This window comes from Arvicola amphibius, chromosome 4, assembly GCF_903992535.2.
Source record: "Arvicola amphibius chromosome 4, mArvAmp1.2, whole genome shotgun sequence".
Classification (NCBI taxonomy): Eukaryota; Metazoa; Chordata; class Mammalia; order Rodentia; family Cricetidae; genus Arvicola; species Arvicola amphibius.
In genome coordinates this window covers 17042296-17328884 of record NC_052050.1, presented here as the reverse complement: position 1 = coordinate 17328884, position 286589 = coordinate 17042296, and the positions used below count along the sequence as shown (strand labels likewise).

The 286589-nt window shown below is 45.0% G+C and overlaps 3 protein-coding genes across 16 annotated transcripts; 2 read left to right on the top strand and 1 right to left on the bottom strand.

Annotated features, from left to right (window-relative positions):
- The first annotated feature begins 10050 nt into the window (after positions 1-10050).
- Sppl2c (signal peptide peptidase like 2C) lies at positions 10051-12111 on the top strand. The gene has a single exon (XM_038329097.1). The coding sequence runs from the start codon at positions 10051-10053 to the stop codon at positions 12109-12111; it is 2061 nt and encodes a 686-aa protein (XP_038185025.1).
- A 43750-nt stretch (positions 12112-55861) lies between these two features.
- Mapt (microtubule associated protein tau) lies at positions 55862-151474 on the top strand. 8 transcript variants are annotated; one of them, XM_038326540.1, is made up of 15 exons: positions 55862-55993; positions 102793-102905; positions 105971-106057; positions 108822-108908; positions 112977-113042; positions 116279-117019; positions 120164-120219; positions 122735-122932; positions 124387-124519; positions 125606-125659; positions 127786-128051; positions 139274-139366; positions 142603-142684; positions 143680-143792; positions 147681-151474. In XM_038326540.1, the coding sequence occupies exons 2-15, from the start codon at positions 102806-102808 to the stop codon at positions 147894-147896; spliced, it is 2292 nt and encodes a 763-aa protein (XP_038182468.1). In that variant the 5' UTR covers positions 55862-55993; positions 102793-102805; the 3' UTR covers positions 147897-151474. The 8 variants fall into 8 exon arrangements, with proteins under 8 accessions (XP_038182468.1, XP_038182470.1, XP_038182469.1 ...); XM_038326542.1 differs by lacking the exon at positions 122735-122932 and having other exon boundaries at positions 147681-151473; XM_038326541.1 differs by lacking the exon at positions 125606-125659 and having other exon boundaries at positions 147681-151473.
- Positions 151475-152679: 1205 nt separating this feature from the next.
- Kansl1 (KAT8 regulatory NSL complex subunit 1) lies at positions 152680-272686 on the bottom strand. Of its 7 annotated transcripts, XM_038326255.1 has the most exons (16): positions 272671-272686; positions 270861-270973; positions 224462-225833; positions 188520-188661; positions 181120-181218; positions 172607-172722; positions 170524-170719; positions 168797-168968; positions 162416-162598; positions 161747-161935; positions 161250-161398; positions 157007-157128; positions 156097-156154; positions 155566-155678; positions 154646-154898; positions 152680-154393 (listed from the first exon to the last, which is right to left on the bottom strand). In XM_038326255.1, the coding sequence occupies exons 3-16, from the start codon at positions 225748-225750 to the stop codon at positions 154166-154168; spliced, it is 3309 nt and encodes a 1102-aa protein (XP_038182183.1). In that variant the 5' UTR covers positions 225751-225833; positions 270861-270973; positions 272671-272686; the 3' UTR covers positions 152680-154165. The 7 variants fall into 7 exon arrangements, with proteins under 7 accessions (XP_038182183.1, XP_038182185.1, XP_038182182.1 ...); XM_038326257.1 differs by lacking the exons at positions 270861-270973; positions 272671-272686 and adding an exon at positions 246122-246247; XM_038326254.2 differs by lacking the exons at positions 270861-270973; positions 272671-272686 and adding an exon at positions 245224-245804.
- Positions 272687-286589: the final 13903 nt, after the last annotated feature.

The following is a 286589-nucleotide window of genomic DNA, read 5'->3' as shown; positions in this document are numbered from 1 at the left end:
CCACTCCTGAGCCGCCAGAATGCCATCAGCACGGTGGCACTGCCACGGGAAAGCCCTGCCTTGCTGCTTTGCACCCTTGGACATTTACTGTCCTGCAAGCCAATCCAGCTTTCTGTCACTTACCCTCCGCATCAACGGTCCCCTCGCCCCGAACTCACACCTCCTGCCTCCGGATGGCTTCTGATTTGTGAGAAGATGGCAGTTGGGAAGGGGACTGAGTTGTCCATGACGGGGAATCAGAGTGGCCCAGCCTCTGAGGAAGTAGTGGCCCCTGGGTGCCCAGGCCACTGGCTTCATTGGCTGGCCTCTGCAATGTACTCACGGGTTGAGTGACACAAGAAGGGCCCTCTGCTCAAGTTCCCTGAACTGGGACAGGTAGCTCCTGGGACAGCTAGCTGACAGACCCCTTACTCCCGGGTATGGAATGGCCCCGCCCTCTCTGTGTCAGAGGGCTGAGGAGATATAGCAGGACCGAGGTGAAGGGGGGGGGGGGGGGGTATAAATAATATTTATCTTTTCAACACCCTTTGTGAAGGCTTGCACTCTGCTGGGGCTGGGAGTAAGCCGGGGGTGGGGAGCTCTGAGAAGCAGATGTCAGGGACTACTGCATGACCAGAAGCCTGGTCACACTCATGCCGTCCAGGATGAGCCCTGGGGGCTGGTGGCAGGGTGTGAACTCCAGACAGGAAGATACAGGTGTGATCAAGGATGCTTAGTAAGAAACAGCTCCTGGTAAGGAGGTGGTACCTGGAGAGAAGGGCCGTGGACAGTTACCATGGCCGGGACAGACAACTGTAGCAATGAACGGCAGAAGTGGGCCTCGGTTCGATGGAAGAGAATCAGGTAGCAGCTAGGGAGCTGAGCAGCCTAACGGGGCTGGAGACTCCCCAGAAGCAGACATGGGGATGTGGTTGCCAGGGCAATCTCAAGTCAGGACCAGAAGTGGGCAAGGCCAGGCAGGGAGAGAAAGGGAAAGGTCAGACAGCATACACGCGCCATGGCAAGCAGCTGGAACTTTGGCTTGCTGGGGAGCCTGGAGCCTGGAGCACGAGGCACGGAAACTGAGTTGGGAAAGTTATCCACCTACTTTTGATACCCATCGTTCATTGATTTGAGCTGCTCCCAAGGGACATCAGTTGCCCTGCAGTGGCCACATCTGTGTGGCCACAGAGTTGTCCGGTGCAGCACACTGCGGGCCTCTGGAAGCCAGTAGGTGCCTTGTAGACACAGAGGAGACTGGTAGAATTTTCATGAGGGTCTCGGTGCCCCTAGGACATACCTCTGAGTCTCTGGCCAGGGAGAAAGGTCACCTGTGCATGCACACACATACATGCACACAATTACATACATGGGTATGTAGCATGAGATGCCAGGGGCAGACTGAGGTGGCTGTCACTGGAGGGCGCCATCGCTCCTGCTGAGCAGAAGGGGCTGATGGAGGAGGAAGAGGTGGATTCTTGAAGGGCACATGGGGTGTCCTTCCCTGCCTATTACCCAAGCAGAAGTGTGCCCTTAAGTAGGGGTGGGCATGGGTGGCATAGAGAACACCCGGACAGCAATAAGCTGTTGGCTTCTACATCAACTTAGTATTTTGGGGTGGCCTAGGGAGAGCAAGGGACAGCCCTCTCAGATGGCTGCAGGGACCTAAAATGGCTAAGTGTCAAACAGTCACACTGAGATGTTTCTCCACTCTTTTGTCTTTCAACCCGAGCAGAAGAGAGAACAAGGTGTCACACAGTGTGGCATCATGGGGTGTGTCCTAAGGAAACCGGGGTGTCACACAGTTTGGCAGCATGGGGTGTGTCCTGAGGAAACCGAAGGCTGAGGTGTCAGAGAAACAGGGTGTGCCTGAGTGGAGGATAGGTTGAGATGAAGGGTGGGGCCTCCCGTCCAGAGGCCGCTTGAGGTGAGTAGGAACACGAAGCAGGGAGTAGCTGCAGGAGAGTGTGTGGTCCTAGCTTCAGGCAGTGTCTGGGCAGGCACCTCACTGGACATCGGGATGCCGTTCTTCTGCAAGGTTTGGGTGGGGAAAGCGTCCTCTGGCTGTGAGTTGACGCACATCACTACGTGGAAGGACCTGACAGTTGCCATCTGGAGTCACAGGCCCTCTTCAGCCCCAGGGCGGGCCTGTCCCTCATGTTCAAAAGAATGCTGTTCCATGTCACACCTAGGGAATGTGTCTCCTGAGAGCTACCTCCTTGTACAAGATCTCACTTTTCCTGAGGCTATCTTGGTGAACACAGAACAGCAGTGGGAGGAGCCCCCCCCTTCCTGAGGGCAATACAGCCCCCACCCTGGGATTCTGGTTCCCCACCAAGCCTCTGTGCTGATGAGACATTTGCCTTAGGGCTGAGGTAGGATCAGCCAGATCAGGGTAAACCACCTCCTAAGGAGGGAGGGACAGGGGTCTAGAATCCAGATAGTCATACACACCTTAACTGGGGCCACTGTAGGTTGCTTTATAACCTACAGCTATTCTAACATGCTGTCTAATGCTTAACTCAATGGGGAATCAGCCCGTTTTGCAACAGAGGAGCCAAGGCTGAGGATGGAAGACCTGGCTGCATATCTGGGGGTCTTCCCTTCCCAAAGTCCTCCACCCTTGGTTGGGAAGGCCACGACCCACAGAATAGCCCTGGAGCAAATGGGCAGCGGGACCGGCTTAGGGTCTCAGACTGATCACAACTGTGTTGTAAGATTGGCGTCTTCAGTGGCTCACCCAATGTCCAACTGCCAGGCCAGCTGGGGAGGAGAAATTGAGGCTGTGTGCTCAGGGTCTCTTCCCTTCTCTATTCCACTCACCCCCCTCCTTCAGATGATGCTTCATTTCAGACTGTACAGTCCAGGTCACCAGAAGCTACTGTCAGCCTAGTGTTTCCCATCTGGGATCCACGCAGCCCCTGCAGAGGACTCCACTGTCCTCATCTCCTCCAGGTCCACCCATGATTTCAAACTCACCTGTTCGACATCACCAGGCCCAACAGGGGGAGGGAGCCTCTGCAGCAACCGTGCTCCCAGTCCTTGCTGTCAGTGGACACCAGGCCGCAATCAGGGGTCATGCTGCTCTTCAGTCAACCCTGAGAAGCAGGTGCTGTTCTCCCATTTAACAGATGAGAGAATGGAGCCCAGAGAAGATAAGAGGCCTTCCTGAGAGTGGTCAGCAGTGGCATGGCCAGATGAGAACCCAGGCAGCCCCAGATGTTCCTTCCAGTGTGCCACTGTGCACCCCCAAGAGCCCATTGCTCCCTTATCTCCTCCCTTTGGGGACATTCTTCAGCCTCCCAGCCTGCTGACAAGTCGTACTCAGAGATGAACTAGCTGAAAAAGCCCATAACCTCCCAGTGTCCCGGCCTGCCCTGCCTCCACATTCAAGCATGGCTTCCCAGTCCGCTGCTGACACACCAACCCTGCAGATTCTGTAGCTCAGGGTGAAGAAAGCCCTGGACCAGGTGAATTTTACAAAGCTCTCCATGTTCAGGAAACAGTCATGAGATGAGTTCCAGACCTCGAGCCGTCCTCCTGTCCCTCTGTGGGTCCTAGACAGACCCCTATGCCCAGCCTCATTACCCCCTGGACAAGGGCACAGGGCAGGGGCAGGGAAGCTGAGGAATATCCCAAATGCCAAGCTAGGATGGACAACAAGGGGATGTCCCTTCCTCGGCCTTCATTTCTAGGGTGATTGGGAGAAAACGAATACAGGTCCAGATCTGCTCCAGCTGGAAAAGTGTGGGCCCTGAGCCAGCACAAGAGAGAGTCTAGAGCACCCACCCAGTCCCTTCCCCACCTTCTAGAGTCCCTGCCCTAGGCGAAGACCCACTGCCCCAATCTGCAGTCCTCACTACCTTGATTTGGATGAAGATAAATATCCCAGCTGCCACCTAGTACCTAGGTCCCAATGGAAGGCAGACACTTTGTCTCAAACTGCCTGGGGAGCCCCTGAGATCCCAGATCCTAGCAGAGGGTCACAATGGGGTCAGGCAACGCTGACGACCTAAGAGCACACCAGAAGGGTGTAACTGGAGATCACAGAGAGGTCTCTGCAGAAATTCAGCCTGGAGAGTAGTAGCAGAAGGCCGAAGAGTCCCAGGTGATCCAGCCACATACTCAAGAGGACAGTTCCAGGACTCGTGGTCTGGGGGTCCTGGGTCATCGAGAAATAAAGAGGTCTCCACAAACCCCCAGTGAACCAGGTAAACACACATGTAGTGAATGGTTCAGAGAATTCTGGGAACCCAGGGCACCCCTCGCCTGAGGATCAGGCATGGAGGATGGTGGAATTAGCAATATGGTGTTTTCTCATATTCTCAGGCTCACTGGGGCACCCACTGATGACAAGAATTAAGCCCACTCTGAGGCCAGGGCTACTGCAGCGAACTCAAGTCCTGGCTTCTTGGTTTTTCTTTTTATTATGGTAAAATACACATGCACATGAAAACTCACATCCCAACGTGAAAGTATATAATTCTGAGGTGTTGATATCATCTTAGACTACAAGTATGTTTAATTATTGTATGTAAATAAAAACACACCCACGACACTATTTCCAGAAGGTTTCATCATCCTGAGTGGAAACCCCATCCCTCCTCCTCCAGCCCTGGCCACAGTGAGTCTGATCTCAGTCCTTGTGGGTGGATCTCCAGAAGGATGCCAACTCCCACGAGTCTCGCTATAACTGAAGAGGAATCTGCCAGCCTGCTTCCCATGTGGCCGTACCACTTCCGCATCCTCAGCAGCTGTGCAGAAGGCTCTAGCTTGTCAATGTCACCTGTGGCCAAGCTGGTTGGTTGGTCTACTGGTTTTGAGACAAGATCTCACGTAGCCCAGCCGCCCTCGAGCATGGTATGAAGTCAAGGATAACTTTAAGCTTCTGATCTTCATGCCCCTGCCTCCTGAGTGCTGGGATTACAGGCGTGCAGCACCACATTTGGGTACTTGCAGTGCTGGGGTTTGAACCCAGAGCTTCATGCATGCTAGGAAGGCACTCTATCAACTGAGAATGCATTGGTCTTGGTTTCTAAGACTCCCAATGGGGAGCAGGACCTTAGTAAGGACCATAACCTTTGGTGAAGGCTTCCTGTCTGTCTGGTCAGGATCTGAGTGCTTGGATCAAGAGCAGTGGTTCTCAACCTGTGGGTTGTGACCCTTTGGAGGTCAAATAACCCTTTCACAGGGGTTTCCTAAAATGATCAGAAAACACAGATATTTCCATTACAATTTGTAACAATAGCAAAATTACAGTTGTGAAGTAGCATGAAAGTAAGTTTACAGTTGGGGGTCACCACAACATGAGGAACTGTATTAAAGGGTTGCAGCATTAGGAAGGTTAAGAACCACTGATGTAGAGGTATGTACTCAGAAGTGACGTTGCCCCTAGGTGGTGGCGGTGCATGCTTTTAATCCCAGGACTCAGGAGGCAGAAGCAGGTGGATATTTGTGAGTTTGAGGCCAGCCTGGTCTACAGAGCAAGTTCCAGGAAAACCAAGGCTATACAACAAAATTCTGTCTTGAAAAACCAAAAAAACAAACAAAAAGGAAGTGACATCATTACATGCTCTGACAACAGTTGTACTTGCTGAGCCTCCCGCCTAGGCCCTGTTCCCCTCAGCAATGCATTTGCAGCTCTCTGAAATAAAGATCCCTCAGAAGGGACCAGACCTCTCTGGGCTCTGCACCCTTCCCCAGCTGGTGGCAAGTCGCCAGTCAGTTGTGCTGGCTCCCAAATGTGTTTCTGACAGCTCATTTGTCATTGTAATTACTGTTTGTAATGTAATTAAATGTTATGTTAATGGACAAATCAGAAGTGCACAAACACAGGGAAACGGTTTTGATGATAATTCAGTTGGATGCTTTGAAAGGCAGTTATTATTAATGAGTCACCGAAAACTAAGCTGTCAAATTTGGTGTCGGCAAGACAAATGTAAATAATTCGGGACAAGAAGAAGTCAGAATCTAAATGTGACCTGCTGGCCACTTAACAGTGCTCTTTAAAAATGGCCTCCACTTCAGAGGATCCAAGCTGGGTTCTGGAAAACACCTTTCATTCCCTCCCACTGGTGTGGAGCAAACTAGGCCTTCGCAGTATAATCAAATTAAGAAAGAGTGGGCTATAAGTTGTGGCGGCACAGACACAGACAGGGAGAGGGCCACGTGACAATAGCTGCAGCAGAGTGGAGTGGTTCACTCTAAGCCAGTGTGGCCCCAAGGCTGACTGGCCACCACCTAGGAAGAGGTAAGCAAAAATGCTACCCAGGCAGGCGGATCTCTGTGAGTTCGAGACCAGCCTGGTCTACAAGAGCTAGTTCCAGGACAGGCTCTAAAGCTGCAGAGAAACCCTGTCTCGAAAAAAAAAAAAATGCTACCCAGACTCTCTACTGCTCTGGCTGCACAGTAAGTACAACAGGCGAGATGCTAACGCAACGGGCATTGATGTCTCATGGTTCTACAGCATCCAAGACCCACTGATTTAGGTCCTGGAGATGGAAAGGGCCTCTCTCTCGTGTCTTTGCACGGCCAACAGAGATTATCTCTCCTGAGTCTCTTTAATAGAGTCTTAGAATCCAATGAGAAGGCTCCTATCCTCTGGTCCATTGTGGGCTGGGCTTCAGTGCACAGATTAAGTGAGGGACCTAAGGCTTCAGTCTATAGCCTACTTACACCTTCCAGAATTAGGAGGGAATGTTTTTCTGGCTGTGGTGGTGGTGGTAGCACGCATGTGCACACACATGTCGGGGGGAGGGCAGGGAGAAAGATATGGGGAGATGGGTGAGGTTATTATTGAGGTGAGGTCTGGCTTTGTAGCCCAAACTGGCCTCAAACTCACCATCTTCCTGCTGCCGCCTCCCCAGTACCACAACTAGGTGTGCACCACCACACCTGGCTCCATTTCCAGTGGGTTTTTTTTTTTAAGATTACACTTAATTTAGTTACTAAGCAGGTGGGTGTCCATGTGCCAAGGTCAGAGGACAGCTTTCAAGCGCTGGTTCTTTTCCTTCCGCTATGTGGATCCTGGATTGAATTCAGGCAGTCAGGCCTGGCAGCAAGCTCTCTCACCTGCTGAGCCAACTCGCTGGCCCCATTTCTGCTGTTTTAAGCCATGTGGTTCATATCATTATTTAGGGAAGTCCAAGCAATTAATGCAATGAATAAAATAGGTCAGATACATTTCCCCTCCCGTGTGTGTGTGTGTGTTGGTGTGTGTGTGTTGGTGTGTGTGTGTGTGTGTTGGTGTGTGTGTTGGTGTGTGTGTTGGTGTGTGTGTGTTGGTGTGTGTGTTGGTGTGTGTGTGTTGGTGTGTGTGGTGTTGGTGTGTGTTGGTGTGTGTGTGTGTTGGTGTGTGTGTTGGTGTGTGTGTGTTGGTGTGTGTGTGGTGTTGGTGTGTGTGTTGGTGTGTGTGTGTGTTGCTGTGTGTGTTGGTGTGTGTGTGTTGGTGTGTGTGTGTTGGTGTGTGTGTGGTGTTGGTGTGTGTGTTGGTGTGTGTGTGTTGGTGTGTGTGGTGTTGGTGTGTGTTGGTGTGTGTGTGTGTTGGTGTGTGTGTTGGTGTGTGTGTTGGTGTGTGTGTGGTGTTGGTGTGTGTGTTGGTGTGTGGTGTGTTGATGTGTGTGTTGGTGTGTGTGTGTTGGTGTGTGTGTTGGTGTGTGTGTGGTGTGGTGTGTGTGTGGTGTGTGTGTGTGTGGTGTGTGGAGGTGTTGGTGTGTGTGTGTTGGTGTGTGTGTTGGTGTGTGTGTTGGTGTGTGGTGTTGGTGTGTGGTGGTGTTGGTGTGTGTGTTGGTGTGTGTATTGGTGTGTGTGTTGGTGTGTGTGTGTGTTGGTGTGTGTGTTGGTGTGTGTGTTGGTGGTGTGGTGGTTGGTGTGTGTGTGTGTGGTGTGTGTGTTGGTGTGTGTATTGGTGTGTGTGTTGGTGTGTGTGTGTGTTGGTGTGTGTTGTTGGTGTGTGTGTGTTGGTGTGTGTGTGTTGGTGTGTGTGTGTGTGTTGGTGTGTGTGTTGGTGTGTTGTGTATGTTGGTGTGTGTGTGTTGGTGTGTGTGTGGTGTGTGTGTGTTGGTGTGTGTTGGTGTGTGTGTGTGTTGGTGTGTATGTGTGTTGCATGTATGTAGCTGTCTTACTTTCCTATCACTATGATCAAGCACCATGACCGAAGGTATGTGTAAAAGGAAGGATTTAATTTGGTCTGTGATTTCAGAGAGAGTCCCTGATGGCAGAGAGAAGGAACAGCTGAGAGCTCTCATCCTGGCCCATTCCACTGGGCAGTGGCACTAGTCTTTTGAAATCTCAAAGCCTGCCCCCGGGAACACACCTCTTCCAACAAGTTCATACCTCCCAATCCTTCCCAAACAGTTCCACCAACTGGGGACCAAATATTCAAATATATGAGCCCAAGAAGGGCCATTCTCATCCAAACCACCACCACAGTGATGGTGGAGATGTGTGGCCATGGGGACACACGTGGAGATCAGAGCGGGACAAATCAGGTACCGCCCTCTATCATACCCTAGCCGGTTCTCTTCAGAAAGACTCTGTCCCTGGACCTGAATCTGCCTAGGGAGTCCTAGCTTGCCCCTTAACTCTAATGCTGCAGTTACAGGCTCATTCAGCCATGCCTGGCTCTGTATGTGGGTGCTAGGATCCAAACTCAGACCCTCAGACTTACAGAGCAAGCAATCTTATTCACTCAGCCATCTCCCCAGTTCTAAGGCACAGATTTTTTTTTTAAAGGATTTCCCATTTCAATTGACTTTGTCAATGACTCCACCTCCCACCCAGTCCCCAGCATCACCACCTCCACAGTCCCTGAGTGAATGCTATACTCAGTGGTGACAGATGCTACGTGCAGTGATAACGGGTGCTACGTGCAGTGACAATGGGTCAACCAGAGGCTCTGTCACTTAGCAACCTGACTGTGAGTCTGGTTTCTAAACTCAAACAGGACTTTAGAAAAGTTCCCTAATTGCCCTGAACATCAATCCTGTGACTGAATCCAGTCACTCACTTGCCCATCCCATACACATTTCCGGAGCATTGCTTTTTATTCCAGAATCTTAGACCACTAAGCAGAGCAGATGGGCCCTGCCTTCACACACAGGGACACATATAATATGCACACCGTTCTGGTTTACTTTCTATTGCTGTGATAAAACACCGTGACTGAGAACAACTTAGAGGAGAAAGGGTTTATTTGGCTTACAGGTCCACTGTCCATCACCAAGGCAGGAACTCAAAGACAGAAGCTGAAGCAGAGGCAATGGAGGGGTGCTGCTTGCTGGCTTGTTCCCCACAGTGTGCTCAGCCTGCTTTCTTATACCACTCAGAACCACCACTCTAAGGGTAACGTCACCCACAGTGGTCTGGGCCCTCCTGCATTAGTCATTAATCAAAAAAAAAAAAAATCCAGCAATGGCAGGCAGATCTCTGTGAGTTTGAGGTCAGCCTGGCCTGCATAGTGAGTTCCAGGACAGCCAGAGCTACATAGTGAGACCCTGTCTCAAAACAAAATAAGAAGAAAATGAACGAAAATGCCCCCCTCACACTTACCTACAGGACAACCTGTTGGAGGTCTTTTCTCAATGTAGGTTCCTTTTCCCAGATAACTCTAGCTTGTGTCAAGCTGACAAAAATAACTAACCAACAACACATGCACACACGTGTAAACACACACACACAGAAACCAGGCCAAAGAAGAGAGGTGACCTGGACTGCCTAGGCTATGCAGGAGGAAAGTTGAAACACTGTTTCTAGAATCTTGCCTGGGATCTCTGCTCCCCCAACCCCACACTTACCACCTTGCCTGGTTTAGCCCTGCTGGGGCCTGGGCAAAGATAAGGTCTCAGATGAATGACCTCCCTACTGGCTCCAGGCTTGGGAGCATGATCCTAACAGGGGCTTGTGTCCTATAGCAGTGCCCCTTGTCACTTTATGACAAGTTAGGTGTGGCTCTGGTTTCCAAGACAAGTGGCCAAGCTACTCTGTGACAAAGAGCCACACCCTCCCCCCTGGGAGGGGAATAGAGCTGTGGCAGCTGTTCCCTGGGGAGGACACAGTAGATGGCTGAGGAGGATGGCGTGCCTGGGTACCCTCCTCCCCATGGGCTCGCTCCTCCTCCTCCTCCTCAGCCCTGAGGCCCGGGGAGAATACGGTGTGGTCCGCGTTGTGTCAAAGAACTGGAGCAAAGACTACTGTGTCCTGTACAGCTCCGACTACGTCACCCTGCCCCGGGACCTGCACCACGCCCCATTCCTGCCTCTGTACGACGACACCAAGACACCATGGTGTCCAGATGAGGACTCCTTCCACCAGGCCCAGGACACCTCCCCCGGGCAGCGACCCCTCCACCAGACTGCTACTATGGTAATGCGTGGTAACTGCAGCTTCTATGCCAAGGGCTGGCTGGCTCAGAACCAAGGTGTCCACGGGCTGCTCATTGTGAGTCGGGCCGGCGATCAACAGTGTTCAGACCCCATCTCAAAGCCCCAGGACCCCAGCAAACCCCGGCCTGCTCTCACCACCCCAGTAGCTGTGCTCCGCTACACCGACATGCTGGACATCCTCAGTCACACTTACGGTGACACCAACGTCCGTGTGGCCATGTATGCTCCCCTAGAGCCCATCATTGACTATAACATGGCAGTTATTTTCATACTGGCTGTGGGCACGGTTGCTGCAGGTGGCTACTGGGCCGGCCTGATGGAGGCAGACCGGCTGCAGAGGCGCCGGGCCCGAGGAGGAGGGGGCCTTGGTGGTCGCAATCAGCCACGAGTAGTGAGAGCCGAGAGGATCCAGAGGACCTGGGAAGAGGAAGACGACGAAGATGTGCCTGTGGATTTCACACCAGCCATGACAGGCGCTGTGCTCACCATGTCCTGTTCCGTCATGATTCTGCTCTACTTCTTCTACGACTGCTTTGTCTACGTCATGATTGGAATCTTTGGTCTGGGTGCCAGTACTGGCCTCTACAGCTGCCTGGCACCCATAGTCCACCACCTGCCCCTATGGCAAAACCAGCGGGCACTGCCTGGCCACCGGACTTATCAGAAGTTGCCATTACTACTGCTGGCAGGCCTGTGTGCCATGGTGACTCTTCTCTGGGTCGTCTACCGCAATGAGGACAGTTGGGCATGGCTCCTGCAAGACACCTTGGGTGTTGCCTACTGCCTTTTTGTCCTGAGGCGCGTGCGGCTGCCCACGCTCAAGAACTGCACCTCATTCCTGCTGGCCCTGCTGGCCTTCGACGTCTTCTTCGTCTTTGTCACGCCCCTCTTCACCAAGACCGGGGAGAGCATCATGGTGGAAGTGGCGTCAGGCCCGGCAGATTCTTCAAGCCATGAGAGGCTCCCCATGGTGCTCAAAGTGCCCCGATTGAGATTCTCAGCCTTGACGTTGTGTGACCAGCCATTCTCCATCCTTGGTTTTGGTGACATTGTTGTCCCTGGCTTCCTGGTGGCCTACTGTCATCGCTTTGATATGCAAGTCCACTCTCGCCAGGTCTACTATGTGGCCTGTACGGTGGCCTATGCCGTAGGCCTGCTGGTTACCTTCGTCGCCATGGTCCTCATGGAGATGGGCCAGCCTGCGCTGCTGTACTTAGTGTCCAGCACCCTGCTCACCAGCCTTGCTGTGGCTGCCTGCCGCCAAGAGCTTACCCTTTTCTGGACTGGCCAGGGCAGAGCCAAGATACCTGCTGGGCCTGTGGCAGAGTCCTGCATTGCTTCTACGGTAGGCTCCAAGCTGAAGCTGGAGGGCGTGGCAGATTCCCACAGAGCCAATGGGTTCAAGGAGGCCACTGACCAAGACAGCAACCCTGAGGATGACATGTCAGAGATGGTCATCCTATCGGAGGACGAAGCCACAAGTCCAGAGGGCCACAGTGAGAGCTCCGAGGGCTGGAGCGACGCCAACCTGGATCCTGATGAACTACCCCCTGGCTCCCCCATGGCCCTGGAGGAGCTAATGCCTCTGGCCATGTTGATACCACTGATCCCACCAATGCCACCCCCCTCAGAGTTGGGTCCCATCCACACCCAGGCTCAGGTCCATGATGCCAGTCTGCCCTGGATGGGGCTGCACAAGAGAAAGGGCTTGAAGGTGAAGAAGAGCATGTCAACCCAAGCTCCCCTATGAACAGAGCTCCCTGGGACCTGGACCTCTCAAAGGGCTTCCGGAACACTGCACAGCAAAGCTAGACAGGATAAGAGATCGGGCATTAGAGAAACTCCTATCTTCCTCTGGGGTCTCTTTGCTTGTTAGGAATGTAAGACAACAGTGGCTCAGAATAGGTCTATGCAAAGCTGGGAAGGTCCCTGTGGGCTTGTGCCCACAATTTGTGCAAAGGGGAAACTGGGGCTCAGGAAAGTCATGTGACTCACAGGTCCACTCAAGATTTGTCCTTCTAGAGTTCCCTGGGTAGCAACTTGCCCTTTCCCTGCCTGTCCGGCTCCTCAAGCCAAAACCCCCGACTGCTTATTCTGGCACACAGCCACCCATCCACCTTCTTCCATCTCCGACATCAACACCCCATATGGCTTCTTGCTCCCTTCACATCCTCTACTTCCCTATTTGCACATGCTGTTCCCTCTACTGGATGCCTTTCCTGTCACAGAAACACCCCAACCCCAGGAAATCGTGAGGCTTCCTTCCAACCTTAGCTCACGTGGGTTTGCTGAACCCCTCAGTTCAAGGCCCAGACATGAGCACTCAGCCCCATCCCTGAGACATTGAACATGCCCCTGCCGCATGTCTCCTGAGGTAGCAGGCACAGGGGGAGTGCTCTGTCATCTGGAAGAAGAGCAAGAGTAGAGAATATAGGGCAGGCAACAACCTAAAGCCAGGAGCGCACATGGCCAGTTCCCACTGACTGCATGAGGAGAGGGTTCTGTGGGACTCTGAGATGCCATCTGCATATAATGTGGCTTGTAGTACTGTATCCTCTGAAGAAGGGGCATGGACAGGATGACCTCCTTAGGACTCCACTTGGTTTTAGACTATGTGGTATGTTTAAAAGCTGTTTGATCAGAAGCAACTAGGCCAAAGAGTGAGGAAAGGTCTTCTGAAAGAGGCCCTGTTGGGGGTGGGGATAGGTGGTAATGTCCCAAGAGGCAGTGCTGCAGAGCCGTTAGAGTCATAGAGCTGGAGACCTCAGCCCCACACTGACTTAGAGTCTGTCACTTAGTGGAGACTGACCTACTCCGTGCTCAACTTGCTTATTTATAGTACAGGATGAGCAGTACACTCTTTGAAGGTCTGAAAAGGTGTCTGTCTGGTGACCAGCACCCAGAGGGAGGACGAGCTACAGACTTACGTCCTTCCTTCATGAAGTGCTCAGGCCTTGTTCACATCAGTATACCCGTTACGCTTTGGTTTTCTTGTCCTTTGTAGTAGAGCCCAACTTTGTGCAGGCGAGGACTTTGTCCTCTTGTTCATAGGTATATTTCTGAGCCAAGTACAGAGCCTGGAGTGTCATAGGTATTTGGCTTCTGTTTGCTGGATGAAGGAAGGAAAGAAAAAAAGGGAGGAAGTTAGGAGGGAGGGAGGGAGGGAGGGAGGGAGGGAGGGAGGGAGGGAAGGAAGGAAGGAAGGAAGGAAGGAAGGAAGGAAGGAAGGAAGGAAGGAAGGAGTTAGACACCAGTCTCATTTGAACTGTGAAGGACAGCATGTCTCCATGAAGAAAGATCTCCATTCTAGGCCTTTTTCTTGGAGTTCGGTCAGAGCCCACAGGCATCTCAGAGCCCACCCCACTTTCAGGGAAGAAACATATCACAGCGAACAGTATCTCCAGACACAGTGGACAGGATAAGGTGAAACGCTTGAGCCATGACTCTGACCTGAGGTATTGGCAGACCCTCCCACTGCAGCCAGTGGCCATCTGGCCTGGACAGAGGGGCCGCCATAGGTCCTGGCTCATTCCCAGCCCAGGCAGCCTCCCCATGGCTGGCCTGCATCACTGGACCCACGGGGCAGGCTGTACCCCTGCCAGGCCTTGAAAGGAAGGGCTGGAAAGAGTCCAGGCCTCCACCCCCTCAACCCTGAGTGGGAGGCAGGCAGGAAGCTTCCTCTCCGGGGCAAGTGTGGCAGGAAACTCTGAAAAGGCCAGCCACCACAGGTGCAAGAGCCACGAGGCTGACACAGGCCTTCAAGGAGCAGAACCGTGAGGAGTGTCTGGTCAGGGCGACTAACCTTGCTTGTTTACCAGAGTCCGGGTGGGCAGAAGCCGTTCATAGATCTGCTTAGTGTGTGCTGTTGGAACAGAGACGTACCCACAGGGATTTGGAGAACAGGCCCACACTGGAGTTAACCTAGCATGCAGTGGTCACCAATGTCCCAGACACCCCAGTGCAGCCACCCCAGCTCCTCTCTATGAAAACCCAGCTCCCCTGGGTGCAGCCCTCTATCCCCTCTCTCCCCAGGATGCCTTGGGGACGTTTTTGTGTGAACAACCTGAGCTCCAGAACTCACTATGGACTGACTCTCCGCACTGTGCTCCATGCCCCCACCCGCAGGTGTCTCCCCAAACCCAGGCCTCTCTTCCTAGGACTCCTCTGAGCCCCATTTCTGGGATCTGGGATCCCAGGCTCAGGCAAAGGAACCACAGCCTGAGTGTGCGACTCATCTAGATTGCCTGCCTGCACGTGCCGAGCTGCTGTGCTTGGGTTGGGAAGGGGCAGGAGAGGCCCAGGGCCTGTTTTCTTTTCCTTTCTTTTCTATTTTTCCATCAAAGAACTACCACAGCAACTCTGCCTTCTGCAAGCGGGTCTAGGCGATGACTCCAAGTCGCGGTCGCAGCCTGGGATGTTTAAACACAGACACAGAAACTCGGCTGCCTATCAGGTACTCAGCCGGGGACACGCTTGAAAAGTAAGAGTTCCTGAGCCCCATGTTCTGATCTGTACTTCGGTGGGACCAGGTGTCTACGTGTTTGAAGTGTCCCACCTCCGCCTCAAGCTGAGTCTCTTGAAAATTGGGCCCTGGTCCCACTATGCAGGGTGAGAAGACATAGACAAAAGTTCAAGGTACAGAACCCAGGGCAGCCCCCAACCTGCTTTGGCATATATATCCAAACCATCTTCTCATAGATTTATGCCCCTGCCAGGGCCCTGGACCCACAAGTCCCTCCCCAGAGGTACAGGCGCCACTAGACTTTACTGGTCAATCCTTAGACAGGAGGAATTGAGTCAGCATCACCAATCCACCAGTAAGGTTTATCCACGCCCTATACACTTGACACCAAAGCAAAGACTAATTTTATCTGTTCATCATGTATTAGACTTGATACATCATAGGTGCTCAAGAAAGTAGTTGTCAAACCAATTGTGATGTAGATGAATGTTCCCCCTTGTTAGCTGGTACTATGGGGACATAAAATATTTTTACCCATTAAAAGGACAAAGTAGCATCAACTGGTTTGACATTTGTGTTCAGTGTTAGGCCATCTGGGAATGAACAGAACCCTGTGCTTGGCACAGTCAGAAATCTCAGTGCTGCAGTTGCCACTCTTTGGATGGCGCTGTTTTGACCCAGAGACCTCCTTCTATCTGCCTGCCCCCCATTACTTTGCCAGTCAACTTCAAAGGGATCAGCCTAAGTAGCTGGACCAAGCCATGTTCTTCCATAGCAGCCTAGAGCTGGCTGACTCCACTTGGGTGCTGGAAAGACAAAGACACAGGAAACTGCATCTGTGCGCACACACCCAAGCATACATGAGTGCTATACTATATTGCTTGAACAGACATGTGCACACGCACACGCACACACACACCTTAGTATATACCTTACCACACACACATACACACAGAGAGAGTCTAACCTGCTCCCCTCAGAGCCAGTCCTCCCCCACTGGGCTTTTCCTCGCTCATGCAGTTGGAGGCTCTGAGGATATCTGTCTGAGCAGGGAGGAGACACCAGTCCCTGGTACATGGAGAACAAGCTAATGACTAGCCAAGAGTGGCACTGGGGCTCAGCCCCTTGTACTTTGCATGGCCTGTAACAGTGGCCTTTACTCAGACTCTTGCTAGGCTTGGGGGCAGGCCTGGGTAATGACCCTAGCTGCGGTCTGCTCCCACTTCTTTGGATGTGGGTTTGCAGCCCCCCTAGTCCTCTGCTTCCTGTATCGTCCAGCCTGTGGGACTTGAGGAGGAGCCATGGCAAGAGCCTCAAGATATCAATCAAGGCTTCAGGTGGCCCACTTCCATGCCGAGGCTGCATCTGCTTCTCCCTGGGACCTCATTTAATCCCAATCAGCGCTCCATAGGCCTTCGACTTGATCCTTTTAAGGAGTTTGGTGATAGACTCCAGGGTTCCCAGCAGAGAGCCAGTGAGGACCTGGGGATGTAATGAAAACCCAGAAAAAGCCAGGGCCTGCTGTAGTCAACAGAAAAAGGACTGAACTCCAGGCTCCTGCCTCCCAGTCCAACACATGGAGTCAAATCCCTTCCTCCACCTCCTAGTTCTTTGGAAACATATGCCTCCCCCACGCCAGGAAAGATCTAGGCCCATTGCTCCCTTATCTCATTCCCCTCAAAAGATGTGGACACCACCAACTCTGCATTCCCAATGAGAAGTTTTTCACCTGATGAGATGTGGCGCCTCTCCAGCTAGGGAACAAGGGAGGACGCAGCTAAACCTGTCTCCCCGACCTGATCGTAAGTCCGGCATCACTTTTCTTTACCCTGAGACTTTGGACGAGTGAAGCCTTCCCGGTGAGCCTACTTTGCCCTCTGTAAAATGGACCGATAATACGTACCTGTGCTTTGCTTAAGTTAAAACATGCAGATACACAGCTGATACTTGCTACACGCTTAGAGCAGCTTAGTATGGCAGGTGGTGTGTTATACACCAGCCAAGTCAGCAGGTTTCCAAGATGGCACCCAGTTAGTTTACCCAGTATCCACTTCCCTGGAGGCAGTGTGTGGATGGTATGGGTGTTACTACTAGGAAGAGGCGTTGCTATGACTTACCAGAACAACCAGATCGTTGCTGCTGTTTTAGCCTTCAACCCTGTTTGTGTGCTCCTGTGCTGCCACCTGCTGGTCAATATATGTGTGTGCAAGTGCTGGAATAAAATAAAAAGTCACTCTACAGGGTTGTGGTGTCCCCAGTTGTCCAGGATTGACCCTTTAGGATCTTATTTGTGAGGGAGTGAAAGCAGCCTGGGGAAGGCATTGTGGTTCTGAGAGGAAGTAACTACAGCGAGTAAAGACAGGTGAAGACGGTTAAAGACAATCCTTACTCCACATGGGGCTTGCCTGCCCACAGACCACAGTGAGCCAGTGTTCTCAGGAGCGAAGGCTTCTCCACAAGGCCTGCCCTAGTGTGTGCACCTCCAAACTCACGAGAACTCATCAGCTGTGGTAGTTAATTCTGTTCCTAAACAAACTCCTCCCAATGTGGCTGTTGTTTGAGACAGGTTCTGGCCTTGAACTGATGATTCTCCTGCCTCTGGAGATGAGAGCCCCCATGCAGTATTTTCAAGTGCACGCTCTATCTTTGTGCCTTTGGTCTGAGAATGCTCATTTGGGTGCACTCTGATGTGAGAGTCTAGGAGAGCAAGCCCAAGCCTTACTCCCCGCCTCTCCTGGGATGACCCCCACCCACCAAATGGCTGGAGGGGGATTTCAAAATCATGGTGATCACAAAGGCCTTCCAGAACTTTTCAGAGAGAGAGAGAGAAAGAGAGAGAGAGAGAGAGAGAGAGAGAGAGAGAGAGAGAGAGAGAGAGAGAGAGAGAGAGAGAGAGAGCAGCTTGACCACGGACATCCAGCAAGCCATCCCCTGGTACAAAGTGCTGTCCATTGTGCTCTTGGCTTGCCTCTCTCTAGAACTGGTCCTCCATAGCCGCTTGCACACCGACCTTGGAGAAATGGTTGTTCAAATATTTTACCCATTTTGAATCAGGTTGCTGTAAACTACAGCATGAAGCAATTTTTGTAAGATGGATCTAGTGATTTTTTTTTTATTTCCAGAGAACCAGGATGTGAAAGTCTTTAAGCTCCCAATGCACTTTAGTAAACTGTTTCCCAAATCGCCCATGCCAGCTTCTCCTCTCGTGAGCTAGGGCATGGAGGAGACAGAAATCGTCCCCAGCAGCAGCTCCGCTAACTTGATATGACGGAAAGTTGTATCAGTCTCGGTTTGGACGTCTCGAACTTCCTGTGAGGCTGGATGTCTACTTCCATACTCTGGTCTGTTAAGGGAACATTCTTTTTTTTAGATTTATGTATGTATGTATGTATGTATGTATGTATACAACATTCTGCCTGCATATATGCCCGCATGCCAGAAGAGGGCGCCAGATCTCATTACAGATGGTTGGAGCCACCATATGGTTGCTGGGAATTGAACTCAGGACCTCCGGAAGAGCAGCCAGTGCTCTTAACCGCTGAGCCATCTCTCCAGCCCAAGGGAACATTCTTCATTCCAGAGCTTAGAGTATCTGGTCAGTAACTGTCTCCTGCAAGTCCTGCTCTGGAAAACTCTTTGGGATCTGTCACACCCTTTGCATTGCCAAAGCCATAGATGGAAGGGGGGATGAAGAGAAGTTGGACCACAGCTCCCAAGTTACAGATGGTATCCTTTGGCACTGAGGGTAACGACATTAATAATAGATTGCATATTTCCAAATAGCAAGAAGAATCTTCAAATGTTCTCTTCACAGTGAAATGATAACTGTTTGAGGTGATAAGTATTCTATTAATCACTCAACTCTGATCATTTATACATCATATGCACGTTTCCAGACACCAGACAGACCTCAAAGGCACATGCAATTATGTGTTCAATTCTGTAAAATATAAAGCCCAGACAAGTGTGCTGGTGCACACCTTTAAGCCCAGCACTTGGGAGACAGAGGCAAGCAGATCTCTGTGAGTTCAAGGCCAACCTGATCTATATAGCAAGCTCCAGGCCAGCCATGACTATGTAGTAATAACTTATCTCAAAACAAACTATGTAAAGCCTGTTTCTAGATGCTGTACCATTTCCTAGGCCATTAGGATCCTTGTTTTAAAAAATACAGCAAATGTCTATTATGTCCCTCCGGTGCCTGCCCAGCAAGTCAGTCCCCGCCCCTCAGCCTGGGGTTTAAAGCCATCCAGGTTCTGTCTCTTGCCCTGGCCAAACTTACCTCCCAGGAGCCGCTGAGGCCCTGAGTCATTCTTACGTGGGTCTTAGGCACTCACCCTCTCCATACCCATGCTCTGAGGTTCTGCTGGCCCAGAACTTTGTCCTGGATCCCACACTGAATCTTCGCTGAAGTGCCGCCAGTGGTTACCAGGCCAGCTATGTTGGGTACTGTCCAAGGTCCTGGAGAGAAACTTGGAACCTGGTCTACCACGGAGAGGGTCTCACCACAGTGGAGGGCACAGGTAGGTCTCCCTTCTCTGCTTATCTCTTCCTCTCTCAACCCCTCCTCTTCTCCTCCCACTCCTCTCTCTTTCTTCGCTCTCTCCTTTTTTCTCCAGGGTCTGGTAGCCCAGTCCACCCTCAAATTCTCTATGTAGCCAACTAAAGATGACCTTGACCTTTTATCTTCCTGCTTCTGCCTTTATTACCTTTATTCTGGGATTATAGGTGTGCCCCACCTCACTTGGCTGTGCTTGAACTCAGTGTTTTGTGCAGGCAAGAACTCTACCAACTGAATCACATCTCCAACCTTTTTATTTTTATTTTTTTTAAGGTGGGAGACTGTGCTGCCCAAGCTGGCCTCCAACACAGTCTCCCTCTCATTTTGCTTTTGGTCCATGGAGGTATTGTCCCTGACTCCACATCCCTGCATCTCTGTCTAGGGGTCATCACCAAGGGCAACAGAGTTTATGCAATCCAGCTCTCAGAATCTCAAGAGAGAGTGATTCTGCCTGGTTGTGGTTTACCATTTGGCCAGGCTTTTAATCTTGGCCGTGGATGAGCCTTTGGGCCCTTGACTCTTGGATCCGCCTGTGATTCAACCAGCCGAGGCTGAAGTGAGGCCAAGAAGAGCAGGGTCAGATGGTGTGACGGTGGTTCCTGCCCAGGGTGAGTGTGTGCATAGCAATTCTCCAGCTGTAGAGAGCAGTGGTTCTGGAAATATGGTCCTAGATCCAGCAGCCTCGGACCTGGATGAAATTTGCTTAAAATGCATATTCCTAGGCCAGGCCCAGCCCCACTAAGTCTAAAACTTGAACTAAGTTTCAGTCATTTGGATGATTACTTGTGAACCATTACTGGAAGCATCATTACTCTAGCGCAGAGGCCGCTTTTACAGAAAAGAGCCAGACAGTAAAGACCTCGGACTTTGCTTTCTCCATTAAGCCTCCAGTGTGTCTTAGAGTTTCTATTGCTGTGAAGAGACACCATTGTAGACAAAACTTTCTGATCCGCCTGGTCCTGCAGTTGTTCAGTCCCAAAGAAACACACAGAGGCTTTTATCAATTATAAACTGCTTGGACTCTTAGCTTAGGCTTATTATTAACTATCTCTTACAACATAAATTAACCCATAATTCTTATCTATGTTTAGCCATGTGGCTTGGTAACTTTTCTCAGTTAGGCATTCTCATCTTGTTTCCTCTGCATCTGACTCTCTGCCTTTCTTCTTCCCAGAATTCTCTTAGCCTGGTGGTCCCACCTCTACTTCCTGCCTGGCTGCTGGCCAATCAGCAATTTATTAAACCAGTACTAATGACAAATCTTTACAGTGTATGAGAGCATTATCCCACAGCACACCATGACCACACCAACTCTTATAAAGGGAGACATTTAACTGAGTGACTTACAGTTCATAGGTTCAGTCCATCTTCATCATGGTGGAATATGGCAGCGTGCAGACAGACATGGTGCTGGAGAAGGAGCCGAGAGTTTTACATCTTGATATGCAGGCAATGTGAAGTGAACTAACTCAGTGGGCGTGGCTTGAGCATATATGAGACCTCAAAGCCCACCTCCACAGTGACGCACTTCCTCCAACAAGACCACACCTCCTAGCGCCACTCCCATTGGGGGTCATTTTCTTTCAGACCACCTCATGGTGTAATGTCTAAGCAGCCGGACTCAACGGATAACAAAGATGGAGCAAACACAGCAGGCAGAATTCTCAAGTGACCCCACCCCACCCACCAGTGTCCTTGACCATGTAAGGCTCTCCCCTTGGGTGCAAGGCAGAATCTGTGGCTATGAAATGATGCCTCCATGGGGCAAAGTGAAGACATTTCACAGACACAAGGCGAGTTCTTAGCTGCCTCTGAGGGAAACAAAGGAGAGGCTGACCCAGTGTGCCTGGCTTAATCACGTGAGCTCTTTAAAGAGAGTTTCAAGGTGGAACTGAAGAGGTGACTCGGTGGTTAAGAGCACTGACTGTCAGGGGCCTGGGTTCTAGCTCCAGCACCCACATGGTGGCTCACAGCTTTCTGTGACTCCCATGCCAGGGGACCCAACATCTTCTAGCCTCTAGAGGAGACCAGGCATACAATGGTGCACAGATATACATGTGAGCAAAACAACCATGCACATCAAATAAAAGTTAAAAAAAAATTAAAGAAAGTTTAGAGGTAAGAGACAATAATCCTTCCTGGGCAATGATGGCACATACCTTTAATCCCAGCACTTGGGAGGCAGAGGCAGGACAATCTCTGTGAGTTCAAGGTCAGCCTGGTCTACGAGAGCTAGTTCCAGGAGAGGCTCCAAAGCTACAGAGAAACCGTGTCATGAAAAAAAAAACAGAGAGAGAGAGAGAGAGAGAGAGAGAGAGAGAGACCCTTAAAGTTGCCCACCTAGAAGGTGAACAAAGTGTCTCCTTGGGAAAGGGTCTGTGGACAGGATAGAGAGTGACTTCCAGGCAAGAGCAGGAAATGGGGCCCCTAGTCCTTTGACCACAGAAATCAAACTATCTAACCACCTGAGTGTTCTGGGAGAGACTGGACACCCTGGGATCATAGGCCAAGTGGAAACCTTGATTTCAGCCTGGTGAGATGCTGGGTAGTGGACCCATCTAATCTACAAGCCCGACTCCTGATTCACAGAAACCACAAGATGGTACAAGAGTTAGAATAACGTGCCCTGCAGCAACAGCAATGTAGCTCCCCATGGCCATGCTCCGAGAAGGTCTTACGAAAGCAGATGGGATGGATTGGCAGTGCATCGGGCCCTGTCCGGAGTGACGCTGTGAGAAGGGCTCTATCATGCGTGAGCAAACCATCCAAACCCAAGAGCTACACAGAGGCCTGAACTACACAGGAGAAAAGCGAAGGGACAGCCCGGCGCTGCTCAGTTCGGGCTCTCGGCCCCTGAGATGAGGACAGGAAGGGTGATTCTCTATTTCCTACCAGAACTCTGATAACGGGGATTCACAAGCCACGCAGGAATCATGGCATGTGGAAATACCACGCGGCCACCAGTCTAGAGGAAGGTCTGTGAGTTAGTCATGGGGAACAAAGTCTAGGGTCTATATAGTTAAGGTGGAAAAGGCAAGGCTGAAAACCAGGTACAAAAGATATTCTCACCTTTGTCCAAAACAGTGGACGGATACTTAGGACACTTTTGACAGTGGGTTGTCTCTGAGATTCGGGGCTCGGGGCTCTGAGGCAGTCAGTGGCTGGCTTTCCCAGTATATTCCCCGTCTTTGTTATGTACTGCTCCATAACAAACGAAATCCAAACACAGCATAATACGGTGCTAAACTTACGTCTTTAGACAGGGTCTCCCAACTGAGGCTTGTCTTGGAATTCACTGTACAGCCCAGACTGCCTCCCCCAACCCTAGGATAATGGGTATGAACCACCATGCTGGATAAAAAGGTCGGGGGCCGGGCTATAAAGATAAGTCAGTGTGTAGAGGTGCTTGTCGCTCTACAGCCCGTGTAAAGGTGGAAGGAGAGAACCAACTGCACAGCTGTCCACTGACTTCCACACGTGTGCTGCGTCATGCGTGTGTGCACACTCACACATCATGAGCACACACAACAATACATAAAGGGCCTTTTCTTTTCACGACTTTCCCTGTGGTACTGGGGATGACACCCAAGGCCTTGCACACACGAGGCAAATGTTCGACTCGTTAATGTCTTCTGGAATTTTGATTTCCATTTTTTGTTTGTCTGCTTTGGGTTTGTGGTTTTGTTTGTTTGAGGCATGGTATCAGACTGATCTCAAACTCACCACGTGGCTGAGGATGGTCTGCCTTCTGATCCTTCTGCCTCCTCCACAAACGCGAGGCTAGCAGGTGTGTACCAACTCGCCTGGTTTTGTGAGATGCCAGGGATCGAATCCAGGGCTTTGTGCACGTGAAACAAGCACTCTGACAACTGAGCTAGACCCCCCAAAGGTCACTTTGGTGCCTTTTTGATACAGTTCATTCCTCTTTCTGGATGCTTCCCTTCTGTCTGTGGCACTTTCCACAGGACTGGGTGGCTCAGATGTGTGAGGATGGCAGCCACATCTTCACTTGGCATTGACTGGAAAAGGAACCACATTTCCTGGGTTTGGTTGTTTGGTCAGGAGCCCACCTTGCTGGTCTGAGGTATGACTTCAGTGAGTTAGCCAGAGGTCACATGGGTGATGGGGGGGACAGGGGCTGACTGACGAAGTCCCATCAGCCTCCTCCCACGCCCACATGGCCAAGCAGTCACCTAGATGGAACCCCAGATGTTCCTTGTTTGTCTGTTTTCGTTGCTATGACAAAACCCTTAGGCTGGGAGGCTTAGAGGCAGCAGATATATATTTCTTACAGTCAGGGAACATGAGGAGTAGATGGAGTCCTAAGTGAGTGTGCATCTTTGACATGAGCACAGCCATGTCACAGATGCCAATGCCACGGTAATGGCGAAGCCTTCATCTGCTCTGAATTCAGATGTTGTCGGTGTACAAGCTATGCAGAAACATCTATGGCAACATCCTCATCCTGGATACCAGCAGCCTGAGACTGCTACCCTACAGAGACCACCTACTCCCCAAAGAGACCACCTACACCCTACAGAGACCACCTACTCCCCACAGAGACCACCTACACCCTACAGAGACCACCTACTCCCCACAGAAACCACCTACTCCGAACAGAGACCACCTACTCCCTACAGAGACCATCTACTCCGAACAGAGACCACCTACTGAGAGTAGCGAACCTTGCCTCCTGGCTCCTGCAGTGTATAAATACTCTTGGTTCCCAGGCTGCTGGCATTTCTCCATCATAGAGCATACAGTCCCCCAGATCTCTCTCTCTCTCTCTCTCTCTCTCTCTCTCTCTCTCTCTCTCTCTCTCTCTCTCTCTCTCTCTCTCCCTTTTTTGTTTGTTTTGTTTTTTAAGACAGGATCTCCCTCTGTAGCCTTGGCTGGTCATATAGATAAAGCTGGCCTCAACATCACAAAGAGATCCACCTGCCTCTGCCTCCTGAATGATGAGATTAAAGGTGTGCACCACACCCTGCTGGATGGCAAGGTTTAATGCCATCATTGGTTCCTACCAGTTTCTTATGGTTACTGTGACAGCTGGTGACTCCAGACATCAGAAATCTATTCTCTCAGTCTGGAGATCAAAAGTGTGAAGTGCAGGTTCCTGGAGGGCTGTGCGCCCTCTGAGCACTCTGGGGTAACTCAGGGTCTAGTGACCCCAGGATCTCTGCATAAACTCAAGTTCTTTTTTCTGTGGTCTGTGACCTCCTCCTGCCCCTTGGGAGTTTTTTAGTGTGGTGAGGATGGGCAGAAGGGTCTCACGTAGCCCAAGCTGGCACTGAACTTGCTGCATAGCTGAGAATGATCTTCCACTCTGCATACTCCTGCTTCTGCCTCCCAGTGCTGGGATTATAGGCATGCATCTTCACACCCAGTCTGTGCAGTGCTGGGGTCAAATGTGGGACTTGTGTGTGCTAAGTAGACAGGCTACCAACTGAGTTTCATTCCCAGTCCTGCTCTCCTGGGTCAGGAGGCTACCTCTGGCTGTCTCCTGTGTTTGGCTTTAGAGCCAAATGGGTGACCTAGGAAAAGCTCCTCCAGAGTTCTTAAGCTAAGTCTCTGAGACCCGTTAACCAGATAAGGTGCTCCATTCTCAGCATCTGAATGGACATCTATAGCAGAAAGTGGTCACACAACTGACTATACCATCCTCCTGATGAAAAGCAAAGGCTCCACGAGGTACCAATGATGTCCTGTCTCATCTTCAGATGAGCTACTGTGACAAGATGCCTAATTAACCCTTATCAACATCAGAGAGAACCTCAAAGAAACCAGGCTGTGTTCCTGGGATGCTTCTTCCTGCCCACAGCAGTGCCCATACCCACCACTTCCTGCCGGGTTCCAGGGCTGTGGCTAGGAGATGACATCATGCCCTCAAGGGGAGTCTTGAACGGCATTCTAGGAATTACAGGGCTGGTACTCTAAGATGCACAGCCCCCTTCTGCAGCTTCCGCTCTGCCGGCACAGGAGGTTTTACTAGTGCCAGGACTGCAATTAAGACAGAGACCATCCGCCAAATGGTGCATTCTGGGACCTTGGTAACAAGTTATCTATGCAGTTTATCTCTGCCAAGAAAGAGACTTCCCAGAAAGCTGGAAAGCAAAACGCATCCAGACAAGACTCCGATTGGATGCTCTCTGGGGTCATTAGGTCAACAATAGTGAATGACACATGGACCCAGCATTCCTGATCTGCAGTGCTTGAGGGACACTGGTACGAATGAAGTCTATGACAGCTGGGGACACTGCACAAGGCAAAGGAAAAGGGAAGACCAGAAAGCCAAGGAGAACCGGACAGGCACGGTGGCAGGAATGGGTTGGTAGGCTACCCTTGGGCTCTCTTCCTAGCCAGACTGCTGATTAGCTGTGTGAGCTAGGAGATTTTTACAGAACCCTTGGTGGAAAATGGGCAAAGAGTCTGAACAGGCATTTTGCAGAAGAAATACAGATGGTCCGAAAATACACAAAAAGATGGCCGATCAGTCTAGTAAAGAAGGAACAGATTTTGAACAAGCAGAACATAAGTGGGAAATCTGAGTCAAACTCCCGGTTACTAGCATTGTTAGCAGCATTCATTTCTTAGCTTTCTTTCTCCTTCCCATTCTTTATTTCTTTCTCTCTTTGTTGTTGTTGCCATTGTTGCTTTAAGATAGGGTCTAATTATAGAGCAAGGCCCACCTAGAACTCACTATGTGGTCAAGATTGCTCTCAAACTCAAAGCAATTCTCCCCTCAGCTTCCTGGGGGTAGGAATGCTAGGGGTTTGTTGTTGTTGTTGTTGTTGTTGTTGTTGTAAGGGTTTTTGTTGTGCTTGGTTGACTGATTGAGATTCTTATTTGGTTTTAGTTTTTCGTTTTTTATTTGTTGAGACAAGGTCTCACTATGAAGCCGTGGCTGGCCTGGAACTCTGTTGTATCAGTGGTCCTCAGCATTCCTCACGCTGTGACCCTTTTGGAGGTATCACAGTTAAGAAGGAAAGGGATCCTGGCAGTCGGGAGCCAGGGAACAGCACAGACCACAGTAAACATAGCAGCTTACAGCCCTGCCCTAAGGAAGGTTTCCCCAATGCAGAGCTGGCTTCCCCAGCGAAGTTGTTACAACTCAGCTCTGGCGCTCCAGAGTGTAGCAGTTCTGCTCTGCTAGGGGAAGCTTCCGGAGCGAAAGGGTCACAGTCCTACTCCTTTCTGCTCTGCTTCTGACTCCTCCAGCAAAGCTGTAACGTCTCAGTGCTGCTAAGGGAAGGCTTCCCCAGCAAAAGTGCTATAGCTCCACTCGGTCTCTGCTCCGATGAAAGAAGGTCTTCATCCAAACCTCGTTCATGGGATTTATAGGGAGGGAAGAATCCAGGAGAGTGGCTGCCTCTGCCTGGGTGGAAAAAGAGCAGCTGCAACCTGAACAGGCACAGGGCTTATATAGGGCTTCTTAGGGGCAGAACTTTTCCAGAAGAGAGTTTGGCTAGTTTTTCCCTGCTCGGGGATTGGTTAGTTTAGTTTGTCAGGGGCAGAGAGGGCTGATCTCAGAGCCAAACTGTGTGTCTTTCACTGGCCATTTTTGTTTTGTTTTGTTTGGGTTTTTTTTTTTTTTCGAGACAGGGTTTCTCTGTAGCTTTGGAGCCTGTCCTAGAACTAGCTCTTGTAGACCAGGCTGGCCTTGAACTCACAGAGATCCACCTGCCTCTGCCTCTGCCTCTGGAGTGATGCAATTAAAGGCGTGCGTGCGCCACCACTGCCTGGCTCACTGGCCTTTTTAAGCTTTTTGGCTCTAGTTTTGGGGCCAGGGCATATTTCTTTCAGTGACTGATTCTAGGGACAAAGTGTGGGGTTTTTTTGACACTGGTTTCAGAGTCAGAGTGCATTCTTTTTGGTTCTGGGTTTGGGGTTAAAGCATTTCTTCCACGGGCTCAGGTCTCAGAACCAGGGTGGGTTTCTCTGGCTGGCCCTTTTCCCTTAGCCCTTTAGTAAGTCAGTTCTTCACGTTGTGGTGACCCCCCCCCAACCATAAAATTATTTTCATTGCTACAGCATAACTGTCATTTTGCTACTGCTGAGTCATAATGTATATATCTATGTTTTCCAATGTGTTTTCTTAAGTGACCCCTGTGAAAGGGTGTCACAACCTACAGGTTGAGAACTGCTATTCTTTGTAGACCACACTGACTTCAAACTCACCAGAGCACATCCTGCTCTCTGCCTCCCAGATTCTGGGATTGCAGCCGTACACCAGTATACCCGGGTTGAATTTCTTTGGCTGCTCTTGGCTGCCATCTCCTTGCTCAGCCCTCAAAGGTCCAAACTCTCAAAGTCCAGCTCATTCTTTCCTAAGCCCTTTGCCCTGGTGTCCTGCGGGCAGACTTGGGGTTGTGTCCTCACCAGTGCTCAGGGTAGAGCCCAGACAGCCCAGCGTCACACAAGAGCTAGAGAGAACGGCAGGGTTCTCAAGACAGGACCTTAAGGACAGGAACATGGGTGGTTTTCAAGTGCAGCTCAGGGAGAATTAGATGTGGCTGGCCCAACTTCGCCCAACTTCACCCAAGCCCTATCAATCCATTCAATTCATGGTAGACCACAGGACCCAAGATGGACCAGAGTCCACACAGGTGGGATGCTTGGAGTACGTGGAGCTGAGAGGGGAGTTTTAGATGTGTGGCTGGATTTTCAGGGCAATGTTCCCTCCCTTAACTAGAGACCATCTTTCCTTCCTCAACTCACTCGAGACCATGGGTTCCTTCCTGCTCTTGCTTCTTCAGATCCTTGCCCCTGAAACCAAAATTATTCTAAAAGATTTCTATCAGCAGAGTTGAAGAGATGGCTCAGAACTTGAGAGCCTTGGCTGCTCTTCCAGAGGACCTGGGTTCTCTCCTATACATCATCCTTCCTTGTTCTCTGTTTGCCTTTCTTGCAACCAGCTTTCCCTCCCCACTGTCTTCTTTTTCTAATATTTGCCTATAGTCCTATCTAACTCTTCTTTACTTTTTACTCATGTGTGTGTGTGTGTGTGTGTGTGTGTGAGCTAAAGACCTCCATTGCCTGTCTTTCTTAGTCACTCTCCATCTTAATTTTTGTGACAGGTTCTCTCACTGAGCTTGGAGCTTTGGTCAGGCTGGCTGACTGGCAAGCCCTGGAAATGCTCCTGTCTCTACCTCCCCAGTGCTGGGATTGCAGGTACACCAAGCCTGGCTTTTCACATGGGTGCTGGAATCCGAGCTCAGGTCCCCCAGTTCGGGAAACACACGTTTTCCCATCTTCCCAGCCCCTTCTGACTTTGATTGATTGGTGAGATCAGCCATTCTTTAAAAACCCTGTTGACTGAGGTTTCTGTCCTCCCTGCTTCTGCAGCCGTTCAGTCCCAAAGAAACACACAGAGGTCTACAGTAACTATAAACTGATTGGCCTAATTGCTCAGGGTTTCTTATTAACTGATTCTTACATCTTAAATTAGCCCATAATTCTTGTCTATATTAGCCACGTGACTTGGTATCTTTTATCAGTCCTCATCTTGTTTCCTCTGTGTCTGGCTTCCTCTGTTTGACTGCAGACTCAGTCTTTCCTCTTCCCAGAATTCTCCTGTTCTCATTGTCCCACCTCTACTTCCTGCCTGGTCACCCTGCCTATACTTCCTGCTTAGCTACTGGCCAATCAGCATTTTATTAAAACAATACAATGTAAGTGACAGGATACAAGACCATTGTCCAACAACAGAACCCCTCTCTAGAAGGCTGTATTTCTGGTGCCCCTACACTAGAGGCCTTCCACTTGTCCACATCTCCTGTGGCTTGGGCTTGGTTCCTCATGCTGCAGACTTCCAGCACGTCCTGCCTGCTTGCCCACAGTTGAGCCCCACCCTGGGCAACTCTGCAGGGTAAAGGGGAAGGTGTTGGCTTGAGGCAGACTAGAGGGAAGGCAGAAAATCTCATTCTGTCAAGCACGGAATTGGATTTTCTGTGCCCACTGAGCCCTGGCTACCTCCAGTTAGGAGGGTGCAGTCAGCATATCACCACCAGAGGATAGAGTCCCTTTCATCTCCAACTAGGAAACCTGTTGACGTAGACTAGTTTGGATTATGAGCTCATTTGCATGGCCAGAGAAAGGACAGCCAGGCAGGAGGTCCTCCAGAACCACAAAATTCAAAACATCAAAACTGCCCTTGAGAAGGAGAAAGGATCCCAACAGTTCAGTCAATAGGTGTCTGTCTACATCACCCCACGTCGGGCTGATATCCTGGTCCTGTTGCACATAAAGATGGGCAGGCAGGACCTTCCATGACCTCCCCCTCCTCTAACACCCAGCTCTGTTCCCTCAACACCCCCCCACACACACAGTGCCCAGCCCTCACTGCTCACACCCTGCCTCCAGGACATCGGCTTCCGAGACGCTACTGCAATCTGAACTGAGTCTGACTCTTCAGTAACCAGCCCAGATAGAGAGCGTTACTCAGAGTTAGCACTTCAGTGTTGAGAGCTGATCTGCCCTGAAACGCAGCATTTGTGCGGGACAGAGGGCAGGTTCTCACTTTTCCCAGGGACACTGTTTTCCAAAAGACTACAGAGTTTTTAGAGTTAAGAAACTCTTAGAGGTCTTCTCCAACCCCCTTCTTTCTTCATGACACAGGAGGAGCAGGGCTGGAGAGATGACTCAGTAGATAAAGCGCTTGTCACACAAACATTAGGGACTTGAGTTTGAATCCCCGGAAGCCACATAATGCCCACTGGGGTAGCATACCCATAATTCCAGGGCTCCTGTAGGGAGATGGATGGTAGAGACAGGAGAATCCCAGGGAGTCTGCAGGTCAGCTGGGCAAATACAGCCAAGAACAAGAGACCCTGTGTCAGATGAGGTAGATAGTGAGAAAGGATACTGCAGGCTGTTCTCTGAACCCCACATTTGTGCTATGGCCTGAACATACACACACACACACACACACACACACACACACGCACAGTAATGATAATAGTAACATACCAGACTTTTTAAGGACTAAAGTCAAAGATATTTCTGTAACTACACGAATATAACTCTATTTTTTTTTCTTTTGTGCATTTGACTGCAAAATGCTTCACCTCTACACATGGGCACTCACTCATTGGTGGAAACGAAAAGGCAGGTTGGGGTCCTGTTGCCGAAACGAAACACTCCAGGGTACTGGAGAAATCAGAACTAAAGCAGTTCCTGCTGCACCCACTGTGCCGCTGCCCGGTTCATCTAGTGGACTCTGACCCTCGCTGTCCTCAAAAAGAACACCCCGGTGTCTAGAATCATCTAGTGTGATTTTCTTCTTCACTCTCTTCATAATTTAAATTCCACATCCCAGGAGAAAGACGTGATTGTGGATGAGTCAACAAAACACGCGAGCCCGAGATGCTGCTGTTAGACACAAGAGCCCCTCTGTGAATGGTGGAGCCAGTGCCCCACATGCTGTAGGAGAGAAAGAAGCGTACTCCCTGTGCCCATGCTCCGTGTGACCCTCTTGAATCTGTAAGCAACCAAAACACAACACACAAGTTATAGGTTTTCTTTGTTAGCATGCTGGCTCTTTTAACTCAACCTGTTTGTTAATGAGCTCTATGCCCTGTTTTGTTTTGTTTTTATAACCTTCTGCATTTGAGCTGGGCGGTGGTGATGCACACCTTTAATCCCAGCACTCAGGAGGCAGAGGCAGGTAGATCTCAGTAAGTTCGAGGCTAGCCTGGTCTACAGATCAAGTTCCAGGACAGCCGAGCTACACAGAAAAACCCTGTCTCAAAAAAAAATTTTTTTAGAAACAAAAAACAAACAAACTGATCTTCTGTTAGCAATCCCCAGCTTTGGCTACAAACATGGGGCAGATAGAAGTCTTCAGGCTTTAAAAATGACCGATCAGCTGTGAGTGTCATGAGCCTTTGAATACCATGACCATGGTTCTCAGATCCTTTTTCAGTTAACCGGAGTTTGGGTTTGAATAAATCGCCATGGGTTTGGGGGTACAGATGGGTGAAGCATCGGGGAGGAGTCTCAGTGAGGGCAGCTTTGATCTTTTCTTCTTCTTTCTTCTTTTCTTTTTCCGCTTTGGGAAGGAAACAATATTTTCAGTGCTTTAAAATGTACTTAAAGAAAGCGTGTAGGCAGCAGTGTACTTCTTTTAAAAAGCAAAACATGTTTTGAAAGTAAATGTCTTACGGTTTTTATTGTGATGAACACCATGACCGAAAGCAAGCTGGGGAGGAAGGGGTTTATTTCAGCTTACACTTCCATGCTCTGGTCCGTCACTGAAGGAAGTCAGGACAGGAACCTGGAGGCAGGAGCTGATGCAGAGGACATGGAGGGGTGCTGCTTCCCAGTTTGCTCCCCATGTCTTGCTCAACCTGCTGTTTTTTAGAACCCAGGACCACCAACTTAGGAATGGTATCACCCCCAGTGGACTGGGCCCTCCCTCATCAATCACTAATTAAGAAAATGCCTACAGCTGAACCTTATGGAGGCATTTTCTCAACTGATGTTCCCATTCCCTCCCTTTAGACAACCATAGCTTGTGCCAAGGTGACATCAGACTAGCCAGCACAGTAGACCGTTACAAACACGGACTCTTAAAACGAGAGCAGATGTTTTCCAAGGTCATTGTGATGAGCTAAACTCGGCCAACTGTATGCCAAGGGACAATGAGGAGAAGGCCTGCGTGACAACGCTCATGTCGGGCATACATAAGGAAGAATGGAAAGCTGGGCTCTGCTTCCTGTGCTACACAGACCTCCCTCACCTCTTGAGATTTCCATAGAGAGAAGGTACTAAGAAAGTCTGATGTCCAGGGTTTAGTTTTTGATGCCAGATGTGGAGTTCCTGGCTCTGTGCAATTTCTCTAGCAAAAACGAGTAGCTTTTATTCTAACGAAGTGAATCTTAGTAGCTCCTGGATGGGATCATCAGACTTGCCCGTCATGCCACCCTGCAAGAAGGAGGGAGGTACTGGTGACAGTGTGGGGAAGCCTCAGCAGATGCGTGAAAGCCATGGGGCTAAGCATTCTTTCTCTGTGTTGGGGAACACGTGGAAGATGGCATCCGAGGAGAGGAAGTGGAGACTCTTCTTCCTGCCCTACGGTCCTTGGTTTTTAATACAGCTCGGCACGTGGGCCCTCTGCAATACTATCTGTAGTAGGCCAGGCGATATAAACACATGTTTCCTGGCTTCTGTGAGCCATTCTGTAGACAGTTGAAACTGAAGAGAAGGGTTAAGGGGAACCCAAAGGCCCACTTCTTATGCGTGGCATCTGAAGAGAGAGGGGGAAACCTGTGGGACTGAGCTCCTTACTTGTGGGCATGGGCATTAATGCCAGGCGGTGTCAAGATTGAATTGAATTACGTAACTGAGTTTCAAAGCTGGTCAGCAGCAGGGAGACCTCCCCAGGTGGTAGAGATGGCACACAGGACATTTCTTCTACAGATGGTTTTTATCTTTTCTTATGGAAAGATGACCATGCCATGCTTCAGTTTCAGAGTGAGATAATGAGGATTCCTGTGAAGACAATTTCGTGAGGGTCCGCACGACATGGACAGAATATGCTGCTTCATTAGACTTGTCTTTCCAAGAACACAGCCAGCGCCACTTCTTCCCCGGGTTAAATCTTGTCCATGCTTTTACTTCTAGATCATTCTAAGTTGGGAAGCCTATTGAAAGTTATCTAGCTAGCATTTGCCAGACGCACAACAGTGCTGTGACATCTGTGAACTCACAGCTGTGTGTGTGCCCACACCTGCCAAGGTCAAGCAAGCCAGAATTCTAGCAGCGGTGGGGGAGGGACATATGAAGTCCCGTCCTAGCTGAGGAGCTGTTGGCCACTGATGGGCTCTGGGGAGGAAGAGTCAGTTCTCTTCTCAGATGTGGCTTCTGAGAGATTACCCGTACCCTGGTCCCCGTCTGTGCACATACAGATCTACGTGAGCACAGTGCGGGCTTTGGTTCTTTTAAAAGAAAACATGAAACAGGGAAGGAAAAATGGTGGTGGGAGGATGGGGAGTAAATTGGAGGGGAGGAAATGGGTGGTGGATTTGATCAGAACATATTATATACATGTATGAAATTCTCAAACAACGATAAAGAAACACGTAAACACTGTGCCTTAAAATGAAACTCAAAATGCTCAAATGTAAAACAAAATAGTTCCAATAAAACTTTATTAACAAAAACCCCTATCATTTAACGTTCCATAGAAAGCACATGGAATGGTAACAACCATTGTGACCTTGGCGTATTTCCTCCATTTCCCTTTCTGTTCCAAGTTCCCCATCACAGGCTGGAAAGGAATCTTTTCTTAGATGCTGGGTAATCTGAACACAGGAAGCCATACAAGCGGAAGAACTGTCAGACCCACCCAAAAGGTCCTGGACTTTGCACTTATTAATATAACCGGATGGCGGGGTTTCTATAGGGAGAAGTGCTTGTTAAGTCAAGGGTACTTGGCTATCTGGGTGGTTTGAGGGCGGTCTATGAAAGACACCATTAACTTTCTCCAATATCAGCTCTATTCTCAGAGGTATTAGACTTTTCACCAGATCTCCATGAAAGGAAGCATGCTGTGTACTTAGATGAGGTTGTGAGACTAAGTCCTGGCCCAGGGTGGCGTTGCTGTGCACAACTTTAGACTCATGTCACTTTTACTTCCTTTTCTCTTGTCCCTTAATTTTTCTATTTTTGAAATTAAAATATGATTACATCTTTCCCCTGCCTCTTTCACATGTATCCCCTGCTCTATCTCAAATGTATGTCCTTTACTTCTGTGTGTGTGTGTGTGTGTGTGTATAAATACAACCTGATCAGCTCTCATAATATTACCTGTATGCATATGATTTCAGGTCTGACCGTTGGTGTTGGATAACCAGCTGGAGGATGAGTTCCCAGGGAAGACCAGTTACCCTCCCTTCAGAATTCCTTGGTTGCCTGTAGTGGAGGCTCCATGAGACTCCTGCCCACTTTTAAAAAAATATTTATTTATTTATTTATTATGTATACAATATTCTGTCTGTGTGTATGTCTGCAGGCCAGAAGAGGGCACCAGACCCCATTACAGATGGTTGTGAGCCACCATGTGGTTGCTGGGAATTGAACTCAGGACCTTTGAAAGAGCAGGCAATGCTCTTAACTACTGAGCCATCTCTCCAGCCCTCCTGCCCACTTTTTAAACCCTTACATGTAGAAGTGTTTTGCCTTCATCTATGTTTATGTTCTGTGTGTACGTTTATGCCCTTGGAGGTTAAAAGAGGATATTGGATCCCCTGGAGCTGGAGTTACGCATGGTCGTGAACTTTCTGATGTGGGTACTAGGAGCTGAGCTCAGGTCCTCCAGAGAAGGAGCAAGTGTTCTTAGCCACTGAGCCATCTCCTCAGTCCCTGAATTTGTGTCTTTCAAGTGCAAGAAGTGTGCCTGACTCCACGTTTGTCCTACCTGGCTTCCACTGAGTGTGGGATGCTGGCTGGCTATGGACCGTGGATGACACAAGCCTTCTAGAGATGGTGTCAAAACGAGATTGGCACTTGAGCCCTTTCAACTTTACAAATCAAGTCTTCTACACCGTCATGCACCACTTATTCCAGACTGACATACAAGAGTAAATCATTTTCTCCCTCACTCATTTACAGCACTGTTATTATGGATACCTGAAAAGGAACTCTAATTTACACATGTAAGATTGTATCTTTATGTAGATTGGCATGCTGTGAGTCTATAAATGCATAGGAATTAAATTAATTTTCCTGTAAATTTATGGTGAGAAACAAATAATCAGTTTATTATTATGAATTTAATAAACTAGGAACTTATTCCCAAAGTGAGAAATGTAATATGTATTTATACAGGTTTTAAGAAACCCTTTATACATATTCTTTCAAATAGGCGTTTGAAAAAATAGTTTATTTCTACTTTTTTTTTTTAATAAATGCAAGGTTTGACTTCTCAAGCACTTTAACTGATGGCTTGGAAGATATCTTTTCCAATCAGAAACATTTATTTTTCAAAATTCAGAGACCTTCAAATGCCATTTAAAAGACCAAATGATTTATATTATATCTACACATTTGGAGTCCCAAGTTGAGAGTTCTTTTGGAACGCTCAAGAATGAATTTGAAAACAAAACAAGAATGAACAAATGTTAAATATAAATTCTTAGGAACAATAGCACATAAAAAAAGCATGAAGCTCTTCTTATTTAACTCCAAATTCAAAAATCAACCCTTTTCTGACTTGTTTTGCGCAAACAGACCGGGTGCCGAGTGCGCGCCTGAGGCAGCTGCTTGGCATTAGGCTGGGTCAGCTTCGCTTTTCTGCTGAAGAACTTTGGCTGATCCCCCAGGTTCCTCTGGAAGTCCCATCAGCTTCTCAGCTGAGATTTTTAAACCAAGGGCTTTGTGGCTTTTGTCACACGGTAAGAGTCAGAAACCCACTGAGTTCTGCTTCAACTGTTACCGCCAATCTCTAGTTTACCCATAAAAGCAAACAGCCAAAAGGACCTTTGTTTCGCCGATTTTTATTCTTGGGGAATCTATAACCTTTGGAGGCACAGCGTGTCCACTGGGGTATGGAAGGGTGTCTTCTAGAACCCTTTGTCTCCACATTCACAAAGGGGTGGGAAAATGGTTAAACAGTGATTCAGACTAGAGGCTGGCTTGCCTGGGTGTCTTGCAGCGAGGGCAAGGTCACCAGTCAGATGGGAAGAAAGTCTTCAAATTCAGGCTACGCAGTTAGGATCCTCTCTACAGAGATCAAGGTCTCACTTACGGCAGCATTTCTAGCCTCTGGAGCTGCTTGAGAAGCTGAGTCAGCAGTAACAGACAGGCAACCAGGTCAAAGGAACTCAGAAATTATGCATTATTTATTATATGGCCCTAATAGGAATTAGCCAGGGTCATAAACAGAAGTGTTTGTATTTCATTGTATGGTGAGATAGATTGAAATCTTTACATTTATATTTCTTTTCTTTTAAAGATCATAGGGTTTTTTAATTAATTTATTTATTATATATACACTTTCCAGAAGAGGGCACCAGATCTCACTTCAGATGGTTGTGAGCCATCACGTGGTTGCTGGGAATCGAACTCAGGACCTCTGGAAGAGCAGCCAGTGCTCTTAAACTCTGAGCCATCTCTCCAGCCCAACCAGTCCAGACTGGTCCAGACCAGTCTCAACCAGACCAGACCAGACCAGACTTTGCGGGCTGGGCCATTGTTATTCAAACCACAGCAGTTCCCAAATCACAACAAACAAAATGTCTGCTGTCAGGTATGTCCTACATACTGAATGAAACTCATTTTTAAAAAAAGCCACATAGGAATGACCATGAGACAGCAGGACTGTCCAAGGTGAATGAGGCCACACCTCTGATCCCTGGTTACCAGTGGCCTTTACACATCCTTTCCTGTCAGAACAGCCAAAACATCTGCAGGTATTGCCAGATGTTCTGGAGACAAGAACCTCTTGTCTCTCCCTGAGACCACACTTGGCTAGAACCTTGTCATTTACAGAGGCCAACCAAGTTCAGCTTGAGGTGGGAGGGGAGAGGAAGAGGCAACATATACAGAGAAAAAGACGATTTGTGTCTAAAAATGAGGAAGGTGTGTATGTTGATTTTGTTGTAATCAAAATTTGCCCCAAAGCCACCATCAGCAATATCACTAGTGCTCTGGCCTCTGTTTCAGCTGTCATTAGACAGGGCAGGAAAAGATAAGGAAGACAGATCCCCGCCCCCACACTGGCAGCTCCACCTGCTTCATTTCAATAAAGCTTGACAGTGGCCTTGGGAGGGAGGGAGGGAGCAGGAGTTTAATGAAAAGCTGCTCCATCTCAACAATGACGCAGGCCTTTTGGAGAACAGAGTGGCTCGCTTACCTCCTCCACACGTGTCCCTGAGCAAGGGTGACCGGCACCTTTCACTCACCTTCCATGTGGTGGTCTCTTTCCAGCTGCATTGCCATTCCTCTGGGGTCCCAGGCTGTGGTGGACCCCAGAGCCACACCTATTGCTCAGGAGAATCCTACTGGCTTGTTCATTTCCGAGTTCTCCCTGCGAGCATTGTTTGGAATGAGGATGTGAAGAAACACAGGAGAGACACGCAGTTGAGGGATTAGAATGCTTGCTTAGCCATGCATGAGGGCCTGGGTCCTACAGTCCACCACACACACACACACACACACACACACACACACACACACACTTGCATCCACACACGTACACATATCACATGTACATACACACATGTAGGAATAAAGCTCAGTCTGAGTGATGAGAGCGTCACAGCATCTCATTCATCTGAGCCACTTCTCAGTGGACACCTGCAGTGACATTTGACCCTGAAAGGTTACACTTGTAAACCCAAGAGGATCAAGAGTTCAAGATCACCCTTAGCTACATACTGAGAGCAAAGCCAACCTATTTGAAATACTATCATTAAATAAAACACAAAGAAACAAACCTACAAGACTAGAGAGATGATTTAGCAATTAAAACCACATACACTGCTTGTGGTGGGTTTAACGAAAATGGCCCCGAAAGGGAGTGGCACTATCAGAAGGTGTGGCTTTGCTGGAGTGGGTGTGGCCTTTTTGGAAGAAGCATGTCATGTAGAAACAGGCTTTGAGATCTCACATATGCTCAAGCCACACCCAGTATCTCCGTTTGCTTCCTATTGCCTGCAGGATCAAGATGACGGCCTGCATGCTGCCGTGGTCCATCATGATAATGGACTACGCCTCTAAAAAATGTAAGCCACCCCAATTAAATGTTTTTCCATTATAAGAGCTGCTGTGGTCATGGTGTCTCTTCATAGCAATAGAAACCCTAACTAAGTCACTGCTCTTGCAGAGGACCTGAGCTGAATTCCCAGCATGCATAACAGTGGGTTCACAACTGCCTATTACTCCAACTCCAAGAGATATATGATGTCCTCTTCTGGCCTCCAAGGGCAGCTGTACTCACACGTACACATACACATATATGCATAACTAAAAATAAAACAAACTTTTTTTTTAAAAAAAATTGTCTAAAGAAGAACCTATAGACTCCCAGGACTGTCTATGACCTCTAGCATAGCTTACTCCAGAAGTGTCTGACCTTGTGACATCCCAATGCATTGATCTCACCAATAGAGTTCAAAAAGATATGCTTAAAAAAATTCTTAACATTTTTGGTAAATTTATGAGTAGTGTGTTGCATTCATAGCTACTGTGGCGGGCATTCAATCCATAGGCTGCTTGTTGGCCATCCCTGGAGTTTCCAAGAAGATGGAAAGGAGGCAAAAGCGGATGTAGAGATGCCCATGAACAACAGGCTACAGCTGCAGGAAGCCACATCTAAAGCAGCATTCAGGAGCTGGCATCAGGACAAGGACGCCAATCAGGGTGAGTTACAGCTCATTCCCTATGCAAGGCAAGCCAGCCTGGGTGAATGGAATCAGAGCCCCCACCACCGTGCACCTTGAAGCCCAGGGGGTTCTCTCCACTGCCCCAGCTGTCAGCTGACTGCTCACATTCCCTCGTGGAAGGAACTGACATTAGCTGTCAGAACAACAACCTCGGCTACCTGCCCAGCCATGAGCTGTAAGAACCGTCTGGCAGGCTGACACTTTAGAAATTTCCATGCACAGTAAGACATAAACCATGGGGGCAGCTAACGCCCAGGGCTCTCCCAGGGCAATGACGGATGGAAATGCTGCCTGATGCGGCAATAAGTTTCATTTAATATTTTAGACCGCAGGTAGTTTCTTCCGCAGACATAGATGAAATAAAAGCCAGCCCCCTGGAGGAACAATCTCTCTCCTACCTGACACCTGAATACCCCAGGGACTTTTTGTCACATCAGACTACAAGGTGAGACTAGAAGTTGATTTTTTTCAAGGCGCACACGGTAATTTGAATTCAGCCATTTCAAACTGCCTGGTTGGTGTCGGTCGCATGAATTCTCATTGTTTTTAATAATAAAGACTTGGAGTCAGCTATCAGGGGGTGAAAGTTGAAGGATTAGAGAGGCAGAGCGACCAGCCACTAGAGTTCTTACCTCTGCCCATGTTCAGACCAAAGGGGTGATCCTGTCTCTATGAATCCTCAGACTGACTGCTGTCTCTACGAAATCTCGGACTGCATCTGAGCTCCTGTCTCCTCCCGCTTTCTATCCCTCTCTCCACCCAGCCATTTCATTCCTGTCTCCACCTCCCCCTAGTGTCCACCTCTGCCTGGCCTCTATGGCTAGCCAGTGGCTTAGCTCTGCACTTTGATCTTCAGGCAAGCTTTGTTTGTTAGATCATAAACAAAATATCACTACAGGTATCTGACCCCTAATTATCTTTTTGGGTTTTTTTTCATACAATCGTTTCAATTTAATTTAGGACAGGATCTCCCATAACCCAGGCCAACCTCAAACTTCCTATGTAGCCTAGAATGACTTTGAACTTCCAATCCTCCTGCCTCTGACTCCTGAGTGCTGGCCTTACACATCAACAATGCTGGGGCTTGAACTCAGGACTCTGTGAATGCTGGATGAACACTTAGAATTCCTAGCCTTTGCCTTTTAATGTTTAATTTTAAAATTAGACCTTACTGGGTTTTAGAGCAATTTTAAGTCTACAGCGAGTCGAGCAGCAAGTGCAGAGACCTCAGAGGCCCCCAACTGCACACAGCCACCCTCGCCCACTGCCCACAGCCTGAATATAGGGGGTACACTCATCACTCCTCATATGGCATGATTAGCCAAAGCCCACCGTCCATACTGGGGGTTACTCTGTAATGTTCACGATGGACTTGGACAAACGTGTGATGACGGGTACTAGTCTGGGTTTTCTTTCCCACTGCTGTAACAAAACACCTGCCCAAGAGATGTAAGGAAGAGTTTATTCTGACTCACAGTGTGGGGTATGGTCCATCTTGGTGGGAACATCATGGTAACAGATACAGGAGATCTGGTTACATTGTTTCTGTAGTCAAGATGCATGATGGCCAGCCAGCGTGGCTTAATCAACAAGCCCCAGGACATAAGAAGGGACTCTAATCTCAGGAATGATACCGATTTGGCCTCTGGCCTCCACACACACGTGCACACATTCACATGCACACACCGCACATATATGTGCACATACAAAATAAATAAACCCTGTGAAGTTAAGAGTGGATGTTAACCATCAGAACACGTACCCCCATCCTAGGACAGCATGGAACAGTTTCACAGCTTAAAGCCACCATGCTCATTATCCCCCCAGCCTTCATCCCTGGCGGATGATGACCTCTGGGTGGCATATTTTGAGACAGGGTCTTCCTATGTAGCCCAGGCTGGCCTTGAATTTTCCATCCTCCTACTTCTGCTTCCCAGTGTTTGAGGTTACAGGCATGTGCCATTGTGCCTGGCTTGAGGATTTTTTATGCTGTCAATGTCTAACCATGTATAGCTGAAACCCTCTCAAGTCAGCAAATTTTAGATTTTTAAGAAGAATAAAGGTTAATAAGTCGCCAACAAGTCATCGTGCTAAGCAGCCAGGAGGCTGTGTCACCATTGTGTTCCCTGGACTTTGGAGACAAGTTCATGTCTGTTGAAGGATAGCTAGATGAACATCATGCTTCTCTGAAACAAAAAAGAAAGAAAGAAAGAAAGAAAGAAAGAAAGAAAGAAAGAAAGAAAGAAAGAAAGAAAACACTATGTAATGAGAGTCAGCGGTTGTTCATGGGGATGGAGGTCTACCTAGAACAGAGGTGCAGGCCTGTGGTACCAGCACAGGCAAGGAGGAGGCAGTAAGGTCAGGAGTTCAAGGACATCCTTGGCTACATCCTAAGTACCAGGTCAGCCCAGGATACGTGAGACCCTGTTTTTAAAAGCAGAAAAGAAAAGCTTTTTCCCTGAACAGAGAACAGCTTGTAAAATAATGCAGCTGCATACAAAAGACAGCCTCCAGGCCATGAGACTGCATGCAGACTTGGAGGTGTTGATACACTTTAGAATTCTGGTGACTTCTTCCAAAGGGAGGGAGCTTTGCAAGCGACAGCACCTGCTAAAAGTGAGAAGATTTATGATCCTCTTTGGTAAGTTTTGAATTTGAGCACCTCTAAGCACCACCCAAATGAGTGGGCTGTCCTCCAGGCTGGGATATTCAATGTCAAGGTAAAGACAAATATGGGACAGTAGGGGGACTCATCTACCCAGGATCATTCTCTATCCTTTTTTTTTTTTTTTTTTTTTTTTTTTGAGACAGGGTTTCTCTGTAGCTTCGGAGCCTGTCCTGGAACTCGCTTGTAGACCAGGCTGGCCTCAAACTCACAGAGATCTACCTGCCTCTGCCTTCCAAGCCCTGGGATTAAAAGCCTGGACCATCACACCCTGACGAATAGATCACTTTTCGGCTGCATCAGAGAGAAGGGATTGCCGCAGAGAACCTGACTTTTGGCCCCTTGAGCCAGCGCTGTGTGTGTGCTGCTGAGGCAAGCATCCTCGCCCACCGGGATCTCTCCAGCTAGCTTTGACAGAGAACTGTCAGGCATCTCATCAGAACTCTGGCCAGCGATTAGGGAGATCAAAGGCACAGAATGCTTGCTAGACTATCTAAGCACATTCCCGAATGTGAGCCTCTGAACGCAAAAGAGAGGGGGGGAATAGGAATGCAGGTTTTAAAAGCTGGCACCTGTCTCAGAGAAGATATCTTCTGAGAAGTGCTTTCAGGAAATGTTCAAAGAGAGGAGAGAGAGAGACTGCTCATTCATGATTGGAATTAGCAAGTGAGACGGCTTCTTCGAAGCTTCTGGGCTCTTCTCTAGTGTTTCCTGATACTGAGATGATCACAAGGCCCTCTGTAATAAAGTAATATAATTGCCATTGTTTATTATTATAATGATAGTCACGTGTACTGCTAATGCTACATTCATTATTAAAGATTTAAATTTTAGCCAAGCTTGTCAAAATATGGCCACTCCCCAGGTTATATGTAAATCTGGTCAATAGCACGGTAGCAAGAATATCATGTGTGGCCAAGCGTGATGGTGCACACCTGAAATCCCAGCACTCAGGAGACTGGAGCAGGAGGATTGTGAGTTGGAGGCTGGCCTTGGCTATTGTGGGAGTCTAGCTGAGGAAAAGCAACAAAACAATAGTGAGCTAAAAGTGGGGGGTGGGATGTTTTCTGTGCTGTGTGCATGGCCTGATGCAGTCACAGGGTCTGGACAAGCAGAACAGGGGGACCTGAGCATCTGGAGAGGAATCATCATGACAGAAGCAGAGACTGGGCGGGTGCCATTCTGGCTAGAGGTCACATACCTTGAAGTCAGGCAGTCCCAAAGCTGGACAGACAAAGAAGCAGGGTGTCCTCTAGACCTGTTGGGAGGAGGTTCACGTGACTCATTGTAACCTTCAAGGGCTGTGCAATGAGACACCTTCTCTACGGTAAAACAGACACTTAGAGCAATTGTTAGAGTATCTTCCTTCTCAGGCTTGGATAATCCCCTGTCACTCAACAGTCCCAGCTGGGGAAAGGTGGGCCAAGAAGTGTCCAGGAGCTGGGCATGGTGGCATCTTCCTGCAACCACAACACTTGGGAGGCAGGAGCAGGAGAATGAAGAATTTGAGGTCAACCTGGGCTCTGTCAGCTTTTCTCAGAACCTTGAGGGCTAAGGTGCAGCGCAGGGTGCCCTCAGCTGGCTCCTGACACACACAGGACCCTGGGTTTCCTCCTTAGCACCACGCACAGAAATAAAGAGGAGTTGGCTGTATCATCTTGCCGTGTGACAACACACCTCACAAGAAGCAAGTGTGGGGGAAGACTGGGTTAGGACCGCTGGAGCGTTTACAGCCCGTCATGGATACAGATGGCACGGAGACAAATGCGTGAAGCGGCTCATCCCTCTCCGAGAGGGAGAGAGAGGAATGAATGTGTGCACTCAGCTGGCTTCCTCCTTTTTATTTAGTCAGGGCTCCAGTCCACAGCATATTGCTGTTTCTTCTGGCCTCAACATGCCCGGCTCTCCTGGTCACCAGCCTGTGATCTGTGAGCAACTGCTCAAGCCTTTTGTCACACCTATGAGCTTGAACATCTTCTAACCTTGAACACTTTTTTAAAATGTGTGTGTGTGTGTGTGTGTGTGTGTGTGTGTGTGTGTGTGTGTGTGTGCAGCTGCCGAAATGCATGTGTGGAGGTCAGAGGACAACTATAGGCATCATTCCCTCCTTCTGCTTTATGGGTCCTGGATGCAGAACCCAGGTAGTCAGGATTAGCAGTGAACACCTTCACCCACTGAGACATCTCACTGCGCCAACCAACCTCCAACTTGACTGCCCAAGCAAAATGGTTGTGCCCTGAACTTTGAGAAGAGTTCTCCTTGCCACTGCCTCCCAAGGTGACAGTCTTTGATTAGCCTATAGGCTATCTCCTGTCGTCATTGGCCTGTGTCCATATACTGAGCCTACCCACTCTATATGCAGAACTCTTTGATCAGCTGGGTGAACGGGACCCTCGTGTAGACACAGGTGTGTGCAAGGGGCTGGGATGTGTGACTCTCTGGTGACGGGGAAGGGGGATCCAAGAGGCTTCCTGTGCAATGACTTGTGTCCTCTGCCCCTGCTCAATACCCAGCTCAGATGCACCACCTGCATCTCTCAATGACCGTGCCTCAACCTGCCTAACCTTGCACTTCGGCTGGTCTGACGAGTCCGGGTTAATGAAGGGTAGGTGTGAGGTCATTTGGCATTCGGCTGTCAGGCACTCAGCTTTCCCCAGCCCTCCACAGCCAGGTGTTTCTCGACACATATATGAGGCCTGCTGCCGGTGGCCCAGTCTCGCTCTGAGACTTCAATAGCTAACACTGGCATAGTGATTCTCAGGCTGGGACATGGCATAAGTACCACACAGCGCCCCTTACCATGGTGGGTACATCTAGCATCACAGACTCTGTGAAGCTGACAGCATAGGCTTGAACAGCTGCCGTACCTCAGCTGGGACCTGCCACAGAGTCCTTTCTTCCTTGGAGACCCTGCTTAATGCTGGCAGCCTTCCATGTGGGCAGGGTATTGGTCAAAACAGCATCCCCAGCTGTGGAATAAGCTCTCCAGCTACAAAAGGAATTCCTACATGCTGTTCTCCCTCTATCACTCTGGGGAATATCAATCGTGTGTTCTTTATCCAAAATTCTTGAGACCAGAGTGTTCCGATTTCAGGTTCTTCTGGATTTGGGAGTGTTTGTACAGACATAATAAGATGTCTTAGGGATAGCAGGCAAGCTGAAACTCAAAATTCGTTCACGTTTTATATATACTGTTTACACAGAGCTTGAGGGCATTTGTACATTTTTTTCTTAAAAAAATAATTGAAGCTTTATTTTGGGAGATTAGGGAGCTGGCTTGAGTTTGAATCACCAGCACTGACATAAAGAGCCTGGCATGGGTGTGCCTGTACCCCACATTGCATGGCAGAGAGGGGGGTTCTGAGAACTCAATGGCTGGCCAGCCTAGTCAAAGCAGCAAGCTCTGGTTCAGTGAGAGACCTTATCTCAAAGCAACAAGGTGGACAGTGACATCTAATAGCCTTCTCTAGCCTCAGCACATGAGCCCACACACACATGTGCATGCATTTTACACACACACACACACATGCACACAGCACCCATGCAAGGTTTCATCGTTCACTTGTAGTATCAGGCCAGGACTCAAAAGCTTCGCACTTTTTTGGTTAGGGATGGTCTATGAGATGCAGTAATTTCACTGTCTGTGAAGTATGTGCCCAAGCCATGAGATCTCTCAAATTATTACTGGTTTGACAAGCTCCCTGCCTTCTCTGTCTCTCTATCTCTATGTGTGTGTCTATGTCTGTGTTTGTGTGTGTGTGTGTATATGTGTGTGTGGGCACATGCATGCTCACACAGGTCCATACATGTGTATGGAGGCCAGAGGTCGACATTGGGGTCTCCCCTTTACTACTCTTCACCTTATTTTTTGAGGCAGGGTCTCTCACTGATCCTGAGCTGACTGGATCAGCAAGACTAACTGGCCAGCAAATCTCAGGGATCCTTCTACCTCCGTCTCCCCAGGGTTGCAACCACAGGCGCACACTGTGGTATCTGGCTTTGTACATGAGTACTGAGTTCCAAACTTGGCCTCATGCCTACGTCAGTCACCTTACCAATGAGCTCCTTCAATTATTTCCCCTTCAACTGGAAGTCGTGTGACATACCAACACTTTAAAAACGGGCTTTTTGGCATAACCGGATATCAACCTGTAGAAGAAATAGATCCATATCCATATGCAAAAAACTCAAGTCCAAATAGATCAAAGACCTACCTCTGCAATAAAGCCAGCCACACTGAACCTCATAGAAGAGAAAATGAGAAGTACACTTGAACGCATTAGCACAGGGAATCACTGCCTACATATAAGCCCAGCAGCACAGACACTGAGAGAAACAATTAATAAATGGGACCTCCTGAAACTGAAAAGCTTCTGGAAAGCAAAGGACACAGTCAACAAGGCAAAACTGCGGTATACAAAGTGGAAAAAGATCTTCACCAACTCCACATCAGACAGAGTTCTGATCTCCAAAATATACAAAGAACTCAAGAAATTGGTCATCAAAAGAATAAATAATCCAGTTTTTAAAAAATGGAGTACAGACCTAAACAGAGAACTCTCAACAGAGGAATCTAAAATGGCTGAAAGACACTTATGGAAATGCTCAACATCCTTAGTCATTAGAGAAATGCAAATTAAAACAACTCTGAGATTCCATCTTACACCTGTAAGAAAGGCCAAGATCAAAAACACTGATGACAACTTATGCTGGAGAGGTTGTGGGATAAAGGAAACACTTCTGCATTGCTGGTGGGAATGTAAGCTGGTACAGCCCCTTTGGATATCAATATGGCGATTTCTCAGAAAATTAGGAAACAACCTTCCTCAAGACCCAGTAATACCCCTTTTGGGTATATACCCAAAGGATGCTTAATCGTGCCACAAGGACATGTGCTCAACTATGTTCATAGCAGCTTTGTTTGCCATAGCCAGAACCTGGAAACAACTTAAATGTCCCTTGACCAAAGAATGTATAAGGAAAATGTGGTACATTTACACATTGGAGTATTACACAGCAGAAAAAAAATAAGGACATCTTGAAATTTGTAGGCAAATGGATGGAGCTAGAAAACATCATATTGAGTGAGGTAACCCAGACCCAGAAAGACAATTATCATATGTACTCACTCATAAGTGGTTTTTAAACATAAAGCAAAGAAAACCAGCCTACAAATCACAATCTCAGAGAACCTAGACAATAATGAGGACCCTAAAAAAGACATAAGTAGATCTAATCTACACGGGAAGTAGAAAAAGACAGATCTTCTGAGTAAATTGGGAGAATGGGGACCATGAGAGAGGGTTGAAGGGGAGGGGAGGGGAGGGACAGGAGCAGAGAAAAATGTGTAGCTCAATAAAATCAATAAAATCAATAAAAAAATAAAAGGGGGCTTTTTGCTCATTCAATACATTTTTGTGCATTTCTTGTTGTTGCTGCTGCTGCTGTTTTGTTTTGTTGAGATAGAGTCCTGCTCGGTGACCCTGGCAAACACGGAGTTCACTAAGTAGCCCAGACTGACCTTGAACAAGTGCTCCTCCCAACTCAGTGTCCTGAGAGTTGGATTATAGGCGTGTACCATCACACCCACCGTCATCTGCTACATTTAGCAGGATGTCATTGAATAGAGACCCACGTGATGCTCTGAGGAATGCCCAGGTGACACAGATCCCTCTGTATCAGGCTCAAGCAGGAAACAGAAACCACAAAGTCATCTGACCCCTAACACTTTAATTAAGGAGAATCTTTGGACTAGAGAACTGGCTCAGTTGGTAAAACACTTGCCATGCAGGCATGAAGACCCGAGCCCGGATCCCTGGCACCAATATAAAAGGAAGTGTGATAGTGTGCTCTGGAACCTCAGCACTTAGCCAGAGGTGGGAAAGAGAGGTGAATCCTCGAAGCTCATTGGTCAGCCTGTCTAGCCAACTGGCGAGCTCCAGTTTCAGAGAGAGCCCCTGTCTCAGAAAGGAAGGTGGAAAAGCAATTGAGGAAGATTTGCTGTCTCTGCACACACAAATGTACAGGTGCTTATGCAGGTGTGCAAGGACACACACGTGAGCACGTAAACTTGTGCTCAACACATGAGAAGCTTTACAGGTTAGGGATATAGCTCAGCTGGTAGATGCTTGCTTAGTATACCCAGGCTCTTTTTTCCATCCGTTAGGCGTTGTTGCTGTTTAGCTCATGCCTGTAATCACAGCACTTGGAAGCAGGAGGACCAGATGGTCAAGGTCATTCTCAGGAGCCTGCATACTTTGGGGCAGAATTAAGCCTGGACTGGGCAGTGTTTGGGTAGAGAAAGTCCCAAGGAACACCGCTCCAAGAAAGGCAAAGCAGGCGGGTAGGTGCCCCACTGAAGCTATGAGCTCAAAAGCTGGATTCCCAGCAGTGCCAAACCCAGTGCAAATATCCTCGTTGGGAAAGCCACAGCAAGGTAGACACCAGCGCTGGGTATTCAGCTAGGGCCTAGAGCACCTTTGGCATTCTATAAGAAAAAACAAAGACAACCACACCAGAACCAGCAGGGAAAGCCTTTTCCTTCTGTGTGCCCACTCCAGGGCATTGAGTGACAAAGTTTAACCACAGACTCACCGCTAAGATGAACCACTTACTGGGCCCAGCTCCATTAGCACTGAGCAAGTGACAAAGGGCAGTAAACTGGCCAGGCACAGCAGCATAGACTGGTAACCCCAGACCTTGGAAAGCAGAGACAGGAGGATTGCTGCAAGTGTGAGGTCAGCCTAGTGACTACACAGCTAATTCTAAACCGGTCAGGATTACAGAGGAAGACTAAAGCTTAAATAATAATAATAGTAATCATAATAGAAACTTCCACAGACTAGATTCTAACACGGGCTGGAAATTTTAGCACAGTCAGGACTGTGAACGCTTGATACCTTTTTTTCAGAAAGGGCGAGAACGGAATCAATTCACAGCATGTTTCAGAAACCCTGAATCTCTTCCAGCAAAGACAGCGCCTCTGGCTTGGTAGGCGCTGGGAGCTGCTACTCCGCTGAGCCTGCTCAGTATCTCTTAAAGTCTGTGCTCTGTGAGCCAGAGCAGCGATTAAATGGAGCTAAGAAGGGAACTCCTCTCCTGCCTCCTCCATATTCCTGAGGGGAGCCTCGCGCTCCTCAACTTTCCTATTTGCTTCTCACTTAGTGTGGAGAAGAGGAGGGGCTTCCTAGCTGCTATAGTTCCACTCCACAAGCCAACGTGTGTGTGTGTGTGTGTGTGTGTGTGTGTGTGTGTGTGTGTGTGCCGGGGATGAGGCAGGGATACTCAACTCTTAAATATGCATCGACCACTCAGTCATCCTGACACACTCCTCTTGAGTATGTCAATTTTAATTTTTTTTAACATGGGAACCATAGAAATCATGGCTGTGTGGGGCTTATGAACCCGAGGGACTCCTGTCAGCCAACCATGGGACAGAACTCCACGTCTATCTAATGAGTCAGAGCTTCTTTCTAGATGGAGACAAAAGAAGGCCCCATACTAAGTGAAGACCATAACATATAGCCTTTAATAAAGCAGGTACTAATTATCTTTGGTTTATTTACTTATTCCTCATTTTTAAGGCATGGTCTCATGTAGTCAGACTGACCTTGAACTCACTTTGGAGCCCAGTAGAACCATGAACTTTTGGTCTTCCTGACTCTACCTCCCAACAGCTGGTATTCTGGAAATTAGTCACCAGGCCTGGCTTCCTTGTATTTTTTAGACTTAGCATAGAAGGACATTTCTCAAAAATTTGGAAGCTGTAGTCTAGATGAGTTGAGGGTCCCCTGGAAATAAACACAGGCTGCAACAAACCAGGTAATATTAATCTTGTGCCTATACAGCAAAGAACCACTATTGTTGTGGCCTCTATTACTCTGGGTCTTATCAGTTCCCATGACCATCAGTGGGCCTGGCTTTGTAAGAACATGTTGTGGGTCTGGAGAGACAGCTCAGTAGTTAAAATTGTGAGCTTTGCCCACGCCAGATGCTCACAATCACTGTAACTTTAGCTCCAGAGGAATCCAGTTCCTCTGGCCTCTGAAGGCACCTGCAGGCCCAGACCCATACCCACACATAATCACACATATAATTAAAAATAATAAAAAAGAAATCCAGCACCCCATGTCCCTCACACTGGTACCTACCGGCTATGTCTTGCGGGTCCTTTGGGGCACGTTCTCTTTGATTCCTCTTTAGGTCGTCTACCTGACTGAGTAACACTGTGACTTAATCCTGGCTTTTATTTAGCTTGTATTTATGCCAGGAGAGAGTTTAGGGGACAGACACATTCTGTTACTTGTTAGTCTAGGGGAAGGTTGTATTTTCTTCCAAAAGAGATCGACAAGGGCACTCCTGTAGGCCCAGAGCTGTCCAAGGAATCTGGAAGTCCAAGCCTTTTAGGAGCATCGCCTCCAATGCCTTCCTTTCCCATGAAGGGCTCTGGCCTTGCCATTGCACACCACCTTGCTGGGAAGCATGGCCTTTGGTGCTACTGAGTAAACTCCACTCAGTTTGGAGTGTCTCGGCGCTCTGAACACCTGACTCGCCACACCAAACATATCACATACCATGCCAGGTGACATTAATAACCGACTCCTGCCCATGCTGGACTGACTGTACACAAATGATCACAGATGACAGGGCCCTCACGAACTAGTGCTAATACCCTGCTCACTCTCTGCTCTCTTGGACTATTTTTTTTAATTTTTATTTATTTTTATTTTATGTGCATTGGTGTTTTGCCTGCAGGTATGTCCATGTGAGAGAGCTGGATCAACTAGAATGGAGTCACAGACAGTTGTGAGCTGCCCTGTGCATACTGGAAATTGAACCCAGGTCCTCTGGAAGAGCAGCCAGTGCTCTTAACCTCTAAGGCATCTCTCCAGTCCCCTCTCTTGGACTATTACTAAGACCAGTTGTCCCGGGTTGAGGGTCATAAGCAGCAAAGAGTCTGTTTGCTAGAATGTTCCCTCAACACGTGCCCAGGCTGGAGCTAGGAAAAGCTGAGCCTCTGTTCACCATGAAACAGCCCGGCAGAGCTTGGCTTCTTCTAAAGTTGACATGAACCATAATGAGTGTCTGTCGTGGGGCCAAGAGGACCTGGCCTTTATTCCCACATCTCTATCAGTTGTTGAGTATGGTACTTCCCAGAACAGGAGAATTTATTTATTTTTGGTTTGTTTATTTTTGAGATGGTGTCATGTAGCTCAGGCTTGCCTCAGACTTGCTCGATAGTCTAGGATGATCTTGAACTTCTGATTCTTCTGTCTCTACCTCCTGACTGTTGGAATTACAGGTATATGCCACCATGTCCACTTGAAGAGGGGGACTTTCGTAGCTGAGGCTATCCCTGGAGGTCTGAACAGCCAAGGGCCTGTCTGAAGAGAGTTCCCCAGTATGGGGGCATGTCCTCCCTGAAGATCTGAGCAGCACATCTCCATGTCGTCACACATGTGGTGATTTGATGTTTTGATAACCATACATAAAGTGTATGCTATGTGCCAGGGGGCGGTGGCACACACCTTTAATCCCAGCACTCGGAAGGCAGAAGCAGGCAGATCTCTGTGAATTCGAGGCCAGCCTGGTCTACAAAAGAGCTAGTTCCAGGACAGGCTCCAAAGCTTCAGAGAAACCCTGTCTTGAAAAACCAAAAAGAAAAAAAAAAAAGAAAAGAAAGAAAGAAAAAAGTATGCTATGTAATTGCACACATTCCAAAGATTTATTTCTGTTTACTTATGTGTGTATGTGTGTGTATGTGCATGAGTTTATATGTACCACATGCATGCAGGTGCTCATAGGGGGCAGAGAGTGCCAGATCCCCTGGAAATGTAGTTACAAGCAGTTATGAACCACCAAATATGGATGCTGGGTACCACATCTGGATCCTCTGCAAGAACAGTAAGCGCTCTAACCACTGATCCAGTCCTCTAGCTGGCAATTATCCATATTTTACTTTATGTATTTAAAAATGTTCTCTGAAAAGGGATTTCCTGAGATGTTAAGGATTCTATTTGTAAAACAGGTGAACCACTGTACTGCCTGGTTTGGTGTGTCAACTTGACAAAGCTACAACCATCAGAGAGGAAGGCACCTCAGTTGAGGAAATGCCTCCATGAGATTCAGTTGTAAAGCGTTTTCTCAATTAGTGATCAATGAGGAGGGCCCAGGCCATTGTGGGCGGTGCCATCCCTAGGCAGGTGCTCCTGGGTTCTATAAGAAAGCAGGCTGAGGGCTGGAGAGATGGCTCAGAGGTTAAGAGCATTGCCTGCTCTCCCAAAGGTCCTGAGTTCAATTCCCAGCAACCACATGGTGGCTCACGACCATCTGTAATGGGGTCTGGTGCCCTCTTCTAGCCTGCAGGCATACACACAGACAGAATATTGCATACATAATAAATAAATATTTAAAAAAAAGAAAGCAGGCTGAGCAGGCTATGAGGAGTGAGCCAGTAACCAGCATCCCTCCATTCCCTCTGCATCAGCTCCTGCTCCTGCTTCCAGGTTCCTGCCCTGTTTGAGTTCCTGTCCTGACTTCTTTGGTGATGAACAGCAATGTGATAGTGTAAGCCAAATAAACCTTCTTTTTCCCAATTTGCTTTGTGGTCATGGTGTTTTGGTGCAGCTATAGAAACCTAACTAAAATGATCACTCTCTGATAACAGAAGTATGAGCATCACCTTCTTTCTTAGGAGAAACCGGCTTCATCTTTCTCTAGTAGCTTTCCACCCTCTGTCCTCTATGGTCTCCCAACACACTCATCACATCCACACAGTCTCATAACAGACTCAAGTTCAGTTTTCGTTTTCCCAGGGTCCTTTTAGCTCCCACCAATGAATATATAAGGTGGACAGTGGCATTTACCGAAATTCAGAACTCATAAGTCTCCTACATTTATTGATCTTTCAGTTGGAGACGACCATATAACTGAAGTGATCCCATGCCAGCCTCCGGGACAAGCAGTACCTCCTCCACACACTTTTCTCCTGCCTCCAGATAGACCCATAAGTAACAACCCAACCTCATCCCCACGAAGAACAAGGCTCTGAGAAGTGGTAGGGCCATACAATGGAAGGGGCCTATTTCCATAATCTCTCAGGGAGGGAGAATTTACCCTGACCTGGAATACGTACCTGTACCACTGGAGTCTGGTTGGAGCCATTAGTTAGGATCCATCTGTCTCAGTGTCTCAGGTTTGTGTGTGTGTGTGTGTGTGTGTGTGTGTGTGTGTGTGTGAATACATTTAGTAGCAGAGCTTCCAGACTATCGATCTGGGGTCTAACCCCATCTGAGACTGTTCAATAAAGGATCTGAAGCCAGGAGAAGGTAATGAATTTGTCTAACCTCACACGTGATGGCTGAGATTGGGACCACAGTTCCAGCTACCCCTGTCGATTTCCTTTCCCTTATGCTAATCTGCCTTCTACAGTCGTACATGTGTGTGTTTGTGCTGGACCCAAGAGGCCATGAGCTTTCTATTTCAGCAGGAGGGAGGGGCAGAGGGATGGAAGGGGATACATTTTCTTGGCCTGCATTAGCGAGCCATTAGCTACCCACAGTGATCAAATTATCTGGAATGAACACTCAACTCCACATCACATACATTTAAAGGGCAGACTCGCTCACAACTCTTTCTAGCATTCACTACCTCCATTTAGTGTAGGCAAATGTGATGTGAACATTCGGTATCGGGGAACTACAGTGTCATTAGGTCCTTGACAGTTCTCCGTCATACTCTCTATTAAGGGCTCATAATGACAAGTTTGAATGTGAAGGAGTGTCACTTTGATGGTTCCAGATGACACATATTAAGAAAATAAAGTGTAACAAAAGCATTGACCTTGAAAATGATAATGACATAAATACAATTTATCATTTAGTGAGTGCAAGTTGTTACTGCATAAGAAACCACACACAGAGACAGACAGACAGACAGACACTTATCAAATTGCCATAGTCAGCTTTTGTCATGCTAGCAACCAGCTCCCAAAATCTTGGTGGCTTCTGCAACAAATTTTAACTTTTGTTCATGTATGTACCTTAGGCCTTTCCACTCCAGGATCTGAGCTGTGGGAGCAGCCCCAGGCAATATGTCTTTTTAGTAGAAGGAAGTCAAAGACAGAGAAACTTGCCTTGCCATGCCTATGTTTCTGTTTGGACAGGTCTGCATCACGTAGCTGATAACGGACAAGGGTGTATGAATCCCCACTCAGGAAAAAGCATCTACTGGAGACAATAATAAAATGCCAGCCCTGCAAGATAAGTATTAATTCTACTCCTCTTCTTAGGAAAAATTTGGCTCAGTTCCATGTAGAAACCAGAAATATCCCTTCTACTTAGGGCGACAGGAAAAGGTTTTGGTAAACTCTGAGCTTGATTTTGAAGGTTATGTAGGTGTTCATGGGTAGGAGAAAGAACAGGGAACTTGTCAGCAAAAGGAACCCCAGAGCACAGAGGTGGGGAAGGGATTTAGTTAAGCAGCCTAGCCACAGAGTTGGTGATCTATAAAAGTGGAACGGAGGGGTGTTTTGATCAAGGGACAAGTTGAATGCTGGGTCAAGAAGTCTCAGTGCACCTGTCTGGAAGCTGGTAGGCATCTTTGGGCGAGAGACTGCCATGAAGGAAAAGATCACATCTGAAAACCTGATCTGACCAGGAGTGCAGGTGGGCGGAGAGAGGGGAAACTGAGAGCAGGGAGACCACTAAGGTCCAAGATGTCAGAACTGAAGCAGGAGTCTTGAAGCGGGGTGGTGAGAACAAAAGCAAGGTCAGACCTAGAAATTCAGAACCCAAGGCTTAGGAAGTGAGAGCCGCTTCCATCATCTACCCAGAGCCCCCAAGATAATACAGTAATTAAGTCCATGGGAAAAAGTTGGCGGTGCCAGAAAATCGAGCCCAAAGCCTTGCACATTATTTGGTTCAAAGATTTATCCATGTTTTGCTGCTAAGTATGTATGCATGCATGCATGTATATATGTGCACCACAGGCATGCCTGCTGCCCTTAGAATCTGGAAGAGGGTGTGGGACCCCCCAGATCTGCAGTTATAGACAGTTGTGAGCTGCCATGTGGGTGCTGGGAATCCAAGTCCTCTACAAGCACAGCCAAATTCACTATGCAGCCCAGGATGATCTTGAACTCTTGGTGATCCTCCTGCCTCAGCCTTCCTGAATGCTGGGATCACAGATGTGAGCCAACTGAGTTTTTTTTTGTTGTTGTTTTGCTTTGGGTTTTTTGTTTGTTTGTTTGTTTGTTTTGTTTTTAACAGTAGCTGGGATAGTGGTGCACATTTTTAATCCCAACATTCTGGAGACAGAAGCAGACCCGTGGATCTCTGTGAGCCCTGGGCCAGCCAGAGATACTTAGTGAGAACATGCCTTGTAAAAGAAAGAAAAAAAAAAGTCATTCAAATTAAAGCTTCAAGACAAGATCTCCCCCTCTCTGGCAAGGGCTGTTTGCTCCTGTTCCTTGCATCTGAACAGGTTCCAGCTGTCCAAGAGCTTTGGGCTTTGGGGAGGTGAGAAACAAACCACAGCCACAGCCCACGCCTAGATGGCTAGAAAGAGGACTAATGGCCAATTTCCACACGGAAGCCTGACATCCAGCAGGTGGCCATCTCCAGCAAGCACCTTAAAAATTCAGCTCTCAGACTGTACAAAGGTGTCTCAACAAACGAGATAAAAATAACTGTGAAAATGCCTTGCAGTGTGGTAAGCCATCATTAAAACATATCTATTTGAAGATTTTTCTTCCCTGGGGTCACGGCTAAGATACCTACCTAATGGGTTTGAATGCTCCTTGATTTAAAAAAAGATTTTTTTTGCAAGAAAATTCTAAACTGTATTACGATCAAAGTTAATCTGTTTCAAGAGGATTTGTCAAGGAAATAATTCACTTTGGCCATTAACCAAAAAAGGGGGGAGGGCGAGAAGAAAGCAAGCAAACAGCGGCCCTTGGAAAAGTGGCCTTTATCCAGAAGACCACATTTTGGGAGACGCCAGCAGAAGGCCTCGGGGGTCCAACGAGTACCGCCTGGAGAGCCAGGAAGGACCCGCCACCGCTCCGCCTTGAACCCACAGGGACACAGGGAGGAGACCCCTGGACTAGACAAAGGCTGCAGCCCCAGGAGGCCGGGGTGCGCGTGCGCCATGGAGCACGCGCGTGCGCGCGGCGGTCAGCGCAGAGGCCCGAGGCGTGGCGGGACCCGGGAAAGGAAGCGAGGAGATGGGCGAAGCCTGGCGGCGCGGGTATGGGGGAGGAAGGGCTGCAGGTCGCTCGCGCGCGCCCCCTAGTGACCGAATGGGAAGGCGCCCCGCAGGCCTCACTGCCCGCCCCTCCCCGCGCGAGGGTCGCGCTCCCGTGGCTCGCGCCTGCGCCGCCCGCCGGCCTCGGGAACGCGCTCTCTCGGCGGCGCGCGCGCTCCCAGTCTCCGCCACCCACCAGCTCCGGCACCAGCAGCAGCGCCGCCGCCACCGCCCACCTTCTGCCGCCGCCGCCGCCGCCACAGCCACCTTCTCCTCCTCTGTCCTCTTCTGTCCTCGCCTTCTGTCGATCGTCAGGTAAGTGCCTCAGCTCTGAAATCCGGTCCGCATCTGGCCCTGTGCGCCATCCTCCTGCCGCCCCTTGCCCCAGAGATGGATTTAGGGCGCTGGGCATCAGTCAGGCGCAACGGAGGGGGCCTCGGCGCTAGGGAGCTGGGAAAGAAACGCGTGCAAAAGATGCACGCACGCGGGTGAATGCGTGTGTCTGTGTGTGCTGGGGTCCGCACCATCCATTCCACGCAAACGGGGGGGGGGGGCGTCTGTGCCAGCAGGGTGGGGCGCGGATGGCGGTGACCTAGGGGAGGGGGTTTTTCTGTGCTCTGAATCGCAGCCTTTTGCCGCAATGGGCGTGTGTCTGTGTGTGTGTATGGGGGTCCAACGATGACCCCCGAAACTGAACCTGAAATCAGATTTCTCTGTCCCCGATTGCCATCAGTCCCAAGGAAGGTGTGGATTGGATTCTAGAAAAGATGACTGCCTGCATGCCTCTTCCCACACCTCCCTGACAGAGATTCTGACGGGGCCTTCACTGGCCCTGATTTAAGGCGGTGTCCCGCCCCCTCCCCTTTTCCTCCTTCAGAAGCCGGCAGGGGACATTTGGGGGCTGGGAGGAATCGGGAGGATGGGGAGGGGTCCAGGCGCTGTCACTTTAGCCGCCCTTCCCCCTGCGCGCGCTTGGTACAGTGACAGGGGCAGCGCCGTGCCCGAGAGAAGGTAGTGCGCGGATCCCAATGTGGAAGCTCGAAGAGGCAGGGATCGATCACCTGGCCTCGCGGTGTCAGCGGGCTTGCCAGCCGCGGTTCCCCGCTCGAGGGCTCGCACCGTCACAGCCCAGCACAGACCTGCGCGAGGGCTGCAGGTGAATTTCAGGGCGGATTCCTTTCTCTGCGTTCTGCTCCCGGCTCCCGGCATGTGCGCTCCCTGCCGGAGGCACGGGCTGGCGCGCAGGGCTCGCCCTTCACTGCGGCAGTGGGTGTGGACCTGGGTGGGAGAGGAGGGGGAGAGTAGGATATGTCTCCTCCCGCTGCTACCCCTCCCCCGGTTTTTTCCCCCCTCTGAACGCGAGGTGCCATCTTTTTGCGGCGAGTCACGTCTCTATCGTATCGTGCCAAGTGCCGTGGCCGGGCTTTGGAGGACCCGCTGAGAAGAACAGGGGCATGATGAACGTGGACATCTTGGTGTTTAGCTTCTGCGCCATGCTCACCCGGTCGTTCACCTGGAGTCTTCGTCGGGAGCTTGCTGCTTTGTTCGTCGAGGTTGTGTGATTTAGGATCTGCCCTCCTAGCCCTGGTTTTTTGGCTTTCGTTCGACGAGGATATTTACCCAGGCGCTGCGCGCAACTCCATCCTTTTTTTCCCCCACCACTCATTTCAGACCCTTTGTTGGATCTGCTGACTTGCTGGGGTCTAGTCACAGCCCCCAGGGCACGCATGGAACGTACGTGACCCTGCACACCCCTCTCCCCCAGTTCGGCACAGCTTCAGGGAGCGTTAATTGCGCCACACGGGTGGTATTCGAGGTAGATTCTCGTGTGCAGGTGTCCTCAGAGGAACCACGTCCCTCCCCACATCCAGGGCGTCCTGGGGACAACACCCCACCATGTTTCACCCTCACAGCTCACCCTCGGGAATGGGGGAGATTCGGCAAACTTGGCTTCCCCACCACCACCTTTGAACCCTCTTGCCTCTCCCGGTGGGAGAGTGTGAGGAGGGGACATGAGATCCCCAGGGATGCAGCGGCCACACCCATCCCTCCCAACCCACAGGGAAGGGGGGGGGGACGGTTAGGGGTTGCCATGGGAACCATACCAGCCAGAGGAGGAACCTCTGGGCGTTACCCGGCCCCTTACTCAGCAGAGAGTCGGAATCCTAGGGTAGTCTGACAGTGCCTGCTTGTCCTACTGGAAGACTCCAGGGAAGGAGTTCCTCATCCCTGACCTGAGCGTTGGCACTGGCAACCATAGCCATCCAGATAATAATAATTTTTATTATAGGCATACTGACTGATATTATTTTGTTAATATTATTTAAATGAGGGACTTTCACTTAAAAGTCCACATTTACAACCTCCCTTGAAACCGAAGAGGGATGGAAATCGAACAGGTCCTAGCAGCCTCCCCCATCCTGCAGTAAGCCCCAATCTTCGAGGTTTTCTGGTTTATTCTACCACTGAATACTGGTGCAGGCGTGCAGTTTTGAGACCAAGCGAGCACCTCTTAAGGGCCGAATCGCCCACGTCAGCTGCCCAGCTTGATCTGCATTTCTGAAAATGTCTCGGCTGGGGGTGGAACGCCCTCTCCCGGTCAGACCGCGGCCTGAGGCTGTGGCGTCGTGCCTGGGCCCGCCCGATAGAGACTTCCAGCAGCTGAAGGATGGATTCAAATATGATCCATCCCTTGTCCCATGACAGACTGCTGGGAGCAGGATTCTTAAACCAGAAGAAGCCAGGCTCTTGGAGTGGGCGCGGAATAGGGAAGCCTGAGAGGGAGGTTTTCTATTTTGGCCAGTTGGGCAAAGGTGTCACAGTCCTGTAGGTGGGAGGTCGACGGGAGGGGGAGGAAGGATAACATTTCACCACGTGCAGAAACAAAGCACGGAACACGCGTCTTCGAACTCGCTCCATTTTGCACTTATTGGCGGTCGAGTGACGTACTGTGGTCGCCAAGGCCTGGGTTGTTAATGAAAGATCATCAGGGATTGCTGCCTGGCCCTTCTGCGGAGATTGAGAGGTTCCGTTCCTGGCTCGGCCCTAGCTTTAACAAACCTGCTTCACTTCAGAGCTAGGAGTTTGCGCTGAGTCAACCTGGGCTCATCTAAAGGGGTTCAAGTACCCAACAAGAGCTAAGATTTCAGCCACTACCTCAGCAGGTGGGTGAGCCCTTTTATGTTCCCCGAGGCCCTATTCACCCTCTAGCGCTCAGGAACTTGTAGCTCCAAGTCTTTTTTTCACCCAGGCTGGTTAGCATTGGGTGGATGATGGGAACTGGAACAGACAAACCATTCCCTCCAGGTCTTTTTTGGCTCCCTCCTGGGCTTTTCAGAACTGCCCAAATTTTGCAAGATCCCTGCCCTGCCCCTTCAATTGTCAGGTCTCAAAGCAGTAAAGGAAGTGTGGACCTTCTGTAGGTTAATTCTGTGGTTACAATCCTGAGATGTCATCTGTGTTTGATGCTGCCATTTGTGTCTGCCACATAAGAACTGCTTGCCAACTCGCCATTTTGCAAAGCTTCTCTAAATAAATGGTTATCCAGCTAAGTGTGCCCATCCCTCCCCCAGCTGCCTGCAATGCCTGCTGATTTTTGTGCACCATTTGCCTTGCTGGCAGATGTGTATAGATTACAGCAATAACCTGACTTGGCTTTGGAGGTCATTTTAGGATGATCTGAGTATTCCTTAGCTTGGCTAGGTTTTTTTTGAGGGGGGGGGGGGCTTAATTGACAGCCAGCCTGTGGTGTGTCTTTCTGGCCCTGCACAGACCCCTGTACACACACTTGCATGGTGGTGGAAGGGCGTGGTTCTTAAGTGGCTTCTAGTGTCAGGCTCTGTTCCCTAGAGATGAACAAAGGAAACAGATAGTGCCCAGGAATTGCAAGAAGAAAACTTAGTAATGGTTTGGTTAAGGTGAGGCCAGGCTTGTTACCCCCCGGGAAAATGAGCCCTCGAACTGAGCAAGCTCTTTGACCCCCTCGTCCTTGGAAGGCTAGACAGGGCTCTGGTGCCCTTTGTGTAGACTGACTTTTCCCACCCCCTTTTAACATCAATACATCCAGTCCACTGATTTAAAACTTTAAGGATTTTTGGTTTTTCTCCATCTCTCCTCAGTGTGTTGCATATGACTTTTGTGATTCCCTGGCTGTGTGTGAAAAGATGCATTGTTTTTCCAATTGAATATATGAACCTTTCCAATGATGCTTTCCCTTCTATGTGTTTAGTTAAGATTTTTCTTGATCCCCTCCTGAAAAGGAATCACTTCAAAGGAGATTGTAAAAAAAAATACCCTTAGAGACTTAATACAGAGCTAGACATATAATTGGTATTTGGCCCATAATCATTTAACAGATAAGTGAATAAAATGGAGAGACAGAGGTCAGGAGGGTATCAGAGAGAAAGTAGAGTGGGATGCATATTCAAGGTCACAGCATCTGGGAAGCCTGGGGACGAATCCAATCTATTTTCCTGCATGCCCAGCTGGTGCCCAGACAGCTGCCTGTGATCTACTGCTGCTCCCATAGCTTCCACAGGTGGCTCACCTGCCCCTTGTTGGTGAAAAGGGGAGGAAGAGTGGAGAGAGGGGAGAAGAAGAGGCCGCCTATGAGGTGGTCACAGTCCTGTTGCAGGTGACTGGGATGCAGGTGGGGACCCTCACCCTCTCCACTCCCTCCACTGTCATTCATCAGCACTTCAGAGACCGTCATTTCCCTTCACCCTCAGAAACACCCCCTCTGACTACTCAACCCACAGGAGTTAGGGGTACCTGGCCAGGAGAGAAAGAGAGATGTCCCTAACTGCTCAATGGATCTTTTCCTGGAAAATCACAGTCCTCGGATGGTGGCTGAGATGCCTGGAAAGAAGTTGCAGGGGGGGGGGGGGCGGCGCCGATGCTGCTGGCATCTTGTGGGTAGAGGCCAGAGATGCTGCTAAACATTATAGGACAGTCCCCAAATGGCACTGGCATGCCCTTTTATAGAAACAGTGTTTCTCTGGCACTTTTTATCTCAGTTATATACATTGAGTGTCTTCTAGGAGGACTGCAGGCTGCTGGAGGCCACCTCATATGGTCCTCACAGCTACCTCGCTTACAGAGTGTAACTGTTACCATCCCTGAGAGACAGAGATGCTGCAGTCAGAGAGATTTCGTAACCAACTCGGGACACACTGCTAAGCTCCATGAGGTTTAGTAGACCTTTCTGGGCTAGCCTGGGAACCTAGTCAGACTTCCCAACCACCCAGTCTTTTTGTATCACAGGCTAGACTAAGTTACAGATGTGTGGATTTAAGTGTTCGGTGTCTGATTTTGACATCTGGAGCAAAGGACTTTGTTCCATCTTGGTGCTCTGCTTATCACACAGAGTGGGAATCTTCCCCAGGGACATTAACCCCCACCTGATTCAGGGATCCTGGACTCATCTGTTATGTGAAGGGGCAGCCGGGTGTGATTGACTCAGAGACAACTGTTAATTAAGACTGGGGGATGGAGGGCTGGGACGATGGCTCAGCTGTTAAAATGCCTGTCCCCCAGCATGAGGGCCTTCCTGAGTTCAGATCCCCAGCCCTTACATAAAAGCTGAGTGCTGTGGTATGTATGTATCTGTTACCCTAGTGCTGGGCAAGGGTGGACACAGGTGGGCCCCTGATGCTCTTTCCAGAAAGTTTAGTCAGATTCACGAGCTCCAGGTTCACTGAGAGAGTCTGTCTCTACAAATAAGGTGGAAAATGATACAGGAGGACACCCAATGTGAGCATACATACAACTATGCCTGTACACCACACACACACACACACACACACACCGTGCGCGCGCATGCATGTGCACACTCAAAGCATATATACACAAAGATTAGAAGACATATATACACAAAGATTGGAAGATCAGTCAGATTCAGCTGTGGTCGGGGTGAAGTCATGAAGTGTTGGGGGATGTCTTAGATGCTGTCCCTCCCAGGGGTAGAGAACTGGCACCCATAGCTGAGGCCCAGCTCTGAAACATATGTAGAGTTGTGGGCACAAGAAGCCTTCATTGCAAGCATCCTGGGTCTTCCTGGGCAACAGTGGCCCTGGAGGCTGTGCTGGCTGCCTGGTGAGACTCTGAGATGCATTTATGTTGTTTCTGGTGCTACAGAGACTGCTTGGGCCACAGGCTCACTGCTGCTCTCGGCAAGGGAGCAAGCCTCCGGCCTACCCCACCAGCGCCAAGGACGGAGTCCACACTGTCACACTTGCCTTGTCTCAGTGCTGTCACTTTGCCAAATGAGTGGCTAACCAGGAATTTCTTCCCTGCCTCCAGTTGCTAGACTTCGTGGGGAGGCAGTGTTGAGTTCACCCCAGATACCTGTGGCATTCTGGGCTCTTCTGTAGGGGTGTGCGTAGAACAGGCTTCTGCAAAATAACAGCTCAAGTGACTTCCAGGCCATTATCTTAACCTTTTCTCTCTGCTCATGGTCCAGCAGGCTCTTCACTCAGCCCAACCAGCTACTCAGTAGGAAATCCCAGGAAATGTATCTTGAACCTCAGCTACTCAAGGAAGTGTAAGTGCCAGGAAAGCAGGTGCCCAGCACAGAGCAGTGGCCTGCCAGCAGAGGTCATTTGGTTTAGAGTCCTTAGATGCCAGTCCCAGCTTCCCCCAGCAATCCAACATAAGGTGGTGCTTAGCTTCTTGGGAAGTTTTTTTTAATATATTCATATGTGACCCAGGGTATAATAATGCCTGACTAGAAGGTTGCCAAGGAGTTTAAATGAGGTGATGTGGTGCTCACCATGGCCTGGTACGTGACTGCTCAGTAAATGGCATCCTTAACAGGATCCTTTGGATGGGCACCTGTGATATAGCATATGGAGGTATCTTGAGCCACTATTGGAATATGCTGTAATGGATAAATTATACCAAGTAGGAACGAAGCCCAGATCCTCTGGAACTGGGCATTGTTGTTTGGGCGGAAGTGGATCTCCAAGATCACACACACCCAGGTTTAAATGTACACACAGGACTCTTGCCACAGCAGGGACTTATCTGTTGTCCTGCTTCTGTCTGCTTCCTTCCTGAAGCCTGCTCCATGCCAGGAATAAACTGCGAACTCTCCACACCAGCCTTCCCTGCATGCCCCGCACTGGCCCTCGCTCTCTTCCTTCCTCCCTCCCTCCCTCCCTCCCTCCCGGGAAGGGTGACCTGTCTCCGTGTGTCAGGCCCAGAGGGCTTCTGGTTTACTCATTGAATAAAAGCTACTGCTCAGGACTGAGAAAGTAATGGGCGTGCCTGTGGGGAGATTTCAAAAGGAGTGATTCCCATCCTGCAGAAGCCAGTAGGTGAGCGGCCTTCATGGCAAATGATGTCAAAAGGCAGAGTAATGTTAAGTAAAACACACTCCTGGGAGATGGAGCCTAGGATTTCAAACACCCAATAAGCAGAGCCATGTGTGATTCAATAAAACACGCTAAAGAAGTCTCTCTGCCATGAGATCAAGACTAAGATCAGGATACATCACTTTCTGAATCGTTTTTAATTTTATTTGTTTGTTTGTTTAGTTATGTGTGTGTAGATGTGTGCCATGTATGTAAGGCTGCTCTCGGAGGCCAAGGAGCATCAGATCTGATCTTCTGGAGCTGAACTTACAGGACGGGCTCTTAACCACATACCCATCTCTCCAGCCCCTTGAACGTGTGTGTGTGTGTGTGTGTGTGTGTGTGTGTGTGTATCACATGTATTTACTTACTTAATGAATATGCATGCATGCATGCCACAGTTCACTTGCAGGGTTCATAGAACAATTTGTGAGAGTCAGTTCCCTCCTTCCAACATCTACATCCTGGGTCTCAAAGTCAGGTCATCAGGCTTGGGAACAAGCGCTTTACCTGCTCAGCCATCTCACTGAACTATGCTTATACTTTTTGGAAGAAAAAAATTATTTATGTGTGCGTGTGTGTACAGGCTTGTGTGGTGTACGTGTATACGTGCTATATGCACATGTATATGCAAGTGGAGGCCAGGGGACAGCACCAGGTACCTTCCTACCTTGCTTTCTACCTTATTTGTTTGTTTACTTACTTAAAAGTTTTTATTTTATGACTGTAGGTGTTTGGTCTACCTGTAAGTGTGTGCACCATGTATGTGACTGGTGTCCACAGAGGCCAGAAGAGAGTGTTGGATCCTCTGCGACTGGAGTTACAGATGTTTGTGGGCTGTGATGTTACTGCTGAGAATCAAACCCAGGTCCTCTGGAAGAACAGCTAGTGCTCTTAACCATTGAGTCTTCTCTCCAGCCCCCTAATTATTTTTGAGGCAACATCTCTTGATGAATCCAGAGCTAGGTAATTGACTAGACTGGCTGGGTCATGAGTTCTGGGATCTCCTGTCTCCACTCCCTGCTTGATCTCACCTGTTAGGGTTACAGATGAGCATCAGTAGTTCTGAGAACCTAAAGTAAGGGTTCCTAGGCTTGGTGGGAAGTGGCTTGGGAGGTAAAATGTTTGTCATACATGCATAAAGACCTGAGTTCAGATCCCCAGCACCCACATACAAGCCAGGTGAGGCAGTGTGGGTCCTCACGCTTTTAACACAAGCATTTAAGTGATGTCTCCCCAGCCCCTAGCTTGTACTTATTTAAGTGATGCAGTTGTTGTAGCAAGATATAATAATTATATGGTGGCTCACATTTTATGAATAGGATAGCAAATAGGATAGACAGAGAAGGTTTCTCACAGCCTACATGGCCTTGAACAAGAGCTTGGCTGGGGCAGGAGGCTTCCCTGGCAGCAGGCAGGCCCTGTGAACCCCAGCCTTGATGAGCTGGTCTTTCATTTCTTACTGCAAGAGGCCAGGAAGGCACCTATTGGAGAGACTTCTGTGTTAAGTGAAAGGCAGGTGTATTCTTGCCTGTCTCTAAGGCCCCCAGAACTCCAAAATCCTTCACATAGAAAACACATCAGGCTCAAATCTAAATTCCTTCGACCCCATACACATGCTTGCCTGTTGTGAGTGTTTGGAAACCGTGTCTCCCTCTATGGCCCCACATTTTTAATTTTTTTTATTTTATATGTTTAAATGTTTGTCTGCATGTATGTCTGTGCACCATGCATGTGCCTTTGCCTGTGGAGTTCAGAAGAGGCATCAGATGCTCTGGAACTGGAGTTACAGTTTTGAGCTGCCGTGTGGGTGCCAAGAATTGAGCCCAGATCCGTGGATGAGCAGACATTGCTCTTAGTTGCCCAGCTACCTCTCCGGCCCCTCCGGCCCCACCTTCCCTGAGCACTCACTCCATTTCCAGTAGACTGCTAGCCTGCAGGGTCCACTTCTCACCCCTCCCCCACTGCCCGGTCAGTGTTGGGGTTAGGGACAGATGTTGCCACCGCTGGTTTTTATGTGGGTTCTAGGGGTCTGAACCTGGCTCTCCATGCTGTGTGGCAGGCCCTTCACCCACTGAGCCATCCCCACCAAGCCTCAGGTCACTTATTTCACCAAGTTATTTGTCTTGTCATGTCCTTCCCTGGTGCCCCCCTCAAAAAGGGGGGGGGGGTTTACAGATGAGTTAGCAATCTGAGACCAGTCCTGAGAGAAGGTTTCAGCTTAAAGACTGTCTTTGGTTACCCACATCCATAAATGTGAATATTTGCTATTGCATGTCTGAAGCTTTTATATTGAGTTTGCTGAAAACCTGGTCACTTTTTAACTTTGATATTGGCAGTGCTTCAGAATCCAAGTACATTTATGTTACTAGTCAGAGGAAAAGTTGGCTATGTGAATTCAACAACGTAACCGCCGGATGCCTCTGGGGCACAGTGCAAACCACAGTGTGGACCAGTAGGAACAGGCCTCTTTCAAAGCTGCCCATGGCATAGAAGACTTGGACAGCATTTGGGGGAACTACCAGCCTATTCCCTGCCTGGTCTTTTCCCAAAAGAACACAGGAAACACTAAATGGCCTCAATCTGTTCTGGGCACACCGGTTCTGCCTCAGCCCCATCCCTACACAGCCAGATCAGAATAGGAAGATAAATTTTGCACAAACACACAAAAAAATCCTAAATTCCGTCAATGGAAGATCCTTACACACTCCCAGGACCTTCTTTAAGCCTGTTGAATATTCTCCTCCAATAATCCCTGGGAATGACAGGCCTCCCGGGTGGCTCAGTGCTGAGCTCCTCCTCCAGGCTCCAGAGTCCCTCCCTCCGCTGTGCCTGGAAAAGGCTAATCATGGCTGTGCTGTTCCCTGCAGAGTGCTAATAAGGACTGAGCACACTGAAAATGCTTGCCTTTTGGTATCATAAAAACATAAACAATCGCATCCTGGCGCTTAATGGCTGATGGAGAGTTGCAGAAAAAAAAGTCTTTTGATAATCAGGATTCATGCCCTAAGTTGACAGTCAGGACCAAGGCTTAAAATAAGACTTTAAAAGATTTGATCCATCATTTGTCGCTGGCAAGACTGAATTAGAGAAGCCAGTGACCCGCTCACCACGTAGTCTTGGCCATCATCCCTGCTGCATCCTGAATTTAACTACATTTCCCATTGGCCAACAAGAGATGTTTGGCAAAGAAGGAGAATTCCTGGACCTCTATGCTTCGCCTGTGAAGGGGGAATGATTCCGTCTCCCCTTGAAGTGGAGTGGATGGTAAGGCCTCGGCCTCTGTTTTCACAGAGCTTGAATGAAACTATCCGTAGGAATTCCTTCGGGCATCTCAGAAGTCAGTGCCCAGGGAGGTGTTGTCTCCCAGGAGCCACTGCCGATGCCTGATCAGAGGTCCCTCGTGAGCTGAGTGAGCCCGCTGCCTGACATGGTACAGCTGCTGCCACCCTGCCCGTTTCCAGCCAGCCGGGGGCAGCTGGTCCCCTGTGATGAATACCAGGTCAGCACAGGCTGTACCCAGAAGGAAGAACAGGTGGCCAAAGTCCAATCAGAACTAGCCACGTCTGTCCCCATTTTAGAGAGGAGGAGACCCAAAGTCAGGGTGCAGGGCACTAGGTGTGGCAACCTCCAGTGATTCCTAGCCCATGCCAATTGCTGGCTTCTCCAGAAAGGGGCTGGGACTTCCTCTTGAGCTCAAGCTGTGACCCTTGAATGGAATTTCCTGGGAGCGTTCCGGTTTTTTTATGGAATTTTCAGTTTCTTCCTAATTGATGCAGGCTTGATACAGAACCTCATATTCTAAATATTCCCAGGGTGGCTTCTGCCTGCCAGTCAGTATTAGCATGTGACAGGAATCAACTAAGGCAAGAGTAAATTAGAGCCGGACATTGACTTTGACAGCGTGACCCTCCCGTGGCTCATTACTGAGTGGCTTTAACTGAGCGGCAGCTGAAGTTCATTGGCTTAGCCCTGTGAGTGGAAGTTGTCTTCTTGCCCTCCCAACCCCCAGGACTGGGGCTTCATGCATACTGAGCAAATGTTCTACCAGCGAGCTACAGTTGCAGCCTGAATGGAAGAACTTCTGAAGTATGGGGCCAATGGCAAATCTGTAGGACCATTGTGTAACCCCACCCTGACAGGGGCCGTTGGCTTCACCTTAAGGGTGGGCTTCAGTGTCTTCTGACCCCACCTCACTGCTCCTTTAGAAGCCCAAGATCCATTACCGTATGCTCCTTGCCCCCTGGGCTGTTGCAGCCTGCCACCTTCCAGTCCCCTATGTGGCAAACTCCAGCCTTAACGCTTTCCTCCCTCCACATCGTGGAGAGGACCCACGAGTTTCCCGCAGACACCACCCAGCCGGCTTTGTCTCTCTACTTCTGCATTCACTGCCTCCAAAGTGAGTTTAGTCCTTACCCTGGAATCATTATAAAAACGATATTTCCTAGAGAGAGTTCTAAAATTGATGTCCAACCCACTTTGCGTTCCATTGCCTGACTCTCCCAGGAGCAACCTGTTGTCAGTCATGCCCCTGTCCACCCATAAATCCCCAGTCATGTTCTCTGTCACCTGCTAAGCCAAGCCTGCCCTCATGCCCGCCACCCAGACTCTGAACCTCCCATTCTCACTGCCAGCCGTATCTCCTTCATAGATGGCACCACTTGCTGCTGCCATCCACAGGGCAATCCTCCTGTCTCAACCTCCTGGGTGCTGGGATGACAGGGTGTGCCTGCTAGAACTCTGGGTGAAGGCAGTGTGTGCTCCTAAGCTATGCAGGTTGGTGCTGGGTGAGCCTGACCTGTTTCAATAAAACAAGTCTCTCCCTGCTCATCCATGGTCCCACTGGTCTGAATACCTAAAAATAAAAAGCACATTTTCTATGAGATACTTGATTGCTGTCTGTTCTACTTCAGACCAGCCAATCAGCCAGTCTCTTCCGTGATCCAGATCTGTCTGGCTGTCTGAAGACACACAGAACACAACAATTATTGGTCGAGTTTATTTTACTAAAAACTGTGCCTTGGTCCTCGTTCTCACATGAGGTTGGATCATGGGGAGCATTCTTTGCAGAGGAGCAAAGAAATGTAGCGGCTTAGGAAAGAGCCAGATGGTGCCTTAAACCCAGGTCTGTCCGTCAAGCCCTTGGGGCCGCCTCCTTTAGGCTCAGCAGCTAACCCAAAGGACCTCTGCAGGAGCCAAAGGACCTGTCTGTAGTGCTAAGGACCTGGGAAGCTTGCCCTGCAAATGGTTCACTTGTAACACGAGCCTGGAGAAATTATTTTAACCTGAAAATAAGCCTCTAAACCAGGTTGCTGCTTCATGTGGCCCATGACGGCAGAACCAAATTTAGCAGCATGGACTGGTCCACACTTACCAAACCTGACTCTCTTAAAATCTTCCAGCTCACAGCCACCACAGTGCCACGGGGTTCCGAACTATCAAAGGCTGGAAGATGAGTGCGAGTGGACCAGTGTGTAAAGAAACTTAAGGAAGAGCGAGGCAGTGTCTCTAGGGAGAGAGTTACAGGGGACAGTTGCCCTGACCAAGGCAGACAAAGGCAGCTGCTGCTGCTGCCCAGAGGAGAGTCAGAGTGGGCAGTGGGTTGGTGGACAGGGGGACCCTATGGTGTGCATCTTCCAGTCCATTCAGCCCCTGACTCTGCACTCACAGACTCCTGTGCTTTGTTTAGTCTGGGACCCAGAAGAGGGGGGTGATGGGAACAGAGAGAGGTGGTTGCAGGTGAGGCTCAGGTTCTGTTACCAGGACTGGCTCAGGGAGCTTCTATGGTGTTGAGAATTGAGATCCATATGCCACAGCACCCCCTCTGAGAGAGATGATAACTCTGCTCCTTGCTGCCTCCCACATTCTTACCAGCATTTTAAAAGAATCTACCAGCTGCAAAGAGAAGATACCATATGCGAACCATCTGAGATTCCACCCAGTTTCTGCTCTCTCTCTCTCTCTCTCTCTCTCTCTCTCTCTCTCTCTCTCTCTCTCTCTCTTTCTCTCTCTCTCTCAGGTCATTTCAGTCTATAAAAGGTATTTAGGGAAAGAAGTTCTACAAGAAAGTCCCACAACTGAAAGGCACAGGCCCTGGAGAGCAGGTCTCCACTTAGTGGGCCATGCGGCACTGCAGACTGGGTGTCAATGGCAGCCCCGTATATGTGTGGCAGCAGGGACAAGGACAAGGGCATCTCTCTCAGTGGCCCACTAGACAGCCAATAGAAGATTGGTCACGTTGGTGTTTGGAAACCTCATTGTCAAAGCTTGTGCCACATAAAACTCATGACTATCTTCACCATGACTCCAATAAAGAGGCCCCTGGGGTGGCCACTTGCTAGTAGGACAAACCCTGCCCCTGTGTGGGGTCCCAAATTTGCAAAGAACACTTGAACCCCAAGTTATAATCAAGGAAATAGTACTTTGCTTTAAAGTTTACACAGTGTCATTTAATTTTCGACACAAACCTGTACATTAAGAATTCTTGCTGAGCAGTGGTTTCACACGCATTTAATCTCAGCACTGGGGAGGCAGAAACAGGCAGATCTCTGAATTCGAGGTCAGCTTGATCTACATAGCAAGTTCCGGAACAACCAGGGCTACATAGAGAAACCCTGTCTGGAAAAACAAAACAAAAGAAAGAAAAACATAATTCTTTCTCCTCAAGGCTGTGTTTCCTGACATGTGTGAGAGGCTGCTGAGTTAAATTCCTTCCACCCGAGTTTCATCTTTTAATCCCACACTGGAAGGAGAAAACCGAGCCCCAGAGGTTCTCCTCCTATCTTGGCTGTGGCCCGCATGCATATCATACGCATGCTTGCGTGCGTGTGTGCACATGCACACACAAATTAACAAAATTCTTTTTTTTTAATTTAGAAAGAGGACATCAAGATACTGAGATTTGGGGAGGTACGGTGGGGCTCAGGAAAGTCAAGGAGCATCTGAAATCACCTGACTAGTTTGAGGCCAATGAGAAATATCTTTTTAAATTTACTTATTCTTATTTTATGTGCATTGGTGTTTTGCCTGCACATATGTCTGTGTGAGGATGCCAGATCCCCTGGAACTGGAGTTACAGACAGTTGTGCCTTGCCGTGTGGATGCTGGGAATTGAACTTGGGTCCTCTGGAAGAGCAGTCAATGCTCTTAACCACTGAGCCATCTCTCCAGCCCCCAGATGGGAAATTTGAACCCAGGATTTCTCCTTAATCCTTGCACTCACCTGAGTGGGTCCTGCTGTTGTTAACTGCAGCTCTGAGCAGAAGGATAGACAGACATCCCCACATTCCCCTCGGAGACAAAGAAATGGCTGCCTGGCTGCATTGGTCTGAGACCTGAGAGTTTGTACCAGATGATAAATAAACACACAGGTTGCTTTCTCCTTTAAAAGAAAAGCTCAAACTATCCCACACAAGCTGTGCTCGGGCGTAGGTGTCATTTGTAGCTGCAGTGCTCCCCGACACTGTAGCAATGAGGGACGGGTGAGAAGAAAACTCCCACAGTCCAGGCAGCCCCATGGAGCTGAGGAAGAGTGGGTGGAGGCTGCAGGACTGACAGGCTGTCCTGGAGGCATGTGGCTGCTAGAACTGGAGTGGCCAAGGGAGGCTGGGGCCACAGCCCACGCTTACCCAAATTTCCAGGGATCCAGAAGGCACACGAAGAGGAGGAGCCACACCAGGTTAACACAGCCCCAGTTAAGTAACTCGTCTTCGGATACAAGTTATTTTCCTCCCCGTAACTAAAGGCTAAAAACAGGAAAAAGAATTTAAAGATAATTGATAAATTAACAAGTTTCTGTCTAGTTTCAAATCACATTGATTTCCCCCCTTTTCTCATTGCTTATGCCCATTATGTGTGAGTCCCATGACAGCGTCTCATTCCATTCTTTCAAGCCTCCCTAAGGAACAGGCTCCTCAGTTCGCCCATATGTTGAGGGGCATTTCCCCTTTGTGTCTTCAGCCCCTGACATACTCAGGATACAATATGAGTTCCAGTCACCAGTGTGAATGAATAAGTGGGTATAGATTCATGAATGAAGTAAAGGAACGCACAGGGGAAGGACGTTGGACAATGGCCTGTGTGCTCATCTCTCTACCTTCTAGAGAGTAGTTCCAGTTCTGCATTTGGAGTTTACATGCTAAAAGTAGAAACACATGTACAATTTGGCAGTGTGTGTGTGATATGTATATGTGTGTGTATGTGTGTGGTGTGTGTGTGAGAGAGAGAGAGTATGTGTGTGTGTGTTACAGTTGTCTTTTTAAAAGTTAAGTCGGGTGCCTTAAGTTCCCTGGACACTAGAATGGCACCATGAGTCATAAGTTCCTCATCAGTGACAATGGATCTTTGTGAACAGGCTTGGATCTGTGGCATGGACCGAAGACTAATCAGTGGTACTCCAGCTGACTCCAATAGTTGGGTTTCCAGATAGAGGTATCAAATCAGGGCTGGAGAGGTGACTCAGCAGTTAAGGACACTGGCTATTCTTCCAAAGGGTCTGGGTTTGATTCCCAGCACCCACATGACAGCTTACAACTATCTGTTGTAACCCTAGTCACAGAGGATACAATGCCCTCTGCTCATCTCCAAGGGCACATGGCATACACGCACACATTCAGTTAAAACACACACACATACACACACACACACACACACACACATAATGTTTTCTTTTCAAACAATTGGAATTGGCAAAATAAAACACAGGATGCCCCAAAACTGGAGAGATGGCCATTGTTTAAGAGATCTTCCTGTTCTTTCAGAGGATACAGGATACCCAGCTCCCAGTCCTGTAACTTCAGCTCAGGGGAATCCACTGCCCTCTACTGACTTCCATGGGACCTGCACTCACCTGTGCATCCCCTACTCCCTCACATACAAACATAACTAAAATTATAATCTATGAAAAACATGCAAGGTGTCCAGTTATTTTTGGGCAACAAAAAATATTTAACATTGGAGTAGGAGGCTACAGAATGTTCCCTAAAAGGATCTGGTCCTAACCCCAAGAGCCTGTGACCTTAGTTGCTAAAGGGTCTTTGCAACGGTGATTATATTAAGGTTCTTATGATGAAGAGAGAGGCTGTATTATCCTAGTGATTTTAGAACAGAAACAGGGGAGGGGGTAAGCTAGGCCTCAGTGATAGGACACTTGCCTGGCATGCATGAGGCCCTAAATTCAATCTGAAGAGGTGGGGGAAGGGAAAGGGCACACAGATCAGAGTGGTGTGGCCACACGCTAAGGATAGCTGGTGCGGCCTGGAAAGGGCTTTTCCTCTCAACCCTACTGGGAGTACAGTCCCCCTGACATCTTGATTTATTTAAATTTAATTTTTTGAGACATAGTATCACTCTGTAACTCAGACTGGATTTGAGCTCAATCTGTATCCCGGCTGGCCTCAAACCCATGGTGATTCTCCTGCCTCAGCCTCTCGATAATTGAGCTTACAGGCTCGTGCCACCACACCCAGCTTTTACACTGTTTCTGCCACCTGAGCTGACACTAGGAAATTCACAGCCTGTGGGGCTTCCTGTCCTTCCAGTGATGGGTGGTGGGGCCCTGCTGAAAGGCAGGACATGACAACAGGCCTAGAAGATGCTAGAAAATACCGCTGGGTCCGGATTCCCAGAGGACTTTCCAGGAAAGTGGAAGTCACACCACACTCTGGAAAGCACTGGACCGGACACCGTCAAAGACTGACATCCCATTTTCCCGTGTGAGGAGAGCTCCTCCCAAGCCAGCTCTATAAAGATTCCTTTTTATCACCGTTGTCTTTCACACCAGAGCGGTTCCCCCACACTCATGGGATCCACAGTTCTAGACCAACAAGAGGTCTTGGGTCACCCAGAATAGGACATGGATGGTTCTTAGACTCCAGGATTGCTCTCCAAATACTCAGGGCTTGTAAAGAGAAAACACGCTTCATGGGAGAAGGAGGAAAAGCAGGAGAGGAGAATGAACTTGCTATAATAGGCTGCTGCTCACCACGGTGATATGTCCTCACTGTGCCCCAGACGGCAGAGATCCAGAACGGTGTGGGCCATGACCACAGCCTAGCGACCAGGCAGCAGAGCAGCACACTCTTGGGAATTCATCCTTCCCGTGTGAGCAGAGGTTACACGTGCAGAATCATCTGTCACGTGACAGCCAGGGAGGAACTGCTTAATAGAATGTGGTCCTTAAAGAAAGGCAGTGTGTCCCTGCATGTGGCTATAGATGCATCTTACAGGCATGGTTCATTGGAGAGCAGGGTGGGCATGACTGGTACCATGAGCTAATAAAGACGGTGCCTGCAGTCTGTAAAGCCACACTCAGAAGGAGAGGCGGAACTCAGGAGAGACGGAACTCAGCATCAATGGCAGCCTCTGTGGGGAGCAGTTGTGAGTGGGACGCAGGAAAGGACATGTTCACTCTTTTTCTGATCTCCATTTTTTTCCCCGAGTATTGCTTTGCAATATAAATGTGTACAGTAAGGCTCTGGTTCACCTCAAAGTGGGGACACAGCACAGGAAGCTCCTTAGCCGGATTGATTGGTGGTTCACATTTGTAATTCTGGACTTGGGAGGCTGTATCAGGAGGGTTTTAAGATCAGAACCAACCTCGGAAACACAGAGATCCTGTCCCAAACACCACCCTCTACTCTCCCCCAAAAGTTTAAGGCCTGCTATGAAGACTGTTCTTTCAAAAGGTTCCCCAGGTGGAGGTGACCTGGATGGCATCCCTGGGGAGGAAGTTCTGATCTTCACTAACCATCTTACGTCACACAGAGAGATGGAAGCTGTCGCACCATGCCCTTGACAGTTAGCCAGAGACAGAGGAACCTTCTAGATGAGGCATAGGAATAGAATAACTAGGAACAGCCAGGCAGTGGTGGCGCACGCCTTTAATCCCGGTACTAGGGAGGCAGAGGCAGGTGAATCTCTGAGTTTGAGGCTAGCCTGGTCTACGGAGTGAGTTCCAGGACAGCCAGAACTACACAACATAGAGACGCTTTCTCAAAACCACAACAAAATACATTAGGAGCATAGTATACATAGGTGTGCACATGTGTCTGTGAAAAACATGCATAGAACACATATATAGTTGAACCGAGGAACAAGTATTCTCAGTGAGGCATGGATGGGATAGTTGAGCAAGGAGAAATGGGTTACTGTGTTTAACTCTCTACCTTGACATAGACTGGGACAATCCAAACTAGTCACTAGGGTCCTACATGTCATGTGACCCCTCAGAGACAAAGCTGTTTTATAATAGCAAATCCTTTTTCAATCAAAAATAGCCCCGCTGCTATTTTTTTCTCCTGGTGCTTTCATACAGATAGATGACCTCATTGCATGCTCCAGGCCACTCCTGGGCTGGTAGCATTTCCTGTTTGGCAGAGGAGAAACGGATGCTGCCTGTCTCCATCCCCCTGCCTCCCTGGGTGCAGATTCCACGCCCTGCTGCTGCCCAGTCCTTTCCCAAGCAGCCCATCATGGTGGGCAGAAGCCTTCCAGAATCCCCCGCCCCTGCCCAGCTCACGCACGTACACACACACACACACACACACACACACACACACACACCACTTTCTTTGAAGGATGGAGAGAACCTTCTGGAGACTGCTCCTTAGGGACCATCTCTCCACCCCAGGAAGCAACCAGGGCACCATCCCTCAGAAGGCTCAGTACGGCACAGCAATGGTGCCGAGCAGATTCTCTCCCCTGAGGCTGGAATTGGGCTGAGCATCTCCCACCCATCTCCCCCAATCCCCATGATCCTTCAGCAGACAATGGAAGACCAGCTTCCTCAGCAAATGCACAATCCTTCCCCACTGGCCTGAACAACTCAACAACATTTGTTGCAGAAGAAAATCAATTAGGCGTGTAAGGTTTCGCTGCCTAGGGAGGCAAGGCATTCCCAATGGCAAACACGGTACAGAGAGAAAGGCAATGGCACCTGTGCTTTGGCCCGCCCACAGGGTACCTGGAGGTCCTGGGGGCTCTTGGCTGTCACTGCGCCTCCCACCAGGCAGGCCCACTCTTTGCTGGATGTGAGATAACATGGATTCACCTCCTCTTGTCATCCTGCAGAGCGGGTGAGATACACTGGCAAGAGCCCAGACAGAAGGCCTGACCGTAGCTGTGTCTTGGCTGTCTGTAATGGATAAATGGCTTCACCTGTCTGAGCTCGGGCCTTCATCTGGAAATTAAGAATAGTAGTGTCCCTTCTGGAGAGCTGCATGAGGAGTAGAAGTGATGTGTAAAGCACCCAGTGTGCGGATGTCCCACCCCTCCTGTGCTCACCTATGCTAGGGGAGACCTGTGTAGAGGGCCCCACACATGGCTCTGCTGTGGGGAGCATTTACAAAGCATTTACAGAGCCACACAAATGAAGGTAGCGACAGATTGACTCTGTTTGCTACACTTGAGTTTCTTCCTAAACCGGTAGGACTTCATTTCTTTGGTGAGTGGAAAAAAAGAAAAACTTTTTTTAAAAAATAATAAATGAGGCCAGTTGTGGTTGTGCACACCGGTAGGGTTTGCTGAAGGGGGCAGAGGTGGGAAGATCACGAGTTCGATGCCAGCCTGGGCTACACCTTAAAAAAATAGATTAGTTATTTTTTGTTGTTGTTGTTGTTTTTTAAATTTTTTTTAATGATTTATTTAACTTTATGTCATTGGTGTGAAGGTGTCAGATCTCATGGAACTGCATTTTCAGACAGTTGTGAGCTGCCATGTGGGTGCTGGGAATTGAACCCGGGTCCTCTGGAAGAGCAGTCAGTGCTCTTAACCGCTGAGCCATCTCTCCAGCCCTAGATTAGTTATTTTTTGATAGTCTGAAGTAACTCTCCCTGGTCTCGAACTTACTATGTAGCTGAGAATGATCTCGAACTTACTTCTGATCCTCCTGCCTCCACCTCCCAGCGCTGGGACTACCAGGGCACACTACCACACCTAGTTTGTGTAGTGCTGGGAATTGAACCTGGGGTTTAGTGCATGCTTAGCAAACACTTTACTGTCTGAACCATAACCCGGCCCCCGACCCCTATTGTTATACAAGTCACACGTGAAGAGATTTCCTGATACCAAGGATCCTAGGAAACTGCCTGTTTTTGCTTATATTATAGTAATGTACTTTTTGAAGCAGACATCATTTTGGAAAACTTGCCAACTCTTTTTCCACCCTTCGGGTCATATGGAGCAGGCCACGATCAGAATGGTGTGTGTCTGAAATTTGTGTGTTGGATCCTCAGGCTCCTCAGTGATGGGGTAAGGAGACCAAGCTTAGGTGAAACAGGGACCCTCATGAATGAGGGTCTGTGGGAAAGACATGGAGTCCACCAGTGCTTTGGTCTCAAACTTCTGGCCTCAAGAATGGTGAAGGATACCTGTCTGCTGCCTCTAAGGCCCCTCGGGCTATGGGTTTCTGCAATGCCCACTGGACCTACTTTGCTGTCATCTGCCGTGACCATGCCTCCCTCCTAGTCCCCTTCACCTCTTGCATGAATTCTTCTCTGCTGACTGCTTCTACCTATATCGGGCATGCTCACCAGAAAGAACCTGGAGGGAGGCTGCAAAGGCCTCATTGTTAAGCCCCAGCCTCCCACCTGCCTCACCTCTGGAGACCCACAAAAGGTCCCTCACCCCCAACACAAAGAGCTCTGCCCATGGTCAGCCCCGGTGACTGAGCCTACACATCTAGAGTGGGTTGGTTTACATCTCTGTAGGTTACGTCACCATGGGTCCTCTTCTCCTCCCTCCCTTCCCACCTAACCCTACCCCTGAACTTGGTAGGGTTTAATTCTCAGCTGAGTTAAAGGGGATGAGACCATGGTAGCTCATGACATAGCTCTCAAAGTCTATGTCAAGCCCATGCTGTTACCAGCCTTGGCAGACTAGCCTGGGCACCTGGGTACCTCAGCCAAGGGAACCTTCCAGACGTGCTAGGGGCTTACAGCACGGGTGCCAAGATTGTTCTTCCTAGGCTCCTTCATGCTCAGACCCCTGAGCAGAACACACACGTGGTATGGGTCCCAGGCCTTGGGCCATTGTTGGTGTTTCTGTTTGGAGATGGGTGGCTGGCCACTGAGCATGAAACAGCTGGAACATTCCCGGTTCACCTCATCTCCTGGCCGTAATGAGTTTGCACCCATACGCTTGCAGATTCTGTCTGTTCACCCCACACACACACTTTAGGGAGGCTGAGACTAACCATCCAATGGACCCTTAGCTCATTGCATCTTCTCTGGGCACTGCAGAGGTTGCTTGGCCCTACAAGCCCCAGTGTTGCTTCCTGGGAGCTCTTCTCCCCTCCTTGCTGTGGACTTTCTGTCTCGCCCCCTAGTCCACTGCCCACTTACCAGTGGTCTAGCACTACCCTTGCCCCTTCCCAGTCCCCCAAGCATACCAGACTGCAGCTGTCTAATGGGGATAGGATGACTGCACGGGCACCTTCCTATGAGCTGAAGTCCCACAGAAACACTGCACACAGCCATGTCACCTGCAACCTACAGAGACTGCGAGGCACATCTGCAGGGCCCAGCTGTTGGGCCCAAGTCAGAGTAGCAGCAGATTGAAGGATAATAGACACTGGTTGGCGTGCACCTGAGTCCTGCCTGGTCCTCGGCACTATCCAGTCCCACCTAGCCGCACAGGTCATTGCAGACATCACACAGCTTTGCCACATAGTGGGGCAGAGACGCTGCTCAGTGCAAATCCAGGGAAGTCTTTTCCCTGGATTTTTTTCACTCTGTTTCCCTCCGCAGACATTTAGGTGAAAGTTTGCTGATAATGTCTCTTCATTTTTCCCAGCAGTTAGGTCAGGAACTGAAAATACTGGATCAAGACCTCTATGCACATCTCTATTGTTTGGGCTTTGTTGGTTTGTTTTGTAATCTTTTAAAAAAAACTTTAGATTTATTTATTTTATTTTGGGTGTGTGATTATTTTGCCTGCATGTGTATCTATGCACCACACTCATGCCTAGGGACTGTAGGGGTCAGAATAGGACATTGGGAACCTTGGAACTGAAGTTCCAAGTTGTTGTGAGCCACCAATGGGTGCTGGGAATTGAACCTAGGTCCTTTGCAGGAATAGCAGGTGCTCTTCACCGATGAGCTGTCTCCTCGTTGCTTTGATTTTAGGACTGAGTCTCATGTAGATAATGCTAGACTTGAATTCCTGAGCCTCCTACCTCCATCTCCCAGATGCTGGGATTACAGGCAGGTAGCACCACACCTGGATTTCCATCAGGACTGAGTGTCCCTTACCCGTGGAAAGCCTGGAACAGAGCTGGCAGTGGGGACATTCCAGAAGCAGTTGTCCTTGTCGATGAACTTCATACCTGGCCTGAGGCCCTGACAGCCACTGTGTGTCCTTAAGCAAACCCAACCTAGCCAGAGTCCAATGGCTGTAGCATTCTCCCCCTGCACACAGGCTTTGAGAGACAAGGGACCCAGTTCCCAGCCTACAGGGAAGGACAGGTGGCCCTGGACGGTCTTAGCAGCCTACAGGGGAGCCTAAGGGTGCCACAGAGTATTGACAATAGTGGGTGGTAGCAAACTTCTTATTCACCAAGAGACAGGGTATAAAAAGCTCAATGAAGCATCATGCCATCTAGTGCCCCTTGCAGTTGCTGCCGTGGGGCTCTTTCCACTGCCAGTGATGCTGGCATCTTAAGAGAATAAAAGCCCGGAGCGCTCAGATCATCCTAATTTTCCAAGATCAGTTGGGAGCTGCACTGCCATCGGGGCTGGCGAGATGACTCAGCGGGTAATGGCACCCGCTGCCAAGTCAGACAACCTGAGTTCAGAATCCACACGGTAGAAAGAGAGAGCCAACTCCAAACACTAGTCCTCTGCCCTCCACTTGTGCACCCTGGAACATACACATACACACACACAAACACACACACACACACACACACACACACACTATAATGTAATACAAAAATTTAAAAAAAAAAAAAACCTCTTGTCACCAAGCATAGCAGCATATACCTGTAACCCCACCACTTGGGAGGCAGAGGCAGGCAGATATCTGTGAATAAAAAGTCTATATTGTGAGTTCCAGGCTAGCCAGAGCTACAAAATGAGGCCATCTGAAAAAAAAAATCCTTCTGTCAAATGTTGGCAACTAAACTAGGGAAATTAATATGTTCCTGGGATGTTTGTCTGATTTGGACTTAGTCTGGAAGGAGCACTAAAGGCAGAGGGCGGGTTTAACTTCTTTAAATGAGGGTTTGGGGATTGTAAGGAAGGGGGAAGGGGGCATCAGAGAGCAGGACGACCAGCAGCTCTGGGGAGCTGTGCCGCAGGGATGAAGCCCCCTCTCATAACTCATCCCAGATGCCCCCTCTCTGCTGCTCATGAGCCACACCCTAAGAGTGCCTCTTGGGACTCGCTCCCCTATGGAGAGGCATAGTGGGGTCTCCCTCTGCAGGGTGTTGAGAGGATCAGCCGTGGGGACCCTCCCTGACTGGAAGCAGGATCATACCAAATGTCCTATCTCCCTCCGTCTGATGGCTGCTGGGGGCCGTGAATTAAGTGTCAAACACAAACCTCTGCCTTCTGGAAGCCTCTAGCAACCAAGAACCAGATCTTCTGGAGAAAAAGGAATTGGGGTCTAGATGAGGTTTAGGGATCTCACAGAACAGAACTCTTCCATCCCCAGACCTAGGAAGGTCATGGCCAGGTTCACAGTGACCCCTTCTTGGTGGACTTACTCTTGATCTAAACCAGAGTAAGACATCCTGGTACTCCACCTTCAGGCCCCTTGTGGCTGTGGGTGCTCCTGTGAAGATGACTTAAGTCCTCCACATCCGGTCTCTCATGGACTCGGTCACAGCTGTCTTGGTCACACTCACTTCAGCCCTCCGCCGTCAGTTCCTTCCTGAACAACACGAACCAGTGAGGGCACAGACTCAGCTCCCACCCCAGTGAGAGTTATGTGCCTTAAGTTTCATCGACACAGCCGTGAGATTTTTCATGCACACACAGGAAGCTGGGGGGTTCAAACCCTAACTCTGCTGGGGTCGTGACTGTGAGACCCTGGGCAGGTCACTCAACCCCTCCGTGCCTCAGTTTCCTCCTCTGTAAAGTTGAAGCAATGGGTTATGCAGAGAGTGTAGTGAATTGAGAATGCTCTAAGTCCTTGCTCTAGAGCCTTTCTGTCGCAGGCGCTCTATGGGATGGAATGGAAAGAAGATATTTAACTATCTTTTACATGCATTTCCCAAGCCCTCCGTGGTACAGTTCCCACCAAGCTTGGTAGCCGACGCTGTTTTGGGTGTGACACAGGATGCAATAGATCTGTGTGTAGGTTGAGGAGGATGCCCCAGTGGCAGGTGATAACCCGGGCCACAGCTCCTCCACCGCCAGCTGGAGTCCACAGTCTGCAGCCTCCAAAGGCCATTTCCATGACACCCAGTGGCAGGCACTTACCACTGAGGCTCCTCTACTCGGGTTGTAGTCATTGGCAGAGGTCGTGGGAATGGGGCGTGTTGACTGACCCCCAGACACTGGGCAGCTCTGGGCTGGCTTTCCTGCCTCCCACCCTGGAGCCTGTCTAACCTGTTCATTCCTCATCTGCCCTCTGAGGGTAAACAAGATTCCCATCCGCGACAGTGTCGGGATCGTTCCCACTCAAAGTTCCCATCAAAGGCCAGAGCTCCACAGACCCAGCTACTCCCGAGGTGACTGTGACAGTCTGTCCTCTGGCCCAGGCTATCTGTCCCTGGGCTCCTTCAGGAACCAAAGCATCCATCCGTTTCCATTACACAGGCACAGCTTCCCGTCCACAGAGCCATCCGCAAGCCAACTCACCCATCTCAGCCAGTAGAGCCACTCCCAACCATGTGGAGTCATGGTGACAACCAGGACATCATCCTAATGGACTGACAGTGCTTCCCCTGGAAACCACGGAGACAGGACTGCCACTCCTCTCCGGCTCCGGGCAGAGGAGCCGTGCTGCTGGTCAGCAGAGGCCCAGCATCCCCTTGGGAGATTGAAGGTGCTGTCCTCTGGGCAGGCTTGCTTCCCACCTGCTCTACCCCCACAGACCTGTTACACCCTTGCATTTCCCCCCCTCCCCAACACACACACATACATACCTCTTGCCTCCTGTGTCAGACAGAACTATGATGGCAATACACGGCTCATGGTGCGAGCATTTCTTGAATTTTGGTTAAGAGCCAGGCAGAATGGGAGACCTGGAGTCAGTGGTCCCTGAACCTCTTCCCGCTGGGTTTCCACGTGAAGAGAATTTGCCGTGGGTTCTGTGCTCCAAGACTTCAGCTTACTCTCTCCCACTCAGTCATCTCGGGCTCTGTCCCCACTCCAAAGGCACTTTTGTTCAAGCAGGAGCCTTACAGCACAAGTGAGAGGGAAGTATGGACAATCTGCAAGGAAGCCACTTGGGGTGGAACACACAGAGAGTCCAAAAAAAAAAAAGTAGCTGCTCTCTGATGCAGAATGTCACTTCCAAGAATCTGTCCTAAGGAAAAAATTAGTGAGGAGACAAGGTTTGTATTAGAGCCGGACAGGGTGGCACATGCCTGTCATCCAGCCCTCTGCAGGCTCAGGCAGAAGGTCCGGAGTTGTAGGCCAGCCCGAGCTACACAGAGAAAGCCTGTCTCCGCAGATGAGGGCAAAAAAATGAAGAGGTTTGCTGAACCTGTTGTTGATAGTGGAAAATCTCAGACAAGACGCCGCTCCACTCGTTAGAAGACAGTTATGTAGTGCAGTGCTCGGCCATTAGAAAATTGGGCCCATGGAACTTTTTTAAAAATATTTTTATTTTATGTATATGAGTGTTTGCCTACATATATGTATGTGCACCACATGTGTACCTGGTGCCCACAGAAGCCAGGAGAGGGCACCGGATCCCTTGGAACTGGAGTTCTGGAGTTACAGATGGTTAACAACCACTATATGGAGGATGGATGTAGGATGATCTCTGGGGCTTGCTAACTTCCAGTCTAGCCTAGGAAATCTGTGTGCTAGGTTCAGGGAGAGATCTTGCCTCAAAGGAATAAGCAGAGAGTGACAGAGACTAATGCCCTCTTCTGCCCTGTAGACCTATGTTAATACACAGACATATTACTCATAAATGAGTAATGATAATAATTATAATGCATGAGTAAGTAAATAATACATTTTTTTCTTGAGCATTTTAAGTTTTAGATTTCAGCTCAGGAATGCTCACCCTGTTTGTTTCATTTTGAGACAGGGTCTTCCTATGCAGCCTTTACTGTCCTGGAACTCACTCTGTAGACCAGGCTGGCCTCTGCCTCCCAAGTGCTGAGATTAAAGGCATGCCCACCTGGCTGGCCTGGGATACTCACCCAGGGTGATATCATATGAGTGACTCAAGGGCTCTCTGTAGTAAATGGATTCGTTATCTGAAGGGAAGTTCTTCCGCGTTTCCTCTACGCCTTGCCCACTACTCAGCCCGAACATCACTACCCAGCCCAATTCTTAGGGATATGGAAGCAGCTGATTCTCACATAGTGTGTGTGAAAATATGGATATAAATATTCATGCATGTAAATATGCACTTGATTATATACATAGTATATAGGTATATACCTAAGTAGAGACAGGTGAAACGTAGCCTCCTTAGCAGTTAGTGAGGCTGGATCCTGGGCCTATGGTGTTCACTGTATTATTTGGGCAACTCTACTGTAGGTTTGAAACTTTCCAAAATAGGTATCAGAGGGAAGGTATCACCAGCCAGGCCTCTGCCCTTCGGCCACAACAGAAATTAAGGCCATATGGTTCAAAAGTCTAATTCACTGAGTGTCGGTGTTCCTTACATGTTGGGGGTGGGAACCCTTGGGCTGTGGTTGTCCGAAGTCCACACTTCCAGGGTGCAGGTGTTTCGCTCTACTGACCTGTGGGCTGGGAGGTCCTGGTCTGTGGTGGGGATACGCTGACTTAACAAAGTGCACGGGCTGAAGCGCGTGCCTCGGCAGCCTGTTCCTCCCAGCACCGCGGCGGCCCAGCCTCCCACCCCGAACTGTAGATTCAGCCGATGGCCTCTCCTCCATCTCACAACCCTTGCTTAGATTTCTCTTTCCCTTTTCTGTTCCTATTTCCTCCTCCACTGCCTCCCTGCCAGTATTTATTAAACTTTAAATAATTTCCCTTGGGCTGACGAGATGGTTCAAATACAAACCAAACCTAAAGACCTGAATTTGATCCTCAGAACCCATGGTAGATAGAGAGAGCCAACTTCTGAAAGGTGTCCTGTGACCACCATATGTGTGCCATGGTACACATCCGTGCATGCATGCATACACATAATTAAAATCCCCAAATTATTAATAATTAAAGAGTAAATTAAGTAAGCAGTTCTTATCTTTATGACAAAGTACAGCCAGTGCCTCTTTCATTTATCCTTAGCCCCCTTCCCAGCTTGGTATGATTTGGTTTGTTTGTGTAAGTGTTTTTGTTTTCTGTGCCCGGCCTTAAACCTAGGGCTTCATTTGTATTAGGTAGGTGCTCTACCATTGTGCCATATCTCTAGTCCTTTCTATTATTTCCAAGCTGGCCTTGACCTCCTTATGTAGCCCAGGAAGCTTTGAACTTTCGATCCTCCTGCCTCAGCTTCTGGAGTAGCTGGGATCACAGGCCTGCACCACCAGGCCCGGCTCCAGACAGGTGTTTGTTAAGACAGCCTTGACATTTCCAACATGGCCACCCTCCTCCCAGAGACCTGGATGTGGCCTTTCTTCCAAAGCCACCTGTAGCTGTCAGCAGAGCCAGGTCAATGCATCAGTGACAAGCATGTCCCCAGTCACAGTGGCTTCATGACCAGGGCACTGCCTGCTATGTTTTCCAGCCTGATCTTCTTTGAGTCCTAAGGATTTCTGTAGTTTGCTGCCCCAGCCTCTCCATGTGACAGCCCCTCTGCCCGGCCTGTCCCTTCCCCCCACCTCCCTTTCCTTTGGGTCTCAGCATGAATATTACTTCCCCAGGGAACTTTTCTCCAAACCTGTCTGGACCTGTGACCTACTTAGTAGGAAAATAGAGGAAGAGCTCAATAAAGGTTACCCACACCCCCAAGCAAACCCAAAACCGCATTGTTTATTAATCCCTGCTTACACCTCCCCTCTTTCCTTGTTGGTCTCCCCACCTGCAATCCAGTCCCCTAGTTCTCAAGTATAGAGTGTTCTTGAGTGTATTCATATCCACAGCATGCACTTGAGTGTGACAGATGACATTTATTTTACTGTGACTAGATCCCTGATGCACAAGCTCCCATGCTTAGTCCCCGAAGCATCCACCTCTAACAAGCTAAGTGCCTGTAGGGATGAGGTCTGGTGTTCTGAGGAGGGGTGTACTCACCTGTGGAATTTACGCAGTCCCTGAGAACTAAGGAGGGAATGGTGAGATGGCTCAGCGTAAACGCAGCTGCCACCCAGCCTGACAATTTGTTCGGTCTCTGGATCCCCATAGTGGACCGAGAGAACCGACTCCTACAAGCTGTCCTCAGACCCGCCTTCTCATGCTCGCGCGTGCCGTGTCATACACACGTACTAAACAGATGCACATAAATAGTGAGTGAGAAAATTAAAGGAGAGGAAGCGGAGATGCTCTCCAGGGTCTTAGATGTTGCTTCAGCCCAGCACGTGACAAAGCAGGAAATTGGGGCTCAGGTGGTTATGTCGTTCACCCAGGATCACACAGCCCACACATCAGGAACCAGACTTTGAACTCAGTTTCATGATGCTTTTATTTGTGAGATCATTACTATAAAATTGCATTTATTAAAAGAAAAAAAAAGAACCAGAATCTGAACCTAAATCTGTCCCTCCCACCACCCGATAATTGTTTGAGTTCCAAGATTAACTCTTCTATCTGTGACTTCCAGCCCCAGATATGATCACTGCTGTGAGCCCACCATAACTCTGAATACACCTATTTCTGCTTTGTCATTGCCGCCTGGTCCCTGCCAGCAGACCCGAGAAGTAGGTCACGGCTGCAGGGACCAGGCACTGGCTGATGCTTCTGTTTCCGGGACCAAGTGAAGGCAAGGCCAAAACCTGCCAGGAGTATCACTCTCCACGGACCCTGCTCGGGTTTCATATCCTGACCCTGGGGAGCCATCACCAGCTTTCACACTGCTGAGCTTTGCCTTCTAGAAGCCTCTGTCTGTGGCTGCTGTGTAAAGCAGTGTCTAGAGGAACAGGCCTTGGCAATAACCAGGCGTTTGGTGAGCTAGGAGCATCCCTCTTCATCCTCCCAGCGGTCCTTGACAGATGACGCCTGCTGGGTACTGAAGGCGGATTGTCCTGTATCCCACGCCATCGTACAGAGCGTGACATCCCCAGTCATTGGGTGCCCAGCGCTAATCTGTGCTCTAACAGCCCCCTTCTCTCTATGACAAAATTATTTTCAAAAATAACCATGGGATGAGATGATTGTAACAATGGCTAGAAAAGAAAGAGTTGCTTTAATTAACTCTTGTAGATCTCACTGTGACAAGATTTTTATGAAAGTTAAAGTAAATTGTCTGGGCATGGTGGCACATCCCTTGAGTCTCAGACTCGTCAGGCAAAAACAGGTGGATCACTATGAGTCTGAGGCCATCCTGGGCTACATAATGAGTTCCAGCCCAGCCCAGAGCTGCATAGTGAGACCCTGTCTCTAAGCAAAATCAAACAAAATAATTAAAAACTGTAAGTAAGTGTTAGACAAGGTGTGTGATCCTTGCCCTTAATCCCAGCACGGGGGAGGAAGAGGCAGAAGGCTGAACATAAATTCAAGGCCATCCTGATCTACGTAGTGAGTTCCGGGTTAGCCAGGGCTACAAACAACCCTGTCTCAACTCCTCCCCATCCTGAAAAATAGTACAGAAAAGGAGAAGGGGAGCCGGATATGGTGTGACCGATGCCTCTAATTCCAGGACTTGGGAGGCTGAGCCAGGGTTGCCACGAGTTTAAGACCTGCCTGGATTGCATAGCGAGATTTTGTCTTAAAGGAGTGGAGGACTGGGCATATAACTCCATTAGAGCACTTGCCTAGCATAAGTGAGGCCCTGAGTTCAGTTCCCAGCACTACAAAAGGAAAAAGAAAATACCCAAGTGTTTGTTTGTATATTCCTAAGAAAAACCCCAAGTATTTATTAGTATATCCCTAAGAAAACCCCAAGTGTTTATTAGTATATCCCTAAGAAAAACCCCAAGTGTTTATTAGTATATCCCTAAGTTTTGATCTTATGATTTCATCCTGACAGGAAAAAACTTTGTTTTATGTTATTTGATTTTTTTTTTTTTGAGATAGGGTCTCACTCTATAGCCCAGGCTGGCCTGGAACTGTGGCCAGTCCCCTGCCTCAGCTTCTCGTGTTGTGGTTACAAGCTTGAGCCACAACAAACAACTCTCTGCTTTTAAGAACCACGGCTGGATTGCTAATAAATGAATTTAGAGGGAAGGGAAGTGTCTGCAAAGGTCACATTTAGCAAGCATTAGACCATGCCCCAAGTTAGAGCTTTGCTTTTTATTCACCTTTTAACTTTAGACACTAAAAATCTTTCCTTTTCTTCCTTCTTATTCTCCCTCCCTCCATTCCTTCTTCCCTCCTTCCATTCCTTTCTTTCTCTCTTCTCCTTTTGTTTGAGACAAGCTCTATATCTAAGGTTGACTTCAGATTTGCTATGTAGTCAATGATGACCTTGAACTTCTAATCCTCCTGCCTCTACCTCTGGGTTATCATCACACCCAGTTTGTGCAGTTCTGGGGATCCAGCCCAGAGCTTTGTGCATCTTATTTGGACACTGCACATTCTGAGCTATATCCCCAGTCCAGCATGACTTTAAAAAGGGGGAGTGGAGAAATGGTGTGTGTATGCGTGCATGCGCTGCGTGCCCATGTATTCATGAGTGTGTGTGTGTGCGCGTGTGTGTGAAGCAGAGGTGCCCACGTATGCATACGTGTGTGTGTATGTGTGTGTGCGTGCGTGCCCATGTATGTGTGTGCGTGTATGTGTGAAGAAGCAAAGGTGCCCACGTATGCATGCGTGTGTGTGTGTGTGTGTGTGTGTGTGTGTGTGTGTGTGTGTGTGTGGTGTGAAGCAGAGATGGTCCAGCAGTTAGGGGTGTAGTCTGCTCCTCTAGAGGACCCTGGCACCCATTTCAGGTGGCTCACAAGCTTTTGTGCCTCCAGTTCCGGGGGATCTGATGCCTCTGGTCTCCTTGAGCAATTGCACACATGTGCACAAACCCTCATCCAGACACATATATATACACATAATTAAAATAAATCTTTAAAAATAATATAACTCGAGTTGAGTAAAATATAGCATGTCTAAGTAAAAATGTGTTCTTACTGATCAAAATTACACTTGGCAATTCAGTCTTACCTTTTCTTTTTTTTTTTTTTTCGAGACAGGGTTTCTCTGCAGCTTTAGAGCCTGTCCTGGAGCTAGCTCTTGTAGACCAGGCTGGTCTCGAACTCACAGAGATCCGCCTGCCTCTGCCTCCCGAGTGCTGGGATTAAGGGTGTGCGCCACCACCGCCCGGCTTCAGTCTTGCCTTTTCATATTCATTCATTCCTTTGGACCATACTGGGGATGAGACCAGGTGCTACATCAAACATGCTTGGCGAGCATTCTACCACTAGCCAAACTCCCAGCTCTTGGCTCATACTTTTCTGTTTGCCTACTTAGCTTTTTTAAATGGCATCTCCGTAACCAAAGCTGGTCCTGAGCTTGGCGTATAGCTGAGGGTGACTTTGAACTCCTAATTCCTCACCTCCACCTCCCGAATGCTGGGATTACAATGGCACCTCTGTGCTTGGCTGTTTTGTTTTTTTTTTTTTTTTTTTTTTTTACACTTAAGCAAGTAAAACCTCCAGGTAAAAGGTCACACACAGTGACAGAATTGCAGGCCCTGGCCTTCCATCCCTCTTCCATCCCTCCTTCTTTATTGCTACGCTCTTGTTCAAGCTGGGAATCTGCTAGTTAACCTCAGGAACAGGAGTCTCTCAGGGGAGAGGCACATGCTGCCCCCAGCAGCTGGAAGCTCTGACTGCTCAGATCTTCCTCTTGAGCACATGTATGTGTCTGAGTCCAAGTATGTCAGTGCTAAGCACAGAGCTGGGAGTGCTCCAGATCATTTCCATGGGAAAGCAAAGTGTGGTAAAGAAGGACCCCTTTGAAACGCTCATCTGGACTTTGCATGTGTTAACTCAATAGAGATGGCGCCAATGGTTTATAACTTAGGGAAAGTACGTCTTCCAGCAGGGTCTTATCATAGGCAGCTATGGACTGCTGGCCTGTAATGCTAACCAGCTTTTAGTCGTGTGGTCTGGTGTTTCTGTTTTGGAAAAGGGGATGTTTGTTTTTTCTGGGTTTTAATTGTTCGCTTTTACTGTTTTGAACTCTGGAGTCCACCTCTTTATTACTCGTCCTGGGGAAACTGTTTGTCCCCAGTGGCACATCCCAGACCCATGTCATTGCAGAGTTGAGGGATGACTGTGGCATAGCTGGGTCAACCATCCTAGGACTGGGAAACTGAGGCCTCTAACACAAAATGCCTTCTGTTCAGAGCAGAGCAGCCCATCTGCGGGGTCTGAGACCCCATGACCTTCCTTGTGGAAGGAGGAAGACACTCTGGGTTTAGTGCTGTTCTTGGTATGGGTTTAGTGCTGTTCTTGGTGTTCCGACCATCTTTGCAGATTGAAGTGTTTCCAGGTGGCTTTTTCTGTTTATTAACTTCTAAAACATAATAAGCAATAATATGTTAGATTTAAGAAGGTAGACACAGTGATTATTGTGAGCTAAATACTTTTTTAAGGCTTATTTATTTTTTTATTTTATGTGTACGGGTGTTTTGCCTATGTGTATATCTGTGCACCACATGCATGTCTGATACCCAAGGAGTTCAGAAGGAGAGGGTAGGGTCCCCTGGAACTTGAGGGACTGCTGGCTCTGAGCAAACATGTGTGTGCTTGGGTTTGAACCTGGGTCCTCTGGAAGAGCAGCTAGTGCTCTTAACCACTAAGTCATCTTCGCAGCCCATGAGCTAAATTTCTACCAGGCTTCTCATAGGAGGAGTGATGATGTCACTACCAGACTCCTCATAGGAGGAGTGACGCCACTACCAGGCTTCTCTCTCATAGGAGGAGTGATGATGTCACTACCAGACTCCTCATAGGAGGAGTGACGTCACTACCAAGCTTCTCTCATAGGAGGAGTGATGACGTCACTACCAGGATTCTCTCTCATAGGAGGAGTGATGACATCACTACCAGACTCCTCATAGGAGTGACGTCACTACCAGGCTTCTCTCGTAGGAGGAGTGATGATGTCACTACCAGGCTTCTCTCATAGGAGGAGTGATGACGTCACTACCAGGCTTCTCTCTCATAGGAGTGATGTCACTATTGGGCTCCGCACTGTGGCTCATCGAATCTAAGTGATACTTTGTTCTATTCTCAGAGAGTAGTATATATTGTTTTAATTTAACTTTTTAAAACCTTAGTTAGGACTGATAAGATTTCCCCATAGATAAAGGTGCTGCTCACACAAGCTTGAGAACCTGAGCTGGATCCCCAGAGTCCACATAAAAGTGGATTCTGACTTGTGCACGCACGTGCCTCCCCATATCATACACACACACACACACACACACACTGACTTCCACATGCACGTGCCCCCATATCATACACACACAAGAACACACAGACCAATGACGATGATACTAGTAAGTAAGATAAAGCTTAAGAAAGCCTTGGCTGGACAGTTGTCCGGATGATATCATCGGCCTTTGGTTCAGGATGTATGTCACACCGGCTCCTTCATCACTAGGCTTTTACTGGCCAGGGCTGCTGAGCAGGGAGACCCAGGCAGCACCCTGGCAAGTGTGAACCCGCAGGGCATGACACTTCTCAGAATCATAGAAAGCTGATGGCCGGGACAGTATGCGTGTGAGCACAGTCCAAGGGGAGAAGACAGCTTTTGTCACTGACTGGTTGAGCCACTTCCCACATCTGGCTCAGCCTCATCACACAGTGGCATCCTCTTTCCTTCCCACAGAGAAGGTGGACCCTGGACCTGAGGCCATCTCGTGGTTTTTCTCCTTTGAGTCTAACCATTGTGGGTTACTGACTGGGAAAAGCACAAGCAAGCACTCTGCCTGGATGAGCTAGCTAGCTGCCTGCATCCTGGCCTCCTGGGGTGACCTCTGGCGGTGGTGGTGGGGGGGGGGTGATCAGCAGCTGATGTTATGCAGGGATTTGTCCCTCCTAAGAGACCTCCCCCTCTTTCTAGCAGCCTGGGCAGCCGCCCCTGGGTACCCAGCCCTAGCTCCTCCGCTCTTCACATCTCCATTCTCCCCTCCTTCTTCTGCTCACAAGGCCAAGGCCTCTCCAAAACTTCATTGTGCAGCTTGATAGTGCTCCTGGCCCAAGACTTCCTGGACCAGTGGTTCGATTTGGCCCCAACCCTCCAGGGAAGGAGCCAGGACCAGGGAGCCCAACCAGGGAATTCTTCCAAAGTGAAAGTGTGCTCATACACCTGTTTCTGACACTCCTCAGCTTCGTCTGCACTCCCAGCCTTGGAGGGTGGCGGGTACCTCTGAAACCCTCCCTCCACCCCAGCACCTTCCCTGGCAGCCACCTGGTCTCCTTACACATGATCACCTGCCCTTTCCTGTTTATAAGCAGCACCTGGTGTGCGTCCCTCTGTGCAGGGATGGTTGATCGGCCGGCCGGTCCCTGAAGGCATCCTTTGGCAGGGTGTTTTGCCTGTGCCCCTCGGCTTCCTGGTAGGGAGCAGCCTGCATTCCACACTGCCCTCTCCTCTGGGATTCCACCTCCAATAACAATCCTGAGATTGTACAAACAGTGGGCAAGCCACCTTGGCAGCTTAACACAGACAGAATTTCCTCAGCAACATGGTTGATCCAGATTGACAAGCACGGAAATCTGTGTACAAGTCATTCCTTGGGGTGAATTGCTTTTTACCCTGTGGAGCCAGAGGGCCCTGCTGGGCAGCTGGAGACAGGGATGCTGAGTCTGACCAGCACCAGTCCCTGCAGGCCAGCTGGGAGTCCTACCTTCTGTCCAGGATCAAAGGGCATCTCTATTTTTAGACATGGCCAAAGAAAAGAAATTTAATTTCATGCCTCTTATGCAACGTTTTATTTGGAATGTTTTGCTGTTAAATTTATTTATTTATTTATTTGCATATTTATTTTGTTTTTAGACAGGGTTTCATTATGTTACTCTGGCTTGCCTAGATTTGCTATGTAGACGAGGCTGGACTTGAACATGTAATAATTCTGCCTCAGCCTCCCAAGTGCCAGTAGTATAAGCACGGACCCAACACACCCACCCAAGTGTGGTTTGGCTAGCGACTCCTGAGACAGTAAGAGACCCAGATTAGACATGCAACATGTCATAGTTCTCATTGACAGGTTTTCCCTCTTGATATGCACATGTGCGTGGAGTATACACACATACATATGTGCACACACATGCATGTCTACATACATGCATGCTTACACACACATGCATGCACACATGCATGCGTGCACACAGTACATGTGTACACACATACATGCACATATGCACACACACACATGCATACACACCCGCTCTCTCTTTCTCTTCCACTCCACTGAAATGTTTTGTCGTTTTCAGTTTTCCAAGTAGAGCTTAATTTCCTACTATAAGCCTAAGTTCTTTGGGCTTCTTTCTTTTTCCCTCCCCCCTCCTCTCTTTCCCTGCACCCCACTTCTCCCCTCCCACCAGCCTCCCTGTTTCTGGACATAACTCCTATCCAGACTCTCTTTGGATCTTTCTGCTACACAGTGGGCATTTGGCATCCAGCAAGGCTGCTGCTTCAATAGTGCGTCCTTGAGGCCCAGAACCTAAATGTGTGCCCAGGCCTCCTTTTCTGGTCTGTCCCTGACCCAGATTTCTGCTCTGTCCACTCTAATTGGTCCAGGTCTGCAGTACACTGCCAGCCCCTCCTCAGTGGGCCGGACTCTGGGGCAAGGGTATTTTGTTTTGCCCAAATGAGAGTGTGTTTATTGCTCTTCATCAGCTGTCAACATGGCGAATGTTTGAAAATGCTGCAGCGGAGAAAATGTTCGCTCACAAGGGGACATCTCCCGGGGGTGTGGGGGGGCGGTCCCCAACATACTTTTGAAGAAGCGCTTGTTCTTCCTGCAGCCTGAGGATTTTTGTCTGCATTTACAGACACTTTCTATAAACGTAGTATTTGTGAACAATTTCTCCTGGCACTCTTTGCTCTCACAGGGACCTCTGTAGGCCCTCACCCCTCCTACAAAGTGCCTGGCTTCACAAAGGGTGTGCCAGGACAGGGTTTTGGCATGGTCCCTAGGGTGTCACGGGACCACGGGATGATCTCACAGGGTCTGCCATCTGCCCTGCCTGGCCAGAGGCTGCATCGGGAGGGCCAAGGGGCACCACGTGCCCTGGGCATTTTCAAACAAGAGCCCTTAGAGAGAGCAGGCGAGTCTCACAATCTTCCTTTGGCTGACGGGTGTTTCTCTCTCTGTAGGCTCCAGGGGCATCTGCAAGGGCAAGCTTGGGTAAAGCATCATTGTAGCACAACCTTAGGAGAACCTCTTCCTCGAGAAGCTGTTTGGTCTGAAAATACAGTTGTCCCGTAAAGGTTCAGTCGCAATGACGGACAATCGAGCGCTAACAATAACTGGAAGTTAGTGACAACTTATGTACCCATTGTTTAACCCCCACGTCTTATAGACAACTGAGGCTCAGGGAGGTTGATTGCTTGACCTAGGGTCACACAGCTAGTAATGAAGGATCCAGGCAGTCAAGCGAGAGTATGTTGTGAACTCTGACCCTGCTGCCACTACATAGAAGGGCTGGGGCCACCAGACATGGTGGCACATATCTGGACCCTGAACACTTGAAAGACTCAGCAAGGGACATCAAGTATTAAAGGCCAGTCTGGGGAACACCCACCCCTCCACTGAAGAGAGAATTCAAACCTCCTTGTCCTTGGCCCAGGGAGGCATTTCTTACCTGTGTCTGTCAACACTGTCTATTTTCTGTCCTTCCAAGACAACACCAAGTTCAGGTCATTCATTACTGAGAGACAACTGCTGGTTAGCCAGCCCTCCTGACACTAGCCCCTCCCCCCTGCCCCTCAGGACAGTGGCCTCAGACTCAAAAAATAGGAATGAAGACATCTGAAAAATTACCACCTTCCCTTCCCAATTCTCCTCTCCCTTTCCCAACTTCCCTGTCGTTCCCATCTAATGAAAAGTCTTTGCAAAAAGGGCCAGCCAATTGCTGCCTGTTCCCTGTGGCCTTTAGAATTCCTGCCTCCCCTGACCCATACACACATGCACACACACACACACACACACACGCACACACACACATGCGTGCGCGCATGCACGCACACACAGACGCATGCACACGCATGTGTTCGTGCACACGCGTGCACACACAGACATACACACACACACACACACACACACACACACACACACTGCTTATGGACAAATCCCCAACAAGCTGAGACTCTCCGAAGGAAAAGATCCAGGCTCAGTTCGTCCCCCAGACCTGCCTCATCTTCCCTGCTTCCCATCACCCGCCCAAGGACTGCACTGGGAGTGAGGAGCTGGCACCCCAACCTTCCCCTGAGGTTTTCCTTCATTCCACCTCTGCTGAGACCTCCCTTCCCCTCCTCTGCAGCGGACCCACCCTGTCCATGGCTACCTTCCCTCACCTCCCTCAAAGCAGAGCTCAGGTTAGCCCCTGAATGCCCCTCTTCTCTATTTTCTGAAGTCCCTTACTCAATGGCTGCGTTTCATGGCTACAGGTCTCTCAGGGTACAGCAATGCAGCCACTAATGTGACACCTTCCACACACGCATTTCAGTGACACTCACAGCCACCTTGCATGACAGCCATAACACTCCCCTGTTACACATGAAGGCCCTGCAGTTTAGCTAGGGCAGGTGGCCCAGCATCTCCCCTCTGGTCTGTTTCCAAGCTGACATAAACCTGGCTTTTGGACTCCACACTGCTGTCTTGTCTAGCCAAGTCTGAGGAGAGGGAGATTCAGGCCCCAGAGCCACCCATTTGGAGCCTCCAGTTCGTCTACTAAGCTGGACCCACTGCCTTCTGGGAGGAGATGGGTCAGGTTGGGGGTCTTCCCAGTGCAAAGAGGCTTGATACAATGTGGGCATCAGGAGAACCTGGTTTAAAGGGAAGAAAAACATTAGTTAGTCCTCTGGAGGCTCTCCTGTGCACCTCCCTAAGCCCCTGCCATGTAGATGAGGCTGCACTTCCAGGTGCCTCCGGAGAGACAGATGAGGGCTGAGGAGAAGGTTCAGTGGGGATATTAGCCTTTGTGCAAGCTTGAGGACCTGAGTTCGAATCCCTGTGTAAAGCCGTCACATGAGTGTCTCTAATCCCCGTGACACAAAAGATATAGAGACCGGAGACTCTCCATAAGCTGGAGGCCAGCTAGCCTGCCATATGCAGAGGCAAAAAGAGTGAGAAGGGAGAATTGAGAAAAGGTCTCACTATGTAGACCAGGCCAGCTTTGAACTAACTGATCTGCCCACCTTTGCCTCCTGAGCACTGGGATTACAGGCATGCGTCACCTTTAAGGATGAACTGTTTGGCCATATCAGTAGTGGCAAACAAAACATGTAGTTCAAACAAGCAGATGAGATCTCCAGAAACTCTTACTTAAAACCAGAATTGTAGCCAGGCCATGAAGTGCACACCTCTAATATTAACGAGGTATTGGGGGAGGGGAGTGGGTAGGCAGGAAGATCATGAGTTCAAATCTACCCTGGGCTATATAGCAAGCTATTTCAAAAACACCAGAACTGTTCTCTCAGGCACAATGTGTGACTTCTCTACACTGGTGGACATGAGCCAGCTGACATCAGCCATGGCATCTGTGTGCACACAGCAGTGCCACCTCCTTTCTCTGAAGCCACTTCCATTCATCTTTGCACACAAACACTGACTGTTCTCCCACGATAGAGGCCCAGAGTCACACCAGCTCCTCACCAGCACGAGCCTCCTCCGTGTGCTCAATTTCCCCACATTTAATTTGGCCATTCTGCTTTACACTGGAGGTGGGGTGTCTTCCCTCCAGCCTCCCAGAGTGCCGGTCCCCACCTGCCTTGCTAGAGAAGCAAGTGAAGACATCCAGAGGATGTGTAGCCTCTGAGCTGCCAGGACCTGGCTTCTGGAGAGCGTGTGTGTATTTTAGCCTTGGAGGAGCCATCTTACCCTTTAGCTTCAGCCTGTTGCCCTAGCTCTTTCGTGTCCTGAGGGAAGGGCTTTCCTCAAGCCTGGGCTGCAGTGGAGGCTGCTGCTTCAACAGCCTTTGTATGGAAAAGTGGAAGAGCTGGACCACAGGCACTCACAGAACACAAATACAAGGAGAAGGTCCTCCAAGGAAACCAGGGATTCCCTCTGGGATGAGACAGTGTGTTTACACTCCTTAGCTGTCATCAGCTCCTGCTGGTAACTCATGTAGCCCAGGCTGGCCTCAGACATGATATGTAGCTGAAGATGGCTTGAACTCCCTCCATCTCCCAAGTACTGGGTTTTTTGTTTGTTTGTTTGGTGGGTTGTTTTGGATTCGTTTAGTTTTTCAAGACAGGGTTTCTCTGTGCAACAGCCCTAGCTGTTCTGGAACTCACTCTGTAGACCAGGCTGGCCTTGAACTCTTTGAGATCCACCTGCTTCTGCCTTCTGAGGGGTTTAAGGCATGCGCCACCACTGCCTTGCCCAAGTACTGGGTTTTGAACCCTGGCTCTCTTTTATACTTTTTGTGTAGCTTTGAGAAATTAATCTTTCTAAGCCACCTGTGAAAGCAGGCATAGTAAGCACCTGTTGTAATAATTAAATAAACCAATACCAGGAACTGTTTGAAACTTGATTCCTGACCTTGGGAGAATCCTGCTTCCTTCTACAGACCCTGGCAGATTCAAGGGGAACAGAGCAGGGAAGGGGAGCAGAGGGGAGATGGGGCGCACAAGCTGAAAATAGACTCTTTTAAAGTATTTTCTCACTTTATGTAAATGAGTGTTTTACCTGCATGTACGTATTGCACCACATGCGTGCCTGGTGCCCACAGAGGTTAGAAAACGGCACTGGAGTTGTGTATGGTTGTGAACCATCATGTGGGTGCTGGTAACGGAACTTAGAACCTCTGCAAGGACAAGTGCTCTTAACCACTGAGCCCTCTGTTCAGTCCTTGATTTTTTGAGACAGGGTCTTACTATGTTGTCCAGGTTATCCTTGTCCCTGAGTGCTGAGATTATAGGTCAAAAAGAACCCTTGAGAGCAAAGCCCATTGGGAGGTAATTTGGGTATGCAATCCCTATTTGCTTTTCAGCATATATGCCCGATATCTATTTTTTATTTAGTGGGTTTTGGTGCCGGGCTGGGGGCTTCTTTGTTGAGACGGTCTCACTATGTAATTCACTATGTAGACCAAGCTGGCCTCGAACTCTCAGAGATCCGCCTCTTGAGTTCTGGTGTTAAAAGCATGTGCCACCATTCCCAATTAGGATTTTTTTGTTGTTGTTGTGTTGTTGTTGTTGTTTAAAAAGAACAAAAGCAAACCACTTTATGGACATAATTCAAGTGCTGTAAATGTAGTACATGTTTTCAGGACATTGACAAAGCAGTGCAGCCATCCCTATTATACAAGTCCAGTTTGGGTTTTTAACCAGAGGTGGTGTGGCCGACCCCTCCTTCCTTCTGATCTAAACCTGGTTGAGGGCCGCATTCCGCTGAGTCACAGCGCGGGTGTCCGAGGTGATCCAGGGACTGACGTCTGGCGCCCCCTAGCGAGGCTTGAGCGCAATTCGTGTACCCACCCGGCGCAGTCCCGGGAAGCCTCTGGGGTCCCTGTCTATTGCACTGCGTCTGCCTGCTCTCTGCTTTGAGTCACGGACCCCGGACCGGCTTCACTCCAGCTCCCCCCAAACTTCCCTCCCACTCTCCTTAATACAAAGGAATGACAGCTTGTGGGAAACGCAGCGGTGTAACACAGGAGTTTAAAGGAGGGTTTTAGTTTCACAAGATCTGAGTTCGAAACTTGCCTGCTCTAGCTATGGAGGGTTACTCGGTTTCTTCAGGAATTTCCTGGAGTGGTTGCCCTTCAGAGATTAGCCTGTAAACTTCTGGGGCAGGAGTTTAGAAGCCATCCTATTTAATTACCCAACTACCAACGGGTGTTGAGGCCCCTCCCTTACCCAGGGAGCTCCTCAGAAACTCCAGTGCTGGTTACTAAGCAGTGTTGCTGTGAGCAGGACCCAGACAATGAGGGACGCCTGTTGTATCTTCTCCTTAGCAAGAAACGCCCCCAGACCGGAGACCTGCAGTCCAGGGAGGTAGTCTTCTCCCTTGGGAAGGAGGTTGGAAGATCTGGGAATTGGAAAAGACCAGGGCTTCCTTTTGGAGCCTGCAGGGACATTCTCGCCAGGGAACGGCTAATTGATATTTGTAGACTTCTGCAAGTCAGCCCCAGATGGGGAATCAGGCCCCAGCCCCATTGGGCACCTTGCCCTCAGGGTAGCAGGGTGGGAATCCGGAGGGCATCAGTCAGGTCATTGGTAGACTCAAGGGTCTTAAAAACCTGTCAAAGCCGGGCGGTGGTGGCGCACGCCTTTAATCCCAGCACTCGGGAGGCAGAGGCAGGCGGATCTCTGTGAGTTCGAGGCCAGCCTGGTCTACAAGAGCTAGTTCCAGGACAGGCTCTAAGAAAGCTGCAGAGAAACCCTGTCTCGAAAAACCAAAAAAAGAAAAAAGAAAAAAAAAAAAATAAAAAAATAAAAACCTGTCAAGTCCCTGGGGGTCCTTTCCTGGTCTGGGATCCCCATCCTGCCCACCTTAAAGGTTTCCGGTGAGCTCAGCTGGAAAGGAACCCAGGGAAAATGGCAGACATGCTGAAGAGAGCAAGCATGGTGCCAGGAGGGCTCCTAAGGGGCCAGTGAGGGGATCAGTTGCTGGGGGTTCCCTTGTCCCTTGTCCACCTCCGGACACTTTAGAGGGCCACCTGAGATGTCAAATGGGCTCTACAGAAGACTTGCAGGCCTCTAGACAGAAGGGCCGGTGTCTTTCAGCCTGGGAAGTCCCTGTTCTTTGGAAACAGGAAGGCCTGGGGGCTTCATCTGCGCATTCCCGGGCCTCGGAGGGTCTGGAAAATGTACGTGTTACATGTGATTAAATGTGATGAAAATGGCAATGTCAGCGGGATAGCCTGCAAGAGCACCCAGGGGCCTGTGGGGAGCACGCAGTGAGTAGCTCCTGCTTCAGCGGGTACCTGGTAAGCACTTCCTGATGCCAGGTCTTGGGGTTCTGAGGCATCAACCTAGACAGGTGCCCAGTGGGGCTCATCTGCACCTGTGTCACCAGTGTGGGTCATAGACTGGGGAAAGGGAAACTCCCTCTTGCTCTCCAGGGATCTGTTCTTTCTGGGGTTTTGGTCCAATGGGCCCTCCTTTCCTCACCATCCCTCTCTCCCTTCCTCTTCTCCTCCCTTTCTCCTGCCTTTTCTATGCTGCAGATGGAACACAGGGCCTTGCACATGCTAAGCTAGTGTTCTACCATGGCGCTACATGCCCATCTTGGCTTGGCTCCTGGGTCCTGAAATCCCCAGCTGACCTAGCCCAGCCTGGATGGTATAAAGAAGGAGCAGGCTCCTAAGGACAGTTGTCCTCCCAGAACTGGGGGGACTTCCCTACTTATACGGTTTTTCCTATTCCCCACAAAGGAAAGGAGTGGCTCTTGAGATGTGCACAGCATGTTTATTTTACATAGTGAATAGTAGCCTGTGTTTTTAAGGATGACTTAATTTCTGCACAGACCCCTGTAATTCATCCCACTTCCAGAGGGTGTGTCTGGCCCTCTATAGCCCTGAGCGGATGTTGGGGGTGTGTGCAGGGGCAAAAGGATCATTAGGTCATAGCATGGATGGTGGTGTCTGAGAGGGCTGAGTGGGACAACTGACCAATTAGACACACCCTGGACCGCCATCCCAAGCTGGTAAACTCCGGGGCATCACCCAAATGCTTGAGCGATGCATGGCTCTCCAGCTCTGAAGTGCGAATGTATAGAAACTACTAGGAATAGCCGGAGACAACCCAACATGGAAAGCAAGCAGAACCCCACACTAAGGATACAGGGAATATGGCCATACCACTCTGAACGTGAGTGATCTGATCCTAGAATCTAAGCAGGGTCGGGCCTGCTTAGTGCTTGGGTGGGAGAATACAGGGAGAGACTACAGAGCAGGAATACTTGCTGGTAACTCATTTATTTTTAAATTATTATTATTATTATTATTATTATTATTATTATTATTATTTGGAGGGGTATTGAAAATATACTGGAGCTGGGTGGTGTGGTGGTGGTGCACGCTTTAACCCCACGTATCTCAGTGAGTTCGGGGTAAGCCTGGTCTACAAAGGGAGTTCCAGGACAGCCAGGACTGTTACACAGAGAAACCCTGCCCACGAGAGAGAGAGAGAGAGAGAGAGAGAGAGAGAGAGACTGGAGAAGGGGCTGGAGAGATGGCTCAGTGGCTCAGTGGTTAAGAGCACTGGCTGTTCTTCCAGAGGACCCATCCACATGGCAGATCACAACTGTCTGTAACTCCAGTTCCAGGGGTTCTGACACCTTCACACAGACACACATGCAGACAAAGCACCAGTGAACATAAAATAAAAAAAAAATTAGAAAGAAAATATACTGGAAGAGACAAGTGATGTAAACTTGAAATCCTAGCGCTCAGGCCGAGGCAGGACGATGGGGAGTTTGAGGCTCACCTGCATCTCAGAAGTAAAATGAAGGGCTAAGGGGAAGGCTTGGTACACAAAGTGCTTGAAGCAGAAGCGTCAGGACCTGAGTTCAAATCCCTAGACCCCACATGGAGCTAGACACGCTAGCACACTATCTGTAATCACAGAGCTCCTATAGCACACTGGAGAAAGAGACAGGGAGTGGCTGAAAGAGAGGATCTAGCCTGGTGGACACAGCAGGAAGAAAGCAAGAGACCCGCCCTCAATTAATGTGGGGAAAAGACGGATGCTCAAGGTTATCCTCTCACCTCCGCCTTACACTGAAGCACCCAAGCACACGTAAGTGGCATTCACACATGCAAGTGTGCGTATGCACTTACACACACACACACAATGGCTAAAAAGATAATATAATTAAAAATAAAATAAGCGGTGAGTGGTGGCTCACACCTTCAATGCCAGCATTTGGGAGGCAGAGGCAGGTGTGTGTTCAAGGCCAGCCTGGTCTCTAGAGCGAGTGCTAGGTCAGTCATAGTGAGACTCTGTCTTGAGAAAAGAAAAAAGGTGGACAGTGGATGAGGAGAAACACCTAACATAGACCTCTGACCTCCATTTGCACATGCACACATGAGCACATGTGCCCTCTCAAGTGTGTTGGTGCGCGCACACACACCAGTAACTTAGTAAACAAAATGGAATACCTCTGTATTGAAAAAAAGAATCCCCTCGTCTTCAAAGCGAGTTCCAGGACACCCAGGGCTCCTTTACACAGACAAACCTGTCTTGCAAAACCAAACCAAAAAATAAATAAAAATTTAAAACTCCATAAAAACAAAGATCCATGAGAAAATTATAATTTTGATGTAAGTCAGAAGGGGCGGGAGAAACATCCGTATTGTGTGAGCTTGTTGTGTTCCGGTTGCTTCCTGCTTTGTTTTCTGTTTCAACCTGATACAAGCTAGAGTTAATGAGGAGGAGCCTCAGTTGAGAAACGAGCTCCGTCACAGTGCTGGTAGGCGAGTCTACTGGGGTATCTTCTTGACTGATGACTGGCATGGCTAGACCCAGCCCACTGTGGACAGTGCCACCCGGGGCGATGGACCTGAGTTGTGGAAGAAAGTAGGCTGAGCAAGACATGCCGATCAAGTCAGTAAATGTGGCTCCTCCATGGCCTCTGCTTCAGTTCCTACCTTGTAGTTGCTGTCTTGAGCTCCTGCCCTGGCTTGCCTCTCCGGTGTGTGGCCTGAGAGTTGAAAGATGAAGTAACCCTTTTTCTTTTCCAAGTCACTTGTGGGCGTGGCGTTTTATCACAGCAGTAGAAACCCAATTAAGACAAAGTGAGCACAATGGCCAAGTAGGACCTTGTAGCCTTGGGGAAGGGATGTCGTCTCTCAACAGAACTGCCCTGTTGTCCAGCCCTTCCCCTGTCCCCATGGTGTCCCTCCACCCTACCCCTCTTTGCCCAGCCAACCAGGCCCCTGCCTCAAGTACACTTGTGGATTCTAATCTTCCTGCCTAACTGCAGTCTAACTTTGGAAGTCAGTCTACCGTTTTCTAAGGTGCACTCCCTGAGCCTACACCTTCCTTTCCATCTCCTCTACCCACCGTCTAGTTCTGGCCTTTAAACTTTCCCCCGGGGACCATGGCCGTCACCTCCCTGCCAGCAAGCACTCTTACTCTCCCATTAACCCTGCTCGTCGCTGCCATGTTCACCTTAGGACTCTTTGGTGCTGACCCTGGGGATGAGCAGAGTCTAACCCAGCCGCTTCACCCTCCTCCAGACACTGCTATGCCCTGCAATCCAGTCTGCTCATCCCTGACTGGGTGGACATGCAGGGGCTGGAGGAGGGTGCTGGCTGCCGTGGCGGAGGCAAATATTCCCGTCTAGATGCAAGGCAGGGTGCTACCTGGGATCCAAAGGGAAGAAGATGGTTCTCTCTGCAAAAGTGTTCTCTTGGCTTTGTGCCCATCTTCCCTCTCTGGGGGCTTGGCATATAGCCCAGGTGTAGATGCTTGCCTAGGATGCAGAGCCCTGGATTCCACCCTCAGCACTGTGTGAACAGGCACACGGTGGTAACTAGTTTACGTAAACCACTCAGGAGGTGGAAGTTTAAGGCCATCTTTGGATGCATAGCTAGTTTGAGGCCAGCCTGGGATACCTGTGACCCTGTCTCAGCAATCCATAAAAGGAGTTCCAGAGTCAGAGACAGGAGCTGAGATTGGGATAGGGGTGTGGCTTTACAGATATTAAAAAAAAAAAAATACAGGCTTGGGTGCTGGAGAGATGGCTCAGCCGTTAAGAGCACTTGGCTATGATTCCAGAGGACCCAGGTTCAATTCCCAGCACCCACATGGCAGCTCACAACTGTCTGTATCTCTAAGAGTTGAAGCCCTCACTCAGACATACATACAGGCTGGCAAAGAACAACAATGCACATAAAATAAAAATAAATTTTAAAAAATTTAAAAAAAAAAATAAAAGATCCATGCTGAGCATGCATGGTATTAACTAACTGATAGCCAGACAGGCCGTGGTCCCGGGCAGGCCGTAGTCCCAACCATCTGTGAGTCTGAGACAAAAGGACCCCTTGAGCCCAGAGGTTTGCAGAGCTGGTTTTACAGTCAGTTGGCATTCACAGAACAACGCCATTCACTCTTTCCTGAGAAGAGAGGCCGGGCAATCACCTTCCTCCACAACGACACTGAGCTACTCACTAGTCAACAGCACTTCCCAGTGACGTGGAAAGAGCAGGGGATAGCCACAGGTCAGCCGCGTCATCTGGTGGCTTTGGATATGAGCGAATGAGACGGCAGGTGACTGACAGGGACATTGGCCACTCAGTGGGACTGAGCATCAGTCTTCCGGATGGGAGGTGAGGAAACTGAGGTCCTCCTACTGTGACTTGGGAGGAAGGGTGCCTCTCTGCTTGTCCCCCAAGTCTGCTGTCCCTGGGCTCAGCATCCCGACCATAACTCGCTCTCTTGCCTTATTTTTCTCCAGGCTTTGAACCAGTATGGCTGAACCCCGCCAGGAGTTTGACACAATGGAAGATCATGCTGAGGGCTACACTCTGCTCCAGGACCAGGACGGAGACATGGACAATGGCTTAAAAGGTCAGTGAACAGCCAGGCACAGCAGGCCAGTCACAGTGGAACACAGTCCGTGTCTGATTGGCAAGAGGGGGTCAAGTCCCACTTTTTAAAGGAACGGTTCATAATTTGTCATATTCAATCATTAGTAGTTTGAGTGGGCTAAGAAAAGTCAAAAACGCATGTTTGAAAATTCACCTCCCCAGATAGTGCGCTGAAGACTGGGGGAGAAGCCACTCCCGGCTCTCCAGGGGTGTCAGATCCTTAGCTACACAAACCTGGCTATCTGGCCATCTGGCAAGAATAGATTCCTCTGGGGTTCTGAATATATCTACATTAATGAACTTCCTCAGGAGTGGGGCACAGCACGGTGCCGCTGGTCTGTAATGCCAGTCAATACTCAAGAGGCAGAGGCAGAGGCAGGAGGATTGCTGCAAGTCCAAAGCCAACCTGGTTTACACAGTGAGTTTCAGTTCAGCCAGGACTGCATAGAGGGATCCCGTCTTGGACTGCCTTAGAGAGGCAGTTCAATGGATCAGAGCTCTTGCTGCTCTTCCAGAGGACCTAAGCCCACATCCCAGCCCACAAAATCTGTTGTCTCCAGCTTTGGGGAGCTAACACCTGTACTTATGTGGGATTTCCGGATTCACACACACGTACGTAAATAAAAAGAATAGAAGTTAATTTTTAAAGCACTTCTCAAGTTTAGTTTAATTAATTAAAACTGCAGTCTGTAATGTAGCCCTCTGGCCACACTGGCTTGGCCCCGACCTCTCCTCCAAACTCACTGGTTGTCCATTTCACTGTGTGCGTGTGTTTGGGAGTTTTAGGGGTGCTCTCTCTCTCTCTCTCTCTCTCTCACACACACACACACACACACACACACACACACACACACACCCTCGGAAGGTGCTGTGAAACAAAAGGGTGTTGAGGGTGTTGTCCTACCCATAACTGTACTCCCCCAAAAAAGCCAAAGAAACCTAAGATTTTCGTCAGATTCAGCCTTGCTGCTGAGGGTTGAGAATGGGCTGTTTGTAGGTGTGGGGTTGCTCTGCCCTGCAGAAAGGATCACAGCCCTAACAACAGTTCAGGAAAGTGACAACAGACTGTGGAATGACGGCGAGTGATACGCTGGGCACCCGAGCAGAGAGTGTCTAAGTGGGTGCTAAAAGCTGGAACAGGGCTAGATGCAGCCAGAGAGGCTGTGGGTGGGGCAGGTGGTCACGCACATGTGGTCACGCATGCTCATAAATTAGAAGGTGCTGATGTGTTACAGTTTCCAGGCCTTCGCGCGGGGGGCTTCTTCTCCTTCCTCCCTCCCTCTGAGGATAATGTAAATGATAAAGATGGGGGTACAGCAAGTCTGGGCCAGCGTAGGATACCTGAGACACTGCAGTAAAGACAATATCAAGGGCCCTTCTTTGACTGTGAGGTCTCGTCGCTCACTGTATTTGAACTCCATCTGCCTTCCTTCTTTGTGTTCTGATTTGTACATAGAACCAGCTCCCCTCCATCACCCTAGAATCTCACCGTTGCCCAAGGGGCAGCATCTGTCCTCCACTGAATGTCCCAGCAGCCAGCCCTGCAACCTAGCAAGCGCCATCTGCGCTCGGTGCTCCCCGCCCGCTGGTTTAACATAGCCCTGGCCAGACTTTACATCCCGCAGCTCCCTGGGGACCTCGCACTATCTCACTTAGTCTGGACCTCCTTGACACAAGCCTCAGGTTTGCCTCCAGCGGCTTTGTGACTTGAACATGCTCCCCTCTTCGTCCGGTCATCACCAAGGACAGAGAGGTGTTTGTTTTCTTTTTTTGAGACTGAGACCGGGTCTCTCTACATAGCCCTAACTGTCCTGGTACTCACTGTGTAGACCAGGCTGACCTTGAACGCACAGAGGTCCACCTGCCTCAGCCTCCCCAGTGTTAAAGTACATGCACCACCACACCCAGCCCAAGGGCCATTTCTTGCTACAGCCTTTCCTTGGCAACCACGGCCCTCAAGCCAATAGCCTTCACCTGTATTTGTAGAGCCAGCTAGTTGAGAATGGTAATGGTTCCCAGCCTTCACACGGTTGAGAAAACCACCATCCTGAGTGTATGGCTCCCAACTTCAAGCTGCCTCTTGAGTCAGGGTAGATGTAACCTCCTAGCTAAGCACAACTCTGGCCTGAATTCTACCTGAATTAGATTGAATGGGCTCCAGGTGGACCCCTCTTTGTCAGCTGGTGGGTGCTCAGACTGCACCTGGTGTGGGTGTTAATCTCTTGAGGAGCATGAGGTGATACAGGACTTTCCCCATGGCCAGAGCCATTTGTCCATCTGATACAATGGGCAGCTGGGGATTCCCAGTCAACATCTGCACCAATAAAGAGAAGAAGGGAGGGAGGGAGGGAGGGAGGGAGGAAGGGAGGGAGGAAGGGAGGGAGGGAGGGAAGCAAGAAGGAAGGGAGGGAGGGAGGAAGGGAGGGAGGGAGGGAGGAAGGAAGGAAGGAAGGAAGGAAGGAAGGAAGGAAGGAAGGAAGGAAGGAAAAAGGGCCTTGCACATTCTTGTTGACACACAGTGCTACCGCGAGCCCTTCAACCAAGGCCAAGTAAGACCAATAGAACGACCACCGCCTATGGTGGGTCTCACATGCTTGACAAAGAGCTTTCTTAATACATGTTTTAAGCACAGCCACGGTGACAAAAGGAGAGTTAGCAAAGGAAACCCTTTGGCCAATACAGGCATGAAAGCGGGGGACTTTTACTGCACTGAGGTGAGGTCACTGAGCTGAGCGCTGAGGTGCTGTGACCTGAAGGTGGCGAGGCCACAGGAAGGGGCTTTTCTGAGCATGTAGGGACTGACTTTCTAGATCCACTGCCAGATTGTTAATATAAGGGCCTTTGCCTCAGCTGGACCTGAGTGACTAAAAGCTTTGTCCTCTCCCACCCAGGAACAGACACACATCACCCACATCTTCATCCGGGGACCCCAGGGAGTGGAGTATGGTGGGGGGGGGGCTGTTCCTTCATGGTTTGATCATGAGGATACAGTATCCACACCGAAGGTTCCTCTTGAGGTCTGAGGGCTCACTGTATATGTTCCAGAGTCTCCCCCACAGCCCCCCGCCGATGACGGATCGGAGGAACCAGGGTCCGAGACCTCTGAGGCTAAGAGCACTCCAACAGCTGAAGGTGGGGCCTCCCTACTCCCACCACGGCCTTCAGCCTGTGCTTCCCTATCTCTGAGCTACCCCTCCGGGCTGCACTCACTGCTTTCTTCCTGTGTGCTGGCTGACTGAGCTTGCTAGGCGCTTGGCAGGGCGGTGCTTTGGGAGCTGGGCCCTGCTTCTGCGCTTGGCTCAATGGTGTGCCTTGATCGTCTTCATCCTGTGCGTGCTCTAGATGTTCCATGCTTGGAGAAGCTGGGCTGCACGGCACAGCGGGCTCACACACTGCTCGGTAGGGTTCCCATCCTGTATCCACTACCCTATATGACCCCCTTAGCAGCCCCCACTTACTTTTCTTTCAGGCATCAACCAGGGCCCAGAATGCTCATTTGGCTGAGGAGGGGGGCGGGTCAGATCTCCCTGCTCCTGTGTTAGGAATGTTTTCTTGGGCTCTGGACTTTGCACATGGAGTATGATTTATCTCTTCTGATCTGTCCACTCCAGATATTTGGTGTCTGGGTTGTCATGAAGCTGCTTGTCTTTTTTCCTGAAATGCTCCCTGGTATCTCTTACTTCCCATGTGAGTCAGTCAAGACCACCACATTTCGCTGGGCCGTGGTGGTGCACACCTTTAATCCCAGCACTCGGGAGGCAGAGGCAGGAGGATCTCTGTGAGTTCGAGGCCAGCCTGGACTACAGAGGGAGTGCCAGGACAGCCAGGGCTACACACAGAGAAACAGAGAAACCCTGTCTTGGAAAAAGGGGGAAAAAGAAAAGACTACTGTATTTGGCAGCAGGAAACAGAAAGCCCTACTAACTGAAGAGGTTTATTAGTCCCGCATCGCATCATGAGATGTCAGCACGTGAGTACAGCTCCCCCGTGTCATTTGTGTGCTTCTTATCATCTGCTTCGTAGTTGAAAGATGGCCGCTGTACTCCCAAACACTGTGTCTGCCTTGGAACCAAGAACTCTGGCTGGTGAGATGACTCAGATGGTAAAGGTGCCCACCATGCAAGCCTGGTGACCCGAGGTCAATCCCCGGAAACTGTGTAAAGGAGACAATAGCTTCCCCATGTCATCATGGCCTGTGCCCACATGGACACATTATCCACATGTCCCATAATAATGAATGAGAGCTGGGTGGTGGCGCATGCCTTTAATCCCAGCACTCAGAGGCAGAGTCAGGTGGATCTCTGAGTTTGAGACTAGCCTGGTCTACAGAGAAGTTCCAGGATAGCCAGAGCTTCACAGAGAAACCCCGTCTCAAAAAATCAAAATAATAATAATGATGATGATGAATGGAATTTTAAAAATAAAAGAACAAAGTAGCCTAAAGAGCCCCAAAGCCAGATGTGTGGCCAGAATTAAGAAATTGAGAGTTTTGTATAAACTCAAAGTGGCAGTTTCCACTTTCATTCATTGGCCAGAACCGGGTCTCCGGCCAGCAAGCCTGGGGGTGTTGTGCATCTTGTTTTTCAACCTTTTGAGTAGAAGAAATCCAAGGAAAAGGACGCTGAGAACAACTTCTGACTAACCATCCATAATCCTGTCCTTCCGTCTCTCGAACCTTCCAAGGAAGCTGGAAGGTCCACTTGGAAACCTTCCTGCAGCCCTGCGCATTGTTTGGGAGTTCTATTAGAGAATGAGAATTTGGCCTCCGCATCTGCCTTTGGATAAGCCCAGAACACGGCTGCCAAGCTCCTGCCAATTCCTCAGCACGCTGGCTCATCCCTGAGGGATGCAGGCAGCATGGCCTGGTGAGAACATCCTGGCCAGATTCCCTTTGCCCTTCTGAAAATCAGTGACGCAAGACATTCCCTGCTCTTCCTGTTAGGACGGTTCTGCAAGCTGTCTGCCACCCTAAGAAAGCCTTGAAACTGGATGCCGAACCTGGTCCGGCTTCCCAGACACAGCCTTCGGTGCTCTGTGGGCATTGTCCTGGGAGAAGCTCCAGCTCGTGCAGTCTGGACCTGAACACGCTTACGCCCCACATGCCTCGCCCTCGGGGAGGGAGGGAGCCTGGGCTGAGCTTTGCAGGCAATTTTATCTGCACTGGAGAGGATCGTAGTGAAAATGGCTTTTGTGGACTAAATTGCGTGGAATTCTGGGAATCTCTCAGAGCTGCCCACTCCTCAGGTGTGCGTGCCTGGCATGCCTGGTGGAGAGGCAGAGGGCTCCAGAGGAACTTCTGAGTCGAACTGTTTCCCTTGAAGAGATGCTGCCCCCAGCTCCTAGCCTGTGGTCCCTATCTCTTGCCTCCGCAAGGCGGCTGGACTCCACACAGGACCTGGCCCAGTTATTGCCACATAGGGAACTCTACCCTTTTCACTGTAGGTTGGCCCGGCAGGGAGTTAGAACTGGTGGACCAACAAGGTCACCAAGAGGTGGCACTGCAGTTCTGTAAATGCAGAAACAAAGGCTCAGAGGTGACAGTGCTTGCCCCAAGCCTCACAAGATAATCACAGCCTCATCTCCTCCTCGGCTTCCTCACGCTGCCTGGGTGCCGGCTGCCGACACCCTGCCTTGCCATAAGGAGTGCACAGTTGCCCCCCAGGATTTCACCAGCTTGCATTAGAGCCCCCGGGGAATCAGAATACATCTGTCCTCTGTAGTAATTACGTGGCCCCCTCCGGGCTTTCTAGGCAGGTGGCTTGGTGCCTCACTTCTTCCTGGGGAAATGGGAGGAGGACTGTGGCCCTGCTTTGAGCTGGCTTTTCTTGCATGTGGCTGGCAGGCCCTGTCCCTGCACTGTATACTAAACAGAAGGGTGACTATCGGTGGTTTCCAGACGTGACTGCACCCCTAGTGGAAGAGAGAGCTTCCGACAAACAGGCCGCTGCCCAGCCCCACGCGGAGATCCCAGAAGGAACCACAGGTGAGGGTGGCTCTTAGAGCCCCAGGGCTGCCAGGGCCCAGCTGCCCGCCTTGAGCAGGCCATCCCCACAGGCAGACGTGTAAGTGACTCCGGCTTCTGGGGATCTCGACTGGTTAGCAGTGGCTACCTTGGAGTCTAGACAAGGGTACAGGGTCCCCCATTTCCTGCTGGATCCTGCCTCAGTCAACATGTCAGTTCGAGATGTCCTCAACAAGATTCTCTGTAGAGGATAGACTTCTGCCTTCCTCACACTTTCTCCAGTTCCGGCTGTAGCAAGGGGCAGGTCGCACTTAGGGGGCAGTTTACCCCTTGGGCACCAAGCATACTGTAGTGACCACATAACTGGGTCTTTTGGAAGGTCTGATGGGCTGGAGTTCAGAAGTGTGACCACACGTCCATTTCTAGGGCTGTGCTGCTGCCTTCCAATCCTGTCTTTGTATCCTGCCCCACCCATGTGGATGATGGGGAATAGATCAGACAGCAAGCACACCGGCAGAAAGAGCGCTGGGCTTGGGGCTGCTCAGTCATTCATAAATCAGCCTGTGCAGGGCCCTGGACAAGAGTCCTTGCAGCCCAGAGTCCTGGGTATCCTCACCGCGTTTCCTCTTCCACAGGCTCATGAAGCTCTGGCAGTTAGTATGGTGAATCCGAGGCGTCTGGTTACCTACTGAGAACTGCCTAATCAATGTGCATGGGACACGTGGCAGTGGAGATGGGAAATGTCTTTTCCTGAGGACGGCTCTCTGCAACCATGCTAGTTAGTTACTCTTTTCCTTGTGGTGACCAAATGTCTGACAGAAGTAGCTTAAGGTCTGTCCGGGCTCATGGTTTGAGGGGATGGAGTCCACGTGACAGGCATGGTGGCAGCGGTGGCCATGATTGGCATGGTGGCAGCAGTGGCCATGACTGGTCACGTTGCTTCTGCAGTCAGGAAGCAGAGAGAGACGGGCGCTGGTGCTCATGCTTCCTCCTTTTCCCCTAGGACATCAGCCCACGGGATGGCGCTGCCCATTTGCAGGGTAGGTCTTCCCTCCGCAGTTAATCTTTCTGTGAAAACCCTCAAAGACACACCCAGGGGTGCGGCTCCTCCCAGAGGTGTCCACACCCAGAGGTGGTCCCAACTCCTTCAAGTTGACCTTGCAGAGTAAACACCGTAGTAAGCTTTCTCCCTCGTGTCCTGAGACCCCTCATTACAGAGCCAGCAGTGCCATCCCCGTCTCTCAAGATGTGTTTCCACTCTGCAAAGTGATGGACTGGCAGTAAGGGCTTCTGAGGCAGGTAGACCAGATGTTCTGAAAGCCTGGCCAGGCCTCAGCTTCGAGCGTGAAGGATGCTTATATAGGGTGAAGTCATGGGTGCCTTGATTTTTGTCTCTGGCTATCCCTTCAAAGTTTTGTCATGGAAGAAGTTTGTCTTTTGTCTGGGATGACAACTCTCCCCTTTCTCATCTCTCCTGGGTAATCAGAAATGCTTTATAGTCTTCACACTCACAAAACAGCCTGCAAAAGACTGGGATGGAGCCTGGTAGAGTGCCTGACTTAGCATATGTGAGACCCAAGGCGTTGATCCCTACCGTGTTATAAATTGAGTATGATGGGCAGGGCAAAAAAAAACCTCACAGCTTATAACTGCTCATCAGAAGGGCCAGTCTGATGTGATAGTCAGGCCCACAGCCATGTTCTAACCCAGCCCCTACTCTAGGCTCGTGGGGGCAGGTGTGTGGGAGGAGGCAGTGGCTGCTTTCCACTCCCTGCAGGGGCTTATAGGCTGCCATTCCTCTTGCGGAGACTGCGCTAGCTGCTCAAACATATCCAGATGCCTGACAGAAACGTCTCTGGGAGGAAAGCCTTATTTTAGTTCATGGGATCGGAGGGTTCCTAGTTGTTTGATTCCACAGCCTTGGGCAGGACATTATGGCAGCCATATGTTGTGGAGGAAGCCCTCCGCTTCTCAGCGGACAGAGAGCAGACAAATGTAGCATTGGCATGCTTTCTCCTTCATCCGCTTTTGTGGTTACTGCCTTCACCCCATCTATGGGACAGACGATGCCACCCACATTCATGATAGTCACTTCAGCGAGTCCTACAGATAAATACCTTCAGACACAGCCACCTGTGCACCTCAGCTGTCCCCGAGGTGGTTCCAAATGCAGGTCAGGTGACTGTGAAGATTGCCCACCACAGAGCCCTTTCTTGAATCCTTCCAGAATCTTCCCTCTCAACTCCCATGTCCTGCTTCTTTAAAGATCGAAGCCTCCGCCTCAGGTTCTAGAAGATGTGTCATCCCTCCTCTCAGAGATCTAGCTGCACACAGTGTCACCTCTGTGCAGGATGACTCATTGCCGCTAGTGACCCATTGGGCATGATCTAAGATGCTCCAACGCCATCTCTGACCTGTGCTCAAAATTCCACGGGAAAAAAAACAGTCATCCGTCTTGGCTGCGAAGCAGGCTATCGCAATGGCTTTTTGTTCAGCCACCATAGCAGGGCCAGCCCTTGTACTCACTTGAACACCTGTTTGATACTTCTTAGCGCTCAGTAAAGCTCAACCATGCTGTGTGACTTCCACTGCAGGAGGCCTGTCTCCCTGGAGAGCAGGGAGCCTGGACCTCCCTGAAAATGCTCCTCCACCCCACCCCCAGGAGCATTCAAAGCGTTAATGATACACCATTTGGGTTTCACACCCGGGGCAGGACATGGAAGATGAATAGACTCTCCTGGTGCTGGTGACTGACGGAGTCCCAGAATGCCCCCTTATGTCTGCTAAGAACTCTGTGACTGCCTGGCAGGATTTGCCATCACTCTGAGCCTGTCTTCCATTTCCGTAATCTTGCTCAGACCAAATCCATACTAGGACTTTGCCTTCGCAGACAGTTGAAGCAATGTGACCATTGTTGTGTTATCTGACACGGAACTGTCACCAAAAGACCTTCTGGGCAGCACAAAGGACCTAGAGGCATCTGAGCTGATAATTGGTGGGTGGAGAGCTTCCAAGTTCCCTGCCGCCTCCCTGGGGCCCCACCCTCACTCAGCCATCTGGCTAAGTGCTTACCGGACACCACGTGACTATGCAGTGACTCAGGCTCTTTCCTTGTTGTACTGTCGGTGGCAAGTGAAGTAAAAACTGGCTTGCAGTTTTAGGTACAAGAACTGCACACTTTAGTCCAGAGACAAGGCTGGCGGTCAACCTTGCATGGTGCGAGCACTTCTGGAAGGCGGCAGCCTGTGGTGTGTGTGCCTCAAGGCCTTGAGGGTGGCGTGGGCTGGCTTGCTTTATAAACCCCACCTCTGGACTTGTGTATGTGCCATCCAGTAGCCGTGTTCTCCAGATAAGAGCTTACTCACTTGAGTATTTCTCGTGTGCTCTGGGACTTTCTCAGCCTTCTTTATTTGGGGTGACTGTCATCTCCTTAAATGGTTAAAAAATGCAGAGACCCAGAAAAGCTGCCCACTGGTCCTGTTGACCTTGCTCCAGCCAGATAGTGCTGGTTTTAGGTGTGATGTGTGTGGGGTTTAGACGGAAGAGACTTAGCAGCCTGGGGTACCCTCCTGTGTGTCAGACTTCGTTTTCCATACAAGACAAACCCCAATCATCTTGAGGTTCCCAATGGGGAAACAGGCTCAGAGAGGCCAGGCAAATGGCAGCTCCTGCCTGGGTCCACACCACAGCTGCATAACCCCACTAAAGGCAATCTACCCCTGAGTCCCTATCCTCCCGAAGTGTTGACCAGGACCCGCAGTGCCGCTGTGAATCCTCTCTGGTCTCCTGAGTCCTGACAGCTTTGTGGAGCCAGGCAACACAGCAAGACCTCGGACCCCTGCGGAGAAACTCTTTCCTCCTAGGTCACAGTCACCTGGAAGGTGTGTGGGTGCTGTGGGTTTTGTGTGAGCACCTCTCGTCACCACTGTCCCTAGCCGTGGCCTTTGCGGAGGAGCGGAGCACAGCAGCTAGCCCTGCAGGGCACACCCCTCCTGCATGGTTCGTGTGCGAAACACGAGGTACAGAGCGCACAGGTTGAAGCTAGTAGTAACTGTCTGCTTCTGTCCTCCCTTTGCTGCCTCGGACCAGCTGAAGAAGCAGGCATTGGAGACACCCCGAACCTGGAGGACCAAGCCGCTGGGCACGTGACTCAAGGTCAGTGGTCCAAACCACCCCTAGGACTCAGAGCTCAGGAGGAGGGAAATGGGAGCACTCAGCGGGCTCTACCTTGAAAAGACACATTAGCCCTGAGTCCTAATTTACAAGTCCAGGGGACCCGGGGGAGTCGTCTTTATTTATTAGGCACAGAGTTTTCTAATACCATTCTGATTCATTTTTGAGGTGTGTGTGTCAGGCTGGGGTCCTGCAGGAAACAGCCCTTACCTGGGCATGAGCACAGTAGGTGATGCTCCCACAGCACCCTCTGACCTGTCAGTCACATCACCATTGACCATTTAAGCTTCCTTCTTTTTTTTTTCCCGAGACAGGACGTCTCTGTAGCCTTGGCTGTCCTAGAACTCACTTTGTAGCCCAGGCTGGCCTCGAACTCACAGAGATCCGCCTGCCTCTGCCTCTCGAGTGCTGGGATGAAAGTAAAGGTGTGCACCACCACCCGGCTTCTCTGTGGTCTTCATGCCTTATTATAATGTTCTTCTCAGGGATCAAATTGCTGCTTTCAAGACAAGTAGCTTTCTGCAGCTGTTTATCAAAAATACATTTCTTAAAAGGAACTTTTAAAACCTTAGAGAGACTTGATTTTAGTTGATGGAGACCTCCAGTATAGATACGGTATGAGCTGGCTTTGTTTCCTATCATTTTTCTGGATAAAGAAACTTGAGTGTCCTGTACAACAGGGAGACTTACAGACGACAGAGGACCTGGGAAGCCGTGTCCTTCACTCTATAAAGCGGTAGAGGATTTGTCTCGTGTTAGCGGCACTGTCTGCCTGTGAAGGACTGTGCCTCACTGGCCTCTAGCTGAGTTCATCCCCCTTTCGGTGCCGTGGACGCTAGGCTCCTGAGGAGTTAGGGGGGACACTTTGTCAGGATCCTGTTTCCCTATGCCCCTCCACCACTCCCAGAATTTTAAAAGGTTCAGGTTTGTTTGTTTTTATTTGTTTGTTTGATTGATTGAGATAAAGTCCTCTGTAGCTCCCGTAGCTCAAGCTGGCCTCCCATAGCTTCCCAGGATGAACTTGAACTTTTGATCTTCCTGCTTCTACTTTTCAGAGGTTGCAGGTACAGGCCACCACACCCAATTTATGTAGTGCTGGGGATCAAATCAGAACAACATTCTGGCCCCTGTTTCATGTTTGCTGAGTAGTTTACAGTATCCTGGAAATGAATGGATGACTCTCCCAGCCCAGATCCTCCCGCTAGGAGTTTTAATGGGTCCCTCATCAGCTCACACACACAGTAAGTCTGCTTACTGTGTGCATGTTTACTGTGTATGTTTGCGGCCCCTCAACTTGAATGGAGTCTTTGAAGGTCTTGCAGTGTATCAGACTCCAGGACATCCCAGCCAGAAATAATTTCTAGGGAGCATTTTCTTGAAGGTAGTGGGGGCCCAAGTCTGTTGGGTGGCATCATGGCTTGTAACTGTCTTGGCCTCTGATCCATGAGCTGGCTGGTACTGGGTAGCCAGACCCTGTCAATTTCCCACTTCTGTCTTTATTGTTGTCCCTACTTGAGACAGACCAACGGCCTCAGTAAGGAACCTGATAAGGAGCAGAATGTGTGCTTTTGTGACAGTAGCTGTTCTATGCAGAGTGTATTTATTGATTAGCAGTCATATGACAGCCTTGACACTGGGACCATAAATGAATGTAATCTGGCGTAATAAGGAAAGAGAGGGCCAGGCTAGAGTTGGGTCCTTTGATAGTGAGCCAGCCGCAATGAGTCCCACTGGGTTAAAAACAGTGGTTTAGTGTACATGTTACTTGTATGTGCCCAGAGTTACACATGCGTGTGGATATACATGTTCTCCTCTCTTCTTCTCTCCCCCAAATTTCTTTTCTATATCCCCAAAGCCTTTGAGAGTATAGGCTTTGTTAGAGGAGAATTGGGGAGCTGTTTGAGACCTTTTGTTGGGACCAGGTAGGCTGTTCAGAAAATTCGGAATTACGAAAGTGGGCGGCACATGCCCTTGGAAGGTGGAGACAGGAGAATCAGGGGTTCAAGGTCATCCTTGGCCACGTAGGGAGTTTGACACCAGCCTCAGGTACAGAGGACCCTGTCCCAAACAAGCAATCAGCAGAACCAGAGGGTGCTTATTGAAGAGCTCAGTAAGACTCAAGTGGACGCCCCATCCTTAAAGCACAACCAGGTATTCTAAAGAGAGTTTTACAGGGATATCACGTGACTGATCCAAGTAACAACCATGGGCTCAGACCAGCTGAGCTGGTGGGCAGTGTGCTGGCTGAGCAGTTAGAGCAGGGGTCCCATGGCTCCTGCCTTAGCTGGGGCAGAAGGCAGGCCATGAAGGGTGACCACAGAGCCATCCATGTGCTGCAGTTCCACGGAGAGGAATCGTACGGCAGGTCAGTCAGCAAAGCTCCATGCCCGAAATCATAGCTTGTGAATTTTCCAAATCAGAGCAAGGCTGAAGGTCAGGTAATGTATGATGCCTGTTGATTTCACCTGCGCAAAGAGAGGAGAAAGACACACGCAGAGACAGAGAGAACAGGGACCACTGTCATAACCCAGCGAAGGTCACCTGGAGCCCAGCATCTCCAGGAACTTGAGTTCTGTGAATGGTAGATAAGCATGCGTCTGAGCCCATAACCACATCCTGGACAGCCACAAAGATGCCAGCAGGCTCTTGCCCAGCCAAATACTAGAGGGCCTCAGAGGTCACCAAGTCCAAGTCTCCCTTTTAAAGACAAGAACACTGATGCCCAGAGAGGGCCATGCAGCAAGCTAGTGGCAGACAGACCAAGAGAGCATTTATTCCAAGCCTCAGATGAGCTCTTGTCTCTGTTGGGAGAGTCCTGGTACCTTTGAGGGGTCTTTTATTATGGTGAGTACTACAGTCCCCTTTAAAATGTCTGTATCCTTGTTAACTGTTTGCCACCATTGCCTCTTCAAGCCCTGAGGAGGTGAGAGTTTCTAGGCAGCAGAGAGAGGTGTCTGAGAGGCTCCTGAGCAGGAACCTTAGTGTTCAAGTCCGGCCTGGATTGAGCACCAAAGTTTCTGGGATCTCACTGGCACCTCTAAGTGAAAAGCAGTCAGATCCTCCGGGCTTGGCGATCACTCACTGTCCCCAGAAGCACCCCACCTGCCCAGCCCCTCCACCAGCTCGTCCTCAGGAGCCCATCCAAGAGTGGAACCCAGAGCCTGTCAAGGTGGGCCTGCCTGTTCTGAAGCCCCCCTCTGCTGGATATCTCCACACAGAGCCAGAGAAGGTCCAGAATTTCCCAGAAAGTTTGCTTGGCGAGCCAGGGCGCCCTGAAGGCCAGGCTCCAGACTCAGGGATCTCTTATCGGATCTGCCAACCGGTGCCTAGCGTGTCTGGGGCTCCCCTCCTGCCACAAGGCCTCAGAGAGGCTACGTGCCAACCTTCGGGGACAAGACCTGAGGATGTAGAGAGAAGCCACCGGCCCTCTGAGCTGCTGCAGCAAGAGCCACCTCTGAAGGAGGGATGGGGCAAAGACAGGCTGGGGAGTGAGGAGGAGGTGGATGAAGATCTTGACATGGATGAATCATCCCAGGAGTCCCCTCCCTCCCAGGCGCCCCTGGACCCAGGCAGGGCAGCCCCTCAGCCTGTCTCCAGGGAAACCACCGGCATACCTGGGCTCCCAAGTGAGGGTGCCGTCCCACTTCCTGTTGACTTCCTCTCCAAAGTCTCCACAGAGACCCAGGCCTTGCAACCTGAAGGGCCTGGCACAGGGCCCATGGAGGAAGGGCACGAGGCTGCCCCAGAGTTCACATTCCACGTGGAAATCAAAGCCAGCATGCCGAAGGAGCAGGATTTGGAAGGGGCGACATTGGTGGGGGCCCTTGGAGAGGAGCAACAGGCCCAGGGCCCCTCTGTGGGAAAGGACACCCAAGAGGCTGGCCTTCTGGAGCCATCTGAGAAGCAGCCCACAGCTGGACTGCCGGGAAGGCCAGTCAGTCGGGTCCCTCAACTTAAAGGTCTGTGGTTCAAGCCCCCTCACTCCTCCCCTGGTACCCTCCAGGCTGTGGACACTGTCACTAAGCTTCTTGCCTTCCTTGACTCCCGCACCCTGATATTCCAGGAGAGCCACTAAACCCACTGCCTGGACTGCCGCCCCCTCCCCAACCCCTGCCCGGCAGCCTCTGGTAGCACGTGTTCCTTTCACGCTTGCCCTCATTCTGCATGTCACGGACACCTGGCCCTGTGCTTTCTGCCCTGTTTGGTTCTCTGTCCACTTGGCATATCCACATGGTCCACCAGCCCACCAGAGGTTGGGAGGCACGCTACGTAGAGTGGATAGCAGTGTCCACTGCTATCATTTTGGAAGGCTTATGATGTATTTTCATATTCACAATCTAGAACCTTCCCAGAGTTGGCATAATTAGTCCCACTTTTCAGATGAGAAAACTGAGCCTCAGAGCAGGAAATTGACCTTGTGATAAATACCCAGAGTAAATAATGGTTAAAGTCAAGTTCAGAATCCAGTTAGGTCTTCTCTGAAAGGTACCTTCTTGCCATTGTCCCCCACACTGCCTTCCAGAAGGTGCTGGAGTGTATCCTCCTGGTGCAGAGCCAATGAGTCCACCTGCCTGTCTTCTGATGCTCTCATCAGCAGACAGCATGTCACATTGCACAGGTGACATCCGTCCCTGTGGGGGTGGCTAACAGCACCCCCACCGTCTCCCCCATCCTGCTTGCCTCAGGAATGATGGATAAAATATCTTCCAGGTCTAAAGTGACCCTCCTGTCAGTCAGGGACAGGCTGGGTCCCTGTGTGCAGCCCCATCTGGAGCCCTGTGGAGGCTACAGGGTGGGAGCAGCCTCCAGGCAGCGACGTTCATGGCTTTAAGACTTTAGAATACTTGGCATCTGAGCCTTCAAATGGCTCAGTGGGTAAAGATTCTTGCCACCCAACCCAATGATGGAACATAATGCAAGGACATGCTGCCCCAGAGTCAGAGGACAACTGTGGGGTCAGTTCTCTGGTTGTCCTTTGACCTCCATATGCATATGGTGGCATGTATGCGGCACAAACACACACGCACATTCATATGCTCTTGTATAATAAATAAACAAATATGTCCGGGTAGACTACTTGACATTTTGGAATTATTTGCGGGGCCCAGAACCTGGTGCTTCTTAAACACAGAGTGAAAAGCGTCTGCTAACTACTGACTAAATTCCACTTAGAGAGAACACTCCAATATCATAAATAGAAGAACCTGTCAGGATGGTGGCACAAGCCTGCCATTCCAGCCCATTCCAGCTAAGACAAACGGATCACTGCAAGTTTGAGGCCAACCTGGACTATGTAGTGAGTTCGAAGCTAGCCTAGGCTAAATCGCAAGATGTGTTTTTGAAAAAACCTGGGCATGATGCCACATGCCTTTAATGAGCACTGTACTCAGGATGGAGAGAAAGGGGGATCAGGAGTTCAAGACCAGACCCCTCTACATAAGACCCTGTCTTAAAACAAAAATTAGGACAGAGTAGGGGAAACCTATGTCCTGTTTTAAACTCCAAGACAAAGGAGGACAAATGACTGCCTCGGATTTTTCCAAAATAATGTTCTATCAAATTCTGGTCCTCCGGGTGTTAACAGGTATGTGGGGCAGGGGTAGGGATAAGACCACAGAGAATTTAGAAGGGGAAAAAAAGGCTAAACAAAGCCCAGCAACTTCCATGGTTGTGGGACTCATCGGAGCTCTAGCTGTACACAGGGATCCTCTAAGGAGTATGGGTCCTCTGGATTTCCCAGATACATTCGATACCCCTGCTGACATCTCCCGAACAGGGCTTGTTCCTCCCTGGATTCAGGAAGTGCTGATCTAGCAGGCGGATTCGCAATAAAGGCAGTGATAAGTGGGTTGCTCCAGTGAAAGAATTCAACACAAAAAGTGGAAGAGGGTGCTAGCTACACTCTAGCGCAGTCACAAAGGGCAGCGCAGCAGAAACTGTCTGCACAGAAGCATTCTAAAGAGCTGCTTTCCTAAGCAGGTAGGGTCGGGATTACTCCCTCAGGCAGTGTCCCAGGATCAATCACAATAGTTGGCGCTCTTGTGGTTATTAGCCTTGCGGAAAGGGTGTTTATCCCCCCGAGTCAGAATTGAATTGGCACGGCTGTTGATCCTAAACAGATACAGTGTGGTTGACAGAAAAATGAATGCATAAGATCCATGGGACTCCTATTGCCATGAAGATTCCTGGGTACCTGTTGGTTACATATCCAGCCTCGGTGCACCCAGGAGTCTGTATGCTACCTCCCAGGTGATTCCTCCACAGTAAAATGGGGAGAACCCTGGGCTGGAGAGTCAGCGCTGGTCACTTTGTAAGTTCAGTCCTCTTCTACCTGCAGGTTAATAGTGATGCTGGCTTCCCTGAGCAGGATGTGGCATTTCTGAAGGGCCCTGGGGAGTGGCAAGGTGCCCTCATGGCTGGGCTGTGTCAGCGTAGGAAGGACTCCTTCCAAAGCAGCTGGGGCTGATGTGGAAGGTCCCTGTTAGTGAGTTGCTCCAGGTTAAGGGTTGCACCCCGCACAACAAAGGGGAGGATCTCCCCACTGGGCTCATCTATTCTGATGGCCTGGAGTGGGGGTTGGGATGATCAGCATAAGATGGCCAAGAAGGTGAAGCTGAGGACCCTTCCAGCGTGGGTAGGGAAATGGAGGTGGTTTCACTTCAGCCTTGAGGCCCTAGAGGGTAAGCGGAGATCTCACAGGAAAGCCAGAGAGAGAGACCCCCCCCCCCACTCTGATCCAAGGATCCTTAGCCTGGAGTCAGGTCAGGCTGGGCTATCCTGTTCATGGCCTTGCATTCAGTGTGGTTGGCCAGGCTAGAGAGTGAGCTTGCCACAGCCACAGGTCAACAGGCACCTCTAACAGCACCTGCTGCCTTCCCTCTGCATGTCCCCACCCTCAGCCAGGCTGCCGCCCCCTCTTGCCGGGTTGCTCTGAACAGTGGCCCTGTATGCTGTGTGACACTAACGCTGTGAGACTCAGTAGATGTGAGGACTAAGAAAAGCAGCCTTGCGTCAACCAAAGGGAATTCACGCCGCCAACCCTGGTGTGTCTGCAAACCTTAAGCGCGGGGCGTCACGTGCTTTCTCATTTTGTGTTTTCTCAGCCCGAGTGGCCGGTGTCAGCAAAGACAGGGCTGGAAGCGACGAGAAGAGAGCGAAGGTAAGCTACTGACCAGCCTGGAGGCTTTGCCCTGCGCTGTGTCTGCAATGTGTGGAAATGTTTGTCTCTAGAGTGCGGCTGTCATTTAAAGGCCGTTGCTTTTTACAAAGGCAGAGTTTCTGTCTTGATACTTAACCCGGGGAAGGGTGTTGAGCGAGTTACTCAGTTCTTCCTCTTGTCATTTCCTCATAGTTTCAATAAAGGTGTGTGTGAGTTTTCTGTGATGAGTGTTGGGATGTGCGTTTCTCACGCTTACTAGCACAGATCTAGGCTCGGTGAACACAATATATTTAATATCTGCAGAGTACACTGGGCGATCAGAGAGGCATGAGCAAGAAACAATCTTCAGACAAAGCAGGGAGGATCCCATAAGAAGAGCAGAGCTGGGAGGCAAAGGGGAGGAGCCCTGCTGTTTCCCACCGGCCCCGCCCCAGAGCAGGAAACTGCAGACCTGGGAAGGAGGGGCAGGCAAGCTGAGTCTAGGGAGAATGGGCCGGTGGCCTTGGTTGCTGAGTGTCCGTGGAACTGCTTAGGTTCTGAATTAGCATCACCTCCTTGAAGTGGAGTGTAGAAAAGTGTGGGATGGAAGACATGATTTAAGAAAAGCCTTTGTCAGTCTTCTGCACCCAAGCCCAGTAGATAAAGCAGCCCGCTTTACAGACTGGCATCCCGAGCCCCGCTCATCCTTTGTTTTTGTTTTTGTTTTTGTTTTTGTCTGTAGTCCACTCCCTCCATGATTTTTATTTTTTTTTATTTTTTTTTTTTTTTTGGTTTTTCGAGACAGGGTTTCTCTGTAGCTTTGGAGTCTGTCCTGGAACTAGCTCTTGTAGACCAGGCTGGTCTCGAACTCACAGAGATCCTCCTGCCTCTGCCTCCTGAGTGCTGGGATTAAAGGCGTGCGCCACCACCGCCCGGCTCCTCCATGATGTTTTTATCTTAGAAACCCCTAAAGCTGTGCAGTAGTGTCTTCCTGAAAAAATCCCACCACGGCCCAGATTGGATCCGCTGGGCAGCCAGTGTGGATGCGTCTGGAACAATCTGGCCTGTAGTCGGTGCCAGAGCCTCGATGAGTCTCCAGAGGTGGATGCCGGTGCTAGATTCTGATAGCGGCTGTTGAGGACCACTCCCAGAAGGCCCTGTTCTCTGCTCATTAGGACTCCTTGTCATGGGTGCTCAGAGAGAGGCAACCGAGCCCCGTGCAGAGACTTAGCCCTGCCCCACTTCTTGAACTGGGAGCCATAGCTGCTTCAGTCAAGATGCTCATTTTGCTCTCGGGGGTGGGGCAGGGAGTCCTGGCCTCGTGCTTGCACCAGTGTGCATGTACTCTTCATGTAAGTTCACATTCAGTACACAGTCCCTGCCCTGGATTGGCTCACAGGATAGCAGGGGCAAGGCTGGGCCGAAAATGCTGCCTGTGGAGAGGGGTCTTGTCCAGCTAGGGAAGAAGGGGCTCCGGTACCCGCTCTAGCTTTCCCCTTGGCGTGTCCCTCCTGACACTGGTGGCACAGACTGGGCCCCAGCCCCTTCAGCGAAGGGATGAGAAAACACACAGAAACAGCACAGCAGTCCGGTCAGGACTCCACAGAGTGCCCCACACTTGCGGTTCTTTATTCTCAAGGGTCTGGTCTCACCCTGCATCTTACCAGGGCCACCCTTGCCAGTCAGAGTCCCCAGAGGCAACCATGAGTGTCAGCCCTCAGCCTTTAGGTACCCCTAGTTCAGGGAGCCAAGCCCTGCTTGGAGAACATCCAGCCTCGCAGACACTCATTTCCTCAGGTGGAGTATGTTCTGGTGTTAACTTTGGCCAGATCAAGACTCTCTAGATAGCATTAAGATTAGTTTTATTCATTAAGATTAGTTTAGCCTTCGTTTAATCAGAAAGTATGTATGTATGTGCGTGCATGCATGCGTGTGCATATGCACGTTGTGTGGTGTGCATGCCTGTATGTGCGTGTATGCGTGTGCTCCTGTGGCATGTGTGTGTCCCCAGAAGCCTCTGGTTGACTCCAGCACAGTCCTCCTTAAAGGATTAGGATTCTGTTGGCATGGCAGAAAGAGAAGGTGGGTGTCAGTGAGCCCCAGTGGGTGCTTCTCCTGAGGCTGAGCGACCCATGACACATTGGTGTTCTTTCTGGGGAAAATCTTGCTGCCTTCTCTCCGACGGTCTGCCTATTCTTACCAAGCACCCTTAAGCCAGTGTTCTGCAAGTAGAAGGCACAACAAGGTCCAGTTGCTAGAGAAAAAAAAAAATGTACCAGAACATCTATCCATCTTCAGCATCTCTTTCAGAAGTTCTGTGCTTTGTGATTTTAATCATGCGCATCCCACGTCAGCTGTGCAGCTTGTGTTAGGTGACGCGGTGCTAAGGTGCTGAGGGGGCAAGGTTGCCGTCCTTTCTTACTGAGAGCGCTGCTTTGCCCTGTGGCCGCCTTCTAGTTTTTTGTCCTTTGTTTCAGTTTGTTTCCATCCCCCATTGCTGACTTTTATTTTGATTTTATTTATCTTTATGTTTAAGACATCCACACCTTCCTGTGCTAAAACCCTGAGCAATAGGCCCTGCCTTAGCCCCACACGCCCCAGTCCTGGTAGCTCAGACCCTTTGATCAAACCCTCCAGCCCTGCCGTGTGCCCTGAGCCAGCCACTTCTCCTAAACACGTCTCTTCTGTCACACCCCGAAATGGCAGTCCTGGAACAAAGCAGATGAAGCTCAAGGTAAGGAAATAACCTTTGGTGAGGCACAGGCTGCTATACCGTGGTGTTCAAACGCTCTCGACCCCTAAACTCACAGGCAGCACTAGTTGGGTGAAGGGACAGGGAGGGGACTGGGGACTAAGGCCTGTGCTTCCTGCTCCCCCCCAAAAAGCAGTCCCCAAGATAACCAGAGGACCCTGGCCGGAAAACCGAGGCTCTGAGCTGAGCACAGTACCTGATGCTTGTCACCAACCCCAACACTGAGGAAGTTGGAGCTACAGAGTAAGTTACAGGCTAGCCTGGGCTACAGAGTGAGTCTCTGTTTAAACATAAAAACAAAAAAAGAAGCCAGGTGTGGTGACGCTTGCAATTTCAGCCCACCAGGACTAAGATGCGGGAGCCAGCCCAGAATACAGAGAAACTCTTTTTCTTAAAAAATAAACAAAAATAGCCACGCGGTGGAAGCGCCCACCTTTAATCCCAGCAAAGGCAGTAGGATCTCTGTGAGTTCAAGGCCAGCCTGGTCTACAGAGCGAGTTCCAGGACAGCCAAGACTGTTACATAGTAAAACCCTGTCTCAAAAGCTAAAGTTAAACCGGAAGGTGGTGGCTTGCATATGCTTTTAAACCAAGCACTCGGGAGGCAGAGGCAGGCAGATCTACAGAGCAAGTTTGAGGACAGAAACCCTGTCTCAACCCCCCACAAAATATACCAGTTAATTAATTAAAAAATAAAAATAAATGACGAAGAAAACCTCAGGTCCTTCTAGAGTTCCTATGGTAACTGGCCACACCTCCAGGTGGGTGCATCCATCCCAACAGCTCCTTCTCTCCCCTCTTCCTCCGGAGTCTGTGGTTCATGTGGTTTCTTTGTGAAGTTCATACCCTGTCTAATGGGCGTCTAACTGACCACCAGATCTGTAGCTGCGCACAATCCGCTGATTGTGTCTGCCCACCTGTGGCTCCCAGCTTTCTGCCAGTGTTCAAGGCCAAAGGTTCTTAGCACAGAGACCCCAGGGCCATGGAGAGAGAGAAGAAAAAGACGTAGCTTGGCTGTTAAGTGCTCTGCTGAAGGCTGAAGCACAAGTGTCTTCAGGAGGCCTCTGGTGAACCCAGCCTCTGTCAGCTACGTCTGTAGTGAGGAATCTGGAAAGGGGTGTCCCCACGGTGTGGTCTTCCTGGGCCAGCCTACTGGTCTACCCTGACCCTGGTCTGCTCCAAGCACTGCTGTCATTTTATAACACAGGCTAACTCACAATTCATCTAAGAGGAGACAGGAACCTGATACTTGATGTGCCGGTGAATTGGGGGTGCTGTGTACCCCACAAACCCTTGAGACTGTGCAAGATCCTTCCAACATCCATCTCTACCTTCACCTTCTTCCAGTCGAGGTGGGAGGGTGGCGTTGACCTTTCCTTGGTGATAGTCAGTCACCTTTCCCAGTGGTGAAACCTTTTACCCTGATTCGGTTTACAGGGGGCCGATGGTAAAACTGGAACGAAGATCGCTACACCTCGGGGAGCAGCCCCTCCGGGCCAGAAGGGCACATCCAATGCCACCAGGATCCCAGCCAAGACCACGCCCAGCCCAAAGACCCCTCCCGGCTCAGGTGAGATTTCTCTCTGGGGTCTTAATCCAGAAGCTTCCAGAAGGTGTAATGCTCGCCTCAGGAGGCCACTGAAAATTAGAAACCCCTGGCACCGACTAACACCCTGCAGTTTGCTGAGCGCTGGAGCATCTGTCTGAGGTGGATAATGAACCCTTGCCTTTCAGCCAATGAAAAGATCTTGCTCATTTTAAAAGCATGAGGAAAATACAATCACGTGGCTAATGAGTGGCAGGGAGGAGCACGCTCCCTAATCCTTGGCTCTGGGGAGGCAGCCCCAGCATGAGGTGTTTTCAGGTCCCTTGCCTCTTTGGAGGAGTAGTAGCCTGGGAAGGACATTGTGCGGGATCTCCCACAAATAAACCTCATGCAACCAGGATGTTAGGAATCTTCTAGCAAAACTCAAGGGTTTTAGCTGAGCACTGACATGCGTGGTCATTACTCTGCATTCCTGTAAATAAAATTCAGTTGGCATTGTGAACCTGACCAGGCCGCAGTGGGCTGTTTCATATCCAGTAGAGATACCAGGAACAGAGCCCCTGGAGACCTGCTTCCAGAAGGCACTTGATGCTATGTGACCTACTCTGTGCTGTCTGGCCTGCATTCCTCGCTAGTGGTACTCAGGAGACCTATGGGTCTCTGTGGCCTGGCTGTGGGTGCCACTGCTCTCCTGGCCAGAGGCAGCCCCTATTGCCTGCTGCATGCTTCTGCCTGGCATTGTAAAGGGTGCGGCCTGCCAGTTGGGCTGTGTTTACACTAAGTAACCACATCTGCTGTCTCTTGTGCGCTGATGATCTAGTAGCATTAACGGCACGTTAAGTGGGGTTTTCATCCTGGCACTTCCCCTCAGCACTATGCTGGCCCCAGTCACACAGTAGCTTGGGGCAAGTGCTCGCCTTGCTCCTCCAATCTCACCTGCCCTTAGGTGGCTCCACACTGATGGCTGCATCTTCCTCACTGGTCCCGCACCTGTTCCTGCTTCTGTCTCTTACGCTAGGTGGACCAGCCAGATGCTGCCACCTGAAGAACTCACAGAGACCCCTGTGAGCCTGATTATAATGAGGCTGTCTGTGGATTTTTCTTTTTAAGCTTCCAAGCAAGAGCAGAGAAAACTACCCCCTGCAGGGGCAAAATCTGAGAGAGGTAATTCCGGGTCCACTGCTCTGGGTGGGCGGACCCTCTTGGTGTGCGTTCTGCCCCTGTACTTGTCTGCAAGGCTGGGAGGGCCTCCTGCTTCCAGCCCAGGCTACCCCAGAGAGGCCCAGGTTTGAAACATCATGTTTACTTTTCTCCTCAAGTGTGGTTTGTACTGGGGGCATCTGTGAATGCCTATCCTGAATGTCTGCATTTTCTTCAGGGACTAGGGCTATTTGTGGGACGGGGAGCATATGCCTGGAGACATGTGGGGGTGCTGGAGGTTTGGACTGTCTCTAACCGAAGTTCTAGTGGAAAAGTGTCGCTGGTAGGCAGAGGGTTTTGCTGGGCTGAGTTTTTGTTTTGTTTGTTAAGAAATGTAATTTCCGGGTTGGGAGATGGCTCAGTGGTTAAGAGCACTGGCTGCTCTTCCAGAGGACCCTGGTTCAATTCCCAGCAACCACATAGCAGCTCACAACTGTCTGTAGCTCCAGTTCTAAGGAATCCAGCAACCTCATACAAGCTAACCAATGTACATAAAATAAAAAATAAATAAATCATTTTGAAAAAAAGAAAAGGAATTATATTTCACTCTGAGATGTTACAGACAGATGTGAGCAGCCGTGTGGATGCCAGGAATAGAGCCTGAGTCCTCTGGAAGAATAGCCAGTGCTCTTAACTACTGAGCCCCCTCTCTGTCGGGGTTCCAAACCCCTACACCTCTCCACACACCCCCAATACCCTTCTCAAAATAAGGTCATTAGGGCTCTGGTCCCCCACATCTTTCAGATGAGGACGTGGGCATAGTGAGGGTCATTGGCTCACCCAAGGTTCTTTGCAAGTGTAAAGAAAAGAACATGCCGGGCGGCGGTGGCGCACGCCTTTAATCCCTGCACTCGGGAGGCAGAGGCAAGGGGATCTCTGAGTTCGAGGCCAGCCTGGTCTACAAGAGCTAGTTCCAGGACAGGCTCCAAAGCTACAGAGAAACCCTGTCTCGAAAAACAAAAACAAAAAAAAAAAAGAAAGAAAAGAAAAGAACATAAGCCGCCACCGGCCTGTGTCCCGGGTGACATGTAGGCAGAGCTAATCCCAGAGTAGCAATGGCTCCACATATCCCAGAACTTCGATGCTTTAGGGGTTCCTAAGACGTGGAAGTGAAGACTGAACGTTGGTGTTTGGGCAGAGATTGGCTGCAGTAAGCATGTTTGCTAGGATGCTTCTCCTGCAGGTTGGAAAGCCTAAGAAAGGCCAGTTCTACAGGCCTCTATCAGATCTGGACGGGGGCCCAAAAAATTTGCATATCACAGGTCCCACCTCCTGCCGAGAACAGCCGAGGTTTTCAAACACAAAACAAAAATCCCAGGGGTGTGGTGGCTCAGTGAACCCTAGGTGTGTCGGAGGCTTACTTAGTACTAGCACAGAAGGGTGTGGGGGTGAAGGACGAAGGGAGGAGGGTGGACAGAGCCTGCCCAGAAGTCCAGACAGCCTTCCTGGAACTGATGGTGTTGGGAAAGGTGTGTGGGGAAGGGCATTCGCGGACTGGAACGGCAAGGCAGGGTTCAGCAGTGGGGGGGGGGGGGGTGGCTTGTAGGGAAAGCCCTGGGCCTGTGGTTCATGCTTCTGCAGCCCTACAGTTAGAGGAGCCTGGATGTGCCCCCAGTAGCCTCAGATCTGCCCTGTGAGGGAAGGGTCTGGAGGATCCCAGCTTGAGGGCTGCTGTGGAGCCTGTCATTGCATCACCTGGGTTAAGGAAGGACAGGTAGAAGGGGGGTTGTGGAGCCGCACCCCATCACTTCCTTTTCCAAGGCGAGACCTCAGCTCAGTGAAAGGGGGTGACACACAGCTCGCTAGAACCCATCTCCTGACTTCAGGACACGTCAGGGCTTGGGGAGAGTCGGGCCATCCCCGGAGGAGGTACCATGTGTTGGAGCACTGTTGAGAATGCAGTCGCTTTATTGAGAAATAGTTGTCACTGTGTCTAAGTGACAGGGCAGGAGCAGACACTTCTTCACAAATGGGCCTCTCCCAGAATCCCCTCTGGAGCCTAGCAGTGGGTCCCCCGTCCAGTGGCCTCAGGGACTTCGCAGATCCCCATCCACCTGGCCTCAGTTCCTTCCTCTCTCCCCACCCTCCAGGTGAACAACCAAAATCCGGAGAACGCAGTGGCTACAGCAGCCCCGGCTCCCCTGGGACCCCTGGCAGTCGCTCCCGCACCCCATCCCTACCAACGCCGCCCACCCGGGAGCCCAAGAAGGTGGCAGTGGTCCGCACGCCCCCCAAGTCTCCCTCTGCCAGTAAGAGCCGCCTGCAGACCGCCCCTGTGCCCATGCCAGACCTGAAGAATGTCAGGTCCAAGATTGGCTCCACTGAGAACCTGAGACACCAACCAGGAGGTGGCAAGGTAAGGGCTTGACCAGCTCTGCAAGTCAGGTCAGGGTGCAGCCTCCAAAGGAGCCCAGCACACAGGCCACCAAAGCACAGGCTCCTCCCTTCCTCTCTTTAGCCTTGCTGATTGGACAGTGGATTACCCTGGGGACTGCCTAGCTTGGACTTGGCCTTCCCACGTGGTTCTGGGGAAATTCGAGGTTTTACTATATGGCTGTCATGAAATTTCGAGGTCCTGAGGAACCCCCTTCCTTGCTTCTCACTTGAGCATTGCTCAGGCTGACTGACACGTCCTCAGAGTTCTAGAATCTGTGACTGAGAGATTATGTGGGTGTCAGCAGGCCTGACTCCCCCCTGAGTTTCTCCCGAGTCGTCCTCTGCGCACCCCGGATGTCTTACCTTGAGTCCTAGGCTCATTTTATGAAGACATTAGCCCTGTGGGATTGGGTTCACTCTCCTGACCTCATTTCAAGGCAGTCCTTGATCTAAAGGTTTTATCTCCAAACACAGTCCCATTGTGAAGTTAGGGTGTCAACATGTAAATGAGGGAACACACGTCCCCTCCCACCCAGCCCTGGTGTAAGGGAAAGCCAGTGAGGGCCTTGACGCTGTGATCCATTGCTGAGTCTACTGTCCTTGTCTTCTGGACAGCGTACTCCTGGGACAACACACCTCTGGGGTGCTAAGGCAGCTCCGCAGACTTTAGGGCCAATGCTTAGTTGCTGGAGGGAAGTTGGGTATAGCCCCCATGGGCACCTTCCCTGAAGTCCTGTGTTTTGTTGTGGGAAAGCCTTAGGCCCTCCCACTCGCTCTGCCCAGTGGGCTTTTCACAGCATTTGGGTCAAAGGACATAATTCATGTCTTCTTTTCTCCCCTCCGGAGGCTGGCTTTAGGTTAATGTCACTGGGTATCAACTTGGACCACTGACTTGGTCCTAGCTTGTGAACCCTTAAAGTCACCTGTGCTCTCTAACCCCCACAAATATCTATCTACCAGCCTGTTTCAGAAGGGGCCTGGAGCCAGCTGTGGCATTTGAGAGGACCACAGGCTTGAGGCCAATGCCTCAAAAAAAGAGGCAAGCGCATGGTGGCACAAATCCTTAATCCCAGCACTCAGGAGACAGAGTCAGGTAGATCTGTGGTGAGTTCCAGGCCAGCCTGTTCTATGCAAATGATCTCCAGGCTAGCCTGCTTCAGAGAAGAGGAGGGGGAGAAAGAAAAAACCCACAAAGCCACATGCTAGCCTCCGAGGAAAATGAACAACGTGATTGCAGTGACTTGCTGTAGCAAACGGGCACGCGGTGGCCAGCAGCACCTTCCTGGTCCCGGTCCCAGGCACACGGTGGCCAGCAGCACCTTCCTGGTCCCAGGCCCTGGAGCTCCTCTGGTAGCCACCAGCTGCCCACACCCCCAGTAACAGGACGAAGCTGTGGGTGTGGAGCTGGACCCTCCCCGGGGAAGAGGACCAACGGGCAGAAGAGGATGAGCGTTCAGAACACCACGGTCCGCGCTGCTCTCACCTCTGAGCCAGGCCTGCGCAAAGGCCCCTCTTGTGGAGGAAGTGATGATGGTGGCTTATTTGTTGCTTACTTGTTGCATTGCAGGGGATGCTGGAGAGAGGGAAAAAAGTGTTTCTCTGCAGCAGCGGCTCTGGTTCCATTAAAGATCCCATTGTGGCTTCCCGTGTGGTTTATAGAAGGATAAGTTCACGGGACCTGCGTGGTTTGGTCAGGGCTTTAGCAGAGTGACTCCGAAAGCCACCTGGAGTCTCTGTCGGCACCACAGCTGCCATCTGTCATTTGACTTCATTGTCTCCAGACTCCTAGTCCTCATCTACTTCTCAAAAATGACTGTTAGGGCCAGAACCCCCATGGGTGGAGAGAACTGACTCCTGCAGGCCGTCCTCTGACGTGCGCACACACACACACACACACACACACACAACAGATTAAAAATGTCAAAACAAAAACAAATGACCTTGGGCGGTGGTGGCGCACACCTTTTATCCCAGCACTTGGGAGGCAGAGGCAGGTGGATCTCTGTGAGTTGGAGGCCAGCCTGGTCTACAAGAGCTAGCTCCAGGACAGGCTCCAAAGCTATAGAGAAACCCTGTCTCAAAAAAACCAAAGAACAAAACAAAAACAATCAAAAACAAGTGACCTCTTAGAAGCTGCATCTCGGGGCACCTGTGACTGTCACCGTCCCGGGTGTCAGGACTTAGGACTTCCCAGACTCTATGAAGCACCCTAACTGGTTCTCCCATCTTCTTTCCCAGCCCCAGCACCAAGACTAGGAGGCAGACCCATCAGGGCTTTTGGGGGACACATAGTACGCAGTACCTGCAACTCCGAGACATTGAAGCTGAGAGCCTGTCTCCTCACCACCCCACATGTTAGTCTTGGCTGCTGCCAGGCCCGGTCCCTTCTGCCCCTTTCTGCCCCTTTCCTGTTCATGCCCCTCCTTCCTTGCTGACTCATCCTGTTCCCATTGGTTCTGGTCCTGGACAGCACTGTGTCCAGTGATCTCTGTGACTCTGGTGACCCCCAAACTGGGCTCCTTAGTCTCACCTCAGCTGCCTACCCCTTGGGAACGTCAGGTTCTTGCTTTATCCTGATCTGTGAGACCACCACCAGTTTAGAACACCCTTCCCTCATCTCTCTTCCCCCACTGAACTCCCCTATCTAATTAGCCTTGAGCATCCTGATAACTGAAGGGAACTCAGCTCCCTGAGGCCTTGAGGGCAGTGAGCTCTCACGGAACAGGGCTGCTGGGTGTCATCAAGAACTCAGCAGAGCCTGCAGTGTAGGATGGCTGCCCTGTCAGGCCCTGCCCAGTGTGGGGTGGGTTGCCAGGTTGGGCAGCTCTTTCAAATGAATACCAAGAACTGGCCTGAACAGGGAGTACAGCATTCTGCAATGTTCCGCAGAAGGAAGGGGCTTGGCCGGCCCCATCTGAGGAACCGTGCTGGGTAGTAATGCCTTGCCCATATCCTCAGAGGGCTAGGGCTAGAAGGAACAGCGTGACTTGTCCGGGACTTGAGCGGTAACAGCATGGGAAGTGACAGACAGAGCCAAGAATAGCCTCCCTCACATTCTATGAGGGCAGGAGGGTTGTCCTAACAAGCCTCAGCCCTTCAAGCAAAGAGCAATGCAATGACAAGCCATTTATTCTGGGTTGATGGACAGGGCCTGTAACACCCCCTGATGAAAGATTCTCAGAGCTGAGTTGACATCTTGAGTTCCTGGAATGTTTGCTTAATGAGACCCTATCTCAGAATCATTTACGGCCGGCCATGAAAGGGCAAAATTCTAAGAGTCTGAAGAATAGGGCCAGATATGTAACTCCTTTGGTAGAGCGCTTGCCTAGCACGCGTGAGGTCCTGGGTTCAGTCCACAGTACCAGATAGACCCTTCATGGTATGGTGCAGACAGGAACTCCCAAAACTCCAGAGAAGCAGGAGGATGAGAAGTTCAAGGTGGAGCTTCATTGCTTGAATTATTATTAATATGTATAATAATAATAACAATAATAATAACAATAATATATAGTATAATAATGTGATTTTAAAAAGAGCCTGGGGCCTGGTGAGATGGCTCAGTGGGTTAAAGGTATTTGTTGTCAAGTCTGATGACCTGAGTTCGATTCCCAGGGCCCAGAATGTTGCAAGGTGTCTCCTGCTTGCAGGTTGTCCTCCAGCCTTCAGGCCCCCACTTCCCCCACAGAAAATGAATAACATGGGGCTGGAGAGATTGCTGAGCAGTTAAGAGCGCTCGCTCTCGCAAAGAACCAGAGTTCCAATCTCAGCACCCACTGTGAACAGCTCACAACTGCTGTGACTCTGGCCTGGGACATCTGCCACTTTCCTCTGACTTCCTTGGGTAGTCAGGCACACAGACACACACACACACACACACACACACACACACAAAAGAACGCTGGGGTCAGCAAGATGGCTCAGCAGTGAAGGGCGCTTGCCACAAAACCTGACCACCTACCTGAGTTTGACCCCCAGGGCCTGGTGGAAGGAGAGAACCGACTCCAACAGGTTTTCCTCTGATGACCTCAAGCACACTGTGTCACGTTCACGTCTCTGCAGCTGCACAAATAAATAAATGTAATTTATATTTTTGGTAGGGTTCGAGACGGGGTTTCTCTGTGTAGCTTTGGTGCCTGTTCTGGAACTTGCTCTGTTGCCCAGGTTGGCCTCGAACTCCTAGAGATCCACCTGCCTCTGCCTCCTGAGTGCTGGGATTAAGGGCGTGCACCACCACCGCCCGGCTCCATAAAATGATTTTTTGTTGCAACTTCGTAACTGTAGTTTTGCTACTGTTATGAATCATAATTAAATATCTGTCTTCCAGTGGTCTTAGGTGACCCGTAAAAGGGTCGTTCTTCCCCCAAGGAGTACTCCACTCTGGTTGAGAACCGCTGCTCTAAAGAACGGAGCCCTGGGAAGCCCACTTTAGATGGTTCTGTCCAGTGGCTTCTCAAGGGGCATGAAATGCAGCAAGTGCTGTATTCTTGGGATGGAGGAGACCACATGTTGTAAGTATCCATCCGTGACCAGAGCACTTGGAAGGTGGAGGCAGGGAAACTGTCATTCAAGGCCAGCTTCAGTTACACAGCGAGTTCAAGGCCAGCCTGGGCTACCTTAAAAAAATTAATTATAAAAATTCACTTGTAACTGGAAGTATTAAGTAACAGGGGGTGACAGTAAAGTAAGAGATGAAAGGACATGCTAGGGGTGTGGCACAGGGACCCAGGTCCCCTCCTGACACTAACACCTAACCTGTAGCCTGGGATCCTTGAAAGTTTGTCTTGTTCTTTTGTTTTGTTTTGGGGTTTTTTTGGCTTTTGTTGTTGTTGTTCTTGTTTCGAGACAGGGTTTTTCTGTAGCTTTGGGGCCTGTCCTGGAACTAGCTCTTGTAGCTCAGGCTGGCCTCCAACTCACAGAGATCCACCTGCCTCTGTGCTGGGATTAAAGGTGTGCGCCACCACTGCCCAGCCTGTTGTTGTTTTAAGAAATGGCTTCCACTTATAATCCCAGTACCCAGGAAGTAGAGGTGAGAGAATTCAAGGTCATCCTTGGCTTCAGAGTGAGTTCAAGGTTAGCCTGAGCTACAGGAGACCCTGTCTCAGAATTAATTAATTAACAGATAAATGTTTTCACATTTTCCCTGTGATCTTCTTAGGCCTTAAAGAAGAATACTTACGCACCAATTGTGGCGGTTTATGCCTGTAACCCCAGCCCTTGAGAGACTGAACCAGGAGAATCGTAGGGCAAACCTATGTAGCTTCTTCTACATAGCAAGTCTCAAAAAACTAAATGCTACTAATACTAATACGAATACTAATGGGCCAGAAAGATGGCTCAGCAGGTAAAGGCCTGCTGAGTAAACTCAGGTGTAATCCTGGAGACTCGAGTTCAACCCCCAGAAACACATCAGGTAGAAAAAGAGAACCGACCGCACACAGTGTCACGCATGCCTGTGTATATCCATACATCACACACGGAGTGCACAATCACTAATAATAACAACAATAGTGATTTTTAAAAAGCTTTATGGCTGGGTGGTGGTGGCACACGCTTTTAATCCCAGCACTCAGGAGGTAGAGGCAGTTGAATCTCCGTGAGTTAAGGGCCAGCCTGGTCTGCAGAGTGAGTTCCAGGACAGCAAGCACTGTATAGTGAGACTTTGTCTTAAAACGAAAAGAAAGAAAGAAATTGCACTTCTTTCTAAACTAGTTTTTGGCTAGTGTTCAAGCATGAAAACAGCCTGGTTGACTGAGCAGTTGGAGCACTCCTCTGAAGATTTCCAAGTCCCACACAGGACACAGCCTGAGAGTCTCACAAGTCAAAAGTTTGCAGAGCCTGGAAGCACCGAGGGCAAAGGGTTGCTATATTACAGGCGACCACCAGGTGGCGATAGAGCGCTGTAGACAGCAGCCTCCACTCCTGGACCACCCATAGTTGTTGCTTCTCTGCAATGGTTATCTTTCCTGCTCCCTTGGTCTTTTTCTGTCTCTCGTCTTGGCTCATTTCTCTGTTTCTGTCCGCCCCATTCTCCTTCTCCTTCACCACTGGTCATATAGTTTTTAAACATTTTTAACATTCATTTAATTCTGTGCGTGTGTGTGTGTGTGTGTGTGTGTGTGTGTGTGTGTGTATTTAGGGGTAGGAGTTGGAAGTGGAAGTGTTTTTAAATGCATTTTATTTTTTGGACAGGGACTCATTTATTCCAAGCTGGCCTTCCGTGGCTGAGAATGGCCTTGAACTTCTGATGTTCTTGCTCTACCTCTCAAGTGCTAAGATTACAGGCTTGCATTACCACATCCAGTTTTATACAGTGTGAGGGCTTGAACCCAGGGCCTTATGCATGCTGGGAAAATTCTCTATCAATTAGCCTACGTCCCCAGTCACCGTTGAAAAGACAGCCTTAATAGTGGCTGGCCTTACTGGGCAGTCGTGGTGCATGCATTTAATCTAAGTACTTGGGAGGCAGAGGCAGGTGGATCTCAGTGAGTTCGAGGCCAGCCTGGTCTACAGAGTGAGTTCTAGGAGAGCCAGGGCTACACAGAGTAACCCTGTCTCGAAAAACAAAAACAAAAAAAAAAAAGCAAAACAACAACAGCATAATAATAGTGGCTGGCCATGGTACTTCATTGCCTTTCCCAGGTTGACTGGACTGAATACAAGCAGGCTTTCAGCATCCATCCCCAAGCTAACCGAGCACCTTGGATTTGAAGGCAAGGCTTTCTGTGGGCCTAGCTGCCCACACCAGGTTCATTGCCCAAATGAGGCGTTGCTCTGGCCACTGTCCAAGTGAGGCCCAGCCCAGCGCAGCTAGCACCAGTCTGGAAGCTCCTTGATCTAGAGGCTTGGGGCCAAGAAGGGATACCCCGAGAGTTCTGAACCCAGGCAGACCCAGAACAAGGCCCACCAAGGACTTGAAATTGCTTTGGGGTCTCTGGGAAGTGGGTAAACTAAAGTGGACCCAGCCAGATTCTCAGGACTGCTCCCTGACCACAGCCACTTCCCTCCTGAACAGAAGGCTCTCAGATGGAAACATCCTCTCCCTCGGGGGTATTTCCAGTGTCTAGTCAGCCAAAGCGCAGGACGGCAGAACCGTATATGCCACTGTTGCTACGACTCGGGTTTCACAATGCCATCCACCGCCCTCTTCTCTGCACCCTGCAAAGGGCATTGGCTTAACGTGGCCACTAACCGTAATTCCAGTCTGCTTTGTAAATATCTGTCCAGTGCCAAAACCCACAGTAGTGTGTTTCTTTTCCTACGAGGTTAGAATAAGAACAAACCACCCAGGGAGGTGGGGGTGTCTCTGTATGTGATTGCTTAATGTCCTGTGACTAATTCGGTTTCTTTGTATCCAGAAGACAGCTACCTTCCTCCAAAAAACTGTTGTCTTTGTTAAATAAGGAGTTACATAATCATTCGTCTTTCCTTTTTCTCATTGGCTTCCAGGAAGCTCAGTGCTGAATCTAATAGCCCGACTACCCTGTGTTGTGACACCATCCTTTTATGTGTCCTTGTTTTAACTGAATCTGTATTTTTTTTATTTTTTAATTTATTGATATTTATTGGGCTCTACATTTTTCTCTGCTCCCCTCCATGCCCTCCAGCCCTCTCCCAAGGTCCCCATGCTCCCAGTTTACTCAGGCGATCTTGTCTTTGTCTAATTTCTTTCTTTCTTTCTTTCTTTCTTTCTTTCTTTCTTTCTTTCTTTCTTTCTTTTTTCTTTCTTTCTTTTTTGGTTTTTCGAGACTGGGTTTTGCTGTAGTTTTAGAATCTGTCCTGGAACTAGCTCTTGTAGACCAGGCTGGCCTCGAACTCACAGAGATCCTCCTGCCTCTGCCTCCCGAGTGCTGGGATTAAAGGCGTGAGCCACCACTGCCCGCCTTACTTTGTACTACTTCCCATGTAGATTATATCTATGTAAATCTCTCTTAGTGTCTAAATTCTCTGGGATTGTGGTTTGTAGGCTGGCTTTCTTTGCTTTATGTTTAAAAACCACCTATGAGTGAGTACATGTGATAATTATCTTTCTGTGTCTGGGTTACCTTACTCAAAATAATGTTTTCTAGCTCCATCCATTTTTCTGCAAATTTCAAGCTGTCATTATTTTTTTTCTGCTGTGTAGTACTCCATTGTGTAAATGTACCACATTTTCCTTATCCATTCTTTGGTCAAGGGGCATTTAGGTTGTTTCCAGGTTCTGGCTATGACAAACAAAGCTGCTAAGAACATAGTTGAGCACATGTCCTTGTGGCACGATTGAGCATCTTTTGGATATATACCCAAAAGTGGTACTACTGGGTCTTGAGGAAGGTTGTGTCCTAATTTACTGAGAAATCACCACACTGACATCCAAAGGGGTTGTACCAGCTTGCATTCCCGCCAGCAATGCAGAAATATTCCCTTTTCCCCACAACCTCTCCAGCATAAGTTGTCATCAGTGTTTTTGATTTTGGCCATTCTTGCAGGTGTAAGATGGAATCTCAGAGTTGTTTTGATTTGCATTTCTCTGATGACTAAGGATGTTGAACATTTCCTTAAGTGTCTTTCAGCCATTTTAGAGTCCTCTGTTGAGAGTTCTCTGTTTAGGTCTGTACTGTTTTTTTTTTTTTTTTTATTGGATTATGTGATCTTTTGGTGTTCAATTTCTTGAGTTCTTTGTATATTTTGGAGATCAGACCTCTGTCTGATGTGGGGTTAGTGAAGATCTTTTTTCATTCTGTAGACTGTTGTTTTGTCTTGTTGACTATGTCCTTTGCTTTCCAGAAGCTTTTCGGTTTCAGGAGGTCCCACTTATTGTTTCTCTCAGTTGCTGGGGTTTCTCTGAGCTGCTGGGGTTATATTTAGGAAGTGGTTCCCTGTGCCAATGCGTTCAAGTGTACTTCCCACTTTCTTTTCTATAAGGCTCAGTGTGGCTGGCTTTATGTTGAGATTCTTAATCCATTTGGACTTGAGTTTTGTGCATGGTGATAGATATGGGTCTATTTTCATTTTTCCACATATTGATATCCAGTTATGCCAGCACCACTTGTTAATATGCTTTCTTTTTTCCATTTGATATTTTTTGCTTCTTTATCAAAGATCAGGTGTTTAAAGAGGTGTGGATTGACATCCGGGTCTTCTATTTGGTTTCTGAGTCTGTATTTTCTAATTCTAAACTGCTCCCCATCTAGTTTTCTCGAACTCACAGAGATCCGCCTGCCTCTGCCTCCCAAGTGCTGGAATTAAAGGTGTGCGCCACCACTGCCGGCTTATTTTTATAAAGGTATCATACTAGGCTCAGGCTGGCCTGAAGCTCACTATGTATATAGTTCAGGAACTCACCTCGCGAGAGCCACGAACCTCCAAATACCCGCAGAAGGCAGCACAACAAACTGGCTTTGTCAGCAGGGGACCCAGGGAGATGAGTGCCCTTTCAGGGGGTGATGGAGGAGGGTCTTCTATCAATCTGTTGATTTCATTGGTTAATTAATAAAGAAAACTGCTTGGCCTGATAGGTTAGAACCTAAGTGAGTGGAGTAGACAGAACAGAATGCTGGGAAGAAGGGAAGTGAGTCAGATGCAATGAAGCTCCAACCCAAGATGGACGTAGGCTAGAATCTTCCTGGTAAGCCACCCCTTGTGGTGCTGCACACATTACTAAATATGGGTTAATCAAAATGTGAGAGTTAGCCAGTAAGAGACTGAAGCTAATGGGCCAAGCGGTGTTTAAAAGAATACAGTTTCCGTGTAATTATTTTGGGTAAAGCTAGCCGGGAGGTGGGACACAGCCCACCGTTCCTTCTACAAGGAGGCCATTTGGAGGGCTGGCTTGAGCGTGTTTAGAACACCTGTCATTTCGACTTAGAAGTCCTGTTTCTAGGAGTCTGTGCCATGAAAATGATCCACAGTACAGAAACATTCCTTGCCAAGATACGTTCACAGTGGGCTGTTCATATTGAACATGGAATCGATGCAAATATTTGGTAGCCCAAGAACAGTCCAGACAGTGAGTTCGCTTCTGGAGAGCAATTTTACCCATCTTGGCTAGCAGCTACGAAGCAGACTGTAAGCCAGCGCTGTGGAGGAACTGGACGCAGGAGGCCGTGGTGTTTAAGGTCATCCCTGGCTACACACTGAGTTTTGAGACCAGTTTGGGAAAATATGAGAATCTCTTTCCAAAATCTGAAAACATGTCTGCGAAAGATAAAATAAAACAAAAAAACAAAACACTTTTTTAGCAACTTAAACCAGATTTCCAATATTCAAATCCTAGGTCAGGGCTAGGTCTAGACTTTCCCCAGTGTCCCACAGGTTTAAGAATAGCCAGTAGCTCCTCCAGCTGCCACCTCAAAGGGAAGGAGAGCTTCTTCTGAAGCCAAATGTGAGTGACCATGGTCCCAGAACATGAATTTAGGTCACCCCCAAATAACATATTCTGATCTGGTGATAGTGTAGTGAAGGTTTCCTAATAACACAATAGAATAAAATTATAAATGGAGGTAGTTGAAAAAAATTTTTAAATCTCAACTTAAGCTGGTCAGGTGGTACACACCCTTGATCCCAGCACCTGGTGGGCAGAGGCAGGCAGATTTCTGTAAGTTCAAGGCTAGACTGGTCTATGGAGTGAGTTTCAGCACAGCCAGGGTTACATAGTGAAATCCTGTCTCAAAACATGCCCCCCCCCAAAAAAAGAGCTAAAAAGTATTTTTAGAAGTATTTATTTATTGCATGTAGGAGTGTGCGTGTGTGCCACTGCAAGCATGTGGGAGCCAAGGACATGTGTAGTCTGGTGGCAGCCATCTTCACCCTCACCAAGCCATCTGCCAGCTCAACTCAAGACAATTTGGCTGGGAACCTTCTCATTCCAACTGTCCGGCGGCGCACGGAATCTTATGCGCTGTATTGCACTGGCGGGGTTTGGGGGGTTTTGTTGTTTTTCTTCTGAGAACTTGACACAGGGGACTCCCTGTTTACACTCATCACTCCACCCCAATCTGGTAGCCTTCCCACATCTGTTTTCGAGTCCCCAGTCCCATTTTCGTTCAGATCCATTTTGTGATCTCTGAGTCTAGTAGGTTGGCAGCGTGCCTTCTCAGGCAGCTTCTTTGCGTCTTGCACCCCCCAGGAGGCGGGGCTCAGACCTGGTTCTCCCCAGCAGCACGCAGGTCAGGGGTCACTGCCCTGGGTGTGGTCATCACTCATTCTTTTTTCTGGCTATCAAAGGTGCAGATAATTAATAAGAAGCTGGATCTTAGCAACGTCCAGTCCAAGTGTGGCTCGAAGGACAATATCAAACACGTCCCGGGCGGCGGCAGTGTGAGTACGGTCACACTCTCCATGCAGTGTGCTGCAGCCTTTGCTGTGACACGTGTCATAAGTGTGTACTTGTGAGACATTGCAGAGAATAAATCCCCGCAGGCTCAGGGCCTCCGGTGTCCCTACACTTAGGTTTGCTGTCCCCAGACTCCCCTCCCCATGTTCAGTGAAGGGACAGCAGAATTGGGACAGCAATTGGCTCCCGCTGGCCCTTCCCTGAGAAGCTGGGTCCCCACAGTACCATGCCCATGTCCCTAGAAGCCCCACAGCCTGCTAGAAATGGGCTGAAGACTGGCACCCAAGCCTGGACTGTCACCTCTCCGGAGCCTCCTCTCTGGAACAGTTCTGCTGTGGATGGATGGTCCGTATGATCTGAGCAGATGCTAAGGACTTCCTGCCTCATGTCAAGGGCAGAGAGGGTCCTAGCCACCCTAGTCACCCTCCATTTCTCATCTGGGTCTCCATCTTCAAGAGAGGAAGCAATTCCTAAGCCTCAGTTAACGTTTAAAACCAGCCCCTGCTCCACCCCCCGACCCAATACAGGGACTCTGGCTGCAAAGAGCCTAAGAGAGGTTGCGGGTGGTATCTATTGCCCAAGTCCAGTTTGCCAGAGAAAGGTTGCTTAGGGTTTTAAATTTGTCCTCTAAACACCACTGGGGACCCAGCTTATAGGCAGTGAGTCCGTGCGAGATGTTCTCAGGCTTCCCTGATGGTCTTAAAGACTCCGACGTCCTCCTGGCTAGCCTGTGTCCACAGGGCAGGATATACAAACTGGGTTTCTCCAGGCCAATTCCCTCATCCCCAGCTCTGGGTCAGTCCCAGGAGGAGCCCGGGCTCTCGGAAAGAGTTCCTGCTGGCTCAATCTTGTGACTGTGTGCCCTGGCCCACAGGGTTTATTCTTGCAATGTGCTTCTGCCTCCTGCCCTGGCACCTGCCCTGCCTTCTGCCTCTCGGACCTTTGGCCCCAGAGCAGCAAGTGCTGGCCTTGTGGCTACTGCTTCTTATGCTTCCTCACGGTGTCTGCTGTTTCCTCTGTCCTCCACTCACGGCCGCTCCTGCCATCCCCACCCCGTACTTGTGTGTTTTTGCTTCAGAAGGAGAGGCGCGGCTGTTGCCTACACTGTAGTTATTGCCCTCTCTGTGTACATTCAATAAACTGTTCTAGAAAGAGATGGGTGGGGGAAAGAGATGGTCACTAACGACTCCCGTTGCTGTCTTTGTCCCTGGGCCCTTTAATGTTGTCATTTAGGGTGTGTTGACCTCCCAGCCCAGGCCTGCTGTGGTTGGGGAGGAAAGACAGGGGCATCTGGTTTGGCTCATGTCTGGTCTGCTGCTGGGGCTGAAGGCTCTGGCTCCAGTGGGCTGCAGAGGGCGGATGCCCCTGCAGGGGAAATGGGGAAGAGCCAGCGCAGGGTAGCTCTGGTCACATGCTTGTTGCCTGATGAGGCTCCAGTGCCCAGGATGTCAGGGAACTTTCCTAATGTGTGCAGCAGTATGTCAGCCTGTGGACTAACCTTTGACCTTATATAGAGTCACAAGATAAACTAGGCTGACTATGAGGACTGTCCTTGGCCTGTGGCCGCTGTTGGCTACATAATAGACCTGTAGAGAAAGCTCTCTTGAGGGAGGGAGCTGGTGGTTATGGCCTCTGGCATTTTGGGTTGCAGGATCCCTGGCCTGGACTGTACATCTGGCTTGTTGCTGGCTCTTGCTAGGGTGGAAGGACTTGCAGCGGGCAGGCTGCTCCTCCATCTGTGCCTCCTGGCTGGGCTGTAGCCTCCTCTCTAGGGCTGCTTCCCCACGCCCTGTACATTCTTTCCTCCTCTGGCTATTCCAGGCTTCCAACATCTCTTACCCTGCCACACCCTGCCACTGACTCTCAAGAGACTCTACCTGGGCCGGAGGGAAGAGTGAGGCTCTGGTCCCTGTAGCATTCCTGTCTCCTCTTGGAGGTCTCAGACTCCCATGGATTGCAGAGCACAAGTTCTCCTGTTGGGGGAGCCAGCCCCTTTGCTCTCCCATCATCACCTGCCCAGAACTCCCACCATACCCTGGATCTGTCTGCAGAAAGTCCTCGGCACCATCTGCTCTTCATCCACTTTCACAGGGGCCGGGTGACACCCCAGCACACTGACGTGTGACCCCAGCACACTGACGTGTGACCCCAGCACACTGACGTGTGAGGCCACAGCCCTCCTCTTCCATCAAGTCCATTAGCAGAAAAAGAAACACATCTCACACACACACACACACACACACACACACACACACACACACCCCACAACGCAGCATACCATCAGCACAGCTCTCCATGAAAATGAGAGGGGTCTATCTGCTTAGCCATCTGTAGAACATTCACCTTGCTTTGCCCACTCTCACATGGACAGGAGATGACCCTCTCCCTCGCTGGAATGACCCCACTCGTGGCCTATATAGGAGATCCATGGGATTTGGAAGGTGGCAATTAGTGACCAGCTCTCTAAGCTGCAGACCACAGTTCTGAGAGACTGGCTTCCAGGAGCCCCATCTACCTGGGTGGCCTCCTTCAGAGTGTTCTCTCAGGACACAACTGTCATTCCCCAGAGCAGGATCGTTGGGCTGTCAGGTCTCCCCGTGTGTCCTGTCTGCTCACTCATGCTTGCTGAGCCACTAAGCCTGTGATTTCTGCTGTGTGCCTGCCCTCCCAGTTAGTGTCGCTTTGCTTTTTCCAGTAGAGGATGAAGTGTCCAGGGGACACCACATGGCTCTTACCTGAGTCATGGCGCTGTCCTGGGTCCTGTATGCCACCTGATGGTCCAGGACTGTGGGAGTTTCCTGGATGTTCACTCCTCCTTGCCACCTCTCCTCTCTGAGTCCCTTCTGACGAGATCACCTGGAGGCTGCAGGTCACTTCCTCCACTGTGTGTGACTGGTCTTTCCTCAATGAAAAGATTTGTGTTTCTCTATTTAAATATCTGCTAAATAGTGTGATCACGCACAAGGACCAGGCATCCCTTCCTGTTTTTCCTTGAGAGTTTCTTTGGGTTTCTGGGATTGAAGATGGTCCCATAGTCACTTTGTAAGGACCCAGCTGTCTGGATTTGGGGAGCATATTATCCTCCCTGAGTGGGGTGTATCCGGAAGCTGATGGAAGCCACTGGCAAGTGGTCCATTGGACTTAGCTTTGTGTTACCCCCCCCCCTAGTAACATAACCCCCTTTATTCTCTGTCTCCTTCCCACCCTTTCTGACCTGCAGGTACAAATTGTCTACAAGCCAGTGGACCTGAGCAAGGTGACCTCCAAGTGTGGCTCCCTAGGCAACATCCATCATAAACCAGGTAGCCCTTGAGGAAGGAAGGCTGTGGGATGGGAAGGTGCGGGCTAGGCCAGCAGGTGCCTCCTGGAATACGCCAACCTAGACAGTAAACACTAAATGTGAAAGTGCTGTGTGACCCGGGAGGTGTGACTGTCCCTGCTGGCTCCTGAGCAGGGCTTTTTCAGCCTAGACAAGGGGTGGAGGGAGAGAAAGAGCTGGTTCCAGATTCCATTGTACGGCTCTCCAGAAAAGCCTGTAAAAGAGGACTAGCTGTGGGACTGATTGGACCCCCAAAGGCCAGCTCCGTGGACATCTCAGCTTTGTCCCAGCCAGCACAGGGGTCACTTCATCAACAGCTATAACATAAGACTTTCTGGGCTGTTGTTCTACCCTCGCTGCGACTTTGTTTAAACAAAGCACCCCTCCCAGGAAAGCAGTATAAGTCTCCTCCCCTCCTGCTACACCCTGGTGTGGTGACCCAAGTCAAAGAGGCAGACGGGGTTAGGGTCTCTCCTCATTGTGCATTTGACATGCAATGTGATTCCCAGATCCTGAGGGGCTGTGGCTTCAGGATGCTCAAATGAAAATCTCCATTGCTGGAAGTTTAGAGTTCAGCATGCCTTCTCCTGGCCAAGCTTCCTGTACCTTTGAACCATCTCAGGAGAAAGATTTTGTGGAGTAAATATCCGATGTACATCTCAATTAGAGATGAGGCAGGTGATTTGGAAGTCCTTACAAGGGCTCCCTTGTGGTCAAGCCTCCTTCTAGATAAAGTAGAGCCCTAGCAACTCCCAGAGGGTGGGCTGTTCTTGTGATCACTGGCCCAGCCTCTGCAGGAGTCAGAATGGGCACATTAAGGAATGTTCCCTGCCAGAAGGGTGACAACTAACCTAATTGCTATCAAGCCTACAGCAGCCCCAGGCACTGTGCTCTGCAGGCTGTTACCTCATTTAATATATGCTAAGTCCCCCAGACCACAGAAGATGGCAAGAGGCTCTTGTGTGGGTTGTGTTCCAGGAGGGGGCCAGGTGGAAGTAAAATCTGAGAAGCTGGATTTCAAGGACAGAGTGCAGTCGAAGATTGGTTCCTTGGATAATATCACCCATGTCCCCGGAGGAGGGAATAAGAAGGTAAGGGGGGGACAAATGGGGAGGCCACATGGGGAGGGGGGTTAGTGGAGTGGGCTAGGCTGGTCCTAGAAGGCCCCATATGGGCTGTCTAGCGATGGGTTCTCACCCTGAGCTCAGTGTACCAAGAAACACTGCGTGAGACCAAAGACAGGTCTTTTCCGCTGGTTGCCAGGAAACTAGAGCAAACTAGCGAAGCTGAGGATGAGCTTCAGCTGGTAGAGCGCTTGCCCAGCAAGCACAGAGCCTGGGTTCTGTCCCAGCACTGCATAGACTGGGCATAAACTGTAATCCCGGGTGGAGGCAGGAGGGTCAAGAGTTCAAGATCACCCTCGGCTGCATCGTAGGTTTCAGGCCCGCCTGTGCTACCTGAGGTTCTCACCAGACAGACAAAGGGCAGAATAAGTCTGTGGTTCTGAAGAGAAGTGCTCCCACTGCTCCCACTGAGGCTGCTGTGTCTTGTCTCAGGGCTGAGGACTGGGTACCTAGTGGGCATGGGTATGTGTGGGGTAAGGGCACACAAAGGTGTGTGTGGCTCCGAGCAAGCTTCTTTTGCCCCCACACAGGGTGTGAAGCCGCCCTGGCTTCTCCTCTTTGGCACAGACCACCTCCACACTTGCCTGGCCCAATACCATGCAGGTAGCCTCCTCCGCAGGGTCCTCCCGGGAAATGACTGAACAGAGGGAATGTTCTGGAATCAGACCTAGCCCAGCATGAGAAAGGGTACTTACCCAAGGTGGCTCAATTGTCTTTCTACCTGGCCATGTTGGGTGTCCCCTGGGAGTCCCCTGCCTGGCAAGTCCCCACAGCTCCCTGCTTTCCTCTGCAGCTGCATGTCTGCATCCACTGCTTATGTAAAGCCTCTGGTGACTATGAGGCACCCGAACCGCTGATGTGCCTGGCCGGCATACAGCCAGCAGGCTGAGGGGTTCTTCCCCCAGATGACCTATAAGGGCAGATCCTCTGGTCTTTAGGACCCCAAAGCGGACACAGACCTTTGCTGCCCCAGAGCAGGAGATCCTCCAGTCTTGGGAGCTGACAGAAGCTGAAGAGAGGATACCTGAGGGCTGCTGGACAGGCTCCCTTCTCTGGGAAGGTGGGAAAGCCTCATCAACGGCCAGAGCTCTGCTATTTCTGCCACACATCGCTCAATTTAAATACAAAGCCTCCTGCATTTTGCTCCCATACAGGACCTCTTGGCCATAGGCCTGACTCCACCTCGGTCTGATTCAATAGGACTGGAGCAGATCTAGGCCTTAGAGATTCCCTGGGTAAGGGAAGTTCTCCACCAGCACGGGAACTTCTATGCCCGGGAGGAAGCTCTGGGCAGGCAGGACTCCTGTGGGGGCCTGTTGTAGGCAGAGCTTCAGTGTGCTGGCCTGTTTCTCCTTCAGAGAAATACTGGCACCCCAGAGGTGGGGTGAGGTCCAAACAAAAGAAGGTCCCTGTGTCCTTCGACTGGAGAACTGGAGATGGGTGGATCAGGAGTTCAAGGTTATCCCTGAGCTGCACAGAATTGGAGCCAGCCTGCGCAGCCTGAGACCTTATCTCACAAAACCGGAAACAGCTGGCCCTAGCCGGTCAAACACCTTTAATCTCAGCATTTGGGAGGCAGAGGCAGGCAGATCTCTGTTGAATTTGAGGGCAGCCTGGTCTATATATCGAGTTCCAGGACAGGTGGGGCTAATAGAGCGACCCTGTAAAACACACACACACACACACACACACACACACACACACACACACGCGTGCGCGCGCGCGCGTGCACATTTTAATCAAAGATTCTCTCAAGTACAATAATATGGAAGGTCCCTCTTAACCAAAAAGAAGAGCATACAAAAGCCTGATTTTTCTCGATGTCCACATTCAAGCTCCCAGCAAGAAAGACTCTTCACCTAGGGTCTCTGACCTCAGAAGTTGTATGGAAATACCGTATATGTGTTGCATACATATGTGCACACTTGGCTCAAAGTCTGGGATCCAGAACAAGGTTGAGACATTTTGTGTCCACCACTTTAATGTAGAGACTGTTATACATGCCTCAGACTGCTTTCTGCTTCCCTTTGGACTCCTGGCTATAGTATTGTGTGTCTGTACCCCCAACTATATATGTGTATTGCATGTACATGAGTATTCAAGTGAGCACACCCATGTACATACATGCAGAGGCCAGAGCAGAACATCAAGTGTCCCATTCACTGTCCACCTTATTGCCTTGAGACAGGGACAGGGTCTCTCACTGAACCGCAAGCTTGCTGTTTTTGCTAGACTGGCTACGAGTGAGGTTCTGGGATGTACCTCTTTCCATCCCCAAATGCTGAGGTTACAAGTTACAGACATGCACAGACCTGCCCTGCTTTTTTACTTGGGTGCTGAGGATTCAAACTCAGGCCTTTGTGTTTGCAGAGCAAGCACTCCTGTCCACTGAGCCACCTCCCCAGGCTTGTGATATCGTTTCTTAAAAAGGGCTTCTTGGCATCAAGACTTCTAGCACCCGCGCTAGTGGGTGCCACCTGAAAATACCTTAATAATCTTGGACAAAGAGTGTGTGTAGTGGTGACCGCTGGTACCAGTGATTCTACAGCAGGCCCTTTTCTCTTGTGGCTACTCCTTCAGTGCTTTTAGCAGCAAATTGGCAACAATCTAGCAAAACACAGAGCAAGGGGTGTAAAGCAGCAGTGCAGCAGGTGTCCAGCATGCCTGAGGCTACAGGTTGCACCCCCCCCCAGCACAATTAAACAAACAAACAAATAAATAAGGGCTAGCAAGATGGCTCAGGGGGTAAGAGCACCTGCTGCTCTCCCAGAGGTCCTAGGTTCAATTCCCAGCAACCACATGGTGACTCACAACCATCTGTAATGAGATCTGGCGCCCTCTTCAGACCTTAGGCATACATGCAGGCAGAGCACTGTGTACACAATAAATAAATCTTAAAAAAGAAAGATAAGTAAATAGTCGTACATATTTAGGATAAACATAAACATGTAAAATGATGTATGCAAAGTCACTGGAGGTTATTCCTATTCGGCATTGTTTGTAGTTGCAGAGAAATGGAACCTCCTCCACTTTTGTCAGGGAGGAGATAGATTTTGATGTAGATGTTGTAATGGGATAGAGTAAGTAGCTCTTGGCATGAGGAAGTTCTCTGTGGAATAATCAAGTATTAAACCTGAACCTTGGTGGCACACACTTGTAATCTCAGAAACTGAGAGACAGAGGGATTCCTAAGGACAGCTAGTTCCAGGCCAACCTGGGCTAAATAGTAAGATCTTGCCTTAAAACAAACCAGGCCAGTGAGATAGCTCAGTGGGTAAAGGTGCTTGCAGTCAAGTCCGATGCCCTGAGTTTGGTTCCCAGGACCCAGATGTTAGAGGGAGAGAACCAATTCACACAAGTTGTCCTTTGATCTCCCCACATGCACTAGGGCACATGATTACACACACACACACACACACACACACACTCACACAAACACAAATGAATGTAGAAAGATTAGACAGCCAGGTGTGCTGGTACACGCCTTTAATCCCATCACTCAGGAGGCAGAGGCAGGCAGATCTGAGTTCCAGGTAAGCTTGGTCTACAGAGCAAGTTCCGGGACAGCCAAGGCTACACAGAGAAACCCTGCATCAAAATAAAATAAATGAATGAACTGGACTGTGGTGGCACACGCCTTTAATCGCAGCACTCGGGAGGCAGAGGCAGGCGGATCTCTGTGAGTTCGAGACCAGCCTGGTCTACAAGAGCTAGCTCCAGGACAGACTCCAAAGCTGTAGAGAATGAATGAATAAAAAGAAACAAAAGAATGTTTCCTCCCTTCATGGAGTCTGTCAGTCAGGGCTTGTCTGTGTTCCCCAGGCTGACACTCATCTCACCCTATACTTCTTGCAGATTGAAACCCACAAGCTGACCTTCCGGGAGAATGCCAAAGCCAAGACAGACCATGGAGCAGAGATCGTGTACAAGTCGCCTGTGGTGTCTGGGGACACATCTCCACGGCACCTCAGCAATGTGTCCTCCACGGGAAGCATCAACATGGTGGACTCCCCACAGCTTGCCACACTAGCCGATGAAGTTTCCGCTTCTTTGGCCAAGCAGGGTTTGTGATCAGGCCCCTGGGGCAGTCAATAATCGTGGAGAGAAGAGAGAGTGAGAGTGTGGGAAAAAAAAGAATGATCTGGCCCCTCGCCCTCTGCCCTCCCCGCTGCTCCTCACAGACCGGCTGACCGGCTTGTCACCTAACCTGCTTTTGTGGTTCGGCTTTGGCTCGGGACTTCAAAATCAGTGATGGGAATAAGAGTAAATTTCATCTTTCCAAATTGATTTGTGGGCTAGTAATAAAATATTTTTTAAGAAAAACATGTAAAAACATGGCCAAACCCAACATTTCCTTGGGCAATTGCTATTGATTCCCCCCACCTCCACCCCTTTGAGTCTTAGAGGGTGAAGTAGGCTCTGAAGGTTGTTTCTGGGGAGTTTTAAGGGACTAGGGCAACTCCACCCTAGGGGCATCAGGGACAGCAGCAGCAACAAAAGATTTGGAACTTGGTGTGTTTGTGGAGCTATAGGCAGGCGATGCTAACATGTGTGGATGTGAAGGGGGGCTGAGGCAGCAAAGGCTGAGAGATGGGTGTCAGGGAGTCAGAGGAGAGAGGGGAGGAAGACAGGCTCCTGCCAAGTCGCTTGGGAAGAACAGGTTGCCCCAGCAGCCTTAGAAGGCACAGCTGCCTGTTTGGTAAGGCCCTGGGGAGTATGCGCCCCTTCTGTAGGGCAGCCTAGGCTGGAAGGTAGTATCTTGTTGCTTGGTTCTCCGAAGGCTGACCTTGACAACCCAGGGCACTGTTTTATTCCTCCCTCTCTGCAGGGTGGGAGTCCTGAGCTGAGGGGCTTCATTCTCCTCTCACAGAAAACCCTGCTTTACTGAGTTCTGAAGTTTGGAATTGCAGCCATGATTTTGGCCACTTCACAGACCCGGGACTTTAGGGCTAACCAGTTCTTCGTAAGGACTTGTGCCTCTTTGGGGACATCTGCCTGTTCTCAAGCTTGGTCCTCTGGCATTTCAGCAGGGTGAGGGATGGAGGAGGGGCAGACAGGCCTCCCACCCCTTCCACAGCCACTGCAGCCCCTCCACCTGTCCATCACACCCACGTGTCTGCTAAGAGCCAGTCACTGCCGTTCTTTCATCCTGTCTCACTGTCCTGAGTGCTTAGCCTCCCCTCCCCCATCCTGGCCCTGGGTAGATGTGGGTAGTACCTGCTCTACACTAAGAGCTGGAGTCCTGGGAGGGCAAAGATTTGGAGCTCAGTCTCTAGTCCTACGTTCCACAAATCCAACCAGTGTGCCTGGAGATGACCCTGCACACTTCTGTCTGCTTTTTTTGTTTTAAACTTTAAATAATGGTTGCCTCCTGGGTAAGCCTGGCCCTCTTCTCGTGTTGAGTTGGAGGCAAGTCAGGTGCCAATGTGTTGGCACCAGTAAGAGCAGACAAGACTCCCAGGGCAGGGCCACATCCCTCTCATCCTTCTCTTCCACCCCAGCTTGTGATTGCTAGCCTCCCAGAGCCCAGCCACCAGTAAGTCCCCATGCACATAGTCAGCCCTCCACACCCCAACTTGGGGAACATACCCCCTGGGAATGTTTTTCCTCCAATCCCCGTGGAAGCGGTGCTGCCTGCCCTGCTGGAGCAGTCAGACATCTTCATAGATACAGCCCTTCCCTCCCTGTCTACACCCTGTGCGTTGTAGTTGGATTTGTCTGTTTGTCTGGGTTCACCAGTGACTATGATAGTGAAAAGAAAGGAAAAAAGAAAAAAAGAAAAAAAAAAGGACGCATGTATCTTGTAATATTTGTCAAAGGATTCTAGCTCACCACCAGGGATGGAGGTCCTGGGTATTTCTTGGCTCCACTGGGACTTGGCTCCAGGCCAGTGCAGTGCTTCCCTGCTAGGACATCCCATGTTTTGAAAGTTTTCCTCTGCAACTGGGACCTCACAGACACTGGATTGTGACATTGGAGGTCTCTTAGCTGCCAAGGCCTGAAGCACAGGACCAGAGAGACTCCACCTGTCAGGGAGAGCTTCCTGCTGGCCTGTTTTGCAGAGTGAAGATGGTCCTGCCTAATCACAGCCTCATGTCCCACAGCAGCCCTGAAAGATGGGCTAATAACTACTGCATCCCGAGAGACAAGGGCATCAGTGTCAGCTTTGAGAGCTGTGGCCCTAGAATTCCCATGATTCTCCAGAAGACATCCCTGGGCCCTCTCCAAGCCTTGGCTGCCTCACCACAGGGCTTGGGACGAACTGCCCCACTGAGGAAGGGGACGTCTTAGGAGACCCCCTTGGTGTCCAAGGTGTCAGCCCACTGACCTTGCATGAGCATCTCCTACAGCTGCAGGGAAGAGGCCTCAGGAGAAGCATAGGAGCCCCAGGCCCAATTCTATCACTTCTGGCTTGGATATAGTTAAGGAGTTAAGGACAGACACTGTAGATGGTAGAAGGAAGCAGCCAGCCTTTTCCATTAAAGAACAACCTATGGAGAAGCTCCCCGCTGTTGACAGGCTCAATGGAGAAAAGGGAAGTGTGGCTTGAAGCATTGTCCCTTCATCATGTCTACCTATTCTGGTTTTTATCTAACTTCCCATTGTCCATTCTGCAGTTCCTGTCCTTGAATGGGGACACTGTCATATCTCTTGTAGGGAGAACAGCCCTAAAATAATTATTTGGAGTTATCAGGTCAGTGCTGATAGGCAGTTTACAATGAGAGTCTGGCTTGTGACTTCAGTGAGGACAATCCCCCAGGGGCACAGCACCTGTCCTTTCTTCCCATGCCTTCCTAGTCCAGAGCCAATGTCTTACTTAGGGTGGGCTAGATAGGGTATACCATATGCCTGGTTCCTCCAAGCTCTTAATTCATTTTATCAATAGTTCCATTTAAATTGACTTCAATGGTAAGACTGTATCCTGTTTGAGATTGCTTTGTGCTATAGGGGGGGTGGGGGGGGGGAAGAGGAATATGTTAAGATAGTTCACATGGGCAAACGGAAGTCTTGGAGTGTAGCCATCTGTAACCTTCATGATTATGACCAATTGCTAGAGAGAAGTGTTACGGCTTTAGCCTTCGGGGCTTGTGACAGGCTTGCCCAAGGCAGACAGCCAGCTAGCTCCCTGCCTTCCCAGCCAGGTGTAGCTCCCAGGTTTGTGTAAGAATCTATGAACTACTCTTGTCTGCTGCCTTCTTTTGGCATCCAGAGCCCACCATCCTGCCTCTTTAAAACCCTGGCTTCCTTCCCTCTAAGTCACTGGCACATCAGTTATCACTTCTGGACTGGCTTCAGACCCACAGCTTACAGCTACCAGCAGTAGTCAAGACCTCTTCCTTTAGTCTGTTCTCCAGTAAAGTGGGGCCCAGGGCAGAGGTGGTAACCAACTATAGGACTATGGTTTTGAGCCTCCAAGCTTCTCTCTGGCTTCTGGAAGGGTTATTTTGGGCAGTCTCACCCTCCTGATGGACTGTAGCCTGTGCAGTCACTGTGCAGGGCATGATCTCCAGTGCTTGCAAGTCCTATGATTTCTTTGGTGATTCTGAGGGGGTGGGGGAGGGACATGGAATCATTTTAGCTTAGCTTCCTGTCTGTGAATGTCCATGTAGTGTATTGTGTTTTAACAAACGATTTACACTGATTGTTGCTGTAAAAGTGAATTTGGAAATAAAGTTATTACTCTGATTAAACAAAATCTCTGTTTCTGAGTTTCTAGTACAAGAAAACAAATTTACAAGTTCTTTTCCATTGAGAATTCAGAACAGGAAATGAAAACTAAACCAGACATTGGAGAGGCAGTTTTGGGGTCCTGGAGGTATAGAGTACAGACTTGGTTTATTACCTTTGGCAAACTATCCTCAGACAAGGCTAAATTCAATAGTTCCCAGTTCATTTGAAGCAAAGAAGTTTGGGGTGGGGTGTATGAGATTCCTCACCCCTAGACTTAAGTGGGAGGGGGTGTCCTAGGCTAAAGCAAACTCAAAAGCTCATGTTGCAAATCCAACATGCATTATAGGAATCTGCTAGGGATACAGCAGCTTCTTGCTTGCAACATTTCAATCTCCACCAATTTATTTAGTGCTACAGCATGTGACCAGAGGACTACCTTGGGTGTCAGTCTGTCCACCTTGAGACACTGTTCTCCTGCACATGTGCTGTGTTACCCGACTTCCTTGGATCCCACAGCCTCCCATCTCACATAGGAACACTAGGATTACAGATGCCTGGCTTTAAGCTCAAATTCAGGATCTCACACTGTGCACTTCATCCACTGAACCATCTCCCCGAGTTCTTTGGTAATACGTCAAGGTCATGATAGTCCTTAGATTTCCAATCTCAAAATACTTGTCTTCCCCAGTTCATTGATGTGTTTGGCCTCTGAAGGCAGTTGCTTTAGTCTGGCATATCCTGATGCATATAGAAGCAACACAAAAGCAGAAAAGTGGAAGAACAGCTGAGTCTTAGAGAAGGTCCATCTACTCACTGATCCTGTATAAGAGAATCAGACCCTTAGCCTTCTTAGACAAAGTAATTTTCTCCAGGTAGCAAGAACCAACTTAGATACATGTAAATTACATACATTTTCATCGATCACTCCCCTCAAAGTCTGAAGGTGACAAGTAAAAATCCCCATTAAAGGGGAATTTGAAATTCTATACTGCTTACCTCTTAAAGGAACAATGAGAGGGAATAAATCAATTTTGCTTCACTTCAGAGTAGAATATCTCTTACCTTAGTGAAACACCCTTCACAACACCTAGCCAGCAAATCTCCAAACCCCAGCGAATGCTTCGGCTGCCACCATTGCCAGGCACACAGAGAATAACATATCAAGAAAAGCATGACACACGACTTTCTGTATCTTTTTTTTTATTATTTTTTTCATTTTCCTTCCTTTTTTTTTAAGCACTAGTCTGTGCTTTGCGAACAGAATCAAGACATTAACAAAGATCAGCTTCTCTGAAGAAAAGCATTTCTATAGAACAAAGACAGCTACATGTTCGCTGCCATTACACAGCTCAAAGCAGGAAAAGAAAATATTTACAAAATACAAGTTTTTTTAAATTTTTGTCTTTTTTGTTTTTTTTTTTACAATGCTAAAAGGGTTATTCAGAATTTTCAACCTTATAAATAGAAGAAGCACTTTATGCATAGGGATATGGTGCATTATTGTTGTTTAAAGAAACAATGACAAACCTTTTAACTTGCAAACAAAAAAAAATCACTAATGTTGAAAATTGTGAAAAAACCCCAACCATTAAGCAGTCTGCCTACTATTTTTGTATAATTATAAAATGGCAGAAAAAGAAAATTCCTTTCCCCCTCCCCTTTTTTTGGTGATGTGATTATACATAAGACAGGCACAAGGCTAACAGGAGGTTGGTGGGGAACAATGGAAACCACAGCTAGGACCAGACAGTGTTCCACAGGCAAGGGGAGCAGAGATGAGGGAGTCTAAGTGACTGACAGGGATGTGAAAGAAACAGGGCACGTGACTACTACCGAGTGAAAACATGATACAGAAGTGATGCTATGTACTCCAGACTTCCTAACTTTTAGGGGTGTGGGAATGGGTTAAGCAGTACAAACCCTATCTTCATAGATGTTCTGAGTGGAAGGACTAACTTGTCCGTGTGCATGAACAGGAGAGAGATGGAGAAGGGTGGAACAGGGTGACCTGAGCAGCTGCAGCAGAGCACTGCAGCCAAGGAGCCAAGACAGATGACCGAATGCAGATGAAACTGAAAATAGGTCTTCAAGGTCCAGGTGACAAGGAGAAGCTAGCTGTACTGCTGGCTCAGAGCTCAGTGAGAAGAGCTGGCCAACAGAGCAAAGAAGCTGGCTGGAAGGGTGCGCCAGCACAAGAAGACCAAGGAGGGGTGCCCAGCTAGAGCTAAGTCAAGTCAAGCCACAGACTGGAGGGAAGGGTAAGAGCCCAGATTGCTTGTGTTCTATCCCATCCTAACTTGGTGCTGACTTGGAGCTTTCCACCCACTGCCACCTGGCTGGTCCACCCTACCCCACAGGTGCAAGGGAGAGGGTGATCATCTAACATTGGCAAGTCCAGTGATCCAACAGTGCAGAGGATATGCAGGACCAGGCCAGCAGGGTTTTTTCCTGAACTTGTCTGCCAACTGGAGGAAGTGCTCAGGTGTGACATGAAAACAAAACAAGAAAACAGAAACAACAAAACCAAACCAACCAAAGGAGGATCTAAATTCCTTAAATTCACTAAAAACTGTGAAAATTCCAGCATATGATGTTTGAATATCAAACGCAGAGATTTCTGAAGCTTTAATGCCAATAGTAGAGAGTCTATATAGAGTCTCATTTCCTGCTCATCTGTGAGTTGGGCGCTGAGCTGCGACTGCTGCTGTCAGATGCCGACTCTTAAGGGAGACAACAGGAGGTGAGGTAGGTGCCACCTCTGTCTCCCGACCAGTCTTGCTGCCTGAGGTGCGGCGAGTACAGCGTGCTGCCATGTCCTGTGCATCCAACTGCTCCTCACATTCTGTCTGGGGACTGTAAGCCAGGGGGAAGGTCCGCCGCTCCCATGGTTGGACAGACTGTAGACAGACAAGATAATCTGGTGATGATGACCTAGTTTCAGCTCATTTCCTGGGCCTTCAAATTTGTGGCCCAGTGTTGATAACCAGACTGTCTACTACTATTGGGAGAAGTTTAAGAAGACCCCTCCCCTAAGGTGGGTACTCAGCACATTTCTAGTGTGCTTCAAAACAAGGGAGAGGAAAGCTCTATCTTCAGTATATGCTGCCTCCTCGCATACCCTCCCGCCATTTAAAGGAGATACCTCTCACCTGTTCATCTAGCCCCAGCTCTGGTGTGGAGCAACGGGTGTCTTCATTGGCCAAGTGTCGCAGACTGTCCCGAGCTACAGGGGTGAGAGGGGCTGAGAGCAGTTCTGGGCTAATGGGACTTCTAGGAGACTGACCATGGGAGAACTCTGACAGAGAGTGGCTACTACTGACATCAGGAGAGGCAGGCTGTGGGGTGGAAGGGTTGGCACTGCCCAACTGTGGGGTGGTCCGGCCGTCTGATGACCTGTAAGACCTATGAATCAAGGAATACACAAATGAGTACCTAGGTAATACGCATTTCTTCTGTTTCTTTCTGGGGGGCAGAGGTAGTGAGAGGAGGAGTTATGGGGGAAAAAAAAGCATCTACACCAAAGCAGTTAAAATCCGAACTGACAGTAATGATGTTCTTCTAAGATTCATTAATTCCATTTGCTTCCACTTTTACTCACATAGGTAGGCATAAAAACATGACACCTAAGAGCTGAGTGACCATGAGTTTAAGAGAAAGTCCTGACTAGTGAATTCACAATTGGGACGAGTTGAGATTTTGAAAACAAGTCAAAGAAAAATAGGTGGACTCCTGCCACCGTCTTTTTAGTTTGTGGGTTTTGTGTGTGTGTGTGGGGAGAGGTATTAATGAGCATGAGGACCATGTTGCAGCATAGGGGATGGAGTAGAAGGACACCTTCTAGGTGAGTTTCTTCTACTGTGGGTTTCGGCAGTCGAACTTAAGAGGGTGAGCACTTTCAACCCATTGATTACAAAACCTGTCCTCATCAAAAAGAGGATCATCTTGTGAGGCCTTTAAATTCCTCCAGCTAAATCACCAGGACAACCAATAGGCCTGTAATCATACTTTCTTTGGCTACATCCTCCCTCCCTCCTTCAACAGATTCTGGGAACCTGTGCCTGCCCATTACCTGCTGCCCCGACGCTGGGGTGGCACACTTGTCGTCCACAGCCACCTTGCCCTCTCCATCTCCTCACATTTGGCATGGAGGGCAGCAAATGCTGCATCAGAAAGGTCCTCAATCTGCAACAGAACAGCTTCATTAATCTCTTTTCCCCAGGAAGCTAAGGTTATGAAATTGGCAGAATAAATCTAGAACAACCCTCTCCCGAATGTAGATGCTTCTAGTTAGAGAGAGAGAAGACAATGAGCTCAAATTTGACACCTTATTATCTTTCTTTCTTTTTTTTTTTTTTTGGCTTTTCAAGACAGGGTTTCCCTGTGTAATAGTCCTAGCTGTCCTGTCCAGCACTTGTGGACCAGGCTGGCCTTGAATTCACAGGGATTCACCTACCTCTGCTTCCCGAGGGCTGGGATTAAAGGCCTGCGCCACCACCGCCCAGCAACACCCCTGTATCTTAAGGCATTTTGAGTGCATGCACCCATGACTGGTGTGTGTGTGTGTGTGTGTTCCTCTAAGACAGCATAACTATTGTATTACCTCCTCATTCTCTTCATCAGGACTCCCCTTCAGAGACTGAAGATCAACCTCTCGCCAGCTAAAAAAAGCAGGAATTTGAAAAAAAAAAAAAAGGAAAAGAAAGAAAATTATGGGACTGTAGATTATGACTCTCCAATCTCTAAATGAAGCCTCACATGCAAATACCCACAAAGGCCAGAAACAGAAGCATCAAGTTGAGGCTGGTTAAGACTGTCAAACTCAACTAAAACTTTAAATGTTTAAATAAACACTACATAGTATCAATTGATTGGTATCATATAGAACATATCAGTCAATCTTATAGGGGCTGGAAATAAAGATTTATAAGTCTGATTTGATATTGGGACAACACGTTCACTATTTTAAAACACACAGTGTGAGTGGCCTGCCAGGTTGTGACCTTGAGTAGGTGGATTCATACAATGGAATAAGAGAAGCTATAACTTCACTCCTATCAAGCACCCACCCACCCACCCTGCTCCACTAACTCCACCCTCTTATTTGCTCTTGCTTTTTGAAACAGCAGTCTCACTATGTAGCCCAAACTGGCCGCAAACCCACTGCAATCCACCCATCTCAGTCTCCCAATTGCTAATACTACTGATATGAACAATCCATGCCTGTAGCACAGGCTAGCCTTGAACCTGGCAATGACCATCTAGCCTCAGCCTCCCAAGGTCACAGATTACAGGCATGAGTTACCATGTCTGTTTACCCCCATTTTATTGTTTTTTGAAGACCCACTATGCATTCGGGGGAGATGGGATTATGAGTGTGAATTCATGCCTGGCCCCAGACTCCTCTTTTAAAAAGAAAACAACTTAGGGATAGAGACTGCTTGGCTAGAAGAGAAAAAGTAAATACAGGACAACAGGGAGAGGGAGAGGAGCTGATTAAATAGGGCTTCTACCTTGGAGTAAGGATTTCTTTGTATTGTAGTTTCTCAACACGAGTTGTTGCAGCAACAGACATAGGGATAACAATGTTATTGATATCGAATGAGCTCTCTCCCCTTCTCCTCCTCACTGGCTGCTGTAAGACAAAAGTTTAAATTTCAAGGGAGGTAGAATGCTACAAATTTAAAACCATCAGTCATATGACAGGATGATCATGCACATAACACAGGTCCTGGGGTAGCAGTGGTCACCACAGTATCTAAACAGATTATCCCTGACAGCAGAGTTTTTTGGGGCAGGGGTAGCAGGTGTTGGTCTCAAGGAGTAAGATAAATCCCATTTCACGAGGCTCCCTTTTGAATTGCTAGATTTTACAGGTGGGTGTCCTAGATCTAGAGCCAATTTGGGTTCCTATTCCTTCATTGTCCTAACACCCTTCTTTTAAAATCCTAAAACCCCTGTTCCAGAGCTAGAGAGGGCTGTCATTATGAACACTACTTGTTCTTGGATAGGACTAAACTAGGGTTTAGTTTCTAGTACCAACATGGTGGCTCACAGCTGTCTGTAACCCCAGTTAGGGAGATGACATCCTTTTCTGACCTTTGCAGCCACATGTAGCAGTGCAAATATATATGCAGGCAAAACACACACAATAAAATTAATCTTAAAATCTGCTTTACCCTTTCTCCTTTGTCAACAACTCTGGTTTTTTTTTTTTTTTTTTTTTTTTTGGTTTTTCAAGACAGGGTTTCTCTGCAGCTTTTTTAGAGCCTGTCCTGGACCTAGCACTTGTAGACCAGGCTGGCCTCGAACTCACAGAGATCTGCCTGCCTCTGCCTCCCCAGTGCTGGGATTAAAGGCGTGCGCCACCACCGCCCGGCACAACTCTGGCTCTTAAACACAATGTTTCCACTCAGTGGTGACTAGTTAGATTAAAAGCATTGATTTCTCTCAGCAGAAAAGAGGCTCAAAAGGCAGGTCCACCTTAACAAACTATCTTACCTTAAGCTGCCATGAAAACCCTTTTCTCTTGAGGATCTTAACTCTTCAGCTAAGTCTGTACCAACCACTTTCTCAGCCCTTACATAACTCTCATCCATCTTTCTTTCTCTCTCCCCCCCCCCCCCCCCCCCCCCGTCTCTCTCTTTCTTTTGGTTTTTCGAAACAGGTAGCTTTGGAGCCTGTCCTGGAACTAGCTCCTGTAGACCAGGCTGGATTTGAACTCACAGAGATCCGCCTGCCTCTGGGATTAAAGGCATGTGCCACCACCACCCGGTTCATCTTTCTATTATGTTGGGGGAAAGAGTAATGGAAGGAAACTGAAAAGAAGAAACCTGTCTATAGCTTCCACCCCCCCCCCCCAAAAGGAAATGTGTTCCACAGTAAGTGGGAATATTAAATCTTTGGGGAAATAAGACTTTCAAGGGTTCAGTAACAAAAGAAGAGTAGGACATCTATGGTAGACAGGACACTAAGAATGAATAAAGCCAGGTATGGTGCTGCACATCTTTAATCCCAATACTTGGGTGGCACATGTAGGCAGATTTCTGAGTTTAAGCTTAGTCTGGTCTACACAGCAAGTTCTAGGAGAGTTAGAGCAACATAGAGAGACCCTGTCTTAAAAGAGTCAGACAGATAGACTGAATAAAGCAAAGAGCCAAATGATCAAATCTTCTAGACAGAAGAAAAACTCTATTAGCTGCTTCTGCCCAGAGAGTAAATACCTTATCCTGAAACAGCCTGTTAACTGTGAGAGGCCATAGGGAAACAGTGGGATGACAAACATGTTGTCATGGCAACAACACAGCTGGAAACACCCAAGAGCCTGCATTCATACTCAAACCACCAAATGTGGTCAGCCCACAAGGGAACGGTAAGAAAGATAAGCTACTAGCTCCAACCAACTATTATATCCATCTCCTTGGAAGGTAAGATAATTCCATCATCTTAGAACACTGTAAGAAGCCGGGCGGTGGTGGCTCACGCCTTTAATCCCAGCACTCGGGAGGCAGAGGCAGGCAGATCTCTGTGAGTTTGAGGCCAGCCTGGTCTACAAGAGCTAGTTCCAGGACAGGCACCAAAGCTAGAGAAACCCTTTCTCAAAAAAAAAAAGACACTGTAAGAATATTAAAAACAACAGGATTTCAGATGGTGCCATGAATGATTTCAGGTCATCACAATTTCCAATTTGCTTCTTTATCAGCAACAATAGATCATCATTAACCTCACACATTTTGGGTCAGAGGTTAACTGAAATGGTGGAGAATTTTGGAAATCTTGCCTGGTTGAGTTCTGAAAGTTAAGCAATAGTGACTGCACATCCAAAAGCTTCTGTCACTACTACATCTTGGCTGAATTTCCATGACCCACATAAGAAATGAGTCTTGAAGAAGTCTTTGGAAAGATAGCTTTCTATCTTGGTTAAGAATGAAACTCCTGCTAGAAACAGCTATGAATGTCCCCAAAGCATCCCAGGCCTCTGGGCTGTACCCTTCTCTCTTAAACACCCATTCTGCTAGCACTCATTCAACTCAACTTAACTACCTTTTCCAATTTAGAGTCAGAAAAGGGGGGAGGGTGGCAGCATTGAGATTTTCTAAACCTGGTTTCACAGCAGAAAGAAACAGGAGGACTCGGCCTAATCCTCTCAAAGTGCTGCCATATCTAGTCTCTAAATTTTTCTAAGGAATATTTTTAAAAGTCACTGGATTTCAACACACACACAAAACAAACACAATTTGTTTAAAGACCACTAAGATGATTTTAGTACAAGTAACAACTACTGTGAAGCACAGCTACAAATACCCTGAAAGACCCTGTCTTGCCCGCTTCGACCAGCTACCACCTTGCTCCTCAACCTAAATTTGGCATATCACTCTGCTTAATGAAAGAATCCTGATTCTCTGAATAAATGAAGCAATCAGAACCTGAAGGAGCTGGGTGTGGTGGTACAGGTCTTTAACCCCAGAACTTAGGAGGCAGAAGCAAGAGGATTCTGTGAATTAAGCCAGTGAAATACAGACAGCCAGATCTACATAGAGAAACCTTGTTTCAAAAGAAACAACCTAAAGGATTAGCACAGTGCCATGCATAAAATCTGTACTTAATAAGGTTAAATTCCAAATGATCTAGTTCTAAGTCAACACTCCCCAGACTTATCAGGGCTGACAGATGAAAAAAAGAATGCTGATTTACCAAGTCCTGGACCTTAGAGTTTTTTTTTTTTTTAAATAAGAATTATTCTCTATCATCAGATTATGTGAAACCCTTTCCTCGTGTTTGGCTGAGTGTGGTAATAATACTACACACCTATTCAGACAAAGTCTGTGAGTGGACAAGGTGAAAGAAAGCTTTTTGGAAAGGACAGTCTGACCTGTAAGAGCAAAGAACAATATGAGTTTGTACCTCATTCCAAGAGTTTAGCGAGCACATTTTGTGAGCTTAGAGCTTCTACAACATCTCTTTTCTCAGGCCAAAGCTGTGTGGTGTCCTAGTGAGAGAGCTGACTCTGAAGTCAGACTACAAGGGTTTGAATCACAATCACAGCCCTCACAAACTGCCTTTTACCTTATGAAATACACTCAACCCTGTGCAGCCTTAGTATTCATGTCCACAAAAACCAGGATTCATAATACTATTTATCAAAGGACACTGAAGGATTAAATGGGATGGCATGTATGAACACTGATCCTTTTGCCTCATCCTCCTGAGTGCTAGAATTATAGACTTGTGACACCAAGTCCAGCAGTAGAATGTTTAGTAAACAAAACAGTACCAAAATTTAATATTACTAATATAGTTACACTTAGTAACCTGCTGCATCCTATTTCTGCTCTATACATCTGAAAAAGTATGAGTTCTGTCTTCTCCCTTCTACCATCACTGTTTATTCTTAGTATCCTACTGCCATTCATCAGTAGAAGAAACAAGGAACTGTTGTCTTGAATGCCTTAAAAGATTAGGGCCAGGGTATTCAAGTTCAAGGTGAAGCAGATCCTAAACAATCACAAAGCACCTTCAAAGAATCTGCCTCTAGAACAAAGGTCTAGACCTTCTAACAATGCCCTAGTACTACTTTCCTGGAAAAAAATAAAAATCAACCATCAATAACAAAACCCACACCCATGCCTCTATGATTCGTTTTTAATATGAAAACCCGAGGGTCAAGTTCTACAACTACACTCTACACTGGTCTCTAGGGTTATTATGAGTGCCCTGTAATCTGTAAAATGTCCTACCAACTCCACAGGTACTTACAGACGTGCTGGCTGCAACCTGTGAGCCAGAGCTGGTAGGTGTGGAGGTGTCTGATGAGGTGGAGAGTTGTCTCACCAGGGGGCTGTGTGATGGATGGTGGGTAGCTGTCAAGTAGCTCGAACTGCTCATGTCTGTGTGATGCTTCAACACTGCAGAAGTCAATAGAAAGGAGAGGAATACACTGCTAAATGGATATCGTAACCAGTTCTACTTCCAACATGTTAGGAATGCCAGCAATGCATACTAAAGGCGAAAAAATAAAGTTTTTTTGTAGCCTAAAGGATAAAAAGCTGCAGAAACTAGCTGATGAGAAATAGGGGACTGGGCAAATGTAGCAGTAAGATGTGACTGCATTTAGAAGCAATAGTGCCCCGTGCTGTGCCTTTCTAGCAAGTAATGGTCAAAGCTTGGGGTAGGGGGTTTTAAGAGAAGCTTGGGCTGTCCCAGAAAGCTCTGAGCAAGTGCCAATGCAGGTAGAGGTGCCGGCCTGGCCCTACCTTCACTTCTCTCAGATGAATGGTCTCGCAATCTCATTTTGCTGTGGTTTGGGTCATGTACTTGTGTCGGCAGATTGAGCAAGCGCTCTGCTTTTGGAGCTGTCACTCGCTCCACCATAGGCACAGTCCCCACATCGTCTAAGTGCTGCCTGTGGGTCCTGTCAGGCCGGGTTTGGTGATGGGACAGCTCTGAAGAGGGGAACAAAAAAGAGCTGTGAAGTACATTCACTCAAATCTTATTTGAGTTCTGAGCTCTTCAGTTCTTAGGCCAGTGCTATATATCCACGGCAGCACCATAGTCTTTGGGATTCAACCTTCTAGTTAATGGCACAATAGCTAAGACAGGGACAGGGAGTCACAAACAGAAATGTTAACACTAAGGCTTCATTCAGAAGTCAACCTGCTCACAAGTGGACCCAGTATGTTACTACTGGCTGTTCACTGACCATTTTGGGTTTTACGTGTTTGAAAATGTTTCCAAAGTCTACCTGAGAGCATCCAAACCAAACAGATAGGGTAGATAAGCTGTGAGCTGAATTTATACTAGGTAACTAAAAGCTTTTTCCAATCCCATAATATTGGCATAGCAGACCAGTAACTAGAGAATATAAAAGGTATAAAATACAGCAATAGTGATTCCAGAAGACTCCTTAGTTCCCTAAAACTTACTGGCTGTTGTAAGGAAGGAGTTGACCAACTTATGCCTGTCTTTACGAACTGGATCTGACAGACTGCATGGCATGGGTGCTCTGTGCTTAAGTGAAAACTTTTTGGTAGGTTTGATCTTGTCAAAAGGCTTGTTTTGCCACTGAGACTTCAACATGCTCTGGAAGTGCAGGCTTGTGGGAACATCTGTAAGAAACACAAAACACCATGGGTTAGTCCAAGAACCTGGCCTCTGGGCTCCTCTCTGATTGAAGGGTGTCTGGTCACTGACTCTCCAGGTCAATATACCCATCAAATAACTCTCTACCTTAGCAAAACCAGGGGATGTCATATGGAAGACCCATTTATGTGAACTTTATTGATGTATACATAAGTAAGTAGTGTTACCACCTTGGCCTTTTATCTACAAGTTCCGGTGGAGGTAAAAATATAATACATTTTTTTGTTATACTGATGGGAGACTTTGCTTCCCATGTTGATCTTAATGATGTGGCAGACTTTGAACATCCTATTTCAATTCTTATATTTAAACCTACTTCATTCTACATGTACAACCATCATGTACTTGTTCAGCAATTACTTATGTTCCCATGGGGCCTAAGTTCTGTGATACAGCACACCCTATGCTATCCGGGACCACAGAAGGTACTTTATTATCCTTCCAGTACAAGCTATGCCATCCTCCTTGCTCTAGAGCACGATCATCTTGTCTTTTGATTATCAGTGTATTTCTTCTTTTTTCTTTCCTTTTTGGATTTTCAAGACAGAGCTTTTCTGTATAACAACCTTAGCTGTCTGTATCCTGGAACTAGCTCTTATTGACCAGGCTGACCTTGAACCCACAGAGATCCACCTGCCTCTGCCCCCCAAGTGCTGGGATTAAAGGGATGCACTACCACCTCACAGCCTATGTGTTTTATAAAGCTGATTAGTGGAAAACTAATAACAGTTTTTACTTCCTCACTACTGTTTTCTTTAAAATCACACATCCCCAACACCCTCTAAGACAAAGTCTCACTATGTTGTTTAGGCTGGCCCCCAAATTCCTAGACTCTAGCGATCCTCCTGCCTTAGCCTCTGTGACTGTAGGTATGGACCCTCATGCTCTAAGTTGTATTTTCCTATGAATTAAGTATTTTACTAATTAGGAAAATAATTTCTAGTGTTAAAATCATTTTCTCTGTGAAAATGCTTGAAACAAACACAACACTTAAGAAACTAAGGCAGTAGTATTGCCACGAGGTCTAGGCTACAGTCTAAGAGTCTGTCACAATAAAATCAAATAGGCCCTTGAGAGCCATTTCAATTTAGGTGATCCATTGTTTATTTACAGTGTATATTTCTGGTCTATACTACTGCTTTTGATTGTGTGTGTGTGTGTGTGTGTGTGTGTGTGTGGCAGGTCTCTCTATGAAGTCTTTGCTAGCCTAGACCCTGTTATGTGCACCAGGCTGGCTGTGGCCCAAGCTCAATTCCTTGCTACCGAGAAAACAAACATCAACCCCCAGGCTACAGAAGCATGAGAGGGGGGAACCCACAAAAAAACCAAAAATTTAAAACACTTGTGGTACTGCCTTGCTAAATACAGATCAAAGTGGGGACATAGCCATGGATAGAGTATTCTAGTACATGAACACGTATCCCCCTCTTTTCTTTTCTTCTTTTTTTGTGATGCTGGAGATAGAACCCAGGCCACGTATTTGCTACACACACTCAAGCTACATCCCTCCAAGCCCTGTTTCAGTTTTCTTAATTTCTTCTCTATCATGTCTGGTAGCCATCAATAACGTTTATCCCTCCACCCAACCAAGCGATGTTGAAAAACTGTGTTGATATGTATGAGAGGCTGGTCTTGCACTTATACCAAGCCCAACTTTGTGTTTTAATTACTGAGAATTATAGGTAACGTATGTTCCTTTTCTTTTGGATTTTTTGAGACAAGGTTTCTCTGTAGTTTTGAAGCCTGTCCTGGAACTAGCTCTTGTAGACCAGGCTGGCCTTGAACTCAGAGATCTACCTGCCTCTGCCTCCTGAGTGCTGGGATTAAAGGGACACGCACCAACATCTGGCACTTAAAAAAAAAAAGGCAAGATTTCTTTGTGTAGCCCTGGCTGTCTTGGAACCAGCTCTATAGACCAGGTTGGCCACAGGCTCGAGATTCGCCTACCTCTGCTTCAAGTGCGGGGATTAAAGGTTTATGCCACCATTGCCTAGAAAAACTCAGCTTTTTATCTTTAATCTTTTTTTAAAGATTTATTTATTATACAATGTTCTGTTTGTGTGTTTGAATGCACACCAGAAGAGGGCAATAAATGGTTGTGAGCCACCATGTGGTTACTGGGAATTGAACTCAGGACCTCTGGAAGAGCAGTCAGTGTTCTTAACCTCTGACCCATCTTTCCAGCCCATACTCAGCTTTATTTACTTATTTATTTATTCATTCGTTTGTTTATTTATTTAGTATACAATATTCTGTCTGTGTGTATGCTTGCAGGCCAGAAGAGTGCACTTCTTTACAGATGGTTGTGAGCCACCATGTGATTGCTGGGAATTGAACTCAGGACCTTTGGAAGAGCAGGCAAACCTCTGAGCCATCTCTCCAGCCCCCATTCTCAGCTTTTAAGACAGGGTCTTGCTTCATAGTTCAGGCTGGCTTTACACTTGGGGTGATCATCTTGCCTAAGATACCAAGTGTTGAGATTAAAGATATTAGAAACTACACTTGGCTTTTTAAAACAACAATAACAAAAAATTTATTTTAAAATTATGTGTGTGTCTCTGTGCGCAAGGTATATGCACACAGTGCAGGTATCTACAGAAGCCAGAGGCTTCAGATGTCCTTGGATCAATACGAGTGCTGGGAACTGAACTCAGCACGTATGCATTTAATAGTTGAGCCATCTCTCCAGCCCCCTCAACTCTGGTGTTTGAGATGGGGGTCTCTCTGTTACGTACTCTGGCTATCCTGGAACTTGCTATGTACAACAGGCTGGACTTGAATTCACAGAGATCCACTTGTCCCCAAGTGTAAGCCACCACACCACCCTCATATTGAGCTGGAGGCTACATGACAAACACTGTCTCAAAAACAAACTTCTATCTCAATCCACAAAAAAGAAAGTAACCTGCCCACAGAAAAGTGAAGTGAGGGATGGAAGATAAGACAAATGGGATGGGTAGGCTAACAAGGAGAGGAGGGAAGAGGGGTTCATCCACTTTAAGTCCCTATTCTAAGTCCTAAAATAAATACACCAAACAGCTGAATGTGATGGTGCATGCCTATTAACCCCAGGATTTGGGAGGCAGAGACAGAAGGACTGTTTCAAGCTCAAGGTTAGCTAAGACTACATATAGTGATATCTCAAAACAATACAATGTAAAACAGACCCACACTTGCCAGAACTTTACTGTATTTTCTTTTAATAGCTTCTATAAAAGAATAAGCAGAAACTTGTTAAATTCCCCAAAAGGTGGACAATACAAATTCCTAGACACTGTTGGTTTGAGTATACATACTAACTGAATAGTAGTTATCCTAGGACATGGGAAGAACCAAAAAATCTCAACATGTGCTGAGGCTGTAGCTCAGTGGTAGAGTGTTTGCCTATACACACAAGGTCCCGGGCTTAAAATTTAAAACAAACTAGACAGACTAGAAGACCCAAACAAAGGCATGAAATATCAAAAAATGTTGGGCATGTAGTGCTCGTCTGTATAATCCCAGTACTTAGGAGGAAAGGAAAGAGGGGCGATCAGTAGTATGAGGTCAGCCTGTATCCACACTATGATACTCTGCCACAAAAAAAAAAAGAAAAAAAAAGTAAAAACTCAGTAGAGATTAATTCAGCTATAGGATATTCCACTTTCCATTTATATAAGATTAAAGTACTATAATCAAAGAAGGTATAGTACTTTATCAGGTAAATAAAAGGAAAATATAAATTCATTATTAGCGTCATCTTAAATTACTACTTCCTTAAAATGAAACGTGACTAGAGACTGTACCTTCACTTCACCAAGTTCTGATATGCTGTGGTCATAAGTCTGCTATTGGAGTATTTTGCAAAGCTCACTTCCTCCTCCTGCTGGAAAGCCACAGACTCCCCAAGTACACACGCTGGTAGTTTCCCACAAAACAGCATTTTCATTGCTCCTTTTGACCTTTTTTTTTTGTTGTTGTTGTTTTGAGAAACAGGGTCTCACTACATAGCCTTGGCTGGCCTTGAACTCACAAAGATCTGTTTGCTCTGAGTGCTGGGGCTGTCAACAGCATCTCATTTTTTTTTTCTTCTAAACTTTCTCAGTCATTTGAGGTGGGATCTTACTGCAGTATAGAACTTGTTATGCCTACCAGATGGGCCTCAAAGTTAACTCATGGCAATTTCTCTGCTTTTCTGCACCCCAGCCAGGCGCTATGATTTTAAGTGTACACCATCATATCTGGCCCTTTTAAGACAGAGTCTATGTTGCCAGCAGAACTCCTGTCTTAGCTTCCCCTAAATAGATCATACGCTTGTATCATGGAGCCCAAATCAATCTTCCCTCTCCCTGCTGGGCACAGGGTTTCTCTGTGTAGCTCTGCCTATCCTGGAACTAGCTCTGAAGACAAGGCTGGTCTCTCAGACTCAAAGATATTCACCTGCTCTCAGCCTCCTGGAATTGAGATTAAAGTCTAAAAAGATTCCTTCTTTGTTTTTTTTTTTTTGAGACTCTCTATGTATTCCTGGTTGTCCTGGAATTCACTATATAGACCAGGCTGGCGTCGTACTCACAAGACATGCCTGCACCTGCCACCTGAGGGCTGGGATTAAAGGCATGCACAATCACTGCCTGATTTTTTGGCTCAGTTTGATTTCATTTACACCCTCCCCCTTCTTTCTTTTCCTCCCTCCCTCTTTCCGTCTCCCTCCCTCTTTCATTCTTTCCCCTAAGACAGGGTTTCTCTGTGTAGCCCTGGCTGTCCTGGAAATGGCTTTCTACACCTGGGTGGCCTCAAACTCAAGATCTGTCTGCCTCTGCCTACCGAGCACTAAGAATAAAGGTGTGTGCCATGCCTAAAATGTGCTGAAGATGGAAGACAACACAAAATTTCAGGATAAAGACTGTGATCCTAACAACTCATATGAACTGATTAGGAAACAAAATAAAATTACCATTTATTTTTGTTATACAGGGCCACAGAACAGCTATCACTAAGCTTCTAAGTGTAGGGGTGGGAACTTCAATAGACACTCATCCAATGTGTGATACAGGTATCTGTAATTCCAGCATTCTGGATGCATAGGCCGGAGGACCAGGAGTTTAAAAGTCATTCTTGTGAATTTGAGGCCAGTACAGAATACATGAGACCCCAACTCACACTCTGCTCCTAAGTGAGGAGTATGGCTTAGTAAGAATGTAACCATCCATAAAAAACTTAAAGGAGTCAAAACAATACTAATCTTGCCGGGCAATGGTGGTGCATGCCTTTAATCCCAGCATTCTCTGAGTTTGAGGCCAGCCTGGTCTACAAGAGCTAGAGCTAGTTTCGGGACAGGCACCAAAGCTACAGAGAAACCTTGTTTCGAAAAATAAAAAACAACAGCAACAACAACAACAAATCTTATCTTTAAAAAAAAAGAAAAGGGAGCAAGGCATGGTGGCACCTCTCTTTAATCCCGGCACTCTGGAGCAAATGCAGGCTGTGAGCTAAAGACCCAAAGCAGCTGCTGAGAACCAAACTCAGGATCTTTGTAAGAGCAATGCAGCCCTTTACCATGAAGTCATTTTTCCAGATTTGTCTTTGATTTTATGTTATTATTTATTTATGTAGCTAGTGTACAACATGCACACGTAGTACTCATGAAGGTCAGAAGAGGGTGTTGGATTCTCTGGAAATTGAAGTCATGGACAGTTGTGAGCCACCATATAGGTGCTGGGAACCAAACTAGGGTCCTCTGGAAGAGCAGTCAGTGCTCCTCTCAACTGCTAAGTAAATTCCAATCCCTTACTTTTTATTTTAAATATTTATTTTTATTTTATTTGTATTAATGTTTTGACTGTATGTATAAATGCACACCACGTGCATTCAGTGCACTCAGGAGCTAGAAAAGACACCTGGGAACTGGAGTTATAGATGTCTGGGAATCAAACCTAGGTCCTCTTCAAGAGAGCAAGTGTTCTTAACCTCTGAGCCACAGCTCCAGCCCCTTCATATATAACCCCCCTGTCAAAAGATGACATGGAAGATGCTCTTTCCTATTGAATCACAGGTCAAACAGCAAAATTCTGACAAGTTTTTGATGACAGAAAGGGACACTGAGTATCTGACATCACTGATTTTCTTTCACCTGGAACCCTATCAGATCTCACTGGTTAGACTTTAAATTCTGATGTCTTTCTTACCATCTGGAAATGCTAGAACAGGGTGAACACAAGAATCCAGCTGAGAAAGACGTTCCAACAGAGGGGCTTCATAGTGAATTTCAGGAGGCATGGTGTTTACGCTGCCTGAACCACACAGAGCACAAGAGGGATTGACATCACAGCCAGAGCGGGTGGTGCTATTCCGGTTAACCTGTGAAAAGCAAAACAAAACTGACAATTTGTTCTAATAAAAACCGAACATCCTTGCTGGATATCAGCACATGCTTTTAGTCCCAATCACCTAGCTCTCTCAAACTGTCCTCCACTTTCAAAAGACAAGACACAACTCATGACTAATGAAAAGAAAACATGCATGTTGAACGATCCCATTCACAATTTTTCTATTAGATTAATTCCAAAGATACATTATTTTCTTTAAACTTCCTTTACATACACAGAATAAGATAGAGTTAAATGAAAGTACCCCAGAGATTTAATTATTTAAAATTACAAGCTTTTTCTTTTTCTTTTACATTTTTAGGCTTTGATACAAAAAGCTGAGATGTCTAATACAGAATCCCTACAGTCTTGTGCTACAAAGAACAAGCCCGGCACTTCCCAAGCACGTTTCGTAACGTCATCTAGGCAACACCCAACCTGCAAGATTATGCCTGGGGAATGGCACTGTGAAAAGGAATGCTAGAAAAAAAGACTAGTTATCATAATAAAACAAAGCAGGAGCACCAAAACTCTACCCCAGACTGTCATCTCTCTTCCCCCCTCAGAATTCACATAAATGATCTCATCTTAGTTTTCCTCATTGAATGCTGGCTCCTGTTATTTTTTGAGACAGGTTTGTACTATGTTTCCCAGATTGGTCTTAAATACCCACAAATCCCTTATTCTCCTGTATGCCACAGTATAGATAGATATGTGCACCACACCTGGCTTATAATGTCTCTTCTGTTTCCCCTTTTGAAGGAGAAGTGAAGAGAACGTCTCAGGTAGTCAAAGTTGACCCCAAACTCCTGATGCTGCTACTTCTACCACCCAAATGCTGGGAGCCTGTCGTGTGTGTGTGTGTGTGTGTGTGTGTGTGTGTGTGTGTGTGTGTGAGTGAGAGAGAGAGAGAGAGAGAGAGAGAGAGAGAGAGAGAGAGAGAGAGAGAGAGAGCGTGTGAGTCTGTTTTTCTGCCTGTCTTTGGAAGTGCTCAATGTTCCCTTACCCCTAGAGTAACTACTGGATCAGCGCCTCTGAACTATACTCACAGTCCCTTCAAAGACAGGTGGGAGGAAGGAGCTAGAGATGGCTCGATGGTTAAGAGGGCATGCTGCTCCACCACGCCTGGTTAACACTTTTGATTTCAGCAAAAAGAGTATAGGTGAGAAACAGAAGTATTCACGGCAGCACTTAAACTTCCAGAGACTCTTCCATTTTGTTTCAAATACTCAAGCCAGGAGTTTTCAAATCTGGCTGCAGTCATCTAAGAGCTTTTTGAAAAACAAGACCTCCCAATGAACAAAGTATAACTATACATATGAAACTGCCACATCAAACATGGCATGCTAACTCAAAATTAAAACGGAAAAATAATTTCAATCCTAACTCCTAACTCCAAACCAACTAAACCAAGCTCTAGGGAGGAGCAGGTTTAGAAACTTAGTACTTTTTTAAGGATCTCAAGAAACCTTGGGGGCTAACCTACTTTGAAAAGCATTAGGTAAATGGAGTGAGGTTGAGAAGAGACTGATCTTGCGAGTACTCACCTTCTTAGAAAGAGGAACAATGCTGCTGGGCCTAACAAGCCTCCGCTTCTTACAGCTCACTACAGGCCTTGTTCGGGCTGCCACACAGGTGCTGTCAGATGATGAAGAAACTAAATTCAGCCGTTGCTTTTTATGTAATTGTTCCTCAGCATCAGAGCTGTCACCTGGAACATGGTCCGCCAGGACAGGCTGAAGACTACAAAAAGGGAGGAAGATACATTTCAAAACACAGAGGAAGCAAAACCTCTAATGTGGGCTCCATTATCTGACTTTCAAATGTTCAAAGACACAAACAGGCCTTCTTTTACAGGAGCAGGTCAACTCTGGATGAGAGCGCACGCTTATTTCTGTGTGTGCCTACTCAGGAGGCTCTCAGTGCACAACACCTATCATGTCTGAAAGGTGCAAAAGTCAATAAACAAACTCAAGTACTCATTGTTAGCTTTTCTCCCATAACAAAAATATGTCTCACAAAAACTATAGAAAAAATTATAATTTATAAGAAAACAATTTTGCAAATTTGTTTTGTTTTGGGGTGATGGAGGAGGGTCATCTGTCTATGTGTTACTTTTATTGGTTAATAAAGAAACTGCCTTGGCCCTTCGATAGGACAGAAAATTAGGTAGGTGGAGTAGACAAAATAAAATTGTGGGAGAAAGAAAGCAGAGTCAGGCAGACGCCTCAGGCAGACGCCATGCCTCTCCTCTCTGAGACAGACACAGGTTAAGATCTCTCCTGGTAAGCCACCCCTCATGGTGCTACACAGATTACTAAAAATGGGTTAAAACAAAATGTAAAAATTAGCCAATAAGAAGCTAAAACTAATGGGCCAGGCAGTGTTTAAATGAATACAGTTTCCGTGTAATTATTTCGGGTAAAGCTAGCCAGGTGGTGGGAAGCAGCCCGCTGCTCCCATCACAACATTGGGTTTTTTTCTGGTATTGTTTTTGGAGATACGGTTTCTCTGTGTAACAGCTCTGGCCATCCTAGAAGTCACTTTGTAGGCCAGGTTGGCCTCGAACTCAGAGATATCTGTTTGCCTATGCCTCCCAAACGCTGGGATTAAAAGCACAGAACACAATGGACCAGCCAATTTTGCAAACATTAATGAACAGTGTTAAAAACAGTTCTCCTGGGGCTGGAGAGATAGCTCAGTGGTTAAGAGCACTAGTTACTCTTCCAGAAAACCCGGGTTCAATTCCCAGCACTCACATGGCAGCTCACACTGCTTGTAATTCCAGTTCCAGAGAATTCAAAACCCATGGCAAAACCACCAATGCATATAAATTAAAAATAAATTAAAAAAGTTCTCCTGTGATAATGAATTCTAATGATAAATAATATTTTATTCACATGCATAGGGAACTTAGGAATCTTCACATAATTTAACTGTAGGACTTTGTTGACTCCATAACCAGTCAGACAATGGTAGGTACAAAGGATTACATACACATACTAAATAAAATAACTTGGTATTGGGAGGTAGACACAGGTTGATCTTTGAGTTCGAGGCTAGCCTGGTCTACAGAGTGAGTTCTGGACCAATCAGGGCTACAGAGAAACCCTGTCTAAAGAGAAAAAACAAAAAACTTGGGCATAGTGTAAGACACACAAAATATTACTCAATAATAGGGTTTCTTTAGTCAGCCTTGACTTGACTGGGAATAACTAGGCACTCCAAATTCATTTTTTTGCATTTTTTTAAAAACTGATTTTATTGAACCATACAGTTTCCCCTTTTTTTCTTTCCTAAATTCAACTTTTTTATTTTTTGAGACAGGGTTTCTCTGTGTATCTTTGGAGCCTGTCCTAAAACTCATTTTGTAGACCAAGCTGGCCTTGAACTCAGGCATCTGCCTGCCTCTGCATCTTGAGTGCTGGGATTTAAAGGTACGCATCACCAACACCTGCAGCGACCACCACTCCCCAGCAATTTCTTTAGCCCAATCTGGCCTTGAACTGGTGATCCTCCCACCTCCGCCTCTTTCACCAAATCCTACCGGTGTGTACCACCACAACTGGCCAAATTCAACTTTTACATACATGGGCATTAAGCATGAGAAGTAAAGGAGATAAAAATTACCTGTTAACAACCCCATTGACAGGTCTCAGTGCTCCACATGATTTGGTAGACAAGGACTCCGAATTATGACTAACAGAAATACCATGGTTTTCTGAAGGCTGAGAAACAGACTCAAGCTGAGTAAAGAAAAGAAATACAAAACACATTAGCACTAACCCCTGCAACACCATTTCACTGAAATCTCTGAAAAACAAAACGTGGGGGCTGGAGAAATGGCTCGGTGGTTAAGAGCATTGCCTACTCTTCAAAAGGTCCTGAGTTCAATTCCCAGCAACCACATGGTGGCTCACAACCATCTGTAATAAGGTCTGGTGCCTTCTTCTGGCCTACAGGCACACACATAGATAGAATATTGCGTACATAATAAAGAAGGAAAGAAAGGAAGAAAGAAAGGAAGAAAGAAAGAAAGAAGGAAGGAAGGAAGATGGGTACATTTAAAAAAAAGTATATGATTTAGATAAAATGATTAAAGAATTAGCTCTAGAGAAAAGAGGAACCTAAATATTTACCAGATTACATGTAGAACATACATACTGACAGAGGAAGAACTTCAATATAATTCTGTGGAACAAAAGTGTAGCCAAACAATTACACAGTAACATAACTCTCCCAAGAAGGATAAAACAGTAAGTAACACAGTAACAGAGCATCTTCTCAAGGATAAATAGCATAGGTTTGGGTTTTAGTTTTTTGAAATATTGTTTTGGGTCTGTGTGTGGAGGTCAAAAGACAACTTTGTGGAGGTGTTTCTCTCCTTTCCAACTGTACACAGGTAAAGAGGACTGCACTTAGGCTACCAGGCTTTTGTAGCAAATGCCTTTACCAGCTGTCATCTTGTAAGCCTGATACTCAAGAAGACTTTTAAATGAAATCAGTAAATAGTTACATACCCAATGTACCAGTCATTCCTACAAACTGGCACTTTGGCCAGGAAGTTATCCTAAATTAAGGTGTAAGATAGAAAATTCCACTCTCACTAAATTATCTGCTGCTAGCAGTTTAATTTTAAAATGAGACCACACAACTCACTGCACTTTCCTATTTGTGGACTGATCATTAAAGAAAATCTATACAACAGCTGGATACCTCACACCTTTAATCCCAGCAGAAGCCAGTGGATCTCTGAGAGTTCAAGGCCAGTCTGGTCTACAGAACTAGTGCCAGGACAGTCTCCAAAGCTACAGAGAAACCCTGTCTCAAAAAACAAAAACAAGCAAACAAAGGAAAGAAAATCTACACAATTGCTTGTCCTCAAGCTCTATGCAGCTGAGGATGACCTTGAGCTTCTTTATTTTATAACATAACAATTTTTTAATGTTTTTTTAAAAATATTTATTTATTATGTATACAATATTCTTTCTGCGTGTATGCCTGAAGGGCAGAAAAGGGCACCAGACCTACCGATGGTTGTGAGCCACCATGTGGTTGCTGGGAATTGAACTCAGGACCTTTGGAAGAGCAGGCAATGCTCTTAACCACTGAGCCACCTCTCCAGCACCTCCCCCCCTTTTTTTGACCTGGAGCTTCTATCTATACACTGTCCCCTCCCCATGTAGTCTATGCTTGGCTAATATGGCATTAGCAACTGAAGCAGGAGCTTACATCCCTAGCCCAGAGAATTAGTATTTACAAAATTTCAAAAGGAACAATGTTGTTTAATTACAATAAACCTATAAGCAGGATATATATATATATCCAAATATTTATAACTTAAGGAAATAGCAACTGCAAAACATCTTGCCAATTTTACTCAAAAGGATAGTTAGGGATCAATATTTCCTAGACAGTTTCTATTGCTTTAACTCTACCCACATTTTGTCAGGCCAAAGTACCACTATGCCTCCAGTGAATGCAAAAACTGAAGGAAAAGAAACTATTCCTGCTTAACCAAAGGTAAGAATGATATCCTGAACTACTGAAAAAATAGCAATAGCTTACATTTTTAGCATATCTTTCTCTAAGAAAGCATATTAATAATAGTTCAGTTGTTTTCCCCATCACTTCTGTAAAGTAGGTTGAGTATGAAATGGATAAAAGATAACCAATATATAATGCTTTACTGGCATTATTTACCAATACTCAAGCAAAAAATGTTTTCACTAAACAAAATCCTCAATTTTGAATCTAGGACTAAATGCTCATTTAAACAATATTTACACAAGGAGGATTTTTGCTTTGTTTTGCTTTTAGAGGCAAAGTCTGAGGTAGTAGTAGATAGAGGATGCCATGTTCATTCTCAGCTATATACTGAGTTTCTGGGCTATATGAGATCTCATCTCAAAACAACAAACAACAGAAGCACAACAAAAATATACAAGGACCCACTGTGCACACACACACCAAAAAAAAAAAACCCAAACAAAAACCCACCAAAAAACAAAGAAAAAGTAAACCAAAACTAATAGTAGATGGGAAAGGAGTGATGCTACTGTTTCTTAAACCTCCTTCTCCCAACAAAAATAAAAACCAAAAACCCTCAACCATTTTGCGGGTGACTACTATGAGAAGTGGAATACACTATTTATAAACAAACACACTCCTATTACAAAAACATTAACCACCATAAAAGATATAAGGAAGGTCAGGTGTGGTAGGACATGCCTTTAATTCCAGCACTCAGACAGAGCCAGGACAGCCAAGTGCTACGTAGAGAAACCTTGAGACAAACAAACCCAACAACAAAACCAACAACAACAACAACAACAAAAACCCGTAAGGAAAGAAAATTAATTTCTACTTACCTTCAGAAAACAGTTTGGACTGTATGACAGATAGCATTAACATTTTTTACACAAACTTGTACTCTAGGAGTAGTAAATTTATTTCTCACAGTATATGAGCTGGTAATCATAAAACCCATTTATATAGGTATTCTATTGAATACATAATTATTGCCAAATGTAATGGCACACATATCTAGCTGCAGCACTTTGGAGGCCGAGTTAAGGATTGCTGCCAGCTGTAGGTCAGCCTTAAAAAGCAGTACCAAGTATCAAAATGAAAACTATCAATAACATGAAAACTATTATGACAAATTGTTAGTAATTCATGGGTAAACAAGATTTAACTTTGTAGCCAGGTTGGTCTCAATCTTATTTTTTCTTTTTAAGATTATTTTGCCCCGCCGGGCAGCGGTGGCGCACGCCTTTAATCCCAGCACTCGGGAGGCAGAGGCAGGCGGATCTCTGTGAGTTCGAGACCAGCCTGGTCTACAAGAGCTAGTTCCAGGACAGGCTCCAAAGCTACAGAGAAACCCTGTCTCGAAAAACCAAAAAAAAAAAAAAAAAAAAAAAAAAAAAAAAAAAAAAAAAAAAAAAAGATTATTTTGCCTGCATGTGTATGTATATGAATCACACATGTATCTGATACCTTCATAAAAAAGGCATCAGATCCCCTATAACAGGAGTTACAAAGGTTATAAACCATGATGTAGGTGCTGAGAACTAAACAAGTCCTCTGCAAGAGCAAAATGTGTTAACTACTGAGTTATCTCTCTCTAGCCCCTAGTCTTAAACTCGTGATTTTAAAAACATACAGTGAACAGATAATGAAACAAAAATAGACGTGTTACATATATATGAACACCGGCAGTTAAGTTTCTTGGCTTTATCTATTGAAAAATCCTCTTTTTTTTGTTTTTTTTTAAATATTTATTTATTTATTTACTTATTTATTTATTATGTATACAATATTCTGTCTTGTGTGTCTGCCTGCAGGCCAGAAGAGGGCATCAGATCTCATTTCAGATGGTTGTGAGCCACCATGTGGTTGCTGGGAATTGAACTCAGGACCTTTGGAAGAGCAGGCAATGCTCTTACCGCTGAGCCATCTCTCCAGCCCTTTTTTTTTTTGTTTTTCAAGACAGGGTTTCTCGCCGGGCGGTGGTGGCGCACGCCTTTAATCCCAGCACGCGGGAGGCAGAGGCAGGCGGATCTCTGTGAGTTCGAGGCCAACCTGGGCTACAAGAGCTAGTTCCGGGACAGTCTCCAAAAGCTACAGAAGAAACCCTGTCTCGAAAAAACCAAAAAAAAAAACAAAAAACAAAAACAAGACAGAGCCTGTCCTGGGGCTAGCTCTTGTAGACCAGGCTGGTCTCGAACTCACAGAGATCCGCCTGCCTCTGCCTCCCGAGTGCTGGGATTAAAGGCGTGCGCCACCGCCGCCCGGCTTCTATTGAAAAATCTTATAATCAATGACACAGACAGCAATGACTATAACCAGTGCCCAGATCTTGGTTTCTAGACAATGTTCTCTCTAAGGCCAGCCAGGGCAGCTTAGTCACATACCACCTCAAAACAAAAAACTAAAATAAGTAACCAAGTAAAAATGCCATAAGAGCCAATCTAAAGGTGATTCCAATACCATAACTAGATAATTCAAGCAAACGAATCTTTAAAAAAAAAAACATGTAAAATAAGATTAATGGTGATAAATCTATTCTAAGTACTGAAAAAAAAAAAAGAGCTGAGGAGATAGTAGGTTCAGTGAGTAGAAAAACTTGCCAAGAAAGCATGAGGGCCTTAATTTGGATCCCCAGTGTTTTCATAAATCATGAGCCAGAGTGGCAGCCCCCCTATAATCTCAGAGCCAGGGTAACAGAGACAAGGGATCCCCTGGAGTAAGCTATTGAGCTAGACTAGCTGAATTGGAAAACTCTGGGTTACAGTGAGATCTCAAATATAGTGGAAAGCAATTAAGAAAACGCCAGATATCAACCTTGCAGCTCCCTCTCCAGTACTCAGGCATGAAAAACATACTAAATAAATAACTGAATGACAAAAAAAAAAGACATTATTGTATGTAACGACAGTTGTTTGTAATCATAGCACTTCAGAGGCTGAAGCAGTGGGACTGAGACTCTGATGTTTAACTTGACCTATGCTGCCATACCTGCCTCAGAACAAAACAATTGCCCTGTAAAATTTCATTAGATTTCTTCAAATAAGGGCTGTTATATAACTTGGCTGAGCCACACCCCTGAGAGATCTTAACATTTGATTAAAAGTAACTCACTGCACACATGTGCCATTCTTTCTATTCCGTTTTTTCTCCCCCACCCCCATTCCTCCTTTTGGACAGTCTTATGTATCCTAGGCTGGCCTCAAACTGACTATACAGTCAGGTTGACCTTGAACTCTTGATTTTTCTGATCCTATCCAGCATATGATGTTATTACACGTATGTACTATCATATACCCAGCTTTACTTTACGTTTCTTCTTTCTATTTATTTATTGGTTTGTTCAGGTTTTTCGAGAAAGGGTTTCTCTGTGTAGCCATGGCTGTGCTGGAACTTACTTGCTCTGCAGACCAGGCTGGCCTCAAACTCAAGAGCTCTGTCTGAATCTGCCTCCAAAGTGCTGGGATTAAAGGTTTGTGCCACCACCGCTTTACTTTAGGGTTCTTGATGGAAATTATTTAGTTACTTGCTGCCAATAAGTTGAAATGCAAATGAATTGTTGATCTTTTTATCTTGAGACTTTTATATAAAAGGACTTATGCTTTTGAAAACTTCTACATAAGGTTTTCAAAAGTTTTGCTTTATCTTTTCCAGTTTGAATGACTTGTGCACTAGCTATGACAAAGTACAACGCCTTTGCAACATTCCTTCTATACAGGCAAAAACGCAAACGCAGTATGTTTTACAGTGAGTATACTTTTCTGAGGAAGTTTGCTTCTAGTCACAGCTCGCTGACAATTTTATTTTAAATTACATTTATTTGTATGTGAGTGAGTGCACACCAAAGGACACGTGTGGAGGCCAGAAGACACCCTGTAGGAGTTTTCTTTCTTTCCACCATGAGTCCCAAGTATTGAATTCAGGTCATCGGGCTCGGTGGCAAGCATTCTTACTTGTTCAAGGCCATTTTGGTTTTTTGAAACAGACTATCCAGCTGGCTTCTAACTCTAATGATGCACCAATAGAAACCTTTTCGTTGTTCATGAGACACGTTCTGTTATATTCATTCGTTTGATCTGTTACTATGGTTAGAAATTTTCCCTTCTACTTTTTTTCCCATGAGATTTGGGTACACTGGAGTTAAGTTATTTTGAAAAAAATTTGCAAATACAAATTCAATTTCTTAAACAAAAATTTGGCTAGTCACTTATTTATATTTGGTTCACTGTAACCACAAATGTCACCACTATGGAGTCAACACACAATGAATAGAAAATAGAAGAAACCTATCTGTACTGAACATTCGCAAGCTTTTGGGATTATTATTCGCTCAAAAGGACACTGTATTTACATACAATGTATGTTATATTATGTATTAGAAGCTGTTTAAATGTTATTTAAGAGACAAAAGTATGCATGGGCACATGAGTTATATGCAAAATTACCATCTTCTCTATTTGAGACTGTGATGTTTATTGATGGGGAGAGGTAAAATAAAGGGGCAGTCAATCTCGAAATCTGTATCTCTTAAAGAAGCTGAATATTTCATATATGTAGCCAAAGAAGCACTAAGCTGTTTATAAAATTTTATTATTTGTAAAATCTGTAGTGTTAAGTCTTTATGTTGGCAATTTTATCTTTTCTCTTTTGTATTAATAACGACCTACTAACTTTACTATCTTTCCAGATGACAACTGTTGATATTCGAATTCTATTGTTCATCTTGGTTTTGCCCTTTCTTTTTTTACTTTTAAGATTTATTCATAGCCGGGCGGTGGTGGCGCACGCCTTTAATCCCAGCACTCGGGAGGCAGAGGCAGGCGGATCTCTGTGAGTTCGAGACCAGCCTGGTCTACAAGAGCTAGTTCCAGGATAGGCTTCAAAGCTACAGAGAAACCCTGTCTCGAAAAACCAAAAAAGATTTATTCATTTTTATTTTATATGTATAAATGTCTTGCCTGCATGTGCATGCATGGCCTGCAGAGGGCAGAAAGCACTGGATCCCTTTGAACTGGAGTCATAGATGGTTGTGAGCCTCCATATAGAGGCTGGGAATCTAACTTCAATCCTCTGGAAGAACAGCCTGTGTTCCTAACCTAAGCTATCTCTCCACCCCTCTTGGGTGTGCATTTTTTCTTTTTAAAAAAGATATATAGGTTTCTTGGGGGCTGGACAGGCCTATATATGAATTGTTTTAATTAGGCTAACAACTAGTGAGTGCTTCCATTCCCTGGGATAGGGTTCTAGACTTCATAAAAGAGAGAGCTAACTAAGTACCAGAATTTATGGTTTTTGACTTCGAGACAGCTGATGGAATATGTGACTACTTATGTCACAGGCTCCCCGAGTTCTTTGACATGACACACTATACCCTGGAAGTATGAGCATTCTTTCATCAGGTTAGCTGATCACAGCAACAGGAAAGGTAACCAACAGAGTTCAAAGCCAGCCTGCAAAACTTAGTGAGACTTGGTTCTCCATTCTTTTATTGTTAGTTTGTTAAGAGACAGGGTTTCTCTGTGTAACCCTGGCTGTCCTGGAATTAGATCTGTAGACGTGGCCTGGAACTCACAGAGATCTGCCTGCCCCTGCCTCTCAAGTGCTGGGATGAAGGCATGTGCCACCACTGCCCAAAAATCAGGTCGAGACAAGCAAGCAAAACCAAAGTAGCAGAACCAGGTAAAGACCAACCAAAGATTCAAACATCTCTAAGCTCTTCCTTGGGGAAAAAAAAACCTTTATTTCACCAAATCCTGAGTTCACACTAATAATAATAGAAAATAAATGATGATAAAGTATTTTGGGTTGCAGACGAAAGCAAACTCCTTAGTTTAACTTAAGCAACAACAACCACTACCACCACCACCCAGAAAGTCTTTTTCATCTCTTGGGAAGCATAGCCAAAAGAAAACATTAACAAAGTCTGTAGTTTCAAAGACACTGAAACTTCTACCAAGTAATGTTAATATTCATAAAACTCAGTACCTTTTTAAGGAGAAAGAATAAAGAAATGAACTAGGATCTAATAATGTAGATGATTATTAAGATTATTTTCCCCTTTGCGCTTTTTGTTCTTTGAGAATTTTGTACAATGTGTTTGATCATATTTACACACACACACACACACACACACACACACACACCTGTCCATCTCTTCCCAGATCCACTCTTCCCTTTCTTACACATCCAAATTAGTATCCTTAAAAAAAGAGCCAGGTGTCTTGCTTGACAAGCCTTTAAGCTCAGTACTCTGGGAAGATGAGGCAGGAGGGTCTGTGCATTCAAGGTAAACCTGATCTATATAATGAGTTCCAGGACAGTCAGGACTATGTAAGAGAGACTCTATCTCGAACTCCCAGCCCCTCCCTCAAGTTCAACTGTGCTGTCTGTATTCTTCTGAATGTGTGGCCTTCCACTGGAAAAAACTAACTCCCTCTCAGCAGCTTCTTGGCACTATACTGTTCCAGAAGAGTTACCCTATCAAAAATGTTTGCACATGTTACCTATATGGTATCAACCGCTACTCTGTAACCTTGTGTTTGAGCTGGTTACAATTGCTTGACCTATTAGGAGCTACCTTATTTCTTTCCCTTTTTTCTATCTTTTATACTTACCAATTTATCAGTCCCATGATCTGTCTTCACCTCAGAACTAAGTGAAAATAAGTCTGTTGTATGGTCTGGGAAAGGTGCCTCCCCAAGGACTATCAACCCCTGTAGGACAAAGAGTAGAAAAAACAGTGTGAGCGGTATAAACTGCAAGCTTGGGAGTTAATCTGAAATTGGTAGAGGCAGGGAATTTTTTAACCAGAGGTCCTTTCTCTTAACCTATGGCCCAAAAACAGCCTGGAAAAGCAGTAGCTTTACTCTCCTGAGATTTCTTTCAGGGTTTCAGGTACAGCTCAGTGGTAGAGCACTATAACCCATCTGTGCAAGGCCTTGGATTCTAACCTTGTCAAAAAGGCTTCAACAAAAAGTTGAGGAACAGTGGCAAATTCAGCAAGATGTTGGGATTCACATCTAGGCCAGAGAGATGATTCAGTAAGTAGGGGAGCTTGCTGCTATGCCTGATAATATACATGGAGAAGAAAGCTGATTCTGTAAGCTGTCCTTTGGCCTATAAGTTCTCACTGTGGCATATGTGTGCATGTGTGTGTGGGCACACCTACAAATAAATGTAAATTTAAAAGAAAGATTCAGACCCTCACACCCTCCTTTTCCTTTACCCTCATTCACCTACAGGGCTTATCTTACATGTCGCTCCTTTTATTCTGACCTACCAGATCTAGAATCTTATCAGAGTATTTTATTGTACCTGACAAATTATCAACTAGATTTTATTAGGACAACATGAGCAACGGAAGGTTTTCAGTTAATTTGATCATAAATTTGTATAATTTCTACACCGGGCTACTTTTGTGAATAATGAATTCATGAACTTAAAGAACTTTATCTGAGCACAAAAAACAAACAAACAAACAAAAAAAAAAAAACAAAAAAAAAAGGACAAATGGAATAGTCTGTGCAACTGAACCAAAACTTCTTAAAACACGTCCCAAATGTACTGACTCCTTGGAAGCTAAATAATGCCTGAAATTGAGTCTGTGCTTAACTATTTCAAATCCAGACTTTATAATCATCATATGAAGAAGTTATGATCACAAACAAAATTAAGTTTTTCAGTTAGCTAGTGGAACATGCCTATGATTCCAGTACTTGGGAGGCCGGAGTCAAGATGATCTTGAGTTTGAGGCCAAACTGAACTACATAATAAGACTTAACCTTGAAGCCAAACATTAGTAGCTTTGCTTTATCTGGCACGTGTGTATGTGTAGTAAGTGTGCATGAATGCATCTAATGAAGTTAATGTCACGTTGTCTTTCTCAATCCTCCTACATTTTAAAGAAGCAGAGTCCCTCACTGAACCTGGAGCTTGTAAATTTGGGCCAGTCTAGCGCAACAGCTTCTCCAGGGGATCTTATGTCTGTCTCCCCCCATCCCCATTACTTCTCCCTCTTGACACTGGCTGCTCTTCCAAAGGACCCATGTTCAATTTCCAGTACACATATGATAGCTTACAACTGTCTGTAACTACAGTTCCTGGTGATGCAGTGCCTTCTTCTGGACTCTGTGGGAACTAGGCACACTAATGGTGCACAGGCAAAATACTCATACACATAAAATGAATTTTTAAAATATTTATTTATTATGTATACAATATTCTGTCTGTGTGTATGCCTGCAGGCCAGAAGAAGGCAGCAGATCTTATTACAGATGGTTGTGAGTCACCACGTGGTTGCTGGGAATTGAACTCAGGACCTTTGGAAGAGCAGGGAATGAATGCTCTTAACCACTGAGCCATCTCTCCAGCCCCACATAAAATGAAATTTAAGAGAAACTTCCATCTGAGTATAATGGCTCATATACAACAACACAGCATTGAGAAAGATGAGGCAAGAGGAAGGCCACAAATTCAAGGTTATTCTGGCCAATAAAAGGACTGTCTCAAAAAACATAAATCTTAAAAATATTTTCTTACTATTTTGTTAAACATAAAACAGACCCCTTAAACCTTATCACTTAAAAGTTAAAAAAACTTTTTGCAAAAGGCAGTGTTCTTGTGCATTATTTCTGAAAAATATTCCATCTAAACTGTGTACAATGGTAATGCTTATCATCTCAGAACTTGGATGGAATACCAGTTCAAGGCCAGTTTAGAATATATGACACCCATCTCAGAAAACAAAAAGAAACTCATGAGGCTGAGATAAGTATCTGGAGTGGTGATTAATGGGGGAATCAAGACAAGATCTTGAAGCAGTTCATGCTGGCTCTGAACTCACAATCCTCCTATCTAAGCCTGTAAGAGGTTGGAATTGAAGGTATGTACCATCATACCCATCTAGGTTAAGTTCTGTTTTTAAATAAGGACTAAAAGATTAAGAATTGGGAGAGACCACAAAGGTATATAGTCAAATAGATTATTGAAGTGTAAGTCTTCAGCTGATTCCACTCATCTCCATTCCATCTTTTTTATTAAATCCAGTGTGTGTGTTGCATGCCCATGTGCCTCAGTCTAAGTGCTAAAATTACAGGCCTAAGCCACCATGCCTGATTTAGCTCTTTCTGTATCCATCCCCCCCCCCCCACCTTTTTTTTCCCCTTATTTCCCACTGAGACAGTTTCTCTATGTAGCCCTGCCTGAACTGGAAATCACTTTTTAGACCAAATTGGCTTCAAACTCAGAGATCAACCTGTTTCTCTTTGCCTGGGATAAAGGCATGCACCACTAGGTTTGGTTTCATTTTAATCTATCTTCAAAATTTTTCTTACATTATAATAACTGATGTATAATTTCACAGATGATCAAGCAGGAAAAATAAAAAATGGTAATGGACGCTCAAGATTGCTTATGGAAAAGAAGTTGCTGTTAACATCAAACCCAGCTTGGTCTCTATGCTTTTCCTCAGTTTTAATTATAATATGTGAAATTTCAACACATATGTTCTAAAGAAATGATGAAAAGAACAAAAGAGCATACAGAATGTGTTAAAAAGAAAATATTGTGAAGATAGTTTAAAATTATCTGTTTGATATAAGCCTCTAACCAGAGATATCACCTCTGGAACTTAAAGATACCTGAATGAACTTCTACATAAGAAAGAGCATGAATGTCAGATTACAGATGCTGCTACTGTAGGGGGAACTAGCCAGGACCCTCCTGCAGCCTCTTTCCCATCCCAGGTACACCAAACTACCCACTATGTTGTTTACAAGGCAGAAGTCCCTAACGTGGATAGTACAAAATCAGCTTATCTCAAATTAAAGAAAACTCCCCTTTAAAGTATTTAAAGTAAGAAATTTCCTTTGTTCTGAGGTGGTGTTGTGACAACTCCTAACCTAGCTTCTCTAAAGAATATTTTACCTGAAAGCTACATTAGCACTTCTCTATGAAACTTGTCAAGAATTTTTATAACTTAAACAACATTGTTTTCCCTTTTCTAAGGTAAGGAAGCATCTTACAAATGGTAAACTAGTTAGTGGTAACTAACTAGCTGACCTAGAAAAATTCAAATAACATAAGCATGCATGAGGCCCTCAATCCCCTCCCTGAGTTTAACGCAAACAAGTGGTACCACACTCAAGAGGTAGAAACAAGAGAATAAGTTGTTCAAGGTCCTCAGATCGAGGCCAGACTATTTCCAAACAAAATCTAATGATACTACAGTGTATAAAAAAGTAGGAGGAATTACTAGAAATTATATTTTTGTGAGAGAACAACAAAAATATTTATTTCCAAAAGAAACCTTTGGGAGAGTAAGTATTTAAGATTTAGAAGTTACCAGCTTACTTTTGTTAGAATAGAAATCAGTCTTTGAACCCTGGAACCCCCTAGCAACACAACAGTTCCCCTTTGCTGAATAAATCGCTTTAAAATTTTATTATTATTTTTTTAAAAACTTTATTTTTATTTTATGTATGTGGGTATTTTGCCCGAATCTGTCTATGAACCATATGGGCACAATACCTCTGGAGGAAGGTATCTGATCCCCCGAGACTGCAGGCTGCTGTGTGGGTGTTGGGAAAATTCTGGGGAGAGGAATCTGTGATTAACTGCTGAGTGTCTCTACAGCCCCTGGAATACAACACTTTTAAGAAAGGTAAAATTGGGGTTGGAGAGATGGCTCAGCAGTTAAGAGTACTGACTGCTCTTCCAGAGGACCTGGGTTCAATTCCTGGCACCCACATGGCAGCTCACAATTGTCTGAAAATCCAGTTACAAGAGATCTGACATACCTTCACACCAATGTACATAAAATAAATGCCTTTAATCACAGAAGAGACAGATTTCTTTGAGTTCATGGCCAGACTGGTCTACAGATGAAGAGTTCCAAGATTAACGACTTGGTTTCTCTGGGTTACACAGAGAAACCCAGTCTCAAAGAAAGAAAAAGAGGAAAGAAATATTAATACAGCAAAGTAAATCAGGAGTAGTGGCATATATACCTCCATAATCCCTAGTAACTAAAGAGGCAGAGAGAACTTCAGCCAAACCTGAGGATAAACTGAGCTACATAGTTGAGGTCTAGGCTAGAGTGTGCTACACAGTAAGAGACTGATTAAAAACCTACACACAACACAGTACCACCATAAAAACAAAAACTAAAAGCCAAATGATTGTAGACACCTTTAACTTGAGTATCTGGAAGGCAGAGGCAGGAGGATCAGTCATTCAAGGTCATCCTTGGTTACACAGCTAAGTAGAATCAAGTCTGAGCTAAATGGCACCTCGTGAAGGAAAGGATGGCAGAAAATGTAACTGAGTTTTCTAATCTGCATCAAAATTAATGCTAAAACGTGACAATAACTTACAAAATTCTATGTTCCCTACTGTTCCCAAAGACAAATTTACAACTCAATAGCTATCACCAAGCATAAACTCATCTCATAAAGGGGGAGATATAATTCATGCAAGTTTGGCAAATCCTGACAGCAAAATCTAGCAGGACTTAGCATACTTGTTCTACAGTTTGTCACAGTCTACTATCACAGGAGAAAAATATCCTCCCCCTTTGTGTGTAAAAAAGTAAACAATTAAAAAAACTGCTAAACTGAACAACAGCTCTGGAGATGGGCACTCAAATCTCAGCTCTGTGTGTTCATTTAAATGACCTTTCATTTCTTTATTTAAATTATGGAATAAATTAAATAAAAATTAAACTGTGCCGGGCGGTGGTGGCGCACGCCTTTAATCCCAGCACTCGGGAGGCAGAGGCAGGCGGATCTCTGTGAGTTCGAGACCAGCCTGGTCTACAAGAGCTAGTTCCAGGACAGGCTCCAAAGCCACAGAGAAACCCTGTCTCGAAAAACCAATAAATAAATAAATAAATAAAAATAAAAATTAAACTGTGAGTTGGGTCTTATTGTTCAAGTACATGTCTAGGCTACAAAATGAGTTAATGACAACCTGGGTTACTTAGTGAGACCCTGAAGATAGAGCACAATCTTAGTCATTGTGCAGGATATGCAAAGGTAGAGAATTTAAGCCTCAGAATCACCAAACTAATTAATCAAAATGAACACGGAGAACAATAAAATACTTATGATGGGGGGCCTGACACACTCAAAAATAAGAAAGTCCCTATTATAGTGCTATATAAAAATCAAATTCATGTTAATATATAATTGGAGAAGGTTTTAAGACTTATCTGCTAGGCTCAGTTGAAGATTACCCCTTCAAAATTCATGCTGAGAATCTGAGGTTGTGCAGTTATTTTAAAGTAGTATCTTTGCAGATGACATCAAGTGAAGATACGCTCTTCAGTGTGGACAGTAAGTAAAACATTTTTGTATACTTTATATAGTTATTTAACTAATTTATTATAGTTTGTGTGTGCATGTTATATACATGATATGTATGTTCTACATGCCATATGTAAACTTGGCTGTCCCTTCAAGCTTTACGTGATTCTTGAGCAAGACACAGGCTGTCAGGTATGGATGGCAAGTGCCTTTTCTCTTTTCTCCCTGAGTTATCTTGTGAGCCCCCTTGCCTTGTGTCTTTTTAATGAGGAAAATTTGGACATGCAAATACAGCAAAGAATTAGTATTGTGAAGACAGGTAATAACAAGTGATACACCAACAAACCAAAAAATAAAACAGACAAACAAACAAACCCAAAGACTAGCAGCAGGGAACAAGAGAACTTTAAGCTATGTTTTTGATGAACTTCTCTGAGTTCAACTGTCAAAGGCCTACACATAAAACAGTAAATAAAACAAAATAGAAAGTCAAGTACAGTGGGGCAGTCTTAACCCTAGAGGCATGACAGTGGCAGAGATGGGCAGAACCCCAGGGCTCTGGTCTGCCAGCTCTAGGACAGACGCAAACGACTCTTGTCTCAGAAAAAAAGATGGGCAGCATCTGAGGAACTCACGCTTCTGTGTGTACGCTTGTGCAGTTTTTTTTTAAAGACTTTTTTTTTTTACAAGCATAGCGCATTTTAAAAAGCATTAGGCTTTATCTAGGCTATGTACTAGCCATGCTGCCCCCACACTATTTGTAAAAGACTTAGTAATAAGCATAAGTATATGCATATATACTCAAGAGAGGCCAAAAAGCACCTTACTTATTGTAGCTAAAGTGACAGGCAGATGTGAAGCCAAATATGAATACTAGAAATGCATTCAGAAGAGCAGGAAACACTATTAACCGCTGAGCCATCTCTTCAGCCTCCATCTTGAGCTTTAAAATGTTTGCATGAGACCTATGATCTAACTTCGATTAATGGGCTTTGTAACCAAGTCTGATGACTTGAGTTGGCCCTCAACATCAAACTATTATAAAAAATGCTTTGCAAGAAAAATGTAAGCACCATGAAAGCAGGATGTTTGTTCTCTAATATATCCTACCAGAAACCACTGTGGGAATATAATAAGCACCCAGTATTTGTTGAGGGATTTGCTTCCTGTGCATAATTTCTCAAGTAAAATTCAAAACAAACAGAAAACATTTTCCCATAACGGCTTTTTAAGAAGAAACACTGCTCAATGTCACTGTAAAGATAATCACTCCTCTGCGACCAAATAGAAAATAAAATTCTTATGTTATATCTAAGTTCTTGATAAGCTTTTATTGAAAATTTTTTTGCAAAAAAGAGAAGCCTAGCAATAATAGAGAATATGTCTAATCAAATAAGCAAAATGAAAAAGCAGACTTCATGCCTTTCTCAAAATTAAACAGACAGATAGTCTGCAGTTATATTATATGGTATCTTTTTTATCATATTGGACCAGATTTCATTTTTCCTAATCACATGTCAAGTGAACATTACATCCTATTTTCTGAGCTACACTATAGTACCATCAGACTTAGACTATTAAACTATTAGGTCAAACAGTTAAACTATTTATTTTGATATAGTAAAAGAGTTATTGAAAGAATAAGGGATGGAAGAAAAGAGGGAATGAAAGATTTTAAACTCATCAGAAAACACCAGAAATGTATCCCTTACCTTATTAGCACGTATCTGTTTATAAATATCTGTTTGCTGACGAATGCGATATTCCAAGTCAGAAACATGGGCCTGAAGCCAGTTCCAGCGACTGACAATAGCTGCTCGGTCTGCAGCCCATCTCCATTCAGATCTCCGTTTCCTACAAGAAAATAAACTGAGTGAAATCCAAGAGCAGCATTACTATCTATACCAAATGGGGAGAGGAACAGAGTGGGTAGATGCTTTTTTTTTTTTTGACTGGGTAGATTCTTATACAAACTAACTATGATGTAAAGACAGACAAAAAAAAAAAAAAACACAAAACACACACACACACACACAAAAACCAGACAATCCACTTTCCTTCCAAAGCTAATTTAAGAAGAGGAGCTTGTTATACCCTGATACTGTGGGACCAAGTTTTTCCTGAATGTTTTAGATTCTCAGAAGATAAAAGACATTTTCTTTGTTAAAACAGTATCTTAATAAAACTTTTTTTTATACTGACTGTCTACCTACCTACCTACCTACCTGTTTATTTTGAAGCAGGGTCTCCCTATGTAGCTCTATCTGGCATCGAACTAACAGAGATTCACCTGCCTCTGCCTCCCTAGTGCTGAGATTAAAGGTGTATGCTGCAACATCCAGTTTAATAATTTTTTCTAATCTAAGAAGCCATTAAAATTATTACAACTACAGAAATTCAAAGTTTCTGAATAAAGATAAACATATAAAACTTCACAGCAGAAGAAAGCTTCATTTTCTTAGCAAGTATCATAACCTGAATGAAAGCCATTATAGAAATTTCACAGATAATATCAGAAAGCCATAATTTACATAAATTGTAAAATAGACTATTTTTTTTAAAATCTCAATTAAGTTTAAAAAGTGATTTACTTGGGTTTTTGATAGTGCTGCTGCTGTTGTTTAGAGGCAGGATCTCATGTATTTCTTTTTTTTTCCCCACAAGACGCGGCGTGGATACAGACACGCGTGCACAAGGGTCGCACAAGCAGCACACGGACAGAACACACGGGATTCGAACTCGCGGACACGCACACTCGCCCTACACGCTGAGCCACCGAGCGGCTCGCTGATCTCATGTATTTCAAGTTGGTCTTAAACTTGCTATACACCTAAGGATGACCTTGAATTCCTCATCATCCAGCCTCCATCTCCTTATTGTAAAGTTACAGTTGTGTGCTATATTGGGGAAGGGGGTGGACATTTAATTTAATTTTTTTTATTTTATGTGTACAGATGTTTTTATCTGCATATGTGTCTACTCACAGTGTGCATGCCTGATATTCATGAAGGCCAGCAGAGGAGTTGGGTTCCCTGTGAGCCACCATTTGAGTGCTGGGAATCAAACCCAAGTCTTCTAAAGAGTATCCAGTGCTCTCAAAACCACGGTGCCCCCTTACTAGACCTTACAAAAGAGTTTTAATTGGAAGCAGAGACCAGAAATTCAGAAAAGTGAAGTATGATCAAAACTTGAATAATCAGGTATTACAGACTTATTATAAAGTGGTAATAATTATGGCAATGTAAGATGAACAGAAGACCAAAAGAACACAATACAGACTATCAAAATTGATAGGTAGATACATGAATTGTCAGCTCTCTACGTGGACAAAATTAAAATCATGTTTTGTTATGACTTGCTGCCATGATTCTGGCTTGTGAAGTTGCTTTTCTCCTATAGTCAATCTTAAAATAAATGTAAGTATTTGAGACTTAGGACAGTAAGGATTTTCAAGTAAGACACAGAAACACAATCAAAGTTTGAACATACAACAAAAACTTAGTGAACAAAGTTAAAGAACACTTATTAATAGAGGATGAATCAAGCATACTAAAGATCCAGTATAAAGCTGGACACAGTGGCACATACCTGTAACCCCCATCAAGACCGAAGGCAGCCTAAGCTGCAAAGTAAGATCCGGTCTCTTAAATACAAGAATATTTTTAAAAGGACTAAAGATTAGACCATTGCAGCAGTCCAAGATATACTGGTACAACCATTTAAGAGTAATTTGGCCAGGTTAAAAAAAAAAAAAAAAGTACAAGCCCAATCACAAAGAAATTCTGCTTCTGAGAACACACACACACACACACACACACACACAATACTGAATATTTAGTATGCTTGACTCAGACAATCTCTACTAACAAGTGCTTGTCCTTTAACTCTGTTCATTACATTTTTGTTCTATGTTGAAATTTTGTGTTTCTGTGTCTTATTTGAAAATTCTTCCCTGTTCTAAGTCTCAAATATATATATATATATATATATATATATATATATATATATATATATATATATATGCGCTTCTGAGGCGTGCACGAGGAAACAGGTGCATTATGTAATCAAATTCTGCTAATGAAGACAAATAAATTAGTTTATTGCTTAAAACTTTTTATAGTAATAAAAATAAAATTAACCAGAGCTCTAAGTTGACATGACTAAATCTCAAGACAATGATAAATGGAAAATTCACATAAAAGCAAAAATCAAGTGTAAATATTATTGCAGATACACACCAGCATTAAAGAAATACGTTTAAAAAAAGGAAATTTAACATAATACTAGTTAGCAATTACAGTATAAACCAATGCCTAATTTCAACAATACAGAATGAGAAAACACCACACACGTGTGTGCACACACAGAGACTATCATTCTTACATATCAATGAAAAGTATAAAAATACACTTGGAGCTGACATGTAACAGAATCAGGGTCCCAGTCACAGTTGGTGGATGAAGAATCCAGGCAGTCTCTTGGCAATGATCCTGATCTGAGCTCATAAGCCTCTAAGTCTTCTCAGAAAACTGTTCCAGAACACGAATCACTTTAAACTACCCAAGAGAGATTGCTGTAGCCAGTAGCCTTTAAGTTACAGGCCCACTTGGGTGTGGCCTCTTATACTATAAATGCCAATGCAAAGCATACGTTCCCTTTCTCTTCTGGCTGCTGGCTTTGGTTCCTGTTCCCCATTCATGCAGGACTGTTATCTGTGAGTCTACCCCTGGTGTAGGAGGATATAGATATGAATAATTTGCATTAGTATAAATCTTGATTGATATAAATTTAAGGTCAATTTTGTTATACGTATATGTATTTCTGATCTTAAGGTATTGTGATTGTGTAGTTCACTGAAAAATGTAATAATTAAGAAATATAGGTTCTTAATGGATAAAATCACCTATAGTAGTCAAGTTTGTAGTCATGTTAGATTTCCTAGATATGCATAGATATATTTCAGATGGATAGACATTCTTCCTATCTTTCAAAGATTACAGAATATGGCATTTAAAATGTTTTAATAACTTAGGACTTTTCATGACAATGACACGTCTGTTCCTGGCAGCACCAATCTACTTCAAGAGGAAGATGGACATCAAAGTGGCTCCTTATGGAGTTTGCCAGCCATTTGGGCAAGAAACTGTTCTTGCCTGGACTGCTTCACCGAACATGCAGTACCCTCAAAGAGATGACTGCTAAACTTGCCAAAAGGTGAAATGATACTTCGGGGTTCCTGCTTCATAAGAGTCTGCGGGACACTCTGCAGGACACATAAAAAAGTGACTAAATTGTCTTTAAAATTTCCTGCTTCATAAAAATGTCTGCTGATACTATGGGCCTATAGGCTAAAGATGGATGCCCCAAAGGCACAAAAAAACTGGAACCTTATTTCAAGTGAAACAAAGCACGAGATCGGTTGAATGCATAAGGACAGAAGGACAGAGAGGAAGGCTGAGGCTATATGTGGGTAAAATCCAGCGAATTAACTTATGGGGTTGTGACCTGCTGCACCAATGGAATTCCCAGATTAACATTCCTGCAATCCCAGAAACTCTGGAAAGGGCAAAGGTCACCAGCCATTCAGGCTGTACAAGAACACAAAGCAACAGCCCTACCTTTAAAATGGTTAACTGAGAAACCAACATGGGTTAAACAGTGGCCTTTAACAGGAGACAAACTGTAGGCTTTACAACGTACAAAGAGCAAGCAGGCAGTGCCGTGTTGATCCAAGCCACACCCACTTAGCATTAAAAAAAGCGGTTTTGGTCAGAAAAGGATTACAGATACAAAATAGGACAGATTCAGACATAAAAACCTCTTAAGTGGGCCACAGTGTGTTTAAAAAAAATGTATGTAGGCTTGTGAGAGAGATGAGTATATAGAGTCATAAATGGAAGTAAATGGTTTAGGAAAAAGTCTTTAAAGAGACGAGAGGACAGATAGTCATCTATTAAAGAAGCAATGATGACAAGTATTAAAGTAATGAGTAAAACAGTAAGCCATGTAAAAAATGGAAAATACAGAGTCTGGATTATGTATATTATTGTGCTTTCTTTGAATTTTTTGACTGTGAAGGAGCTAAATAATCAATATATACTTTAAAATATTATTGTGCCTTCAAAATTTGGGTCTAAGGATATGTTGCTTTGGTAAAGAGGTTCTTCTTTTGTTTCCAAAGAGGATGAGAACCTGTGGAATCCTTCCAGACTAATATGGTTTGGTGGTCCAAGAAACGCCCCGCTCAAATTATTTTGCCCAACAAACAGCAGGAAGCAGTTTGGAGAGAACGACATCCATATTCCCTAATATTGTTTATAAATGTTTGCTTACATTTAAAAGGAGATATGCTATAGAGATTTTTATTTCTATGGATATTGGTTTATTAATAAAAATTTAAGATCAATTTTGTTTTATGTACATTTTTGATCTTGATAAGGTATTGTGTTTGTGCAGCTCATTTAAAAATGCAATGTATAATTAAGAAATAGAGGTTAATAGAGAATCATCTATAATAGTCAAGCTTCTAATCATGTTAGATTTTCTAGATATATAGAAATAGAAATTTTTCAAATCTTTCAGAGACCTTTAGAATATGGCATTTAAAATGTTTTAAAAAGATAAGACTTTTCATGACATGAGACACATCTGCTCCTGGCAGCACCAATTACTTCAAGAGGAAGATGGCTATTGCGGAGGCTCTTTACGGCATTGGTTAGCCATCTGGACAAGAAACTGCTCTTGCCTGAACTGCTTGACGGGACTTACAGGACCCACAGAAAAATGACTGCTAAATTTGCCTAAAGGTGAGACAATTCTTTGGGGTTCCTGCTTCCTAAAAAAGAGTCTGCCAGACAGTCTGCAGGACACAGAACAAAGTTACTGACAAACTGCCAATATAGGCAGGAACTGTCTTTGAAATTTCCTGTTTCATGGAAAAGTCTGCTGGATTTTATGGGCCTGTAGGCTGAAGATAGATGCTCCAACATCACAGAAGAAAATTGGGTGACTGTCCAGGCAGAGAGATGTCTCTGTCAATTCTAGAGTTTTGGAAGTTGCTTACAATGCACTTCCTGTTTACTTAGGTAATATTATATCCTTCTGGAGTCTTTGATGGAGTTGAAGAATAGTTATAGTTTTCCTTAGATATAGATATAAGTACTATAACTGTAATTCTTGCTTGATACCTATTTTGTTGTATGTAATTTTTCTATGTTAAAGTTAAAACCTTCCTTCTTATTTAAACAGAAAAGGGGAGGTGATGTGAATACCACTGGTTAATAAAGAACTGTCTTGGGCCTGTGCAGAGTAGAATAGACGTAGGCGGGGAAAGCTAAACTGAATACTGGGAGAAAAGAGGGAGAGTCAGTAAGAAGCCATGGAGTCTCTGCCAGAAACAGACACACTGAAACTTTGTGGTGATGCACAGATTAATGGAGATGGGTTAAATTAAGAAGTAAGAGTTATTCAATAAGAGGCTAGAGCTAATGGGCTAAGCAGTGATTTAATTAATAGAGTGGAAGCCTCTTGCTTGTTTCCGGCTGCCCAGACTCCTGAAGTAACCACACAGAAACTGTATTAATTAAACTCACTGCTTGGCCTATTATGTCTAGCTTCATTTTGACTAGCTCTTACATATTAATTTAACCCATCCCTATTAATTTATGTACTGCCATGAGGCTGTGGCTTATTCGGTAAAGTTTCAGTGTCTGTCTCCGGCGGCAGGGCTACGTGGCTTTTCCTTAACGTTGCCTTCTTTCTCCCAACATTCAGTTTAGTTTGCCCCTCCTAGCTTTGGTCTACCCTATCAGGCTAAGCCAGCTTCTTTACTAACCAATGTTATTCAAAGCATACAGAGGGGAATCCCACATAATCCTACTACAAGAGATGAAATTTGTTATCTCTGAGTTTATGTATTTTAACAACAACAACAAAGTCTTTTTTCTTGTATGTTGTCACGTGAGTTAGAGGGAAAAAGCAAAACGCTTTAAGGATGTTAAAAACATACTGAAAGATAACACATTTCAATATAGCCAACTAAAACTAGTTCTGGTTTATAAATAATATTAATAGGTCTCTTTGTAGTTACCTGAACTTCTATTTTAATAGTCCTCACAGATTTAGGAGAGTATTACTATATACCTCTGAGGATATTCTACCAAAACAACATATAATATTTGAGGAAAAAAGGTCATAAAAACAAGCTCTATATCAGTCTAAAACTATATGCTGAAAATACCTATTTCTCTTTGCAAATATAAGATTCACCTTAATGTTAGATTAATGTGTCCAAATAAAAAAAGTAAAGTATTAGTTTTGTCTTTAGTTCTTATTCTGAGGTTCCTTTGGTACTTAAAATCATCTTGAATGGTACAGTCAGTGGAAATATTTTGTTAGAACCACTAAGTAGATTAATCTTTCAATGTGAGGACCAGGGTTGTTCTCTTTTTGAAAAATTATACAGTAGATTCTGAAAACCATCAATGACATCTTTTCTACTGTATCACAGTTGAAAATTACCCAAATAAAAAAGCGCTGCCAGGTACTGGTGGCACATGCCTTTAATCCCAGCACTCGGGAGGCAGAAGCAGGTGGATCTCTGAGTTTGAAGCCAGACTGATCTATAAGAGCTAGTTTTTAGACAGGCTCTAAAGCTACAGAGAAACCCTGTCTCGACAAAACCAAATGCAAAAGCACTAAATTAGGAGGGTCATGAACTTGAAGATAGCTTAGGCTGCCTAATAAACAGCAAGACAGACAGACAGACAGACAGACAGACAGACACACACACACACACACACACACACACACACACACACACACACACACACCTGAGACAGTGTGTAGCCTTACTGTCCTGAAACATGCTATACAGATTAGGTTGGCCTCTAACTCACAAAGATTCACCTTTTGCTGGTAGGGTTAAAACTGAGTACCAGTACACATAGCAGCAAGACCACTTTTAAAAAAGAAAGTGCTAAATGATCTGATTTCTGCTAACAGTGAAGTGAGAATTATTATCCCTTTCATTCAATTTATTAGTAGGCCATAAATTTATATAGGATTATTATTATCATCAAAACTATGCACTTTCATACACCCCATCAATCCCTGCCAGTACTGCCCAAACCCACAGAACAATACAAAGTAAGATATTTTTATCCAAGATAAACTACAGCAAAAGTTACTGATCTAGCTAAAAGTAACAACAAAACCTAGATTCTGCACTACATCACAAACACCTGGCTCTGGTACTACCTCTAATCAAGTCACCTAGTTTTATTCAAGATGGAAAATTTAGTAAGTACAATAAAGAACTGGGCTGGAAAGTTGGCTCAGTGATTAAGGGCACTTGTTTCAAAGGACACAGGTTCAATTCCCAACACCCATATGGTGGATTCACCGTCTCCTCAGGCACCAGGCCCGCATGTGGAGCACAGAGATACAAACAGGAAAAATACTCATATACATTAAATAATAATAATTAAACTAGCTAAATATGTAAATAAAAATAATAAAAGAACATGACTGGTTGAATTTTATTTCTCTTCCTTGAGATAAAACAAAAAATTACATTAAAGCAACAATAAATATTTATATCTATAACAAACAAACAAACACTTCAGAGTTTTAATCCTAAGTAAAGAGGCTTTATAACAAATTACAGATAACAGCTATGCTCAACCAATAGCTGGCAGGTTAAGTTATTTCAAAGGCTTCCAATAGTATGAGAAAGAAAGCCTGAAATCTTGTTTAGAATTCATGAAACCAAAAGAAAAAAGTAAGCAAAACTGAGGCTGTTTCAGAACATGCAAAGAATACAGTTGCCAGTATCCCTGTAAAAGAGTGACTAAAAGGTAAGAGGAGGAAATCTCAGTTACTAACTCCAGGGGAAGCAAAAACAAGTATATTTAAAAGCAGTGTGAAATACAAAGTAGAATTAAAATAATGTTCAAGCAATGTTTCCACTTTTTACTTTTTATTACCCTAGAGCTGTAAATTGACCTTTGGAAATAACAGCAATATCTGCCTCATAGTTATGTTATTCATAAAATGATGAAATCCTACTATAAATGCAGTGTGTATATTAGATAAGAACATGTAATAACTATAACCTTGGTTTCAATTCTTTATCATAAAAAGTAAAAAAGAGAAAAAGGTGAAGAATAAGATGAAAGAAATTTCTAACAGACAAATCCAAGAAGGGTTCTGTTTTTAAAGATTTATTTATTTTTATTTTATGTTTCTTGGTATTTTGCCTGAGTGCATGCCCGTGAGAAGGTGCCAGATTCTCTAGAACTGGAGTTGCAGACAGTTGTGAGCAACCATGTGGGTGGGTACTGGGAATTGAACCCAGGTGCTTAGGAATAGCAGCCAGTGCTCTTAACCAGTGACCATCTCCTTAGCTCCGAAACTGAAGTTTTTAGTTTACTTACATGTCTGACCTTTTGCTGTTGTTTTCAAGATAGAGTAGCCATGACTGTCCTGGAACTCATTCTGTAGACCAAGCTGGTCTTGAAACTCACAGAAATCCACCTGCCTGACTCTTGAATACTGGAATTAAGAGTGCGCCACCACAGCCCAGCATCAACTCTGATTTTCTTAAGCCTTGGTCTTTATAATTTAAAAATTCCACCCTAGATGATAAAACCTAGCTTCAATTAACATTAACCACTTCCTTCCAATTTACAGGCTGAGGAATAAGACATGAGTCAAGAGGAAAGAACAATTTGCCTGGTGTAAAATAACCCTTAAATTAAAAAAAAAAAATCCAAAACAGAGAAAAGAACGTCCTTTTCAAAATTTCTCTTAGCTTATCCTCATTTTCCTTTCTACTAAGTTACAGCTTACTTGAGGTGTTTGTAGTAATAGCAAGCCCAATCCATTGGTGTTTTTACAATGCTGACACACCTTTCACAATTGTGTTTTACCATATTAACTCTGATTGTTAAAATGAGATGTGTGGCCTGGCGATGGCGGCGCACGCCTTTAATCCCAGCACTCGGGAGGCAGAGGCAGGTGGATCTCTGTGAGTTCGAGGCCAGCCTGGTCTACAAGAGCTAGTTCCAGGAAAGGCTCCAAAGCTACAGAGAAACCCTGTCTCGAAAAACAAAACAAAACAAAACAAAAAAAAAAAAACAAAACAAACAAAAAAAAAAAACAAAAACAAAAAAACAAAAAAAAGAGAGATGTGTGTATGCTGGTAGATTTTTCAGCCAAGAAGTTAACACACTTTCGATTCTCTCAACCCTCACTTCCATTAACAAATATTTAAACAACTATCATTTAGGAGCAGTGATTTTAGGAGGTAAGAAGATAAGAATCATATTTTGTTAGGTTATTAAGATTCTGAGTAGTAGAGGACAGATAATAGCATGAAATGTTAGAATTATGACACCAGATTTATATTTGAGAATCTACAAAGATTCCTCCATGTTATTTATTATCCAAAGTATCAACTGGAACCTGCATGGGGGATAGAGTGCAGGGGACTATATTTTAAGGGAAATGCATGCTATGTCAAGGGTCTTAGAGCTGGAGCGGTGGGGACTTTATATTCAAATAAGACACAGAACACCTAAGCAAAATTAGACCATACAGGGACATCTGATGCATTTTTAAGCTTTGTGAAGCAATGTCAAGTAGTCTGTACATTTTGACCTCTGTGCACACATGCAAGAAAGCAACATTTTTGCTTGATGAATTGAAAAAGTTAAAAAAGATGGCCATCTGCTATGTTTCATAGAAATGCTGCTATAAACAGCAATTTCTTCTAAAGAACATAACACTTATCAAAAGAAATCTTAGCAAAGTTTTGTTTCATGACCAAAAATGCTCCCACATCAAAAAATCTAACCAAGGATGATCTGAGATAGAAGATTAACTTGTTCTTGCCTACAGAAATGCATGTACATCACATGCCTAAAGAAGCCAGAAGAGGATGTCAAATCCCTTGGAACTGAAGTTACGGACAGTTGTAAACTATCACGTGGGTGCTTGAAATTGAACACAGATGGTCTGTAAAAGCGGCCAGTGCTCTTAACTGCAGAACCCTCTTTTCCAGGCCTACCCTCACATTTTAAAACTCCTACAGAAAAGATCTCCAAGTTAAGATTACTATTTACATAGCTCCTGTTATTTGCTTGTACCTGAGTGTCCTTTTGGCCTTCACAAATGTTAATCTTTTTCTTAAATGACTGCAAGTTTTAGAAGCTTTGGGGGTGGGGTTAAGAAGAAGGTGCTTAAACTGTGCAGCCCAAGTTGTACTCAAACTTGAGGCAGTTCTACCTCAGTTTCCCAATTACTTTGATTACAGGTGTAAATGAGCCAGCACTCCCAACTAGAAGTTATTACAAAGACAAGATCCCAATCATTTTACCTGCAAAGCTCTTAATGATTACAATAAAACAGCAGCCAATTCCTTCAGATCTGAACATAATCTACAATTTGAAAACCATTTTTGTTCTGAAAAATTGACTCATTTTTATGTCTTATTCACTGAAGTAATATGAATAAGAAACCCTATACAAGGTCTCCAACCCAAGTTTCTCATTCAGAAGCTCTGAGGCAAGGCCGAATAATTTCTATTAGTTTCTTAAATGATGAACTAGAGACATGTTTAAATTAATGACTCAATTTAGCCAGATAAGGGTCAACTATGGGACTCCTTAACAATATCAACAATTTAATTAATAGAGGATGAGAGCAAGGCTAGACAAAGAGGACAGATTAAGCAAACAAGTCCAATTCCTAATATTAAGTGGAGAATCACCGCTCTAAACTAAATACAGAAATATTTCTAGACTAAATTTCTTGCCCACTTTAAGAATTCTACATACTCTCAGAATTTATGTACCCATTTCCAAGGCTGAATTACTCATTCTACATGTCACATAGTCCAGTGGTTCTCAACTTTCCTAATGTTGTGACCTTTTATCACAGTTCATGCTGTGGCCCAAACCATAAAATTATTTTGTTGCTACTTCATAACTGTAATTTTGCTATTATGAATTGTAATGTAAATACCTGATATGCAGGATATCTGATACATGACCCCTAACCCCTAAAGGAGTTGCAATCCTCAAGTTTTGAACTGCTGACACAGACAAGAAGGGTTCCAAAATTGCTGCAAAGCATGCTAAGGGCTCATTAATATACGATTAACAAATTCTAACACCAGCCTCAATATTTCTACTGACTAGGCCTTTTCTTCTTCCTATTCTTCTCCCCCAGCCCAAGCACTCTCAGAGCTGTTCACAGAAAAAAAGATGAGGCATCCTAATAGAAATGGTATTTGAAAACTTGGGCTTACAGTTATTGAAAAAAATTTTTAGAGACCCTTTATCTACTTGAAATCAAAGAATTAAAGCGCGTTTTACATAGGATCTTAGTGTTTTTTATTTTGAAAGAACCATAATTTTCTAAAATAATTTAAACCACATAGTTTCACACAACATAGAGGGCAGCCTACTAGGGAGGTTTGGATGATATCCACAGCTATGCTTAAAGGTCTAAATGAAGGTGCCCTTTATCTTGGTCTTTCAGGTCTGAATCCATGGTAAGTAGCTTCATTGTTTCTGGGCTTGTAACAAAGCAGTGTGCTCCAGTACAGCACTGTGATAGAAAAGAGCTGCTCACTTAATGGAGGCAAGGAAAGAGCCAGGATAGAAAAGAGGGCCAGGACAAGGTTACTTCCACAAGGACATGGCCTCTGTGTGGCTTTTCCCCTTTCACCACCGCCACTTGAGGACCCTTCAACACATGTGCCTGTGGGAGAATTATCTTTTCTCTTCTTCCTCAATATTAAGTAGTGAGTCTAGGACCTCACATCTTAAACAAGTCTCAAAGTCCCCATGTTTTTGTTTTGAAAAAGGATCTTTTTAAGTTACCTTGGCAGCCCTTGAATTTGCAATCTCCTGCCAGAGCTTCCTAACTGGGATGATAAGCCCCAACCAAGGCAGGGCAGCAAGTATGTGACATTTCATACTCAAACTCTAAAAAGTGACATATGCGTCTTTCTTCTATGTTTTTGGTATTTGAGAAGGGATTTTGTTAATGCCAAAAAATGGCCTCAATTTCCTTGCCTCTGCCTCCTGAGTGCTGGCTCATATCAGTATATAGCACTGGCTACAAATATGTCTCATGAAAAAATAAAAACATGAAAGACACAGTACTTGAAATAACAGAGTTGAAGCAAAATAACTAATTGGAATGAGTTTAGAAGGCACGATTATATACAATTCAGAACATGTTTCCTTCTCCCCACATTGTCTATTCCTTCCTTATTAAAATGAGGGTACTACCCTATTTCAAAGTGTTGTTACACCGGGCAGTGGCGGTGCACACCTTTAATCCCAACACTTGGGAGGCAGAGGCAGGTGGATCTCTGAATTCAAGGCCAGCCTGGCTGGTCTGCAATACAAACACCTGGATGGCCTAATCAGGACTTTCATTCTGGGCTACATACCAAATACTAAGTCAGACTGGGCTACAAAAATAAGACCTTGTTTCAAAACAACAGGTGAGATGTATCATGCACCTATATGCATCTGTGCACATGCACACACAAGAAATGAAAATGTTAAAAAAAAATAAGTACTGGATCCTGTACCTTCTTGCTAATTTTCTGACAGTTCTCTTGAAAGACTGAATATTAGAATGGACATTCGAACATTTCTTCCTGCTCTATCTTCACCTATTATTGTTACCTGTTACTGTTGCCTATTACTGAATTATTTAGCTATTTTCACCCTATGTCCCATTTTTTTTAAATGTATGTCAAACTGGGCATGGCAGTACAGTGCCTATAATCCCAGTACTCAGAAGACAGGGCAGATGGAAATTTAAGAGTTTCTGGCCAGCCATCAAAAACATGTCTCATACCCTTGATGACACTGTAATTCCACAATTAGATGCTGGTTCTTTACTTTTTTTATCCTCAAATTCTGAACTTTGTGGAACAGACAATGTCTTTTTTTTTAAATATCACTGGAAGACCAGCACTTTAAACTACAAAGATAATAAATAAATCTGCTACATGAATCAAAGTGCCACAGAGGTTGTGACCATATAAAGAGCAGATTGCAAGCCAGGCATAATTCCTAATATATGATAAAAAAAAGATAAAAAGATAAAAAAAAAATATAAAACACATTATATACTTAAAACTTCAGAATTGTTTACAGTAGTGCTACTTTACCAATTATAAAACCAACAGAGGTCAAGAATATAGCACAGCTGGCAAATACTCCCTGATCAAACCAAGGTTCTAGTCTCAGATCCCTAAGCACTCATGAAAAGCTGGGCATGGTGGTAAGCAGCTAGCAGTAAGAGGTGGAACTCACTGGCTATCCGTCCTTAACAAATCAGTGATTTCCAGAATCAGGAAGAAACTCTGCTTCGAAAAACAAGGGAAAGTAAGACAGGATGGTCCATCAGCACTCAAGGAGACTGACTGCTGCCTGTGAATTCAAGGTCAGTCAGGTCATTAGCAAATTTCAGGCCAGCCACAGCTACAAAGTGATACCCTGTATCTCCAAAACAAGTAAACAAAACACTAAATAAGATAATAGAGATTTGGGAAGACTCCTAATGTAAACCTGTACCCTCTATACATCCGATCCGAACACCCCACACTAATAAAAACGAGTACAAATAAAATACACGAGCCAAAAATAAAAAGGGGGAGGATAGCAGACATTCCATTAGAATATTAACAGTCCACTGACTTGATTCTGTCACATAAAAATTGAAATGCATTAGCTTTTGCTCTTAATTAAAATATAACATGTAGGTGATCAGATAATCCAAGAATAAATTTACCAAGATTACATAATCTGGCAGAAAAAAACCAATGGGAATTGTGGTGAACAGGCAAGAAGAACATGACACCACAATCATCTGACCACCTCATCTCACACAAGCCATCCTAATTACCTCTGGAATGATGAAAAGTTTCCAGTACCCAGCTTGAGGCTGATGTATTTTTCTAGAGTGTAAAGGATTCTGGTAGCTGAGGAGCACAACACAGAGCTGGGTTACTACTAGTCTTAAGGAACAACAGCTTCTTTTATAATACAGCTTAGGATAGTTTTCAATAAATCTGGCATGCCTGCACATACATGAAGGTCAGAAAGTAACTTTAGGGAGTCATTTCTCTATTTTTATTATAGAATCCAGGGATGGAACTCAGGTTGAATCCTTGTGCAGTGGTATATGCCTTAAATCCTAGCACTTGGGAGGCAGAGGCAGGAGGACCTTTGTGAGCTTGAGGCCAGCTAGAGTTCCATAACAAAATTCTGTCTCCAAATAAAATAAAATTCAATCGATCAGACCTACACAACAAGCTTCCCCCCATACCCCGCCTGAACCCATTTGCCATCCCAGGGTTAATTTTTTTTTCTTAAAGCTTTTATTCCTTGCAACATGATTTACTTGAGGCACATTCCATTTTACCCAAATTCAATCTTCACAAAAGTATCGTGGAAAGTGTGGTATAGTACCACATGCTTATAGCTCAGCACTTGGGTACCTGAGTTTCAGGACAACCTTATGCATAGGAAGACCATTTCAATAAACCACCACACACAGTAAAACAAAAGAAGGAAAGACAAGAATCTGTTAAATGCAATCTTTTAAGGACCATTGGTGAATGGCACACAAAACTCATCAACAGACACCTAAGATGTATTAGTGACTGAACCAAAAGAAGAACAATGAAACTCCACTTCCAAACCAGTTATCACTACAATTATGCTTCTTTCATGCCACTGTTTTTATGAGTACTTTACCGAGTAAATGAAAATGTACCTGTATACTCAAAAACAAAACTTTTGAGAAACATGTTACAAAGAGGGACAATACTGTGACAAAGGAATACACTATGAAATAACTGGATAACCAGGAGGTGGTGGCACACACCTTTAATCCCAGCACTCAGGAGGATGAAATAGACCGATCTTTGTGTTCAATGCCAGCCTGCTCTGCTCTACAGTGAATTCTAGGACAGCCAGGGATACACATAGAAACCCTGTCTCGAAAAACCAAAAGAAATCAAAAACAAAAAACACCAGGAAAAAAAAAAAAACCCACATCATGCACTGCTGTGGTAGGTTTGTCATAGATATACTAATATTCATACTATTTTTGACAAAGGTCCAATTTACATTACAGTTCGTTTTGTTTTGATTCTGAAAAGCACATAATGACATACATTCATAACTGTGTAGTATGTTATCTTCCCCCCCCCCCAAAAAGCCAGAGAATGGTGTTCCAACAGTTCAGTATCTTTATAATAGGAATATGAACTCTCCTACCCTTACCAATTCCCAGTCTTTCTACCTTTTATAGAGAGATACCTTCTATGACCAGAAAGTCTTTTCTTCTTTTTAATTTATATATATCCAGCCCACTATCAAATCCTTCCTAAAATATTGTCAGAATATAGCAAGCTAATTGTTACGTGTTAATTCACATAACCTCTATCATCACCTCCCTGGCCCAAGTGACCATTTTCTCACTAGGGTACTCCAACAGTCCCCTAATCCTTATTCCCCTGTTCCTGACTATGGCAATCAAGCATTCCTTTCAAACTAAATTCAGTTCAAGTTTAAGTGCATATTTAAACTAGTTATGGTCCTGACCCCAGGTTGACTAAAACATCGGAAAACACAAATACTGAGACTACATGCAGGTTCCATCTCAGAGATTTTGGCACCTGCTGTTTCTTTTGTCAGAAACACTTTCCCTGTGTCTCCATGGTCAAATGCTAATCTTTTTTTGTTTGTTTGTTTTTCAAGACAGGGTTTCTTGGTAGCTTTGGAGCCTGTCCTGGAACTAGCTCTTGTAGACCAGGCTGGCCTCGAACTCAAAGATCCGCCTGCCTCTACCTCCCAAGAGCTGGGATTAAAGGTGTGCTCAACCACCGCCTGGCCAAATGCTTATCTTTATACAAACAGTATGTTCGTAGTTAGACTTGAACCATCCCATCCTACTTATCACTATATTGCCTATGGTTCTACCCTCTGGACAGCCCTCTTTTCTGCTTTATTTTTTCCCACAGTTTTTATCATAAGAGGTGACTATTAATTTGTTATCTTGACAAACCCTCCACAAGAAAATAGGATTTTCTGCAGCAAACAACTGTCTGGCCTTCAAAAATAAGCAGTCAGTAATTATTTGTTAAATTGACAATATAATGAATGATTAACAAATAATGATTCTTTAGGATGACATAACTGAAAAACTGGTAGAAACTGAAGCCAGAATCAAAGGCCCAGCCTTTGCTTATAGGCTTGAAATTCCTCTTTCAGAAATGTTCACAGCCTGAAAGGCTGGGTTTCTGTTCTTGGAAAATTCCCTTATCTATTTGTCAAGGCCCCAATATAGTAACTAAGTATATATATATATATATATATATATGTTTATCTTACAATTGATAATTATATATTTCATAAAAATACTTAAACAGGTATTCATACCATAAAATATAGCATTATTCATGTTTATAGCAAAAGTGCTATAACGTTAACTGGCTAAAAAATACTGTGTGTGGAAGGTCCCTATCTACCAGATTATTTAGAAATAATAATAAAAATCCTATCCTAATCAAGCAACTTTATCTCATGAAAACGAAAGGACTCACATTAAAAACAAGTGTCTCGAAAAACCAAAAAACAAAAAAAAAAAACAAAAAAAACCAAAAAACAAGTGTCTAGCTCAAATATACTTGTCTACAGGAGCACCAAGTGCCAATACCTTGATTAGGGTGAGAGGAGTGAGTGCCTCTCACTCAACTCTGTCAACTCTGCTCACAAGACAACTTCACGTCCTAAGTCTCTGGCTCCTAATTCAACAAAATCTACTCTCATGGTTGAGAATGAAAGAGGTAGTCCCTGATATCAAAAGTAACAGCCCTTCTTTATTTTACTTACATGAAGACTTACTATGTATTCCTGGTGGGCCTGGAATTTGTTATGTAGACCAGGCAAATGTTTAAGTATAGAAGCCTATTAAGGGGACATTTCTCATTCTAAACACCACACATTCCCCTGAACTCATGTATAGAGCTGAAGATGGATCCATGGCTGAGAGCACTGGCTGCACTGCCAAAGGACCTGGGTCTAATTGCCAGCACCTATATGGCAGCTAACAGTTTCAATAACTCCAGTTCCAGGAGTTCGAACATGGTCTTCTATATTTTGAAAATATTGCACACATGCTGCACAGACTTAAGTGCAAACAAAATGTACACATATAAAAGTAAGTAATTTTTAAAAACTGCTCATTTACAAAGAGAAATTATACAATTTTGCTAACAGTGATTTGCTACAAGATTACAATTTTCTTCACATCTGGCAGGATGTTTATGTGCATATGCTTATTTTCTGAGACAGTATGTCAAAACGTATATTCTTATGTTTATGTACACAAAGCCACAGACCAACTTAATGTCATTTCTCATGTGTGAATCACCTTGTTTGTTTTTGTTTTTTCCTGACAAAAATTTCTGTGTATCCATTCTTAGCTGTCCTGAAACTCATACATATAATAAAAAATAAATAAAAATTTTAAAAATATTGCTGAAGACATTAAGACAATCAAAAAATCAGAATTTAACTGGAGGTAATAGCAAAGTAAATGTTTTCCAGTCATCCAATGTGCATACAAGAACTATCAACTTATGTCAATAAAATAGAGGATTTACATAAAAGTTTTTTTCAAAGTACAGTGAGTCGGCATTCTGGAGCATAAGTTAACAGGAATTGGAAGCCAGGTATGATGCCAAATGTGGCTTAGGATTGTCAAAATACTTGAACAGCTATGACAAAGAAACTCAAACTAATTTTGGGCATGGTAACACAACACTGCGTAGATCCAGACAGGAGGATCATGAGTCTGAGGCCAGTCAGGACTATAGAGTAAGAGAATGTATGAAACAAAACAATTAAAGGTGTGCCTAGCTAAAAGGAGAGGGAATTTTAAGGAAATAGTCAACCATTCAATCTCAGTGCTCTGTATTGCTAAGAGTCACATACTTTTGTAGCTATCAGCTTATTAGCAGTTCCGATTTTGTTAAAGTTTTGTAAAAGCTATCTTTGGTCTGTAACAGCTGAAAACATTTGATTCTAAACATATTTAGGAAACAATTCAGGCACCTGTCCTCTTTACCTTTCAACTCCAAATTAATAAAACTCTCCTAGTGAGCAATGCCCCACCTCTTCCTCCAAATCTTTCTGAATGCTGGAATACTAAAACAAACTAACAAAAAACACCAGGGTGATGTGGCCTGAGCCTGTAATTCCAGTACTCTAGAAGTTAAGGCAGGAAAACCCTCAAGTTCCAAGTTAGCCTAGTCTATCTACATAGTGACTATGTTGAGAAGTATAGAAAGAAGGGGGGAGGAGACTAGAGAAAAGAGGAAAAAGGAGAGGAGAGGGAGGAAGATAGAGAAAGAAAGAACCATAGAAGAAGGTAGGGGGACAAAAGGACAGCTAAAGAGCTTTATCTTTTGTAGACAGAGTCTAAACTACTGAGTGAAGTAGTAATTTTTTTTTTTTTTTTTTGTAATTTGGGCTAATGCTTCCAACAACTGGGTCATGGACACACAGGGTTTTTTTTTGTTTTTCTTTTTTAAACATGGTTCTGTTTATGTGTTTTTATTTTCTACAACATCACATCAAAGGGAATGGCATAAACTGGCAAACAATAGCCAGTGAAAAACTTGATTTTATGGAAAGTTAAAAAGAAATATGACCAAGAATCCACAGGCATGACTGAGTCACAAAATAGAATGGAAGAACTGGAAAAGTCTCTCCTCTATCAATTATACAGTACCTACTTTTTTTGTACGGCTTTGTTTTTCCAAACATGGTTTTCTAGCTGACATCAAATCATAATTTTGTCCCCTTCTCTATTAACTAGGATTTCAAGTGCCCTAAAAGTAATTTAAAAGTTACTTTTAAACTGCACCACATTCTATGAGATGTATTACTCAATCAATGCTAAAAATTAAGAAGCTGGGCACTGGCTGGGCGGTGGTGGCGCACGGGCTGGGCGGTGGTGGCGCACGCCTTTAATCCCAGCACTCGGGAGGCAGAGGCAGGCGGATCTCTGAGTTCGAGGCCAGCCTGGTCTACAAGAGCTAGTTCCAGGACAGGCTCTAGAAACTACAGGGAAACCCTGTCTCGAAAAACCAAAAAAAAAAAAAAAAAAAAGAAGCTGGGCACTAAGATAGATGTGATGGCACATGTCTGTAATACCAGCAAAGTGAGAGATGGGGGCAGGAGGATCATGAGTTCAAAGCCGTCCTCAGCTACATGAGTTTGAGGACAGCTGACATTGTCTGGGGTACTGCCTAAATTAATAAAAAGTATCAAAAGAAAAAGCTATTATATGTCCTTTCTGGGCTATAACCAGATATGCTAGTCACATCGGTTACAACTGTATTCAAGAAAATAATCCACAGTAATCTTCATACAAACGATTTGAATTTTAAGATTAATTTTCTAACCTACACATTCCTTTTGTTAATTTTGATCAGATCTGGGGGATGAAATCTTTTTTCTTTTCCAAAGATTAATTTTTTTGGTCTGTAAGTGAGTGCGTGCATGTCTTACTCGCCCCCTCCACACCACGGGTCTTGTACCTATGAGAGACCAAACATATAAACAGTTGTGAGCTACCATGTGGGTGCTGAAAACCAAAACCCAGACTCTGCAAAACTGCAAGTACTTTTAATAGCTGAGCCATCTCTCCAGCCCTTGGAAACCAGTGTCTCAAACACTAGGGAAGAGCTTACATGAGCTCCCACAGTCCATAATCTAGATATCCTATACACAGAAGTATTAGCTTCTGCAAATTAGGCTGATGTGCCTTTCTTTAATTGAATGTGCTCTTTTTCTGAAAGCTGGTAAGGTTATTTTCACATTACTATGTAGCATAAATTTATATATACAGGCTCACTACTCTTGGTAGCAATAATTATTCTTGGTACCAGAAAAAATAACAAAGTGTCTTTCTCTCTTCTGCTAAAGTAAGTTATCTTCCCCTATAAACGTTTAGGACTGACATGATCTACAAAAAGGAACAATCTGACATTATCACCATCACATTTAAAAATTTTCCCCTGAAATGGCTATATGGTTAAGCTAGTAAAATCACTTGTTCTGCAAACCTGACAGTTCAACCTCCAGAATCAACATGAAGGTGGAAAAAAAGGAACTCACTTCACAAAGTTGTCATGAAAAAAAAAAAGTTTAAAAAAATTCTATTAGTGTTAGCAAATACGACAAATATTAAGTAGACTCCTTCAATTCTTCCTAGCCTTTCCCCATTGCCCACTACCCCAAAATTCTTCTGGTCATTTTTTGTTCTTTTTCAAGACAGAGTCTTCTGGACTCACTCTACAGACCAGGCTAACCTCAAACTCAGAGATCTGCCTGCCTCTGCTGAGATTGGAGGCGTGCACCACCACTGGCTGACTCTTCAGGAAATTTTAAAAGCAGTGTCTCACTATACATCAGGTTAGGCTCCAACTCAAAATTCTCTGTCTTAACAGGACTACACTGGCTTTCTTTGTACTCTACTCACTAAACTCCTTCCCTTCCTCCAATACCTTCAAATAGTTTAAAATTTTTAAAACTGTGGCCCTGGCTACCCTAGAACTTGCTCTGTAGACCAAAGTGGCCTAGAACTCATAGAGATCCACCTGCCTCTGCCTCCCCAGTGCTGGGATTTCAGGTATGTGCCACTGCCACCCAATTTTCATTAAAGTTCTTATATTATCTCATGTGGCATTTTCAGTGAAACCTTGTATCACAAATCATTACATATAGCTGGCACTAAATATTTATTGAAAAAAATTGGCCAGTTCACCCCTCCTTGATACAAAAATTATTATTACTAATCTCCTATGTGACTTAATCTGAATGTAGCTTTTACTTTTCCGTTTTAGAAAATTTTGATAAGAAACAACACATTCTATTATATATCCATAATCAGTTCCCATGTCTGTGTACAGCATCAGGCTGTAGTTTATGAGCAGTCCCATATACATACATCAGCAATGAACAGAAATACTCTGCATGAGAATATTATTTCCATATATGCAGAAAAACACTTGCTTTCAGATCTGTAAATCAAGAACACAACTAGTTATATAGAGTGATATCTATGTAGCAAAGGTTCCAAGTACTTTAAGTCATTAAGTCTGATACATACAAAGATGTACTATTCCTTTCTACTCTTTGATAGCAAGGACTGACACACCAGATGATCATAAAAGTAACTAATCAACACAGATACACATGCTAAATTGCTAGAAAGACAAAAAAAATAGACATGGAAGACAAACAAATTTTAGCTCTAATTAAGAATTCTGTGATAAAATTCATCAAACTTTAATTTCACCCAACTGACTGAATCAATCCTTCTGGGCATAATGGCAAATGTCTTTAATTCTAGCACTCAGGAGGCAGAGGCAGGCAGATCTCTATGAGTTCAGGGCTAGTTAGCTTGGTCTATAGACTTAGTTCCATGACAGTCAAGGCTAAACAGAGAAATCCTGTCTCAAAAAAAAAAAAAAAAAAAAAACAATCAAAAGAATCAATCAAAATCAAAACAAAACAAAGTAACAAAATATGAACAATAGCACACAATCACTACGAAGTATTATACTTATAGTAAGTCTTGAGTTTTCAATGAGAAACCAGTGCCATTTCATTAAAAAGAAAAGCAAACATGTAAAATTAAAAGTATTGTTTTACATTGTAATCTCAAAACAGAAAACAATAGCAAAGACAGTAAATGGTTACAGAGCAGTAAATGAAAACAACAGCCACAATAACATCAAGTCACACAGCCCAGCTTTTGTCCCATGACTCTTGCATCCAACGATTCAACAGCAGATATTCAGAAAAGACTCGGCGATCTTCCCTCAGTTTACTATTACTAGCTACTTAGTAGGCCTTTTTTATTTCTTAATAACCTATGTCTATTCCATGCCTAACTTAAAAGACATGACATTTTCTCTCACTCTTTTCCTGGTGACTGCTACAATTTTCACCTCACATCAGTATTTTATCTTAAACTCTTACATAACTTCCTACTTACATTGCATCAGGTATTATTTAGACATGACTTTTTTATTTTAATTACAGGATGGATATTTATACCTAAACATACATAAACCATGCCATTTATAAAAAGACAGACTTGAGCATCAGCAGATTTTGGGTGTGTAGGAGGGTGGTATCCTGGACCCAATGCTCTATGGACACCAAGTGTCAACTGCACCCCTCTTATTCAAACGGCTCTGCCACATTTTTGGAACTGATTTTCAAATGTACCCACAAGTGAAATGTATAAAGGCTTAATATGTTTTATACACCATGTGAAATGAAATACTTGTTCTCATTAAATTCTCCTTATTCCCAAGTTAAAGTTATTCATTTCATACTTTACAATAATTTACCCCTCACTGTTCACCAATTATTTCACCTACATTTCTACAGGTGTACACCCGAAACACACAATGAGTTGTTTACTGTTTACTACTGAATATGAGAACTATAGACAAATTCTGGCTTTGAAGCCAATACAAATCTGATTCTAGTTCTTGCTTTCAGCAAACTAATCAGCTGTGTAACCTTACTAAGTCACTTACTGATTCCAGTACATATTTTTCCCACTTTTGATCCCCAAAGGAATAAAAACGAATTCCACAAAGTTGTCCTCTGACCTCATACATACACCCCTTAAACCACTTAAAATTTAAAGCCATAATACCTGGGATAGGTACTATGAGTTTCCTTCCTTTAACCGTCCTGTAAACAACATTCCTTTGACTTTGCAAACTAACTCTCCAATGGAAAGAATTCTTAGAAAACATTATCCAAAGCACAATAAAAATGGACTCAAATTTTAAAAAGCATTCAAGTAAAAACTTCCCATTAGTAACTTAAGAAAATAAGCTTAAGCAAGAAAGGTAAAGTCTTGAATGAACACACACACCATACAAAGAGTCTGTAATACACTTTAAGAATAACATAAAAATCATCATTTCTCCTTCATTTTGAGATGGGTCGAGGCATAAAATAGCTCTGATACAACCATCTCAAATTTTAAAACACACACCTCCACAGTTAGATTAACATTTATTTCTACTCTGGAAAACTCGCAGAAAAAAATTATCTTTAATACACATACAGAAAACTCAAAGTAGATCACAGATCCATATAAATAACAATTATTGAAGCACAAACTTCCTGAAAGAAAGCATGAAGCAAAAATTCCTCAGAATCTTAGATTAGGCAAAAATTTCTTATACGATGACACAAAAGACAAAGGAAGGTCAAAGAATAACAGATGAGCCACAGGATGGTATTGCTAAACAATGAGCAGGTATTATGAGATATGTGGGTAGGCAATTTTCTCTTGGCATAAATATCCAAATCTGTACTTACACAAACCTAGATATCATAAGAAAATCAATCACTCAATGTGGTCTTTTGAGGCAATCCAAAGGCTCGGTACACATAAGATGTACTAGGATTCAACCAATATAACACCACATACTATGTTGCAGCAAATTATAATAAGTAAGAAAACACTAACAATAAATAGTACCAGAGCCAGTAAAATGGATCAGCAGTAAGACTTCCTTTTCTGAGCAAATCCAGCAAACACAGCACATATGTTCACATACAGCATGTGCACACAAACAATAAAATAAAAATGGTTAATGATCTGAAAAGACATGTCTCTGCAAGCATACAAATAACAAAAAAATACTTATTAAAAAGATTATCAACATCATTCTTCATTAGAAAATCTAAAACCCAAGCTAGCCACTGCCTACCCACTAGCATGACAAACAGCAAATAAACACTGGAAAGGCATGTGCAGAGCTGGAATCCTAATTCATAGCAAATCAGATTATAAAATGATAGAAAAACAGGCAGCTTCTAAAAGTTGAGCGGAAGTTACTGTATGACTCAGTAATTGCACCTCTAGGTACATGAAAGTACATGTTTATACAAAGAAACTTGTACATGAATCTTCATAGCAAAACTGTAGAGTCAAAAAGTGGAAAATACCCAAAGCACATCAAAAGATGAACAAAATGTCTCAGGCCCACACACCGGAATACTATTGGATCAAACATCAATCTGAGAATGCAGCTAAGTGATGTGTGTATGCGAGCTAAGACCCTTGCTATACTGGGGTAAGAAACGGGGATGTTATGATCAAAATCACTTCCTGACCCTTTTTCAGACAGATCAGTATTCTCATAGCTAATTAAAATTTAGATGAAGTAGTCAACTTTCTTTAGTTTATCAAGCAAAACCTCCCCACTTCTAACTTCTCATAAAGATGAACCGCCAATTAAACGGAGGCAGAAGAACCTCAATTTTGTAATCTGCCTGCGCTGTAGCTAAAGACCCAGCTCAAATACAAGCGAACAACAAAATAAAACAAACCAACTACAAATACATTATTAAAAGTCTACGGAGTTTACAGATAGATAATATATGTTTCCAATAAACTGAAGATACTGGCCCCTCCTCCAGCAGTCATCAACAGTTAATAATAGTTCTTGATGGAGGATTAGGCCCTTATTTATGCCTGGTGTCTAAGCAAGTCAGAGGAAGATGTTGGATTTCCTGAAACTAGAGTTACTGATGGTTGTTACTGGTAACTGAACCCAGGTCCTCTTCAAGAGTAGAATGTGCTGTTAACTGTAGAACCATCTCTCCAACACCACAATTTTTTTTTTACACAACCAATTTGTTAATGCAGAATCTGGAAATGATAGTCAATTACTCAAATTTTTCATCTAGAGTTCTGAAAGGGGTTCTGAGAAGATACTTACAAAGAAAGTATGAGGATCTCAGTCAGAACCCTCAGCACATGTCAAAATCTACGCCTCGAACTCACAGGAATCTGCCTGCCTCTGCTTCCCAAGTGCTGGGATTAGGGACGTGCCAACCACCACCCAGTTCATGCACACTTTCTTAAATAACTTCCTAAGGAATGTTTTTGTGTTGTTAAAACAAAAATTTCCTTTTCTTAGGAGTTAATAAGTAGTTATTGTTTAGCTCTTGATTTTCATCTGCACAATAATTTTATACAATTCTTAACAAACACACAATGTAGGTAGGCAAAGTTCCAGGGGATCAAAGTCAGCCTGGTCTAAATACAGTTCCAGGGCTACATAGAGATCCTATGGGGGAAAAATTATGCAGGATCAAGTTAAACCAGCTTATCAACTTTAGAAATCCTTTCTGTTATGAGCCAGGTATCAAACAAGACATTCCAGATAGCACACAACTGTAATCTCAGCAGTCGAGAGAGGCCAAAGCAGAAGTGTGAATTCAAGATCATTGTGACTATCACAGTGAGTCCAGCAATCAAAACGGAAACCAGCAATCAAAAAGTTCCACCTTCATCTGAAATGTGTCTAAGAAAAAACAATCTCTAAGTGAAACAAACAAAAGATGCTCCAGCCGGGCGGTGGTGGCACACGCCTTTAGTACCAGCACTCGGGAGGCAGAGGCAGGCGGATCTGAGTTCGAGGCCAGCCTGGTCTACAAGAGCTAGTTCCAGGACAGGCTCTAGAAACTACAGGGAAACCCTGTCTCGAAAAACCATAAAAAAAAAAAAAAAAAAAAAAAAGATGCTCCATCACATTAATTTCTCCCTTTTTATTTATTCCTCTGTTCCCTATTTGAGAAACCTAATAAGATGTTAACATACAAAGAGTTTCCACAAAACATCTCAGAATGCACTCATTATTGTGGAGACTTGACTGTGAAAAGCACCAGGATAAATGCTTCATTACCCACAGGATTCTGAGACTTTCTCCATAGCAAACATGAACAAGCTTTTTATTTTCATAACCATTTTATCCTCTTTAAACACCACAGGAAACAAGGTAAGCTGTCAAACCACATATCATGTCTATTTTGCATGGGGAAAATATTTTTAATTAAAAAGTATGGTATTGACAGGAATAGTGCTTTAAATCCAGCACTGGGAGGCAGTGGGAGCTGTCAGTTGGAGGCCAACCTTCTACATAGCGAGTTCAAGTACAGCCAAAGCTATGTAGAGACCGGTCTCAAATAAAATAAAATAAAAAATGTAGTATGGCTTAGTCTAGCTCATAAAGTTACTAACTGTCCAAGCTGTTACCCAAGGTTCTTTTCTCTCCATTGATCAAGACAAAGCAGAAAAATATTCACAGAAATTTTTTTATAATATTTTACCTTTTATGATTATGTAAATAATATACCTATTCAGCTTCTAAATATATATGGAATATTGGAAGAATATTTATATGGAAAAATTGCATGTAATAAATATATGGAGGAAGTATTACATTACTGTGTTCCAATAAAGATCTATTTACCATTTAACTTTCAGAATATAAACTTAGAAACAAAGGAGATCGATTTCTATTTTGTCAACATAGTCTTCTGTGTTCAGCATTATGAATGCAAAAATAGGAGGGTCCCATAGACCCTCACCATAGAAATTCAAGTGCAATATAAATATAAGCCCTTTCGTGTTTGGGTAATAGAACACAGTGAGTGCTATGCTGCCAGATGTATCTAAAAAGATGATCATTAAGTATTATCCCTAAATTATCTCAAATATAAAAGTAACATTTAATTCTAATCAATGATGTCCCCACCAAATTAAAACATCAAGGGTATTAGAGCCACACAGGACTCTTTGACTATCTACCACCCATTCAACATAGTTTTCCAAGAAATGGTTTGTTTTATTTATTTATTTATTTTGTTTTGTTTTTTGAGACATGGTTTCACTGTGTAGCTCTGGTTGTCCTGGAACTCACAGAGATCTGATCGCCTCTGCCTCCCCAGTGCTGGGATTAAAGTCATACGTCACGACTGGCCAGCTGAAAGTAGAATTTCTAATCAGAGTAAGAGTAACCTTACTCAATATAATCTTTATGGCTAACTTGTTATTCATAGAGTATAACAAAATTTAAGTTAAAATCTTGCTTCAAAGTCATAGAAAAAACCTAAGATCTAAAGCTAAAAGCTAAAAGTCAAAGTCACCATTCTTCAACATAAAGATCTTCACACCGGATGCCATCCTTTAGTTTTCTTTCTCAGACATAAACATCTTTTTTGGGGGGCAACTTTTCCAATTTCCATCAGAATCCTGTCAGTTTCCTAAAACCAAAATCCATGCAACGTCATCAAGTTTCTAGTGTGTTTAATCAAGGAGAGATATTACATTGGAAGTCAAGACCTCTATTACAGTAATGACTTAACTTTAATAATCTTTAACAAGGAAGTTATCTGACATGTCTCTTTTTCTTATTTGTAAATCACAAATTTGTGCTTGTCCACAATCTTATCTCTAAGATCCTTCAGGACATTATACCCAGACCATTCTTTCTTCTAATTCTATGTCTGTCGCTCTCATTCAAGGTCTTATCTGAAGCAAGGCTATAGCAATGACCCCTCTGTCTTACACTACATTTAGTTTTATACTACCAGAGAGTCACCAATTGATCCAACTAACTTTACTATCTTTTAAAAATAAAATACACATAGGTAAAACTTTACATATTTAATACCATCTATTATCCATGCAAAAATTAAGTTTGACATTTCTAGACTAATATGGCTATTGATTTCTGTACAATGCCAAAACCACAGATAGCTTTTTACTGATAACCAATACAACAGTCTCACTCTGAGTTCCCTCATCCTTAGAACTGATCCATTTTATCTTTTATTGAAACTATGCAATATCCTTGACCCAAAGTCAATTTGTGTTTCTGTTCCAATCTTTTTCATCTCAGTCCAAAGTAAATCACTCCTCCCCCTCCAAGGGCCCAGTATTATTGCCCATAATATGTAAATTCCTACTAGAGGTTGTGGTACACACACTTTTAATCCCAGCATTCAGGAGGAAATGGCAGGTGGATCTCTGTTGGTTCAAGGTTAACCTGGTCTACAGACAGAGTTCCAAGAGAGCCAGAACAAAATAGAGATCCTGCCTCAAAACAAAACAAAAAAATCCAACAACTAATACTTTATAAATGCCCATGATATATACCTGGTACTAGGCATACAATGTCTAACAAATGCTTCCTTTTTTACTACCATGATGGAGATGATAAAAATTAATAAGCCCAATACTCTTTGAAGACAAGAACCAAACTTTCCATTCTCATGTGTCATCATTCCTTACTTCCAAAGTGTTTCCTTGCCCTTTTGAGGCAAAATTAATATGGATATTTAATCCAGAAAAGCTAGTCTCCAAATAATAAGAATCCATTGAAAGTTATTATTATTATTCTTTGCTTGGAGAATTCTTAACTTTTCTAGAATAGACATTGTGACTAACTTCAGGATGACATATTTGTAATAACTATTAAGGTAACTCCTCTGAACAAAGAGATGGGATAAAGCTGATGCATCATATTGAAAGCCACCATCCTGTAAGGAATGTGGAAGCAGTTCCAGGCGATACCCTTCCATAAAGTTCATCAGTCAATCTTATTCATTGATTAGATTAGAGATATTTGCTATTGGTGGTATAATAATAGGACTTGTAGGGTAAGGGTAAGGAAGGAGGATCAGGAGTTCAAGATCATCCTTAGCAACATAGTTTACTTGAAGGTTAGTCTCAAATTTTTAAAGAAAGAAATTAGAGCTGGGTGTAGTGGCAGACAAATTTAATCCAAGCACTGGAAGGGAGAAGTAGGGAGACCTCTGGGAGTTTGAGGCAGGCTGATCTACATAGCAAATTCCACACCAACCAGAGCTAACTGACGCCATCTCAAAAAAAAAATAATTTAAGACATTTGATGAACTAATACTCTAGCACTGTGTATTTAGAGCAAACCACGGAAACATATTTTTAAACACTGTTTTAGACATTTATGGAAATAACTCATATTTAACACAATATAAAACTATAGAGGGGGAAGAGAGAGCGAGATAGCACGCGTGCACACAAGCAAGTGCACACATACAAGCGAGCGTTCAGTGGTTAAAAGTATGTGCTGCTCTTCCAGAGGACCCAGGTTTAATTCCCAGTACCTACAGGGCAGTTTACAACTAGGAAACCAGACACCCTCTGGTATCTGAACTCCGCAGGTTCATGTGTGATATAGACATACAACTATATGTATGGCAGACATATGTACAAAAAAATACTCATTGATATAAAATATTTAAAAAACATAAAAACTATAGTAACAGATGAGGTGGCACATGTGTTTAATCCCCATACCAGGACAGACAACTACAGAGACACTGTCTCAAAAAACAAAACAAAATGCAAAAATCATACATATAATATACACAAACACAATTTATCACTGGGACTACACATTTACCTAAAAAATTTCTAAGTCACATTGTATCTCAACTCTAGAATGAATGCAGGACCTACTTCATGACAGGTTATCATTTACAATAAAATCTTAAGTATTCTCAACATGGAGAACAATCAACTATACTGAGCAAATTTTCTACTTACCCTTAACAAGCCAAATTACTCCTGTGAATGTTTGACAGTATTTGCATATGAATTTCATATACACATGGTCAGAAACAAATGAATGTTAAGCAAGTTTCATTCTGTTTTCGTCTTACATAGGCCTGTCCTCCCAGTCTTCTGAGTAAGGATCTTGCAAAATCCACTATGGACAGGGTATGCCGAAAGAATACTTGGAAAAGAAAAATCTCCTGGGAGAGTGCCAGTTTAAAAAGAATACTATTTTCATCCAACTAGACATTTATATAATAAACCCTGGACTGGGAGGAAGCTAAGCTTTTTTACCCCAGACTAAAACTTCTAAAAGGCAAATAAGTCAATGAAGGAGTAAACTATGCTTACTTCATGCATCTGAAAAGCAGATATGAAGTTGTGTTGATATGGACAGATCAGATGACTTTACATATCTTATTTGTTCTACATATATCAATTTTACAATGTCACAGCTTTACTTTTATTTCTATGACATTTTTCAGTAACAGGGAATCAAACCTAAGGGCCTTAGGCTTCTAACACTTATTCATTCATTCATTCATTTTTGCTTGCAAGACAGGGTTTTACTGTGTTAACAACCTTGGTTGTCCTGGAACTTGCTCAAATTCACAGATCAACCTGCCTCTGCCTCCTGGGATGAAAAGTGTATGCTACCACCAGCAAGGGCCTTAGATTTCTTTTAAAAAGTAACCATTTTGCAAGGGGGGGGCCTCAGGACTTGGGGAGCACACTACTGTTTAAAGTGATGGCAGGTCTGGGGTTGGCAGCCCAAGCTTTTGATGCCAGCAGGGCTACATAAACAAAAAACAACAAAAGGCGGAGGGAAGCAAGACAGAGATAGCTCAGCCATTAAAGAATGATCACTGCTGCCTGCACATCAGGCTGCTCATAACTTCCTATAACTCCAGATCCTGGGGATCCAATAACCTAATCTATTCTCTGCAGGAACTGTATGTACCATGTGTACATGCCCACACACATCCAGAGTTTTATTATAGGAACTTACCAATAAATACAAGACAGAAAGGAAATTGTTTTATCATTTTGTTTTTGGGGGAAGGGAGTGATTAAATGATAGTTTTCATTAGGGAGATTATTTTATCAAATATTATCATTCCAACAAGCAGCTTTACTAAGTGAAAATGATTTTCATCTGGAACAAGATCTTTGTCTTTATTCTTACTGTACCCCACCCTTCTCTTCCACTCAAAACAGTATAATCTTACAAAGCGGTATTTTTCATTTCTGCAGGTGAACACACACCTACACTAAACAGTTACTGTAAGCACAGATACAGAGCACCAGGCTGGCTGCCTCTTGAGAGAAACAAGAGGCCTACTCCAGCTCTGCCACTGACTCCGAGGCTCAGGCTGACTCCCTATTAAAATGTAAGTGTTGAGAGTTAAGTAAGCAGTCCCCTCAACACACACAACAAAATGCAAGAATATCTCTGCTGGAACAGTGCAGAAAGCCTTTCCCAGGCAGGGAGGTCTGACCCAATAATTACAAAACAAGTTAACAATAATGAAAAAGGTGCAATCTCTAAGTGTTAAGTAAGGAACTCAAGCCTAGAAAGACAGAATTAATTCTCAAGAGCAGTTGAGAATTCTTTTTACTACGCTATGCACTCTTGAGGAATAATTTCGCAAATTCTAAGAAAATAAACTCTACTTCATCAATCTGATTTTCTGATGCTTGCAAAACAAGCTAACAAAAATAAAGCATCAGATGTTGACAATAAACCTAACTTTGGCACTGAAATGACAGAAATGCAAACTAAGCAATGAAAACCAATCAGGATACTCTTCAGTATTCCTCCATACCTTTCAAGCTCTTGTAGTAACTAGATTTGCAAGAAAAAGCTTTCTTTCTTGAGATAGGGTCTCTCTACATCAATGGTCCTCAACCTATGGGTCCTGACCCCTCTGGGGTCACGCTATCCTTTCCACAGGAGTTGCCTAAGACCACTGTAAAACAAAGATATATTACAATTCATAAGAGCAGCTACGTTTGCAGCAGTTGACACCCCAAATTCTGACTTTACTTTCTTCAAAATCCCACAAGCATTAAGAAATTTTCCCTATTTACTATTAAGAAATAAAAAGGTAGTTCCACTGCACCCAAAAATATCCAAAATTCAAGAAAGTCCTTCACTACCATTGATTTACACACCAGCAAGTTTATTTGGAGGAAATTGATTTGAAATAGGCTTTAGAAGGCTACTACACAAATAGAATACAGGTTAGCATAAAATTAAGCCGAAGACAAAGCATGAAACAAGACAACTATGAACCCAGGAAAGAAGTTTTTTTTTTTTTTTTTTTTTTTTGGGGGGGGTTTTCGAGACAGGGTTTCCCTGTAGTTTCTAGAGCCTGTCCTGGAACTAGCTCTTGTAGACCAGGCTGGCCTCGAACTCAGAGATCCGCCTGCCTCTGCCTCCCGAGTGCTGGGATTAAAGGCGTGCGCCACCACCGCCCGGCAGGAAAGAAGTTTTTGAAAGGCTACTCATTCCTTTGGGCTGGGGAAGTAGTTCAGTTGGTAGTGTGTACTTATCCCTAATGCGCAAAGTCCTGTTTGCTCTCAGAAACTTATAAAGCACAGTAGCAATCACATGTTATCTCAGCACTCAGGGTAGAAGGAGGAGGACCCTATCTCCCCAGCCCTGCAAAAAGTATAATCCCTCGTCAGGCGGCAGTGGAGCACACCTTTAACCCCAGCACTCAGGAGGCAGAGGCAGGTGGATCTCTGTGAGTTCGAGGCCAGCCTGGTCTACAAGAGGTAGTTCCAGGACAGGTTCCAAAGCTACAGAGAAACCCTGTCTCGAAACAAACAAACAAACAAACAAAACAAAAAAAAATTGGGCTGGAGAGATGGCTCAGCGGTTAAGAGCACTGGCTCTTCCAGAGGTCCTGAGTTGAGTTTAATTCCCAGCAACCACATGGTGGCTCACAACCACCTGTAATGAGATCTGGTGCCCTCTTCTGGCCTGCAGACATACAGAACACTGTATACATAAGCAATAAATAAATCTTTTTTTTAAAAAAAAGGTATAAATAATCCTTGCCAGGTAGTTAGTGTACTCCTTTAATCCCAGCACTAAGGAGTAAGAGGCAAGCAGATCTGAGTTTGAGGTCAGCCTGGTCTACAGAGCTAGTTCCAGGACAGTCAACTAGATTATCCTACAGATTAAGCTCTCTTTGGGTAATTCATGTCTCTGTTGTTTGAATATTGTTAATTTGGTTTATGTGGGAATGACAAGTGCTTGGGATTGAAACCAGTGCCTTTGTGCATGCTACAAAAGTGTTTAATCACTAAATTATACTTTCAGCCTTCTGAATCAGATTTCACACTGGATTAAAACACTCTAAGAATTACAAAGACACAAAAATGCTTTCAATGTATTGAACACAGTAAGCATACAGATTAAAATGCATATTTTAAAATTTTGAAAACATGACAGAGTTTATGTAGCCCTTGGCTAGGTGGAACTAACTAGACTAGAATAGGCTGGCCCTGTTTTATTAAATAAAGCAAGCTCACACGATTTACCATGTTTTAATTGCAGTGACTACTTTATCTTTTAAAAAATGTTGGAAGGTAGGCATGGACCCTCAAAGTTTCCTGTCAGATACACAATATTATCCATGTGGATAATACAAACAATAAAAGTTACACAGCTGTGTCAATAATCAAACTCTCCAATGAAAATGAATCACCTTTTTATTAGCATCAAGGAGAAACTATTTTTAAACATCTCTATATATCCAGCCTTGTCTAGTAAAGCAGACTGCACATCTCTAGCAAAAGAGGTACATCTACTTTCAAATATACAGTCAATCTTTCCCAAGTCTTTGTCTCTGTTCTCACAAATCTAACACACAAATAGTAAAGGCAGACTAAGTGTGGGGGTGCTCACCTTTAATACCAGCATTCGGGAGGCAGAGGCAGGCAGATGAGTTCAAGGCCAGCCTGTTCTACAAAACCAGTTACAGGATACCCAGAGCTTTTAAACGTAAAAAACAAAAAATCTGTCTCAAAGGCCAAAAAATAAAAAAGTAAAGGTAGATTAATTCACCTTCAAATAAGTTTCCTCAAGTATATGAATGTAGGACCAAAAAAAAAAAAAAAAAAAAAGAGCTGGGTGGTGTGGGTGGTGATGGCACATGCCTTTAATCCCAAGCACTTAGGAAGCAAAAGCAGGCAGATATCTGAGTTCAAGGCCAGCAGAGTAAATTCCAGGACATCCAGGGCTACAAAACACAAAATACATAATTAACTTTGCTGAATCAAAACAAAAAACAAACAAACAAAACCAACCAACAAAAAAATTATCTAGCTAAGTATGGAGGTATACATCTTTAATCCTCAGAAAACTAAAGCAGGATGATTTTTAATAAAGGCCAACCTAAACTGCATATTACAATTGATTTCACAAAACAAAAACAAGAGCTAAGAGTCAATTCAGTGGTTAAGAGTACTTGCTGTTCTTGCAAAAAACCAAGGTTTGTTTCCCAGTACACATACAGCAATTCCTAACAGTCTGTAACTCCGATTCCAGGGAATTCCACATATCATCTTGTGACCTCCAAAGGCACCAGACACATACATGGTTCACATACAATTTGGGGATATGGGGTTGAGATAGGTTTCTCTGTGTAGCCTTGGCTGTCCTGGAATTTACTCTGCTAGCCTTGAACTCAGATATTAAGAACTCAAATTAAGACAAAACAAAAATTAAATCTTATACACACACACACTTGTGTACGCATACACCATGTTTAAAGAACAGAATCAAGAAGTAAAAAGTGGATTACATAAAAGGGCAATGTTTAAAATATTCTGAAGCATTTTCTAGTTAGTTAGGCCTTAGAATATGATACTGTGAACTACATATTGGTCTTTTGTCTCCTGGAACCAAACTACTAGAAAGAATCCCTGGGCTCTCCAAAGTGATAATCTTTTTCAATGGTTGAACTGATAGCTGGCATCCAGAAGTAACTTGAAGATGGGAGCTAGTCACCAGAAAGACAAAGGTGGGCTTAGACCACTGAAATTTTTAGTCCTACCCACCAAACAGAAGTAAAAGGGAATAAAGATCATCACCAATGACAATTTAGGTAATTATAATTTCAGATCTATCTAGCCAAACTTTCCAATAAAAATCAAAAAGGACAGAATCTAGAACGTCAAGATGGTTGCACACATTAAGTTTCTAGAGAATAGAATGTCCAGTAAAGGCACTAAATCTCTGCACCTCCCTTCCTCACATCTCACCCATATGCATGTATTCACCTGTTTTCTTTGTAATATCAACAACAAAAATGACAAATATTAAGACAGTGTTTCTTTCTGCGTATTGAGTTGTTCAAGCAAATCAATCAAATATGAGAACCAAATTTTAATATTAATTTATAGCCAAGTAGTCAGAAGCACAGATAAAACAATTGGTTTTCTGAAGTAGTACTGGAGGCAATCTGGAAGACTATATCCTGCTACTGTGAGATCTGGCACAATCACCTCTAGAAATATCAGAATTAAAATTAAATTACAAGACAACCAGCTGCTATCCACTACAAGTGACTACTTCCTTGTTGAGAGGGGGAAATCAAACTATTCATGGATGCCTTCTCTAGGTTGACTGTTAAAGACAGCTGAAAGCAGAGGGGAAACAAGTTTGCTTTTCCAACACAAAGAAAATCTCGTAAAATAGCAGACCAGGTAGGGAAGTTGAAAGTGCAATGGAAAGCACTGTTAAATTTCAACCAAGTTAACTAAATAATCATCACTTGTCCCAACTTCCTAGAAGCAACAAAATGTCAAGTTACACATTAAGGCTTAAACCATTCTATAGTTACAAAAAAATCTACTCAGTTATGTTTTCTAGTTTCTTTTCATAAGACTTAAAAAAAAACTTTTAGCACACAGCAACATATTATAGCAGAAATGCCTTCCATTTTTCCACTTTAAGTATATGCATTTACTTACCTACAATTAGGAAAAGATTAATGCAACCTAGTGGTCAACATACAAAGATTATATTCTTTACAAAATGAGAATTTAATTAAATCTTGCCCCAATATTTTACAAGAATGACTGCATCATGGGTTCTACTCACAGGGGTACATGGCATTGCTCAGGATCAGCTCGAATCAGCTCTTCCTCTTCAATATCAGACTCCCCTCCTGAACTACTGTCCGTGACATCTGAATCAAATGCTTGTTCACTGCACCTCAGATTGGCTATGCCACTAGCTGTAAATCTCTCCAATTCTTCTGAAATTGAATCACTTTTCAGGAAGTTGCTAAGTCCCTCTGAAGTGGTAGTTTCACTGGCAGCTTTTCTCAAGGCAGCTTCAGCCTTTCGGGTCAACATCAACTGGCTCCGGGACCTCAAGGATTCCAAGTTTGGCAGTTTACTCAATGTCTTTTCCAAAAACCCACCCAGTTGGTGCTGTAAATGCCTCTCCACCTGCTTGGCTTGCACAACCTGTAATCGCTTCTGTAACCTGCGGGCACGGATCTCAATATCAGCCTGCCGCCTTAGCAAAGCTGTTATCCTTGTGTCAGAGTCTAAAGCACTAAAAAGAATGGAAGACGGAGGAGACTTTTTGACCTCTAACTTAACATTTGTCAAGTTAGAGCTGGAGTCTATACTAGGTGATAACCTACTGCTTCCTTGAAGTGCCGGCTGTTCCATGGAATTAACAGAAGATTTGTTTGCAGTACTATTATTGCTGTAAAGAGTTGTGTGTTCTATATCAAGGCTTCTATGTGGAAGAGTGCAATTGGTCATACCCCCCTTCAAGTTCCCAGAGTCGGATGCCCCCACTTCACCTCCCTGCAGAGCAGATGAAGTGAGAGACCGTTTTCCCCCATTGAGGGAACTGGAATTGTCATGATCCGAATGTGTTGAACTTTTAGTCAATTTCTTAGCCAACCCATTTACAGGCGCTTGTGGCAGAGCTGTCTGACCACTTGTATTCATGGTTCTAAGGTTTTCTAAGGAAAACTCCAAAACTGGCTGTCTCCCCAACAGCTCAGCTCGGAGTTCATAGGACTGAGATAAAAGAGGATGAGATTTAAGGACTGTCTGCTTGCTGAAAACCCCTTGTAATTTCAAAGACTCCTTTGCAGGAACAGATGTTACATCAGAGCAGAGATAAGATGCCACCAATGGTTGCAGCTTTCCCAAGTCTTCCTTGGTAGGATTATTTCGGAAGTCTAGACCGGAATCCTCTGCAGCAATGGCTTTTCTTTTGGTTCCGTTGGCAGAAATAAGGATATTGGCGTTGCCGTTATTTTCGGCACTGCCAGGGGACAAGGTGGAGGATGGGGGAGCCAGTTTGAACCGGATGTGGTGTGCTTCAGCTGCTGCGTCAGTGAGAGCGGGCGCCATCGCAGCCATTCAGCACAGAGAGACAGGAAGTCCAGCCTCTCCCAGTGCTGAGGCCAGCTCCACGGCCCCTTACTGCCTCCCCTGAGAACAGACTGAAAAAGAGAGAGAAAAAAAAACAGAAGTCAGAAACACAAGGACATTCAAAAACAACACACGTTTTCAACAGAAACACCACTTGAGACTATCACCCAAACTCTGTCTCCAAAAAACGAGAATTAACTATGGAGCCATTCTGGAGTCTTCATATGTCTTTCACTTGGGGAAGGAGAGGAACACAATCCTTTCACAAGAAAATAATTTAACCCTTTGGGCCACTTGTTAACCACAGGTTGAATATTGTCAAAATAAAAGTCCCAGTCTGAAATAATCACAAATGCTTACAATTACCTGCATTTAAAAAGAAAACCTCTTTGTCAGGTAGTGGTGGCACACGCCTTTAATCCCAGCACTCTGGAGGCAGAGGCAGGAAGATCTGAGTCTGAGGCCAGCCTGAACTACAGAGTGAGTTCCAGGACAGCCAGGGCTACACAGAGAAACAATGCCTTGAAAAACCAAAAAGGGGATGGGGGCAGGAAGAAAAAGAAAACCTCCTTAAATGTTAAATTATTAGACTTATGACCATATAAGATGAATACCCAGTAATAGGAGAAAAGAAAAATTCTTATTCTCATTTAAAAAAAAAAAAGGCTATGCCAAGTCTTACAGATCTGTGCTATTTTTCTGCCTGGGAATATAGCTCTCATAAACTTCCTCACAAATTTACATTGTTATTACCAAGCTAACTACAACATGATGTAACATCAATTTGCTTCATTTTCTTTATCTTTTCTACTGGGATATTTCTCTGCGCAAATCTGTGTCTTTAAATTAATAGTCCAACATAACTCTGTCTCCTTTACCCAAAAACACTTCAAAAGAAATTACACTCTTCACTTCTCTAGAATAGCTTCCATCCCCACTGCACTCCAGGAAAGTTAACCAGTAATGTTATTATCAAATTATTATTAAATTAACAGTCCCATTCTGACTTTCTTCTAAACATTAATTAGGTAGTGTTAACTTTCTTGAAATTTCCTTTCCTGATATCCTTGGCATTGTAATTCTAACCTCTTCTTCCGTTTGAACCTCTTAAAATGTTGGTTCTGCCCAAGATCTCTTTCTTTTGCCTTCTCCCTGAACGCACTTCCTTAGCAACAACTACTAGTATAAGAACCACTTACTCTCAAAAAAAAAAAAAGAAAAGAAAAGAAAATTCTGAGCTGCACTCATCAACTTTCTAATCCTCTCATCCTTGGAAGTTCAGAATTCACTTTCTTCTTTCAATGAACTTTTTCCTTTCTTGTCCTAGCTCATTTTCTTAATGACATACCTCAATTAATTGCTGCTTCTTCATTCCCGATTCATCTATCTGGGTCTGGAAGCAAAAGGAAACCTATATAAAGGGCTACATCAGCTACCCCTAAAAGCACAATCTCTGTACCGCTGAGGATCTCAAAATACATGCCCCGCCCCTCAATTATTTGGTTGCTGTTGCTTGTATATGTGTATATTGGTGCTTGTGGGCACATTTATGCCTACAGTGTGAGTGTAGCCATTAGAAAACGTTTATAAATTGGTTGTCTCCTTCCGCAGTAGATTCTAGACATGGAATTCAGGTCACCAGACTTGCAAGTGCGCTTTTACGTACTGAGCTGTCTCACCAGCCTTGAAAGACCACTTTAAAGGTCAATTTTTCCACAATAATACTAAAACATCATTTGCCTTAAAAAAAAAAAAAATATAATGGGGACTAGAGATGGCAGTTAAGAGTAATGTCTGCTCTTCTAGAGGACTCAGGTTCAATTACTAGCACTCACATGGTATCCAGGGGTTTGACACCCTCATAAACATCAGACATACACAGGCAAAATACCAACACACATTAAAATCATTAAAAAACAATAAAAATTTATTTTTATTTTTATTTATTTTTGGATGGGAGTGTGTGTGCATACCACAGCACACCTATAGATATCAGAGGGCAATGTGCAAGATTTGGTTCTCTCTGTACCACGTGGGACCAAGCAATGGCATGCAGGCCATTAAGTGCCTTAAGCTCACTGAGACATCTCTACTAGCCCTGCCCTTTACAGACTGTTAACCATTTGCAATGAGAGTCCAAAACCAAAGATTAGTGAAACTGCTGGTATTTTAGAACAAATCAAGGCAATAGTACCAAACAATACAACTAGTCACAGTATTCCTCATTTGTAGCTTAAAAAAATAATGTGATCTACATATAAGATGTTCTTGGGGCTGGTTAGATGGCTCAGCAAGATGCCCACCACCAAACCTGACCATTTGTATTTATAAGCAATTTCCTTAAGTAGTCCTGATTTCCACACATGCACTATAGCATGAGCCTATCTACACACAGTTAACAAAATTAACTATCAGTGGATTTTAAAAAGATGTTCTTGATATAATTTTAAAAAGTTTTAATTTTCCAGATAGTTACATCATTTACCCTTTCCCTTTCTGCCCTCTAAACCCTCCCAAAAAAAACCCTCCTTGTTCTTTTTTCAAAATTCATGGCCTTTTTTACTTTTTATTAATTGTTACATTTATAAATATAACGGGCTCAGTCTACATGTTACTTTGTATTCAGGGCTGACCATTTCATATGGGATAACAAATTGGTGTGGGTTCCCAGGATTTTATTAACTCTTGACTCCCAAGCGCATTTTTGATAGTCTGTGTTGAAAGGAAAAGTATGTGTAAAAAATTTAAGCTTTATAAAATCTCAGGAAAAAACGTTCCCATCTTAAAATATTTTTTGAATATTTTGTCTGCATGTATTATCTGTGCACCACAGTGTGTTACTGTGCTCTTAACCACCAAGGTGTAGTGATATTTTGTTTTAACAAATAAAGCTTGTCTGAAGATCAGAATGCAAAGGTAAGCCACTAGAGGTCAGGCGGTGGTGGCTCGTACCTTTAATCCTAGTACTTGGAGTCCCAAACCTTTAATCCCAGCCCTATTGAGGTGGAGACAGGAAGGAATAATGACTGGACAGAGAGAGGAATATAAAGCGGGAGGAGACAGGAGCTTGGATGCAGTCTGAGATACAGTCTAAAGCAGACTGAGGAGGCAGTCTGACGACAGGATCACCCCTTTGGTCTGAGCATTGGTAGAGGTAAAAGGTCTCTCTAGTGGCTGCACCCTCTGTTTCTCTGATCTTTCAGCATTAACCCCATACCTGACTCCAGGTTTTCATTATTAAAACAATTAGAATTCGTGCTACACCAAGTCATTTCTCCAGTCCCACCACTGTTACTTTTAAGTTGTCAAGTTGAACCAGCCTTCTTCTCGGAATATCATCTTTTTATAAAGATTTATTTTTATGTGTATGAATGTTCTTCCTTCATATATGCATAAATGTATGTATGTGTGTATACTGTATGCATGACTCATGCCAGAGAAGGTCAGAAGACAGCAAGGAATTCCCTGGAACTGGATCACTGAGTTGTCATATGGGTACTGGAAACTCTTTACTGCTAAGCCATCTCTCTAGCCCATGGAATACTATCTTTATGTCACAAAACAGACAGATGAACAATGACTAGTCAAACCAGTACAAAGCACAGCAACACAGCCTGGATACCTCAAGATGAAGTGTTTGATGCCTTAGTGAGATACTTAACTAGACCATACATTAAAAAACCTGGGTCATTAGCAAATTTTTTAATAAAATGAACAAAGTAAAACTCACTAATATTTGCTGGCAATGATAAAAATCAGGGCTTTCCAGTGAAAATTCGTTATTTTGAAAAACTGTATAGAGAACCATGAGCTTTAACCAACTTAAACACATTAGTTGTGGCATCTACATGAATTTCTGTTAAGTTTCAACATTTAGAAACTCTGTAAGTGAGTGACCATGTGTTACAATATTGGTTAGAAAATTCACATACGGGTAAAATCAACCCATATGTGCATGGACATGCATGGACAGCCTATTTATGGCAGCTCTCCAGTTGTTCCTCTCCTGGGCAGTCCTAGATGCTCGTGTTACTGTCATACCCAAGGTTTCAGTCTTCCTTTATGCTGTCTATCCAGCATTTTTGGGGCCTATTACCTGGCCAATATTTGATTATCAACACAAAGGTTAATATGTAGGAAATAAATTCACTGGGTGTGGTAATGCACACTTTTCATCCCAGCATTCAAAGAGACAGAGATAGGCAGACCTCTTGTGAGTTTGAGGTCAACCTCCTCTTACATAGTAAGTTCCAGGCCAGCCAGGGCTACAAAGTGAGACCCCTGTGTTAAACTTTTTATAAGAGAGAAAAAAAATGTGTGTGCACATGTGGGAATGGGTTTGGTGTGACCACAGAAGACATCAGATCCTCTAGAACTGGAGTTTTTAGCAACTGGATGGTTGCTAGAAATTCAGGTTCTCAGGGAGAAAAGCAAGTGTCCTTAGCCACTGAGCCATCTCTCTAGTTCACGTAAGACTTTTTACATGCCCGAGTGTACATGTGCGTGAGTGTGTGCATAAAACAATGCATCTATTATATCATCATTATACTAAGTACTCATGCACGTAAGAAGAAATCACCAAAACACTGGATATGGAGCTTAACAAATTTGCTTCATAAATTACAATTGCCATAAAATACTTCAATTTACTACCAGGCAGTGGTGGCACATGCCTTTAATCCCAGCACTCGGGAGGCAGAGGCAGGCGGATCTCTGTGAGTTCGAGGCCAGCCTGGTCTACAAGAGCTAGTTCTAGGACTGCCAGGGCTGTTATACAAAGAAACTCTGTCTTGGGGAGGGAGAAAAACACTACAATTTAAGACTGTTTTCTTACTTTATTTTTAATGTATCAATTTTTAAAAATAATTTTGTAATGGGCTTGTAAAACAAGGTATGGTGGCACAAACCAGCAATCCCAGCACTACATAAATGGAAGCAGGAGGATCAGAAGTTCAAGGTCAACCTCTATTACATAGTCTAAGTTCAGTCATGATTACAGAACTTGCCTTAAAAACTAAAATTAATTTTTTAAAACTTTTTTGTGTATGAGTGCTTTGCTTCATGTAGGTGTACCACGGGCACGTTATTGTTCTCAGAAGTCATAACAGGACATCAGATTCCCTGGAACTGGAGTTACAGCTGCTGTGAGGCACCATGTGGGTGCAGGGGAACCTAATTCATGTCTGCTGCAGGAGCAACAAGGGCCCTTCACCACAGACCCAACTCTCCAGCCACCAAAATTAGATTAAATTTAAAAAGAATGAGTAATGAGATGACCAAATAATTTAAATTATTAATTATTCATAAAAAGAAATATATGCAACATGGACTAACAATGCTATCTGTATTTACTGATATAAAAATGTTGTTAAGCAAAAAATAAGCACTACACAACTTAGAAGTTCATTTTGTTTTATAAGATAGGTAGTAAAATTTTGTTCTTCGTAATGTCTACATGATAAAAAAGTATTAATTATCAATAAAAAGAGAGACAAAATAAGAAAAAAGTTTTAAGAAGTAAAAAATACAAAACATGCACACTTTTCGTTCCTTTTTTAAAATCAAGACAGTCTCAACTATGTAACTATGGCTGTCCTATAACTCACTATGTATACCAGGCTGGCATTGAACTAACAGAAATCAGCCTACCTCTACCTCACAAGTGCTGGGATTAAAGGCATGTGCAACCATAGTATACTTTCTTAAATTTAACAAACTGAGTGAAATGTTAATGAAAACAATCATGGCAATCTCAATCTTATAAATCCCCAAAAGCGCCATTTAACAATCGAGAACCAACAGACAGCTCAGAGGCACTGATCAGAGTTCATTCCTAGAACCAACGTAAAGGCGGAAGGAGAGAACCAACTCCACAAGATTGTCCTCTTACCTCCACATACATAACGTGGATCACGTGTGCGCAAACGCGCCCCCCCAATATACAAATACAATAAGCTTTTTAACGGGGGAAAAGGAGACCAGAAATCCTTTAATAAACAAAACAAAGTTTGTTAAATTTGGGGCTGGAGAAATGACTTATTGGTCAAAAGTACTAGCTGCTCTTCCAGGACTTGGGTTTGATTCCCCACACCCACATCTCACAACCATCTAACTCCAGGAAATCCAATACCCTCTCTTCTGATCTCCACATGCATCCAAGTGAGAGGCGCAGACATCCATGCAAGCAAAACATTCACACATATTTTAAGCTTATGATAAAGCACTTGTCTTCAAAGAAATCAAGGCATGAGGGCTGGAGAGGACCAGAGTTCAATACCAAGCAACCACACAGCAAACAGCTTACAAATGCCTGTAACTCCAGTTCCAGGGCTTCTGACACCCTCACACAGACACACATGTAGGCAAAATACTGATTGGAAAAACAAACAAAAAACCCCAAGGCATTAAAAACTGTAATTAACTATAATACTTACAACAACCTGAGCAGTATATTTACGGCTGAGATTATATTTTCCAATTTACTGGAGTTAAATAATAATCAAATTATATACACAGAATTCCAGTCTAATGTATGTTTAGTTTTAGCTAATTAAGTAGAATACAATCTGACAAGAACAGATGGCTCAGGTGGGCACTGGGATGGGAGGCAGAAGCAGAGGCAAGCAGAACTCTATTCCAGGACAGTCAAGGTTATAAAGTGGGAACCTGTCTCAGAAAAAAGCAAAAACAAAGAACTGTGTAGTACCTGACTATGTAGTACCTGTTGACACTGATATAATTAATTTTGTGAATTGAGCTTGTAGAAACAAAAGGATCACCAAAATCAAGGTTATTTTAGCTATAGAAAGAAGAGCTGGGTAATAGTTTCTCAATTCCAAAGCAATATTTTAAAGACAGGAAGATGAAAAATTCATTCAGAAAACATTTTGGGAGGGCTGACAAGATGGTTCAGACAATTAAGGAGTGGACTCAAGCCTGACCACCTAAATTTGATCTCAGAACCCACATGGTAAAAGTAGAGAACAAAACTCCTATGAGTAATCCTCTGGTCTCTACTCATAGACTGTGGCACAAGTGCACAAAGACACACACAAGCATACATAAACACATGCCAAGAGTTTCAATAAAAAAAAATTTACAATCTACTAATACCATGGACAGCATCGTTCTGAGGAACTAAGGTTGGATGGTGTTAGTTACATGGTTCTGTGCTGTGTTGTGATTCTATCACTCTTAATTGTGATAAAGTTCCAAAGGCAAACTAAAAATACAAGTGACACTTGGAAAACAAAAATATATGCCCAGAGGGCAGTTTCTCAACCATAGTATTACTAACATCTTGGATTGGAATTTTTTGGCATGGTGGGAATGAAGGACAATTCTATGCATTGCAAATATCTAACAGAATCTCCAATTTAATAGATGCCAGTAGTACCTTCTGTGGGGGGGGGGCTCAGACTGTCAAGTACACCCCCAATGACAGCAAAGCAAAACCACAACTCACAACTCCCTAAGAACTTTTAGCTAGACATGAAATTTTCTCTTTCCACTGCACTTCTGAGTAATATAAGTCAGAACCTACATATAAATACTTCATTTTTACTCCTTTTATAACCCTAGTCAGCAACTCAGGTGAAGAAAACTTACCTGTAAACATGTATTCTGAGGGGAAAAAAAGACAAGCAAAAAACATGTACTTGAAGAGACCCAAGCAGAAGGCTAGACCACCTGGCTAGCCATTAAGGCAAGTATTACAATCAACCAAACTTATACTGAAAATAAAAGCAAAATTCAAATAAGAAAATCCTACTCTCCCTAACGGGATTTCTACTGATGGAATTTTCAATATTACCTCATTACACAAAGAAAAAAAAACCCAAAAAACTAAAAAGAACACTTTTTAAGCACAGGAAGGTTAAAAAAGCATATATAAAGCTGGCCAGATTTTGGCTGAGTTCTAAATCTAAAACATCGTTAAAAGTTCAGTTCATTATGAAACTTTTACAAGGACAGAGCCAGGCAGTGGTGGTGCACGCCTTTAATCCCAGCACTCGGGAGGCAGAGGCAGGCAGATCTCTGTGAGTTCGAGGCCAGCCTGGTCTACAAGAGCTAGTTCCAGGACAGGCTCCAAAGCCACAGAGAAACCCTGTCTCAACCCCCCACCCCTCCAAAAAAAGAAAACACAAGGACAAGAAAATGGTGATGTCTTTTTTAGTGAGAGGCTCTAGGAAACCACAGGACATACCAACACAGTTAATATAAAGAAAGAATGTTCTTGAATATTTAGCTATTAATAGAGAAGGCAATTTTAAAAAAGAAAAAAGGCAATTTTTTTTTAAAACCTCGGGAAGGTAACTTTAATGTGCGACCATGAGATCAAGTATTAATACTAAAACAATGCAATGAAAACATCTAAGATTGTCATCAATGATGTGGGATGTCCTTCTGTATATGAATTGCTTTTACTGGTTAGCGAATAAAACTAACTCCAGTTCCAGAGAATATGACCATCTCACACAGACATAAACGCAGGTCAAACACCAGTGCACATAAAATAAAAACAAATCACTTTTTAAAAAAGTAAACCATAGTTTTCAGTACCGAAATGGAAAACTGTTATGATGACCTAGGTATCCTGGCTATGATGATCTGGCTTATGGCAGGGCAGAATATAGCCAGACTGGAACAGATATACAGAGAGAGTAGGTGAAGTCAAAGAGACGTTATGAAGCTGCTGGAGACAGATGTCATGCAGCTGCCCAAGAAGCAAGAGGTAACAAACCACGAGCCTCATTGTAAATATAAAATAAAAATATGTTAATTTAAAATATAAGAGTTAGCTAGAAATACGCCTGAGTCATTGGCCAAACAGCTTTGTAATTAATATAGTTTCTGTGTGATTAATCGGGCCTGGGCAGCCAGGAAATGAACAAGCAATCTCTGGTTACAATCAAAGTAAAATACTCTCAAAGCTTAAAATGGGAAGGTGAAAGGGCTGAAGTCTACATAAAAGTCAAATATATGGTATATACAAAAGTGTGATATTTACAAAGACAACATACAGAGAAAGTTCTCTCTATCCATCCCAATGTCACCTTCTTTATGATCAAATTCTTTCACTGATTATTTCTCAGGCTCAGGTTTGGCAAATCCTCTCTATTACTAACCCTATCAGGCCAAGTCCTCACCAACTCACACCTAGGTCATCCTAACTAGTTTTCCATTTCGGTACTGAAAACTATGGTTTACTTTTTTTAAAGTGATTTGTTTTTGTTTTATGTGCACTGGTGTTTCACCTGCATTTATGTCTGTGTGAGAGTGTCATATTCTCTGGAACTGGAGTTACAGACAGTTCTGAGTTGCCATATAGGTGCTGAGAATTGAACCCAGGTTCTCCAGAAGAGCAGACAGTGCTCTTAACAACTGAGCCGTCTCTCCAGTCCCCTATGCTGTACTTTTTTAATCACCTTACTTCCATACTCTTGAAGCTGCTATATTGTTTTCCCCACAAGTTCAAATTCTTCAAAATGAAACTTAAAAATAAGCATCAGAGCAAGTATACAGCAGGATATCATGGACCTAGAAACTTCCATCCCACAGACTCCCAAACTCCATATTTTTCTTATAGTGCTACCTCTACCTGAAAGACCTCACTGTCTTTTTAGTCCAAAACATCATCTCCAGAAACTCCACAGAACTCCTCTTCCAAATGTTCCAACTGCCAATTTATTAAGTCTAAAAAAAGCAGAATTCCTTCACAGTATGCTTCTTTTACCCGATTATCAACTTTATCTAGATAGTATAATCAGTAAGTACTATCATGGAGACAGTTCCCAAGGCATGCCTTCAAATGCAAACTAGTTTTGTTAAAAATCTAATTAAATGACAGAGAGATCTTGGGAGATGACCCGAAGAGCAGCTGGAATAAATCAGATGATATACTACAGTTTCAGGAAGACAGCAACAACAGTGATCTCCGATCAAATAACTAGAAGCAACACCACAGGACACCACACACACACACACCCATACATCTTTTGGTCTTTAGAGACAGGGTTTCTCTGTGTAGCCTTGGCTGTCCTGGAAGTAGCTCTATAGACCAGGATCTGCTTCACTCTGCTTCCTGAGTGCAGGGATTAAAGGTGTGTGCACCACCTCGCAGCAGTAGTCTAATAGTTTTAAAGATAAAAATATATGCATATACACCGTGGAATGTGCTAAAGAAGAACAAAGTATTTTTAAAATGTGGGTCGAACCACCTTAATACTTTCCTATGATAACAACTGAGCCTCTTACCTGAAAATGTGTCATAATTACTAAGGGTATGGTAACTAGAGGATAGGTCATGAACAATGCAGCTCATGGGGCCAGAGAGAAGGCTCAGCAGGCTTACTACCAAACCTGACTTCTTCAATTTGATACCTGGAGTAAAACGGTGGAAGCAGAGATCCAGCTTTCTTTCTTTTTTTTCTTTTCTTTTTTTTTTTTGCATTTTTGTTTTTGAGACAGGGTTTCTCTGTAGCTTGGGTGCCTGTCCTGGAACTTGCTCAATAGACCAGACTACCCTTGAACTCACTTGAGATCACCTGTCTCTACCTCTCGAGTGCTGGGATTAAAGGCGTGTGCAACCACAATCTGGCTAAAAAGCTATTTCTTTAAAATCATGTATATATGGGTATACCTATTGCTTGTAGGCCTAAGGAAGCCAGAAAAGGGTGTCAGATCCTCCAAGTTCCAGACAGTTGTGAGCAGTCTCATATTGGTGCTAGGAACCAAGCTCCAGTCCTCCAGAAGAACAGGAAATGCTCTTAACAGCTGAACCATCTCTAGCCCCAGGCTCATGCTTACACGTTTACAACTATTCTAAACAGAGTTCAAGGCTAGGTTTAAAATGCAAGGCTTAACATGGAAGGGCCTTAAATGCTTGACATTAAAACTTGAATTTTAATTTTTAGAGGAGAGTCAATGACAACACCCAACTACCTGTTATTTCCAATATATATTTATTAAAATACATATATCAAAACATTTTACTAAGCACCTACAAAGGATAACAAGACCTGGTAAAGGAAAACACATTAAGGGACTTAGACACAGGCAGAGTAGTCAAGGTAGGTTTTGCACAGGAACAGGTCTAAGTAGAATTCAGCATTACACAAACAGATCAAATTCAATCAGTGGTTTACATTCTAACAAACACCTCATTACATGTCTACTAATGTCAAGTCTAAACCATAGGAAGAATAAGACACTAAAAATTGTACAACCTCATTAATGCTAAAAATAAGATATAAATTAGGTGTAAAAACAGTTTTCTGTGTTTTGTCTGAAGGAGTAAGGAAAGTTTCTAAGACAGAAACATTCTGAATGATTCTAAGAGTGGGCAGTTTACTCCACTTCATGCAGACACTGACTACGAAACTCATAGGCTCAAGGACCCTGAAAGTATTGCAATAGATATGCAATCTGTTTACCCCACTTTCCCAGAAGATAAGACACTTGAGCTGAACAAGTGGGTCAAAAAGCAACTCCATCCTGAAACAAAGAAGCGGTGTAGAACAATCTAAATTTTTATAAGCAAAGTGGGAAGGTGTTCCGTGGGAATAATGATCAGCACATTCACTGTATCTTTAGTGACACTGGCCTTAATTCAGAACCTCATGAGGTACAATAATTAAGGCAGTAGCAGTAATAATCTCCAGCTCTTCATCCTTCTATCCATTCTCAACAAGTCTCCAATCTTGCCTTTACTATCTTGACTATACGTATCAACAGCAAGAAAGGGAAGGAGGAACATCAGTTTATGTGATGCTTAGACGAACAATAAATTTCAAATTCTCTACTCCCTTAGCCTTCAACATTATCTGAAGCTCTCTACACTCTGCCCTCACTTCACTCACCAGAACATACAAAATTCCAGGCTATCTCATGCTCCTCCTTTATGTTTACCCATTCTACCATTTCAAGGTTCAGCTCCAAATTACAAAGTCATGCAAGTATCCCTCCTTCCTTCGAGGTTGAGTTAGCGCTCTCTCCCTCCAGCCTCATAATCTGTACTACCCTGACACTCTGAGCAATAAATAGCAGTCAGTATAATATAAACGCAGATTTCATCTCATCACTCATTAGGCTATGTATTTCTTAAGTAGACAACATGGTTTGTGTTAAATCTATTTCCTACAAGCAGCACAATGCCAGCAGACCAATACATCCTAAGTAAGCCAAGTGTTTACACTGAATAAAATGTAGATCCACTAGAAGAAAGTTAATGGAAATGTCTGATCATGAGGTGATACAATCTAATAAGGTATTTACCAACTGAATAGAGGGTAAACCTCATCAATCTCAAGTTCCACTCATTCATATAGCCACTACCTATACCCAGACTGGAAAGCTTAAGACAAGGTTTCACTACATGGTCCTGGCCTGTCTGGAGCTCACAGAAAACTAACTGCTTGCTTCTGCCTCCTAAATGTTGGGATTAGAATCTGTTTCACAATCATTTGGAAAATTTTTTAACTATATTAAATATTAAATTTGGCTATATTATACTTTGAAGGCAATGTCTACCAAATCTTAAATGCAATTACTCAAACTTTTTATCTAGCAACTATACTTCTAGGAATCTACCCAACAGAAGTACTTTCATTGGTGCAGAAGATATATGTAATCTTTTCAATGAACTGTCATATTTTAAAAAATAGTTTAAATTTTAAAAATATAAACCATCTAAGAAGTGTGATACATTTTGTGCATGTTAAGACATAGACACAAAGAAAGAAAAGAATGTGAGAAAAATTTAAGATTTGTCTGTGTACACCCATAAAGGCCAAAGGGCAGCACTGGATTTCCTGGAGAAGGGCTCACAGGTGGTTGTGAGGCCACCTGCCATACATGCTGAAAACCAAACTTCAGGCCTCTGCAAAAAAACAGGAAGTACTCTTAAACTGCACCCTCCATCTCTCCAGCCCTAGAATGATTTTTTTTTTCAAGGATTAGTCAAACTATTAACAGTGTTTATCTATTTCTACCCTATCATGAATTCAAATTCCTTACCAATCTTTAGATAACAGACAGAAACACACAGAGCCTTTATCTCTAACAAACTTAGTGGTTTTGAACAGTCATAAAATTAGAGACTACTTGCCGGGTGGTGGTGGCGCACGCCTTTAATCCCAGCACTCGGGAGGCAGAGGCAGGCAGATCTCTGAGTTCGAGGCCAGCTGGTCTACAAGAGCTACTTCCAGGACAGGCTCTAGAAACTACAAGGAAACCCTGTCTCGAAAAAAAAAAAAATTAGAGACTTCTTGAAGAGCCCAAGGATATTAAAAAAGAAAAGGGTTATTCTCCAGGATTCAAAATCAAATTTCAGAATTCCACCAAAACCAATTTTATCGCTTTAAATTGAATTAATGATTAAAAACATTTTCCAAGCTAGTTGGTGGTGGCTCACGTCTTTAATCCCAGCACTTGGGAGGGAAAGATAGGGAGCTCTCCGAGTTTGAGGCCAGCCTGGTCTATAGAGGGAGTCCCAGGACAGCTAGGTCTACATGGAGAAACCTTGTCCTGTTAAAACAAAGAAACTTCTCCAATACCAGAGAATTGTTAAAAAATTAATACTATTAGCCTTCTTTTGTTCCATTGAATTACTACCTAAAAACAAAACAAAAACCTGAATTACATACAAATATAAGTATACACATATATTTAAGGTCTTCATATAGTCCCTATTTTCCACATAAAAACAGCTTAGTGAAACTTTCAAGAATTAAATATTTCTTTGTGCACATGTACATGGGTGTTGCTAGAGAGACCCCCTGCAGGACCTCACAAGTGCTAAACAAACAAACAAGCATTCTACCACTAAGTTACACTCCTGCCACACAATACACTTGCATTTATACATTCTATAAAATTTCTGCACTAGTAAACATCAGAAACTAGCCCTAACCCTCTTCACTCTCTTGAAGTACTAACAAGTAGTCAAATAAAGGCCAAACAGCAAATAGTGAGAGAATCTGAGTATCAGTTCTTATCTAAGCAAAATTATTACTCAACCTTGAGGAAAACCTCAATATTGCCCCCCAACTAAATTTAATCAGGTCTGACCTTAAACTGCACTATTTTCTGAGTTTTTTTTAAAGAAATTAAAAGGGGGAAGGACCTTATTGTTTATGCTCCTGAAGCAACTTTTTCTAAAGAACAGAAACTAATATATTTAAATTTGTAACTAAAATCTCAGTTCAGAGTCCTGGTTCAACTAATAACTGTTGTTAAAAAAAGAAAATTACACTGAATTTAGCTCTACATTTAACAATGTCATCAATTAGAGAAGAAATTTACCTACAAATACTTAGAACTAGCAGAGCACCACCTCAGGAGGCAGAGGCAGGCGGATCTCTGGGAGTTCGAGGACAGCCTGGTCTACAGAGCAAGTTCCAGCACAGCCAGAGCTTACAGAGAAACCCTGTGTGTGGGGGTGACAGGGATAGGGGTTGGGGGAACGACAAACCAGAAGACCTTAGAACTAAAATTTAAAAAACAACCAATTCAGAGGCAATAATTACATAAATAATTCTTTGGCAGAGTCATTCAAATGCTAAAATTCTATGAAGTTTGGGTGAAATCTTAGAAAAGCAGACTAGTGGAAAATAATTTTTATGTAGGACATGTTGTCATACACCTATAAGCCCAGCACCCAGGAGACTGATGCAAGGTTCTTAAGTTAGCTGTAGTGAGTTGGAGGCCTGCCTAATAGACCATGTTTTGAAAAACTCTGAGTCGGCATTACACTTTAGCACCACCACCAAAAAAAACAAAACAAAAATAAAAAACAAAAAACAAAAACAAAAACCCTTTTATTAAACAAGTAGCATTTGCCAAGCTGTGGTAGCCAACACAGGATCAAGGGTTTAAAGGGGGAATAGAGAAATGGATTAGACAGTTCCCAGTACCCGTATCAGGCAGTTCACAACCAACCTGCAACTCCAGTTGCAAGGGATCCGATGCCACTGGCCGCCAAGGCATCTACACTCCCTCCCACAAACACAAACATACACATAACTAATAAAAATAAATCTTTTTTAAAACCTCAGAAAAAAAACCTTAAAAGGTACCCCCTCACCTAGGTTCATAAAGGTTTAAAACAATGATTACAATCATTAAATTTTTCTTGCAGACTATCCCTGTTTGCTTTTCTTTCGAGACTGGGTCTCACTATGTAGCGCAGGCTGTCCTGGAACTTATGTATGTAGACCAGGCAGGCTTCAAACTCAAGAGATTCACTTGCCTCTGCTGGAATTAAAGGCTTGTGCTATTTCACCTGGCTCCCAAGTTTATTTTTCATTCATTGGTTACCTCACCCTATCAAAATTTAGAAAAATCTTAACGTTAAAAATATTTATTCCAGCACTTGTGAGTACAAGCTTTTTGGTAAATCACAACTATTGTCTAGGTAAGTTTTTCCAATAGCCTTTATTTAAAATGCCAGATCTGTAGCTAAACACAAAAACAAATCCCAGAGTATTGTCTTCACTGTTAATTTTAAAAGACCTTTCTTTGTATCCTTTCTTCATTTTAAATAAACTTCTACTTTCATTGGTTAGGCTGTTTGGTATCAGGATGGATATTTTACATTAGTGTCCTTGTTCACACACAGACAGTGCAGGTGCCTCAAAAAAAAAAAAAAAAAAAAAAAAAAAAAAAAAAAGACCCCAACACCTTGCCTGCAGACTGTTTAGTACAAAATAGATTTGGATCATTTCCTTTACCTAAAAGAAAAAAAGAAAAGAAAAGAAAAAAGAAAAACAAAAAAGACTTCTTTTTATTGTATTGTTTTTGAATTTTCTTTAAATTTACATTAAGAATAATTTTTCAATCTGAATATATTTATAGTTTCTAACCTAATAAATTCCATACTAGTTTACAGACACTAAAATATGTGCAAAACATGACCAGAGTGCATGAAGTAATTTGTCACACAAAGTAGGACTCTTATTGGTACTTCCCATTCCCCAAAGGTAAGTACAAAACTCAGGTGGACAACTATAAGACAACATGAATTAGGAAAGTCCTGTGAGTAGAGGCAGGAAGCAATGTATCTGAATGGTACCTGTAGACTGAGGACAGTTATCACTGTCACACACGTAATCTACACTATTCCTTTCCATCCGGATAAAGAAATAAACAGGTCCTGGAACTGGAAGTAATATTTTATATATACATATATGTAAATATATGTATATATTATATATATAAATTACATGCAAATTTTTCCAGAAAGTCACTTGCATTTCTGTGCCTTAACTGCCTCACTAGAAAGGCGGTGGGGAAGATGATCCCTAGGAACCCTCACCCAAAGAAGGTGAATAGGAAAAGGTAAAGATTACCATTTAAACCCAAAACTTTTTATACACTGCATAGATTAACGTTTTAAAGAGGATCTTGAAAATTTCTTCCAAAATAAGGAAACAATTTCACTCATAACCACAACTACTCAATATTAAACTACCTTTTAGACCAACCACAAAGGCCACATGCTTGCAGAATAAATGAAACAGGCCATATCAAACATACCAAACCTAAAATTTGTTCACTTTAAAAGTAATTAATGCTGGGTGTGATAGTGCACCACCTTTCCTCTCAGCAGAGAGAGGCGGGGCTCTGTGAGTTCGAGGCAAGCCTTGTTTCAAAGCAAGTTCCAGGACAGCTACGACTGTTACAGAGAAACCCTGTCTTGAAAAACAACCACTACCACCAATCACCATCATCACCATCATCTGTGGTCAAACCAACAAAATTCAAGCTGGGCATAGTGGTGAACACCTTTAATCCTAGCACTATGGAGGCAGAGGCAGGGGGATCTCTGTGAGCGAGGCAGCCTGGTCTACAGAACTTGTCCCAGGACAGCCAGGGCTAAACAGAGAAACCCTCCAACAAAACCAAAAACCAAACAAGAACAACAAAATCCAGGGTCTGAACTATAGAAACACTGATTACAGTGTAGCACTACTGGAGATGAAAAGGTACTGGTAATGATTCAAGGAGAAAAAAATACAAGGTTCTTTCCGTCTCACCTTGATAAAAATTCACAAGTAAATTAAACCCTTTCTAGCTTCCAGAATTTTCCTCAACAGAATAAGAAGTTATCAAAGAGTGCTCTGCAGAATTTAGCATTATGGCAAAACATGAAAGACAGATACTAATGGTCTGAATAAGGTTTTCATCAAAGATGCAGCAACCCAATACTTCAGATTCCTATAGGCAGAAAGTCCAAAATCTGTAATATGTAGCTGATGACTCAATTATGTGCGAAACAAACCATAAATATTTGCTTCACATATACTTGACTGTGGTAGTTATCAAAGATAAATAAGTTCACCAGAATAAAGATGTTAAGAACTTATGTGACAGCTGATATTCCCCAAGTAGCTCACACTTCAAAAGTAAAGTCAAATCACCCCAAGTTCTGAGATCACAACAAATCACAACAAATATTCTAAAGGTCAAAAGATCTGTACACTCTGTTAGCTAAACCTGGTGGAAATCCAATTCAAGAATTCCATGACTAAGGATCGTTATCTCATACTTACAATACATTTTCAAAATTTCCAAGGGATGAGCATTTTTACCTTGCCTTATTTTTAGAACACATCACACTGCACCTATCACATGACATGATGTAACTGTTAGCAAAGAAAATGGTTCAATCCATTGATAACATACATGGCAGGAAAAAAAACAGATCAATGATACCCAAGAATCAAATTTCATATTTATTTTTTAAACTTAGTAACTTACAGGGAGGAAAATGTGCTTTTGGATAATCAGAATTTATCCAATCATGGGAAAACTGTCATGAGGAAATAGGAAACCTAGTAGCATGCTTCTAAAACAAGAATTACAAACAGCTTCTCTATCAAAAAAAGCAACAGAGAAACAATCAAAAGTATCCACTGTTGGGGGGGGAAGCCTCAACAGACAACACCTGCAATTAATTTAAAATTTCTAAATTGGTGAGAGTATGTAAGACAAGGAACTAAGTACAGCCCACAGGAGAGGGGGAAGGGAAACACGCCCACTTTATGCCTTTGTAAATACTGGTACTTTAAATAACCTTTAAAAGAAAAACAAATACGGGAGGAAATACAAACTACAGACCATTCTAAGAAACAGAAGTCACTTAAATGTAACGATTTTCCTTACTTGAAAGTAGTTTTGAGAAGAAGTTCTGTAACTATATCATGATTATGCAAGGCAAGGATTATGTAATTTTATCGTTTATTTTAAAATGTTCTCCGAATGTATCAAAAAAAAACCCTACAAAACACTAAAGCATTGTGATCTCTCCAATGGACAAAGGACCGCTTCCTTACCTACAGTTTAAAATATTAACATATACCCCCAAAACAAACAAACAAACAAACAAAAAACCCACGATGATTGCTTGCCACGTGACGAAGGATATGGCAACACTAGGATTGTGAATGGAGGGGAGGGAAGCTAGGTTGGAGGACTAGCGAGATTTCTCTTAACTTTGGGGACTGCAGGACTCGGGTCTTTCGGTCCTTAAGGCACTAAATTCTAGCCCCCAGGAGTTGTACAGCTAACACCCTCAAGTGCGGTTTTATTAATAGGTCACGGGAAAATGCTCCAGTGACCTCCAGGATAAAGGAGGAAAAAACAGGCGGAGGAAAGAGCAATTTAAAGTGGCGCCATCATGTCACCCCTTTTCCCCTAAGGCAATCAATAAGCAATAGTTAAGTAACGAGTTTCTCTAAAAATCCACTTTGGATTCGAACATTGGAAAACAAAAGGATTTCTAGGTAAAACATAGGAGGGTAGGACTGTTTACAATATGGAAAACAATTATAAACTATTTGCTGAGAATCGAAAGACCGTCAGCCGGAAAACAGGCCCCCCCCAAAAAAACAGAAAGATTCCAACTCAAAAACAAATGAATGCCTCTTCCTCTTTAGTTACAAAAAAAAAAAAAAAGTCTGCCTGAGACTAGATCGAAAACGCAAATGACCTCAATATACAAGCAACAAAAATGTTAACAATCAGAGTTGTGATTCAAACAGTGAAACAGACATACAAGACGTGTTCAAGCAAAGAAAGGCCTTTTGCAGTCAAGAGAAGTTCAAGGGAAGAGCAAGAGTTTGTTTTTGGTCTTTTTAAAATATATATGTATATATACGGAAATAAACCATGTTCTCGGGCCGCCTTTTTAAATAGAACGCCAAAGGAAAGCCCGGCGAACGAGGCGGCAGCTGGTGGGGAAGGGCCCCCGCACACCCCCGCCCTTGGGGCGACTCCCAGCCCGGACCCGCAGCGGGGAAGCCCGGAGAGGCCATTTAAAGTTCCGGGGATTTTTCGTCCCCTGCCCTGCCTTTCTAGTTACAACTAACAAAGAGAGGGAGAAATGGGAGCCACCGGGAGAGCGAGGAGAAGGAGAAAGGGCAGCGGGAGGAGGAGGAGAGGAGCAGCAGCAGCACCTACCACGTGATGGAGGAGCGTAGCCCGGGCGGATTCGGCCCCACAAAATGGGCGCAGTTTGCAAACAGCCCCCCGGCCTGGGCGCCGAGGACCAGCGGGCGGAGGCGCGCGGCGGCGGCTCCGACCCGGCCCGCCGCTCTCCTCCCCCCCCGGCGCCCGGAGCCGCCCTGACTTTCCGGGCGGGGGGGCGAGGCGAAGGGGGAGGGGAAGGCGGCGGCGGGGAGCGGCCGCTTTTTCTTCTCTTTTGAGCCCTTTCTCCGGCCTTCCTCCGTTCCGGCGGGTCTGGGCACGGTCGGGTACCGCAGCCCCAGAGGGCGGGCGGGGGCAGAGGGTAAAGCCGCCCCCCCCCCGCCCCGCACAAACAAGCGCCACCGTCTGCAGCCCGCGCCCGCACCTCGACCGCCACCCCGGGCTCTTCTTCCCGGCCGGGGAGCGCGCTTCGGCCGCCCCCCAAGCCGCCGCGGCGAGACGAGTCGGCTTCGCTAAGGAGCTTGGTTCTCCCGCCGGCTCGGCGAGCGGTGGCGGTGGCGGCGGCGGCACTGGGAAAATGGCGGCCGAGCTCCTTTTCCCTCCCCCCCCTTTAATCTGAAGCGGAGGGAGAATGGAGCGAGCAAGCGAGCGGGCGAGTGCCGGGGACACGGGGAGGAGGGACAGCAGCGCCTCCGCCGGCTGCGGCTGCGGCGGGCCGCTCCGCCCCGGCGCGCCGCCAGGGGGCGCCCGCCGTGCCGCCCCCGCGGGCTGCCAGGAGGCGCGGCCGCCGCCGCCTCAGTCATGGCTCCTCGCCGCGGCCGCTGCTTCTGCACCTCTGTTTGCGGAAGCCGGGGCCCGCTGCCTGGTACGTGCGGCAGCGGCACTGCGGCAAGCGGCGCGGGGCCCTCGCTCCGACCGAGGTGAGGCTAACCTGAGGCGCTGACGCCGTCACGTTCCCTCCGCACCGGGGCTGGCGGTGCCGCGCGCCGGTATGAGGGGAGGGCGGACTGGCGCGGCAGAGCGAGAGGACGTGAGCGAAGAACTGTGTGTACAGTGAACGAAGGAAGCTGCTGCCGCCACACTACCCCAGGGCCAACCGTGCTCTGAGCGGGCAGGAAGCTCCCTGACCAGTGACGCGGTCCCTGCCACCCGCCCTTTGTCCTACACCCTGCTCTGTACACTGCAGCACACGGCTGGCTGCTAGCCCTAGCTCCACGCTCCGCAGCCGCCAAACCAAAAAATAAGCGGACGACATTGCGCAGGCGCGAGCTATGGTCGACTCCGGGCTAGCCCGGGCAGGGGCAGCTGGGACCAGAGGGGAAGTGATGGCCCACCAGCGCCGGGCCCTCTGGGAACTGTAGTTTTCGTTAGGAAGCCCGCGTTTAGGTCTCCTGGTTTGCCAGATCCTCCAAAATTGGCAAAAAGGCATTCATTACACAATGATATTTATGTTTCCTGCTACCACCAAATTAAAGTTCACTGCCCCGCTTAAACTTCAGCAATGAACAACAAAAACAAACTTGTCATGTTCCTACCAGCATTGACTTACAAGTGGTGACACCTTACTCCCTAGTTTGTGGGCACGATATTGATTCTTTCCTCCCAAATAAGGTCTTAACATAAGATATTTGTTTTTCTGGATTTAAGAATCTCAGTATAATGCAAAGTTACATTACATTACATTACACAAAGTACAAATCTACCACACTTTAAAGCTAAAGATGCCAAATGATCACTAGGACTCAAAAGTCAAACACCATAAAACTAGTTGCAACAACTAAATCACTAAACTCAGCAGATGAAAAGGATAAAGTCTATCAAAAAGGAAGATGCAAAATGCTCAACACTTTTTTTGTGTGGTTTACCAAAACCAGTTTCCGGTGTTAGTGTCACTTAAGCGTCTCAGGGAGGAAAAAAAAATAACAAAAACCCTCCCTATAGTTACAGAGGTTTGTCAGCCCACAAAGTCACTAACTCACCAGGTTTCTGCACATCTCCATCTATATTTCTCTTGAGTTTTCACCTGTATTCTTTTTTAAAATTATACTCTCCAGCATAATCTTGGTTCTCAAATATCAAAGGCAGGAGGGCAGAACAGAGTCCTAAGGTCAAATTACACAGGGATAAACTGATAGATGTATACATATTTACATACACATCCAGAAAAGATCTTTAGTTTGGGCTAAAATCAAAATCTAGGTAAGATTTAACTATATACATATATGATATACACAAATATCCACATAAGTAGTAATGCTACAGAAGATGTTTATACATAATTCCAGGACCAACAGATGGCAAAGGAGAGCCCCAATCTGAAGATTATGAAATCCAAATTAGAAGAATGGCAATACCAAACAAGGCTAAGCTTTCTTCAATGTATACTTCAATATTAGTGAAAGAAACTCATCACAACATGATCTTCCTACTATCCCAATTCTTAAAAACTTGATGATCTAGCTAGCCAGTTCATGGTGGCCCACTCCTTTCATTTTGGTACTAGGGAAGCAGAAGCAGGCAGATCTCTCAGTTCAAAGCTAGCCTGGTCTACATAGTTAGTTCCAGACCAGCTAGTACTATGTATCTTGTTTCAAACAAGCAAACAAAATATAGACATTTTTAGCCTAACTTTTAGAATAGTCATAGTTGGACTGTCCAACTGGCCAAATATTTTACTGGTGATTAATTACGACCGAACAAAAAGTAAGCGTGGAAGCCACCTAGGAAGACTCTGAGAGAACTGGGAGAAAGCCATCCATCTTAAAATAAAAAACTAGTACCCCCCACACACACAGACACTAACACTTTAAACTGTTAAGTTATCTTACACCATTAAGATGCCACCAGCATCAAAATATAAGAATGGATAGATAGCTGGCATTGACTTTGGCCCTGATGACAGTTACATCATTGTAACAACTAATTCTGACATCTTGATGACTTCTGGACTTCCAGCTATATAAAAACAATACAATATTTGCTTATTTAAACCAGCTGGAGTTACAATTCTCACACCTTAAGTCAGAACATAAGGATTTATTTCATAAGGATTTATTTCTCAAATTCTAGAGTATGCGCTCCAGGAGAACCTGTTCAAAAAAAAAAAAAGATATAGTCTCCCTCCCCCCTCCTTTTTGTTTTGTTTTGTTTGTCAAAACGGGGTTTCTCTGTGTAGTCTTGGCCGTCCTGGAACTTGCTCTGTAGGCCAGAATGGCCTCAAACTCACAGAGATCCATCTGCCTCTGTGTTCTGAGTGCCTTCCTAGCTCAGTTTGGTACAGCATGGGACTCTTTTTTTTTTCCTTTTTCTTTTAAATTTATTAGATTTTTTAAAAACTACCAATCCAAGTTCCCACTCCCTCCTCTCCTCCCACTCCTTCCACACACCCTCCCACCCCACCCCCATCTAATCCTCAGAGAGGATAAGGCACATTGCTTTGTGGAAGGTCCAAGGCCCTCCCTATTATATCTAGGCTGAACAACGTATACATCCAAAGTGGTGACACACATGAATGCCTGACCTTTAGTGGCTTAGTTTTGCCCTTTTGATCGTTAGGCAAGTTTTATTTATTAAAACATAAATAAAATATCACTATACTACCTGGTTAGCTTTCCTTTTATAAATCCCACCTAAAAATCAAGACAATTTTCCTATTCATACTAATACCACAGCTCCAGAATTACATAAATATACTCTCACTATAGAACTAATCTAATATTCATAAAGAAAAAAAATAAAGCTGGGCTTGGTGGTGGCACACACCTTTAATCCCAGCACTAAGGAGGGCAAAGGTAGTGGATCTCTGTTAGTTCTAGGTCAGCCTGGTCTACAAAGTAGATTCCAGGTCAGTCAGGGCCATTACACAGAGAAACCATATCTCAAACAAACAAACAAACAAAAAACTTCTAAAGCAACTTCATGATTTAACTATGTTAGCAACTAAAACAGTAACATTCAAAGCCCTAACTGTGAAAGCACTTCTTAATCTAGAAATAACCTGGGAATAATTCAAAAGATAGCATTAAAATTCAACCCAAGCCATCACAATAGCACATTGTAATCTCAGCTATTCAGGAGTCTAATGCAGGAAAATCCTGAATTTGATGCCAGCCTGGGCCAGGAAGGGTGACTCCACATTGGCAGAGAGCTTACCTAGCAGGCACAAAATCCCAGCCAACCCGTCACTGCATACTCCAGACACGATGGCCAAACCTGTAATCTCAATACTTAGGTGGAGGTAGGCATTATCTTCCACTATCAGAATTAGTTCAAGGTCAGCAAGAGATACATGAAACCATGTCTAAATAAGTCAATAAATAATTTTTCATAAGTTAGTTGCCAATTCTAAAAATACAAAAAAAAAAAAACATAAAATCTGTTCTGACAGCATGGCGAAAGTAGGGATTTTGAAAGGTGACATCGTTCCCTCCAATGGAAAGGTGCATCATTCTAAGGCAGGGTCATTCCACCCCCAAGCCCCACGTCCGTGTCTCTGTGTATGTTTCTGGGTTTGTGTTGGGGAAGCACATTATCTATGTGAATGCACATAACCATAAGGAGGCCCAAGGAAGACTTCAGCTGTACTATATTGCTTTACACTTATTTTTTGAGACAGAGTTTGAACCAAAGTTCACCCATTTTGGCTAGGCTAGTAGCCACAAACTCTTAGATCTACCTGTTTCTGACCTCAGACAGACAGTGCATCACTTTTATGAGGATGCTAGGTGTTCAAATTGAGGTATTTGTGCTTGTACAACAAGTACTCACTGAGCTATCTCTCCAGCCTAACCATTCTTTCTAAAGCCACTGAATTTGGGGTTCTATGTATACATAAAAACATACATCGATAGAATAAGAAGTATCTAAAGCAGGGAGCTGGAGAGATGCCTCAGTGGCTAAGGGCACTAGCTGCTCTTCCAGAGGTCCTGAATTGAATTCCCTGCAACAACATGGTGACTCACAGCCACCTATAATGGGATTTGATGTCATCTGTCTGATTCCCTCTTCTGTCCTGCAAACATACATGCATATAGAGCACTCATATACTAAATAAAAAAAATCTGTATAAAAAAAAAAAGAAAGGTCTGAAGCTACTGAATAAAAATGAAAAACTAGCTAGGTGTGGTTAAAAAAAAACCATTATCACTTTAATACCAGTACTCCAGAGGCAGAGGCAGGCAAACTCTTTGAGTTTGAGGCCAGTTTGGTCTACATAGCGAATTCCAGGATAACCAGAGCTATACAATAGAGTCCCTGTCTCAAGAAAAAAAAAAAAAAAAAAAGGAGAAAATTTGTTTGGGTGTTAATTTAAACAAATATTGTAAGAAAATCAGCAATACTTCTGCCAAGATAAACAAAATTATGTAACAAAACACAAAACTGTTATCTTTTCCAAAACAGAGAAGTTTTCTGTTTATTAATAATCATTAATTGATTTTCTTCTTTGAGACAAGATCTCCCTATGTAGGTCAGGCTAGCCTTGAGCTCATGAACCGCCCCTGCCTCTGACTCCCAAATGGTAGGTTCACAGGCTTGCACTACCATGCTTGGCAGAGAAGGTATTTATAACAAGATTCTGGGAGCACTTGGATAGAGGGTAGAAGAACAACTAACTCAGACCATTCCTAGAGAGACGCACACTGCAAAACCCACACACAAAAAAAATCACATGTTCAGATGATGAAACCTGAAGACATCCAACAAATCATCAAGGGCACAAAATTATCAAAGAGATGTTATGTTACTGAGAACATAAGAACATGACTAAAATTCAGGAAATGCTTAAGTCTCTATCTTACCTTTGTCATTCATTTACTAAAAAAAAAAATCCTATAATTTCCTCAATAGTTTTTTCATATTTGAGTTGGACTAAGAAAAAAAATTCAGTATTATTTTCAACCACATTCCATATTAATTCCTACAATCACATTAAGACATTAAGACACAAATTTAGCCGGGCGGTGGTGGTGCACACCTTTAATCCCAGCACTCAGGAGGCAGAGGCAGGCGGATCTCTGTGAGTTTGCGAGCAGCCTGGTCTACAAGAGCTAGTTCCAGGACAGGCTCCAAAAGCTACAGAGAAACCCTGTCTTCAAAAAAAAACAAACAAACAAACAAAAAAAACCCACAAATTTAACAAAATTATCCCAAATAAACTAATTTCAAGCAAAAACAAAAACCATATAATAACAAATTGAAACTATTTTCTATGTTAAAAGAAGAGGAAAAGACAGGCATGCTGGTGTTGTGTTTATAATATCAGCTACAAGAGAGGTCAAGGTAGAAGGATCTCAAGCATAGGCCAGCCTCATCCACACAGCCAGACCCTACCTTAAAAAAGGAAGATGGGCTGGACACATGTCTGCAGAGGACCTAGGTTTGATTCCCAGCGCCCACATAATGGCTCACAACCATCCAGAATCCAACACCTTCTTCTGACCTCTGCAAAGCAATAGGCATGCATATACATATACACATATGCAAAAGAGTCATATACATAAGATAGTTCTAAAATAATTTTTTAAAAAAATAAATACTAGGCAATATACTACACACCTGTAAACCTAGTACTGGGGAGAACAAGACAGAGGGAACAAGAGTTCATGGACAGCCTGGGTTATATAGTGAGTGACTTTTGGGACAAACAAAACTATGCTAAAAGAAGGAGGGGAACAAAAAAAACTCGCAATTCCTAGAATATCTATGGTAGTACTATCAAAACATGACCTTGTCCAGCTGAGCAGGACAGCACAGACCTTTAACCTAAGCACTTAGGAGCTCTAGAGCCAGTCTGATCTACATAACAAGTTGCAGAAATGCCAGGGACTCAGAGTGTAAGACCCTGCTTCAAAAACAAAATAATTTTTTTTTAAATAAAACCTTGGGCTGCGCACCTTTAGTTCCAGCACTTGGGAGATAGAGGCAGGCGGATCTCTGAAAGTTCGAGGCCAACTTGATCTATAGAAAAAAAAAACATTAAATCTACACAATGTTATTTTTAAAATGGTAAAAGAAAAAAGTTGAAAGCTATCGAAAAAAGATGAAAGCTATCAATTGACAAAGATCAATTAGTAAGATGTTAGTCGCTTCCACGTCTCTCTTCTTGCACCTTTTTCAGAAGACTGCCTAAATCATTACAAGAAGTCCAAAATGAAGTTGTTACTTAAAAGCATAACCAAAATGAGGTAGTAATGCAAGTACCCCAATTAAAAGAAAAGTTAAGGGAGCCAAGTAGGCGACAGGGACCTAAAGTGTTAGACTTGTCACCTCTACCCTAAGTGTCTCAAAATAAGTAAAAGATTTACAAAGGGCAATTTTGTTACCTAATCAAATCATATTTAATTCTGCCTTTTCCATTCTCAAGTGTTTGCTGTTGCCCCAGGAGATATTTCTAGGTTTCTTCAGTCTTTAACAGACTTTTAAACATTAGTTATACCTTTAACTTTTTGTCTTTGTTGAGTTATTGGGAAATTAGACATATCTCGATTGAAGTCATTATCACTCTGATACCAAAACCAGACAAAACCACATGATAAAATTATACAGATCAGATCAATGTCCTTATGATATAGTTATAAAAATCCTTTAAAGCAAAAATGAATTCAAAAACACACAAAAAAAAGAATGACCTTTGCTAAATGTGGTTTTCTTCCAGTAATTCAAGGTTAGTTTGACAGCTGTTGTAATACACAATGTTATTAGAGGTCAAAAACCCGCATGACTAGAGCTGGAGAGATGGCTCAGCAGTACAGAGTACTAGCACATGGATGACTACAACTCCAGTCCCAACACCCTCTTCTGGTTTCCTTAGGCACTGTGCACATGTAGATACATGACATACATACAGGCCAAACACCCACACAAATAAAAATCAATCTTTAAAAAAAAAAATCAATGCCCATGTGACAATCTAAATTTTTTTTTTAAAAAATCACTTGGCAAATTATAATAAAAGATATTTAAGAATCAGGTAATGGTGGCACACACCTTTAATCCCAGTACTCAGGAGGCAGAAACAGGCAGATCTCTGTAAATTCAAGGCTAGCCTGATCTATACAGGTAGTTCCAAGACAGGATCTGAAGCTACACGTAAAAAAACCTGTCTCAAAAAACAGAACGAAACAAAAATAGAATTTAACAAGCTAGAAACTGAAGGAAACTTCCTCAACTTGATTAAATGGTAGCTATGAAGAATTCATAGTTGAGTTTTTTTTTTCCTTTAGTTTTTTGAGACAGGGTTTCTCTGTGTTGCTTTGGAGCCTGTCCTGGAACTAGCTCTTTTAGACTAGGCTGGCCTAGAACTCAGAGATCTGCTGCCTCTGCCTCCCGAGTGCTGGGATTAAAGGCGTGCGCCACCACCACCTGGCTGATTTTTGTTTTTTTCTAAGATTTGCTATGAAGCTTAGGCTGTCTTGAACTTGTAGCCAACCTCCCACTTCAGACTCTTGAGTGCCAGGAATATAATAGATCTACACTGCTATAAAACCAGAGCGAGAGAGCGAGAGAGAGAGAGAGAGAGAACGTGGGTATAACATACATACTTTGGGGGAAAGGGAGTTTGCAGGGAGGACAGGGTCTCACTGTGTAGCCCTGGCTTGTCTGGAACTTACTATTTAGACTAGGCAAGCCTTGAACTTACAGAGATCCACTGTCTCTGCTTTTCAAGTACTAGAATTAAAGCTGAGCAAGACCAGATTCAAAATCTTGGTAGAAAAATGCTTTCCTCTAAGATCAAGAATAAAACAATTATGTACACTATTACTACTTCTAGTCAATATTGTACTAAAGGTTATCTAGCATATGCAAGTAGTCAAGAAAAAATAAAAACATCTGATAAAAAAGAAAAAATAAGACCACTTTTATTTGCAGAGAATATAATCTTGTATATAAAAAAATCCTAGGGCTAGAGAGATGGCTTAACAGTTAATAGCACTGATTGATCTTACCGAGGACCTAGGTTCAATTCCCAGGACCCACATAGCAGCTCACAAGTGTCTGTAACTTCAGTTCAAGGGGACCTGACACCCTCATACAGACTTATATGCAGGTAAAACACCAATGCACATAAATTAATTTAGTATTTAAAAAAAGAAAAGAAAATCCTATACAGAACTAACTGGGTACGGCATATGCCTGTAATCCCCAAACACTTAGAAGTGGAAGCAGAAGGCTAACCATACTACTACATAGCAAATCTGAGTTCAGCCTGGGATGCATAAGAGAGATCCTGTCTAAAGAATAGAAACATCAGAAAACACAAGGAGGAAATCACAAAATATTGGCACTAATAAATCCAATAAGGCTACGTCATGTCAATATACTAATAATACGACCAGGGTAACAACACTTACTGTCCTGTGGAACTTGCTTCCTAGACCAGGCTGGCCTCGAATTCAGAGATCTGCCTGCCTCTGCTATACCTCCCAAATATTGACATTAAAGGCATGCACCACCACTGCACATATAGTAATTATATTTCTACTGGGGAGGTGGATCAGTGATTAAAGTGTTTGCTATGCAAGAATGTACAGAGTTCAGATCCTCAGAACCCTCATAAACACAGAGTGGGCATGGCAGCCTGCCTGTACCTTCAGTCTCAAAAGTAGATTTCCTGTAGCAAGCTGGCTAGTCATACTACTGGACCAGCCTCAATCAATAAGGTACAAGAGCAACTGAGGATGATTCTCAGCACAAACCTCAACCTTCATATAAACACATACAGACATGTGCACCTAAAACACATATGCCCATATATACACACATATGCTCATATATATACACACATATACAAATGCAACTGCATACACATGACCATACACACACACATATGTAAAATACTTTTTTAAAAACAAATTTGTTGCCAGGTTTGGTGGTGCATGCCTTTAATCCTAGCAGAAGCAGGTGGATCTCTGAGTTTGAGGTCAGTCTGGTCTTCAGAGCTAGTTCCAGGACAGCCAGGGCTACTCTGAGAAACCTTGTCTTGAAAATATCAATAAATAGATAGCTAAACAAATTTTTAAAAGATTGAGTTAAAGTATTTAATTTCTAAACAACTTCACTTTGCTAACTGTAAACCACTTGTGAAATATTAAAAGACAAAACATACTTCTGAGCCGGGCGGTGGTGGCTCACGCCTGTAGTCCCAGCACTCGGGAGGCAGAGGCAGGCGGATCTCTGCGAGTTCGAGGCCAGCCTGGTCTACAAGAGCTAGTTCCAGGACAGGCTCTAGAATCTACAGGGAAACCCTGTCTCGAAAAACAAAAAAAAAAAACAAAAAACAAAAAAAAAAAACAAAAAACAAAACAAAAAAAAAAAAAAACCAAAACAAACAACAAAAAAAACATACTTCTGCCCTGAATTTCTCCTTAAGAAATTACCTAAGTGCACTAATCTGATTTCATGTCAGACTTCCAACTTCACTGCTAATAATGCATGTATGGGAAACTTAGGTTTCCTTCAAACTGAAGTTACTCTAAATTACGCCATGAGAGAATAAATGAAGACGACCGGAATGTCACAGATATAATCAGTCGTCTACCAGACTAACAGCAGCTAGGAGATCAGTGCATTCAAGAGTTTGAGGAACATAAAATCCAATTACTGGAAAAGTTATCTTCAGGGACTTAGGGCTAGAATATATTATTATTTTAAAAGTTTAAACAAAAACAACTGTATTATACACTGCCTAAAGAATATTGTAAAAGATGGCTGGCAAGGCACTTATAAAAGGGTAATTCAAAGAGAAAGTACTGGCCATTCTTGTTACCCAAACAATCCAGGGCATAAAGGTGCTCTCATTCTAAACTATGAGCACCTAGGAGAGGGTGTGCTAGACAGAGAATATGACCACCAGTCAACTCATCCTAACCATTTTGTCTTTCTCACCTGTAAATCAACAGCGCTTTTTCTGCATACAATCGGATCTAATTATGATTAGAATAAGTCACTGGAGTCCTGGAGTCACTGGACTGATGACAATGTTGGGCTAAATTTCACGATACACACACACACACACACACACACACACACACACACACCTGAAGCAGACATGTGACTTTTGAGAAATGACTTTATTGTTCTAAATGTCCTCATATATAATATGAAAGCTTTCATTAGTCTGAATCAAGGTTCTCTCTCTCTTTTTTTAAAGTTTTTTTTCCTTTCTTTTATGTGTATGAATGTTTTGTCCACACAGATATATGTGTACCACATGTATGCCTGGTGCCTACTGAGATCAGAACTGTATCCCCTGGGAATGAAGTTACAGATGGCTATGAGCCCCTATGTTTGCTGGCAATCAAACCTGTGTCCTTTGCAAGAGCAACAAAACACTGAAAGCAAGGTTTCTTTAACACTAAAGTTCACTGACTTGAAAACATGGAAAGCACAATAATAATAACCATATTCAATATTCCACATTTAACAGCAGAAAATTTGAGAAATTATATGTAAATTTTAAATAAATATATTTTCTCCAAAAATATTAGAGCTCCCTAATACATACATATATAATAGAACTTTTGAATTACAATGAGAAGTTAACTTCTTTGGGATGTGCTCAGTAGTTAAAACACTCAATAAGCAAGTGTGGAAACCTAAGTCCTAATTCCCAGAGCCCATGGTAAGTTAGGTACAGCAGCCTTCATCTACAGAACCAAATGCAGTGCTAGGAGTGATATTTCAGGCCTGCAATCAGAAGATTGCTAAGCAACCAAGGTTAGCTTGAGATATGTACTGAGTTCCAGGACAGCATAGACTCAAGACAGGGTCTTTTAAAAGAAAGAGAGAGAGAGAGAGAGAGAGAGAGAGAGAGAGAGAGAGAGAGAGAGAGAGAGAGAGAGAGAGAGAGAAGAGAGGGAAAAGAGAGGGAGGGAGGGAAATGCAAAACTACTAAAAGATGAAGGGTCATTTCATAAATAGATTATTAACAGTGATCAAAGCAGAACAGCTTTGATTTAATTCAATGTTTAATTTAATTACAACTTTTATTTAATTCAATGTTTACTAGAGAAGATACAAGGGAGAAAATCTACTTCTAAATCATTCTTTATAGCATACAAATTACTAATTGTAAACCAAATCCATCTTTAAACATGTAAGATCCTTCCAAACTGATGGATCAGATGTCAGACAGATATTTAAAGTTTCAATTACAAGACTGTTCAGGAAAACATACTAGCTAGCATTCATGCAGAAGAAATGATATCTAAGTCCCAGACGGAACTGGGATCTGTTTTCTTTAGCAGCATTTATCCAATCCCCTGTTCAACTCTTTGCATGTTGAGCTACTCAATAAATACTTACTGAATAAAAATGTCAATGTAACTTCCATTTACTCAAGAAATGGCAAATCAGCCTGGCGGTGGTGGCACACACCTTTAATCCCAGCACTCGGGAGGCAGAGGCAGGCGGATCTCTGTGAGTTCGAGGCCAGTCTGGTCTAAAAAACTACTTCCAGGACAGGCTCCAAAGCTACAGAGAAACCCTGTCTCAAAAAACCAAAAAAAATAAATAAATAAAAATAAAAAAATAAAAAGGCAAATCAGAGACGTTAGCATGAATATTACATGAGATGGAATCACAGACATATTAGCAAGGAAAAGACACCCTGGCTCAAAAAAGAGTATCACATTCTAGTCTACAAAAATTCTCTGAAAATTATGGAATTTATAATAAATTTATATTTTATTAATAATATTAATAAATTTATAATTTATTAGTAATATTTACGTGTGCTTTTATGTGAAAATTGAAAAAGGGTCAAGTAAATCTTTTTCTTTTTTTTTTTGGTTTTTTGAGACAGGGTTCCTCTGTGTATCATTAGAGCCTGTCCTGGAACTAGCTCTTGTAGACCAGGCTGGCCTCGAACTCAGAGATCCACCTGCTTCTGCCTGCCAAGTGCTGGGGATTAAAGACGTGCGCCACCACCGCCCGGCATAAATGGTCTTTTTTAAAAAAAAAAATAAGAGACCAGAGAATGGGGAACATTTACTATAGACGGGGTGGGACTAAACATAAAAATTATGTGCCAAATAAAAAGAAATAAATGGAAGACTGATCCTGGACAATGTTTTAGAAAAGTTATATTCTACATTTAATAAATATATGAAAAATATGTAAGAAATGTCATGTGTTGCAGATGGAAGTATGATATTCCCAAATACAAAACCACACCAAGTTAGAAAAACTAAGAGATAAAGGATTTCTAAGTAAGTATATCAAATGAGAAATATTTGCAAAACCTAGGTTTTCTTTCCAGCTGGCCGAATATTTCAGCAAGCATGGACGCTGCCTAAATATTGCAGCTGTGTCCAGCTGAAGGGAAACTGCTCTTGCTCCAGGCAGTTCCTGTGTAGACAAAATTAAAAATCCAGAGGGATACACTTGAAACCAACTTTCTAATGATTTCACCCAACTAGCAAGGTAACATTTACTCTGCTTTCATTTTAAGAGCCTACTAAGAAAAGACAATTACAGACAGAAACTAGCAAGTGTGCCACTGTATCTATACAATAAAATCTAAGCTGTATTTAAAGGTATCATGTTTTCGATTAAAAGGTATTTTTGAATAATTATAGAATATTTTTACATTGTATAATAAATGCTCTATGTAAAAAGAGAAAGGGAAACTAAAATTAAAAGAAAAAATTCTATTCACAACAAAGAAAAGACCACAAACAAAAAGAAAAACTTACTTTTCTATTCTACCAAATCACAGTTTAGCTGTACCTAAAACACAGCCTCACGTTTTAATGGGAGGCTGGGGATAGTACTTTAAGACAGAGTCTTGTTTTGTCATCCACGTTGCCCCTGAATTCACTATATAGCCCCAGCTGGCCTCAAACTCAAGTTGATCCTCCTGCCTCAATCTTCCAAGTGTTGGTATTTACAAGTATGCGCTACCTACAGAGCTCAAAAAAATAGTATTAAAAAATAAAAGCCTCAGGCCAGCAAATGGCCTAGGAGGTAAATAAAGTCCTGTTTCCAAGCTTTATGACAGCCTGAATTCAACCCTGGGAACCCACACAGTGGAAGAAGAGAAACTAACTCATACAAGTTGTCCTGTGATCGCCACACAATTTCCATGGTATGCTTCTGTGATCGCATACATACACAAGCATATATACAAAATAAATAAATGTACAAAAAATTTTAACAGAAAAATAAAACCAGGGATAGGATGTAGTTCAGCTAGCAGAGTGCTTTTGTGATACGCTTGAAGCACTGGAAGCCATCCCCAGTACCACATAAACCATCCTATAGTTCCAAAACTCATAAAGGAGAACAGGAGAATTACAGGTGAGTTGAAGGCCTGCCTAGGCTCTATGAGTCCCATCTCAAAACTCAAGTAAGTAATAAATACCAAGTGTGGTAGCATACACCTGTAACCCCAGAATGTGAAAGCTAAAGCCGGGCCTTGAAGTCTACATAGCAAGACTCTGTCTCAAAATAAGATAAAGGAAATGAAAAGGTAGGTCTGGGTGATTATTATAAATCCAGGAGAGGAAATCAAGCTGCCAAAGACCCAGAAAAGGTTAAAGGAACGAAGAGGCTAAGGCAGGTTTTCCTGAATATTAAATTTAAAACCATGCATCTTCAACTGAAAAAATATGAAAGCCAAGGGACAATGCGATTTATTTTTAAAAGACAGAAAAATCCAGTGCTGGAGATATGGTTCAGTGGTTAAGAGCATTGGTTGCCCCTAAGAGGACACGGGTTCAATTCCCAGCACCTCCACTGGCAACTCATTTACTGGCTGTAACTCTAGCCCCAGGGGATCCAATGCCCTCTTCTGTACTGTATAAGCATAGCACACAGACATACGTGAAGGCAAAACACCTCTACATAAAAAATTAAAATTAGGAGGGCAGTGATGGCTCACACCTTTAATCACAGCACTTGGGACATAAAGGCAGGTGGATCTCTGAGTTTGAGGCCAGTCTGGTCTACAGAGTGAGTTCCAGAACAGTCAGGAAACTCTGAGAAACTCTGTCTTAAAAAACAAAATACAATGGGAGATGGCTCAGTGGTTAAGAGCACTGCCTGCTTGTCTAAAGGTCCTGAGTTCAATTCCCAGCAACCACATGGTGGCTCACAATCATCTGTAATAAGATCTGGTGCCTTTTTGGAGTGCAGGCATGCATGTAGGCAGAATACTGTATACACAATAAATAAATAAACCTTTAAAAAAACAAATCAAAACAAAGCAAACCATGGAGGGAAAAATCTATGGGTTATAAACAGAAGGTATATGAAGTTAAAAACGTATTTCAAGAACTACTTACAAATATGGATAAATTCACCCTAGAATCCTACAGGATAGAATCAATTTCAAGAAACCCTAAGGTTCTTTTTAGGCAAATGTAACAAAACCTCACCCCAACATTCCTTAGTGCCAATCCAGTCAGAGACAGTTGAGAACATCAATGAAGCTTCTAGTTACTACATGACAAAGGGTTATCAGCAAATTGGTTCTACTTTTCCAAAAGCAAGTAAACTTGTTGGCAAAGTCCTTTCCATTCTCTTTATTTTTATATGTGTAACAAATACATAGCCTTCTATTTCGTACTTGCAATCTTTTATATAGCCTTGCATCCTGACATTCTTAAGATTTAAAAAAAATCCTCCAAAAGGCAGAGGTGGAGGTCAACACCTGGAATCCTAAGCACTCTGGGGGACAAAAGCAGAACCATCAAGCCCCGCCTAGTTTAAACAGTGCTGTAGGCAGTACAGGCCAGCCGGCAGAGTGAGAAGCTATTTCAAGAAACAAAAACAAAACAATCTTCAGGAGCTGGAGAGCTGGTTCAGCAGTTCAGAGCACTTTTTCTCTTCCAGAGGACCCAGCACTTACATGGTAGCCCACAACCAACTATAACTCCAATTTCTGGAGTTCCGACATCCTCTGCTGACCTCTGAGATCAAGTGGCACTCAGTATGGTGGTGCATATACATACATGCAGGCAAAATATCCATACTCTTCAAGTAAAACACAACTAAAAACTTCTTTTCTTAATCTTCAAAAATTTTTATTTCAGCCAGGCATGTTAGTTCCTGCCTTCAATCTCAGTACTTAAGCGGTTAGAGACAGACAGATCTCTGTTAGTTCCAGAAGAGGCAGGACGACACATTGAGACTCTTGTCTCAAATTAATTAATTATTAAGTTTCAACAGCACATGGTGGAGCAAGCCTTTAATCCCAGGACTTGGAAGGCAAAAGCAGACTCTGAGTTTAAGGCCAGCATGGTCAATACAGAGTCCCAGGCCCACTACCACCACACACTGACACCCTGTCCCAAAAAGAAGCTGGAGGGATGGCTCATCAGTTAACAGTGCTTGTTCCTCTTCGAAAAGACCTGAGTTCAATTCCAAGCACCCACTTCAATTGGTTCACAATCGCCTATACCGCCAACTCCAGAGGATCCAATGCCCTATTCTGGCTTCCTTGGGCACTGCACACACATGACTCATATAAATAACAATAAATCTTTAAAAGTAAATAGAGGCTGAAGAAATGGTTCAGCGGATGGAAACATTGGTTGCTCTTCCAGAAGACCTGGGTTTAATTCCCAGTGCTCACATGGCAGCTCACCACTGTCTGTAATTGCAACTCCAGGGGTTCCAACACCTCCAGACACATACAGGCAAAAATACCAATGCACATAAAATAAAAAGTAAACTTTTTAAAAAGTAAATAACTATCCCTTTACAAGTTACAGCACCAAAAGTCTACCACAGTACAGAAGTTCTGTATTCTGAATTTTTACTCTTGCCCTTTAATCCAACACTCAGGAGGCAGAGGCAGGAGGATCTCTGTGAGTTCAAAGACAGCATGGTCTACAGAGTGAGTTCCAGAACAGTCAAGGCTACACAGAGAAACCCTGTCTCGAGAAGCAAAAAAAAAAGAGAGAGAATAAAAAGAAATTTACCCTTAAGCATAATTTTTAAAAATATGTATTTACTTATTTATTTATTATGTATACAATATTCTGTCTGTGTGTATGTCTGCAGGCCAGAAGAGGGCGCCAGACCTCATTACAGATGGTTGTGAGCCACCGTGTGGTTGGGGAGGGATTGAACTCAGGACCTTTGGAAGAGCAGGCAATGCTCTTAACCGCTGAGCCATCTCTCCAGCTCCCCTTAAGCATAATTTATCTTTATATTCCCATTAATCATGCTGCTCCATTTAGATGTAGTCTCAATTTTCTTTAGTATAAATAATGCTACAATTAATATTTTATTTACAAATTTTTATAAATATCCTTTACCCCTTTGGATAAATTCATAGAGCTGGAACCCCAACTGAAGGACATTTTTAAGTTTATTAATATGTGCTACCCAGTATCTTGAAGAAAAATTTGGTCCAGTGCACATTCCCACAAGCAGTGTTTAGAGAATTTTTAGCATCTCTGACAGTTTCATTTGCCAATTTAATAGGTGAAAATCATTCACTTTGTATACCTTTAATTAGTTATCAGAATAAAAATGGTTTTCATATGCTTCTTGGTGATTTGTTTCTTTTTGTGAACTTTCATTTTTACTTTCTCTTGACAAACTTGAAAATCAGTTGAGATAATCACATAAATTAACTTTGGCTCCCCCTGCTGGTCATATATAACTATGATAAGAAGCAGATAAACTGGATACAACTATTGTTACAAACACCACATACACACAGTGCTCTTTGTCTCTTAAACTTATACTTACTTAACATGTTCTAGAAAAGGTGAAGGCAAAATCACTCAATGTTTAAGAACAATTGTTAACAGTTCCCTACCAAATATACTGCCTGACTGGTACATTATAGGTCTACATTATTAATTTCGCTATACTTTAATTATGTGAAAACATTCTGGTTACTTTTTGACACTGGAGTATCATCAAAAGCAAACAGAAGCAAAGGGCTGAGATACAGCTCAATGATAAAGTGTAAGCCAGCACAAGTCATAGGTTGAATCCTCAGTACTGGGAAGAAAAAAAAGAAGAGTGGAGGGGAGCTGATAGTATAGTCTGGTAGAATAGTGCTTCCCTAATATGCATTACGTCATAGGTTTGGTCCTCAGCATCACAGAATGTAACTGTAACTACTGCCAGCCCTCATCCCAAAGCTGCTTACACTGACCAGCCTGGACTCTGTACTAGCAAAGAGTTACGCCAAGACTGGCAAACAGACAACTGATTCAGCTTTTCCCTTTCTATTGTCCTAAAGATGTATATCTCACTGTTCTTGGAAGACCCAAGTGGGAAGATCACCGTTAGTATGAACTACATAGTGAATTTCAAGTCAGACTGGGCTACAGAGTAAGATCATCTCAAAAACAATAAAGAGGTATGTCCCAGTGTCCTTAGACATTCTACTCCAAACATATTTACTAAGTGCAAAGAAAGAAAATAAAAAACACTCAGGAGGTAGAGGCAGGTGGATCTCTTGAGTTTGAGGTGAAGCCTGGTCTAAAAAGCGAGTTCCAGGACAGCCAGGGCTATTACATAGAGAAACTCTGTCTCAAAAAAAAAAAAAAAAGAAAGAAAAAGAAGAGCCAGCCTTCACCCCAGAAGAACTTGGGGACTACACAAAGTGAAAGAGACCTACAGCAAGCAATACAAGCATTGCACACTGAAAGACCAGGGTTCACAAGATACAGTGACATCTTGTGCTATTGTTAATGCTACTGTGATAACTGTTATTAAAGAAGTAGGAGGAGAGCTGGGTGGTGGTCGCACACACCTTTAATTCCAGCACTAGGGAGACAGAGGCAGGCAGATCTTTGTGAGTTCGAGGCCAGCCTGGTCTACAAAGCAAGTTTCAGGACACTTAGGACTGTTTTACAGAGAAACCCTGTCTCAAAAAAATAAAAACAAAAATCAACAACAACAGCAAAGAGGCAGAAGGAAGAGAGAGCTAGAGAGATGGCTGAGTGATTAAGAGCACGTCTTGTTCTTCCAGAAGATCCATTTAGTTAGCATCCATTGTGGGTGCCTCACAAAGCTCACTCCAGCTTTCCAAATGACCTGAGGCCCTTTTCTAGCCTCCATACATTCACACAGAAACACTTAAAAACAAATGGAAGAGAAATAACTCTCCAAAAGGTAGTAAAAACCCAAAAAAAAAAAAAAAACAAACAAACAAAAAAAAAAACCTGCCTGTGTGATGGCCCAGGGGCCAGGAAGAGAAAACACAGAAGAAACTGCCAACACATCTATACCTCTGAGTGCCTGAGTGTGACATGATGTAGCCAGGCTATCAAGAGCACTTGGCTAAAGCAACTGAACTGTACCTCAAAAGCTTAAAGAGCCAAAATAGAAAAAGAATATGATCATTTAATAAGATCTACATTTACCAGGTCACTTCTGATAGAAGCTTAGAAAATAGATGGCAATCAAAGAGAATAAATGAGGTGACTAAAATGTTATGTAGGAAAAAAAAAAGTCTGAACACAGAAAGCAGAAGTGAAAATGAGCAGAAAAACATTTATAAAGAAGGCGGTAGGCCAGAAAGATGGCTCAGCAGGTAAAGGGGCCTGCTGCCAACCTTGAGAGCCTGAGTTTAATCATGGCGACCCACACAGTGGGAGTAGAAAGTGGATCTGATCCCTGAAAGTTGTCTTCTGATCTCCCAATGTGCACTGTAGTGGGTGTGCGCATACAGACATACACAATAAATAGTAACTAACGACTTGAAAATGAATAATTCAAGCATAAGCCTGAGTTTAAAAAACTAAAGTGGTCGGTGGTGGCGCACGCCTTTAATCCCAGCACTCGGGAGGCAGAGGCAGGTGGATCTCTGTGAGTTCGAGGCCAGCCTGGTCCACAAGAGCTAGCTCCAGGACAGGCTCTAAAAAAGCTGCAGAGAAACCCTGTCTCGAAAAACCAAAAAAAAAAAAAAAAACTAAAGTGGTGACTGAGATGGCACAAGACTGGAGGACACTGAAACTCACCTTGAGTGATGGGAAGGATAACAGTACCGTCTGCAATCAGGATCCAAAGATAAAAAGAGGTTGGACTTGCAAAAGTAATGAGAACATGTAAGAGTCCACTTTGCTCTGTCATAATCATATCTGATACACTGATTTTAAAAACTTAAAATATAAAGAGATACCTACAGGGAGATATCAAGGAAGTAACTGTGATTGAAGATTAGAAGACTAGTCAGAGCCAGAAAACACACACCTGCAAATCATCAGCATACAGACAGTCATTTAGGGCTCACTACAGACTTCCACAGAACTCCCACACAAGATGAGGAAACAGGGTCAAGGAAAGCCAGATGATTCTTAGGGCAAAAAAGGGAAAAAGTCTACAAAAAAAACTGCAAAAATTCGCAAGAAGTGGCACTGATGACAGGCTCACCCATCACCCATTTTATTTGCTGTACTGTGTAACAGACGTTCTCTGTTAGTTGGCTTTTTGATTTTTGAGACAAGGTCTAATATGTAGCCCTGGTTGGCCTGAAACTCACTATGCAGACCAGGCTGACCTTGAATTCACAAAGATCTGCCTGTCTCTGCCTCACACGAACTGGCATTAAAGGCGTGTGCCACCACGCCTGGCATGAGTAAAGTTTTTTAGGGCTTGACCTTGAAGCCCTCTCCTAAAAAAGACAACATCAATCAACTCAAAATCACTGGCCAGGAATGGTGGCATAAACTAGTAATCCCAAAGGGGTTAAGGCAAGAGAATCACCAGTTCAAGACCTGCCTGATCTACCTAGTGAGTGCCAAGCAGCCAAGATTATGTACCAAGACTCTGTCTTGGGGGTAGGGGGAGAACCTCTAGACTAGCATGCAGCTTAGCTGGAAAAATGTTGCCCTGCATGCAGGAAGCCCTGGATTTGGGATCACTAGCGCTACATTTAAAGGGGTGGGGGGGCAACCTAGAGAGATGGCTCAGTGGTTAAGAGCACCCCCTGCTATTCTTACAGAGGACCTGAGTTCTATTTGCAGCACCCATAAGGCAGTTAACAACCAGCTGTAGTTGCAATTCCAAGGGATTTCATCCCTTCTTCAGAATACCTTAGACACCAGGCAAACATGTGGTACACATACATAGATGCAGGCAAAACAATCATAACATAAAATTAAAAACAAACAAAAACATCAGGCATGGTATGGCTTACACCTATAATCCCAGCACTTAGGAGGGGGGAGTTCAAGGTCATATTCAGCTCTATCATGAGTTCAAAGCCAGCTTGACCTACATGATAGCCTGTTTGGGGGGGGGAGGGAGGTAATTCTTGAGGACTGGAGAAATAGAGCCGCAGTTAAGATCGAGGACCCACATATGATAACCCAACACCCATCCAGGTTGAGTGATGCACATCCATCACCTATATAACTCCAGCTCTAGGAGATCTGACATCCCCTTCTAGCCTTCCTGGGTACCCACACACAAGTAGCACACACAAACACATAATTAAAATTAAAAAAATTTTTTTAAACTAAGAGTCTGACAGGCATGCTGGGCAGTGGTGGCGCACCTTTAATCCCAGCACTTGGGAGGCAGAGGCAGGCAGATCTCTGTGAATTCAAGGACAGCCTGGTCTACAGAGCGAGTTCCAGGACAGGCTCCAAAGCTACAGAGAAACCCTGTCTCAAAAAAAGATTCTGACAGGCATGCTAGTACATTCCTTTAATCCTAGCACTTGGAAGGCTGAGGCAGGTGGATCTCTATGAGTCCCAGGACAGCCAGAGTTATACAGTGAGACCCTGGCTCAAAAGAGAAAGAAGAAAAAGAAAACCAACTAAAAATAAAATAATTAACACCCCAAACAACATATACTAAATTACTGGACCATTTTCAGGTTATCACTTCAGCCACTGTTCAAAACCCAGCCTTCCTTGCATCCAGACACAAGGGGGGACAGAAGGAACCAAGTGTTTTTACTTATTTTTAAATGTTGTTTTCAAATATTTGGCTTTCACTCAAACAACAAAAGTCATAAAAAGCCAAATATAGTGGATCATGCCTTTAATCCCAGCACTTGGGCGGCAGAGGCAAGCAGATCTCTCTCAATCAAAGCCAGCCTAGTCATCGAGTGTTTCAGGCCAGCCAAGGCGACAGTGAGAACTTGTCTCAAAAAAAAAAAAAGTTAAAAAAACAAGCAAGAGGGTTCAGCAGGGAAGACTCTTGCCATTCAATTCACAGAAAACATATAAAGGTACAAGGACAGAGCAAACTCAATAAAGTTGTTCTCTGACCTCCGCATACACCCTGTAGCAGCATAACAGACAGATAGTTATAACAAAATTCTTTACGTGTGAAAAGAAATAATATTTTAACCTTGTTTTGAACCCCCTCCCATGATCCCCTGCCCACAAAAAGGTCAGAAACAGCAGTAAGTATCTACAGCGCAAACATTAGGAGGTGGAGATGAGAAGATCCCGAGCTCACTGGCCAGGTAACAAAGCCTATGTAGTAAGCTCCAGGTTCAGTGAGATCCTGTCTTTAAAAAAATATGGTGGACAGTGATTGAGGATGACACTCAACATTGACCTCTGGCCTCCATATGTATACATATACATATATATATATATATATATATATATATATATATATACACACACACACACACACATATACACACACACACACAAAAAAAAAAAAAAAAAAAAAAAGAAAAAAGCTAGGTGGTGATGCACACCTTTAATCCCAGCACTTGGGAAGCGGAGGCAGGTGATCTCTTGAGTTTGAGGCCAGCCTGGTTTACACAATGAGTTCTAGGACAGGTATAGAAACCCCGTCTCAAAAAACCAAATAAATAAATAAATATAAAGAAACAGGCTGGTGAGACACCTCAAAAGGTAAAAACACTTACAAGCCAAGTCTGTCAACCTGAGTTTGATCCTCAGAACCCATACAACAGAAGGAAAACTGTCTCCCCCATGTAAGCTATGTATATACAGACACTCAGAAATAAGTAACATTAAAAATAAAAATTTAGGTGAGGTGTAACCATACACACCTTTAATCGCAGCACTCAGGAGGCAGAGACAGGCATGGATCTCTGTGAGTTCAATGTTAGCCTGGTCTACAAGAGCTAGTTCCGGGACAGGCCCCAAAGCTACAGAGAAACCCTGTCTCAAAAAATTAAGAAGCGGAAACAACAACAACAACAACAACAACAACAATGTGACTTGACTCACCACTGGTGGTAGCAGCACTCGCCTTCAATCCCAGCACTTGGGAGGCAGAGAAAAGGTAACTCTGTGATTTACAGGACAGCCTGGTCTACAGAGTGAGTTCCAGGATGGCCAGAGATACACCCCTGCTTCAAAAAACAAAGAGCTGAAGAGATTGTTCAGTGGTTAAGACCACTGGCTGCTCTTCCAGAGGATCCACATGACAGCTCACAACTCTCCAGTTCCAGGAGATCTGACACCCTCACATAGACATACTTGCAGGCAAAATACCAATATACAAAAAATACTAATAAATAAAAAAATGTAACTCCTATCTGAAAATACAGAAAAAAGCACAATTTCTGTCAAATTAAATATATTTTGAAATGTTCTTAAGTATAAAAATGGGAAGGAAGAAAAATTCTTTATGGTGTATGCCTGTAATCTCAGCACTTGAGAGGCTGAGTCATTTGAGTTCTAGGCCAGTCTAGGCTATATAGCAAAAAAAAAAAAAAAAAAAAAGTTGTGTTTTTTTTTTTTTTTTTTTTTTTTCGAGACAAGGTTTCTCTGTAGCTTTGGTGCCTGTCCTGGAACTAGCTCTTGTAGACCAGGCTGGCCTCGAACTCATAGAGATCCACCTGCCCTGCCTCCCGAGTGCTGAGATTAAAGGCATGCGCCACCAATGCCTGGCCATATAGCAAGGTTCTATCTCAAAACAACAAAGTTTAGACTTAGCACGTTTTACGCTGATCAAACAATTGGTAGGGAACATAAAAAAACCAAGACGGTTACATAACTACATTTTTCCAAGTAGTTAATAGGTAATAATTCATACACACTATAGGATACTGACTTTTGGTCTGTATTTTTGTCATGCCAAAGGACTCTGATCTAACAGTAGAGGTTACAGTATTATAATACCCCAAATTTACCAAAAATTAGAGGTAAAACATTAAACACTACACACATTTCTAAAAAGTAGGCCTCAGTATATTTAATATCTTAATGCCAAAGAAACGGCAACATGAAATCTAATATACTAATCACAGAGGTCAGCAAGTCCTAGCACAAAACAATTGTTAAAAAGCGGAAACACGGGGGCTGGAGACATGCTCAGCAGGAGCACTTCCAAAGGACCTGGGTTCAATTCCCAGTACCCACATGGCAGTTCACACCATTGTCTGTAACTCTGGCCCCAGGAGTTCTGAGACTTCACACAGATATACATGCAAGCAAAACAACAACGCACATAAATAAAAATAAATATATTTTAATAAAAAAGAAGTGGAAACACAATTATACAAGGTCTTTCAGTTCCTAGGTACTCGAATTATAGGCTGCTTCCCCATTCAACCCCTCGAACTGTACCACGAGGAAAAGGCTGGAAAGAATGTGTCGCCTTGGACCCTTATCCATTCGCCAACAATGTTCAACTCATTATCCAACAATAGCAGCCAGAACATACATGAGGATAAGATTCAGTCTACATTACCTAAAGATTTCCCCAAAGTCCAAATATTTAGGTTGCACAGACTGTATTATTCTGATTTCCCCCAGTACACTATTCTGGCACTAGCTGAGCAGATCACCAGGAAACAATCTTAACTATATCATTATCTAACTCTCGAGGAAGGCCAGGCTGACAGAGGACTTCTAGCGCTACTTATCAGTTCTTGGTCCTTCCTCTCACTTCCTCACTCTCACGCCTTAAGCTTTGTCCTCTGTTTAGTCCTAACCAAGAGTTCTTTTGCCATCTCTAACCAGATCAGAAAGAGCCATAAGAGACAAAGAACAATCATGGAAAGCTTTTTTAATCAAATGGTCACCGTCCACATTGCCCAAATAAGAAAGGTTCGCCCTGTGAAAGAAAGGACACATGGCTACCTGTTGAAAAACATTAGTGTAAAGGGTTCACGCACTGGCCTAAGGAGCAGCACGGCATTCAAAGAGCTGTACACATAAACCTTAATATACTATATGAAACTTCAGAGTAAACAAATGGTTAATGACACATCTTTTGTAACACATGAATCAGCTACTGATTTGCAAAAGTGGGACACACCCAAGTTCATATGACTCCAAAGTACCTGTTTGAAAATGGACCTCGAAGTCTGAATTGCCAACCCATCTACCAGGTTTAGAACAGAATTTTACAAATATGTAAGCTGTAATAATTTAAAGTTTAAAAAATGGACTCATCATTACAATAAAAGTAAATTTGAGAACTTCATTAATATTTTAACATCAATAACCAAGAACAGCAATAATACAAATTCTAAGATGCTAATTGTTCTGAGGATGAGTATACTGCAAGGTAATTGAAGAATAGCAAATTCAAGAACACTCTAGATAGATCTGGGCAGAGGCCAACACCTATAATCCTATCTTTTGGAATGTTGAGGTAGGACGTTCAAGTTAAGACCAAGCTCAGCAACCTAAAAAGTTACAGATCAGCCCAGGCTACAATGTGACCCTGTCTCAAAACACAAATAAATAAACAAATATTTTTGCTTCTAAAATACACATATGAAGTAATAAGGAAAAGCCAATCCATCTTACCTTAAGAGGCATCCAGATAGCATTCATAGTGTCAGGAATAGTTTAGATGAGACTCAGAAAGAAGCAGGAAGAGACTAAGGAATTCCCTCAGTTACCACGGATAGTGGGAAGATCTGAAAAGGAGGAGTTTTCATTTAGATGGAAGAATCTAGAATATGTAAATAGCTTATTCTATCTGGGAAGGATATTAAGTGCCAAGAGCCTTCCCATCCTAAAAAGTGTACAAGTGCTAGGTGTGGTGCACACCTTTAATCCCAGCACAGAGGAGGCTGAGGCAGGCTGTTGTCTAGGAATTCAACACCAGCCTGGTAGACAGAGGGAGGTGGGGGGAGCTGTCAGGTAAGGCTACTTACTGAGATGATATCAAACAAACAAAAAGGTAAGATACAGAATTTACTTTGGGAAGTGCATATATGTATCTCTAGATGTAGAAATATTTTACATCAAAGAACATAAATTTTAAATAATCGGAAACTGCTTATCAAAGATTAAGAAAATCAAAATCCCAGAGGAAAAGTTATTCTCCCATAGAATTTCATAAGCACTTCTGAAAATGATTTATTAACTAACCACCTGAAAAAGTCTACAGCTACTTTTATTTAATAAACCTAAAACCTTTCTGACAATTCCTATGTCCTAACTTTTCTTAAAATTGCTTCAGAGCTGATTCTAAATAATAATAGTAATAATAATAAAAATAAAAATAACTATTCTTCACTTTAGTAATACAAGCAAAAAAAAAAAAGGGGGTGGGGGGAAGACCCCTTCTTGCCCAGAGATCTTTAAAAGCAGACCAGAAGACTGATTTTGAAGATGGAGGGTGTTAGGTTTGCAGGGACTCAGAAGGATGGACTAAATGACCCTTGTAGGAGCCTTAAGTCCTAAGCCTGAATGAAAATTCCAGCTTAACCAGTTACTGCTTCACTTAAAATGGAGGCTTGCCCGAGTAGGAACACAAAATAACACACTCACCTCTTTAAAAATAATTTCTTAAAATCAAAGTCCCCCGTTTTTTTAAAATAAATAAATAAATAAATAAAGCTCTGGAGTGGGTTTGCTCCCTCTCCGCGTTTTGTCACTTCGATTAGGGAGACTTGGCATCACTTTGCTAACCGCTCATCGGATTTGGGGGGTGGGGACCAGAGGAGTTTGACTCTTGACCCGACTCTCAGGCAAGCCTGAGCGCCCCCCGCCCCCACCCCGTGACGCGACGAGATGCGACCCCCGGGCGGCGAGTCCGCGCCCCTCCCCCGCCTCGGACCCTCGTCCCGGAGCTTCCCCCACCCCCCGCGGCCCGCGACTCCTCCAGCCCGGTCCCCATTGTTAGGAGGGGGCGACCGTGGCCGGGGCTCGCGGCCCGGAGCCTCTGGCCGTTGCCCGACTTGCCTCAGGAGGGGGCGGCCCGCGGGATGCCGCTTCCCGTCCTGCCCGCCGCGGTCCGTCCCACCTCGCTCGGCCTGGCGCCCCGGGGCTCCGCTCGGCGACCCCCCCCTCCGCCACAGGCCGGCCGACCGCCAGCCTCCGGGTCCGCCGCGACCCACGGCCCGAGGCCCAGGCTTTGCGGGTGGGCGCCGGCCGGGGGTCTCCGCGCCCCACACATGCGTCCCCGCGTCCTCAGCCTGGCCGCCTTCAGGGCCCTCGGCGGCGCCCGCTCCCGCGACCCCTCAGCCTCCCTCCGCCCCGCAGCGGCGTCTTCCGCGGCGTCCCCGAGACGGGACGCCCCACTCTGCGCCACCATCACCACGACCCGCCGCGCCCCCACCCCCCGGGGCAGCAGTGCCAACGGCAGCTCCCCCGGCCCCGGACCTACCTGCACGGCTCAACCAAGCCTAGAGTGGGGGGGGGCGGGCAAGCTTCCGCCCTCCTCTGTCTCTCATTGGCCCGTCTAGGGTAATTCGCGTGCGCCATTGGCTAAAAGTAGACGTCCGTCAGAGCTGTTGGGCGGGACGATTGGGGGGAGAGATGCTGGTGCCTCGGCGTCTCTGTCTCTGTATCTCTCTATCTCTGTCTCGGCCATTGGAAAGGAGAGGCTTGAGCTGGACAGAGCTGGAAGAGGGCCTAGTGAGAGAAATAAGACGAGGAATCCCCACAGAGCTTCAGAGCAATCCATCACTCAACCCTAGCCTCAGTCCCTCAGGTCCTCTTCTCTGTCACCCCCAACCCCTGCCCCTCACCCTTCCAGGTTCTTCATCCAGGAAGCGATGTGATGAAAACCCGGCCCGGAAGGCCATAGGGAGAAAGATGTTGTATATGTACATTAAATACACACATATAAATGTTTATAAAGTCAAGCAGATTTGAGGTCATGAGGGCCTGGAAAGGCCACACATCTCACAGACAAGGAAGGAATTGAGAGAGCTGAAAAACAAAAATCACTCTCAAAGGTGGTGACAGTGGTTACCTCCTGGGATGAAATGGACTTCCCAGCAGACCAAGGGAGAGAAAGACTTAATCTCAGGCAAATCCTTTGTGGATACTGATTTTCGTACCATTCATAAATATTCCACCTAAAAAAATATATTAATTAGCCAAGTGTGATGGCCTATTCCTGTGATTCTAGCACAAGAAACTAAGGTGAAAGAGTATTAAGTTCAAGAGCCAGCTTGGGCTACAATTTAAAAAAATTAATTTTAAATCAGGTCACAAAATCAGAAATCATAAGAACACGGTCCACCGAATCAACTAACTGTGGCTCATAGGGACTCAAGGAAATAGAATCAACAATCAGGAGCCTGGTTAAGTCTGACCTAGGTCCTCTGCATGTATCTTATGGTTGTATAGCTTGCTGTTTTTGCGGGACTCCTAAAAGTGGGAGAGGGGGCTGTCTCTGACTCTTTTGCCTGTTTTGGGGACCCTTTTCCTCCTATTGGATTACCTCGTCCAGCCTCGACATTAGGGTATATGCCTAGTCTTATTGTAACTTGTTATGCCAAGTTTGGTCCATACCTCTAGGAGGACTGCTCTTTTCTGAAGGGAAAAGGAAGGGGAAGGGGGAGTGTAGGGGAGAGACTGGGAGGAGAAGAGGGAGAAACTGGGAGGTAATATATGAGAGAAAAATAAATTCAAAGAAAAGAAAATCAGGACAACGTCCAGATTTAGCCGGTAGTCTTACTTTAATTCAGTTTCAAATACCAGTAATAAGTGACTGTGTCCCAAGGAATTCCCTAACACGGAAGCGAGCAAGCAATCCCCGGATGAGGAGTTTGACATGCTAAAGGATCAATTTTTCCAAATCGTAAAAGGAAAAACACGACTAAAATTAGGGCCAAAAATAACGACGAGGCAGCATGGAGGCAGAGGCGGATGGAAGGGTCTTTTGCAGAACAAACACCAAAACTATGAAAGCCTAGATCTTGAAACTACTTAAAGGATGCTTTAGGCCCTAGTAGACACGTGACAGCAAGAGCCGAAAAGGAAAGACCCGTAAATCAGAGGTCTTAACTGTTTCGGCGTCAGTAACACACAGGGACTCTTCCTCAGAATTTCTCTAAATCATATCAAATGCATCTAGGGTCCCAGGAGGATCACTTGGGGTACAGAGAAACCCAAAGAAAGCTAGTTGTACTAATGTATGTAGAATGCGCTGTGTCTGTGCCCGGTGTCCGTGGAGGCTAGGCACTGATCCCTGCCTGGGGTTGCTGGAGTTACAATCTGCCGGAACCGCTGTGTGGGTCCTGGAACAAATCTGTGCCCCATGCAAGAACAAACAAGCACTCTGAACCTCCAGCCCCTAAAATTTTAGGACAAGCATGGTGGTACATGTTGTTAATCAAGGGCCTGGAAACTGTGTAACACAAGAAAGCAAAGTTTTCAAATTATTGTTAAAAAAAATACTATGGCAATATAGGTGCCTTTTAATTATAATCAAGTAATAATTAGTTGAGTGACCATTCTAACTTCGAAGTCATAAATAAGTTGCGTTCTTAAGAAATCTGAAACAGCTGTCAAACACTATGAAGCCACAACACACTGGTGACAAAGTCACAGGTACTGCTAAAGCTACTAAGGTTTGTTGTCAACATTCCCAATTGGAGGAAATGTTCATTTTTCTCATGATTTGGAGCAAAAGTTCATGGAGTTCTTAATGTGTGGACCAGAGACAAAAAAAAAAAAAAATCTAAAGAAATGATCCACTTCACCCTTCATGTACTCCTTGTCTTGTCTTTCCTCCGTCCCTTGCCTCCAAATACTTTCTTGTTCCCCCGCACACCTACAGATGTCTGACCACCCTGGGACACAAAAAACAAGGGACTACAACGAGAGCTGGAGAAAGGATATATATATATATATGCATCCTGTCTCTCGTCGAAGGAAAAGAAAGGGCTGGGAAAGAGTTGACTGCGAGTACTTGTCCAGCATGCCCAGGGACAGAATGGGAGAGAAGGCTTGAGGCATGTTGCAGGTCTGTGACCGTGAGGAAATAGAGGCTTGGGTGGGATGTCATGAATTATGTCATTAGTTACTCTCAAGACGCACAATAACATGAGAAAACATCCTTAGTCAGGTGTGGTGGCGTTGGAAACCCTGCACTTGGAAGATCCCGATGGGAGGCTACCTTGGGCTACACAGCAAGACCTATCTTTATTTTACTTTATTCTGGATCCTGCCTCTTAATTAGGGGAGGTTGTGAGACTGAGTGGAAGTAGAAGGGACACAGAAGAGCTTGGAGGAGGGAGATGTAGGGGTGGAAATGATCTAAACACAGTACACACATGTGAAATAATTTTTAAAAAGTTCTCTATCTGTTCATATTTTCTCAGTTGATGAATTCTGCTTACTTCCTACAAAATGGACCAGCACAGGGAAGAGGGAGGTGGCTCTGTGGTTTCGAGTGCCAGCTAATCTTGCAGAAGTCCCGAGGTCAGTCCCCAGCACTCACATGGTGGCTCACGACCACCTGTAACTCGAGGTGCAGGGAATCTGATGCCGTCATCTGACTTCCGCAGGCATGCATGGGTGCACATGTGTACATGTAGGCACGAGCTCAAACATATAAAACTAAATTTTTATTTTAACTTACTGGATTAGGACTGAGTTACCTAGTATATCTAGGTTCTATCACTGGAACCAACACATACATGCATACATACATACATACATACATACACTATTTACTTGCTTCTAAACCAGGTGTGGTAGTTCACACTGTAATCCTAGCACTCTGGAAAAAGAAAGATAACCCCAAATTTGAGACTACTCTTGTCTTCCTAGTGAGTTTCAGGCCAACATGGGCTTCAGAGTGAAATCCTGTCAGAAAGCCCCCCGCAAAAGAAGCCAGGCTTGGTGACATTTGCCTTAATCCCTGCACTTGAGAGATATATGCAAGAGGTTATCCACAGCTACACTGAAAATTTAAGGCAAGCCTGGACTATATGAGACTCTGCCTTAAACAAACAACAGAACCTCCTCCAGAAAATGGAGGGATAATATATATATATATATATATATATATATATATAATAACAACAACAGCAATGCTTTCCTATTAGAGCTATTATGAGAACTTAGTTAATATATGTAATAGGTTTGTTATTTGTTTTTTAGAGACAAGGTTTCACTGTGTAGCTCTGACTGTCCTGGAACTCTGTAGAACAGGCTGGAGCTCACAGAGATTCCCCCTGTCTCTGCTGGCATTAAAGGTGTGTACCACCTTTAATGGGTTTTTAGCCCAAAGGGCTAGGTGATGTAGTTCAATGGTCCAGCATTTGCCTAGTAAGCATGAGGTCCCACATCTCCTCTCTAGCACTGCAAAAAAAGTGCCTGATACGGTCAACATGCTCAATCCTTAAATGTCATTATTGCTATATTTTTGGTTTCTTATATTCCAGACCATCCCATGAAAATTCTGTGATGATTGTTTGTATTAATGATAATGAGAAACAGCAAATTAGATAAATAAGAAGGCTTACCCTGACTCTTGTTTCTCACTTAAATATTTCAAGATTTGACTATCCCATTTTTTTTCCAGTTCTATTTTCCATTCTTCGTTTTTTTTTTTTTTTTTTTTTTTTTTTTTGGTTTTTCGAGACAGGGTTTCTCTGTAGCTTTGGAGCCTGTCCTGGAACTAGCTCTTGTAGACCAGGCTGGTCTCGAACTCACAGAGATCCGCCTGCCTCTGCCTCTGCCTCCCGAGTGCTGGGATTAAAGGCGTGCGCCACCACCGCCCGGCTCCATTCTTCGGAGAAGGAAGACCAGCCTTTCTTTAAAGAACCTTGCGTATTCACTCAGTGGGAAAGGAAGGCTGCTCTGATTGTGAGGGGCTAATTCCCAAAGGCCATGCGTAAGTCGATGCGTATCAGTGAAGGCCAGCCAACCCTGTCACTACTGGAATGGCCCCGTTAGAAATGGCCCCTTTGATAGAATCCTGGGAAACTGAAGATGGACATGCTCTATGTCCCAGCAGCCCCACTACTAGCTTTATAGAAAATGTGGAATCGTAATAGCAGTGTTTCCTACAAGAACATTTTCATTAGCAGTGCGCTGATGGCCTCCAGCTGGAAATGCCCCCGATGGCTTACCGTAGCATGGCTAAATTGTGGGTTATGTTGGGCATTTTGTTTGGTTTGGTTTGGTTGGTAGGCTGGTTTTGGCATTGGCTGTTGTTTGGGGGGTTTGTCAGTTTGATGTTTGTTGTCTGTTTGTTTGCAGACAAATTGTTCGTATGCAGCACAGGTTAGCATGGAGTTCATTATGTGGTTCCAGCAGGCTTTGAACTCCTGGTCATCTCCCACCATCTGCTTCACTAGTGCTGGGATTGGAGGTTTGTGGTACCACGCCCAGCTTTAAATTGTGGTTTTCTTGTTTTGATTGTTACTGTGTGTGTGAGTGCAGGCCATACCCCAGATGTGGAGGTCAGAGAAAACCATTCAGGAATTGCAAGCCTGGCACCTAAATTCAATCCCTGGAGCCCTGATGAGGTTGAAGGGAAAAATCCAAATCAACAAAGTGGTCTAAGACGTCCACCGGTGTGCCGAGTATGTACACACACTGATAAGTAAACATACGAAAAGTCATACATTTTGTGTTATGTTTAACAACAAAAATAATTTTAAAAAATTTAAATTGCTGCAATAAAACAGACAAGATATGTAGCAAAATATAAGAAGCAAAATACACCCAGCACTCAGGAGGCAGAGGCAGGTGGATCTCTGTGAGTTCGAGACCAGCCTGGTCTACAAGAGCTAGCTCCAGGACAGGCTCTAAAGCTGCAGAGAACCCTGTCTCTAAAAACCAAAAAAAAAAAAAAAAGCCAAATACAAATGGGTCTTTCAAATTTTTAAATTTCTTTTTTTTCTGTTGTGTATGGGGTGTGCACATGCAACAACACTTGTGTGGAAGTCAGAAGACAACTTTTCTGGGGTGGGGATTTCAAGACAGGGTTTCTCTGTGTAGCCCTGGCTGTCCTGGAACTTGCTCTGTAGACCAGGCTGGCCTCGAACTCACAGAGATCCTCCTGCTTCTGACTCCTGAGTGCTGGGATTAAAAACATGTGCCACCATGGCCCAGCCCAGAAGACAACATTTTTAAGATTTATTTATTGTGTATACAACGTTCCTACTGCCTGTGTATTTCCATGCCAGAGAGGGCACCAGATCACGTTACAGATGGTTGAGAGCCACCATGTGGTTACTGGGAATTGAACTCAGGACCTCAGGAAGAGTAGTCAGTGCTCTTAACCTCTGAGCCATCTCTCCAGCCCCAGAAGACAACTTTTGAGAACTGGCTCTCTCTTCACCTAGTGGGTCCTGGGAATTAAACCAAGATCAGCAGGGTCAGCCGCAGACTCTACCCTCTGAACCATCTAGACAGCCTCCTGAAGTTTTTTTTTTTCTTAAGAGATTTACTTATTTCATGTGTATGAGTGTTTTGTCTGTAAGTATATATGCATCGTGTGTGTCTGGTATACTAAATGATCAGAAGAAGGTGTCAGGTTCCTTGGAACTGGAGTTACAGATGGATGTGAGCCACCATGCAGGTGCTGGGAATCAAACCCAGTATTTCTCTGTGTCATAGCCCTGGCTGTCCTGGAACTCCCTATGTAGACCAGAATGTCCTTGAACTCAGGAAGATCTGCCTGCCTCTGCCTCCCAAGTTCTGGGATTAAAAGCATGTGCCACCACTGCCTAACTCTAAATTTTATTTTTGAACTAGGATTTTAGATGTAAAATCTGATGGGACAGTAAAGAAAGGGAATTAGCAGAGGTGATTTGACAGTTAGATGTTACCCTTCCGTACAGACTTGTGGGAGTCTAGTCTGTGAGGACAGAATTCGAAAGACCTGTGACAGGCAGGAACTGGACAAAACTTAGATGGTATGGAAGTTTGAGTGTAACTAGCTCCCATAAACTCATAGGGATTGGCACTGTCCAGAGTGTGGCTTTGTTGGAGTAGGTGTGGTCCTGTTGGAGGAAATGTGTCACTGTAGGGGCAGGCTTTGAGGTCTCATATATGCCCAAGCCATGGCCAGTGCTTCAGTTCATTTCCTGTTGCCTTCAGATCAAGATGTGAGGACTCTTGGGTCCTGCTTCAACACTGTGTCTGCATGCACGCTGCCTTGCTTGCCACCATGACTATAATGGACTGAACTTCTGAATGTGAACGTGCCCCAGTTAAATGTCTCCCTTTATAAGAGTTGCCATGGCCATGGTGTCAATGGTCATGGTGTCTCTTCACAGCAAGACAAACCCTAAGACAGACAGTGTACATGAAAGTGTACACAAAGTGTGTTACATTTAGCACTGAGGGGGCTAGAGAGATGGCTAAGCGGTTAGGAGCACTGATTACTCTTCCAGAGGTCCTGAGTTCAATTCCCAGCAACCACATGCTGGCTCACAACCACCTGTAATAAAATCTGGTGCCAACTTCTGACCTGCAGGGACACATGCAGGCAGAACATTGTATACATAATAAATATATCTTTTTTTTTTTTTTAAAAAAAAAAAAAGGACACATTTAGCACTGAGAACCCAGTCCTGAGAGACCTGCCTTCTGTTTAAACCAGGGTATAGACAGAGACCGTGCTTTTGTTTCCTGGCTATTCAGAACCCAATAATCACACAAAACTATATTAATTACAATGCTGTTTGGCCAATGGCTCAGGTGTATTCCTAGCTAGCTCTTATTTATTAAATTAACGCATATCTATTAATCTGTGTATTACCACGAGGCTGTGGCCTACTAGCAAGGTACTTGTGTCTTTCTCTTTCGGCAGCTACATGGCATCTACCTGACTGCGCCTTCTTTTTCCTTTCATTCAGTTTAGTTTTTCCACCTAGTTATATAGCTGCCATAGGCCAAAGCAGCTTCTTTATTAACCAATGTTAATAAAACATAGTCACAGCATACAGAGGGGAATCCCACATTATCTCCCCTTTCTGTCTAAATAAAAAGGAAGGTTTTAACTTTAACATAGTAAAATTACATATAACAAAACAGTTACCAAGCAAGAATACAGTTACAATAGCTATTCTATTTATATTAGGCAAAAATTAAAGAAAATATCCCATCATCTATCTTTTTTTGGTTTTTCGAGACAGGGTTTCTCTGTAGCTTTAGAGCCTGTCCTGGAACCAGCTCTTGTAGACCAGGTTGGCCTCGAACTCACAGAGATCCGCCTGCCTCTGCCTCCCGAGTGCTGGGATTAAAGGCATGCGCCACCACCGCCCGGCCATCTATCTTATTTTTGTGAGTCTAAAATTTTGTATCTAATTTATCTTTTAATATAACTAAGGAAAACTTTAACTATCTGTCTTCAACTCCATCAAAGACCCCAGAAGGATATCATATTACCAAAGTAAACAGAAAGTGCATTGTAAGCAACTTACAAAGTTCTAGAAACAACAGAGACATCTCGCTGCCTGGGTAGTCACCCGAAGGTCTTTTGTGACATTGGAGCATCCATATTCAGCCTATAGGTTCATAATATTTGGCAGACTTTTCAATGAAGCAGGAAATTTGAAGATCTGTTCTCCCTTGTACTGGCAAAGTCCATCAGTTGTTTTCTTCTGTGTCCTGAAGGATGACTGACAGACTCTTTCATGAAGCAGAAGCCCTAAAGGACTGTCTCACCTTCTTTTGGTAAGTTCAGCACTCATTTTTCTGTTGGTCCTGCAAGTCCAGTTTATATAGTATACCGTCAAGCAATCCAAACAAGAACAGTTTCATGCCCAAATGGCTAGCCTTATCACTTTGAAGGTAAATTCTGTAATGATTTCTTCAATGCCCATCAACTTCTCTGAAGTAATTGATGCTTCCAGAAGCAGACATGTCTCACTGTTGAGAAAAGTCTAAGTTCTTTTTTTTTAAAGATTTATTTATTTATTATGTATACAACATTCTGCCTCCATGTATTCCTGCATGCCAGAGGAGGGCACTAGATCCCAGTACAGATGGTTGTGAGCCACCATGTGGTTGCTGGGAATTGAACTCAGGACCTCCGGAAGAGCAGCCAGTGCTCGTAACTGCTGAGCCATCTCTCCAGCCCCCAAGTCTAAGTTCTTAAAACCTTTTAAATGCCATATTCTGTAGGTCTTTGAAGTATTGAAGATTATTTATCTAACTGAAATATATCTCTGTATATCTAGGAAACCTAATAACATGATTACAAGTTTGACTATTAATTGTAATTTTAATTATACATTACATTTTTAAATGAGCTGTATAAACATAATACCTTAAACAAGAGTAGAAATATGCATATAACAAAATTGATCTTAAATTTGTACCAATAAACCAAAGTCTATACCAATTTAAAGTATTCCTTTCTTTTTTCTGCCTTTCTTTCTTTCTTTCTTTCTTTCTTTCTTTCTTTCTTTCTTTCTTTCTTTCATTTATTGTTTTGTTTGTTTGTTTGTTTGTTTGTTTGTTTGTTTTGGAGACAGGTTTCTCTGTGTTGCTTTGGAGCCTGTCCTGGAACTAACTCTTGTAGACCAGGCTGGCCTCGAACTCATAGAGATCCACCTGCCTCTGCCTCCCGAGTGCTGGGATATACGCCGCCACCACCCAGCCAAAAATAAATATTTAAAAAACAAAACAAAAAACAAAGGAGTCCTGCAGTGGTGGTGCACACCTTTAATCCCCGCACTTAGGAGGCAGAGGCAGGTTCATCTCTGATTTCAAGGCCAGCTTGGTTTACAGAGCAAATTCCAGGACAGCTAAGGCTATACAGAGAAACCCTGTCATGAAAAACCAAAAATCGAAAACAAAACAAAGAAAAAGGAGTTTTGATGGTTCTTTACAGAGATTTGTGAAAGTTTTGGTGAGTGGATAGAGCAGATGACGTGCAGGATCCTGTGCTGGTTCTGGCAGCTACTCTCAGGTAGCTCCTGGCTTGGAGAGATTTCCACTGACCAGATTCTATGCTCTGGGAGTAGCAGATAAAAGGAAAACTCAACCTCATGCTCTACAAGGGATTGCAGATGAAATCAGAGGGGGCATGTCTAAGGTTCAGGGGACCATGGTTACCATGTTAAGCAAGAGAAGTAACCTACATCTCTAAGATTGCACAATTAGCAACATAGCAGTTAGATATTTTTAAAATTTTTACGACTTAAAAAATTTACTTGCTCGGGTATGAGTATGTGTTATGGCATGTATGAGGTCAAAGAAAAATTTGTGAAGGTCAGTTCTTTCCATCCATCATTTAGGCTTGGGGATTGAACTCATGTCATTAGTTTTTTTTTAATATTTATTTATTTATTTATTTATTTATTTATTTATTTATTTTGTGTACAATATTCTGTCTGTGTGTATGTCTGCAGGCCAGAAGAGGGCACCAGACCTCATTACAGATGGTTGTGAGCCACCATGTGGTTGCCGGGAATTAAACTCAGGACCTTGGAAGAGCAAGCAATGCTCTTAACCACTGAGCCATCTCTCCAGCCCCAGGTCATTAGGTTTTATGACACCAATTTTACCCACTGAACTATTTCATGGGTATCTTATTATATCTTAATAACAGTTCATGTTTCCTGCTTAAAGAGGATTGTGGTTGGTTTTTCTTGTGTGCTCCCAGCTCACAAATAACTTCAGAGACTTATTGTTAGCTACAAAAGCTTGGCCTTAGCTTAGACTTTTCCCCAACTAGCTCTTAAAACAAATTACCCTGTTTCTATTAATATACATTCTGCCACGTGTCTTGGCTACCTCTCTTCTGTACTACATGTCTGACTTCGACTTCTTCAGTGTCTCACTGGCCTCTCTTGTGCACCTTGATCTGTCCCTCTGACTTCCTCTCTCTGCCTGGAAGTCCCACCTATTCTCTCCTACGTGGGTATTGGCCATTCAGGTCTATAGTGAACCAATCACAGTGTCACATCTTCATACGGAATAAATATTCTGCAACATTTCCCCCTTTTTGATTAGATAAGAAGAAAAGGTTTAACTCTAACACAGAAAACTATATACAATAAGAACAACAATCAGGTAAGAGTGACATTCACAATATCCAGTCCATTTGTATTTGGTAACTTTGGAGATACTACTATCTATCCTATCTTGGTGAGTCCAAGGTTTTGTACCTGAATCACTTTCTACCCTACCTTGTATTGTCAACCTAAAATTATCTTTTTAGACTTTAAAATATTTTCTTCCATAAACAACTTACTCTTTTATGTCTCTCAACCTTATAAAATTTATATCTCTTTGTTGTTGTTGTTGTTGTTGTTTTCTTTCTTTTTTTTTGTTTTTTTGAGACAGGGTTTCTCTGCAGCTTTTTTTAGAGCCTGTCCTAGAACTAGCTCTTGTAGACCAGGCTGGCCTTGAACTCATAGAGATCCAACTGCCTCTGCCTCCCAAATGCTGGGATTAAAGGCATGTGCCACCACATCCCAATCAACTTTACATCTCTTATGTAAGTTTCTTTTCTGAATTTGGTAGCAAAGAAAACTGTAAAATTATAACTATCCATTCTCCAACCCCACCAGAGACCTGAGAAATATATAATATTACCTGAGTAAACAGGAAGTGCAGAGGAAACAACTTCCAAAATAATAAAAATAACAGATATCTGGCTGCCTAGACAGTCATCCAAGTTTCCTCTGCAACATTGGTATCTCTATCTTTGACCTACAGGTCAAGAATATCTGACAGACTTTTATGTAAAGCAGGAATTTTGAAGGATTGTCCTGTATTTTCTTGGCAAATTTTGGTAGATACCTTCTCTTTTTTTTTTTTTGTCCTGCTTGTCCAGTTTGGGCAGCATACTGTTAGCAGTCAAGGCAAGGACTATTTCTTATCCAGTGACTAGCTTTGCTGAATTTGAAGCAAAACCTCCACATGGAGGTTCTTTGATGCCTGCCATCCTATTTTGAAGTTAATTGGTGCTGCCAGGAGCAGCTGTTTCTCACTATCATGAAAAATGTAATATTAAAACATTTTAAATACCATATTCTGTAGGTCTCAGAAGTATTTAAAGACCATCTATCTATTTACAATGTATCTGTTTGTCCTTGAAAACATGCCTAACATGACTATAAGAAGATTGTTAGAGATGACTAAATACTAACCTGCATTTCTGAATTTTCCTAAATTGGTTTTAAGAACTAAACTTTATATTAAATTTTCAAATGAGTCATATAAGTACAACAACTTAAACAAGAGTAGAAATGTATGCAGAGTATATTTTAACAAAAATAACCTTAAATCGTTTCAATATGAAAAATCCATGCCAATGAAAATATTTGAGACTAGTAGTTGCTTTTTTGTTTAAAAGTAGATTCAATAATCTACCCTTTTATCCTATCATTCCTATATCCCTCTTTTTTCAGAATGAGATTCCTGAATTTAATATCCTTTGTTTAGTTTTCTCCCAAACCATGACCAATAATAATTTGTAGCCAAACCCCCAAAATGATAGAAAGCATTTATAAGCACATTGAACAACCAAAATTTACCCATTCTCCTCTTGGGAATGTTGGTGTATGTTCTCTAGACTCCTTCTTCTTTTCTGTAGGTGATGATACCTTTAGGAAACCTTGAGAAATTTGAGATAATGGTCAAACCCTGGGAGTGCCAGCTGTATCATTTGTAGTCCAGTCTCTGTGTAATGGGAAAGTGCAGGGCTTGTCTGAAATCCTGGCAGTAATCTTTAAGGCAGGACCATGTCAGAAAGCAGCTTTAAGGTTTTCCTGGATGCAGAATTTTGAGGAAACCACAGCAGAGCCATTCTGAGGGGTCGATCACCTAGGCTACTTGTCTTTGTGTCTGCTGTGGCCTCTTATACTATTTATGTCGATGTAGAGCATGTGTCCCCTCTCTCTTCTCCAGCTGTGGGATTTGGTTTCTGTTCTCCGTTCCAGCAGAGGATGCTGATTTGTGAGTCTACCCCTAAATAAATAACCATCTATTTTTCTCAATTCTGAGCTAGTGTGGGATTTCTTTTAAGCATCCTTCTTCACATGTCTGGTCCTTTTGTTCTGGAAACACACAGACTTTTAAAGGTAACATACATATCTGCATTAAGGCAAGCATGAAATGTACAGTGTGTCTCCTCCAGTCTCAGGCATGTTTCCATGTGGAGGGATCAGTTTATATGTTACCTGTCTTGGAGGCTTTTTGTTTGTTTGTTTTTTGTTGTTGTTGCTTGTTACTTTCTTTCTTTACTTATGTCTGTAGTCAAGATTTTCAGGAGGTCTCCTCTGATCAAATATTATCTTTATTAATTTTGAAGAGTTCCATTTCTTTTTGTTTCCTGTGGAAACAAATATATAACCTTTTCCCTAATACAACATAATTTTTGACTTTCATTTTAAAGTTAAGACATCCCCAAAATATACAGGTTGGTTTAATCTAGCAGCTCTTTTCACAATCCAGTGTCTCTCAGCAGAGTTTGTCCTTCATCAGCATTCAAAAAATTTAAAGTCAACAAAACAACATACAAGATCCAAGTACCCTGTGTGTTTCCCATCCTGATGTAGCCTATTTCTTTTTTTTTAAAATATTTATTTATTTATTATTTATACAATGTTCTGTCTGTGTGTATGCCTGCAGGCCAGAAGAGGGCACCAGACCCCATTACAGATGGTTGTGAGCCACCATGTGGTTGCTGGGAATTGAACTCAGGACGTTTGGAAGAGCAGACAATGCTCTTAACCTCTGAGCCATCTCTCCAGCCCAGCCTATTTCTTTTCCATTACTTTATTCTCTTTAAAAAACTTTATTATTTTAAATTATTTATTAATTTTCCATATCTGCCTAAACCCATTTTCTTTTCTTTCTCCAGCATCTAAGCACATTTTAAAGCATACTACATCTGCTCAGGGGTTTTCTTAGTCTGCACCTGACTTTCTGTGTTATGCAGCATTTTTCTGATCACATGAGCTAAACCTTAACCTGCTAGGCCAGCAGCTGTGTGACTAGCTTATGACACAGGCAGATGGCTATGCTCCCTTCAGTTTTGTGAGAGCCTAGTCTCATGCTCCTGAATACTGACCCCAGGGCCACATATACCTGGTCCAGCTCTGGGAAGTTGCTGAATGCTCGTGAACAGCAGTTGGCTGTTGTGAGTTCTTGTGGAGAGATCCTGGTGGTGACGGTAGTGGCAACAGCTGGCATCACTTTTCCATCATTGAGGTCAAACACAATGTTGGGCACCAAGCTGGTCCTTCTTGTGGGCCACCAGTTCACAAAAAACAGCATGGAGACTTATTATTAATTATGAAAACTTGGCCTTAGCTTAGACTTTTTTCTCAACTAGCTCTTATAACTTGTCACGCTGTTTCTATTAATCTA

Excerpts from the sequence above, each read along its gene's own strand:
- Sppl2c (XM_038329097.1), top strand. The coding sequence starts at position 10,051 with ATGGCGTGCCTGGGTACCCTCCTCCCCATGGGCTCGCTCCTCCTCCTC.
- Mapt (XM_038326540.1), top strand. The coding sequence starts at position 102,806 with ATGGCTGAACCCCGCCAGGAGTTTGACACAATGGAAGATCATGCTGAG. Across the intron at positions 102,906-105,970 it reads CATGGACAATGGCTTAAAAG|AGTCTCCCCCACAGCCCCCC; the intron begins GTCAGTGAACAG and ends TATATGTTCCAG. Across the intron at positions 108,909-112,976 it reads GATCCCAGAAGGAACCACAG|CTGAAGAAGCAGGCATTGGA; the intron begins GTGAGGGTGGCT and ends GCCTCGGACCAG.
- Kansl1 (XM_038326255.1), bottom strand. The coding sequence starts at position 225,750 with ATGGCTGCGATGGCGCCCGCTCTCACTGACGCAGCAGCTGAAGCACAC. Across the intron at positions 172,723-181,119 it reads ATCATGGGACTGATAAATTG|CTTGAGTCTGTTTCTCAGCC; the intron begins GTAAGTATAAAA and ends TTCTTTACTCAG. Across the intron at positions 162,599-168,796 it reads TGTTCTAGCATTTCCAGATG|ATGTTCCCACAAGCCTGCAC; the intron begins GTAAGAAAGACA and ends TGTTTCTTACAG.